Source organism: Fringilla coelebs (assembly GCF_963513975.1).
Source record: "Fringilla coelebs genome assembly, chromosome: 17".
NCBI classification, from domain to species: domain Eukaryota; kingdom Metazoa; phylum Chordata; class Aves; order Passeriformes; family Fringillidae; genus Fringilla; species Fringilla coelebs.
Window position 1 is genome coordinate 4,146,052 of NC_140043.1, and position 248,243 is coordinate 4,394,294.

The following is a 248,243-nucleotide window of genomic DNA, read 5'->3' on the forward strand; positions in this document are numbered from 1 at the left end:
GAGGGCAGCAATGGAGCCCAGGGCCCGCATCTGGGACTGGTGAAAAAATCAATTATTTTGTGGGGGTTTTTGGGGCCTGGCAATAAGCATCCCTATTTTAAGCTCCGGCAGCAAGGGCGTATAGTGCAGGAAACAGTGAGGGAGCTGTGGGTCTTGTAAACCTGTGCCTTACTGTCCAGATCTGTAATTGTAGCTTTTCATTTGAGTGAGAAGTAGATGTTTAAATGTGTGTCGTGGCTTAAATGGGCTAGAGTTTTCTTCACTGTTCAGCACAAACCCAAAATATAGCCCGTACTAGCCACCTTGAAGAAAATTAACTTTACCCCAGCCAAAACCAGCACGTTGTGGTAGGAAGTAGCTTTGCCTTCTTAGGTGACAAGAACTCACACAAGCTTTCAGAGTCTGAGCTCCCTTCAAACGCACTAAGCTAAGCTCAGCTTTGTAGCCCATCACTGTGCAGGATGTTTGACTTGTCACGAACAACCAGCAACTGAAGTTAATAACCCCAAATTGCAGCGTGGGTGCTTTGGTAGGAGGTACAGCAGAGTTTGTATTTACAGACACTGCCTGGGAAATGCTGTGAACACAGTAATGAAGAAAATGTGCCGATTTGACACATTCCTGTAAAAGTTTCCCTCTATTTAGGTTAAAGCTTTCCCAACTCAGCTGTTTTAGCAAAAGAAACATTTCAGTGTAACATTGAGTTGCGTGTTCTCCCTTGAGGTACATTCCTTCCTAGAATTTATAGGAATTGAAATCACAGGAATACGGAATTTGTTGGTTGCAGACTGGTAGGGCAAGTATGATTTACAGTCCTCTCATTATCTTTGATGAAGTTAAATTTTCAATATTATAAATCAAAGTAAATGATATCTCTATTACGTCAGACTTCCCTTTAAAATTTGCAGGATGTGTACTGCCAGATATTGCAACATCGTTTGATTTACGTGGTGGGAAAATTTTTCTGTTTGTGTGTCTTATAAAGTCAATTTCATCTAGATGCCCTTCCTTGTCCCTTTCTGTGTCACTGCCTGCTCCTACCTGGTGGGGATTCTCCTGGCAGGCGGCTGCACAGACATGGTGCACTCGTTTGACAGTGAAATGTTCCTTTATGCTTAAGTAATAATCCTGCTCTTTATTTTCTTACACTATGACCAATGTTATTCTGCTACATTTTCTGCTCCAGGATACCTTCAGCAAAATGTTGTCCTGTTTCTACCTTCGGGTTGATTTTTAAGTTATCAGCTAAAAAAATGGCATTTCAATGGCACTGCTTCTGTATTAAGGATGTGAAAAGTGGCTGCATTTGTTTTGAACAATGTATTTCTCACGGTAGCCCACAAAGGGCTCAGCTTTCTGTTCTGCAGCAGGAAGCAGCCGCTCAGCTCAGTGAATTAATGAACGAGCTGCTAGCTGACAGTGCATACGCCTTGGATCTTGGTTCTGGAACTTGAAAGGTCGCTGAAAAAAGTGCGTTAAATGGCAGTATTGTGTGCTGTAACGTGTGTGAGAGTGGTTCAGCTGTCTGCTAGGAAAGCTTTCTCTTTGTGGTTAGTTCTGGGTTCGCCTGCCCCAGAGGATTACAGAATCTCCATAACTGGAGACTTCTAACAAAGAGCAGACAAATGTCTCTCCCGAGTCAGGCAGGGACGGCTGATCCTGCCTCACACCGACAGCTGTATCCCGCAGGCCTCTGGGGAGCTGCTGCCCCAGGGCAGCCTGTCCAAGCCTCAGGGCTGTCTGGAAAATGGAGAGACACCTGCTCAGGTGGAGCAATTTGCACGGAACATCCGTGGTTATTATACTCATGTTCTTTCTCATCCTGCTCCAGCCTTAGGTCCCGTTCGCTCCCTCTCGTTCCAGGTCCCGCAGGTATGTGCCGGCTGCTTTGCCTGCACCAGCCTCACCTGGGGCCTTGAGTCGGGGAAAAGCATCCAGGAGGAGTGGCTGGGACGCTCCAGGCTGGCAGTCAGCAGAGAGCTGGGTACGGTAGGAGCTGGTTGTGGGTGCAGAGTGCCTGGTGCAGGACACGATCCCTTCCAGGCTCATCCAGAGGCTGCTCTTCCATGTGGCTGCACTTCAAGGGTTCACTTCCTGGGAGAGGGTGAACCGTTGGTCAGAATTCCACACTGAAGCTACTGGAAACTATTTTATATTATATATTCACACCACTGGTCAGAAGTATTAGGAATAGTCATTGAGTTTCCCCTCCTTTGCCCAGTTCAGGGATAAGCATGATACTCAGTGTACTTTTAAACAATGCAGTCAGTTACATTTTATCTACTTCCAGTGTTGCAATGGAACCCTGTAATCTTTGTGATCCACACTTAATGAAATGGGCTGGAGAGCTTTCAAGCAGGTATCTTTTTATTGTAGAAAGGTTTATATATTATATTAAATTTGGACTATATTCAAACATAAATGTACTTTAATTACATAAATAATTTAAACAATGTTTAAATAAAGCACCAAGTTAACTTGATTTAAATAGCTGATTCAGTTTCCACACTGATTCCTACAAAATCCCACTAATTTCATGCAGTGTTTGAAGAACTGGAGGCCAGAGCTGATTTCTTAGTAAATACTAACTACAGTTCAAGTGCTCTGCACACAAGGGGAAAGTTGACAAAGTCTGAGACAGGCTGAGTTCTGAAGCAGAACTCCCACAAAAGGATTCATACAGACCTGAACATGGACTGGGTTGCTCAGCTATTTCTCTACCTTCCATGTAAACTATTTCCACACATTCAAGTTGTTTCAGTTTAATTCTCTGTACTAACCCCTTCATTTTAGGTGATACAGCTTTTACCTTGTAAAACAAGAAACAGGTTTTCTTTTGAAACAGTAGTGTTCAATTCCATGCCCCCAGCAAACTCAGCTGAATGCAATTCACACATTCAGTGTAATTAGGCCCCCTTTTATCTAAATAAGACCAAAAGAACCTGACAACATAGATACAGGAGATTTTATTTAACATTGTGTACAAAGAAAGGCTACAAATGCCTTAAGACATTTTTTCCCCAATACAGTTCTTGGATCCCTTTTTCATACCACATTTCTCAGAAAGTTAAAAAAAAAAATCCAAAATGACAATTTTTCCCTTTCCCCTTCTCTTTGGGCCTAAACTGAGAGATGTTTAGCAGGATGGTCTCAACACCTTTCCATATTAAACTATTAGGATTAGGTCTTCTTTCCCCAAAACTGAGCACTATGAGATACTGAAGCACTACCAACAGCAGGACAAAATGTCAAGAGCTGACTCCCTAACATGGTAGTGTTTAAAATAATGCCAACAGTATTAGCTCTGATGAAACCCAAAATTATCCAAACAATAACAAGTTGTCTTCTACATCTGATAATTTAGGACTAATTATATAATTTAATTGTATTTATATTTAAATAAATAGTCTTAACTCCTTTCCTTGGAATTCTTCATGGATTATAAACACTTATAATACTAGAGATAAGAACAAACTACACAACTTACATAGGCAAGAGAAGGCTGAGTTGTTTTGGTTTGTTTTTTTTTTGCTGGACAGACACAGAAAGGACAGCATTTCAGTGTCCTGCTGTGAGATCATTTTTAAATTCCCCATTTCATTGTGATGCTTTTCAGTTATCCCTACAGAACAATTCCTTACCCTCTTTTTGCTACCTTGGTAATCACTCTTAGTACTCCTGAAACATTGGTCCCTGCATAGCTAAATATAATCCAGGATTCTGCAAGTTTTGTATGTGACTGTGAAACGCAAGACAAGACTTCTTTTAGGCTGTAAGAAGCAGTAAAGAAGGCAGGGAGTAGAAAAGGCTCTTGTGGAGAAATGACCTTTTGCTATAGCAGCTTTTACATTACCATCTACTATATATGAAATAGGTTTTAGATATAGATTGGTTTTCAGCTCTTTGTATAATCCCAAATTAGCACTGCCCCTGTTTCTCCCAAAATGGGACTAAAATAGAGGAATTTTGAGCTACTCTAGGTCAGCAGTTGGTCAGTTGGTTGGGTGCAGTAAGAAGGAACTCCCAGCTGCCTTCTGAGCCTCATCAGACTGGCCCGGGGGAGATGGGAGTGCCCAAGCAGCAGCCAGGCCTCTGCTCACTGCTGGGCTGGACTGCTGTGACCCTCGCCTGGGGTCATCTCCAGGAAGCTGCTGGAGCCTCCTTGCAGGCAGGAAGTTGTTTTGTACACAAGCCTGCCCTTTTCTACATCCACAGGGATATAAAATGCTGTGTGGTATAAATCATTCTGCAGATTAGAGAAACAGCACATCTCTAGAATATCTCAGATTCTCAGAACATCCTACCACAGGGGAAAAGACCACAGCAGTTACACAAGCAAAAGCTCTAGCACAAAATAAAATTTTCTCTATTCTGGTGAACAATTTTTGACAAGAGGATTTGAACATGGCAGTGATTAAGACAAAGCAGTAGAGCAAACACTTCTGCTAAGCTTGGGCACTCTGTAATTATAATAATTTCAAATATGCTTGAACAGCTGTAGATGATAGAATTTTACTTAGTTCACAATACAGCCCTGCGTGAGCCCAGAACTTTAGCACTACATGGTCCCCTCTGCATAAGAAGACTGGAAATATTTTAATTATCTGCTCCATAGCTCTGCTACTGAACCTCTCAGTGTGGTATTTGCTACCGTGCAGAAAGATGTGAAGTGGTTCTGTTGGGACAGGAAGGGTCTGTCTTACTGTGAGGTGAAACATGGCAGGGGGAAAAAAATTATGTAAAAACCACTGCATGTTTTGCAGTGGTCTCCAGCAATGTCACTGTAAGATGGCAACACAAGAGCATCAACAGTGGAGGCAAACTAGGTAATTTAGTAATTTTCCAATTCTCTACAAGAGCATTTATGAATTTGCTTGACCTGAGAGGCATAAATCTAATGACAGGGTCACAGAAGGGAGACTCAAGGCAACAGACATACTCAGGTTTGCTTTGGTCCTACTGCCCCAACCCTTCTGTCATTACAGCTGTCGTGGCATTTTATCCTTGCAGCCCAAAACCAGAGTTCTAGCTTAAAACAATAGTTCCGACTTTGTGGTTCTAGGAGTTTAGGAGCTTTTTTCTTTCTTGTGGTGATTTCACCTATTTTAACAAGCAGGCACTATAGCTGCTGCCTCAGGGAGAAATGGATCAAGTGATAAGCTTTGCTTTCTTAGCACTGAACTGTGAATGTTCACTAGCAAGAAAGAGGGGCTGCAGCACATTAGAACTGTGAGGCTGCTGTAGCTAAATTCCTGGCATTCCCATGTTCATGTTTATTTACTGTCAAGAGAGCCTTTGCTCAGTTATCTAGGGCATGAGCCACCTTCTGTACCTCAAAATGAGAGCCTCATTCTAGTCCCAAGCAACATGACCTTGAGCAATTCCTAATTTTGCTTCCCTTTTCCATTTGTGATGCTTTCATTCCCTAATGATTGTTAAGGAACAGTCCATTAACTATAAGTGCTTCCTTTGTAGCTCCTGTTGATTTTAAGGGCAATCCATGGATTTAATTCTATTCAATTAGAAAGTTCACAGAACACACTTGAACATTTATTTCATCCTAGTTCAGAATGGATAATTGCCAATACTAGTCCAAGGCTCCAGTATCTCACTTTGTACAGGCCCTGTGTTAAAGGAAGGGAATGGTACCATGTTCATTTTCCACTAATAGCTGTAGGATAGTGTTAGCAAAGTCTACAAATAAAAACATCCCTGGAGCAGCAAATTAAGAGGGCATAAACAAGTGACTATCTACGAGAATTTGATTAATTTGATTGTATCTAGGAATTGCCCTTTCAGATTTTTCTTCTTCAAGGGACAGAAGCAAATCCCCGCCAAGTTCCTGCACAAATGTATTGGTCTTCTGTTATCACAAGTCCCTGTCATCTAGAATTAAAGTAAAAAGAGAAAAGGGAATTTTTTTCTTAAAACATTTCCCATTTTATACTAAAACTTCCATAAGAAAAATGCCACATCTGGTAAAATTATCCCAGTAGGTGACCAAGCACTGAAACAAAAGGATTACCTAGTGAGGAATTGGAGAAGGTTGGGGTTTTGCCATCAGACTTTAAACATTTTTAAAACCACATTGGTCAGTTTACATTTTATACATGCTTGAAAGAATGGCACATTAAGGTAAATGAACACATTATGATGCCTTCCAGTGTTACACAGGTGACAAACTAATCTGGAGATCCAGGTCTGCCTTAAGGAACAGTCCATTTGTTTAAATAAACTCAGAGAAAACTAACAGGAACAACCATAAAACAGTTTTAAACAGGTAAAACTAAGAAACTGTAAAAATCCTGCACCTCCCACAAATATCCTCTGTGGTTCCACCACCTCATGGCCAACACCACGAGGGCCGCGTGGTGCCGGACGATTCCGCGTGTGCGCGACGATGGCCGGAGCCGAGGCGGGCAGGGGGCACTGGCAAGGACAGGCACCCCACTGCTGGATTTTGCCCTTAGCTATACACTGAAAAATAGCAGCATTAAAATACAGCCTGAAATAGCTTAGCTACTACCTCACCTTGTTAAAAATGTGCAAGAATAAAGAACACCAGCAGCATTTGAATGGATGCATTTCAATTTGGTTTCTGACACTTCCCTCCCGTACAAAGCATACACAAACACAAAGCTGACTCTGAGCTAGTAACTGTTATTTCTTGTCCATCTTTGAAAACTTTTCCCTTCATTTACTTAACTTTTTAAAATTTTACTTAAAAACCCATTCAGTGTTAAAAAAACCCACAAGAATTTTAAGGTAGTTTCTAAATGCCAAGAAACTGATGCTTATTCCCCTCCTTAAACTGGAGAGACACAGACTATCATAATCACCTGGATTTCCTTAGCTGAAAATTTAAACATTTCAGATTTCTGTTCCTGAAAGCAACATTTGTAGAAAAGTCTCTCCAATACATTAGAAACTGAAGGAGCAAAATCTCCCAGTGCACACATAAAGGGTAACTTCTTGCTAGTTTGCTCTTATGTTGTTTATATTGTACCTTTTAACACAGAAAATTAAAGAATTCAATTTTCTGACACAACTCACAAGGGAATGTATAAGAGGAGAAATCAGAAGGCCTTTTCTGAAGCCAAGTTTTGAATTTCCCTTTTTGTTTAAGTACAATAAGGCTTATTTAAAAAAAAAAAAAAACACAAAAAAAACCCCCTCCAAACAAACAAAAAAACCCAACCAACATCCCTGGGAAAAAAACATAAAAGCCTTTTGGAAATACTTAATTTCTGAAAACATAAGACTATTGGAAAAAAAAAAAAGAATTGCAAAATTAAAGGAAATTCAAGAAATCAATTCTCGTATTTCAAATCAGTCCATTATTTCATCATCAGCAATACGATCCACTATCTTTTCCAGCCCAAAATTACCAGCTTTGGGGAAAACATATTCATACTTAACAGAAATAATTAATGGGTTAAGTTAAATTAACTTTTTTTCCCTGATCCACATGCCTGCATGTTAGATAACATTACATTAGAACTGAGCATTGTAATGAGAGACTGACAGCAACAACCTGTCACAGTAACCAAAGCAAAAGCAATTTTCTCATGGTTACATACTATAGATCAGTAATCTAATATTAAAATTAAACTTCCTATATAAATAAAAATTTAAAAGTTGGGCAAAAGTAAATTGGCACAGTCATTATGGTATTACTTTCCAGTTTCAACACTGCAAGGAGCAGCCACAGATTGCAAACACCAAAGGAAAAGGCTATCACCCAGCACCAGGTGTAGCTTGGGTTTTCTCCCTTTTCCATGAAGTCATCAGCAGTGCTCCTGCCTCTGGTCCACCCCCCCAAGTGGGAGCAGGCAGGAGTGCAAGGATTGCTGTTGAGCTGCTGGGGAAAAGGGAGAACAAACACAGAGAAACAAACACAGAGAATGCTTTACTGCTCTGCACAACATGGCTCAAGTCAATGGTTTTGCAGGATTGTGACCAATTTTTACCTTCAAACAGGCAAAAAATGAATATAAAAATTTAAAAAATCAAAATCTTAAGCCTTCAAGTTTCCTTGCCTTCATTCCCTCCCTCCCTCCCCCAAAAAGCACTTCCTACTACAGACAGTTTTTTCCTTTTTGCGGGTTCAGAAGTTGGAATGTCGTGGAAATACATACAAGAGAGAAGGAATTTCTAGTTGTACATTACATTACAAAGAGGTTTGCTCCCAGACCTAAGGAGGGAGGGATACTAAGCAATATTAAATTCCTATAAGAATCCTTACAAAGCATGCAAAATATTGATATACTCACAAAATTGAAATTTATATTTGTTCCTCTCTGATTTCGCAACTTCACAGTACAATAATTTCTAATATTCTGCAGCAGTCAGAATTACAGTGACTACAAAATCATTTCCCTTTAATTTTATTCTATTTGCTTGAAACACTCCTTTGCTATTTTTTTAAATTGAGAGTTTGCAGATCACCCATCAGAAAATGTGCAATTCAGCACAAGAGGAGTTGCTTTCTGTGTCATTTTTCCCTGCAAATGATGTTGACAACCTGACCCTACCAATTTCAACATCTGCCCCTCCCTCCCCTTTTTGTGCCAATCCCTTCCCTTGTCTTCCAGCTGTACTTCCTTCCAGGGTGATGATGGACAGATGCCACTAAATGGATGCTGCATAGCTGGGTAGGAGTAGCAGGGGCTGCAGTAGTTCAGGACAATGGCATCACTCCCACCCCCAGGATGTTTGGCACAACTGCTTCAGAGCCAGAATGCTGGCTCTGGATACCAGCAATTAGATTCTGCAGTTTCAATTCCCTGGACAAATACTGCTGCCTTTTCCACCCCTGTAGCTTCAACTGATTTAGGGAGGGAAATACAAAATTGGTGTTTGGCCAGATCTTTTGTACTGCTAGATGGAGTTCCACAGAAATTTCTCCACTGCTCTTAATTAAAACAGAGTTGGAATTTCTGGAGAATCCACAATGCATGCTACTTCCTAGATTGTCCATAAAGTACATTCTGGCATTTTTTCAGAGCGTTTGTATCTATCAGAAAAAGACTCTTGTAGAAACAATGTACAAAGCCTCCAAAAATTCAAGTGTCAAAAAAAAGGTGTTCTGATAAAAGGCTGGAGTAAGCAGCCAGCCAAACTGAGAGCTATTGATTTTTTTTTTAATCCACAAATTCTTCAATCACTTTTGCAGAAATAATGTGTTTTCTTTGGAGTGTTGGGTATCAATAGTCTTCCCAATTAATTTTCATTAAGTTTGGTGGGGTATAAGGAATTTAGCAATCCTTCCTGGATAACAGTGCCCCTGCTTTTATAAGCAAATGAACAACAGAATCACTAACTGTTATTCTCCCTGCCTCTCTTTCATTTATTGTATTTATTTATTTACTTTTGTTGAGTCTGTCTCAACCCAACAAAACCCATCAGAAGTGCAACACAGGCAAGAGCAGGGCATCTCCTTCCCTGGGGTGTACAAACATTTCTATGGGAAGGGCTGGGTGAGCCAAAAAACCATACAAACAAAATTAAAAACCCAGCCCCCAACCAAACAACAGTTCTAGCTGTACATTAAACTCTTTGATTTCTTTAGAACCATATTCAAATCAAGACTTGAATTTCTGTGGAGAGAATTTTAGATCCCAGACCCTTCTCTTCTCCTTCCTCTTGCAAAGCAATGCTATTTTTTGTGGCCTCAAACAGTACTTGAAAAACAGCAGTTATTAAAGACACAGTTGTGATATATCCTTTAACATCCCCTCTCCCAAAAAGGGGTGTCCTATCAAGTGGTCCAGTAGAAATCTTGAAGTTTCTTTATGATAAATTAAATCCATAAAATGAGGAATACCTTCTGTCACATTCCTAACAAGAATAACCACCACATACTGTGGTGCATTTGTCCAAGTGTCTATTGCTCCTTCTAGTGGAGATCCCGCACAGCTCCATCTCCAGTTAGTTCTGGTTCTACCAGCACAAGGAGGTTTTTCTCCATTCTCTCCAGCTTGTCTCTGGGTAACAAACTGCAGAAGCACTGAGGGCCAGAATTCTCCAGCACAGGAACAGGCCAGTCTGAGGAAACACCAGTCATCGTTTTCCCAGGGTGACAGAGTTATGCCAAAAGCAGTTTGTGTCCTGTCGGTACCACAGGCACCTACACCTCTGTGGAAAAGAGAATGCTTTGCCTCTTGCTGTCTGGGGTAGGGATAGTCTCTAGCTGCAGGAAGTACAGAAGAACTTGAACCTGGAAAGAGAAACAACAAAGTAATATTAAAGCCCTGTGAAAATTCATTCTCATCCTGGCTATGTGAGAGCTAGTGACACAGGTCTCTCTGGGACATCTAGCAGCTGTGTATTTAATATGTTGTATAACAGCAGTAGAAAAAGTAGAACTTGACATGCTTCAGAGATGCTCTTTTTAGATCCCAAGGGGAAAAATCATGCTGGAGGTTCCAGCACTGAAAAAAATTAAATCTAGAATTTGCCATTACTCAACAGAGAAATGCAAACTAGTCTGACTCAGTGAAACAGGCTCTGTGCTCCAATCCTCTGCCTTCAAAGGCAACAGTGGCCAAGCAATTTTGTTGTGCATCAGTGAAGATGGTTTAAGTGCTGAGGAGCATTGTGGAAGCACTGCCAATTCTTTTATCCCAGGCCAGCAGCATGGTGCTGGGACACAGCTCCCCAGAAGCCCTTCCCATGCAGGATCACACACAGGATGCACACACTCAGACATTCCTTCAAGAAAAACCATATTTGTACAGATGCAAACTGACCTGCCTGAAGGAACACTGTTCTACAGACAGGCTAAAATGTCTGTGTGAGGGCGAAAGTTGTTTTGTTTACCAAAAAATGACCATGAAAACCCAGCAGGGTCACTGAGCCAGGCCTGCTGCAGGACTGTGCTTTCCCAGAAAGTGTCTTCTCAAGATGGAATGGCACATTCAGGATTTTACCTGGGACATGACTTCTAGTGACCAGCTGTCAGTCATGGTGATGGGCTGGGTTGGGTTAGCAGGGATTTTACTGTCCTTCTCCGAAGGTCTGAGCAGTGTTGGTCCAAAGACAGTGGCAAGATTATGTAGGGACATCTTGTTGACACTTTCCCTTTCAGCAACCCTGGGAGAAGAAACAATGCAGACCTTCATAAATATCTGAGTTTTATGAATGAGAAAAGGAGGCACAAAGTTTAAAAAATTTGCCCAAGGGCAGAAAAGTCTGCAGCAGAAACACAACTAAAGCCCAGATTTCCTGGATTTTAATCCAGACTCTCAATCACAAGATGATCTTTCATGTCTACAGGGACAGTCTCTGGTATGTACACCACAATTATGCAAATCAACACATTGGGCAAGCATTAAGCCAGCTTATTGCATTAATGTCAAATGCATGGCAATACTTTTTCACAGGTACAACCATATTACAAAGACATATACAAAATCAGAAAACTTGACTACAAAAGGAACTGACAACTGCAGTTAGGCAAAGTGCTGGAATTTAAAAAATAGATCATACTGGATTTCAGATACCTTCTGAGACAAGGTTCCCTAGACCTTAAATATAGGTAAATCTTCATGGTTTGTACAAAAACCTTTCCTGGTCTGTGTATCCAGATGCAGGTGCAGTCTCAGTGACATAACAGCAGAATTTGCATTTGTGACAGATAAGTCCTGACTCTTTTGTTACTCCTTTCCTCCAGTCCTAATCCCTTTTCAGTACGAGTGGAAATGGAATTCAGGATTTACTACCTCACTAAGTGAGTATGAGACAATAGTTATCTGATGAACATTCCCAGCAGATCAACAAATACTTCCTCATTTCTGTGATTCAGCAGGTATTTAAAGAAAAGGCTCCACTTTTCAAAATGCTTTACACATTAAATGCATTTCTGAAGGAACCACATATTACCTTTTTAAATGGTCCAGAAGGAAAAGGAATGTCACAAGGTTGGGTTCTGGAAGTGATAGCAACAGATTCAACATACAGCTCTCCTTTGCAACAGGATCTGAAAGTGCTACAAGACAGAGAACAAGACATCACCACAGGCAGCAAGTTCCAATCTGACTGACTGAGCCATGTCCTAGAACAGCCAATATGGATGGTCCCAAAAGGACTGTGACTACATCATTATAGGCTGGAAGGTCAGAGTTGCACATCAATACCCCACAACATCTCATTCCTTTATTTCACAAATGCATTAAGAATTCTTTTCTCTCTTTTTCAAAGCAGTTCAAGTGCTTTGAGGCTTTCAATCATTGATGTTTTTCTTTGCATCAAGATGAGATGAGGTACATATCCCCCTCCCCTCCAAAGGGGGCTTCCCTGAAGCCTGCCTGGGCAGTGAGTGTGCAGGGTCCCAGCAGGCAGGCTGGGTTCTGTCCTGAACCTGTCCTTCAGAAACCTGGGCTTTTGCAGCTTGCAGAACAGCATGGCAGGCGCCCATATTGCACCATGTGGGAAGGCAATGTCATTCTGAGCCCCATTCCACTCCCCTCACAGCCTGCTCCAGCTTCTGTCCAACACTCTAAATCTGGGTTTTATGATGCTTTAAGAGCAGCCTCCCATGGAAGAGTCTCCATTACCAAGGGCTCCTTGTGCTGCACCTACCGATGCCTTCAGCAAAGTTGGGGTACAGCTCGTCTGTGAAGAGGGGTTCCGGCAGCTCCCGGAAGTACAGTTTGAGGGTGCCCGCAATGGCATTGACGTCCATCTCGCTCATCATCACTGACACATCCTTGTTATCTGGAAGGGGAGAGAGTAGAGGAAGGGTAAAGGAACTGCTGGCCTTGCATTCCTTCTTTTCCTCGCTTTGGGTCTGTTTATCTTTCGTCTCTGCCCAAATAGCTGGGAGTTTTCCTGTTTACATTTCTCCAGATTAAATGAGCAACCTTCCAGCTGAGAAGCGCTGTACAAATAACTGCAAACACTTCATTGCTTTACATCAAGCCAGGGAACCTCACCCTCCCAGGGCTAGCTGTGCTGTGCCAGCAAACCTGGCCTGAACTGAATAAGCCCTACTTGACTGTATTTATATGCATTTCAACTTTTACTACTGACAGCAGTTGTTATTCCAATTCCCTGCCTCTAACAGCTTTGACTAAGAGATTCTGAGATTCTCTAACTCCCCATTGAGTGTAGCTAAGGCAATTCAAGATTTATATTTCCGTTTTGTTACTATTAAGAACAACAAAACCAGCCCCTCTCCCTGAACTAATCACCAATCAGCACTGGTTTCATAAAGCAGTGTAAGCCAGCATTTCACAGAAATGAAAAAAGTTGTTCTTCAAACTGTGAAGGACCCTTACTTGCACTAGCAGTGATTCATCAGTGGGTTTTGATATCTTAGGGTGATTGAAAAGAAAACACAAAGGAAATTTCACTAGAAGCTGAAGGAAAAGTACAGGGAGGGTGAATTTGGGTGTCTGGCACAGATCTTGTGACTGTTGGAATGTGGCTTGTACAGTTCTTGGACCATCACATGGAAGCTGGAGGTAGGAAAAAATGTCACTTTTTGTACCTTAGCAATTTAGAAGCATTTCATCCGCCTGATCTCAGGTGCCTTTTGGGACATACCAACCACTCTTTTAAATGTAGCACCAGTAAGGAGCCTTCTTCTGCTCAAGATCAAAGAGAGCTTTGCAAAGGTTGCTCAAAGTGATCTAATTTTCTAAGCCTGTGCACATCAGTCCAGATGGAGTTAGGGAGAAAAGCCCTGACCACCCAACCCCAGTTTCATAAATACGCCTCCTAGTTCTAAGGAACATTGGCTTTCACAGAACATTCTTTATTTTAAGGACTTCTATTAATTTAGACACCTCACAACTGTGAAGAAATTATGACTTCTGATTGCTGATGTTTTCTCCCAGAGAGGTGTCTGCCTCTTACAAAGATTTGGGAAGGCAGGTAAAGCCATCATTTCATCTCTGTTGGGAAGAATAAAAAAGCATGGTTTGGTACAAGGATCCATCCTGTTCTATGTCTTGCATTATATCAGTAAATAAAATATGCAGCCAGGGTTAAAATTATTTTCCTTGAGTGAGAATCTCTACTTAGTGCTTCTTGGGCAACATAAGATTAAAAATAGCACAGCCACCTGACAGGGAGCTCAGGCAGGTTCTCAGAGAGCAAAGGGAAAAACCAGACAGGAATACTTACTGACATCAAAGGCAGCTTTCAAAGCCTGGATGTCGGTTGCGACTCCAGAGACGCGGTAGATCCCCACCTCCTCCATGCCGCGCCGCTCGATCTCCTCCACGCACTGCCGCACGATGTACGGCACCTTCGACCGCTCTCTCCTGAAGGGAGCCACACAGAAGAGCTCAGGTCAGCCCAGGCCCTCCGTGCCTGTTCCCCAGCCAGCCAGCATGGCTCCAAGCACCCCGACATTTCCCTGGGCAAACCTCTTCTGGAACATGGGGTGGTAGGAAGTCTGAGAAGGCAGTCAGGACTGAGCTGAAAAACTCCTTTAAAAACTCCTTTCCTGACTGTCTCAGCCTTGCTCTGGCTGCTCTGCAGCTTCCCTGAGCACTTGAGCTCTTGGCCAGGTCCCAGTGCCCCTGGAGCCTGCGACTCTGCCCAGGTAATCAGAGGATTCCCAAACAGCCCTTGGATACATAGCAACTCTGTTGCTTTCAAACTGATGCAATTCCATGGGGAGGAAATACCACACTTCCCAAACCGTACAACAGAACAAACAGGTTTCTGCTGGCAAATGATTCATGACAAAAGATCAGGGGTTAAAATAATACAATGGGATCCAAAGACCTTGAACATTTTTGATTATGGAAAGGAAACATCACTGTTCAGTGGCTCTGGAAATTTGTGACCATGTCAGCTAACTACAGAGAAGGCAAGTGGAAGGGGGATTTCCGGAATTCAGGAGTGAGAGGCTGTCAGTAAACAGCCTGTGTGCACACTGGTTTTTACCTCTGCAAAAAATGAAGCTCAGAGACTGTAAAGCATCTCCTGTCTGCAGCCACATGTACATTCCTACACTAGTGGAGCAGGCTGGACTGCCAAACCCCTAAAGGGACACAGGCAAGTGCAGCCCACTGGCCAGCTGTCCTCCTGAAACAGAACAGGGAGAAATGTGACCCATCAGCTCACTTGGTGACAATGGCAATCTTGACCCCAAACACGCCCGTCTGCTTGCGGGACGGCATCCTCTTCAGGCTGAACTCCCGACTGGTGAACTTCACTGACAGCTTCACTTCCACCTGAACCAAAGAGAACAGCTGTTACTTTTTAAACATTTTCTTTTCTTTTATTTTCTTCTTTTTTTTCATGCTGCAATGAAGAGCAATGAAACAAAGCCCACAGGAGGTACAGAAGCAGAGCTCATTTCTGTTTGCCACACTTACCCCATTCATTGAGATGACTGTGCGCTGCCAATCTTTGTCCTGCAGTGCCTGTGGGTCCAGCTGGAAAACAGAAGTTACCCATGAGCTAGGAACAGACTTCAGAGAAACCAGCTAGGCTGGAAGGCTTCTGCAAGTGAGCAGAGCACAATCACTTTTACCTTGTTATTTCTTTTCCATAGGAAAACCTATGGAACCCTCCAAGTTTCCCTAGTTTCAGGGAAAGCAGGTTTTGGATATTGTGCAGGTCTCTAAACAGGGCTGATGAGGGTTCATACCCAGCAACATGAGAGCAGTATCTGCTCAACAATAAAGGCAACCTCAGGGAGCACAACCAATATTTGAATCTGCTGAGAAATCATAGAAAGCTGTCCTTCAAACAGCCTATTCCTTTTCATTTCTATTTGAGCATAGAGGCAGGAAGAACACCAGACCCTGCTATTGCAAGCACTCATTAAACAGAAACAAGTTCTAATCTCTCATTTTCAGCTTTGCTTGATCTCTTGAGTGGACAGTTGTGAGGCTGGGGAGCACCTGACTCAAGTGCTAGAATGTCACCCAGCAATTCCACTAACCAAATACATCTGAAGGCCTGAGGAGTGGCACTCAGCTCCAGGGAGACTGGCAAGAGAGAGGAGGAGCTGTCTCCTTGGGGGCTCGATCAGCCATTGGAACCAGGCAAAGCAAGAATTCAGTGTCTCCTGAGAGAGCTTTGTAACACTTGGCTCTTGAACATGGAGGCACAGCAAGACCAGGAGGAGGCAACTGCAGCAAACTCTGTTTTGAGTTTACTGCTGTCAGCAAACAGGCAGTCATAACCAGAGCTGCTTTGCAGCACAGCTCCCCCCTCTCACAGAGCCCCGTGCAGGGCCAGAGAGCTCTGGCAGGGGAGGGAAATGCTGGAACAATGGCAGCTGCAGGAAATTCTGGGAGAGCTTAGACACCGTCATGGTCGCACTCAGATATCAACAGAGCAGCCCAGTGCTGCTGATAGCTACAGAGACAAGCCCTAAACCTTCCCCACTCCCCAAAGAAAGGCAAGCAGCAGAGAGCAAAGTTCCTCCCTGCTTCCTCCCACTGCAGGGACCCCAAGCAGCAGCAGAACAAGCGAGGCCAACCTTATCCCTGCGCGCTCTGTTACGGACGTGAGCCCACAGCGGGATGCTGCCAGCACACACATGCTTCCCTGTCGAACTGGACCGGCTCCTGTAGGTGCAACGCTGGCAGAAATTCCTGAAGAGCCCTTGGAAGGAATTGTCAGTAACCAGCAGCTCCCACATTTTGGGATTGTGCAAAGGATGGGCAGCAGCTCTTGCCTTCAGTGCTTCAGTGACCCCAAACACAGCGCTGCTCGCCAAGGGGGTTTGCTTTTAACTCTGGCAGAGCAGATCCGCCCCGCCTGTGGGGCTGGCCAAGGGCCCTACGAGCTGGCCAGTTTCTAGGCTGTTCTACCCTGAACTTCCGTGCTGGAAGCTTGATTTCTTTCAACAACCGAATTCTTTCCCAGAATCAAGAGGAAACCATTTCTGAAGTGTCTGGTTTCCTATGAGGAGCAACCATGCTAAGTATTCCTGAAAGCTTGATCTCCAGCTCTGAGGAGTCATCTGGTTAAGCTGCCAAAATGGCCCTGCTGATGGACACAGTCACAGCCAATCCTCTTGCTGGGAACCAGTTTTCCATATGCTTTTAGAATGGAGTCACTGAGTGTATTATTTATAGCAAGAGTTATATTATTTACAGTTTAAGACTAAAGGGGAAAGGGGGTTTGAATATTTGCCAAAAACTTCAAAGGAAGAGTCCAGCAGAATCCAGTTATGGTTAATTTAAGCTAACAGGTATTACTCAGTATGTCTCAGTAATGACCAGGGAATTCCTGCCATGGCACAAAACAAAATCAAGTAAATAGCTGTTAGAAAATAAAACCATCCTCCTTTCTTTCAAGAGCAACTGTGACACTGCTACAACGAACAAGGAGAAGCAGAGTGCTGGAACTGAGAACTTTTCCTTGCTGGATTACTGCTGGGGCTGAGCCAGGACTGTGAGTAAACCTCCATGTACCTGCTGCTGCCTCTTGCTCCCTTGTTTCTGAACTCTCCTGCAGAGCTGGCAGGACCCCTGCACTCCCTCCTACTGTTTGACTCCTGCTGGAAAATGCCTTGTACTGAGTGGGGACAGGCAGGGACAGCAGGCACCAGGGCTGGGTGACCCAGCAACCCTGCATAAATCACTGGCAATAGCAACAGTAATTAAGGGTGAAAAAACCCAAACTCCTCCAAGGTGCTTTTTAAATAACAAAACAAAATGATAGAAGCTATTAAAAGAGCAAAGCTTGAATAAACTCTCAGCAACATTAAGTGAGACAGGAAGATCAGGTCTAACAGTCTGATAAGTCACAGCAGGACATAACAGAGTCAACAGGAAACCAAGAACTGTCACTGGGACTTCAATCAAGCCTCAGTCATGGTCCCAAGAGATGACTGACCTTCTCAGGCCAGCAAGAGCAACAGAGGGAAAGGGCAGCTGGAGCAGGCAGGGAGAGAGCACACTGAGGACAATGAGCTAGCAAGAGTGATGCTCCCCCAGCACAGAGGACAAATGGGGCCATGCTGTCTTCTGGCCTGATTTGGAGATCAGTGACCTGAAAGAAGGAGCACTGAGTAGAAGAATGCAGTCCACGGCCAGCACGGCAAAGGGAGGCAGCTCTGAGCAAGCTGTGCCAGCTCAGGCAGGGGAGGCACTGTGCAGCTGCTGCCTCTGCATTTGACAGTGGAATTTACTGCTGCTCTACACAGCTCCTCCAAACTGTTGCTTGGGTTGAGTGACCTGTCCCATCTCCATTGAAGCAGAGCCACTGTGTTGTTTCCATGCTCTGTGCAAATAGGACAGACCTGCTAAAACCCTCACAGACTGCATTGCGTGGGCTTCTTTGCACAGCCCCCACCAGAAGCTCATGCTGAACAGGAAAATACAAACCAACCACTCTGTCTGTTTGCTGCTCCCTCCAGTCCCCTTGTGGCCTTTGGTATTTGCAGTGGCAAGCTACAGCCCCAAAGTCACTAATGAATCAAGCCAATACCTCTCTGCATCCTGCCCAAAACACAACAGAACAAAGCAGCTCAGCACCACAGGGGTTTCTGAGTGCAGGTCTCTGGCCCTTGTAGCAGCTCAGCACTGAATTCAGTCAGGGCACAGCAGTCAGCAAAGGCTGAGTGCACAGCAGTGTGCTGAGAACTGGAAAAAGGCAAACTGGGGATGCTGCTCTGGCAAATGCAAGCCAGGCACTAGGAAGGGTGTCTGTTCTCTGCCCTAGGAAACCACCACAGAGAGTTTGATGATGATTTCTTTTTCCCCAGAGAGAAAAGAAAACATGCAGAAGGAGGGAAAAACAAAGAAGTCTCAGTGGAAATGAAAGAGCATGGACTGTGGAACATTAAGGTTAGTGTGTTTTATATATACAGTACATTCACACTACTTCTTTCCTTTTTTAAATTTCCCAGGCAACTTTACACTCCATCAATTTTGAACTGTAACTAATGTGACATACACGTTGTCAGAGCCTCACTGCTGCTGGGAACTCCCAGTCCTGCCATAACCCCATTCTTCTCACAGCTCCCCACTGACAGGTTAATCTTTCCTACCATCACCCTTTAGGCATGACCCATTGCCTTCTTCATTTCCCCCCAGTTTTCATTGCTAGGACAATGTTCTGCTTCAGCAAACTGTTTAAACAAGCTTGAGTGAGTAAAAGGTTTCCAAGTTGACACTTGGGAGGTACAGCATGGGACAATCTGGTTTACATGGAAAACAACTCAATGCCTGAAATAGCCATGGGCACTGCTATGAGACATCCCAGATAATTAAGATAAGAGTAATTGTTCTGCAAGGCAGCAGGGAATGGTGCTGCTCCACAGAATGAGTGATCTAAGGTCACATCCTGCCTGATTTTCCAGCACTGCTGTGAGGGAGAAGGAAATATTTAGCTTCAGCTGATCACGCAGAAAAAGAAAACAGCAAAGGAAATGGCATTTCTAGGAGGCACCAGTGGGAGGAGCTGGATCACAGAGTGAGGTATCACTTCACTCACTCAACAGTTCCCACATCCAGGCTGGTTCTGCTGACAAATGTGCCCAGTGGTACAGTCTCAACACCAAACAAAAGGCTGCTGCACTCCAAACACGGGGATGTGTCTGCCACATGAAGTGCAAAATTCAAGGAGCCAAAGGGCCAGCCAAGTACCAAAGATGGACTGCAAGGTAACAACAGAAAGAAAAGCCCAGGGTGCTCACAATGAGAGGGGCATATGCCCACAGCTGAACTGAACTAAGTCTCACATTTCCTCCCATCATTTGATGTCCATTCTGTCCTCCTCCAGCTCCCCCAGTAATTTCAGTTTCACAGTGTACTCAGGAATAGTGTTTCTCATGCCTGAGGTGCACAGAAGCCCCCAGCCTCGTGTGCCAGTCAGTTCAACACTGCACACCCAGCACTGCTGTGCCCAGCTCTGGTGAGGACTTCACTCCTGCATTTACAGGAGGTTCTCCTACACTAAAACCTCATGGGTTTATGTTCAGAGATAAAAAACTTGCAGACTGGCAGGAAAGAAGCAGCTCTTGCATCTGGCTGTAAAGACAGACAAATAAAATATTCCATAGGAAAAGAAAGTATGAGCAATGGGAGCTATTAAAATTGCTGCCCATTCCTGGAAACTTGTGACATGGACCAATTTCCAGCCTTCCTTCCTTCACTGCCATAATGTAATGGAGAGTTTTAATAAACATTTTTACAGCCAAAACAGTCCGAGTCTCCTTGATTGTCTTCATCACTGAGGCTCAGTATTTGGTGAGTCAGAATTCCCAGTAGTGGGAAGTTGCATATTTACAATAATTCATGGCTTAACAATACACTGCAATTTGGCCAGCAGAGAAACCTCTCTGCTTTTATCAACAGAAGGATGCAGACACAACTCTTCATGTTCCCAGAGTTTTTAACTAAAAGGAATTTATGAAACAAAAATCCTCACCCAACCTCAGAGACCTTACCTTTAGACAGACAAACTTGGGCTGAATAATGACAGTGCAACAACAAATCAGAAACCCAGGATAAACTACAAATTCTAAGGTAAACAAAATTTGATATAAAAGCACCTGGGAGAACAGCCAACCTTCATTATGGTTTCTTAATAGAGAAATGGTGTTTACTTCAAAAATAGAACTAAACCAAAATCAAAACCTTTAATAATTTTTATCAATCCAAAATTTTACCAGACTGTCATATGACTTCTATTTGATTCAATAATGTTTGAAATCCATGATGGGACAGAAATCACTGAAAATTAAGGGGTTACTCTGGCAATTCATCAAGTTTCTTTATAAATTGCAAAGGGGATTTACAGAAATCAGGAGAGCTTTTACATGTGCCTTTTATGATATAACAGAATGCAGCATTTGTACATTGATTAAAAACATTTCAATTGATTTTTTTAACCTTCCCACTGTCTAGGTTTCTCTACAAGAATCAAGATGCAATTAATATTTAATTGCCATCAAAGAATATATTTATTTACTAAAGTATAAAATATATTTACAGAATATACAATTGCTGTGCATAAAAATACCCATGGCTGAGAGAAAGAAAACAATTGCCAAAAATGTGAAAGATTTTATTTGCTTTTTTATAATCTTTCTATGTAACATATTTGTAGAATTTAACAGGTCAGTGATTTCAGGGCTCTCTGTTATGAGCACACAAATCTCCAGGGCATTTCAGGGCTCTTTTGTAGTTGCTCAGCTCTGTGGAAAACAGCCTTTGTTAGCTGAAGGGACATAGGGATTTCTGGTCAGCTGAGACACACAGACAGCAGCAGCCTGTGCTGGCATTTATTGATCTGCACACCAGCTCCCTTCCAAATCCCACCATGCATCTGAGACAAAAGCTCTCTCTGAAAACAGGAGAGAGGGAAGAAGAGGCCTGATCAAAGTCATTTAGGCAATGAACCCTGCCAGAGCAAAGGTGGGATGTGATCCCACAGGCCACCCTCACCCTGAGCTGCTTCTGCAATCTCACAAATGGCCTTGGCCTGCATGACCATCACTGCAGTGATGGCCAGGGAAAGCTGTCATCCACAGGGGGATGAACAGCCACACCTAAATGGAGGGGAACTGGTGAGATCTTTAAACATGACAGAAAGGAAAAGTTATCTGGGAAGGGTCCCTGTTCTGTTCAACAGCCACTCCAACACAAAGAATGTGTCCTTAGAGCAGGCATTTAAACACCCTCCTAAAGCTGTGGACAGACAGTGTAACAAACTAGTACAGGATGGGGACATATGTTCCCCATGTTTTTCTCCACACAAGGCCTGATTTCCCCTACATCCAGCTTTACTCCCCAAGAGCAGCAGCACTTTGCAATCATCACCTCCTCCATTGTATTAGACATCTGCCACACAAAGTGTCCCAGGCCAATTCCCAGCAGTGGAAACGTTCCTCAGACGCTGTCATGGACACCACACTCTGGGCATGGCAGTCAGTAGGACAGGCAGGCTGTCCCAGGGCCTGGCCAACACATCCATCAACTTCCAGCACACACAGATGGCAGCCTCTGTGCACATGATTTACAGAGTAGAGAGAATATTCTTGCATCCTCCTGTCACAAATTAGGCATCCTAACCAGTGCCCAGGGGCACTTCCTATACAGTGGTGTGGAAATTTTGAAGTTAATGGGCAAAGGAGAGATCAAAACAAGCAGCTATTCCATGGAGCAGGCATAGGGCACAAAGCAAGAGGGACAAAGCTGCTGATTTCCTGCCTGTGAATCACACTGTGTACCTCACTATCTGAGGGAAAAATCTTCAATGCTGAGAACAATCAGAAGGCAGAAAAAACCTCTGTGGTGACCAGCAGGATTCAAAAGTCCTGTGATGTTTTGCAGTAAGGGTATCAGGAGTGAGCTGAGCACTGTCTTACCTGGATCTGACCTTTCCCCATGATGCGATCTGTGCTCTCTCCATCCTCTTTGGTGAGCTTGGTTTTGTTGTAGCACTTTTCATAGCACAGAATCCGCAGTGTCTGGGAGCCCTCCAGCTCAATCTCAAACTCCTGCAGGGCACCAGGAAAGGAAAGAGCAACGGCTGCATCACAACAAGACACCAGGCTCAGAATAATCAATACAGTCTCTTTAATACTCATCAGAAGGACATTTCAGGACTGGCCAAAACCTCCTCCCTACTGAACTTGGTCTAGAAATAAGCAGAAATTGTATTTTGTATCTATAAGGTGGTCAAATTGGAGACCAAGATGGTTCACTCCTTAGTCAGGTTTCACAGGTCTCAGCAAAGTATTATTCAAAGATACAGATTTGCTCACATTCCATGTAAGAAATTTTGCTCACCAGCAGGTCTGAGTTGGCTGTAAACAGGCAAAATGTCCACAGCTAATTCTTCCCCCTCTCAACAAATAAACAAAACCATCTCCTTCAACATATTTTTACTTGTGTCTTCAAAAAACTGTCAGGCATGCATCTGTTTAAAAGATGAAATGCTGGACAAGACACATTTGTATCAAATTGTTTGTTTAACTACCACTAATCCAAGAGACACTCTTCTGCAAGCCCTGACAGCCAAATGAACCTGGCAGAAAAGTGTTTTCTGAGAAGCAGCATGTGCAGCACAAGTGCTGAGCATGCAGCAACCTCCCTTCATTGGCAGGTCTTCTGCCCATCATGTGTTGATGTTTGGCACATGGAACAAGTCACATCAAGAAAAATCCAACTTACCTCGTTCCAGTTGGGCTCTGTGGTGTCTCTGTAAACTCTAGTTTTGGCCTTGTTCACAAAATACCCAAAAGAATCCACCTCTAATGTGCAATACAAATCTGAGGAGGGGAGACAGGGGAGACAAAAACTTAAAAAAAATATCTAGAATCTCCTAACTTGCAATAATCACTTGCACAAGGTGCCTTCATTTCCATCATCTCTGTATTACTGCCAGTAACACCATCCCATACAAATCTCATCACTTTGATCAGCCCAGCTGTCCTTAAGAAGCTCTGGCACTTTTTTGATTCTTCTGTCAAGTCATTCCCCTGAATTTTAACACCACTTTCTTCCCAACAAAAATTCTGGATGCCAGAGAACACCTTTCATTCTTTCATTGTAATACAAAATACAGCTGAAAGAATTCAGGATAAGGGCTGACTTGTTTCTAGAGCAGCTGGGTAATAAGCAAACACTGCTTAAAACCTCAAACAGACTAGGCCTAACAATAACTGCTGTGTGCTCAATCCTTGATGCTGATCTTTTTGAGAGTTAAGAGCAGAACTTCCAGTTCCCCAAAACACCTCTCCTCCTCACCATCACCACAGATGCTGCAATCCAGCTGTCCCAGCACATGGCTTATCCACCCCCTGTCAGTACCTCCTGTGTGTCCCAGAACTGTAACTCACTTGAGCTTTGCTTGAATCCCGTGGCAGAGTGGACAATGACATTCAGGAATCCATAGAGACCTGGGGATTCATCATCTGTACAAAAGACCCAGGGGATTTTGTTACATTCACAGTGGAGCCAAGAGTGAGAGTGATGAGACTGATATTACACAGGTTAATGAGCAGAGGGTGAACAGTCCCCAAGGATGGCAGGAGCAAGTAACAACCACTTCAGCAAGACAGGAGACTGTTCACAGTTGGCACCTGTAATACCTTCTGGCACTGGGGGGCTTTTACAGTGACAGTTCTAGAATCAGCAAGACAGCATGGAAGAAATTCAAAGGAGAAAAAGTAAATTATAGAGGCTAAGTCTACATTAGCAGATTAAGTAGGAATTTAGGATGGCCCCTGACACAATTTTGGCCAACTCGTGTTATTCCAAAGGACTCTCAGACACAGCTCAAGGCTAGGAGTCCACCAGGCACTCCAATATATTACAAAACAGCTGCATGCAAGGACCATTTAATAGTTGATGAATACATACTGGAGGATGCCTGCAACCTGTAGCAAAAGGGAACCATAAGAGCAGTTCTAGGGGAAAGCACAAAATCAGGCAGGGGGAGAGTTTCACTGCAGCTGCACCATGTGAAAGCAAAACCCAGAGGTCTTACCTTCCTTATTGATAGTGAGGGGAATGTTGTGCACTGTCTGAAGCTTCACACAGGAGTTTGTCAGCATCTGGAGTTCCACTGATGTGAGTGAGAAGCTTTTAAAGCCTACCAAGGAGATTGAAAGAGGGAGGAGTAAAAATTCCAAGGAGAGGCTGGATGCATGACCCCTCATCCTGGGCACACAGGGGATAGTGCTCCCTGGGCACTGCTCAGCAGCAGCAAAGAGGTGTTCTGGGCAGCACTGCTGCAGGCAGCTCTCCTGGGGGTATATGTAGTTATTCTTCCAAATCTCAAGATGGTTCACAGGAAATAGAGGGGTTCTTAGTTCCTTGCAAAGCCAAAAACACCATGCCATAAAAGTAACTTAGTTTCTTTTGAATGGAGCCAGGGGAAAGGGTATGGCTCTTCCCCCTGGAATTGCATTGAGCTCTGATCTCTAGGGTAAATGGGAGAATCTCTACACACATTTACTTATTAACTGCTCTCTCTAATTCCCCAAACAGCCTCAGGCAGGAGACATCCATACAGTGTTGTGGATTTCAACACAGATCTCTGTTTCGGCAGGGAAGCCTGTCCCACACCTCATCCTCTGGAGCCCTGCTCTCTTAAGATCACAGTATTTGTACCAATGACAGCTGAGGGATACTCACATTTCTTCTGCTGTTCCCGGATATTCTCCCTCCACTCTGCCCTTTCATAGTCCGATGAAATGAGGAATGTGTAACTCTACCCAGGAACACACAAGAAAATAGGGTATGCATTAGTCTGAGGGCAGGGCCTGCCTGCTCCCACCCTCCCCCAGTGCAAATTGCTGGACAGACTGTTCTGCTGGCACTCCTGCCACTTATCCTGCATCACATCTCTGTCAAGACAGGCTGGGCTCTGGACACGTGCCCATGGACACTCAGAGCTCACAGAATCCCACCCTGCCAAGGGCAGCTGTGGCCCTGCAGCAGCTCCCATGGCAGCTTGTGCTATTCCTCACAATAGGAATTCAGCTGCACCAGGAATGGAGGCCTAGACGAAGCAGTGGCATGCTGCATCAGGACTGGTGCTGAGACAGGGGATTCATTTCTGTCGTTATTTCTTAAATGCCACTCTTGAATGCAAATTAGTCACAGCCTTATAGGATACCATCATAACCTCTGGCACAGCAAGGTGAGGTGGCTGCTGCTTGGGCAGTGCTTTGAGGGCACACAGCAGAGGCCACAAAGCCCTTGCTGTGCAGGAGCCCGTGCAGGCACAGACACGGGCCCCCAGGGTCTCTGGCCCGAGGGCGCTCTCACCTTGCCGTTGCGGTTGTGCACCCGGAAGGCCATGTTGGGAGACATCAGCAGGAGGAGGGACTCCTGCTCCGACAGCTTCTTTTTCAACCTCTCAATGACCTTGCTGCCTTTATTGGCTCTCTGAAGGGTGTGGGAGAGAGGGAGCAGAGGACACGTGTTATTCTTCAAATCTGCCCTCATTGACACAAACTGCTATTTTGAAATCCACAGTCTCTACCCTGTGAGTAGGTAAATGGCCCCAGAGCAGCAGAAATGCTGTCAGTAGGATCCACAGGACTCCCAGCTGCTCAGAAGGGTGTTATTTGCACAATCTCTACACATGGACGGGGCTCTGTTCCCGATTCCAGCTGTCCCAGCTGAAGTGCAGAGGTGTGCGCCCACTGTCCCAGCTGTACCCCGTGTTTTCTGTTCCAGAGGCTGCAGTAGCATCATGTCACTGGGCAGCCATAGCACTGCCAGGTCCTCCAAGTGTCCTTAACTAAGGAGACTCTAAGGAACTTCTGTAGAAGCTGCCCAGAACTCTCCCACTCACCACCCGCTGATCCATTTTCATCAGAAGTCTGCTAAAAATACAGTTTTTCCTGGATAAAATCCAGTACCAAACCCAGCCATGTGTATTGTTTAGCACTGATGCACCAAAGCATGAATCTTAGACACCTGCAGCTGGTGAGTAAACAGCTTCCACAATTCTTCCTAATAACTTACTTTTGCCAGGAAGCCCTCTTTGAAAGCCAGCCAGGGCTGAGAGGCAGAAGCATGTTCTTTGGAAATGTGGGGAATAACCTTCCCACAGCATGATCAATGTTATTCATATCCTACCCTACATACCAACAGTGTTCAAACTCTTCTTTCTCTTTTAGGCTCCAGGAAGGTTTGGGATCTAACAGCTCTCAGAAAATATATCTTGCAAGCAAAGAGAAGCCTGGGCCAGAGACACCATGTCCATGTCTGACTGTCAGCATAATTGCTGTTTTCTATGCATTTGCTGCTGCTTTGACATCAGTGAAGCAGGAAAAAGCTTCAAAGGCATAACTGAGCCTGCTAAAAATCAAGAGTATATGGCTTCTGACCAAAATCACTGGCAGGATCATAATTTAACAGCCAGAAATTGGCAAATAACACTCCCAGTTCTTTTCATGTCTGCAGCATAAGATCTCTGCCCTCCACATGGATGCTCATAGGAATAGAGGAGCTGCTGGGAACAGCCACAGAGTCTTTTTGTCTCTGCCTCCTCACAGGGCAGCATCACCCAGGCTGTGCACTCGGGTGAGCAAAGCCCCTGCTGAGCAGCCTGTTGCAGCCTGGCTCCCCACACTGTGCAGCCCTGGGAGAGCTGCCCCCAGCACCTCCTCTGAGCACAGACCTGTGTCTGCATTGCCCTGGAGTGCTCGACTCCTTTACCTTTTCCCGCTGGATGTCGTTCTTGATCTGGGATATCTTGATCTTCATGGCATCCAGCTCCTCATCAGGTACCAGTGGGATATTGGGCACTGCCTCAGACTCATCCACCATTTGGAAACTGAGGTCAGTGAGTGGGATGTACCACTTGCAGTCATATTGTTGGCTTTTTCTGAAAGGCAGAAGGTCCAAACTTTTTACTGCTGCTGGTGTTTGGCAACACCCAGTCCTTCCCACAAGCTCTTCCCTGCTATAGTGCAGAAGATGCAGATACTGGCCCAACTTTACTGTGATTCCCATATGGAAAAAGTCTGGCAACAGGCTGCTTTTCAGCAAGACAGCCTAGCAGGGCCAGTAGCTGGTACAGCACATAAAAAGGCAAGTCATTTTGTTATCTAGCTCTTTTCATCCTAAGAACCACATCCATCTCCTGCAGACAATTTTGGTCCTGCATGCTTTCTCTTTGAAGCCTCTGGAGTGGCAGAGTTCTAAAGCTCTGCCACACCTGTGACCTGGTGGCCCCCTGGGATCTGAACCCGAGTCTCTCATGACCGAGCTGGGGCCAAGGTGGGGCAGGTGAGCCAATGCACATAAACCTCTGTGTAATCCAACCAGGGGAGAGAAACTACAGCTCATGGCTGCCATTCTCCAGGGATTTCACCAGGATAAGCAGCACTTTTTACATGTTTCATGTCATTTATTCCCTCTTCACCTGTGCTGTCAGGAATATTCACTCTTGGGAATGTCCCACTCCTTTGAAGGTTCATTCCTCACAAGCATGTGCTTTGAAAAGGGCAGGCATAACTTTTTGCTTGAGGAGGGCAAGAAGATAAGAGATGTCTCCTCAAGAAGAATGTTTACCAAATTAAGAGAAGCCCTATTTGAGGCAAGTGCATTGGTAATGGTTCCTCCCCCCTCACATGTGAAAACTGTCAGCAAAACTGCTTTAATAACTGCACTTTGGGCTTGACACATAGTCTGCTTACACATAGTCTGGCACCTTTGCCATTTCTCTGTAAAACTGTTAACAGGCTGTAGCTGCAAAGCCAATATTAACAACCCTAGTCATAAAAAAAAGTGAAGAATGTCACCTATTAAAAGGGGAAGTAGAAAAATTATTGACATTTGTCCAGAATACCAGCAGCTACAACATCTCCTGCTCTCCTAGGTAGGCTCAGGGCAGGGATGGCAGAAATTACCTTTCCTGAAGGGTCAGGACTTAGACAGGATCTCATACAGTAAACATTCCTATCTTGCTGACCATTTCTTATCTAACTATTTGTTGTGTATTATGGTTACCCAGGTCTGGGGTATCCATAAGCAACTAAAACTGCAGGCTAAACCCAGGATTCTGTTGCAGCCAAGGTGCAAAGCACAAAGTCCAAAAGGAAACTCTCACCCTCCGATCTGCTTCTTGAGCTTGGCACACAGGAAGAGGTCAGTGAACAGAAAGACATGGCGCAGCTTGCGAGCCCCTTCCACCAGCTCCACCATGAAACTGTCCTTCAGCAGCTGCCGGTGCTGGGGAAAAAAACAGGAAGCATGTTCCAGTGCAATACCAGCTCCAAATTTGGCACTGGGGCAACAAAGTCCTTAAACTCGACTCCTCCCAGAGCAAATTCAGTACATTTGTCTAATTCAGAAAAATGAAAAAGCCTACTAAATACTCCTTGCTGTCAACTCTGCTCCCTGCTGCAGCCCTCTCTCCAAAGGCAGAAAGAGCCATGCATCTTCTCCCCACCCTGGTGCTGGGGCACACTTTGGGCTTGTCTCCATCACCTGTTCCTGAGCCCAAGTGCAGTTCGTTGTGAGTCACTGCCCAGCTCCAGAGTCCCTGAATCCCTGCCAGCGGATCATCCTCTCCCGAGCCAGCAGAGAGCAGCACACACCGCTTCTCCCGGAGCCACTTCTCTCAGTCACTTCCCAGCCTCTGCATCAGCTTCAGCCACCCCAGCAGGGACAGCAAAGCTCTCCTCGACCCCTTCCTCTCCCATTCACAGAACGACTTTGTCAACATTAACAGCTGAATGCCATGGCTGCTTCTTAATACGAGTGCTGTTAAGGGATAATTTCTGAACGTGTATCTGGTAAACTTCTCAGGAGTCCCTTATCAGCCTTTGCTTTAAAAGGACCATCTGGATGTACCCTCACCATGTGCCTATTGGAATCTTCTTTATACATCATATAAAGATTCCCCAAACCTAGAAGATGCAAAGAAGCTGCACAACTCTGATGCCTTTAATCCTGCTTCTAGTTCCATGGATTTTAACAGCCTCCTAAAGAAGGGGCACACATTGGTAGGCAGAACCATTGCTTTCCTAATTCCCTTATGGGGGAGGGGCAGTACAGATGACTCCATAGTTAAAAGCCCAAAAGGCTGGAATGCTGGCATGTAGACAGGTGGCTGTGTGCTCCTTCCAGTGACCACGACAGGAGTTTCATGCCCTGCTCTGTGCTCAGGTCCTCCACGGTGCTGTCAGGATCAGCAGGGCTCAGTGAACACCTGGAACAGATACCTCCCACTGATTTTGAAGCAGAAGTCAGGGCATTCAGCTCTGGGCAGGTTTTATTTCCACCAACGTGTATAACTGTCAGTGTTGCCTCACTTCACAGCCAGTACAAGCAGGAACCATCAGCTTCCCCACACGTGCTAAGGTATGCTAAGGAACTCTTCCCTGACCTGTACTTCCTTGGTTATTCCAGCCAAGTGGATGCTCCTCTGACATTGCTAAGTGACATATCAGACATCCCACATCTGCCTAGACAGCACTGTGGCTGGAGACAGGAGAGTTCTGCTAACCCTGCCCAGAGCCAACCAGCACCTCCCCAGCTGCCTCACTGCCAGCCTTGCCCACCCCAGGCTCGGGACCCCCACACTGACACACACAGAAGGATCTTCAGGGGCAGCACCACGAGAGCAGCTCCCCTGGGCAAGGTCAGGACCCCCTCACCACCAGTGATGCCTCCATTTCTCAGGCGATGCCCCTGGGTTCTGTTTCTTGCGTGACTTAACAAACCCCGAACGCATTCCCTGCCAAGGGTGTGGGAGTGCAAACCCCCTCCTGCCTACCATTCTTCCCATCTTGGCTCTCCAAAATTAAAACAAACCACATCAGTCCTGAGCCTAGCAGGCATCATGGAAAGGAACACATGACAAAGAAATGCCCTTGCAGACATTATTTTTTTTTTCCACAATCTGTCCCACAGCACCCTACACTTCCTGACAGGGACTAGGAGCCTGCATTTTCCTGTCTGCAGCTACAAGAGCACCACAGCTACCTGCAAAAGCACACGGAGCAGTGTCAGCAGCTCATCTTGGTGCTGCCTTCCATTACACAAAGGTCCAGGAGATCTGTGAGCACGGCAGCAAAAGCTGCACCTCTCCCAGAGGTGCAGGAAGCAAGGCTGCTCCCTGGCAGACTGCTGCACCATCTCTGGGCAGGACTCTGGGGAGATCTGGCATCCAGCAGTGATTCAGCTCACAAAGGCCTGTACATATGTCAGTGTTTATTTTTAGGTGGGTGTGATCGTCCTGGCTTCTTCTCAGTGTTTTTGGAGAGAACTCCTGCCTGCACTCCTGCCTTTGCTGCTGATGGGCACTTGAGCACGCCTTCCCCTCCTGCCTGGCAGAGCAAGCCCCAGACAGGAAACTAGAAACACTGAGCTTTGAAAATAAATAAACAAACAGGAGGAGGTATGTTGTCAGTAGCACAAGAACACTCTCTACTCCTGTAAAGAATTTCATTTGGGAGCAATAATAATAAGCGGGGAAAGATATTTTCTGAGCAAGCCAAACCCCTAATCTCAGGTTTTAGATCTGATGCATATTAATTACACTGCAAATCAGCTCAGCTCCTCTGGAGCAATGAGAATAGCTGCTTGCTGCCAGCTCAACCTCTGCTCATTGTTTGTAGGTGTAAAGACATCCTCACAGCTTACTCATCTCTGCTACCCAGCAGGAGGTGGCACTGTCCTTTCCCTGCCTGGCACTGACAGGGCACAGTCCTGACCTGACCTTCTGTCTGCCTCTGCCAGGCACTGGCAGTGTGTGAGAGGAGCCAGGGCCCCAGCCCAGCACCCTGCTGAGAGAGCACATCTCCCCAAAACCTCAGCAGAAAGCTCAGACATTCCATGCCAAGTGACCCAGCAACCTTCTCATTCTCATCTGGGGCTGAGGTGGCACTGAGTTTATTTGGGTTAGCACTCCTGGGAACCAAATCCTATCACTGACAGACACAGTGCAACCCTGAGGCAGCAAAAAGTCCCACAAAGAGAGCCGGGTGGAAGAAGACAAGCCTGTACTTCCTAAGCTTGGCTGGAACAGAAGGAAAGAGGTGAAAGAGATACATTCCAGTCAGAGAGAAACATGAAGCTTCCCAGAACCCTTCCTCCTTATCTCCTAGCTCATGGGAGCTTGTTGGGAAGGTGTCCCTCCTGCAAGCAGCAGGGATGAACTGCCAAAAGAGCAACCAAGCATCTGGGGAAGAGAGTACAGGAGAAAACATTTCTGGATCAACTCAGGAAATCTCTCCTCACTACCAGCTTTTCTTGGAAAAGAGAACTTTCATTAGGGCTGGGTAAAACAGGCATGCCCCAGGCTGCTCAGCATCCGTGGAGCTGAGGAGGGGCACTTCCAGCAAAGGGGCACATCCTTTGCTGCAAATGAGTCATCTTGTGGGAGGTTCAGCAGGTCAGAGGGAAACAATAAAAGGATTTCCCAATGGCTTACCAGATCCCCGCCAAACCCCACAGTGTGGGAGCAAAGGGCACCTTCCTGGACCTCCTGACATGAGTCAGCCCATCCTCTCCTACCCTGGGGGAGCCAGCAGCCCCCTCAGACAGGGCTTGTGCCACTCAGAGGCCTGTGCCAGCTCAGCTCTGCAGTTTTGGAACCAAGTAGTTCTGGTCAATTCCTCCCACTCAGGGCCACCAACAGCTATTCCTTTGGTGGCCTCCTGTTCAATGGGGTCTCCTGAAACACAAGGTTTTTTGGATGGGTGAGCCTGCTGTACTGACATATCATAGCTCTCCTGTGGGAAACCATCTCTGTACCTTGTTCCCTGAGTGACTCTGTTTGTTAAAGTAACCAAAGGTGCTAAAGATTTCCTAAAATACCCTGAAATAACACTGACTACAGAAACACCAAATAAACATCCAAGCGAACATAAGATTAGGGTGATGGGGTGACAGTAGCAGGAAAGTGGCAGAGTGACCCCCTCTCTTCCACAGACAGCCCCCATGTCTGGCAGGTGTCCAGCACAGGAGCTCAGCTCAGCTTCAGAAAGACGTTCCAGAAGTGTGGGAGAAAAGTCTTGATAATAGAGTGAATTAGGTTCATCTTTAATCTCTCACACAAGGTCTGTGCTGTTAACTTCAGAGGCTCTTGCAAAGCTCCTCTACTGGTGCAATGTAAGTTCCACATCTATTTTCCAGGCCCTGCTTTTCTTTGCATGTTTTCATCTGCTTCTTCTCCCACCCACCTCAGTGCTCTGAACAAAAGAGCTCTCCCTGTACCTTTTCCAGAGCTTGGTTATCCTCTTTGGATTGCCTGTTGCTGTCCTCCTCCTCCTCTTACCTCTGTCACTGAGCATCTTCCCCTCCTCTGCTACCAAGCTCACGACTACCTGTGTGCTCATCTATTCATCCTACAGTGTTTTTGTGCTGTTTGCATATGATAAATCCTGCTGCTGTCACAGACTGATTAACTCCAGGAAGTGTGGCCAGCTTGTCTGAGACACATGACAAAAAGTGGAATTTAAAAACCTACTCAAGCAGACCCACAGCTGCACAAAAGGCCATCTCCCCACTTGTGAGCTGAGGAAGGAGCTCATCCCATGTGCTGACAGCAGAGGCCTGCAGCGTGCGTGGGTGAGAGCCCCAGGAAGGGCTGGGACATGTGTGAGGCACAGGGAGGAGGGGAAAACCAGGAGATGGGTATTGGCACATGTCAGTGAGGAAGAGGTGGTTTGGCTTTCTGCAGAGCGTAGGAAGAAAATGATTCCTCGTGTGTGTAAGTGTGTTGCAAGACCAGCACTGCAAAATAAAAAAAAAAGGGATGCTCTGCCTAGGGAGTTAAACTGGCTGCTCTTTGAGCATTTTAATGGCCTCTTTCTTCTTCCCAAAGCTCCTGTCCCCAGGAGCTCTCTGGCCCCAGCTGTAAGACAGAGTGTGGAGCAGCCAAGATAATTCCTGAGTGCTCTATTGCCAACATCTGCCCAAGGCCCCCAGGAGCAGTAGGCACCAGGCCCCATGCTGTGCATGGCTGTCTAACTTCACTTCAGCTTTTCAAAGGCTTCAGTTTGCACTTCTGCTCCCTTGCACACGTCCTTTGTCCTTTCCCTTCTCTAGCACACTTGGTCCTCTAAGAAGTCAAACAGAAGCCTAAGGCAATGCTAGCCATCCCTCCACTGCAGTTTAAAACCACATTTAGAAACAGTAGAGCAGCTTGCCAAGCAGCCTCCCCTCTCCAGGGCAAGGACAAAGGTGTACAGTAGCACAAGCAGATCTGTGATGTGATCTACTGGGCTTGTTCCCAAAAAAAGCTGCCTGTCAGCTCCCTTGTGTCTGGACCAGTGCTGATGAGACCAGACATGAAGCCACTCAGCCAGCAGTGACCCAAAACTCCAGGCTCCTTTCCTCTGTGCTGCTGTGGGATCACACAAACATCAGTATGAATGCTCCAGAGAGGATGGGAGAGCATGGCCAAGGCAAGGCAGAGTGGCAGCCCCCACACCCAGGTTGGTCTGCACTGCCCTGGCACAACACTCTGCAAGGAGCACGAGAGGAGCAGCAGTCAAGGAAGGGACCACCACCTCTCAAGTAAACTCTGCAATTTTTTGCTGTTCATTCATTTCTGCTTTACAAAATGAATTAGCTGGAAACACCAGCCTTGACCTCTGGCAGGCCAGGACACAAGCACTACAGTCATTTGCATCTGGGCTTAGCTGAAAAAACCCAACATGCAGTACCTAGAGAAGGTTCTGACTGCCCTCCTGCACATAACAGTGACACATCCTTCATCCCAATGCATTTGTTTTCCTACTTTCCCAAGGCACCATCCCCAGCAGAACCTTAAACTCATTCCTTGTTTAAACCAAGACAACAGTGGTGCACAAGGATCAGCAGTGACAAGAAGATGCCTCTTCCATGGCCCCAAGGGCTGGATGACTCCACCACTCACAATCCACAAAGTACAGGACTACTTAGACTCCCTTCCCCTCCATGCATGTGCTTGGTTATTTGGAGGGTTAGCAAAGTGGGTACCTGTAGATAATTCATTAAAAAACTGTAAAAGAGGTAAAACTATGAAAGTAGAAAGATGGGATGAAAATAAGGGAGCAGGAGAATGTAGTGGATCAAGCTGAATGGAAACAGACCCCAAAGGCCAGAGATGCCCCCCTGGCTCCCCTGTGTTGCCAGGCTGGGGCTGAGGCTCTGCTGGCTCCTCTGTACCACTGCCCTCAGCAAAGTCTGCTCCAGTCAGCAAGGACCAACCCCTCTGCTCACAGGTTCACTGCACCAATCTTGCCTTCCCTGCTGCAGCTCTTTCTAGCCCTCTGGGGAAGGATTTTACTCCCCTTGTTCCCATCTCTTTGCACTACCTGAAATACTCATCCAGCCCAGCAAATCAAACCACATGACAGAAACCTCCCAGTTCCTAGGCATGAGTCTAGATTAGAACAAAGCCTCTGGATCCCAGCAGAACTGGGGGGCTGGAGGGCAGGATGGACACCTGGCACCACACAGGGAGCCCAGCAGGCAGGGCAGGCTGAGTCACTGCTCCCAAAGCAGGGAATCACCTCTGCAAAACAGAACAACACTGTGCTGATGAGCCTGTACTCTCTCCTGACCTGCACATTCCCCTCCTTAGCAGCCTGTCACTAGGGAGATTAACAACTGGCTGCTTTCCCCCAGTTCAAAGCAATCAGGAAAAAAAGAGCTGGAGCAAGAGGCTGGCAAAGGAGATTTGATTCCTCCCCACAATACACTCAAAAGGAAAAAATATTCCACATAAAAGGCAAGGACTGTGAAAAAAGATAACTGAGATCAGCACCTAAGCAATACATGAGAGGAAAAGGCTATTTTACCCTCCTTCCTTTCCACCAAGGAAACTTCAATGGGAGGAAGACAAATAATGAAAAAAGCCATCAAAGCAAGCTGGTGATTCATTAAAATAAAAAATGCATTATGCATTGAGAGCAGTCAATTAGGAGATGCAATCCACACACTGTCCTGTCACCCCGGGGGAAGCACCAGCAAGGCGAGTGGGAGGAAAGGATAAATAGAAAAGGAAAGATTTACAGGCATAAACAAAACCCAGTTATGACCCCAAGCTGAGCAGCTTGTAGGAAGGAACAGCCATCACTAACCCACACAGAGTAGCTGGGAGCAGATTTGTGTTTCTGCATTACTACGTGAAGAGTGAACATACCTACTCTCAGGACACAGAGGGTTCAACTGGGGCACTACTGCTTTGATAGAAGTGGGATATTGCTGCCAAATGACTAAAGAAAATATTCATGGTCAGATTCCCAGAGTGGAAGGCAAGTCCTTTTCTTCCCTGGGCTCAGGAAAAGCTGTGTGCAGTGAGGAAGGGCACAAAGGCTTCCCAGTCCCCCCTAGCACACCCACAGCCCTCTCCTCTGGCATGTTCTCTTTCTCCCTCCCCACGTCACACCTGGAGTCACTGCAGGGCCAGTGAGAGTGTGACCAGGCCTGCTGAGCCCAGTCCTGCCGTGCCTCTCCTCCTGCCTTCTGAGCTCTGACAAATACACTGCTCCAAAAAGCCATCAGCAGGATCATCCTCCTGAGCCCCCTCCTCTGCCTGGGCTCTGGCACCTCATTAGGATTCTGCATGACACGTTTCAAAGCCTGCATCCCTCACTGAGATGCTGACAGACAACCAGAGAACACAAACTGCCCCCTCCCCTACGAGGGGCATTCTAGCCTGTGCTTTCTGCTCTGACTCAATCAGCAGCCACTTTAAGGAGGCCATCCCCTGTCACTGAGGCACTGGTGACTGATGGCTGAGCTTCCACCTCAGCCTCCAATTGCTCAGCCCCTCCTTTTCCCAGCTGGACGTGTCCTCGGTTGACAAAATGAGACAATGAGCAAGACTTGCAGGACAAAGTGCACCAAATTCCCAGAACTGCAGCTTCCAGCAAACCTTTTGTCAGCTGAAAATCAGTTTAACAGCTAAAAGCAAGCATGTTTAGCTGTCAGGATTTGGGAATAAATCATGAAGGTTCACGGTATCTTAACAATCTCCCGGGCTTTGTAAGAGATGCTTTTGTACAGGGTAATTTGGGTCACTGCTGATCAGCCCAAGTCTGGAATGCTGCCACAGCTCTTCTTACACCTTGACTATCCGAGCTGCTCCTCTCTGTGTCCAATCTCCTACATCCTTCCCTCTCTCAACCCTTCTGCCAGTTCTGGCCTTTCTTTATCAGGAGGGACTGAATCTCATTTTTTAATGGACTTACGAGGCAGCTGAATCAAGCCACTGAGGAATGCAGACTCCACCACAGAGAAGCTCTGTGGTCTCCCTGCACAACACTGCATGCAGGTGAAGGATCTGAACATCTCAGACCCTTCTGGGTGCAGTCCAGCTCCTTGCAGAGCTGAAAAGGGTTATACTACACTCCCAGGAGTCAATCATCTCTCTGGCATTCCCAACCCATTCAATTTGTTTTGCTTTCCAGTCATATTTACAACACTCTCCTTTAGAATAAAGATGCAGAAAATTAATTTTATGGTGAAAATTAAGATGCTGGAAAACAGCTTTTCCTAATCTTTCATGACTTCTGATGTTCCCTCATCTTTTTCTCCTCCTAGGCTTCCCATTTGGTTTCAGTTTGCAGGTAAAATACAAATCCATTTAGTGCATGGCACTGTGCATCATAGGAATTACGCATGACAAATGACTACAACAATGCTAAGGACAAAACTCTGATCATACTTCTCTCGGTTTCCAAACTGTTTTCTGAACAGAAAACAGAGGCAGCTGCACCACATCCTTTAGAGAACAAGGCCATTGGATAAACTGTATCTTAGCAACAAACAGCTTAACAGCATATCTTCCTAGTCAGCTCTACAGAAAAGACATAACCAGTATTTAGAAACTGAGAAAATAACAAGACAGGAAGACTCACCTCCCCTTTCTTTACAGTCATGGACTGCCGGCGAGGAGTGATCTCCTCGTTGATGCTGGAGAGGAAGTTCTGCGAGATGCGCAGAGCATCCTGCAGCAGGGGATGGTCAGGGTGGCTCACAGGAGTGTGCTTGAGCAAATCCTGACAGCAGGAACACAAACAGAGAACACGGTCACAGGCAGCCCTGGATGGCAGGAGAGCTGAAGCACCCCTAATCAGAGCTGTAGGACAAGATGCTCCAGCTTCTTCACACAGATGAGAGCAAGGCTTTATCTCTAGATAAAGATAAAAATACCCTGCACTTCTTGGTGACATCACTGCAAAGATAGCAGCACCCTACCCATAGACTCCATCTCCTTGCTGTAAAGGGAAAAGGCTCTTATGCAGCTCAACAGGTTTATTTTTGCAGTCCTGCAGTTCCATGGAAAATTTGAAGGTCACAGAAAATAGGACAGGGGTGTAAAGTTTGAAAACTCCCTTCAGTTACTTACATGCAAGACAAGTGTGCTGCGGGTCACTCGATCCACTGGCTTGTACAACAGAGCTGTGGAAACAAAGCAGCAGGAGTATCAGGAAGAGTGAGTGTGGAAGCTCCTTCTAGCATGGGGTGTCTTCTACTCACATGCACAAAAGACAAGCACTGTGAAACCTGATCTTGACCAGGCTCTCTAAATGCCCCCATAAAACCATCACTGCTGGGGTTGCATTTGTGCTATCACTGGGTATCAGATGTTCTCTTAAAATCACAAGAGCCCAGTGTTTGGGCTGGCTTTGCACAAAGGCACTGATGAGGTTTGAAGCCAGGAGGCACTTTCCCATGCAGGCATCCTACTTTGCACGAGCTCTGCTACATAGCAAAGGGGAACTGACTTCCCAGGCAGAGCCAGCAGACCCCATCACCTTCCAGCATTAGAAAAGAAAAAGGAGGGTGGAGGTTTGGCAACAGCCTCCACACAGTCCTGACAGACTGGTCTTCTCTCCATGGATCACTCACTTTCCAATGAATTTTTCATCGTCTGATCTTTAGATTCCTTTGTGCTTCTGGCCTTTAGATTCTGAAAGAAAAAGAAAACCCATGTAGCAGATGGTCAATCACCTTGAAATATCACAGGGAACACAACAGCTTATCTGCTCCTCCAGGGGAAAGCCTAGGTGTGAAAGGAGGAGAGCCCTATCACAGTTCAAGCCAGTGATGGAAAAATGCACTTTCCTCCTTGGTAAATCCACCACTGCCATGTCACAGGCACCCACACATCTCAAATATGAAGCAATGTTCTTAGGAGCACAGACATGCAGCGAAGCAGGGAACCACCTACAGCAACGGGGATGAGGGAGTTTTTAAATCACCTGCAGACAAAAGGTGTCCATAAGCACACAGCCACTGTCCCAGCACCAATAAATAAAGTACAGCACTGGCATTCAGTACCCTCAGGTTACACTTCTTACTCCTGTACTCAAGAGCTGGGTGACCTTGACACATCAGTTCTTCCACTGTCTCTGACTCTGCTCTTTGCCATGGGCCATGCCTTGCATTAATGTGTTCAGCTCCAAAATCCTCATCAGGACACAAATGCAGAAGGACCATCACCCTCATTCCAAACACAGTAGATACTGGCATGATTCAGAATTATTTGTCAGAAACAGCAAAACTGAGAGATCATATTTTACCTCTTTCTCATAAGTCTCAAGGGAAATGTGATATAGAATGTACTCAGGAGTTTTCTCAGAGCACTAAACGCCCCTGGTAGCGCTCAGCTCTGATGATTTATCTGATTGTTTTTAAGGAGACACTTATGAAATTCATGTTTTCTTGGCAACTGAGTTCTTCAAGAAATAATCACTGCAATACAAAGAGTCAATGAGACCATGCACTGCAGGGAAAGCTGATGGTCTGGGAAGCCTAAAAAATATTCAAAATGCTTTGAGACAGGTACTCCTCCATCAGGGAGGAAATCAGAGCAAGCCAAAGAATGGTATTATAGATTTATGGTTGACACACTTGCCTTTTTCATGAGAGAATTACCCCCTCCTCTCCATGCCAGTGAAGCCTGCAATCCCACTGACAGCCACTGTGCAAGCCATTAAGGATGGCTTTTATACCACAGCCAGAATCATCATTAGCAAGAGAAACATTTGAGGAACTCCCATGGAGCTTTCCCTTCTAGAAATGCATGAAGGGGGCACAGAGCTGGAGAAGCTCAAAGCAAGGCCAGTTTCTAGCAGATTCCCTGGGTGGGGACAGCACACAAAGGCTGTGCCTGTGACCATCCCAGGGTACAATTCAGTGCAAGGACATGAGCTGAAGCAGGGAGTCTGTGGGAGCTCACAACTCCTCCAGAAGTCAGGGCTGCAGAGGTACTTGGAGAATAGACAGGAGTGACATGGCAGGGTATTAGTCAGAGCCAGACAGCTCGTGTGTCTGAACACCGTGACATTACCTCAGAGATTTCAGCAAACTGAGCATTGGCTTGGCAGCATTTCTCTGCTGTCTCCATAGCAACCTCATAGTTATCCACAAAGGCCCGGTACACTCCCAGCTGGCTGGCCTGCAGGAAGCAAAACAAAATCTAATAAATCCCGGGGAAGAAGGCAGTTTGGGATGGTCAGTCTTGGTATCCAGTGACCAGGTCATGTTTTTTTCACACCAAACAATTGCAGGGAATGCTGAGCAGACCCAGAACAACATCTCTGACCTCTCAACTTTATCCAACCAGCATTTGTGCCCCCATGCACCCAGTTCCACCCTATGCTGAACAAGTTTACTTGTGAAGGATGTGAAAGCCTATAAGAGTGACACATCCTTATTTCTGACATCTATTTTCCCCTTCTGAACTGCCAGATTAGTATCTCTTAATATTGCAGCTCATTGATGTAACTGGAGCTGCTGGAGCTGCTGGCTTTTTGCCACAACATATGAATCAGGGAGGAATGATTCAGCCCAACTGCACAAATGTGACCCCAGTAAGCTACTTGTTGGCCTTTGCATGGTGGATATACTAAATCAAACCCAGATATTACCCATATCTGCCTTAGTGAGCATTATTATAAGGGCAGCAGAGCGCTGAAAATACAGAAAAGAGCACAATCTGTTTGGATGGCAGTGACTGGGGCACTAGGTGACAGAAAATGGCAGTTTTTCCAGCAAAAGGAATATGGAATTGGTCCAGAAGAGGATGGAACAGGCCTCAGAGTGCAGTAGTAAATCATTATTATCACAGAGTCTTAGCACTGATCCCATTTGCTGACTTAGGAACTTCAGCCATATTCATGCCAGAGAACACAAGATCCAGCCTGGGAAATCCCTGGGTGGGCTCCAAGCTTGTCTGGAGTGCAGAGCTGCCTTTGTGCTGCAGAGCTGCCAGGCTGGGCTGGGCACACCTCGGCAGCCTGAGCCCACAGGGCCGGGCAGCAGCCAAGGGTGCAGCAAGGAGACAGTGCCAGGGGCTGCACTCACCTCAGCACTGCTGCACCAGGTGTGCAAGAGACAGAGCAGGAACTTCCCCACTGCTCCTTCCCTCTCCTGCTCTCTCTCATAACCACTGTGCTCCCCACTCTCTGTGGAGCTTTGTGCCAGAGGTGATGGAAGAGAAAAAGGCACTCCCAGGACAACATTCCCTGCACAAACTCTGTTAACAGGGTGAGAAAAGTGAGCTATTCCTAGGTAACATTTTACTCAATCTCAACCCTTACACAAAATTACACAGTTATGACTGAAGCTGAGGAAAACTGTGCTCACTTATACCAGGGATGACTCCAGCAGCATGGAGAGAATGAAATCTGGATTTGCCACTGTGGCACCATCCTGTGAAGAAGCTGCTGTCAGAATTACTGACCATTTGCAGGGCTTATGCCATTCAGATTTGGATGATGCCAGCTAACATGGCAGAGCTTTAAAGTTTCTCCACTTCCATGCAGCTCTTTCATTTCCTGCTACTCTTGAACAGTCTTTCTAAGCTTTGATTTTCCTCCTCTGAATGTGTCATCACAAAGACATCTTTTTCATTAAAAACTGAGCTTCCAATTAAAGCAATAATGCTCACACACTGGTTTTGTGCTGGTTTAATTTTTTTTTTTCAATTAAAAAGAACCCACTGAAAACGAAACAAGAGTTGGTAGAAATGGTTGGCTTTTGGACATTTTTTGTTTCTGAGGCTTATCAGTGATGATGTTTTCTAAATATGTCTTCATTTCTAAAAAGAGCTCTAAAGAGTTTCCTTTCTAGCTATAAAAAAATATGTACAATATATTCTCCAAAAATGAGAAGCGTATTTCACTCCCACACGCCTGGCATCTTTTCTTTTTCTCCACAGGAAAAGGTGTAATAACAGTCAATTTGATGTTGCAAATAGATCATACTTTGTGCCAGAACACACAGAATTCTAAAACTCTTTGCATCCACTATCTGTAACTTCAATCTACTGTGCTGTTTTTTGCGTGAGTACAGAAAATTAATGTCCCCAGGGACATCTGGATATTTCAGTGTTTATCATCAGACTGCATGACATGGCCACGAGTAAACAGTCTGCTCCAGAAGATTTGATGTACATCCAGTGGAGATGCCTTATAAAGCCTGATGTTCTTGCTGTCTCTCTCATCTAGTTGCTTCCCAGTGCCTGCCAAGAATTATTAGCTTTATCTCGTCCAACAATTCCCACCACTGCTGCACCAAACCACCCGAAACTAAAACTGCTATGCCAGCTCAAAGCCTCCTGCACCAGGGCAATGTGTTCCTTTGTTTCCAATGCTAACCAACAAAATCAACAATTCTGTCACAAATGCAGAAAAATCAGGAGAATGTAAGAGCAGGGGAAGGGCTGAACTCCTGCACCCGAGATCAGGCACCAACAAGAAATGGTCTGAAACAAAAGCCTGAGTAGGTGTGCAGTGAGTAGAGAGCTGCTGGACAGTCCTGCCAGGGAATATGCTCAGGTCTTCTCCAATTAGTGCTATTCCCATTGCTGCACCACAGTTCCAGGGCAGCTTGTGAGGCTGCCACTTCCAGCAGCTTTCTGTGTCTGCTTCAGCACCCAGCAGCAGCTGGGTTTGTCCTCTCAAACCAGCTGCTCAAATTGCATACCATGAACTATTCACCAAGGCACCAACTTGACCCCTCCTGGCTAAAACATGCTGGCAGTGAAAAGCAGATTCCTGTATTTTCATCTTGAGCTGCTGGCATGTACAGAAAGCATCATCCTCCAGGCCAGCTCCCCCTGCTCCACAGGGGATGGGGCTGATGCTGGGCTACACAGCTGCTAACAATTGATGGGCCCTGGTAAAGCACACTCCCCAGCCAATAAACCCCTCACTGGAATGTCACTGCTACCCTGAGAACCAGAGGCACCTCAGGAATGCAGAGCTTCTTTTCTTTTCTAAAAAGGAAAAAACAGCTCCTTTAATCCTTTGCTCTCTGCACATGCTAGGGGAGAGGCTAAAGGGACCAAAAAAACCTCCTAGAATGCAAACAATTTGTCATCTGGCTCAGAAACTCAGCAATTTTAATTCAGCCTCAGGAATATGCTGTATATGTCTTTGTCCTTTTCTGCGCTCAGAGAATTTTGTTGAGGTTGCTTGAAGGATTCTCAGCTGCAGGTTGACTGCATCAGCATAACAGCAAGGGGAACAGAAAGGCCAGGACAGTGGCAGAAAAGCAAAGCCAATGGTGATGACCATAAATCAGCACCAGGTAGAGCAAAGCACCAGAGGGAGAGGGAAGGATGTGTGGGGGAGTTCCACAGTAATGGGGAATGCTTCTCTGCTGGTGCTCAGAAGTTCACTGGGCAATACTGCCCCTCTCCCATCTCCATCTAAAGGAAATGCTTTGAGGACTCCGCAGAAACCCTGGAGATTCAACATTTATGTGAAATTGTATTTGTTTTACCACACAGCTTGCTGCAGTCTTTAATTAAAGACAGTGAAAGAGCCACTTTTGCTGTAGGGCCTCCACTGCAGTGGCAAAGTGAGGAGGTGGGAAACCTCTCATCTATTCCAGCCACAGACTCTGATCCCTTCGGTGTCTGCAGTCACCAGAGGGAACCTCCAGCTCCTGTGAGATGGGGGAGGGGTACCAGCACCTTTGGTGATGGCAGCTGACTCACCAGCTTTTGGAAGAGGTCCCCTACACGTTGCTGGTGACTCCACTGCTGCACTCGGGGGAAGAGCCCATCATAGAATTCCTTGTGGATCTCATAGAGCTCAGGCACTTTGAAGAATATTGTCTCAATCTGCTGACTGGTCAGCACAGGCTGGGAGGTGGTGGCAGCAGCTTTCAAAGGCTTCATTGGCTGAAATGAGGAAAGAAGGAAATAATTATCATGCAAACTATGAACGTTCACCTTTGCCACACTGCAACACATCCGTCCATAGAGTTAGTTTTCATCCTGATGAAAACTGAGATCTGCATTCACACAATTCCTGAAAGCTAGACATGAACAAGTTCTCTCATGAGGATCAGCCACCCCTGATAGGTGGATTTTCCCTGGATATTAATGCTGCAATTAAAATCCCTTTGCACTCCATTTCCCTAATCTCTGTCCAACTGTACAGCAACACGTAATAATCAGCACAGGATACTTAAAGAGTATTAACAACTCCCAAACTCTGCTACATCCAGTCCTTCCTTTAAGCCCCTCTTTCTACTGAAGGTGTAACAGGTACTTTCTACACCCAGCAACTTGTAACCCATGGCATGTGAAGCTCTGGGGAGAAGCAGCAGTGAAAATTCAAGCACCAGTGTTTGCACGGGCATCTGGCCCCAGCCTTACCAGCAGCAGGGCCTCCAGGTGGCTCAGGTAGGTTTCCTCACTGGCTAGGATTCCTGACAGGACCCATTTTCTCATCTCCAGGCCCTTCTCCAGGTCTGGCTCACTCTACAAAGAAGTTTTTTAGGAGAAAAAAAATTAAAAAAATAAAGAGCAGGTTGCAGGGAGAGTAAGGAAAAACCCCAAGAATGAGGAGAAGAGTAAAAGACCATTCAGTTGACCAGAGCACACTTGCTTTTTGGATTTACTTTCAGACTAAAAACCAAAACATCCACTTGTGCTCAGCATCTTGTTTCTAGAAATATGCAAACATAAAACATTAAAGTAATTTTTATTTAGCAGCAACTGATACCATTTAGATTATTTACAGTTTTCAGCTTTAGTCATCCAACTGTGGTGTTTCAATTAGGTGCCCAGACCTCTTCACAAAATTCAAAACATTCAGAATTCATCCTCCTAAACAAATGTTAGGGCCCTTGCTCTGTGCAATGCCCTCCCTCCTTCCCCAGGAGCTCTCCAAAGCTGTGTTTCTGTGAGCAGACAGGATCCCTCCTCTGCACCTCCCCAGGTGTGCACGAACACGCCACGGTCACAGCCTGACCTGGCTCCACAGGGCTGCTCTTCCCCCCACTCTCCTCTATTCCCTGAATTATTTTGCAGTGCCACCTAGCACAGTGCCTATTTTTAGTGAGAGGATGGAATAATCAGCGTGGCTTGGAATGCACATGCTGATTTTCTTATGGGGATCCCACGAAGGAGCTCTTAACCAGAACAACTGAAGAAAGAGAGGGGGAAAAATGCTCCACAAAACTACATTCAAGGGCTAATGGGGAAGACTAGCATGAAGTGTTAAGAGAAGCAATAATCCCTTCTGTTGAAGTTCAATTATCCTTCCTCTCAAAACTGCTACCTGAAAAAGTGTTTAACCTGATAAAGTGAAACTGAGTCTTTCCAAAAACTCTAGAAAAAATTGGTCGAGCAATGAAGGTTATAAATAATGAGAAACATCCCCTTTTTAAAGTCCTATTCCCAGTTCTTTTTATTTCTGTCATTCACAGAAATAGCATTTTAAAACTCTTGCAGCCTTTTTATGTTGCTAAATGTCTCTAAGAATAGAGACAGAAGTTGGCTCTGAAAGGGTACATGCTTTTCAAGGGATTTGGGTAGGTTTTTTGGGGCTCCATCCTACTCTTAATATCCAGAGGAATCTTCAGCTTTTGATTTCACAGTGGGAGGATCAGGAAGCAGAGCAGTACACTCCACTCTAGTGACTGAATATACAGCCCTACAGCTGCCCCCCAAAAAGTTCCACTGAGGGTCCTCTGCAGATGTACAGATGAGGCACCTGGGCTAGAGGTTCAGTTTGCAGGAACTATCACATCCTGTGACTTTGAGCCTACGCACAACACAAAGAAAGAAACAGATCCTCACGCTCCCAGATATTTCTGGATTCTGTCTCATCAATAACCATCCTGATTTTCAAACAGTTTCATTAAATTTCACAAGCTATGTTCTAGCCTAAAAGACTTGCAGCAACTACTTCATAAAAAATTTTGCAAGGTGTCAAATGCCACCACCACCTCTTAAATAAAAGTGGCAGACAGAAGCTGTTCTAAGGAAATGAGTAAGATTTACACACACATTAGGTACTACATGGAAAGAAGAACTTCTCTTTGCAGCCCACCCTTCAGTGACATTCAGTAAGAACCACAGTGCCTTTTAAAATCTTGAAAGGGCATCTCAAAGAAGGCAGAAATTTGTAATTCACCAGTCAGTGTTCGGAAGACTTCAGAAGAACACAAGTGACAAACTCCACAGTAAAATGAACACTGCAGCAGACTCTGCATCCATGGACACCTGTGTGACTGGCACAGAAATGTTCAACAAGGCTGTCACCATTCCTCATGGTCTCTGTGCCAGGAGTGCCTGGATGTCCAGCTCATGGAGCATTTTGTAAGGCAAGGTACACACACGTAATCGAGACAGGCAGCCCCAAGATGGTTAACAAAGATTGCCTTCATCCAAAGAGGAAGGGATGTGGCAGCCCTGGTGCAAGAAAAACACAATTGCTCTCGGTTTCCAAAGATTTCTTACAACACTTACAAAAGAAAAAGTGAAGCTACACAAAGAAGCACTGAGAAAAACTAACAGTGCTCCAAAGCCCGCAGTGCTGAGGATGAGGTAACTGGTCAATATTGACACAGCACTATAATCATCGTCAGCAGGTTCTCTTGCAGGAGGTGAGGCTTTACAAACCAGCTGGGTATGTTTGTAACATCTGTAAAGAGCAGCACACAATGACAAGTTATTTAAATTACTTAAACTTCCCCATCACAACAGTGGCACAACAGTTTTCCTTGCAGCACTGAGAACAGTTTTCTCTTCACAAGAAAAAGCTTTAATTTACAGGCCAGCCCTTGCTGAGCACCATCAGCTGACGGGACGAATGTTAATGTCCTCCTTTTAGAGATGAGCTTTCAGAGAGACAAACATCTCCCAGGACACACTGCACGCCTTCCTTCCTGCCCATTACCACAAGGGCACTGTGCAAAGTCCACGGTTTTGTCCCAAGCCTTTGTTAATAGGGGCGTTTGTCCAAGTGTGATGCTTGCAGAAGTGCAGCCACAGGCAGCCAGGACACAGGGCAGGCACTGGCTGCTTTATGCTCTGCACAGCAATTGCTCAAGAAAGCCTCGGGGGAGCTGTTCCAGCAATCACAGGGCACATTACAAGATCTCCAATGCAGTACCTCAAATTTACATACAGCTTCCTCCAGTGTGAAAAGATGATCCCCTGCTCCTGCTGTGTCAGGGATCAATGCACCACCAGGGAGCTGCTCTGTGCATTGTGCTGCTGCTCCTGTTCCCTCCCGGGAGCTGTGTCCTGACAAGGGCTCCTGCTGAGGGAGGCCTTTGCTCACAGTGTCAGCTGGGGCTGCATGGAGCACCATGAACATCTGGAAAACAGCCCCTGTGCTTCTTCAGCCTCAGGGTACTTTTAAGTCACAAGTGTTATGAAATGTACTGCAAGACTCAGAAATTCACTTGGTGCCAAAATCAGGAGGAAGAAGTTTATTATTTGGTATTCCAACGTTCCTCACTTACAGACCTGGGAGCAGGCTCACCTGCTCACCCAGACCAGGACAGCAGTGAGCAGGCAGAGACTGTGGGACTGTCCTCCCACCCTGCCCACAGCAGCCAAGCTGTGATGCCCTCTGGGCCAAGGGCATTTCTGCTTTGCCTGTGTCTGGCACAGAAGGGAAACAAAGAGCAGCACTGATTCCAACAGCCTCACTGCCCCTCTGCTCCTGCACTCCAGCCAGGACAGCTAGACTGAACATCCTGGGCAGCAGTATCAAGCTCCCCATCAGTACAGGGAGACCTGCCAAGGCTGAGGACTCCTTTCCCCTACCCTGGCAAGAAGGGAGCAGTCAGAAATCTTTGAGCTGCTTGTGGCAAGTGGAGGAGCTGGTACCACAGCTACCAGACCACAGAGGATGGGGAAAATACACCTATTGCCAAAGTGCAGATGGGATGTTCCCAGCAGGAAGTGGGAGCAGCCTGTATTGGCAAACTCCAACCACTCAGCAGGGAGTGCCAGGTGGTCAGCAGTCCATCCCATGCTTCCTACCCAGCTTGGTTAGCTTGTTTTCCACTTGTACAAGTCTGACTGGTATTTCATGCTCTGACTGTCCCTGCCTCTTTGATGCCAGCATCCATGTCTAGCCTTTCTCCACTCCTCCCATCTTCTGGCGACCTCTCTACCCACATATTTCAGAATAAATCTTACAGGACTCTAGCAGGGCAGCAGTCAGAGCATTCTTGTCTCCCTGCTGTGGGAGCTGTGAGGACCAAGCACCCAGCCAGATCTGAGCAAACAAGACATCAGTGCTTTGCTTCCAGTCCTCATGAGCTACATTTAATAAACCACCAAAACAATAAGGAAGGTGGAAAGCAGGCTACAGGAAATTACACAGGTATCTCATGCCCATAAGATCCTGATGCTCTCCTCTTTCCTGAATTGGGTGATGCTTTTTGCTATTCCAAAGCCTTAAAACCAAAAGATTGAGTCACAGTGCAATCTTACAACCTGAACCACAGCCAGCGAGAGGGGTTGGAAGCTCTGGAGATATCAGAGAGCACATATCTGATATCTGGAGATATCAGAGAGCACATGCTGGCCCCGAGCCATGGCTGGGCTGAATGTGTTTACAGCTTGTCAGCCCAAGTGCTTTAGTTTACTAACCAGGTTGGCATCGTGTGCTGTGCTCAATTACTGCGAGGCTGACATTCACCAGCCCCAAGGTTTAGACAGATTCAGCTCCTCCTGACTCTGGCTAAAGAACTCAGGGCTTCCTGGTTCTTGTTTAAATTAACAGCAATAATTGTTTTCTTGCAAATGTTAGAAGAGCACAGATTAAGACTCTAGAAACCACAATATGTAAGATTTTGCAAAGAGGTTGCTGCTGACACAGCTCTTTAAAGAGAATCAGGGATTCAAAGTGGGTGTTTAAAAGGCACTTTAACTCTTCCTTTGGTACAGACTGTTCACACACCATGCAATGAATGTGTTCAAAGGCAAGGTTTCCCATAAGGACAGCTCACAATCTCATACAGAAGCTGCCAGCTTACCAAGGAGAAAAACATTCTGTTCAATTTTTAAAGTGTAAATATATTTGAAAGCTTCTGCTGGAGGTGTCTCATTGTCCTGGTGATATTAAATGGGGCAAATTCTGTAATCAAGCCAATCATGCTCCATGTGGGGAGGGGAAGCAGCAGGGAGATGAGCCAACATTATTTATAACATCAGTACTGGTGTGCCAGCTCTCCTCAGGAAGGCCTTACATCCAGGCAGAGCCTTAAGGAGCAAAGAATTGGAGAATAAAAAGGAAAAGCTTCATCTGTTGGGGGTGGTGAGGGGAAAGTGACAGTAAAACAAAACAAACAAACCAATTCAAATACTGAGAGGAAGAAAGAATGATTAGGAAATGTTGGAGGGGGAAGGACAAGCTAGCAGGAGTAGTGCCAAGAGGAGCAGTAATCCCATTTACTGTGTAGCTTCAGAGGTCAGCTTCTCTGCATCCTCTTGGGACCCAGCTAGGAGCAAAATCCACAACCTGCTCTGCCACAGCCCTGCTCTTGCTGAGCTGGCAGACAGCAGGAACAAAGGGATCTGACCTGAGGACAGGCAATGGCTGCCAATGCTGCACCAACCATGGATGCACAGCAGAAAAGGAAAGAGAAATTCTACCTGAAATCCTGTAAGTACCAGCCAATTTCTCCTCCAAACAGAACAGACAGTAGGAAGCAGTAGCAGGAGGTTAGCACTCCTGCCTCCCTTGCTTTGATATATGCAAGAATTGGAAAGATCTGTTCTGTCAAAAACTCTTCATCTAAATTCCTGAGAAGGGACTCTCCTCATTTCCTGGGGCAGTGGAATGAGCTTTGCTTTTCCACTGCCTGCCCTGCCCCCACCTCCACAGAGCCCCACGACCCTCCCTGAGCCTGTCCCTGCTGGGAGCATCCTCAAAGGCCTTTCCTATTCCTGCACTTCCCAGGGCTGCAAGCTCTCCTCACATGAGGAGCAGCACCAGGATGACAGTGAGTGAGGCTTCCCCCTCTCCAGCCTCCTCTGGCCTCCAGGCTGCAAGCTACCCACTGCTGGCAGTGACTCTCCTCTTCTGAAAGGCGTCAGTCACTGATTCTCCAGCTGTCCCTACACCTTCCTGTGCCCTAAGAATACTTTACCAAGCTCTCCCTCTGTCCTCCTCTAACTTCTCCAGGTATTTTCTCTGCTCTTCACTCTCACTGTATGGGAAAGACAGACACATTCTCTCTCTTTCTGGGAGTGAATTATCACTATTTTTTACCAACAGTCTGACACCTTCTGAAACTACCAGCACTGTCTTATTTGGCAAACATTTGGGCTGACATTTTCCAAGAGAGGTTTCCAGAATTTCTGTAAAGTTCAATCATAACAGTTTAGCTGTTACAGAAAGGAAGGTTTGGGAAAATTAAATCTCTTCTTAAGTTAAACAAACAAACATCTTAAGCATTAGTGGAACCCATTTCTCCTTTTTCCATCCTGTAGGCTTGCTTCAGAGCAAAGTTTGGCAAAAGCACTGGTTTTATAGCAGGACATGCATCAGCAGCCCAGCCTGAGATTCTAGAAGAGCCAGAAGAAATAGAGCAAGTAGGGTCAGACTCTACAAACATTTGGTAAGGCCTCCTTTCCACACAAATGACAAGTTAAGGGCTGCTGAGATCCACACTACAAACAGCTCTGCCGCCTGTCCCTCTCTGGGTCACAGACAAAACCAATGCAGGGCAGCCCTGGGCTCTTCCTTGGGCAGCAACAGTTTGTGCAGTGGGCAGGGAACAGGGGGCATGGGAATATCCCAGGGAACAGGGGAATGGGAATAGCCCAGGGAACAGGGGGAATGGGAATAGCCCAGGGAAGAGGGGAAGGGGAACAGCCCAGGGAACAGGGGGAATGGGAACACCCCAGGGAACAGGGGAATGGGAACATCCCAGGGAACAGGGGAATGGGAATAGCCCAGGGAACAGGGGGAATGGGAACACCCCAGGGAACAGGGGGAAGGGGAATAGCCCAGGGAACAGGGGGAAGGGGAATAGCCCAGGGAACAGGGGGAAGGGGAATAGCCCAGGGAACAGGGGGAATGGGAATATCCCAGGGGACAGGGGGAAGGGGAACACCCCAGGGAACAGGGGGAAGGGGAACAGCCCAGGGAACAGGGGGAAGGGGAACAGCCCAGGGAACAGGGGGAAGGGGAACATCCCAGGGAACAGGGGGAAGGGGAACATCCCAGGGAACAGGGGGAAGGGGAACACCCCAGGGAACAGGGGGAAGGGGAACACCCCAGGGAACAGGGGGAAGGGAATATCCCAGCTGTGGCTGGGGGGGCACAGTTTGGAGGCTGAGCAGGCAGCATCTCCTCCTCTGCTCAGGAGATACAGGTGGTAGGAGAGAGCAGAAAACACTGCCCAGGTGCAAAGTGTAAACACCACAAACCTCTGGAGTCAGCTGTAACCCTCAGTTCTTGGAATAGAATGTGCTGGGAGTGTGTTGCCCTACACACTGAGGGAACAGCAGGAAGCTCCTTCACAAGCAGTCCAGGAGGTTTCCCTTCATTCTCTTCTAGCAAGAGACACTGCTGCTGGCACTCTGCACTTTCTCCATGGGGCTGGACAGAGCAGGTGAGCCCTGATGTGCTACCCAACCACAGGCTATAGCTGCTCTAGGGAGCTGGAAGAACTCAGTCAAACACCTGGCAGAAAAATACAAAGCCCAGAGCAAGCCCATAAAATAAGTCAAAGCAAAATGCCATCAATATTCAGTTAGCAAAAATGCAGTCCCCAAGAGGTCTCATGGATGAGGCAGATAAACATCACTGCAGAATGCTGCAATGCCTGTGTGATGATAAGTGAATTACTTAGATTTATATTTATGAAAAAAAAATTAAATATCATTGTTTGCTACATTTTCCATTTTCTGGGTGTGTGACTGAAGTGCAGTTAACTCTTGGTTGCAAAGTGAAATGAATTTTACTTTAATGTGAAGAAAGCTGTGTTAAAAGTCAGAGCCCAGTTTTGCAGAACATTACACATCTCACATTAAACACCCAAAATTAGCAGAGGATTCTCCCATAACCTGTCTGCCCTGACTACATGTGGTTAGTGAACATACCATCCTCTTATCTCACAGGACAATTAAGACCTGTGTGGCATTCCAGCTGTATCTGTACTTCATGGAAATGAATACTGCTGTACCCAGACTGGAGTGTGCACTGTCCTGTAAATAAGGGGCAGCTCTGGAGATGAAATATTGAACCCAGTGAGAACCCTTCACTGTATCCCCTGCACAGTGCAGGAGCCCACAGGAAAGATGGGACAATTGAGTCATTCAAAGTTGTCATAATGATTCAAGAGTTCTTAACTTCTAATGACTTTACAACCTTAATGTTTTGCCATGTGTAGGCAGTGAATGCATTGTGCTGCTGCACACAGTTCACGTCACTTCCAGACTCTGGTCATAAAAATAATCTGAAATTTTCAGAAGTAATTGTAGGCATCTCAGTTAAAAGTAAAAGGGCAAGAAGACAACTTTAAAAGTAAACACATCTAAACAAAACATGTTTTCTGCTAATCAAGTTTAGTACAAAAGAAAATGGAAGAGACATGTCCTGGTATTTCTGGTCCAACACATGCTATGTGTTTGGCTCAGCAGTGTGTTTGACACTTGACTTTGTTACTGATGTCTTTTCCACTACAGCTGAAAGCACAGCTCAGCAAAAGCCATCTCACAGCTCGTGATGACTGACAGCTTAACTTGCTTGGGAAATACCTGGATATAAATTAGTCTCTTTGTGCTTGTCATGGACTGTCCAGGGACTGTCATCTGTGGACTGATTACAGACAGGATCAAGTGAAGCAGCTGAGGTTCATGATTAGAAGTCCAATCTGTATTAGGACACAACTTTCTTTTGGAAGCCATGAAACATCTTTTTATAGTCAGAAAAAACAAAGCAGCAATTTATGTTAAAAATTATTTTTGAAGAAGCAGCCTTCAAGCATTACTAAAGTAATTTTTAAATTAACTACTGTTAAATGCTTATGAGGCAACATTCAAACAAATCAAGAAAAAGATAAACTATTAGACAGTGTCTCCTGCAGGCCTCCAGTCACAGGCACTGTCATAACTGGTTCTTTGAAGATAACTCTCAGCCATGTGTAGTCATACACTGTTTTTTCCTTCATCATGAGAAACATAACTTGAAAATCTCAAACCAATAGTAAAATGGTTTTGGAGCTTTTTGAATTTACTATTGATAATTTCTTCACTCAAAAGCCTCTTACATATCACAAGAATTCTCATCTTGAAAGATAAGAAAGCACCTCAAAATGAATACACTAAAGCATAAGCAGCTAACTAGATTCTACATTTTACAGTCAAATCAAATTAAGCAAACACCAACAATATATCTACTTGATAATGCTTTAAGAGATCTTGACAATGAATTTAGAAATGGGAAAGAACAAGGACACTGTATCAGGAAGGATTCTTAGCCCAGAATTCATGCTGGAAGAAGTGAGCATAGCTGTGACAGTAACCAACAGAGAGCAGGAGGATGTGTATAATGATGGCTGGTGGCACTTCTCAGACTCTCCTTTTGATGCAAGATAAATAAAACTGCCTGATAATGGTGATGGTGTTGATTTACACATACACTGATATCTCTAAAATATCCATAATTATCTTCCATGATATCTTAATTAACAGGAAAGAACAATATAAAGGCAACACATAAGTTAAAACACTTGGATGAGAGATTTCAAAGTGTCATTTGCAATGTGGGAATTCAAGATTGTTTGGCACATTTTCTTTGAAGTACTGTAGGAAGGAAGTGACAGTTGTCTTTGTGCTATTGAACATCTTTATGAATGATTTGGGGAACCCAAAAGTTTGAAAAGGATAAAAATATTCAGGAAAAAAGTAACTTGGGACTCAAGTGCTCTGCAATCTATTGCAAAAGGATAAAAAGAAAGAAAAGGTTGAAAGTCAAAGAGACTAATCCAAGCTGAAACTAAAACATTTTGGACTGTGAAGACAGCAGAGCCAAGAGTTCTTTATCAAGGAATGCAGATGATCCACTCCCAAGAATATTGTAAAACCAAAACCAGAAATTTTCCTGAAGTTCCAAGCTATAGCCATGCTGCTGAACCTGAAACAAAACCAAGCAAGGTAGACTGAAGGGCCATGCTAAGCCACAGGTCAGGCAAGGCAGCCCTTCTGTATTTTTAATCAATGGTAATTGATGATACAGACTATTTATTACAGCTATTTACTGAATAGTCAAATCCATTACACGTAGGGGCCATCTCCCAGCCAAAGTCACCATCTCAGAGGTGGCACTTTTAATTCTTTTTATTCCATTTTCACAGGGTGAAGGAAATAGGTCTTCCACATCCTTGATCAAAACCCGTAACCTACCTGAAAATAACTTTTATTTTCCTTGTGAAAGGCAATGACAACTCACATGCAGAAATGTATGAAAGTGCTTCGTTCCACAGCCTCCCTTCCAAAATCTCTGCAATTTAGAGACCCTCTCAGCTGCAATTAGTCACCAATTCTCTCCACTAAAATGCACAAAGGGCTCAAAAATCATATATACAACTATTGTATTTGCAGGGAAGCCCCAATGAAGGCAGGAATGATGCATCTGACTCCATGTTTTCAGAAGGCTGATTTATTACTTTATTATACTATATTTTATTAAAGAATACTACACTAAAGAATACAGAAAGGATACTTACTCAATGCTAAAAAGATAATAATGAAAACTCCTGACTCTCTCCAGAGCCCTGACACAGCTTGGCCCTGATTGGCCAAAGAGTGAAAACAACTCCCAGCAGAATGCAATGGAACAATCACCTGTGGGTGAACAATCTCCAAACACATTCCACATGAGCACAACACAGGAGAAGCAAATGAGATAAGAATTGTTTTCATTTTCTCTGAGGCCTCTCAGCTTCCCAGGAGAAAAATCCTGGGTGAAGGGATTTTTCCAGAGTGTGAATGCCACACACAACACTGAGCCCTGAGGCTGGCCTAGCATCAGCTAAAATGTACAATGTACAGCACCAGGCAGTGCTGTGTCGTGTTGGGTGATGTCCTGTGGTGTTTGTGAGGGTCCCAGGACGAGGTGAGAGATGAGAATCTGACTCCATGTTCTCAGAAGGCTGATTTATTATTTTATGATATTATATTAAAGAATGCTATACTGAAACTCTACTAAAGAAAGAGAAAGGATAGATCAGAAGGCTTAAGAAGAATGAATAATAAAAACTCATGACCGACTCAGAGTCTGACACAGCTGGCTGTGATTGGCCATTAAGGAAAAACAATTCACATGGAACCAATCAAACATTCACCTGTTGGCAAACAGTGTCCAAGCCACATTCCAAAGCAGCCAAACACAGGAGCAGCAACCAGATAATTGTTGTTTCCATTCCTCTCTGAGGCTTCTCAGCTTCCCAGGAGAAAATCCTGGGCAAAGAGGATTTTTCAGAAAATATCATGGTGACTGTAGGGGGATATAATATAAGAAAATAAAGATAGTGTAGAAAGTAATCTTACCCCTAAGGAGTTGCAGCTGGGCCAATTAGCAAAGATTAGGAACAGGCCTGACTTTACCAGGCCACAGCTGTAACAATGAGAAGAAGAGTGCTAGAAAAGAGTGGGGGGGCTGCTTGAGGAGGGAACTGGAGTCCCTTGGCTGCCTTGTGAAGAAGAAAGAGTCAGTGCTCTGAGGAGCTGCCCACGAGAAACACCAAGAAGGTGTGAGACTTTTGTGCTAAGGAGACAACAGTATGGAACCCCTGCAACACGATGACAACGGGTGACAACGTCCCACAGCACTGGCAGTCCCTGTCTGTCCCCACTAAATCCAACCACCCCTGGCACCGGTGCAAGGCTTTGCTGGGGGCAGGGAAGGACTCACGGATTTGGTGGATTCCAGGGAGCCCGAGGACAGCGTGTCGCGGCTGCCGCGGCTCTTGGAGCTGAGGTGGGGCGAGGAGGAGGGCGAGTCGTCGATGTAGGGCATCATGTCATGGTGCCGCCGCTGCTCCTCGGCGCGCTCAGCATCGAACGCGTAGCCCGGCGGGGTCCCCCCGAACGGGGCATCTGCAAAACACAACACGGGCTCTGCTCAGCCTGCACGGCCCTGGGAACGCATCGGGACACCCAGCAAGGACAGGAGTAAATGTCATTAAATTCATGTTGTCACCAAAAGGTCATTTCACTTATTCTAAGTGCTAAAAGGCAAAGTCCTTTCTTGCATTAGTTGTTATTTAATTACAGCTCTTTCCCACACGTCTTCCTTCAAAAGCATGAACATCAAAATAAATGTTGTTGCCAGTCTGGGTTTAGGATCCTACTGGAAAACAGACTCTGGGTTTTCTGCCAATCAAGAGCAGGTGATGCCCATGACAGTTTAGGTAAGATAGGTAATACATAACTCAGGGGAGAACTGTAACTCTCTCCATACCTCTCAGCAACCAGAATGGTCCAACATGTGAAGTGAACCAGCCTACTGACAAAAATAAAATCCTAAAAGGTCCTCTTCTGTTGGCTGCCCTCCTCCTATTTTGAGCTTAGCCCCTTAAACAAATAAACAAACCACCACCTTCTATACAGCCCATCTCCCCTCCCCCAAAAAGCCCTAAAACAACACATCCAAAACACACAGAGAAAAGGATGGTGGTACGAGGAGTCAAGCTCACCATTACTGCATGAGACAGCAATGAACTTCTGCAGGAAAAATGAATAGCAAAACTGCTTATGGCATCTTTAGTTGCTGTGTACAGACACTGCTCCTGCAAAACTCTCTGACAAGGACACATACTGAGCAACTCCTTCTGCCATAAGCTAAAAGGCTTTTCATCTCTCTGCACAAAGAAATATTCACAGAGGAGCCAAATTTGGTGTCTACACAGTGACAGTGCACCACGACCTCCATGGGCCTGTGAAGCACTTTCACCTGCCAATGGGCAGCAGTGTCCTGCCTGGGACAGTGACAGCCATGCACAGGCCACTGATCACAAAATGGCAGAGCTGTTCCTCCTCTTCTTCATAAAATGCCACCCTCCTCCCAAACTGAAAAATAACCCCAAGGAGATAAGCTAGATCTGCCTTTACAGAAGCCAGTGAGCCTCATGGAAGACAAAGCCAGCAAAAAAGGAAAAACAGTTACACTTGAAGACAAGTAGAAGCGATTTCTTGTTTTCACAAATATCCAGGTTCTGCTAAAATAATAAGCAGCTGCTGCCAAGCATACTAATAATCCTGTTATACATCACTAAGGCAGGGTGGAGGAGTAACATTTTAAAGCCCACTTTCCTCCCTCACAGTAAACTCAGTTAAAGCATGACTCATTTCAGTAAAAGATGTGAACTTTATGTGGAACAGAATAAAACTTGATCTATGTGGCTTTTTCAGCAGGGAGAGCTGGTCTGGGAATTTACACAAACAATATACTGAAAACCCAACAATAAACTCACTGTAGATGTGAGCCTCTGTCTCAGCTTGTACCAAATGCCACCCAGCTAAGTAACAGCCTGGCACAAGGCCCTGAGGCTGCTGAAGGACTGTGGCAATGTTATTTTAACAAACTCACTGAGTTTTATGTCACCCACCTGCTCGAGTTATTACCTTGTGCTCAAGCTCTCAGAGTTCCTCAAAAGACTTGTTAGACTGTGCACAATCACAGCAACAAGAGGGAAGGTGGTATCTGCTCTCTGGAAGGAACTTTGGTCTAGATGTTAGAGGTTTGCAGAGTCCATAATCATTCAGAAAACACCACATAAGTTGATTTGTTAGACAGCAGCTTGAATGGGAGTTACTGAAAACAGGAATTTTGTAACCCAAGAAACCTGTGATACACCAGTGACAGCTGAACAGAGGTGTTATCCAAGGAGGAACACCAGTACTGGGCACTTCTGCTGGCCTCAAGCCCACTCAAGGAAGAGTTCCTTTTTCCTGCAGAAGTTTCTTCAAACTATTCTTATCCAAACCCATTTCCCTGCACTCCTCCAGTAACAAGACCAAGTCACTGTGTGGAAATTAAGGCAGGAATATTTTTTTCACTCCCAGTGCTCACTCTCAAAATGAATAGTTTGCTCCACTTTTGTTAGTGGGGGAGTAAATGCAGACTAAAATACATTAGCAGAAAGGCTTGCAGTGAATAACAGTATTTCCACTTTCCTCACTTTCTCCAGCTAAGAACCAGCTTCACACTTCTACCTCCCATAACATGTTCTGTCTCCTGCTGCACAGGAAAACCTTTACCTGAAACTGGAGGAAATGCCAGGTGCAGGATCAGCTCAGAGGGATATTCATTCCTAGTCTTGTAACAAGATTCAGTCTACCTTTGAATCACCTTGCCTCCCTAGCTATAAAAAAAAAAAGTCATCTCACAAATTCATCAGTGTCACAGACTGCTATGAAATCTGTTCATAAAGCCCCACACAGAATTTAAAACTTTATTTCTGTATCCTCCAGGGATTCTTCACACATTAAAAAGCTTAGAAGTAGTTATAATCCTTCTTCTTTTTATTATTGCTGAATGCAGCAATCTACCTACAGAGGTTTTAATTATCTCAAAGGCAGAAAGACCTTCTTGCCTTTATTTGCCATTTTTCCCAGAAAAGCCAAGTACTGCCATAGCCAGACACACTACACAAGCCTGAGCACCAGGAACAGAGGTAGCCTTGTGTCTCTGTGATGAAAGAGCCGCTGTTGCCAGGGAAACTGGGTTATTCACATCTCCTCAGGCCAGCACAAAGCTCTCAGCCTGCTCAGCCTCCACCTGGGAGCAAAGGACCACAGCAAAGACATCAGAGCCAGGAGCTCACCTGCTCTGACACTTCCAGCTGCTCTAGTGCCAAGTGGAGACAGCACATGGGCTCAAGCAAGAGCACTTGGTTTCTTAGCCAGTGTCTCTGTCAAGGTGAGCATTAAGAGGGTTCCTATTCTCATTTTAGGGCCAGCCAGGCTCAGAGTTACTATCAATAACTTTGCCATCAAGGCCAGAGGAAGATGAACCACAGCAACACACATACCTGCTGACAAGAAAAAGGGCAGGCAAACAAGGTTGATGGGCTCCAACACGGTGTGCTGAGAGAGCACCTGAGAGGGACTGAGGACACAGCTCCAGGTGTGCTCTGCTTCTCACCTCACCACCAGGCACAGCCCTTTCTCCTCCTCTTTGGGTAACCTGCAAGAGATCTCATCCCACAGAGAAGAGCAGCAGCTGTGCCTTACAGCAAGGAGCCCTCTCAGCACACAACAGGAGCTGTTTGTACCCCTGACACTCTGACATTCTCTCCCAGCACCGCTCTCCTGTACCAGCACAACGGGCTGGGAACCCCCTGGGGCTACAAAGGCTCATCATTAATTCACCCATTCTGCAAAAACCCACTCAGGCATTTACTTCCACCTTTGCTTCTGACAGCAACAGCCTGGCCTTGTTTTGCTTCAGCCTATATGAGCCTGTTCTAGCATTTCCCTCCTCAGTTACTGCTTCCACCCTCTCATCTTCATTTTCATCTCTGTCCCATTTTCATTTTCTTTTGTTTTACTCAAATATAATATTCCTTTCCTCTGTGACCTTGTGCCTCCCCTCTTCTAAACTGCTTTCCTCCCTCACTGCTTCAAATTTCACCTGGCTGGGGGGTAAGGAAGAATCGAACATATTTACAGTTACAAATCCACTGGCACTCAGAGAGAGCACAGCAACACTGCTCCCTTGCCCTGATGCCTACACCCTTCCTGCTGGGTGCCACATTCATTCTTTGGAAATATGAAATCATAGACCTAATGTGAAAGCAGGAAGGGTAAAAGAAATTAACTTCTAAGTAAAAAGAAAGATTATCTGCATCTAATCCACAGGCACACAATGGTTCAAATGCACGTGTCATACTTTCACAGCAGCACAACATCCATAGCTGCTTGAGAGGCTTAACAGCAGCATGCAGAGAAGATTCCAAGCGAGCTGTGCTCCAGCTAATCCTGCTAAAAGAGCAGTGAAGCCACAGCAGCTCAGACCTGCCTGCCTAAGTAAATACCTAGAATCCTGGAGGGGGAAGGGAGCTGCACATCCTGCCAAAGCCCCACATCACTGTGGCTTCTTTGTGAATGGTACCACGACTAGCACAAGTTTGTAATGTCTACACTCACTCCAAAAACATCCCCACAGCTGCAGAGCAGAACAGAGCTAAGGCAGTTTGCACCCTTGTGTTTCTGTGCCAGGGAATGTGTGAGGCCATAGCTTGACAATGCATTGTCTTGGCAGCAAGAGGGTTTTAGGTTTCCCCCACCAAGCCATAAACCACTTCACTGCCCTTTCCCCTCTTATCCCCTTAGTTCTGCAAGCCCACAGATGCCTGTGGTCCAGATAAAGAACTCAGCCAGCTCAAAGAAAAATATCTTTGACGCTTCCCTTCTAAGCTGGATCAGCTCTGTGATCTAGTTCATGGCTCAGAAATCCAAACTGGAAGGATACACACACAGTAGATATGGGGTGGGTACACTTAATAGCTTCTTCTGCAATTGAAGAACATATTAGCAAAACACTGCTTCATTTCCCTTCAGGCTGCAGCTCAGTCAGTTCCTGGGATTTACACGTGGCTGCTTCAGGGATAAGTTACTGGAATGCAACACTCCTATTTTTGTTTTTCCTTTGTAACCTTCAAGTTACTAATGTGCCTTCCAACCTTAGCTCCAGCTTTTGCCTATCACTGTTTACTTCGTGATAAACAATACAGAAACATGTCACTTTATTTCTTAGTGCTGGCCAGGCTACTTGGAGAAGGATCAGGGATTGAGGCCCAGTGCTGAGCACATGTCGAAGTGCATCAGGGGGGATGGCTGTGAATGCAGTTGCCTGGGGAATACAGCACCATTCTCTAAAAGATATAATAACTAAGCTATGGAAAGCTAAACATGTTGCATATTTCTTTGACATATCCTGAATCATCATCTCCAAACCCAGGGAACAGCACACTCAATATGTACAGTTTCACACAAATTAGAATTATGGTGTTTACCTATACCAGGAGCCTGTCCCCCAGGACACAAAGATCAAATTCAAAAGAAAAAGAAAAGATATGTTTGCCATGTCAAATCCCTACAACTTTATTTTTCTTGTATGGAAGAAAAGGCTCTGCCAGGATGCTAAACAGATGCAAAACTATTTTCTTCATCCTTTCTATCTCCTCTGTATGTAAAGATAGCACACCTACATGTAAGGATGTTCAGTGAACCCTGAAGCCCCCCCATCATGTACAAAACCACTTCATTTAGCAACAAAAAGTCCCATTAATTTGTAAACTCATTCTTCAGTACAAGGTAAAACCAAAGACAAAAGCATCCCAGGTTAGCTCTGAGCCTGCCTATGGCCTCAGACCATGTTTCTCCTTTAGGCACATGAAGTGAAGCCACCTATCAGTGCTGACAGACTCTTACCAGGCAGCCCATCACTGAAAACGTCCAGGGGATGATCCCTCACCCTGCTGAACAAGCTGACTGGGAGCATGGGCTGCAGTGAAACACAGCTCACCCAGGAAAGGGCCATCAGCTCAAAGCCAGAGCTAAACAAGCAGTTTCACACAGGCTGCACTGTCCCTCCTGCAGGAGAGATGAAAGCCTCTCCAGGGAACAGAACAAAAGGGAAACAGCACCCCAGGAAGGGAGGTTTCTAAATACATTGCTGGACACTAGAATGCCAACTGCAGCTTATGCAGCATGCAAAAAAGGAGTTTGTGAATCCAAAATTTCAGCAGTTTTTCCCACAATCACCAACGTCCATTTCAGGTTTGCACCCTCTGCTCTCTCACTCCATAAGTCATCTCTCACCCACGAGGAGAGGCTGCAGGAACAAGAGCTGTCACTGGTGAATTTTCCACAATGCTAAGGAAGGGTGAGACTCACATGTGAGTCAAGTGTGCATGTGCATGTACAGATTGAGAACTGCATCTTATTTTTGAGATGCAAGGAGGAGAAAGCAATGTACCTTGCATATGGAAGCAGCAAGACAGCTGGTGGCTCTCTCCACCCTCCCTCCCTCCCTCCCCCGGGGGGAATCCCAGGCCATGGATGTTAACCAGCCTCCAAGAAACTTCTGTCTCTGCCACAGATGAGCTTTATCCCCATAGCAGACAGCGCCTTTAAGTCTTTAGGAGATGAATTAACTGCAGTCCACTTTTAATCTTTTAGGTGTGTCAAACCCAGATCATTAAACATCTAAAAAAGAAGATCAGAGTTCTTTAATCTGCCCATATATTCCATCAAGAGTTCATGCAGAGACTAGAGGACAGGTCTGATCTGTTTGTAGCAGTCTGTTACTAAAACATGTTGCATTTTCTCTCATTGGTGTATTTGTGGGGACAGATTAAACATCCATGCAGATCTAATGCCCATGCAGAAAGGTTCCATCATCCACCCATTATGTGAAAACTGGGACTACTGAGGCCACTCTCCACCTCAGGGAAACCTAAGGCATCCTCCCACAGGACAGAAGCAGCTGCTCACTACAGCTACTGAGAGTCATTAGAAAAATCCAGGAAGCTAACCTGATTATCCAGCAGAGTCCAGACACGACTGCTCTGTAGCATGCAAATTCCAAGGATCTCCCTTCTGCCAGCACAGCTTCCCTGCTGCTCATCTTCACTCCTGACAACTGCAGGCAGCAGCCCCAGAGCGCTGCACGCTGAGGATCACCCACAGCTCACAGCCAGGCAGGCCTGCACACAGGGCACAGCAGGGCAAGAGCAGCAGAGCTGTAAATTCCCATCTCTCCAAGACATCTGACACACAGAGCAGTTCCAATCCAGCTGAAATACTGGGAGGGGAGCACAACCAGTGCACACCACAAACCAGCCAGGGGAGTCCCAGCGATAACCACAGCTGCGATTAGGAGGAGAACAGGTCACACCTTTAGATGTGGCCTTGCAAATACAGGGTGTCTCCACAGCCATTTGTAAATTCTAGGGTATACTACAAGCAGTGGGGTGTGACTAACATTAGGAGACAAAGTTACACCCATTGCCACTGCAGAGGGCAAGACTTGAGCATGTCCCTGCCAGCTGACAGTGCCTGCACACCCCCTGTATGTCCCAGCGGCTGCTGCATGTCCCTCTAGGCACTCACAAGGTTTAATGTCCCCTCTTAGAGCCCTAAACAGCAAACACACACACATACACGAACAAGGGATGCTCCCAGCATGACTGGCTCTGCAAATATCTTGCCAATAGGTCAAGACAGAGAGATTTGGTCAAGGCTGAATTACACAGGCACCACCCACTCAAGGAAGAGAGCCTGAATGCCCACAGTGCAGGCCAGGGCCCAAAGCAGTGAAACTCCTGTTACCTTTTGTCTTTTTTCACTGCTCCTCCTGTTTACCACTGAGTGATAATGGCACAACATCACAGCCCATAACACAGATGAAACCTCAGGTTTCTGCCTTAGAGAGAGCAGAAAATTAATCTCTTTCCTTACAGCATCTATGCCTTTAGATTCCTCTCCTGTGTTTTCTCAGGCAAGTTGGAAAGGTTTCCATGTTCAGTTCATATTGGCAGTCAGGCCACTGGATGTCCTTGGCAAAGGAAACCCCAAAGCACTCTGGAACACCTTTGCAGTCTTCTTTTCCACTCCTTGCTCAGGATTGTGCCCCAGGTTTAGCTGTCCTCATTTACTGCAAGTCTAACAGGCAGAAAGCAAATTTTAGGCCTGGTTGTTCATGTGTAGAGACTTTTCAGCACAGAGATACATGGACAGACAGCTACATTCAGAAGGACGTGTGGCTTTGTGCCAAAGGCACCAGGAGCTTTAGCATTGACTAGATCAGAGGTGCAAACTGACTGAGAGAAAAGGTTTCCATGAGAAATAAGGTAAAAAACACCAAGAGCAAAACCAAACAAGTAAACAACCATGAACCATGCACTGCTGTAGGGAGAAGAACCTGGAAGTCAAAAGGATTTCCCAACAAAAGCAGGGCCTTCATTATGAGGGCTAAAATTTAAGAATTCAAGCAGCTCCCCCTGTGTAGGTTCCTGTCCATGTCCACTCACTGTCCCCTAAATCACATTTGCAGGGACCATGGCAGACCACAGCAGGAGCTGGCTAAGCTAAAAATAACTGGAAAGAGAGTTATTTGATAAGCCAGAGCAGTTCCATTTCACTGATCCCCTCCACACAAAGCAGCAGCCTAAGAACACAGAGGTGGGGTGCAGCAAACGTGACTGCTCAGGTCAGCACGACTGCTGTGCTCAAACTACAGCCTTCATTTCAGTTCTAAAAAAAACCAGCAGTGACAAAGGCCAAGTGGAAACTGCATGTACTGAGTGCATTGGGAGGGCTGCTGCTCTCATACCCAGGTGGCTCTGTCATCTGCCAGGTGAATGGAAGAAAATTCCAACCATGACCAGCATAAGATTTACTATTTTGCTCTTCAGGGTTGTCTCAGAATTTTGCAATCACTTCAAACAGTTGGCAACAGGAATCTCCAGAGAAGTAGATTATAAAATTAACTGAAACAAAATGGAGCAATTCTCACCCCATGAGCTCTTAAAACCCCTCCCCATTTCTACATCCACCTTTTCCTGTATTTAACTAGAGCAGACCAACAGCCCTGGCATGTGGAGAGGAAAGGGCCTGTTCAAACAAGAGTTTAACTGAACTGACAGTTCTGTGAGAAGGGAAGGGAGGGTCAGCCCTAGGCAGTGGGGGGCATTAAAGTCTATTTAAAAGAAACAGTAAAATGTCTGACAAGAACACTGCTGTGTTTCTAGATCTTCAACCTCTTTCAGGGTGAGTTGCTTTGGCTTTATCTTTCTGCAATATTGTTTTGTTTTCTCACTAATGCATCTGGGACACTCAGAAGCCAATAAAGGTAGCTCCCTCTTCCTGTTTACACTGTAAATCTGCCCATTGACATCTTACTTGTAACACTATGAAAAATAAGCTATTGATTTACTATCTTGGCCTAGAAAAGCAGCCCAAGCTAAATGCCTTGCTAGGCAGATGGTTCTGCCTACACCACTGACAACCCTTTCTGAACACAGCTGCTGCCCAAGCTCAGTGCCTTCCTGTCATCTGGCTGGAGAAGAAAAAACACTTTTGTGCCATTCATAATCGTGGCAAGGTAGTTATAGGAACTTCTTTTAATTAAAGATGCTGAAGGTGGAACCCAGCTTCCTACCAGCATTAAACAACATCATCTTCTCCCCATCTCTTTCCCCTTGAAACCACTGGGTTAAGAGGAAGGTCAAGGTCTGCTCTGGGTTAGGAAGTTCTCAGCTGACATACCACACCACCTTTTTCCCAAACTGTGCTTCTGTGTGGAACCTGCTTTTAGAAGTGGAAGTCCTCCTCCAATTATTATGAAGAATAAATTTAGAAAAACACAATTCAAGAACAAGCAGCACAGTGGTGCCAGAGCTCTCTGAGAAGCTGAAAAGCAGATGAGAGGAAAGACCTCTCAGTCTGAGCTGGTGGTGCACTTCATCAGACACCAACAATGCTGGTTTACACTTCAGCATCATTGCCTGATTTGCTGCTGTTCAGATTTTATTAAAACATGGGATAAGAGGGAGCTTATTTTGGTAACACAGATGTGTTACACCACCACTTCATTAAGCCCTGCCATCCCACAGCAGGAAGGAGCCAAGAAGGGATTTTGAAGACATGCCAAGGGGAAGCACTAAAATGCCAATGAATTCCAGCCAAAGGAAAACAGGACCACATCAGTCCCAGCTAAGACAAAACAACCTGTGCAGATGATGGTGTCCCCCAAGAGCTCTGTTCTGTCCCCAGACTCATACACACCAAGCAGAGCTCCTGCTCAGACAGCAGCTCCCAAAGCAGACTGAGTGTTCTCATGCCCAGCAAGTCCCAAAGCAGTCTCACTCATGACTTTGCACCAAGGCCAAGAACTGAGCTCCTGCAGCTCCCCAGTACTTCGAGGGGAGCTGTGGATATGCAGGGATACACAGAGCCAGGCAGGATCAGAGCCTGGCTGCCTGAACAGCTGTGACAGCCACACACACATTCCTCAAGGGCACCCAGAAGCTGCAATTCAGCTCAGCTGGTGCAGGAGAGGGCAAAGCAGGAGAAGGACTTACCTGTGAAACCAGCTCTGTCCACTGCAGGCCCCAGAGCAGCCTCTGCACTATTGCTGTACTGCAGGTGATGAGCCAAGGATTGCCCACGGGGAGGGCTCACCCCCAGGCAAGTCACAAAACAAACAGAGTTCCAGGGGAGTGTGTCTGCACACCCCACACCCCTGCACAAGAGCTCTTTCCCTTGAGGTGAAAAAAGCTGGTTAAGGAAACACTCTGTGTCCAGAGTGAAAAACCACAAAACACAGGCCAAGTGTCTGTACACAAACACACACACACATCTACATATACACCCCACAGGAGAAGAATGATCAGCTGTCCCAGCTCTCTGGGAGCAGGATTTGGTCTGCCAAAACACAGGCTGAACCCAAGCAATCCACAGCAGACTCCTCCTGAGCAGTCTGCACAGCAGGCTAAGATTTTAAAAGATTAAGCGGTACAGCATGGACAGTCACATACAGAGCAGACACAGCCAATGATGATGCTTGCTGCTGTTAACACTTTCATTTCCAAATTCCACTGCTTCATAAAAACAGGTGAGGAGTCCAAGCAGCTATTCCAGAGCATAACAGAAGCAGAGGGAGAGAATTTTCACGGGAGCTAGTTTAAAGTAAAAAAAATTTAAAACCAATACACAGCAAAAGAAATGCTTTCTCCATATGACTTTGGAATTACTTTCTCCTTTTATTTCCAGTGACACACCCCTCCCAAAAGAGCCAGGCAACTATCCTTCAAGCTGAAGCACTGAAATTCCAGAAGGAGTGATAATCACAGTGGTCTGACACTGGCACTTAAGACCTGCTTCTGATTTCAAGCCTGGAAAAAAAAAATCAATTATTTACCAGAATTACGACCTACTTAGCAGATAATAGCCTGGGATCTCCTCCCTCCCCCCTTTACAAGCAACATTTTGCTAGAGAACAAAGCATTAAAAAGGCAAGTATGTGGGAGTAGCAGGGGCTCTTGTCAGGAGCTGGCAAGCCCCAGTGCACCCCCATCCCTGCCCTGCCCCAGAGGGCAGCTGGGGACGGGAAGCAGCTCCCCTTGTGCCAGGGACCCCTGAGCCCTTTGCTTGGCTGAGAGCTGCAGGGAGCTGGCACCACACCAGTGCCTGTGCAAACCCTGGCTGTGACATGTGCTGCGTGAACCGACACTGCAGTCAGTGTTTTGAGAGGAGAACAACTCTACAAACACAGAAACACACAGAGAAGCTCTGTGGAGGGCAACCTATATCCAAAATCTTCAAGACACTGAGCTTCCAAAAGCCCTTTATGTCAGGCAAGGGATAAGAGAACTGGGTGCCAAAATGCATTACAAGCACCCATATGGTCCTGGCACCTTAACCAGACACCTCAGAATGAATACAGACCTCAATGACTCTTGGCCTCATTCAATTCAAGTTAACAGAGGTGGGGATGTAGAAATTGACAGCAGCTTGTATTGCCATGGAAGGTACTTTAACCCCACCTACCCCCAAGGAACTGATTTAGAAATTATGTCAACCTAAACTCCTTATGTGGTCCAGAGGCATGGCCGGAAGCAAACAAAAATCTTAGGTGGGATAAACTGCTTACTGAAGGGGATCAATCACTTGTCAACAGAAGAAATCCTCACAGTTATGCTCTCCTGTCACAGGGAGGGGATCCAGGCCATGGTTTCTGGCTTGACTGGACCATTTTGAAAGGGAAAAAGATTGGCCAGGCCCAGCTACTTGCTCTGAGTAAATTGTGTGTACAGCTAATGCTTGTGCCAGCAGGGGAGCACACGCCCAGAAGGATGGCTGCACTCCTCCATGCAGCACAGCTGCCTCAAATCTTCATTCCTTTTAAAGGAAATGTATTTATTTATTTTCATCTCTTGCCTTTCATCTCGTGTTTGCAGACAGTCAAATATTTTGAGTGAAAACTTCAGCAAAAAGCCTAACCATCTTTAAATGGAACACACGTACAACCAGAAGCAAGTAAAACACAACAGGGGAAAAGAAAGGAACACTTGTACATCAGCACTATATTTAGATACTGCTTTCCTGGGACTGTTACAGAAACTTGGAAGACGTGTTGTGTTGATGCTTGGTCCAGCCCTAAAAAGCTTCAAGCAATTTGCCACAGCCCTGAAATAGAAGTTCTGACGTTTCAGACTGCAAGCTGCACAGAGCAGATACTGTTCAACAGCACAGTCACTGTTTTCCACAAAACCTCTGCACACCACTAGGTTTCCTGCATTAATGCTTCCTTTAATTTTCAGCAGCAATTTTAAACAACAACTACACTGTCTGACAGACTCACACACTTTGATAGGATTGAAATACTGAAGAAGTAATAGGATTAGACAAGATTCCTGTCAATATTACTACAGCAGAAAGAAGAAACACTACTTCTCAGTTGCTATATGGGACTAGCCAGCCAATTATTTCAAGCACAGCATCCACTCACATCAAGTGGAAAGTTTGATCCTGCCCCAAGAACAGGGTTTGACAGTCCCCAGAAAAACAAACCTTAAACTGGGGATTTGTTTTACTTCCTCAGAGTGGGGGCATGCCCCAGTCCAGATTTTGTACAGCTCATAAAATGAACTTACCCAGCACAGTGGGCACGTATTTAATTACAAAAGCTGTATGTGGCAATGCAAACCCTGTTCAGTACATCACTACCATAAAACAACAATCACCACCTTCAAGGGGCTCCTCTTCTGTCCCAAATATTAACTTCTCCTTCTAAACCCAAAAACATTAAAAATAAAAAAGAAGGAATCTTGGGAATGTAAGTCAAAATGGGGAATTTCTGGGACCACACTGGTACCTCACAAGCCCAAGCAACTAATGAAAATAAGACTTCGACTGAAGCTATTTGAGCAAATTTTAGTCTAGATCCTTGGCCAAGAATCTTTCAATCAAATAAGTGTAGACTATAAAACCAGCAGGTGTTAAAGATGCCACAGAGAATGACATCAAGTTGTAATGGAAGAAACACAGTTCACACAAAAGATATGACAAATATCCTCAGGCACTTTCTTCCTGTTAATAATCACAACCGTTTAAGTTGTTAGTTTCACATCAGCAACCCAGGGCTTGGGGACCACAAGTGGCTACACACAGCAGGAGCTGCAGGAAGTGAAACAAGCCTCTATGTCTCTTCTATCCTAAAATAAAAATGGGCTGGACCTCAGCACTTTCTAAAGGCACAGCTGCCTTCTAACAGCAGCCTGGAAGAGATGAAAGACAATGGAATAACTTCATTTTTGTTTAAGGGTTTGCTTTTAACAGATGGGAATGAGGAGAAGAGAAACAAAACAAGCATAACTCACTCCATTTGCATATTACTCCTGAATGTAACAGCTCAGAAAAAATGTAAAGTTTCATAATCACCTGCACTGCTGATCCATGTGTATTAATGAATCTAAACACAAAGTCTCCATGAAGCTGAAGGCCAAAGTCAGTGAGCAAGGTGAGGATTTCCCAGGTAAAGCCAGCTACCCTTGTGCCCAGGCACTCCATCTCAGAGGTTAAAGCACTCAATGCTCAGTTGCATGCCAAGCAGATGGGTCTCTTGCCTTTGGTTACCACATCCCTCCTCAGCAGGAACACGAGGACCCACCCTCTGTTGAACTCTGCTACAAGGCACTTCTGCACCTGTGATCAGCACCTGATGCTGACAAATGGGAGGGGAACAAGAGCAAAACCAAAAAGCACAGCTGAGCCTTATCAAAGCCTGGACATCACATAACCTGCATGTCAACCAGAGGACTTGGGTCCTCATATCCCTGTTCTCTACTAGTCATGGCAGGACCTTCAACTGCCAGGTCCCTCTTCCCAAGCCTGGAGATTTAGTCTGGGACTAAACCTGAAGTTACCTTGAAGTCATGCACCCACTGCTCTGCCTCAGAGAGGTCCAAAAGGTCATGGGAGCAAAGGCAGTGAGAGCCTCAGGACCTGCAGTGCTCACACAAGGGACTATTTTGATCCAGTAGCACAAAGTATCCCTGCTGCTGTTGAGTCCTGGCTAGGAGGATTTGAGCCTAACAAGCAATCCCTCCTTTCAGGGCTGCCTCCCTCTCCTCCCAGGGAAGGATGAGCACTGTCTGATAGATCCCTAGCAAACAGCAGCCACTATTCCATTTCTGTAACTGCTTCTTGGAAACCAACATCCCCACGGGACCTGGCAAAAAGCCAAGGGTGAAATCTAAGATTTAGTAACAGTGGGATCTGCAGCACAACACTCTCACAGCACACAGGCTTTTCTAAAGGGATTGCTGGCTACCAGCCACTCTCAGAGGGGGCTCTTTACACCAGGCTGGCCATGGTCCTAGCAGGAGGGATGGCACAGACAGGAGGTAACACAGCCACAGTGGGGCTGAAGGGCAATGCAGTTCCTGCAGCAGGAGGGCCTTGTCAAATGGCAGAATTAACACTACAGCTGCCAACAGTGCACCTGATGGGGCTCAGCCCCAGAGCAGCCCTGCAAACACTCCCACACTCCAGGGCAGGCACACGGCACAGGTGGAACCCGAGCTCATGGAGACCAGCAGGTCTTTCTTGGCATCCCAGGCTCAGTCTCACAGGGGCACGGGGGAGCAGTGCTGCTCCTCAGCAGGTGTGGTAACCAAGCAGACACCACTGTCACATGGAGGCACAGGCAATTCCATCCTGTAACTGGCAATGGGAGAGATGGGCACTAGCTGGCACTAGGAAGGCTCGTGCCTTCAGAAGACAGGGTTTAAAATCCACTCCTCAGTTAAAACCTGGAATGACCATACTGTAAAATGAGCTTCCCTCTGGATGTACAACTTCTTATTAAAACCCAAACTCACCTTTCAGGCACATGAACAGTCCAGGATTAAAATATCCCTCTCCCCCAGTAACAGTATTTTCTCTCTAATCTGCCCTCTAGAGATGACAAGTTTGCCTCTCCTCACTGCTTCTTTCTGAACAGAATGTAAAGCTTTTTCTTGCCTTCCAAAAAGCTGGGACACCTCTTGCTTAGCCCACAAGGTAGGAGAAGGCTGAAAAAGTTTTTGGATGTGAATATTCCCCTTTCTCTATCCTTGCTTTATGAAAATGCTGGGAGGAATGTTACCCCCCATGGCTGCTCAGAGGCCAGGCCTGCTGGCTTCCAGCACAGCAGGTTGCCCTATGCAGCTTGGTAAGAAACTCGGGAGGCTTTCAGTGAAGATCCCACCTCCTCCAAATTCTATTAATAATCTGCTTTTCCTACTGAATGCTGTCCATACATTACAGAAATCCTAAGAATGCCAGTGTGGGTTGTGCTCCACATCTGGAGGCCTGCAAGCAAAGGGAGGCCAAGGCCATAAAACTTCAGGCACCACTCAGTGAGCTCAGCTCTGTGGTTTAGTGCCCAGCCTCAAAACACCACATTCCCATTCTGAGCCTACCAAAACCAGCTCAATTAATAGGCCCAAAAGCTGTGTATAAAATCTATATTATTTAAGGGAAGCAAGGAGGAGGAGAAGACATGAATAGAAGCTTTGACTTCAGGAGTTACTCTCTATCTATTTGTTGGGTAATTTAAATCTCTCCCTCTCCACTGTCCATGGTTATTGAGTTTGGTAAAAGGGAAGGAGGAAACCACTTTGGACAAGCCCTCCTGCTAGTTTCTTTAAATGGCAACAACAGGTCTAGTCAAAGCTATTTCCCTGTTGCCAGTCTCTCCCTCTGTTCTCATGCCAGGTACAAGGAGCACTATACCAAAGGCAACCAAAGCCCAAACCCTTCCCTTCTTTAACCAGCAGAGCCCACCAGCCTGGTCTGACAGAGCAAGGCTCTCAACCAGGGATGAAAAGAGCTCACACATGGAAAAAGAAGTGGCATTTTTTTTTGACAGGGAAATCATCCCTTGCAAGAAATGGAGTGCAGACATCCTGAAGTACTGTCCAGAAGAAATGGAAGAAAAGACTGAAGAAAAAGTAGGAAATAGAAGTTCAAAGCCAGTTGCTTCAAATGGAAACACATCAAACAACTTTCTTCTGCACAAGCAAACAAATCCCAGTAATTTCTGAATGCTCCCTCAGTATTCCATTCAAAGGGTCAGGAATTCCTGGCTACAGAGATTTTTACCCCATTAAAGAAATTGAAACCTTTTTCTCCCTTACCTGGGAACACATTCAATGTCACCTTTGTAATAGATTATACATGCATATAAGTTAATGCCTCTCCTGGCAGTGGTTAATAAATGATCCTGGTAACATCAGAATTACAGCAAAATTCCACCACAAAGGATAAAACTAATTTACAGGGAAACAGCTTTATGCTGAACTAGAGTTGCAAATCAGGAGGAATGAAGCCTAATTTAGGTACATTTCTGTCTGCAAGGCTAGGAACAAAAATCTCAGCTGAGGAGACATAGAAGGCTAGAAGAGCTGTGACAAACAGAGAATTCAATCCAAAAGGACCGGATGGCAAAAAGAAGGTGGATTCTCTGAGAATGACAGCTGGAGAAAAGAAGCTCTGGCATGCAGCAAATCCCAGGCAGACACTTTCCACGCCTCCAGGACTGCTGGAAATAAGAAGTATTCCAGTAACTTAAATTCAACTGCTTATAACATCACAGTTCTGAGTGCAATCAGACTGCTCTGGAAACAGGCAAAAAATATCCCTACTTCCAGTAGGGCACTTCCTGGGCAGCTCATTTTTCATGAGACTGGCACCATGAACTTCTACTTCTCTGCATCTAGTGGATGTACTGACTAAAGCCTGACTAAAAAAAAAGTCAGTGATTCACAGCAATCACAGGAAAGGTGTCTAGGAAACTCTTCTGCAAGGTTTGACAGTGTGGCACCATGGTTACTAAGACAATACATGGCACAAAATCCTGCTCTGTATCAAATCCCTTTGGGTCCAACCATCTGGGACAGCAATTCCTTTCATGCAATAGGGAAAAGCCATGATATTTTAGAAATGTGGCTTTTTAAACAACACCCCTAGTTCTTCCATCACTTTTTAACTTTCTAACATGCATAGATGTGCTGAATATACTATTTTATTCATTACTTTAAGGACATGTTACTGAAAGACAACAGCTGAGATCTTTTGTTCTGCAGGTGAACAGTTTGACTCCAGGAAGAGCCAGATTAGCATCCAGCAATGCCTTGACTTTCTCCATTTTTAAACTGAGATAATATCTACCTATACTCAGAACTGTAAAGTAAAATCTAGAAAAATATCTATTTGCAGTTTTCTGGGCAAAAGTCACTTCCTACAAGTGACTAATTCTTCTTAGGCTTCTCACTTGCACTTTTCATAGCAGGGAGGGTTTGGTAAGTGAATCAGGATAACCCATACAGTTAAGGGCTGAATTATTCCATTGCAAAGAAGAGAAATTCCAAAGCATCACTCAGGAACAGCTTTTTGAGGCAAGGAAAAGTAGACAGCTTTAAGTTACTATAGGAACAAGCAACACACACTGTCATACACAACAGAAGAATTTCAGAATTACATAAATCCAGGACCCCCAAAATCTTACATATTGTCCCCTTCAAGGCATTATTCTGCAGTCAAGCTCTTCTGGATGCAGCACTTTGCTCCTCTTTTACCTCTCTACTACCAATCCTTTAGTCAAAGCCTCTGCAAGGGCATGGAGAAAATCTTCCTCAGTCTCAAGTGCATTATGTTTTCAGTTTTTACCCCTCCACACCCCCCTGATGGATGCCAGTCCCAGCAGCTGGTCCTCAGACAAGCTCACACAGTAATTGACTTGACATCCTCTTGAACACTTCTGCATTATTATTTTGAGAGCTTACAGGTAGGAAGGTCATTGTATAAGGGCATGCCCCCCCCACAACCTGCAGTTCTCCTGAAATCATGCCCTGGAATACAACATCACCTCTGCTGTCACAGCACTGACGTGTGAGGAAGGTTAAAGACTGAGCCAGTCCTGCACATGTCCTGCACCACCCTCTGCTCACACCTGCAGTCTCTGCTCTTCCTTGAGCTGCAGCCTGCTGTACATGCTTCTCCAGAATGAAACTTCAAATAACAAATAAAAATGAATCTGTGGGATGCTGCTCTGACCTCCAGCACACATAACCAGACTGCTGGTGCAGCCCCAGCAGTGCTGCTCCGGGGGCTCTGTGGTTGCAGCTGGGCACTGCCACACCTGAGCAGGCCACAAATGGAGCTTCAGCCACTTGGCACCAACCCCAGTTACTTGGTCTTTTTTGTTTGTTTGTTTTCTCCAATCAATCATCCCCTTTAAGTCAAATTCTGGGTTTTCCTGTTGTTAGGAATGGGATTCATTGCTTCAGCCTGGCTTCCTCTAGGACACATGGGGAGGAGAGATAAGCTCTCCCTTTCAGTCAGTGCTGACCACAGATAAGCAGAGGGGCTTTCTTATTTTCCACCTGGCTCTATGAGCAGGACACAAGCAAGGATAATCTGAAAACCTGACAGGTTGAGGAGTAGAAGAAGCAAATGCTTCTTCAGCAAGTCTAAGCTTGCTAACAAGGTTTAAGGAGCAGGGCACATTATTTTAGACTCAGGAAGCAACCAAATCTTATAATTCTGCAGGGAAGAAAATGAGTTCTCCCTAGGAAAACTGAGGGTGAATGGCTGATGTGCACAGCCATTCTTTGGAGAGCAACACTTACTGGCAAAGCTTTTCAAACCAGCTTTTTGCCACATTAACTCTCTTTAACACAAAAGAATTTGAAGACCACAGTCTAACAGATGAGGAAGCTTTGCCATCTCATCCTTTGCAGGGAGGCACAGGTAGCAGCATCACTTAAAGAGCATCAAAGATGACTGAGCAAAAAAAAAAGAGGTGGGGGGGCATTTTAAATATACTGTAGTTCCAGGACTTCAATGAATGTCAGGAAGTGCCAAAGTCCTGCCTTTTATTTTGTCCCAAAATACAATAGTATGATTTAAGAAGGGTGTGTGAAAACTTACTTGGTGCCCCATAATTGTGCATGCTGCTGTCCACAGGCCAAGACAATGTACTGCAAACATCATGGCACTGTAAAGCCTGGACTTCTCACCACCTCAAGCTATAGCAGGACAGATGCACTTTTAATGCCCCTGTCACTCTGCCCATCCTTACAGATAATGTTTGTCCCCTGGAATAAAAGAAGACAGCATTTGGAGAAATACAGAAGCAGATTAAGCAAATTCCTAAACCCATTTCAACAACTGTGCTTCTCATTTATGCTCATGTGCTGCATTCTCCAGTGTTCTTTAGCTGGTGCCACATTCCTGCAGACAGCTATCAGCATGGCAATTGCCATTACAAATCTGGAGTTCCATCTTTAGACTTAACATGAAATAAGGTCACAGAAATGAAATGCAAGAAAACAAGTCTGTACTACCAAACATTTGGAAACTCTTAGTCAAACAGCTGAGACAATATTTCTGCACTCAATAATGTGCTCTGTTCATCAAAATGCTGCCCAGCACTTTAAGAACATTTTCTCTATGCTTGAACTTCCAGGCTGGTTTCTTCTGTTAACTCAAGTCCTGTGTGGATGCTCATCAGCCCTGATCTTCAGCACACAGTCTACACTTCAGAGACACTTCAGAACTGAACTCCTGAGGTGATCCCTACACATAATGCACTGAAACATTTACTACTGTAAATATTAAAAATGTACATGTCTGGTCTCTCCCTCAGAGACCAAAGAGTCCAAGATACCTGTGGGCCAGAACCAAGAAATAGGAAAGAAATTGTTACCAGAAAAAGATTCTTATCATTCATTTGAGAAAGTTCTTCTCACTGAAGTTAGTGGGACTGTATCTCAGAACATTTGGTCAGAAGAAATACTAAAAAGTCAAATATTCCAGTGCTTTGAAGCACATATTACTTGAGACAAGAAAGTAATTTGCAGAATAATCCAAATTAGAACAACAAAACCACTCCACCAGAAACACAAACACAAAGCAAGATGCTCTCAGTATGTGCAAGCAGGCATAGCAAAGACCTGCAGATCCTTTCACCTATTGCAATTCTTTAAAATGTTTATGTAAAAAAATAAACAGAAAAACACTTAGATAAGCAAGTCCAAATATTTTGTTTAATCAAAGGCTCCTAACAGTGTATTACAAGACTGCCTGTCAATTTAGAAAAAAGTCCCCCCAGCATTTTATTTGAAATAGAGAGAAGAAACACTCATAATTAAAACAAACAGGAAAGTGCCCTCCAGTGAGGAAAAGGAGCAACCCTGGGGCAATGATTGGGCCAAGTCATTGAACAGGGGCTCAGATTTGCCAGGGCACACAGAGAGCTCAGGGGCTGCACCAGCAGCTCACTGTGAGCACACACACAGACAGCAAAGACCACACTAAGACACAGCCATGGGTAAGCCACAGCATGCAATTAAATATTTAGGGAAATGAGGGCCTGCACAGAGCTCTGCAGCAGCCACTGCCTCCTTACACTGACTCTGGAAGAGAAGGCTGCATCAGCCTCTGCACAAACTGCCCTGAGAAAGGATAACTCTCACCTTTCATGGGTAGCTGTGGCACAGCTGTGATGCTCCAGGTGAGCAAACCTCTCCAACCAAGGCTTGTACATTCAGCAAGCAGGGAAAAGTTAAGCAGTGCCAAAGCCTTCCAGGGTCAGAGCTCTTATGCTGACCAAACAAATGAATTTACATTATGCATAGACAATACTGGCTGGCAAAACCTGGTATGCCAATGAATGAGATTGTGTATTTTCTGACACAGGACTTCCAAATGAACTCACACTTTATGCACCATACAAATGTGAAGAGAAAAGGCCTTGCTGCTGAACCATTAAATATTCTGCACATTGCAATTCCAAAAAACCCCACAAAAACCATCAACACTCTCCACAGGACTTTTAAAACATTTGATAGTGTGTGCACAGCAAGCCATAACATGAGAAGCACATCTTTTATAGCACACGTGAGGGAGTCTGTCTGTCTGTCTTGTTATCAGAACATTGTAAAACCAGATTTCCTAGGGAAGAAGCCTCTCCACTTTGCCACAGTGGAGCAAGTGAGACCAGACTGCAACAGCTATCCAAGAGAACACAGATAAGGACATTATGCATGCACAGAAATCATGCCAGTCACCAACCTGTACATGCATTTATCTGCAATTATAGCTTATTATGCCTGCAGTCATAACACAGTTATTCAACAAATCCTGCAGACATTAGCCTCCTGGAGAGTATGAAGTAGTTTTTCACCACCAGCAGAACCAGCTGTCTGAGGATTACTGCAGTGATTAAAACCTCTTTCCCTGTGTATCACCTTACAGTGACAGCAAGGACATCAAAGGAAGGGACAATGAACAAGCCATGAGTCTGGTTAAGCAGGAGTGCAAAGAGATGGTTCTGGAAACAGCTACCCTAGAGAATACAGACCAAAGAGAATGGGTGCCAATTCCAGCAAAAACCTGTCTGGTGCCAGGCCCATGCACAGGCACAAATTCAACATCACTACAGGAAAAAAGAGGCAATATTACATGCTTTGTATGCTGCTGTGACATGTGGAATTAAGAAATTCTGTAGGTATTTCTGCAGCCTCAGCTCTGATCACAGCAGAACTGCATCCCCAGAGAGGAGGGAAGACCAAAAGGGAGGAAGGAGCATCTCCTGGCAGAAGAGGACACAGCTTGCCAGTCCAGTTGGACAGCACGAGGAGCCTGGCCTCCTGCTCAGAGAGAAATCATGACTTGGAAAGCCTCAGTAACAATTCATTTAATAAATTACCCTTGTCTCACACCAGTTTTCAGCTTCAGTATAAAATCTGACCTTGACAAAGCTAGTCTGGCAAAGAAATTATACCAAAAAGTAAACCAAAAGACACAGATTTTCCATTCAGCTGGTCCTTTAATTTTCATTCCTAAGTCCAGCTTTGCAGCTAAAAGTCTCCCAAGCACAGTGTATCCCTAATTAAGTGGCATCCAAAGGGAACATACTGATTCAGCTGTAAGAATTTAGCATTAAGACATTCTGGAATCAGACCTCAATATATGATGTCATACTCTGTAGACCAATGTCTTTTGAGCAAGAAAAGTTTCTGATATGTTCACATGGACAAATCAACATGAGACAGTGAACAGGATTTCAGAGCTGGTACTACAAGGCTTTTCAAATCACAGAGTTTCACCCAGACAATGCTTCAAATGTGGCAGGCAGAGCTTTGAGGAACCTCCTTTATCAGGATTTCACAGGTGTACGTGACACATTTACATTTTTAAGGTTACAGGACATTCCCGGATGAATACGCCCCCAAACAAATGTATTGGCACTTTCTGACCAGTATTTCAGCAGTTAAAGAATTAGGAATGTGAAGTGTGCTGGGACTTGAACTCTGGGTGTGGTTACCACCAAGTTGAAAGAAAGAAACAAGCCAATGCAAGAACCAGCTCATGTTTTGCCAAGGAAATAGAAACAGGGCTAAATTAAACCAGAAACTGTGGTGACAGATACTAAGTGTCATTTTGAGTGGCATTGCCTCAGCAGTGCAAAAGTCACAGGAATGACTGCACCTCAGGAGAGCCAGACATTCTGTTCCTGTTGAGCATTAATTTCTTGCTAGAAGATGCATGTGTTCCATCTTCACAGCTTTCAGTGACTGTTTATCCAAGCAGTCATTTTCTCAAGCTTTTAAAACCCAACTATATTAATGTAATAAGGTGATAGTTTTCTATTTAAAACACAAGCAGAAAACTCTGTCACACTTTACACCATCCTGAAGTCACTCCTTTGTACCTGGAGATGGCACACTCTCAGCAGTACCTAAACACAAAGTCTGCAGAGAACAGGGCTGCTATCAAACTCCTTCACCTCAGCCTTCACACAATGGAATTCTTTGTATCCCTATCACAACCAAAAATAGTATTGTCTTCCATACTCCACTTCTCACCATCCTCCACCTTCCCCATAGAAACAAATACAGAAGGACAAAGTCTGCCTGCACACTTGAATTTACAGCAGATTCCAAACTGATCCAAATGGCTGCTCAGAGCTGAACCAATACACAGATTTCTAGGGTAGGTTTGTCAGGAAAGGCTCAGAACTACCCTCACTAATCTCTTTGAAGGTGATGAATATTTATAAGTGACAGGATACACTGAGACAATGCAGAGAACTTTCAAAATGCAAATTTTGACTGCAAATTCCTCCCCTTAAGAGAGAAATAACCCTTGTTCCAGAAGTGCACGGCAACCTTGACAAAGGCACTCGTGCTCCAAAATCAATCCACAGCTCTTTAACAAACGAATCTGTGTAGCTGGCAGAGGAAATCCCATCTTGCTACACTGGGCAGGAAAAGGCTGGAGATCCTTCAAAACATGTTTGTGGAGGATCCCTATCTGTCAGTCCCCACTGCAGCAGATAAAAATTCCAAACTTCCCCCCATTCCCCCAGGAAACAGCAGCAGTGCTGGTCCCTGCCCAGCACCTGGGGCCGAGCAGAAGTTCCTAAAGCAGGGCTGAGCCATCAGCTGTCTCCCAAAGCAGCACAGGCAGCTTTTGTGCCTCCCTCCCTGGCAGCTGCAGGGACAGCCCTGGGGGCTGGGAGCTCTCCCCAACACACCCAGGGGAGAGCATCAGCAAAGCACAAAAAAGGACTCAGGAAAACGGGGAAACAGAACAAGCACACAGATGCCAGGTACTGGCACTCTGCCCCTCCTTCCAGCTTGCAGTTCTATGTTCTGAGGGCTAATGTTTAATGCTGGGAAAATCCCAAGTCCACCTAAGGCTGGAGAATTTCTAAAGAGAATGTGAATCACAGCACAATCTCACCTGCCTGCAGCCTTTCTGGGAAAAGCAGTGGAGGGAAGGCTGTCTGACACAGCACCTTAGTCACCCAGAGCTTCCACCAGCCAGGCTTCAGGAAGGTGCAGGGGACAAAGGAGCAGAAGAAGCCCAAGTGGCCCTGAGCACTGGCATGTGCTGCCCCAGAGCCAGCAGCAGATGCCACCCCAGGGTGTGTGACAGCTCCCATTCCACAGGCAGCAGCTGGGTCACAACAAGTGGCAAGTGACAAAGCCACAGAAGGGAGGGAAGCAGCAGCTGAACAGGTGACAGCTCTCAGCAGAACCCAAGGCAGTGAGTTTGGAGGGTGGTGGCCACAGAAAGGGAATCTAAACAGCACGGAAAGCTGCATTTTCCTGGAGCTAAATCCTCCAAGTTCAGGCCATAAAACATCAGATAAAAAGCAAAATTGGCAGAGTAACCAGAGGAAGGACAATGGGAGAACCAATGAAACATGCCTGGGTAACATTTACCACAGTCAGGGGTAACACATGAAATGTGTGTTCCCTTTCAAAAATTCTTCTGTGCTTTCCTCTGGTCCTCAGTGTTCCTTCAGCTGAAGAATTGCTACTGCTCTAAACTCAGGTAAGCAGTGATACTCAAATGTAGATATCTATCACATTCCTCTCAGGCCTATCCTGCAATTTTCAAGCTAAGCAGGAAGTTTCACTCCACAGCACAGCTCAGGTAACAAACATCAGCTCAGCTTTGACAGCACCTTCCAGTTTTTAATGCTGTCACAGCTGGTCCACCAGCTGTTTTCTGCATGTACTCTTGCAAACTCAAGGGGCAGGCCAGGCAGCAGAAGTTTGAGCACTAAATTCTTGGATTAACAGGGGTTAGATGAGGCAAATGCATAAGCAGCAGCACTCTGAGGAAGTCCAGAATGGAAGCATAGCTGCAGAGAGGCTAGAGTGCAAGAGCCACCCAAGCAGTATTTCTCAAACTCTTTAAACATATACAAACCTACAAGTAGTGGCTGAAACTACCTCAAAATATGCACAGGCAAATTTCTCTAACACTGACTTAATTACAGTTAAATTAACGCTTATAGATCCACACCCCGCTAACAGAAGTCCTGAGAAAACAAGAAATAAACAGATGAGTCATCCAGCTTTTTCACCTGCCTTTCTTGTATCCCTTTATTGAGCCCAGACTCTGCAGCATCCAAGCTGCTGCCACATTCCAGGCAACTGGGGCTGCCAGTCTTCACCTGGCAGCTCCTGGGCACAGCTTTGGAACCATTTTTCCATTAATGTGGGCTCCACTTGGAAACAAAAGGCTCAAAGGACTGATCCATGTCACTTCTTTCCTTCCTCTGGCTATTTCAGATGAGATATTACAGAGCTGCTCAAGCTCTCTCATCCTCACAGATTTAGGGGGAGAAAAGGAAAGCTGTGCCCAGCTCGCTTCAGGAAAGGGGTCCAAACCAAAGTTAACTAGAACATGTGAATGCAGCCAAAGCCTGGCACTGCCATGGGCTGCTCCCAATGAAGGGACTGGCCACAGGCTGCATTTCAGACTCATCCACAGGCAGTTCTGCCATGGATTTGGTCTCCATTTGCAGTAAGTGACATTCAAAGCAAAGAAATTTACAAAGAAAATCTTCATCTTCCACAAAAAGATGTCAGGGGTGCAGAGGTAAAGCACATCCCCCTCAAGAGTTCCACTTTCTTTCACTGTCCTGTGAATGGATCCAAAGGGATCCTGCTCCCTTCAGGCTTTCTCTCCTTTCCTGAACAGGAATCAGCACAGTCAGAAGGCAAATTGCCTTGATTGCCTTTTACCATCCCCAGGCAGGAGATCAGAAGATGAGCTGGGAAGGCTGGGCCCCAGCAGAACCCTGTTCACCAGTTTAGCTCAGCAGCTGCTGTTCACAGAGGGTGTAAGAGTGGACTAGAGATTCCCCTTTCTGCTTCCTTCACTTTTATTCAACCTCAAGAATTTCCTACTGAAGGCACTCCATCCAACACCCCCCAAAGCTATGGCATCAAAAGTCCTGTAAGATAAACCTCATGAACTGGTAGGATGTCTCTATCTGCCATCTATTATCAAGTTTTGTGGAAATCTTAAGCCTTCAACCTTGCCAAGCAGGTAACACGGTGCCTCCTAAAATGCTCCACTGACAGAGATTTTTGTTGTGCCCACCAGAACTCTTTCTGTCCCCCCTAAACAGTAACTCTGCTGGGTGTGCAATAAAGGTGTGACACTCCCACCTCCTCTTGCACAGCAGAAACAAGAACCAGGGTCCAGAGACAGCCAAGTGGAAAACCAGTCTGAGGCAGCACAGGTCCTGCTGAGCAGCTCCTCAGTGCTGTGAATGCTCCCTCCCTGTGCAGATCCAGCTCTCCTGACCCCTCCTGCTCTCAGTGCCCACATGAAAACACAGAAGCAGGGCTGGCCTCTCACAGCCAGAGAAATCTGAGGGCCTCTGCAGCCTGCAACAACGTGTGAATATAAATCACATCCCAGCCAAACCTCACACTGCAGTCAAGACAAGTGGTTCTAAACCTTCTTTTGAAAAAGAAACCAAAACAAATAACCAAACAAATCTGTTTAAAACCCAAAACAAATAACAAAAACAACACAAAGCAGACCACAGCTCCCCTGCTTTTAGGTCTTCCTCACCCTTCCAGAAGCTCAAAAGGACTCTCTGGTGGCCTCAGAGAGTATCACCTCCTTCTTGTTGGCATGCAACTAGCTGTTCTGTGGAGCTGCCCCATGAAAGCAGGTGTTCCTTTATTTACAGTTTCTTTCCTCCTTTCCCACCAGTTATTTTTAAGGGATTATGTTTCCTGTTTTCACTGCTTTGCCTCCATTTGTCATTCAACACTGCCATTAAAGTAGGAGGGAAGTGCAGGGGAGTAGACCAATACAAAGCAAACCTTTAGGGTTCAGCAAGCAAGGGATTAAATGTCATCTCTTCCCCCCTCAGCCTCACCTCTCTTGCACACCCTCCAAGACATTACATAAATATAGCTTATCCCCCAGCACATACCCAGATTCTGACACCTGTGACAGATTAAACATTTCAGGATGGATCAGATAAGCAACTTATTCATCCTGGTTTGTGACAGCTACTCACCCTCCCTCTGGCTGGTCCACTCTGCATCACCAACAACTTGATCTGGAAAACCCCTCCCTGCAGGCTGGAGCTAGAAATGGTGCCACAGTATTTTTTAGAGACAAAAGCAGAGCAACAGAACTCAGACTCTCTTTCTTGTTATGCTGTTGATTTGCAGACATGGCCTCCCTACCACCTCAGTATGGATGTGCAGTTTCCAGGGAAATGGTAGTCAGAGAAAAAAACAAAACTAAGAAAACCCAAAGGGTCTGGCAACAATTTCAAAGGATGCAATCCACAGAACTGCTGCCCCTTCCTTAAGCCTTTGCTTACAAATGTGCTGGCAGCAGTCTCACAAACCCTCCTGATGAAGGTTGTACTGAGTAACTCAGGTGCAGGGTATTCCTATACCTCTGCTGCTCCTCAGCACAGCTCTTCTGCAACTTGTACAAGTATGGTGACCTCTGAGGACAATAAATACAAAGCTACCAAAGGTTAAGGGAACAAAACAACAGGCTTTGAGTAGATAAAGGGCAGTTTTAGTGTTTTAGCATCTTTTCAGATATCTCAAAGCTCTCTGCTCTCTGTTTATACATTCTTTACTACAGCCTGACTCCCATCCATCACCTGATACTCAAACACATGTGCTCTCTATGAAGGATAAAGAGTAACTGCTTTAGCAGAAGCAGAGTCAGAAGCATCTCTGCCAAGTCCATCAGCCCCCTCCAAGGGTTCACATGCTCCTATTCACATGATTCTAGGGTTCCCCAAGGCTGCTGCTGCAACCTTCCCACCCTCCTCTCTCCCAGTCACACTGCAGGGCTGCCCTAAAGGTGACAGTGCATTGCAGCAGAAGCAGATGATGGCCAAGGGATGGAGGAAATAAAAAGCAAAGTGTTGAGATAGGAACACAAAGAGTCTGAAATAAAAGTTGGTTTTAAGCCAGCTCAGGATATGGCTAAGCTAGACTAATGAGGGAGTGTGGGTTTGTGCAGCAGCAAATCATACACAGAAAGAGTCCTTACACAGGTATCAGAGAGCAATTAAGGTTTAATTAGGCTCAGGATAGACAAATCAACACCAAAGAGGAAACCAATTACATATGAAACTGAATCATGCATGGCACACAGACACCAGGGATACCAGAATAGTAAAGGGTACTGAGACAGGAGAAAAACACAACAACCAAAAACTGTCAACAAGGAGAGAAATCAGCATCTGAGATGGCCACAGCCACTTCTGGAGAAGATACATTTCTGCTCCCAGGCAGAAGTAATCTTCACTTCACAGGACTTCAAAATGAACATATTTCAGCAGAGAAGAAAAAAACAACTAAAATGATAGCAAAGCATCAGGAGATCCTAAGCTCAATGTCTGACAGCTCAGACCACACAGCTGGGCAGAAGGGACAGTTACACTGAAGACAAAAGCAACTTCCCAATGCCCAAACCAAGCTGTCCCTTTCATTGCATGAGGAAAGGGAGATACCCTCCCAACTAAAAAGGATGTAGCCTCTCCAGCAAAGTGTGCCACTGTGCTGGTGAAAGGCCACGCTGGGGAACAAACACGTGGTGCACATCAGGAGGGCTCAGCCCAGCAGGGCTGCTCTCAGCAGAGCCAAGAGAGCTGTGCAGGTACTGCTCCTCCCAAACCATACATTCCCTGAGGGCTGGGTATTTCTTTTTCCTTTGAACAGTGCCACCTTATTTCTTGACACTACTGTAAACAGACTTACCACAGGAACTGGTTTAGGGAGCTGCTGATTCAGAGCATCAGCAACTTCAGATTTTAAAGCTGTCCTTAAGAGGTAGAACAAGCAGACTACACAATAATGGAGTTTGGGAAAAAAATAATAGGTACAAAGGGTATAAATAAGCAACCACACAGTGAAAACCTGGGCAAAGCTGCTACAAGGAAGATACTGAAAGTTTCTGGGCTTGGTAATACACCACAGATCACAAGACAGTTGCATTCTTGGCTGAGTACGCCAGCTTCTCTCACTGATCTTGCAAGAGAATGTTAATGAGACCTACCTGGAAGGCTTTAAAATTTAGGGGAGTACTGTTCTGGCAGGAACTTACTGGTTAGTAAGTCATTCTGAAACACAAATTACCTTTACTGCAAATGCACCTTTCTAAGCAATTAAAACACAAAAAAACCCCCACAAACAAACAAACCAAAAACCAAACAAAAACTCCAAAGCAAACAAACAAAACCACCAAACCAAACATCAACCCAAAAAAACCCCAACATACAGATCTGCCTTTGGAGAACTGCAAATAAGAAAAGCCGGTTAGTCTAGCAGTCAATCCTGTAGCACAGGAAAAATGGAATTTTTTCAATTCCTCTCTCCTTTATTGTTGCCAGCTAAAGGCTTGGTTGATTTCTTAAGCAAACTCAGTGAGAGAATAGACTGGACTTCCCTGAAATATTCCCCTGCCACAAGATTTCTGTATTGCCAAGTACCGTTCAATTAACAACAGTTATGGTCAAAAGAAGTGTCTCTTGCACTGTAGTAAGAGAACAAAAGTCAGACCCTGGATTCTACCAGGCCAAGAGCCACAGAAATTTTGGGAGAAAAAAAGAAAGCCAGAAGAGCTTTCCAGTAAGGAGTCTGGTAATGTGACACAAACTACTTTTTAGCTTCAGTTCATTTACATGCATTAGTAATTAAAAAATAGTTGTTTGGTTGGTTAGATAAAAGAAGATGTGGTCACCAGTATGGTTCTTTATCATCCAAATACTGCAGCATAAGCCAACAAAAAGGCAGTGGAGCACAGTAACTGGGGCCCTTTAGGCCCTCTCCACAGCAGTGCTCTACCAGAAACAGTGAAAAGAAAGGTGAAACCATTCTGACATAAGCACCAGAGGCAAAGTGAGAGGGGCCAAAGCTAATTTAGCATTGATACCACCTCACATCATGGATGAGATGGATGTAGTAAGTTCTAGAACCAAAACTAAAGGCAAAGGTCAAGATCCCAGACTATCATCTGTAGATGATTTAGGACAAAAAAACCCCTCAGTTTCCCTGGAAGGACAGGGAATGTATCCACATTTCTGAAACACCTGCAGATCCCAAGAACAAATAAGCTCATATCATTACAGCAGTGCAGGAGAATACATGGAAAGACACCCCCACTTTTAACAGTGTGTATCCTTCTTCTTTTGTGCAGAAAATTTCAGACTGAATTTTCTCCTCCCCATTCCCATGTCAGGTACAGGATCCTTATGCACATTTTTTTTTAAGTCAACCACCAATTTTGCACTCTGCAACAAAAAAATGACAAATTATTCTTTTAAAAGGAAATAACTGACCCTAATCACAAGTCTCACACAGACTTTCATACTATTATAACTATATTTCAATATACTCAGAACAAAGCCCAGGACTCTCTAAGCACAGGACTTCTACCATCCTTAACACTCTTCCTTTCTCCAGGCCTGCTCCTCTGAAAAACATTCACCCACCCAATTTTTGCCTTATCAGGAACCTGCTACATTCCAAAGGGCTGTGCTCAAGGTTGTAATGTTCTTTTCCAGGCATTTTGCTGACTGTTTCACTGCCAAATGCAGAAAAGTACATCCTGGAAAGGGCTGTAAGAACTCAAAACTTGAGGCATTTCAACAGGGTTGCACAGCATTGCTGACAGAAAGGAGACTGCTGTTTACTTCAACCAAAGACAAAAAGTGTGTCACTTTGTGTATTTTTAAAACCAAGAATTAATAATTGATATTTGCCTTCACACAGTCCTTTGCTCCCAAAGCAAATCAAGCTAAAGGGATCCACTCAGTAGTACAGCTGTCCCTGGGGTGAGCCACTGGACACCTGCAGGCTGTGCAAGGAGGAGAAGAGAAGAACAGGTAAAAGAACATGAGTTTGCCCTTGTAACAAGGTGCTGAGTCCTGGCAGAGCAAGGAGGTTTTCTCAGCACTGTCTGTGAGTTGTAGACAGCACAGTGTTAAACAGCAGGAATGGTTTGCTACCCCCAGTTTTCCCCTACAAACAGCAACTCCTCCCCACTGCCTACGGGCACTGGCTGACATCTCCCAGGCACACTTGGTATGCACACACAGATAGGACACACTCTGACAGGTTTCATTTGGAGCCATCTTCAAGGACATACTAAACAATGCAGTCAAATCCACTTAAACACCCAACAGAGTATCAGAATAAACCTGTTAAAAGGATTATTCTACATACGAGTTGATTTCTACAGCAGTTGCATTTGTTGTAAAAGCCCTTTAAATGAATACGAGCTGAGGAAATCACCTTGGGGCTGAGGCAGAGCAGCAGCCAAGAACAAGAAATCAGCTATTTTAAAAGGTTCTAGAGAAGAGAACCAGACCCAGCTCTGCTGAGTTGCTCAAAGTGCCTCAGATAGTAATCCTATTTCGGGAATATAGGGACTGCTCTGGGCTCAATGAGTCAGCAGGGTGGGGCAGTTTTTTCCCATGTTTGTGGACTGAAGAGGAACAGAAAAAGCAAAAGAAGATGGAAGCCAGAAATGTAGCACCTGGCTGGTGCACAGGCAGGAATTCAGCAGAGTTAAGTCAGAAGAGTTCACAAATCTCTGCAGAGCCAGCAGTCACAGGTAAAAATAGAAGTCTTATCTGGGAGTCATGTAAGCATTCAAAATTAAACTGAACAGAGAAACTGTAAAGATGTTTCAATGCTGGAAGCTACATGTATTTTCTCCTGGGGGTGACTCTTGCCCTCTCCTTGTTCAAGACTGAGCTTTTTATGCAAATCACACCATCTGACAGAAATCTTAGTTCCACTGTCCAGGCCAGGACATGACATTTTCTATTTCAAAGCAAACAAATGTAAAAAGGCCTACGAATGACCTCTAAAACTCCACTTTCCCAAAAACACTCACAAAGGGAAAATAGTCACATAGTTGTAAGATGTAATTCTACAGATGTCTCATTACAGTAATTACATCATAAAAAATGACATTAAATCTTAGCCCATGAACACTCACACACACAGAGAAAGCAAACACAAGCTACTGAAGGAGGTCCACTCACCTCTAAAAGCTGTGCTGACCTAGCATCCCTCCTGTGCTCCTTTCAGATGATGCATGACCTAAACACCCTTTTGGCAGAAGCTGGTCACCTTTTTAAGTCTTAGTGAAAATGAGTAATTGTATCTTTTCTTCCATTTTCTCCTGGTCATAACCAGTTAAGGTATTTGCTGATGTAATAATTGAAACCACAAAGTACCTACCTAGGCAACTGGAAAGGGAGTCACTCATACAGAAAATGGATGACATCAGGCACGTGCAGTCACAGAGCTACATTTTCAGGCATCATGTCACCAGGATGTCATCAGGTCCGTCTTACTGCAAATACTCCCATTTTCAGTCCTAGCATTCCACTTGGATTTATTGTACAAAGCAGTTTCACATATCTGAAGCTCTCAGGCAGCTTTTACTCATTCACACTCTGCCAGCAGCAGAAACAAGGCATCGTCCTGGGGAAAAGGTTCTCTGCTCAAAGGACACCCCAAACCTCTTTGTGAAACCCCAAAGCAGCTGGACAGTCATAAGTGAAATTGCTGAAGTTAAACAAGATTTCTCAGCATTGATGTTCCACTGTTATTTGAACTATCAGCCCTGGAGTCAGAGGGGACTGGGGCTTTAAGTGTAAATCATCTTTCATGGCATCACACTCTCTGCCCCACCACCACTCCATCAGTCACTGCTCCTCCAGCAACATTTGCAGGAGGATAGATTATGATCCATGCTTAGAGGGGGTTTGTGCTTTGGTTGGGTGAGTTTTGTGATTTTTGTTTGATTGATTTTGGCTCAGAAAAAAACCAAACAAAACCCCCAAAAATGCCACAGATAAATTCCCTGATCCAGTTCCCAGCGTGAAGCCAGAAATGAGCAGTTGTTGGCACGGCTGACAGGGCAGCAGGTCACAGCATGAGGCTTTAGCACCAGAGACAATTTAAATCAAGATTTAGCTTCAAGGGGCATAATAAGAAAATACTGGAAGACATACACAGATACGTGTTGTAAGACAAGGCAGCTCGTGCTTCAAATTTTAAGCAAATAAACCAAAAGAAGGAAGAAGTAGAAAACCCAGAGATTAAACATAAGGAGCAACCACAGCCAGAGGCAAAACCCCCAGATTCTGGGCTTATTTACTTAGAGAGGAAACTGAACGAGTTAATATGAACCTAAAATTAAGCTGAAAAAGAGAAATAGTGGAAGCAAGCATATGAACTGTAGAAATCAGTGAAAGGGCAAGCCCTCCAGCAACACAACTCAGGTTTTTTCCATTGTGTTTTGTTCTTTTTTTTTTTTTTTGACAGTGTTTTCCCTTAAAAGTTAAACATGGATACAAAACAACTTCTAAACACATACCTACAGAGGAAGTTAATCAATTTACTAACTAAAGCATGATCCAGGAGAAATGCACCAAATTTTATTCCAGTACAGTAGAGCTCACCAAAATTCAGATAAAACCCTGAGTTTCAACAACTCAAAAGACTGAGCTGCCTATTTCCTCATTAACACACTTGGAAATTTATTTATGCAAATCACTATACTAAGATAAAAGCTTGCTATAAACCTAAGGCTGTTTTTCTTTTTAAGTTCTCTTTTCATTCTTTACATGTGTTTGGAAAAAAACTTGCAAATGACTCGTTTCCTTACAAACTAAAAAACACAACCACAAAGCAACCAATTATTAAAGACTGTTAAACAAGCCTGTTTCAATGTGCATCAGCCCTACATGGCAAGTGTCTATTAATGGGAAAACCAGTTTTAGCATCAGAATGTTTCCTTAACCAGATGTTGGTCTAATTAGAAAGAAAAGTTCCTTATAAAGTTGAGGTAGAACTCTGTAAATTTGCTTGTATCTTTGCATCAGTGCATATTTGCACATCCATTGAAACCACTCTGAAACACCTATATACAGAATAAAATATTCAAGTTAAAAATTCTTCCTCTTCAGATTCTTCTTGTGCACATAAATATTCAGAACACATTTATGTAACAGATAATCAGGTCTCCTTCTTTGCTTTAAGTGGAGATGCTGAGATTTCTAACATGCTCAGGAATGGAGGACACTAACTGGAGGAAGATGTGTAACCCTTTATCTGCAGTAGAAATTTTATGATGTTTACCTATCAGCAGAGAACAAAGCAGAGCTTAGATGACATTAGTACGTGTTTCAGTTGGAGCAGAGACCACAACAAATTATGTACAGGTCAATGCTCAAGGCTGAGTGAATTTGGGGTAGCCAAGGTCAGGCCTAGGGCACGTTTGCTGAGCACACAGGACAGGTCAGTGCCACTGGAACAGCCCCATCACAGCAGGGTGTGACACAGCCTCAGCTGCCAGCAGACAATGGCCCAGGGAGAGGAAGGCACCTTCTGCTGGTGTCTCAGATACTGCACAGACATAACAGACAGATTTTTCTCTCCATGAATACTGAAAAAGCCCAGCCTAACCAAAACTCACTCTGAGAGAGTCCTAGCTGAGAGGACTGGGCAAACTGGAAAGAACATATTTGATGCTTTGATGTAAATACCATGGTCTCACTCTGTCAGGCCCTTTTCCCCTTTAGGATGGCAGATGCAGGACGGCTGAAAGAATTATTAAATAAAGTAAAAATGCTTTCCAAATTACATTAGTGTTTCCATAGCACCTAACCAGGAGGCACAGCAGACACATATGGCCAGCTTACACAGGTCTCCAAGAAGTACAAGAAACTTCAAAACAGAATTACAGTTTTGAACTGCCTGCCCAGCATAGCTCTGAGCCAGCTCTCAGCCACATCAGTATTGCTACTGAAACAGCACAACCTGCATGCATGTCAGTTCTAAAACATTTATCATCTAAGCCTGTGAAGACCCTGTCAGTGCTTTTGAAGTCAGAGCTCAAGTTCAAACTTCAAAATCAAAGTATCTAGGGAAATTCTGGTTCAGGTAGTTACACAGAAACAAACAGCTAGTGCTGTGGAGCTTCACTCACAGCAAAACAGTCACCAGAATTCTCCTGGCATCAGCAAGACCTCAATCAAGTCTTTCCCAAGATACTGTTAGAGGTCTCAAAAGTAGCCACTGGTGTTTTCAACTACTAAAAAAACCAAAAACAATAATCCTAGCAAAAAACCAAAGAAACAACCAAAATTTGCTAAGCTCTCCTGCTCCTTCCTTGTTACTTATTCCAAATGCATACCTTTTTTCCTACTGAGAACACTGACCCTTTCAGCAATACAGAGAAACTGGTAATAGCAAGTTGACTTCAGCTCTGTGACTGCATATTTCACTCAGTGCATACAGAAGATGCAAAATCAATTTGGATTAGGAAGGGTCAAAGTGATGTTTAAATCCTATGTAAATATTTCTATATAAAGCACTCTGGTTTCTCAACAACTACAAAAGAAAAGGCTTATGGGTTTGTGGAACTGCTCAGCTGTGCTCAGAGGACCTTCAAGAAATTCAGCAAGTCAAACAGAGCAAGTGCCTCTGCAAAGCCTAAACAGGTGCAGTGAGAGGTCTGCATTCTCTGCATTGTGTGTTAAAACATCACTCAAAAATACAGGGAAGTGAAAAATAATTCTCTTCACTGTGACCTCATATAAATTCATAAGATATGAGAAAGCTTCTGCTTTCACATGAAGCAGAACCCAGCCCTCATCTGAATGGCAAGAGCACCAGACCATGTAAACCATCTCAAAATTGCAATCAGTCTCTTATCCCTGTCATGCAGTACAGATCAATTCAAGAAGGCAGTCAGGCCTGTAGCTCAATACACCCCCTGAAACACCCAAGGAAAACCAGGGAATTTTCTTGATCCCTATCCTCTGAAAAGGACATGAAAAGGATGGGGATCAAGAAAAGGATGGGAACCATCAGCAAGGTCGGCCAATGGCCCTTCTGCCAGAAAAAAACTGAACTATTGAGTAAGTGTAAGACAGCAAATGGTTTCTGGGTTCCCTGCTGAGCTGAGAACACACTAGCTCTTCTGGATATACTCAAGGACTAAACACAATCCCCCTGGTCACACACCAGCCCCTCACCTGATCACACACATGCTCATCATGAGTTCTGTTAGAGCAGCATCTGCCTCTGGGCCCATTACAGTCACAGGTTTCAAGGGAAAGAGGCAAGAGCAGACAATGGGGAGCACAAATGAGTTATTCAGTATAGTTCATTCCCCTGAGCTAAGTTCCTCGGGAAAGATGCCAATGGAGAAAAGGCTGAACAAAAGATTCACCCAAACAATTATTCAGGTGACTTAAGCCCAATGTATTGCTCACATTAAGTGCACCAGCTTTCTGTCAGAGTCAGAAGCAGCTCTTGAGGGCCCCTGAGGATCTTGCTTTTGTGAGCTGAGAGGTACTTGTTCTAGCTTAGGAAGCCCTCGAGACAATACTCTGGATCTGACTAAAACATTCTCCTCCTGATACCCATTTACCCCAGATCAGGAGCCACAGATGATCAGTACTAGGACTAGAGAAGTGGTGTATGTCCCCAGGCTAAAGAGACTATTTTCATCTGACAGCTTGTCAGATTCTTCTTCCTCCTTGCAATTCAGATTTCACTCATCAGCTTTCTAAGAAAACCAAGAAAAGTAAAGCAAGGAATGGGCTGTAAGATGTGCTCTCCTCACTGCAGCCACTGATGTAGTGTAGGATGCCCATCACCTATACAAGGCACCTTCAACCCCAGCTAAGCACTGGCTTTGGTATCCACCACAATTAGGCTTAGGTGGCAGAACTGCAACAGAACTTTGCAACTGGGCATTCTCTGCTGTCTAATCTAGAAATCCAAATAAGTTATTGATACAGCTGGCAAACACAGATTTATTCATCCAAATAACATGATTCCCTCAAAGACAGTTGAGGCATTATTGTGTTTTCTCAGAACAATGTCAGTGATTTCACCCCTGTCAGACTGACAGGTCCAATGACCACCTCAGGAGAGTGTAGAGCAAAAGTGTCCTACCCAGGGAAGGGACTCACACTCATTCTACCCAAAAGGATTCAAACAAAGGGGACGATTTATAGAAGTGACAGGCAAAGACAGGGGAATCCAAGGCATCCAAGTCTTCCAGCAGTGATCTACTGTTCTGAGCATATTATTTTCTGAAACTTCATGTCATAATGTCACTTCAGGCCACTATAAAAAAATTTCCGGAGCAGCTCTAGGTTAGCAGGAAGCAGAACTGAAAATGAGGCAGTGAATTATGAGCTGAGGCAGCTGGACTAGCAGGCACAGAAACAGGAGTTCTGTGCCTTGGCTCACTGTAAGCACCATAATCTAACCTCCTTTGGGACACCCTGAGCCCAGCCAGGGGCTGCCTGGCTGGGCAGCCATACCCTGCCATGTAACTGCACTGCAGCAAATCAGGGCTGTGTTTGTGTGTGACACCTCCCTGCTGACAACAGACCAATTACATTCACTTTTTAGCAGCTCAAATACATTTGGAGCCTGATGCTCCAGGGAACAAGGTCTTTTCCTTCAGAACAGATTACCCTAGGAAGCTGCTGGCCCATTTCAAAGGAACACACAGATGTGGCTGTAGGCAACTGAGGGATTTGTTGCTTTTTGGTGGCTTTTTGTGTGTTGGGTTTCTTAAAACTGATCTAACAACAGCCTGCTCCCGCCTCACCCATCTTGTGGGTTCCAAATGGGCACTCCTTCCTTAGCTCTGCAGCCAAGGGAGTACGTAACTGCTGATAACAGAATGGCTGGTAAATACCCCAGCAGAGAAGGAGCTGCATTTCAGTGTGGAGTCTAGAATATTCTGGAGTTCTTAAGAAATAAACACACACAGTGAGCCAAGGCTGCACAGGGCACTTCTCCACACCTCAAGGAGAGGAGCTGGAGTCCAAGCACACAAGTTACTCACTATTAAGGAACTCCTCCTGCCAGGGCTGCCTGCTTAGATTTTAGATAATACTGTGTGATCCACAGCAGCCTGCAATAGCTGCTACTGTGCTGTTGTCATAGACCAATCTGCAAGTAATTTGTGGATTTTGGATACTTCAGAAGTTGTGCAGAAGCTCCTGAAGAGGATGGGGTGGTTTTGAGGGTTTTAAAAATATATATGATTTTTAAAAGAAAGAAGGTTGTGGTGGATCTACTCTTCTGGAAAATAATCTTTCTTCTCCATAAGACAAAATAAATAATAATTTTTTAAAAATACCACCTCTCCCAGTAGTAACAGATTGGTGAAATGACTGAAAATAACAAAATAACAAAAAGTAACAACTATGCAAAAGGCCTGTAACACCAACAGGCACAATTCAGTAGTATAAACCAACACACTGAACTTTAGCAATTCTCTCTTCCTACAGGGCAGTCCTCGTGGATTCTCACACACAGACTCCTCAATTATCCATGCAGCCATGAGCAACTAACTTGACTCCAGCTGCCACATTTGGGCAGAGCCTCCTCTAAAGCAGAGACTCCAATTACATTTGCAATAATCTGATTACTACATGAGCCATAACCTGGTTAAGAAAGGGTCTGAGATACCATTTTGGCACTTAGGAAGAAGACAGGGAGAGGGAGACGTGCTTTGTTTAGTAACAGACAGATCTGCAAATTGAGCCAGATTTTGTGACAGAAATACAACACATTGTCCTACACAGGACACTTTAACTGTTTAAAACACATAGAGTACAATGAAAAATAATTAGAGAAGTTATGGATCTGTAAACTGTCTCAGTAGAAGGACAGACCAACATTCAAGGATTTACTTACAGCTTATGGTTACTTTCATATCACTTGTAATTTAAAGATATGATCAGGAAAGCAATCCACTTTGTCATCAGTGAGCTGGTCAAAACCTGCTTTGTAACCCAAGACACCCAAATTGGTGTTTTGGAAGTCCTTCATTCATGTGCTCTCACCCAAGCTAATCCATGCCAGCATTTCTCCAGTCACTTGCAGCCTACCCCTCCATCCATCCATCTGCCATTCAACCCGGACTGGAACACCATTTCTTTTCCTACAATGCCAGCAAAAGATTACTTATATTTCACCAGGGGAAGAACAGGATCAGACCCTTATTATTCTTTGCATGCTTATCTGACTGAGCAGAACAAATCAAAGAGGAGACAGCAAAAAAAACAAAACAAAAAAAAAAACCAACCCAAACTGCTGGTCTTGGTTTCTCTGGGGAAAAACAAGCTCCAGATAAGCTGTGCCTCCAATCAACACTCTGATTTTCATGAGCAGCAATATGCTTCCCTGTGGTAATTGAAATGGAGCAATTCTCAAACAGCTTGCCAAGTCTCACCTCATTAACCTTTATGGACTGACCTCCAAAATTCCTTGAAGCTGAAATACAGGTCCCCCTTGCCACTGCATGATGGCTGTTTACCCCTAAGAGGTTGGGGAGCAAGGGAGGGCATTAGAGAGCAAACTGCTAAACCTGCTAGTACTGGAAGAAGAACTGTTTCCAGCCTATTACTGGGGCCCAAACCTCCACAGGCTTAGGCCTCCTTTATTGGCCCTCCTTACAGGGAGCCTTCAAAGCCAAATTTGGATTACAAATCACACCCCCCACCCACAACATTTCTTTTAAGAGTCAGAATATAACTCTAGTATGCTGCCCAGTAGTCAAAAATAAGCATTTCCTAACCCACACTTGAAGGTTTAGCAAATTTTCTAATTAAACCTTATTTCTCTTTCATCCCAAATCTGTTCCTCAGGATACCTCCTTGCCGTTCCAGTGAACTTATTTTATTACTTTTGCTCAGGTCTCAGTGAAACTTTCTGGTGGCAGTGAAAAGCAAGCTGTCAATGAAGGAGTGACTGAACACAGTACTTAGCATTTTATCCAAATATGCAAACCAGAGATCTCAAACAAATGGAAACACTTAGGAAAAATGGTAGAGCAATTAGTTCCACAAATTAGCAAGCTCTTAGCTTTCTTTTTCTCAGCATTAGCATGAGATAACATAACTATAAGAATTAAGAATATAATGTTCCAGTTTTGCACCCTGGAAGTCTGTACATGGGGTCATGTATATTTACACTAAACAATAAAAATCTTCAAGATTAAAACCACATCCATTAACTGCTTTGCTAGAGATGAGAAGACACAGGAGACCAAAGCACTTCACTCACCAATATAATTCACTGCTTTAAAGTCTACACACACAAGTAAATCACTTCAAAAGTCGCTCCTGGCTCTGTGAAATCACCAAGCTGCAATCACCTGAGTCCAACAGTTCTGTATCCAGCACAGCACGGCAGTGTGTGCCCAGCACAGTATGGATGCTGCACAGATATCCTGTGGCCCTGGGGCTGCTTGGTCCTAGCTCAGCTCCTCCACCACTCCCAAACTTCAAGCTTGCACTGGTGATGCATTGCAGCTGCCCAGGCACAGGGCCTCCAACAGGCACAAGCCTCTTGCAGCAGTGGCAGCTCACAAGGTGAGCTCATCTCCACTGCCACAGACCCCTCTGGAACTGCTGGAAAGGGTGCAGGGAGGACAAGCAGCTTCCTGACCCACTACCTGCAGAATTCACAGCTCTGTCTGCTCACTGCATAGGAAAGGCAGTCCTACTCTGATCTCCCTGTCATGGACCATGAAAATGAGATTCTCACAGGCAGGTGAGGGGACACCAGAGTCTCCAGGGCTCCCCAGTACCAGACAACTCCTATGGGGATTGGTTTACACTCCCATTTCAAAGGTAGGTGCTTTGTGACTGCTGAAATACCTGATCTAGGGTGAACATAAGAAAAGAAAAAATAAAATCTGTCTACATGCTATTATTTCTGGTAGGCCTGAGGTAAACATCAGCAACTCTCTGTGGAAGAAGAAACAAAACAAACACTTCAGAGTCCACTATAGTCACTGGGGACATAAAGCAGCTCTGTAGATTCCATTAAACTCTGGTGTAGAAAGAGAAATCTGGAAGAGAAAGAGAGGGAGCTCTTCACTCCCCCAGACTAAGAAAAGGGGAGTGGTAGTGCAAGCATCTTGATAATCTCCAAAATCTCAAAGCCACTAAAACACAGAAAAGCAAGGCAGGGTGGGGGGGTGCATTTAAACAGCATCTTGGCATCAATGCTCCTAGGAAATCACTGAGGATGACAGGAAAGAATTAAAACATGTTTAAGAAGTAACAGCAAAATGAACTAAATAAGTGCCAAGAAAAGTTAAATTGCATTATTGATCCAAAGTAAGTCACAGATGGAAAACAGGACCTATGGCCAGCAGGCCTTAAAATTAACAAGCAATCTGCACATTATAAAAGTTCCTACATTTCAGCTCCTCAGAAGGAAGAATCTCTACAGAGTGGACTGAAGTCTGCCTCAGCTGCTCAAAGGGAAGTTCTGCTTCTGAACAACAGCAACAGCACCAATTTATTGCCTCAGGAGTCTGCAAAATCCCACAAAGACCTTTTCAAACTACATCTCAAAACTAAAATTCACAGAATACAATACTGGGTGGAAGAAGTACAGAGTTAAGAAACTTGTCTAAGATCTCAGAAGATGCAAATAACTCAGGAAGCAAACCCTTGCAGAAACTGGTAGAGAATAAGGCCTCCCATGATGACACACATGATTTCTTGGGGCTTTACAAATAAATAGTGTCAAGTTTACCTTAAAAGCAGGAAACTCAGATGCTTGCCTGTCTGGTCAGGCATTTAAGGCACACAAAAACTGAAGAACCTACAGCTCCAGGTAAGCAGGAGTTTTAAAATGGCCTTCTGTTGACATAACAGGAATTGTGAGGTTTGCAGTTCACATGCAAAAGTTCCATTGCTCTTTCCCTTCTCTACAACAAACTCACTAAAAAACAGGGAACGTTCCATGCTCTCCAGAAAGGGACATTCAGAACTCCCACATTTAGTACAGGCTAAAATAAGTAAAAGCTCACTTCAATGGAATTAAGTGACACATATCCCCAAACTGACCTCATATTGAGCACTGTGGTGGTTGGTGGCTGTCTAGAGAAAGAGCCTGGCACAACTCTCTCAGAGCACCACCAAGTCTTCTCACGTGAACAGAGGTAGTCCTGGGGCACCTTGAGGCAGGCAGCTCTGCAGGTAAATATTATTTATGTGGACTCCAGAAAGTTTCCATGTTATTATGCAGACAGATAAAATCATTTCACACAGGGTGAGAACACTGATTTGATGCAGCAAGCTCCAAAGCCAAGCAACAGCTCCAGTGTGCTCTTCATTAACAAACTGCTGTTAGTTAAAAACTGTCCCAGCTGAGGCCAGTGCAAGATCTCATTGCTCCATAACAGTAGTGTGCAACTTTCCCCTTGACCAGAAGCAGAAATGCAGAAGGCAGAATTTAAAAAATCTTGTTCTTTCTTCACAATCATAGTAAAGATATTCAAGCTTAATGCAAAGTTCTATTCCCACTACAGGAAATGAGTTAATCCTAATATCAATATCTTTGCCCAGGCTTCATTAAGTACATTTAATAGAAAGTACAGCTATTACCAAATCTCAACCCTGAAGCTCTCATGCTGCTCCTTGGAAAAAAACTGAAAGCCTACTATACCTTGGTCTGCTTTAATGTTTTTGATAATCCACCTCCAAAACCCCAGATTCAAATTTTGGCACAGACCCCATCCACTTGAGAGTTACATCCTTTTTTTGTAATACAAAAATCAGGAAAACATCACTTAACTGTGAAGTCATGAAATAATTTGGACAGAACAGCATGTGTCTGCTGGCCAAGCTCAAGGTGCACTGGGACAGATCCAGACAGAAATTTCACACTGCACCTGTCCTCAGCACACTCAGCTTTACTAAGGGAACAGTGATCAAAGGCAAAGCCAGAAAACACACAACAATCTGAATACACAGGGAAGTCAAGTACTGTTGAATAAACCCCACTTGATGCTAATTAACATGAAGGCTGGCCAGAACCTACTGTGATTGAAACTTGCACTCTGTTCAAGCAAAACTTTAGGGAAGCCTGGCAGAAGCAGTGACTGAACCACAGGTGCTGGAAAATCTGTCTGGATCTGTGAATGGCCTTGGTACCACGTGGGCATGGAGAACAGCCTGCATCAGAGCAGGGTAGCTGGGAACAGGAGCCAGCCAGAGAATCACACAGCGCTCTCTCAGGCCTTTTGTTTGTTTTATGAAAAGGAGGTGCTGCCAACTGGTTTCAGATCAAAATTCATCCCAATCCGGGAGGAAAGACAACTCCTATAAAATGATGCTCAGTAGAAATGAATCAGAAACACAGCCCTCCTGAAGGCATAAGCCTTTTTGGTTAAGTAAAAAGTTGCCACCAGCTAATGTGCAAGACAGTGCTGATTAGCCATCTGGTGAAAGTTCCTGCTAAGCTTGCCATGTCACCCCCTGTGCTGAGGAAAGCAGAAGGTGGATCAGTTACATTCTGTCCTTGCCTGCAATGTGTGGTCATCCTTAGGAACACGACACAAAGCTTTCCAGTGCACCCAGGAATTGTGAGTGTTCTGACTTTTCAGCTTCCTTTTTTTTTTTATCACTGCATCCCACCTAAATTATTTAAAATAAAAATTACCTACTGCCTTTTTGAAACCTGAATTTATCCTCAAGCTTTATCAGCCTTTGTTATTTTTACCCCTTTGTTTCCTTCTGCAAAACCTGAAATTGCCAGGAGGCTTCCCAGTCATCTAAAGAGCATCAGTAAACAAGAGCAGAGACAGATGGCTGAGCTCAGTTCAAATGAGCACAAGACTCAGCCTCTCCCCTAAAACCCAGGAAGAATGCAGCAGTCCCAGAGAGAAAACAGGGATGTCCATCCATCTGATAAGGGAGAAGTCACTGTGAGGAGGTGCAGAGCTTCCATGTACACTGAACATCCACTACAACAGTCCAGCCTTCCAATAACACAACAGGATAAGAGGATGGCAGCACAGCACAGAAGAGTTCTCTCTCCATTGTTGCTCCCAAAAGTATTGCTGACAAGAACAATCAGCAGGGAAAGTAAAGCCAGGCATCTCCTTCAAGCAGTTACTCTTCTGAGAAGTAACAGAGCAAACTCTCACAACCTGAGAAAGTGACATCTCTGAGAGGCCTCTGAAATCACCCAATAATACAGGAATTTGGTCCCATTGACAAATAACATGTTAATCCCTTATTAAAATGAGAGATTCAAAGAGACAAAGAAAACCCATGAGAGAAGTCATAGATGTATAATTAAAGAAATCTGTCAAAACAAACATTCCTATTTTCTTCATTCCTGGATTTGATTTTCATTTACAGCGTAGGAGACTACAGGTGTTAGCACAAGATACTATTTACATTACATGCCTTGCCTTGCTAAATAGGTTCAGATATCCACATACATTCAAAAACTGCATCTGAATTAATACAATTCCTCTTCCACCTATAAACTCACTGTGATTCCACAGACACACCTGCATGCCTGAATGAGTTACATAAAAACAGATTCAAACATTGCCCGTTCTTCCCCAAATGAAAAGTTTTATTCTGCTGAAATTTAGCTAACATTTTTCCCTCAGGGCTTCCTGATATTCCAAGTTCTTTCTTCACTCAGCAGTAGCAGAAAGCTCCAAGAACAGAGCTGCACAATCATCACCTCCAATCAGCTCTAATTGAAGGCTGACACGAGACAGAACGAGAAAGTAGCACTGCAATTAATACAGACAGGAAAAAACAAGACTGTGGGAGCAGCATCATTATCGGTAAAGCTCTGGCAAAACCCTCAGGTTGTGGCTTGTTGGCACACTACCACCTCTGAGGTAGAGTTTAACTACTCCACGTGCACAAATATGAGGGAGGGAATAAACTGGTGGTGAATTCACCACAAATGGTGAATACCTGCTGAAGTTCTGGCCCCTTTTCAGCTCAGTGTTCAAACTGAAACTTCAAGAAATTATTAACATGGGACTCCATTGATCCTCTCAAAAGAAGCCTGAATCAACCCTTCTGGGAATTCAGACTGAATTCCTAAAATGCAGTGTGACATATACTTCTGTAGGATCTTCCTAAAACGGCAAAACTACAAATTAAACACAGAATTCTCACATGAAACACTTGCCCCCTCACAGTGATTCACCATTCATTTCCAGGATGCCATTCCCTGCTCGATACCTTTCAAAGACTAAGCAAAAAGCTGGTACCCACCTGTATCCCCGTGGAAACAGCTGTCCTGGTGACATCTCGCAGAGGGCAAATCTCCATCGCTTGGCCAGATCTGTCCTGTTTTTCGTACACCCACAATAGTGGCCTCAGACACGATGACCTGCTGCTGCCGGTGCCGTTTTTGAGACTGGGGGGTTGGTGGGCTGCTGCTGTCAAAGGACTGCTGGGAGTTCTGGGAGGGGGAGCGGCTTTTGTCCCGATACATGCGGTAAGTGGTGGGGCTGGGGGAGACATGGCTGGACTGTCCTGAGGAGAAGTCTTCCTCACTGGAGGTAAGGTTCTCATTAGAGCTACAATCAGGAGTGTATCCTCCTCCAATATCTTCAAAACTCCTGGGGGAATAAGATCTCCTGGGCCACGTGAGATGTTTTTCCTGGTCGGGTGGGCCCTGATTTCGCAGATTAGGTCCTTTTCCTTCTCCTTCCCCCATCATTCCACCAACGTAGATACTCTGATACGGCTGAAAGTCCATGGGCTGCCAAGGGGAGCGGTTGCTGCCATTGGCATTAATCAGGTTATCTTTAAGAAACTTGGGGTTCAGTTCAGCATCCTCATATTCTCCATCATAGCCAAAGCTGCTCTCTGAGGACCTTCCCCTGTAGGCAGGCCTCTGGAACTCACTGAAGCTGGGTACCATGTTAGAAGGGAGGGAGTGCAAAGACTTTTTGCGTTCCATTTGCATGGCTTGGCTACCAAGGGAGCTTATTTTATCAGAAACATCTTTATCATTGACCTTTACAAGACCCTTCTCATGATGATACTCCATGTTCACATAAAAGGGCTTCTCAACCACATCCTTGTTATCGCCAGAAGAGTGCGAATTAACCTTTTTCATTCTCTCAAAATTGGACCTTAGGGCTGCCACACTGGTGCTGTTCCCTCTCTCCTTAGGTTCAAATGATCCCTCCTTCTCAGCAGATCCCACCAGTCTGCGAGTGGAAGCCGATCTGTGTTTTGAAGGAGAGCCATCTGTATCACAGCGATTCTCCATGTCTTCTACAACTCTCTTCAGTTTCTCTTCACCATAGTACTTACACCTGTCCTGCTCCCCTTCCCCATGGTGGGGGCTGTCCAGAGGTGACAGGTCTGACCCATCACTCTGGGTAGACAGCTTCCGCATAGAGGGTATCCTGGGTTTGAACTTTTCCTCCCCATGATGTGACTTGCTTTTTTCATATTCCTCTTGGTCAGCAGACTGGTGATGATGCAGGTCCTGGATCTGCTGCTCTGCACCCCCTTCAGGCAACTGAGAAACACGTTTAAAACCCCATCTCTGTCTATCATAGCTTTTTTTCTCCTTTGCCAGAAGAGTCTGCAGGTAAATCATGCGGAACCTCTCCTTATTAACCTCCATCTCCAGTCTCCGGATAGATGCTTTGCACATCTCCAGTTCCTGTTCAATGTCTCCCACAGATTTCAGCTCCATCTTAGGAGGCTCAGAGTCTGCAAATTGTGCTTTCCAAGCCTCTACAAACCCCACAGGGTCCACCATTTTGCATACGGGAGTAAGTGGAGAATACGAGAAGGAGGCTGGAGAGAAAGGTGGAAAGAAAAATCCAACCGGATCTCACATGTAGAAGCAGAAACAGCTCGGGCAGGGTCAACTCAGCGCGTCTCTTTCGCGGTCCATGCAGGGCGCTGGGAGGCAGGCAGCAATCCTCTCTCGCAATCGTCTCTCCTCCCCGTCTTCTTCTGCCGGCCCCAGCCCCGCGTACACTCGCTACTGTCTCCCCGGCATGACTGATCGTTTGCTGGCGAACAACAATGCTCCCACCCCGGCGATCCCCCAGCACTTCAAAGCGCGTGGACAAAGGAGCGGGCTCGGGGCGGGGGAGGGAAGGTAAATATCGCCCCCCACCCACCTCCTGTCGCCGCCGTCCTGGGCACGGTCCTCAGCGCGGCCACGCTCCGGAGCCCTCCGCTCCGCGCTCCCTCGCCAGCCCCCGTGTTGTGCTTTCTCTTTCTCTCTCCTCCTCTCCCCCTGCCCCTTTCCCTGTCTCCTCCTCCCGGCTATTGTGCTGCGCTCGGGGCGCACACGGTCCCCGCGCGGGCGGCGATGCGGCGGCGCGTCCCGGCCGAGCTCCGCCGCTACCCGGCGGTGCCCGAGCGCCCCGCGGCCCCGCGGGAGCCCCCCCGGCGGCGCAGCCCCCGCTGCCCGCGGCGGCCCATCGCGGCCCGGCTCCGGCGGCGCTGCGGAAGGGGAGGGGAGGGAAGGACCCGGCGCAGGCACTGACACGGCGCTGGGGCCTCTTAAAGGGGCAGCCGGGCCGGCCGGGCCGGGGGACCCCAGCGCCTTCCTCACGGCTGCCCGTGAGACAAAGGCAAAGTCCCTTGCAGCCGCAGGCCTGGGCATCCCCCATGTACAGACATGACCATAGCTAAGACTGATTGAGAACATGCCCTGCACACAGCCCTGTGTGCATAGGGAGGTATCCATTCCCGTCCATACAGCCGTGCCCTCATATATTATGTATAAACACCAGCACGTCTCTGTGCTCTCTCTTGTGTTCATAGCAAGGCTCTCCCCCCAGGCATTGATGCAGCTCACCTTCAAAGGTCACGTTTTCCCCCACTCAGTTAGTAGCAGGCTTGTCAGTCCCTCAATCCTACGTTCCTTGCCAATAAACTATAACTGGATTTCTGAGATGGGAGCTGCTACTCCAAAATAACTTTGATACTGACAATAAAGGCTGCTTTGTTTGGGCATTAGTCTCACTTTTGTCCTGTACATTATTTAGCCCCAGTAAGTCAGTCCCACATTCACCTCTGGGTGAAGGATGGCAAATGATATAAACAGAATTCTGGCTGCTGGGTATTATTTTCCTTCTGAAATCACACCATCACACTTCCTTCTTAACCTTGCTTATAGCATGTGTCCTTTCAATGTACTAATTCAACCTCTGAAAAAAGGGTAAAAAATAACCAAAGCTCCATCTTTCCTGTTTGGAGGACAGGAAAAGACGGTATGTACCCCTCATATCCCCCATAAAACTGTTTCTTTCATGTTTGTGGTGAAGCATATTTTTCTGGTGCATGTTGCTAGAAAAGAGAGTGGGATGTAGCCCTGATAAGAACTAATAAAATCCCATAGGAATGAAAAGCACAACTCCATGGGAGTAGCTCTCTTACCTTTGAGACATGTACTGTTTCGAAATCCATTAAACAGTTTTCCTCTCCGTGCTTTTTTATATGCCAATGAAAATATTTTGGGGTACTTTCAGCTATATCACAAATGGCTACTCATATATTCACTTTTGCATAGTTCATCCCTCTTGGTTTTGTTTCCTGGCTTTAACTGCTTTTCCTGCACTTGTTTCCTCAGCTTTTAACACGTAACAGGCTTTGGCTGACCTATATGGAAAACAGATTATTAACTAAATCATTATAAAATCTATATGTTTAATAAATAACTCTATAAATCATTCAAGACTTCTCAATCTGTCACAGAAATAAAATACACTGCCTTTTCTCTATTGATACTATTTGTTTGCTTAGTGGCAGTTTGACCAACAAAATTCTGACACACATTGTATTTCCAGGAATAATAAGATTGGCATGGTTATAAACAATGGCAGGTATGTGACATCACTGGGATCTGTTCAGAATTCATACAGAACTTTTACTGAAGGCTCACCACTCTGATTTATTTCTGGAGTGGTTTCTATTTGGGTCTGCTTTTCTGACATTTGTGTCCTTTCTGGAGGGAGTAAGAATTGTAATGAGTCACATGAGGGATTTCTGTGTGCACACTTACCTTTTAGTGAATAATACTGTTAAACAACTACACCCTCTTTATCTACCGAGGTGGCACAACTCCAGAAATTCCACCGAGAGTTGAAGTGTTCTCTGAATCTTTGCTGATACTTTATGCATTGAAGAGAGCAGTATTTTAACTGGATACAAAATTTCTGTAAGACTACGGTGGCAGACACATACCTGTGACTTGAGACAGAGATTCCTGCGATGAGGGGCTAAACTCAGGCCGGCCTTCCCGGCACATCCCCTCTGCCGGCCGGTGAGAGATCGCAAAGCGCTTCGAGGCGGCACGGATCGGATCCTGCAGCGACCGCCGGGCTCCCTCTTGTGGGGAGAAGGAGCCGCTTGGCTCTGGGTAAAGTTCTCGAGCTGCCACTCGAGAGCTGCTCTTCAGCATCATCCCACGCGGAAGAACCGGGGTTTTTTAAGGACAAACAAACAAAAACCGTAGGACAGAAGCTGAGCTTTTAAAATGAGAAATAAAACATGGTTTCTGATTAATATGTGGCTGAAACTAAAAAAAATTGTATTTTTGTTAACACAAAGCAGCACTCTTGGAGGAGTTTGACAAAGCTGACAAGTCTTGGGAAGTCCCATTAATTCTAAACAATTCTATGAACCCGGTGAAAAAAATGGAACTCTCCTTCTCCAAATGCAGACAATGGCAATTTCTCACTGTGAGAACTACTTCCAGGCCAAAAATACAGGAAAGCAATCAACCCTCTCCATCACCAAATCCATATTCTCCTACAACTTGTCAAATATTTCATTTTAACTTGCCTGCTCAGAAATGTGATACAGAGCATTCAGAGCATTCACTCACCAGTGTGTTACATTAGAACAACCTCTAACTATTAATGGGAAGCTGAAAACACACAGAGGGGGACAGATATATTCATGGAGAATGGACTCCAGTTCCACCACAATGTAAACCTGAGTTGGGAACCAACAGGATGTAGAAAGTTCTGAATCCCATGATCTATGTAAGTATAAACAATCATACCTGAAGTGTCAAATAATAACTCAAAAGATGAATAACACTGTTAAAAATGAAAAGAATAGGCTTTCATAGTAAGAAATTAACTTTGTCAGGTGGCTTTCTTAAATGGCTTTTGATCCATTACCAGAGGGTTTGCTCAGCACAAATGCATCCACCATCCATGAACACATTAGCTTTTACTTATTAAAGACAAGAAACAGCAAAATTTCAGTACTTCTTTTGGGAAATGGATCGTTACAATTGCTCTCTACCTTTGCTTCAGGCTGACTCCAAAATTGACTTCAATTTCTCACCTGCAAATTCCACAAGGAAGCTGTGGCTGTTGCCATGATCACTGGGGGCATCTCAACTGGTACAGAAATAATGGTTTACTCTACATATAGTGAGAGTTCATAAAGTTTTTTCAACACTGTTTTCCAAAATATTAAGGCTTCTTCAAAGTCAATTAAGTTGCTGATAGAATGAATTTACAGGGATAAAACATTGGCCAGGTAGAACGTACAAATTTATATTTATTTTCTATAGTTAGTTTCTTTTGTGCTTTCCTAAGCAACTCATCATTTGCAACATGATCCAAGATTCATTTTAGATGATAAATTATTAACATGGAGTTCTTTGCAGGGGAGGTTTCAGTGGTGCTAAAAACACCCTTAAAACCAACCAAGAAGCAAAAAAACCCAAACACAAACACACAAACAAGGAGTTACAACAAAAAACCCAACAAATCACCAAACAAAAACCACCCAGTCTCAAAGCATCCATCATTTCATAGACTCAGGCTATTGTCCCATGATAGCTGGTGACTGATAGAGTATTACATTTGTATGTGAAGTTTTTGGAGCTCCAGATGATACAAAACAGTAATGACATCATTCAGCAATGTGCTGAATCCCTAGGAAAAAACTGTCCCAGTTGATTTCCCAGGCAACATGATCGTGTTCTTGAAGAGATTGCATCTCTGTGACTTTGTAAAATAATTGAGCTCAGCAACAGAAGAAATCCTTAGGAGATACATTTCTTGGTGGGAAAAAAAACCCCAAAAATGGATTTTTTCTTAGATTTGTTCCTGAGTAATTTTGCAGTGTAAACACTGTCTCCCATGTCAGCACTTAAGCCCAGTAAACCTGATCTGCTGCAGCAGAGTGAACCATCTCCACTCTCACTCAGGCTCAGGAAACACAAGGCCATGGCTGCCCAGCCAAACCTGTGCTACAGGCACAGTGTAAATTCACCTCCCTTGTGAAACAGACTCTGGAACTGAACAACTGCACAGAACATCATAAGGTCAAAATATTACACATTTGGATAAAGAGCTCCTTCTGTACCCTCACACATTCATTTTTTCCACCAAATGCTACATTTGTGTCCTTGCCAACAGGCAGCACAATTGCCAAAGTGAAGATTATCTGATAAAAAAAGACACAGAGTTCCTAGATCTCTATTCATCATATTCTAGGAAGCTGCTCTAACTTACGTCAAAAGGCAAAAGTAATAAAAAGCGTGCTCAAGCTCTTTTCCCCACTTTTTCCAATTTCTTATCAAAGTGGGAAAAATGGCAGAGAGTCCAGAATATTTTCAGACTGATGCATTTCTTTATTAACAAATGTCTTTATTCCTCAGCACCTCAAATCTGAGTCCTGTTATAATTATTTTTAAAGATACTGTTTTTTCTGCAACGATTGAATAAATAACCTAAGAAACAGGACGTTGTAACTATTCATGGGTTTTCCTTCTCTTCATTTAAAATAATTGCAATAGTAAATTTAGAGCATTATATATATTTTTTTAATGCCAGCAAGCCTGACATGCTGGATATTAATACTAGAAACATGGAATTCTAAGCTAGATAAAACAGAGTATTAGAGTTCAGAGAGCTATCGGAAAAATTAGAAGGAAATAATGTGTTTTCCATTTTATGCACCTGTGTGACCATTCTTTCTTACTCAAGAAAATGGAAAAGAATAGCATTCTTATCTGGCAACATTTTTCAAAATATTAGACAGCTGTGTTAAAAAAACTGAGTTCCTACCTGGACTTCTTTTAGGCTTGGAAATATTTAATACTGGGCTCTGATTCTCAAATGGAAAATGGAAAGTAATGAATGTTTTTCCTGGATGGAGAAACCACAGTGGAAACTATGCAGTCTGCATTTGTGTACTTCCAAGCCTGATACTTTAAAAGATTTATTTTCAAATAGTTTTAAAATACTTGGAATGCATAAAAGCAATCAGAGTTATTTTACACGATTGTTTTAAAAGGCAAAACTGCATTGATACCACCCTTCATTCTGAACTGCCATTTGTTTCCTGCTCTCACAAGAGAATGCCACTTCACTAGCTAAGACTTCTAGAGAATTATCAAAAAACAACACACTGAAATGACATAATTTTTGACTACAAGCCTTTTTGGCAGGCAGGTGAGCCCACGGCACTGGCAATGTCTTCTTGCATTAAGACAAGGATGCTATGTTTCAGGTTTACATAACAGTTGTACCACCCTGCACAGGGAGCCTGCAGCAGCAAGGGAACTCTCAGCAAGAAAGTTTGGGTAAGTTTTTCCTCCCTCATTTCTAAACTTAAAGCTCAGTATTTCTGGTTTGAGAGCATTGTTGCAGAGAAGTGTGGCACTTGCAGAAACAGTTGACAGTTAGCAGCAACTCAGGCTGACTTGAGCATCGTCTTCTGGAACTTTCATAATGTTCTTCTCTAGCTCTGTGGAAACAAAAAAGTTATAAAATCAACACACAAGAAATGATACCATCTGATATTAAGAGTAACAAAAGCTGGATGCAGGCCCAGTCACTCCTGTAGGCTAAAACCCAGGCAGACAATGATATGAATATGCTTGCAGGTGTTTGAAACTGGCTCCAATGCTTGAAAAACCTCCCCAGACCTTCGGACTATAAACAAGAAAAATGCACACAAAAAGCAAAACTCCACATACTGATGAGATTTCCTGCCCCAATTTGGGCCCTGTGCCCAGGAGTGCTCTCCAGCTCCTTTATCATGGACTGTTCAAAGGCCAAGGCAGCAACTCGAGAAAAGAATTCTTTGACATTTTCTCCTAGGAAACAAGACAGAAATGATGTGTTTTTATAAAGGCACATAGCAGATGATCAAGCATAACAAGCACATCTGTGAACAGCTGACTGTTCAATACTGGGACAGAACAGGCCTCTCCAACAATCTGTCTCCCATTCTGATCACTGCAGAAAGAATTTCTAATTTTCTTACTTTGGAATACTGTACCCTGTGCTGCACCTTTATTTTTAGCCAGCAACAGAGAGAATTCATTTTGTGGGGTAATCTTTTTCCATTGCAAACGCTGAGTAGTAGTGCACATGTGTATTTATGTAACTATCTATGAATTATACATGCTCAGATTCTGCAAAGCAGCTTGATTATTTCTTTCTGCATACACGACAGTGAAAGCACACATACAAACTCAAATAAAATCAGCCATTAATAAGCCTGAAGTTTCTTTTCTCATAGCAACAAAATACAAGAACAACAACAAAAAAACTGGCAGTGGGGGGATAATAAGTTCCTCCAACTCCAACATCAGCCCTCGTGGTTATGCTGGTTTTACATCCTTTGCAGTAATTTACCTGTTTTGGCTGAAACCGACCAGTACTCTGCCTGCATCTCCTTGGCAAAACGGATGGCATCCAGCTCTGTCCTTTCACACACAGCACCTGACTGGGCAAACAACATGGGACAGCTTGAACACAAGTGTGTCTGGGCTGGTAACAGCACACAGGCACTGCCATAGCACCTACACTGTGATGCTTCCAGTTTTCTCAGGGGTCTTTCTGACCCTGCCTCGACTCTGGCAATCAGACATGACTGCAAGAATGTTCAGCTATTTAGTACTGGCTTTAAATGGAAGTCTCCACTCAGCTCCCACAGCACTGAAACAAAACAAGAGTTAACAAGTGATCCTTGTATCTAACACATTCCCTGGTACAGGACTATCAAGTCAGTAGCCCAGTTAATGGTCTTTAAATCCTTGTCAGCCTATCATTCTCAGCAGAAGAGTTGCGGGACCAAGTAGTAAAAGAATAAACAAGTTTGTTTTCAAAGCTTTAAAAATCTTTTTTCTACAGAAAAACAAACACAGGACTGAGAATTGCATAGAGAGACTGCATTCACCCTGTTCTTTTGAAAATTATGTGATATACAATTAAGTAAGAAACCTTCCCTGTTCCTGAGTAATGAACACACCATTCTTTAAAAACCAATTTCCCTCTAATTTTTCCAATAGCTCTCTGAACTCTAATGCTCAGTTGTGAGTTTCTAGTTAGAATTCCATATTTCTAGGATTCATATCCAGCATGTCAGGCTTTCTGGCATAACAAAAATACATATAATGCTCTAAATTTCATACTGCAGTTATTTTAAATGGAGAGAAAGAAGAAAACCTATGAACAGTTACAGAACAACAACAAAACCTTCATAATCACTATGTTTGTTTATATATATATACTTGAAAAAGTCATGCAAGAAATATTTCACTAACTACCCATTTTTTTCAGAGTCTCTTCTTTAATTGGTTTCAAGTGGGCTGTTCAATTTACCTTTTAAGTTTTTCACTCAAGGTCTTTATTTCAATGACATTGTGCACGACTTGCAAAGGAGATCACTTGAGGAGCTAGGGAAAATCTGATTTCCTTATCTGCACTCAATTTACTTACCACCAAATCTTTTTTTGTTCCAACCAGAAAGATGAAGCTGGAATCTGGCTCATTCTCCCTCAATGCATCTTCTAACCACTGTCTGAAATACAAAAAAAAAAAAAACCCAAAAAAAATCAAATCAGTCAGAGAGAACAAGGAGTACAGGAGAATATGACAGATAAAAAGGTCACAAGAAAAGTGAGTGGAAGAACTTATGTGAGAGTATCAAAAGCCTTTTTTTCTAGACAGAGAGAGCAGTAGCTATTCCAACTCCTTTGAATACATGTCTCCCACTAAGGAAGAATCATACCCATGGCAGACTACAAATTCAACAATCACTTTAGCACCCAGAGAGGATATTTCTCAGTGTGAGGGTGAGGGCAAAGTTTGGTGCAAGATAAGAAATAAGAAAGCAACAAGCAACTGAAAAGGTATGAACCACATAGCAGGTTAGATACAAATGGGAATAAAGAGTGAAATAATCTATTCAGCATTATAAAACAGCTCCCTATGAAGGCTGTATGATTCTTGTCTCACAAGCTTTTATATTCTTGTTACTCTGGCAATCAAGTTTCTCTTGAGTCATCCAACACAAGTCAAGGAGGGAAGGGAGTGTGTGCATGTGTGGGAAATCAGGTTCACAGGCTTCAATTACTTTCAGCCAAGCAGAGACACTAATATATATATTATTTTACAAAGTCCTATGTAAATGAGCTAAGCACCATAGTACACATTCAAATAAGACAGAGTACAGGTTGTAAAGAAGTCTGTACCTGCATTACAGTCACAACAGCACGTTAGAAATACATATACTCTGAGCTGTGACAGCAGTGTGGATCATAGATCTAGGCAGGGTTTTGCAGCCTGCACTAAAAGTAGAATGAGTTTACTCATAGCAATTAGTGCATTGCTGTAACCAAATCATTACAGGGATCTGAACTAGTAAGTTTAGCTGTATCTACATATACTTGGAGTTTTCATTTTCTCTCCTCTTTTTGACAGCCTATCTCCCATTAGAATCAGAGAAACTGGAGGAAAAAATTTGGGATAACAGTGCACCTAAAAATGAAAGGCCCATGAGACATTATGCATGAGATGCATCTCATCAATTTTATCATTTACATTAGATTCCAGTCTGTTATTCTATTTATACCAAATGAAGTTAAAAAAAAGCTTTTGGAGTGCACTTCATCTTTTGCTGCATGTCTAGCTTTGGAAGGATCAAGCTTTTACTGAAGTGCCTCTCTCTCTGCACTGACTTTAAAGGAAGTCAAGTGTAAGCAGTTCGAATTTATGCTCTGCATTTTCTTCAGAAAAATCCCTCCCTATGTAATCCAAACTAGTAACTGTCATTTCTTAGCTCAATAGAAAATACACTCATGATCCAGCAAGCTCCTAACACCTACATATGGAAGGCAATTAAACCTGCTGTAAAAAGCTTTAAAAGATAAGCCAAAACACAGAAACTTACTTGGTGTGATCCAAAGTTTGGATATCAGCCAGATCAAACACTGTTATTATAACTGCAATAAAAGACAAGACCAAAAAAAAGGTAATTAAATTAGAAGTTGCATCAGAAGTCTCTCCAACCCTTCTTGTTAACAGAGAGAATGTTTATGTATAAGGTGTAAGAACAGATTTAACACATAGGAAGTGGAAGACTATCCATTTGCTCATTCCTTTTCTTTTTCTAGCACCCAATCAGACCTAAGTCCTTAGTCTTCAATGTTTTATCTATAGTCTGCAGTCTATAGTGCTATCAACCCTTTCATTTTGGGACCACAAATTACCACAGGATTGTCTCTTACCAAAGGGAAAGCCAGAAATATCCACTTCCAACTCCAGCATTAATCTCACCCAACCTCAAATTCTTTCCCCCTAGTCACAAGTGCCACTTTCTATCACTGCACCATCAGAACACTCAGAGCTTGCAGATGTGACAACACATCAAGTCATTAACTTCTTCATCCCTTCTTCCCTGCAACAATGGACAATCCATTCCACCACAGTGTGTCTATAGGTACCTTCCTGACCAGCATATATGGATATAGGTTGCTGTACCAGATACAGCCTCCCAACAAAAGCAGGATCAAATTAATATTGCTCTCACCCTCTGCTCCTCGGTAGTAAGCAGATGCAATGCACTTGAACTTCTCCTGACCTGCTGTGTCCCATCTGTGCAACGGGGGGAAAAAAGAAATTTCAGGTTAATGAAACCCAGGGTAACCTGAGTAAACACGTTAATGAAGCAGCAGACTGGTACAAGGCAGAGAAGAATGTGATACCAGGGAGGTGTCACCATCTGGAACATGTTATTCATTAACTACTGAGAGAAATACAGTAAAGCTCTATTAGTCAATGAAGACATGCAAACACCATTTTTACCTTTTCTTAAAAAATACTAATCATTTTGGGGACAATTCAAATATTTGTATTCTGCATGGTAATGTCCTTTCCTTAAAACATTTTGTTCTTTCACCTATGTAATTTGCAGGAATTTCTGGAGCAATCTAATTTTGTAAATTATCTGTGCTAATACTAGCTCAGTCATGTATTATCCCATGTTAGAATCTTGCAACTGCTAGATAAGATATCTGTCTCTACACTATAAATTAGAGACCTGCAGCTCAGTCTAGCAGGTACTAATGACACCATTAAATAAAATCAAGAATGCCCTGCTCATTAATGAACATGATATGCAGGGCAGCTACTGCCAGCACTACAGAGGTTTGGGTTTTGTTGTAGCCTCGTACTGCCAGTCACAGATACTTGCAAATATATCTTGTATGGAAATCTCTCAGCAAGAGGGGGCACTAGTGCTTATCATATGGAAATGTTCTACCCAGCTTCTGAAGACTTTGCAGATAATGCAACCTGACCTTATTGCTTCAGTTTGCAAAATGCTGATGCATGAGTCTGGATTTTTAGAGGGACTCAAGTTCCAAATAGATAGCACCTGGCAAAACTTCCCAAACACAATTACAGTGAAATCAGTGGGAAATGGATTTTTCAATAAATACCACAAGCCATCTATTTACATCAGTGATCTCAACAAAAAAAAAAAAGTGTTCCTGAGTAAAAAGGGTTTTAAAATTCATGCACTAAAATCTCTCATGCAAAGCATCTTATTTCTGCTCTAGGTCACACTACAGATGATTCCATAATGCCCTCTACAGAACAATGTTGCTGGCCACAACGGGACACCACTCCACAGATCCAAAGCAGGTGGAAGAAGGGCAGGATTCCCACTAGTCTGACAAGCAAATTTGAAAATCAAAGATATTACGTTCACATTCTAATAAAACCAGTCCAGCCTTTCTATGATTTAGGGATAATTAATGTTGAAATCGCTGGACACCTTATCATTAATTTCAATGACTGCAGGAATAAAACCCCCAGTAAAGCCAAGTTCAGTGCTCACTGCACCTACTAAAACTCAGATCACAGACTGGGGTTATACCAGCACTGGGGCTGTGACATAAAGCTTCCACTTCTCTTTCATGAATGTTGAGTAAAAGTGACAGAACTCCACTGAAATAGTGCAAGACATTCAAGATGAATTTTCATTTACAAGCTTGTAATATTTTTTTAGGCACGAGAAAGTCAAGAGTAAAATTTCTACCAAAACTGCAAGTCCAGAGACAGAATCTTTTCTTCAGATCACATTATTCTTTGTGCAATTGTATTATATTTTTTAAATCTTTATTCCACTACAGCCTGCAGCAATTCAAGCTCTGCTGAGACTGTACTCTGTGCAATGCTTAACCATGCTCTTTCAACTCACATCTGGAGGTTATATGGCATTCCAATTATCTCAAAACGTTCAATCTCAAAATCTACTCCAATGGTTGCCTTGTAGTCTCGGTCAAAATTATCTTTACAAAATCTGCAATTGAAAAAAAAAAAAGGAGGAAAAACTAGTAAGACAAGTACAAATAACTGCAAAACTAACACTGTCTAGGGTAAATTATGAAGAAAAGAAAAAACTAACTGTGGATTTGCTATATAATGTAGAAGCAGATATCAAAACAAAGACACTAACAAAAAAGAAAAGGAGATACTGTTTAACAAACTAGAAAGCACATATATCCAGTAACCTCTCAGGATAATATGAGACTCAGAATAAAACATGTCTGAGCTCTCAAGGGAGGTAAAGTATCTTCCAGTTTTAGTTACAAGGGAATATATTTTGGGTTGTAAATAATGACCCAAATGAAACCTAGACTCAGACACTGAAATTGTTTTCTAATTGTTTAGCCTTTAGACTGGATTCATTAGGTAAACACTGTATTGCATATTTGACTAGATAAAAACACCTAAGAATGTAACAAATACTGATTGAAGTGCTAGAGCACAACTTTTTGTGTTGATGTCTCATACTCTTGACTTCATTTAATAACAAAACCACAAAGTGCTGGTTCAAGTTCAAAGGAGAACCACGAAGCAAAGCTCTAAAGCCAGCAATGGAAACGTTATAACAGTTATCTGAGAAACAGGAGAATCAAACATCAGCCAAGATATAGCATACCTGTTGATAAGACTGGTTTTCCCAACATGCAGGTCTCCTACCACAACCACTTTGGATATTTTCAGCCTGTTATAAATATTTGAAAATATTACATAGTGTTAGAAGTAATTTCATAGTCTTCTTCAAAGAATTCTGATGTAGATCTTTAAATCACAAGTGAGGAGCACATGTACCTGTGACTTCAGTTTATCTGCATGCCACTGTGCTGCACGGTCTGAGTCTTTAACTGTGAGAAAGAGAGCCACCAAGAAACCAAACCCTTCTGGAGCAGAAATAATCCATTTCTTACTCTGTTTATTTTTTTCCCCTTAATTTCAATTCAGTAGAACAAATTTTATTCTATTAAAATTGCTTTGACTATAAGTATATGCATTTGGCATAATTCTTCTTCTTAAGTTTACACATAACACCATAGTGTATCTGCATCCTTTGCATTCCCATTTATCCCAAGTTTCTCATTGACTTTAATAGTACAAACAAAGCCCTAAGTGCAGAAATAAGAAATTGCTGATAATAAAAGAACCCATTGCAGAATGTGCCTCTGGGAAAAACAACCCACAAGGTTAGAGCCAATACATTTTCTGACTATCTGGAATAATATTAATCTGAACCTGGCTTTGTGCAAATAATCCTCTTTGCTCTGGGTCCTCCCACAGGATACAGCAGATGGGCTTTAGGTGACTCAGCCTGCATTCTTAAAATTGAAACTGTATCTCTTTTAGGAGATCCAGGTGGATAAGTGAAATTAAGTTCATTTGTTGACCTAAACTTGGATTGACATCCCCTGTGCAAATCGTACAAAAATGGCTTAAGAGGTTTAATGTTCTTTTCTATCAAGGAATGGCTTTTTAACAAAGGAGTTAATATTCTATTGAATACTATTACTGGTTACATCAACTTCCATGTGATGCTGATTCCAAATTATCTATTCTAAATAGCTGAAAAATTGATTGGTAAACTGCATAAATAATATTTCCAAAAAAGAAAAAAAAAGTTACATGTGCCAGTCAACATTAACTGGGTGACCACAGACCCCTGTGCTTCTAAATACTGTTACATAAAATGAAAATACTGAATAAAATCAACAATCTTAAGGGAAAAGCCAAGGAGTAAGTGATGGTTTAGAGGTGTGTGTTCCATTAATTTGTACTGGGGGGAAAAAACTCCCTAGATCAGACTATTTAACACAATGATGGACTGTCAGGAAAGTATTCAATAAAGCCATTAGCTGCTGAATTTATCAGACTAGCTTTCCAAAGGACAAAGAAATATTTTATTAGTTGGGGTAATGGAAAAGGAAAAGGTAATGGTTATTTCTGTCAAGCTTTACAAGTATTGAACAAAACACTCTGGCTGCCGTTCCTACCCCCATTCCACCAAAAACTACCAAAATGACCAAATAATAATCATATCTAGAAAGCAGTTAGAGAGAAGTAGTTTAATTCTATTCACAAAGACAAAACATATAGCTTTTTCATTGTACTCTGTTACCAGAATAAATTACATAGGGAGCTGGTTTACTACAGAAATTAAAAAAAAACCCTAATAACAAAAATCCCAAATGAATACAACTTGGAAATGGAAGGAAAAAACACCTCAATTCAATAAAGCCTGTCTTACTTGGAAAATTGTCCAGACACTTGTAACAAATTTACATGAAACTAAGATAGTGACTGTGTTGCTAAAAAAGGAATAAAGTCACTGATGTCTCTCAGGGTGACATATTTTCAGTTAATTTTTTTTTTTTTAAGCAAGACTCCCTAGTGAAATGAATATAAAGTTGCATTTAAAGATGGATATCATGACAGGTCTCATGTCAGCAACTCTAGAGGTGGAGGAATAGTGAGCTAATTGTCAGTATTCATAGGAGCTCCACTTTATGGAGGATCCTTCACATTGAAACCAGAAGCATTTATCACTAATATGAACAGCTATTTATTTTAACTGAATAATGACGACTTCAACACAGTTTAGCTTTCTTGCCTTGCTTCAGAGATTAAATCAGTAATAGTAACAGTTCTGGAGGAGAGATAATGCAGGGGGGAAAAACCAACTTCAAGATTATTAGTAGAGTATAAATCAGCTTATTCTGATTTTTAAATGCTATATATTTACCAGAATTTTGCTCCAGTTTAAGGGAACCTTTTAAGAGAACTTCTCAGCATGTATACTTCAAAAAGGCTAAAACCAGATTCCCAGATTTTTCAAGAAACTTAGAACTGCTGCCTTTATATCCCTGCAAAGCCTTTATTAACTGCTCCTTTGGAACACCTACAGAGAACACAGCAAGGCTGGATCTGTTAGATCTTTTGAACTAAGTGTTTATTTAAAAGGTGTTATTTAAAAGGTGTTAAGAACCTTTTCATTTCTAAACTACTACACCATTTTTTCAATGCTACCTATCCCAGCAGAAGAAGAGGCACTTGATTCATGTACTGTGGAACAGGTCAGAGAACTGCCCTGTGCAGGGGCTTAGCTGCCTTGAAACATACTGGAGTGAGGAATATGAGGAATGAGGGGAGGAAAGCCAATGCAGAAAGGAGGCTATAAAGAGCTTAAAGTACTTTGTTCCTTGCATACCTGGGTTATTACAAACTTACCCAGCTGTTCCAGTGCTCTGCTGACAAGCAGTCCTGACCTGTGCATGGAAGTGCTCTTTAAACTGCAGACAGGCTTCAGGTGTGTACCACTGAAAAGAGACAACAGCTGCTGGGACAAACTGGGTGATGGCTACTTGGCAAGAAGTCAAACTGGCAAGGAAAACCATCTAAAATGATTGTTCCCAGTGTTTGTCAAGAACAGGGTTATCCTGGCATGAGAAAAGGGGTAGGTTGGGTGAGAAGGCAGTAAGGTTTCCCCAGAGGTGTGTTTGTTAAAACTCCTTGGGACAACTCCATCCTTTGAGCGCCTGAGTGTCAGTGTCCAGCATTGCCTAAGCACCGGAATGGCCAAATCCATTTGCTCATCATTCTGTGCCACAGGAAGTGCCCTCAATGATCCCAACAATACAAGACACACAAGACAAACATGGATGGGAGGATACCACCAGCAAGTCATTATTACTATGAAGTGTTTTCAATCTTATATAAGTGTGAAGCACTCTTTTTATTACTAGCCCTTTAACTGGGAATTAGTTAAAAATGAGGAAAATATATTTTACCTTGCATTTGCTTAAAATCCCTGTGGTACTTTTCATAAAATTAAAAGCAAAATATGTGGCTGAGATCAAGAATGGCAAAAAAAGTGAACTGCCTTAAAAGGATCTTTTGAACAACTGAAAAAAAACAAGTGGTAATTCCTTGCCCTTCCCTGTCCTTAACTGTTCTATTATACTTCAAATACAAAAGTCTTTGGGGACATCAAAGGTATTTTGTCTCTGTTTCTACAGTGCCTGCCTACTACATTTGATCTACTGTATGGTTAAAGTTCTTGTACAAACAGAAAATTAAAATTGCCTCAAATTCTTTAACCAAAGACTTCTAATTAGATTTTTTGGCAAATTTAGTTTCAGCTCTGGTTCCTCTTTGCCCTCAGTGTTGGAGCTCTTATGCATATAATTATTACTGTTTTGCTGAAAAAACAAATATTGCAAGATAATACTTCTGTCACAAGAGTCACTTTTTGTAAATGTTAGAAACAAGAATGAGGATTTTTATTAATGAGATCAGCACTGAATGGGACTATGAGGTCACAAACTTTGAAAGAATCTTAAATAATTTGCAATTTTAACAGAAGACAATATGTGTACGCTAAATTAAATTAAAATACCATATTAGCACAACGGAAAGAAAGCTCAGTGTGGCAGGGGCTACATACTGTAACCAAAGGGATAAAAAATGCTTACCTTGGGAAACTGGGAGATTATTCTTTCTCTACTCACTGGGGGAACCAAATGCATTAGGCTGGACTTCATTCTCCAAGTTCAGTTAAATTCTACAAGTCTGAAAATATGTAAAGAGAAACACAGCATTCAGGAATTACCTCAATAAAGACTAACCAAGTTCTTGCAGACTTGTCATCCTTTTTTTCCTTTTTTTCTTTTCAGTACAACCGGTGGTTCTTCAACTCAGTTTGCAAGGAGGGAAAGCTGTTTCTCATGTACACAGGACCACCTCAGTGTGCACACCTGTAGTAGCAAACAGTGGCCTTCTGAAACTACAAGGCACCAACTCTAATTCCCTGGGAGGGCAGAGAATTGCTCACTTAATTCAAGCCTAGTGTTTGCAGTTCAGCCCTCAAAGGACTCTGCAGTGTTTAATATAAAAATCTTGCTCATCATTGTTTTAAATGCCTCTGCACTAAGTGCATTAATTAATGTTAGGGATCCTAGATTTCATGTGGTCAGAAGAAGGGAGGAAAGATGAAGCTGACACATATCTTGGCACAACATCAAACTTTCATCCAAAATCAGCTCAGAAAGAATGAAATCTGTCTGACATGAAAAAAAGAATAACGTTCACATGAAAATCACAAATGCATTCAGATGTCTCACCTGAGCTACATCAATTTGGTTATGTAAGGAAACCTCGTGGGCTGCTGGGGGAGGGGACCCTTATTAGGGTACTGATTTCTTACTGGCATTCAAAAGAACATTTCTAAAGGGAGCATTTTCATATTGTAACAAAGTCGAAGGAAGGACTCACCGAGCGGCAGCTGATGCAGAGGATTCCAGCCGCACAAGCAGCCCAGCCCCTGCTACGTGGCCATAGCAACAGGTTTGCAACAATTCCCTTCCTCCCCTTCTTCCACAGCCCGGGAAGGCGGCGATGCAGTAATTGAACTATACACAGAGCAGTAGTTTTAAAACAACAAACTCGTTTTAGTGGTCATACAGATTCCTTTGGTCAGAAACTGCTCCTCAATAAACTCAACAGTCCCTAATCCTGAATAAGGCACCAGTTCCATTTTGTTCAAAGATTGTTGTATACATGGATACAAAGAGCAGGATTAACCTATTAGACAAAAAACCAATGGAGTGGGGAACTGTTACAGTGCTAATATTAAGCATGGCAGCAATTATAAAGAAACTCCCAAGGGATTTCTTCAGCATTTCAACTTGATTTCATCTCAGTTTAAAGTCAGAATGCGCATGCCACTAATGAGACATTCTGAATTATATAAATGTCTTTCTACTCATTAATAATCTTGCTTTCTAATGCACAAAACACCAAAGACAAGGAATAAGAAATTACACAGCCATTTTGCATTACCTAAGTTTTGTCAATTAACTCATTAATTTAGACAGTATACAACTTAGGATGCTAAAAAATCTTGCTAAGTATTTTATTAGGATTTAAATTTTCAACTTTCAGGAGAAAACAAAGCTCTCCCATTCTAACAGTCATATTTTGATAAAGGAAGAGGTTTTGAACCAGGAGACAAACCTCTCCCACTTCTGCAGCAGACTAAAAATGTTAAAGGGCATATCAAAGCAGACCAGTAATTTTAAACAGTGAACAAATACAAATACAGAAGAAAAAACCCCAGAGTTGTATCTTACAAGCACACATAAAGAATAATGCTTAAGAAAAACACCTAGTACACTACCCAGAATTAATGTTTTATTCTCCTCCACAGGAAATTGCTTTCAAATCACTTCAGGCACGAATATGACCTCAACTGTACCAAGACAGCCACTTCCCCACAAAGAACCCAGATTTGTAGCTGATGGGTTATTCACCAAAGAAGGGGACATTACTCATTCACCAAAGAAGGTGACAGCATTTATCTGTTACCCTTTGGAGAGTTCTACTTATGCTACTTGTGACCATATAAACCTCGAGAGGCCTAGACCCTTGTTCTGGTGTGCTCCTGCCCTTCTGGCCAGCTTGAATGATTTTATAGCAATATTAATATCTTAATTAATGTCAGAACTATTAGTATAGTTCTGAAAACAAGAACTCCACAAGTTGGTAAGAGTTTCAAACACTAACTTGCTTCCTGCTTGTTCTAGTTGTAGTTCAACACCTCCCAAGCATGGTAAACACTTGTCATGTGTACACAGATTGACTCAGTGCTCCTCTCCTAGAGCTCTTTCACAAACTAAGCTACAAAAACCACAGTTCAACCATCTCTGTGAATGCAAAGTACAGGAGGGACCAAGGCAACCACATAGATATATTTCGAAACTGAGAGGCCATCTTCACTTACACTTGATGTATTTAATCTAAATCTCACACACACATAAGCATATCCCAACTTACCACATCAACAAATAAGACACACCATTACAGGAAAAGAATTTAAGAAATAAAAAGCTGCTAAACATACTGAGAATGATGCATATTTTCTCTTCTTAAAGAGCTGAAAGGGGATTCAGCAGCAGGGAACACAGTGTCTCCATGGCATCACAACCCTCCTTATCTCAACATTGCAAGAACAGTAGTGCCAGCAGCTTCTGTGGACAGACAAAGGATATGAGGAAGGCATACATAAAATGTTAACGTTATGACCACTAACAAAATCAGTATTCCAAGCTGCAGTGAAGGACAAGACAGAAAAACTCGCACCAAAAGCAGAGGTAACAATGAGGGACAAGTCTCTGATTTGGTCCTGCTCTTTCTATGCTGGGAAAAGTTCCTGTTCTTCCCATGGAAATCAGGTGAACTTTTAGAAGTACATAGTGGAAGTCTAATCTAATTCAGGTAAATCACCTGTAAAGTAAATAATCAGCTCTAAAAGGTTGCAGAAAAATGAATCCTTCCCTTTTTAAAGTAGCAATTTTTCTTTTATGGATTTTGAAGATCAACAAACCAGAACCTATTCCTGTGATGCATTTTAATCCGGCTCATCAGAATTACTTTGGATTTGTAAAATCCTTTTTAAGAACTTTGATTATTACAATTGTTACTCAGACATAATGAAAAACATCTCAATGACTTCACTATCTGCACTATCCTTTTATAGCACAAGCTGTTCAGAGTTTTTTTCCTGATGCCAGATAACATCTGACAATCCAGAACACCCTTAAATTGTGCCACAACATTGCAATGATCGTTCTTCCCGTGCACCTTCGTCTGAACAGTTATATGGAACTAAGTAGTAATGGAAACCCTCACTACACATTCTAACTGTTCATAGTGACATTCTGGAGAAGATTAGGGAAGAAAATCTAGTCCAAAACTACTGGGGTCCCTTGCACCCCAAGGCACCCGCCTGCTGTATTTCTGCCCTTTACTCGACCACCATTTTGTTCGCTCGGAATTTTCCTCGATTTTGTTCAAGTAAAACTACTTTGAAAACAGGGGGCGATGAGAGACACTCCACCCTTCAGCAGAGAACCGAGGCAGAACGGCCGCCACTCGGGGCCCTCACGGCGGCACCCCCGTCCCCTCACGGGTCCCCTCGGCGGCCGCGCCCCCGCCACGCGCCACGCCGCCAACTACGCCATTGACGTAACTCCCTCAGCGCGGGCGCTGTCAAACGCGGTGCTCACGCTGGTGACGCAGCCGGACCCGGGGCTCGGCGGCGTTAGTCGCTATTCGCGAAGAGGCGCGTACGCAAAGAGCGGGCGCTGTGGCAACCGGGGCACGCGCGCGCTGAGGGGCGGCCGGCGCTGAGGGGCGGGAGCGGGGGCTCGGTAATGGCACACGGCGCCTTCGATTATTTATTTAGTTATTTCGTTTGCCTTGAAGGGAGAAGTGGAGTTGTTTAGAGGCTGTTTTAACTTTTGGGTTTGTGTTTGCTGTTAGCAGTTTTCAATATTGGAGGTCGTAGTATTCAATCAGCTGCGGCCCTTTCCGTACTGAGGGAAGAGCCGGGGGGGGGGGGGGGGGGCGGGGAGCAGCCCTCACGTATTCTATCAAACGTTACCTATTTCTGAGGGCAGGTTTTAACCAGATTCCTTTAAAATGCTTCTTTTCTTTTTTTCTTTCTTTTTTTTTCCCCCTTTGGGAAAAAAAGAGCTATTTTTAATTTTATTATTTTGAGTCCTCTCCGATTTTGGGCATTGGGCTGGCATAGAGCTACCTGGGTTCACTTTGAAGGGTTCGCTCGAACCCTTTAAAAAGCATTCCCTTTATCAATTTTAACATCTTTCTTTGAAATTTTGAGCTTTCTCTCTTTTTTTCTTTACAGTGTTCAGTGAGAATTAAACCAGATTAAGACAATTCAGCAGATGAACACACATTAGTGCTGATGATGCACGATTCCAGCCTCTTTCACAGCTTCCTGATGGTGTATGCTTGCTAGAAGGGCTCCTTGGGGACACAGAGCACTGTCTAAAGTCAGTAGGTGTCTTTATGGTACATTATCTGCCCAGTCACCGAGTACAGCCATTTGGAACTATTTTTAGGGATAGGGAGAATCTTTCTCAGGAAGATTTGGGATGGCACAACCTCGTATCTCAGCCTACCTTCCCCCTGATATCGACCCCACCAAAGCTGCTCTGGCCTTTGGGAGGCGAGCCCTTCCCAAGCTGAATGAGGAGTTGCAGTCTCCCGAGCTGCTGACGCAGCAGCGGGCGCTGGTGGCTCTCTGCGATCTGGTCCACGATCCAGAAAAAGTCTACCAGGCAATAGCATTAGGTAAGTGGTGTGTTCTCAGTAGCTCTGACACAGTGGGGGCAGGCTGAGGGGGCAATCCCACTTCACTTTCTTCCATTACCTTTTCCTTACAATATCTTTGATGATGCAAGATGCCCAAGAAAAAATTCCTGTTTGTTTTACCTTAGAAAGGTAAAGAATATTATAAGACCATATACATGACAGTTATTATCATCACTTTAGGATTCATCACAGGCTCACTGTAAGTTTTATCAACCCCTAAATACAAAAGTAGGGCAGAATCTTTCTTTCTATAGAATCACAGAATTGTTAAGGTTGGGAAAGACTTCTGAGATAATCCAGTTCAACTGTTAACTCTGCCCTGCCATGGTCACCACTAAACCATGTCCCCAGACTTTATTCCAATTTTAGCTAATTCCTAACATAGGCTAATTAAAAAACCCCGCCTAATTAGTTCAAAGTTAGAACCCCTTCACCATCATCGCCCACTTGCCTGGAATTTAATGAGAAATCAGAAAAGAAAGGAACATGACCAAATTTATCTTACTCATCAGGACTACGTGTGGCCACCACTTATTTTGAAAGCCTGGAAGAATCCTGAGTTTTCATTTTTGAGGGGGAAAAAACCCTAACCACAAGTTTATTATTGCAAATTTTAGCAGTCTGTGGTATATCTACATAGCTCTTTATGTAATAACAAAAAAATCCCTGTTTGCTACTGCTTTTTTCTCCATTTACTTCCTTTACATTTTTTTCCTCTCATAAAAGAGACTAGTCATGTTCAAAATTTATTAAGTTAGTGTTTGATGAACAGTTGATTGCCAAAGCAACGTGAGATTGTTGTTAGTTTGGGGTTGTTAGGTTTTTTGGCTCTGCTGAGTGCCATATGTGCATATGCAATCATTAATGGTTCACCACATTTATTTCTGTTCAAAAAAGACAAGGGAGTGTCAATCCTGCAAAAACATGCTTTTCTAAAGACATCAATAGCTCTACTGTCTTATTTTTAGTTATGTCACTTTATATTTGCAGGATTAGGATTTAACTTGATAAGGAGTCAGGAGCTTGTTTGTAGCGTGACATTTTTGGCAGTAGGCCTTGAAATTTGAAAGTTTCTTCCTTACTTGAGATATGACAATGAGAATTTCACTGTCAGGACAAGCTGAAAATTCTGAGGCACTTCAAATTGTGAGATAAACAATGAATATTGCTATTTTCAAATTAATGCTGGAAGTAGAAAATGTTAAAATAAATTCTGATGTCTCATAGGATTCTTGGACAGCCTGAAGGCTTTGCTGGTGCATCAAGACCAAACTGTCCGGCAGAAAACCACAGAAGTTCTCTCTGTAATGGCTTTGCACAGTATTGGCAGGTGGGTGCAATTCCCAAGTTTCCTGAACCCTGTGGGAAGTGATGTTTCAGTGAGAAATAAGAACAGTTTTGTCAGACAGATGCAGCATAAAGAAGAGCAGTGAGGATTAAATATCTCAAACATATACAAGTTTTATTACATTGTGTTAAATCCGTTCTCCGTTGTTGTTTTTAGGGAGGGGCTAATACGAAGAGGAGTCATTTCTGCCCTCACTGGGCTCCTGGATGATCCAGTAGATATCTGTCGGAAGAACACCCATCAGATTTTTGACAGGCTGGCAAGATTACCTGAAGGTAGGAGGCTTTAAGCAGTTAAGTATTCAAGTAGACAACACAGAGAGGAAATCAGGTAAATTCACCTATGCTCCAGATTTAATTTATTCCTTTTCTCTTGAAACTCATATTTAAAAACAGTATCTTGTCTATTTTTGCTCATCTTCATTTTCCTTAGTTAACTTAGGTTTTCTGCAAGTTAAGGCTACCTGCTCAAGATACAGTGCACTGCATGCTTAAATTGGTATTTCAGAATCCTGCATCAAAATTTCACTTTTTCCCTTCTGTTCAAGGTGTGGATCAGCTGTTTATCACAGTGCATTAGTTTCATAAGTGTTTTAATCTGAACATTAGTCTTAAACTTCTCTTCCAGTTGATAAAAATCACAATTTTTAAAATAAAATTTCAGTAGAAACGATCCGTTAAAAAACCATGCTGTTTAAATTCATAGCAAAGTATATTGTCTGAGAAATTCAGTTTCACTACTGATGCTTGAAAAGAATTAAATGAATGCTTAGAGCCTTGCTAACTGTACAAGAATTCTAAAAAAATCTAAAGATGTATTTTTACATGAGAGCAGTCCTTTTTTAAGTCTTCAATAATTCCAATCACATGAAGGATATTAATATGTTGGGCTAAAAAACTTTGTGAACATCAGTATGGAAAAGTCTGTAAAAGCAGCTCTGAGAATTATTCTTGGAAAAGGTGGGTTTTTTCAAGTCATGTATTCTGTTTATTTATATTAAAAATATAATGTATCTATAAAGATATACATGCCTGTATTTAAGGACTGGGAGATAAATCCTGGAGCAGAATTGTGTCAGTGTAAAATGGACTCACATACAGAGGCCAATTTAAAAGTAAAACGAAAAGGTGCAAAACTTTCTGCTATGAGACAATTTGGGGAAGTATCAAGAATAACCACAAATATTTCCCAATAAGTAGGAAGAGTCACAAGGCCTGATGTAATTCATTTGACATATTACAGATACAGAAATAGTCTTTGCTTGCTAATTCAGCCCTTTTCAGCTAGCCAAGAAACTGTCTTTCTCTTTGCATTCACTTCTACACCTCACATCCAGAAAATGAGGTAGGAAGTTGTCCTAGGGTAACAGGTGTACCTTGGATCAGCTGGAGGAGGTCAGTAACTACTGCAGCACTCCACAGCTCCGTTTGTGCTGTTCTCTAGAGCTGAGGTAATTTGCAGGGCCAATAAAGCAACGTGCTCTGTGCTAGACAAAAAGGAACAGAAGCTGGACATGCCCTTGGCATGAAGAGTAGCTGTTTTAACTGGGAAGTGGTCAGTGACTCCAGCTAGCTCTGTGCCAAGCCACCTGGTCTTTCTCCAAAAAGGAGTAATTTAGGAAAATGTGGTTATTTTGAGCAAATCCACTTACAGAGTGTTTTTGATTCCTAAATTTTAAGGATGTGTACCAGTATCTTCCAGGAACTGTGGGATAGTTAAAAACAAAAAGGTAGGAGAATGAACAAAGGAGTAACATTTCCAGAATAAGCAACAACTTAGTGAAAAAAAAAATAATGGGCAGAAGAAAGACAAAAATAGATAGATATATATGTTCAGTAGAGGATAGAAGAGGGAGAAGGGCCATCAGGAGGAGAAAATGAGGAACATTAAAGAAATTAATAACAAAACTTCCTCTCTATAAAAACAATTCGTTGACATATATAATACTTGATAATGTTAGTGAAAGGGTGTTATGCAATGATAAATGACCTCGGAAATAGCAACTGCAAAAATAGTCCTAGGAAAAAGTATCTTTCATTACGGTGTGGCTAACACTGGAAAGGTTTAATAATTCTTACCCATTACCTATCCTGTCATTTATGGGTACTTCATCCTTTTAGGCAAAAATTGAGGTGGAATGGATGGGGTGATGGATTTTTAAGCTTGTCAGAACCTCTGTTTGGGAAGAGCCCAAGAGATAACATTTCTCCTACACTGCTGACTCGTAGTGTCTCCACTCTTTCACCCTTAAAAAATCATAACTAATTGAATGTGTGGATAAGGACTCTTTAAGGATACCTTTTTCCCTTCAAAACTTGTTTTGCTGTATGGAGTGCAAATGCTGAAAGGACAGATGGCATTCTTACTGCAGCAGATGGGACATCTCTTCTGTGAATGTCATTGTTGCCCAGGTGAAGTGAAATCCCAGCTGTATTAATGCAGCTCTTTCAGGTGGCAGGGCACTGCATCACTGATAAACCTGAGAACTGAGAAAATAGATGCAAATTTATTGCATGATTTATCCACGTGGATGACTAAGAGTCAAGGGATTTAATTTCAGCACCTGTCTTCAGCCAACAGATTTTTTATTTCTAACTTTGCTATGCCTCAGTTTTCTTATACAATCAGAATTTTTTGTAAAGAAAACTCTGTATAAAACATAATTTATTTTAACATCTTGAATTCTTCAGAGGGAAAACAGAGTAACCAATAATTACTCAGAATACTAAAAATCAAAAACATCATAGGAATTAAATGATTAGAGAGTTAATAGCAAGAAATTGCTATTCAGAAAACATGATTATGTGACCTGATTATTTAAACATAATTATTTACTTATTTGTTCCTCCCCATGCCTCTGATTTTAAGTCAAGTAGGAGCACAGGTGGTGCTTCACTTTCATTTCTCCTTTCCAAGATAACTTTCACATTTCCAATGAGGACTGGAACTGGCTGCTTTCCTTTAGAAATCCCCTTGGGCTTTGTTAAAATGTCCTAGGTTCTCCACCTCATCATCTCTAATACTTATGGTAGAAATACCTTCTTAGCTGAATAAAAATTTGGGTTTTAATATAAATTTGCATATTAATATTTTAATATGCAAATTATGTGTTACCCTCCTGATAATTGATTCCACTTTTGGCTTTATCCAGCTTTCTTACCTCGAAGCTGTACTGTAATGAATGCTGGCATTTTCTTGTCTCTTCTTTCACTAATCTGAATAGGCCACAGTCCAATGAAAGAAAGAGGTGAAGGAGACACAACATCTAATAGGCCATTCATTGGAGAGGGAGCCCTGACTCCCTTCCCACCTTTTCCACAATTCAGCTGCCTAATAATTGGATATTATATGTAAAAAAAGCAAATTAGACTAGAAATACTGCACAATTTCCCAGGTAAATGATAGCAATTTAATAGCAAACAAAGCTTAGAGGAACTTGTACTAGCAATTACTGTATAAAGATTTTAGTGAATTTGCCAAGCCAAGCAGCCTGAGTGCAAATATCCCAAGCAGGCAGCAGCTCCTTACTGCAGGTGAGACCTAAACACTCTCTGTGTGCCTTTATATCTTGAAGGCACAGCCTCATTTGCTCCTTTGCCTCTCCTCTTCAGGTGTAACAGGTGGCAGGGAATGCTTAAAGGGACCCCATGTCTTCAATACAGGGATAAAATATCTTGTTCAAAATTAGGAAAAAGTGTTAACCAGTCAAGTGACTCTTGTAACACTATTTAATGAACACACTATAGACACATTCAGTATCATTTGAATTATTTATTTTTGAAGTGGACAATTTAAATGTTGATGTTCTTCACCATTTTGTTTTAATTTTCTTAGAGCCCTTGGCTGAGATTTCTTGCACTAATTCATAGTACATAAGGGGAACAAAAGTAGAAGGTGATTTTCCAGTGTGCATGTGTGTCTGTGTCTCTGTGTACGTATGTGCTTTACAGTTATCAAACATTTATTTACACACCAACTTTACACTGATGTCTTTAAGAAGTCTTTTCTATGGCAGGGGAAAGAACCAAATGACCAAAGACTTAGGTCTATATAATCCATATGAGATTTTCCAGTGTAGTCCCACAGAGCTTCTTATGCATTCAAACTTTTGCAGGAATGTTACTCCATCCAGTAGTGTTTCTTTATGAGATGAAACCTGGAGCTGAGGATTGCATCTCTTCAGTTTCCTTAACTTCACTAAACTGTAAATAATTTAAATTATTAAATTGAAATAACAAGACATTTAGTTATTGTTCATGTCGCTCATCTTTAACCTTCTAATAACACATCACATTTTAAAAATAATTTTAAAAACCAACAAAAAAAGACTTTTGAGGTTATACACTACACAATCTCCATGGCTCCTGCTTCTTGGGAAATCTGTTATAATATTACAATACCCAGAAGGTATTTGGAGCAGTGGAACAAATTGTCCGTTGGCAACTTTCACGTTCAGCAATCCAGACACTACAACAATAATTTAAAAAATTGCTTTGTGATTTATTTTTTTAATCTGTATTAAAAAAGGAACACTAACCTACTTCTTAAATATAATTTGGTTTTTCATGAAACACCACAAGATTTGGCAAAAAAAGATGGAAAAGAAGACTGTTTTGATGTATAAAACTCCTTAACAGTAGAAGAAACACCGACCTTAATTTGGCCTATTCAAAGATTCATTTCATGTAGTTTTGCTGCATATTTGAAGCCAGAAAGAGCAGAAAGAGCTGCTAGTCAGTTAGGAACTCACAAAACAGTTGCGCACCAACAATTCCTTTAATAGGCAAGGTGTCCATGAGAAACAGTAAAGTAAAGCAGAGGTGTGTACATAGTATATGCTGAGAGTCATGTGCATGTGCATACATGATGGATGTGTACATACTCTTGACTGTGGATACCAATAGTGTGGGTGCATGCCCACTCTCTACAGATTTAAGAAGTATTTTGCTTAAACTCTCTCATTCAGTAGCTTCTGGTTTGAACTAGCTTTTCTCCCCAACACAAGCATTCTGCTCCCCACCCTGCAAACAAGTTCATCTGTCACTCACCAGATTTATATTTTTTATGTCAATAAAACTTTAGGACAACTGGATGAAGAGTCATTTCTTACACAGAACATGACAACACTCTCACTGTAGGAAATGAAATGAAACAAATGGAATAAAAGTGCAGTGATTGTGGTGAAACATCTCCACAGAGTTTGGCCTCAATCTCTTTTTTTGTTTTTGTTTGGGGTTTTTGAGTTTTTGGTTGGGTTTTTTTTTTTTTCACTGAGGGTGTTTGGTTTTCTTGGAGAGGAGGCTCTCACTCTCCAGAACATGTATTTAGGGAAAATTATGTAGCAGGTTAAGGGGGCATAAGAGGAACTGTGTTCATATATCAGATTTCCCCATTTTCTCTCCTTGGGCTATTAAGCATTGCCCAATTTTTTTTCCACTGAAGTGGAAGAAGTTAGCCCCTTTTTTATCACTCCAGGAAAACAGATTAAACCCAAGGATTCTTAGCAGAGGCCAATGTATTTGAGATTGTTCTGAATGATGACATCTGTCACTGCATCAAACACAAATTGTATGTTACTGGTATCAGTGGCACAGGTGAAGTGTGAGTAGATCTCCTTGGTCTCCTTGTTGCGATTCAAGTCCTCAAACTGGCGTTGGATGTAGACTGCTGCCTCCTCATAAGTGTTTTGGCCTTTGTATTCAGGAAAGCAGACTGTTAAGGGGATGCGTCGGATTTTTTCTGCCAGCAGATCTTTCTTATTCAAAAAAAGGATGAGGGAAGTGTTGATAAACCAGTTGTTGTTGCAGATGGAATCAAACAGACGCAAACTTTCTGCCATTCGACTCTGTAGGAGAGGAAACAACAGTGTCAGCAATAGTGCTTCAGCAGAACTGTGTAAAGCTCACAGCTCTGTCTGCTGCCCTGAGCAGGTGAACTCTGTTTAAGAACAATTGAGCATGACCACCACAATTATGTTTGGAAATTAAAATCCAATGCTGCTATGGACTGAAAGAAGAGAGGTCTGTTAAAAATCAGCGGCTGCCTTGAATGTTCCTGGGCTGTTGCTGCCACTGTGACATTTACACTGATGCAGCTGGAGCTGTCCATGGTACCAGGCTCTTGGGAGGCTGTGTTTATTGCTTGGTTTAAACCTCTAAGTAGGTGTAAATAAATGTAATGTTTTGAATAGAAAATATTATAGATGATTAAAAGAAATATCACTCAAGTTTTGTCAAAAGTAGATACAGAAAACATCTTAATCAGGAATTTTTGGCAAGGTCAATATTTTTCCAGCCTGCTTAGGTTTCAGAAAATGTTATGCATACATCATGAGTCATGGGAGCGATCTGGGGTAAGTGAACAGCAGGGATTTGGGATATCAGAAACCAAGGGTATATTTGGTTTATAAGACTATTTGCAAATAGGCATGTGTTCCATTTGTCTGGCTTGTGTTCAGAGGGGATGAAAATAACCAGAGTCTGGGCATTTTTGTTGTTGTTTAGCTGTAAGTATTCTGGCCAGTTCTCCAGTTTGGAAAGAACAAACAGTGGAGGAAAGAGGATGACTTTTGCTTTTAATAGAAATAAGGTATTTATAATATAAATTCTAAATTCTCCTGAAATTTGTATCAGTTGTGTCTAGTGCATCTCCCTTGACTTCCCTAGAGTCACCTGGTGAGAGGAAGAGAGAATAGTCATGCACTGTTTATTACACAAAAATTAACATGAAAATATTATTTATTTAAAATTTACGTTTTATGTTGTTTTATTTGGAAATTAAATATATTGTATTGTTATTATTTCAAAGGAAATCTGCAACAGTTTTGATCATTATTGTTACACTAAAGCTGTATGCTGAAAAGATGGTTCTTAAAAATGCACAGTTGCTGAAATAGGAGCAGACTGGTTTACATAAGCTTTTCAAATTTCCTCATATACTTTCCTCACTTTGTTTTATTACTCCTTTTCATTTGCTAAGGGTCAACTTGGTCAGAATTGCGTCCTGTGTTCTCTGAGTTCCATGGAGGCTCTGATGTAGCTCTGTGTTTACAGTGAAAGCCAGGGCTGGTGGCATTGCTGGTCATTCCCAAAGCCCCATCAGCGCCGGCAAGGCGGGCACTGCCTCGGCAGCCAGGGGCAAAGCTGACTCACCAGCCTCTCGAGGCACACTGAAACACGAGCTCAGCCAGACAGTTCTGATTTGGGGGCTGTTTGTTTATTCTTCCTTTGTAAGGTGGGGTCATCTGACACTCCAGCCCAGTTTCTATACAAACAGATTTATAGGTGTAAAAACATAGCTTTAAAAATATGCTTGTGCATTTCTTTTCACAGTGCAAATACTGACACAACAGATAATCCCCTGAAAAATCATAGATCTGTTTTCAAATACTCAGAATTTCCTTTCCTGATTTTGTAGTTGATAAATAACCAAGCAAGAAATTTTTATCTCAGTCAAAATGCTTTCGCTACTAATAGTCTGAAAAAAATCTTTTCAAGCTAATATAGGTTTTTGGCCAACTCTCAGAACAATCATACCAACAGGATATTGCATTTTAAGAGGTTTGTGTTCATTACTGTATTTTGTAGTGAATCCTAACACTGTCTCTACTACCAAATCCTCCATTGGAATCTGTAATCCAAGGGCAAAAGCAGAGAGTTAAAACCCTTCCATAAACTGGGAGATGTTATGAACACATACAAGAGGACAGTCAGTTTTAAATTATTGTAAACTTGGTGATCTCTTGTGGGATGTAAAGAAAATATTAGTAAATTGTTGATCTTGACACCTAAGGAATTTCTTCTTCAATGTAATATTTTAATACTGGCTCAACATCTGAAATTCATAATATCCTTAACTATACCATTTCTTTCAGTTAAAAAGCAAATAAGCCAACCAAGAATCATTTCCAACAAAGATGCAGGTGATATTTTGCCAGTGCTAGGCTGTAGTTGCATGGTATGAATGTGTGATATACCTTAGGAAATGAACCCCCCAATTCCAGGTCGTGATTTTAATAGCCAAAGCAGGAAAATGTATCAATGAACAATGAGGAAATGTATCAGAAAGGAAAACCCTAGTCTTGTAATCTTACAGTCATACAGTGGTTCAGGCTGGAAGGGAGCTTAAATACCATCTAGCTCCAAATCCCCTGCCATGGCCATGGACACCTTCCACTCTCACCCAACCTGGCCTTGAACACTTCCAGGGGTGGGGCATCCAAAGATTCTCTGGGCAGCCTGTGCCAGTGTCTCCTCACTCTCACTGGGAAGAGTTTCTTATTAATACCTAATCTGAATCTACTGTCCTCCAGTTTGCAGCCATTCCCCCTTGTCCTGTCACTGCAGGGCCTTGTACTTAGTCCCTCTCCATCTTTCTTGTAGGTTCCTTTCATGTACTGGAAGGCCACAGTGAGGTCACCCCTACCCTTGTCTTCTTTAGGCTAAACAATCCAATTTTTCTCAGCCTTTCCTTATAGGAGAGGTGCTCCATCCCTCTAATCAACTTGGTGGCCCTCCTCTAGACTCACTCAACTCTGGACTCACTATGCTCTTCCTGTGCAGGGACCCCAGGGCTGCATGCAGCTCTGCAGGTGAGGTCTCACTCAGTGGGACAGAGGGGCAGAATCCCCCCCACCCCTGCTGCCCACACTGGGGGCTCAGCCCAGCACGGGGAGGCTTCTGTGTCCCAGCACACATGGACAGGGCAGGGCCAGCCCTCACCCACCAGCATCTCTGAGTCCTTCTCCCCAGCACTGTTCCATCTCCTCATCCCACATGATTTCTTGCCATACCTCAAGTGATTTATCCACAGTTCTAAGGTCAAGGCTGACATTAAACATACATGATATATCCACTCATGTACTCCCAGCAAAACAGGCTCATTTCTGCTTTTGACAATATTGTAAAACTACTTTACATATCATAGGGAAAGTGAACTTGAGAGGGTTATGGCTTATTATAATAAAAATAGAAGAAATTGTTGTATGAGTCCCAAAGGTGTCATACACACAGTATGACACAGTAAAATAATGATAGGCATTCTTCTCTGCAGTGCCTTCTCCAGTTCTGGAATCCTGAAGGGAGTACATAGCCAGGTGGTCAGAAAAAAATGTGCTGCTGTAATTTTATAATTATAAGCAAGCTGGGGTATAAGCAAGATAATGCCAATGCCTTACCCAGATGGCCTTGCTGGGGGCTAATTGCAAATTCTTCTCTGAGCATAAGAACAAGGAATTGGTTGCTTAAGGGAAAGAACATGCTAAGGAACAGATGGCTGCTTTTATGCTTCCAATAGTTTGCAGAGGCACAAGCATCCCTGGTCATCCTCTGGAACAGTAGAGGTGTGCTTAGCAGGAAAGAGTTCTGAACAAGTAAGCATTTTCAAAAGGGAAGACCCAGTTATCAAGATAGCAAGTAATCAAAAGAACAGAGTTTGTAAATGGAGCCAAATTGTAATGTAGTATCTCCTTTCAGCTTTCACATTAAAGCTTTCTAGTCACAGCTGGGAGAGCTTTGAAATTAAAAATGAAAAATTATGAAGAGAGAAACTATCACAAATAGGGGAATCAACTGTCATTTCTATTAAAAGCTTAAGAACTTCATCTTTCAGTCATTATATCTCTTTCATCATCATTATTTTAAAACTGGTCGGTACTTGGGGATTTGAAGACCCTAACAAAGCCAAGTAAATTTTTTCTTGTGTAAGCCATAAACAATAATGAATAAATTTGTGCAGGAATAGTAATATTTACTTTCTAGAAAAGTTAGAAAATCTTTAAATGTCAGTAAATATTGGAATAACCAGTGGAAGCTATTGCCATTTTCCTGTAGAGGCTTTCCTTGCAATAGTGGCTGACATTTAGCATATGCTGGTAGCTATGAGCTATTTCACAAAATGGCATGAAACTCTCTATTTCAAATATCTTCTTTAGAGATCCATGGCTTAAAATCTTCTGAAGAAAGCAGATTAAGCTAAAGTATTTGAAGAAGGGGTAGTGGGGTAAAAAGGTAATTGAATCAGTTGGATGTTTTTCCTTAAGTTTAATAGACCAAAAAAAAAAAAGGAATCCATTCTGAAATAAGGACAGTCTACAAAACAATGAAGGAAATACCATTGCCCAGGACACTCATACTCAAAGTAGTTCAAGAATTCAAACAATGCCTGAGAAAAGCAGAGGGAAAACAGAAGAATTTCACAAACAAAAATACAGAAAGCAAGTGATAGCTTGGGTAAATACAAAGAAGCACTCTTTTCTTGTAAAAAAGACTACAATGAGTGCTAGTTAAAATGTCCTTCCTGTGTAGCAGTCAGGCAGTCCTGACTGAGTGCTGGGTAAGAGAGGCATACAGAACTATTGTATGGTTCATCTTTTGTTCAAAGGAAGAAGACTTCTACAAGAATGTATGTGCTCAGGTGGCTGCTGGACAAAATGGGAAAATATTATGATAATTTAATGAGTTTTTAAAATTTTCTTTCATGTAAAAATCCAGGAGAAGAAACTATCTGTTGGAGAGAAGTAAATAGACTTAATCCAACACCTCTCAAAGAAATTAAGAATGCCACTGAGGTAGAATTAAACTGGGATAAAACTCTTTACGTGGGTTGTCCTGTATGTATCTGTTTCTAGTCTTGGCATCTCCCAGAAGGGATGAGGAAAGCAATACGGATTTGATTAGACAAAATTGTTTTGATTTTTATACTTTTTCTTCCCAATCCTTGTAGCCCAAAGTTTTCTTGGAAAATGTTGGAATTCTAAACTGTCAAAATTAGAAGAGATGACATAGAAGAGTAAGCCCCACTGTGAATTCACTAAGAAGTGTTCTTAAGACACTTAGCAGCTTAACTTATTCTGCCAGCAGACAAACTCATTATCCCATCACCCAAACAATTTATTACATTGGTCTGAAACCACTGCAGGAAATCCTGCTCAGTCACCTTGTAAACAAAACAGGGAGGAGCTCGGGATAATTAAAAGCAGCTATGTCAATATAGCACCTATCGTACAGATCCATGCATGCACATGCCACCTGGTTATGTCCTTCCTACCAAAATGCCTTTCAGTGTCCTGCATATGGGGGGACTGGGAAGTGTAGAAAGGTGAAAACCTAACATAGCATGTTAGTTTATACCACCACAATGAAGGGAAATTGAAAGGGATGGTAAAAGGTTTTATATTGTAGGAATATTGAATCTCTACTATGAAATGAGCTTATAGAAGGCTGAGAAACATATGTATTATGAAGTGGAGCCCTGAAGAAATTTTGTGTGATTTTGATAGGGAGATATCTATTTATATTGTGAAGGCAAAAAATTTTATTAAGCATGAAACGAGTTTGTTTTGAGTTTTTTTAAATCAGATTCATTCTCAAATCAGGAGGAACTATATATTAGCAAACAAAATTTGTAAGCTACCAAATAAATTCTTCTTTATTTTAAAGATAATGTCCTGTAATTGTTCATACTTACAGTTTTTACATGCAAATGTGGAACTGGTAGAGGAGGCAGTAGTCAATATTTGATACTTCTTGTTCAGAGAAGCAAGGGAAAATAGACCTTATAAAGTGGTTGTGCAGCATACTATCTCCCATGATAGTTTCCTGTTGAATATTGCTATTGTCTTTACATAGAACTCTGTAGATGATAACTGAATCTGGCAGTGTGAATGAGAATTACAAGAGGACTTTTAGGCTTGGCTATTGTATGGGATGACAATGAACAGCATCATGAATATTTTATCATGTATGTTCTCTGTGACTGAGAAAACCCTGCAGTGTTACTAAGGCTTACTGTGGACTAAGCCAGACAAAGCAGATCTAATTGGGAATATTACTTTAACAGAGTCCTGAACATTTGTCTTTGAAAATTAATCCCTGCCACTTTTCAGGCCTGCTGCAAGTCATGTCTTAGGAGTGCACGCTCAGTTAAGCATTGGTATGTAGTTGTTACATACGAGTAATACTTGTGCCAGTGACAGACTGGGGTAAAGCAATCTTTAATACTATCTAGCAAAACTGTTTTCTATTCCTAGATCAGGAACAATGAAGAATTGTTAATCCTACTAAGTACAGGCTGACACCAAGCTATGGTTGTAGTAAAGGAAGCTGAGCTGAGAAAGAAGTTTGATTAAATTTCCTGACTGGAGGATTAGATTTTGAGCCAGGGGATTTCCAAGCAAAGGAGGAGGACAACAGGTGCTTCTGCTAGGACCTATAAATTAAAGGGAATTTAAAGAAAGGATATATAGAAAACTCTTAGAAGAACAGTGTAAAAGGTTTCTGAGTTCAAGGGTCAGAAAGTGTGGGACATTCATCATTCCATAGAAATGCTAGAAGATCCAGATAAAGGCTACTCCTCTATGTCTGGCTAGAGTATTAAAGGCTGTTCCACAAACAAGAAAAGGGGCAAAATAGAAATGGAGAAATACTCATAGACTGATTTATTGCTTGTGACTGGCTATACATATCTTTTAAGTAAGCTGAAGTACAGGAAAATTATATTTAGAAGTCACAAAATGGGCATGTGATAGGTGTTATATTTATCATTACCCATAAGAGAATTGCAAGTCCAGAGGAAAGTTCTAGAAAAAGGTATGTTCAGGAAAATAGAAATATGGGGCAGTCAATACTGGTCCTGTGCCTGACAGAACAGCCACACAAGTCAACATTTCTGGGAAGCAGTAATAGGGATAGATTGGCAAAAGTAATGCTGCTGCAGCTGACAAAAGAAACTTAATGTCCCAGTTGGCCAGCATAATAAAACCTACACATTTCCCAGGCAGCGTCCAGCCAGGGCAGTGCTGCCAGGCCTGCAGTAAAAGTACCCAAGAGAATCACAAAATGGGCAGATATCTTGGTTTTTATCCTTAAGGGAGGGCTTGGTGTGTTTCAGTTGCTCAGCAAGCAACTGTTAACACTCTGCTTTTACTGCCCCAAAGTCAGCAAAGTTTCATGCTACAGAGGCCTCTGGCTGCTGCCTTATGAGTGCATGTGCTCTGCTCCGCTGTGGGTCATTTTGGGGCACAAGCAGTACTAAGAGGGAAAACATCCCATAACGGGAATATAAAAATAAATCTCCAGGGTCTTTCACAGTGCCAGCAAATTAAGATTTTCTGAGTACAAATTAGGATCTTTATGTCATTCTAAGAAGGAAATTTGCAGCATACAATACCCATGTTTGCTTTGAGGGGTGGAGTTTTTTAAGCATTGTACAGTATCCCAGGCAAGCTGCATATTTCTGGAGGTTAGCAAAAAACTAGCTTAAAAACATTTTCTTGATAAAAGCATATTCATTTAAAATGTCATCGTTCTTGAAAATATATTCAAAGTGTCATTAAAATCCATATTTCAATTTTTTTATGTTTTATCCTTAGATTGAGCTTTTTGTATGGTAATAGAGCCCAGCTTTTCTATTCCTGATAATAATCATTTGCTTTCAACACTTACTCAGTGTTTTCAAGTGGGGTGGGATTTTGGGTTTTGTTTTCTTCCAGGTCTTTAGATTGCTTGCTTAGCTCAAGGACAAAAGGAGCATTTCAAGCATATATTCCACACAACTGAAACACTGCATAGTTTTACACATAAAATGGTCCAGTGGTCCTTGTTTGAGACCCTTAAGCTTACTGTCAGCCTTCTGTGTCTAGACATTCATAGAATCACAGAATGGTTTAGGACCATTAAGATCACCTAGTTCCAGCTCCTGCCATGGCAGGGACGCACTCTGCTAGACCAGGTTTCTCAGAGTCCCATCCAGCCTGGCCTTGGGACACTTCCAGGAATGGGGCATCCACAGCTTCTCCAGGCACCCTGTCCCAGAGCCTCACCACATTCATAGTTAATAATGTCATCCTAATTTCCAGTCTGCATCTACCCAGAAGACAGAACTTGACCTTCAAGGAGAGGCTGAGGGAGCTGAGCTTATTTGGGCTGGCAAAGAAGAGGCCAAAGGGTGACAGCCTACAATTATTTGAATTAATGGTGACACAGAACTCTTCCCAGCAATATCAGAGCCAAGAATAAGCAGCAATGAACATGAATTGAAGTTTGGGAGGTTCAGATTAGATGTTAGGTTTTCTCTAGAAGATTAGCACAGCTCTGCAACAATTTGCTGAGTTTTGTGAAATCTACATCCATAGAGGATTTTCACTCAACTAACTGATAAAGCCATAGCTGGCCTGATTTACTGTTGGCAGTAGTCCAGACCTTAAGGGATCACATCCAGCCTACATTTCTGTAATTCCATGCAATGTAAAAACATATTTGTAGTTGATGCATAAATAAGAAGTCAATTTCACACACAGAGTTCTGAGCAGGTCTCAAACTTTGCCTCCAAAAGAGATGAATTCAAGCACAAGGGCTGTCCTTTGATGGAAAGAGTCACTATCCTGTTTTTGAGGCAGGATGAAAAGGAAATAGTTAATGAATGGAGTTATGGCCTTTCTGGAATATCCAGGGTTTACTCTCTTCTGTTCTTTGATGCTCTCTGGTCCTTGGAATAGCCCTTAAGCTATTGCAATAGTGCCGAAATCTGCAAGAGAACTACACAGGAATACACAAGTGAAAAGAGAAATGTTTATTCACTCTATCAGGCTACTGACTAACCTACTTTTGTATAGTTTATTCATAATCCAAGCTTTTGCTGATACTGTCTGTGTAAAGAAAGAATTCTTTTCATTGCACCTTCTTTAAAATGGGCATTTTTCTAATACATTGCAGGGTGGGAAAGGGTGTTAATAGGGTGAATATTGCTTTCTAACAATTGTCCTAATTGAAGTAAAACAATATATTGACTACATAAAAGGAAATTAATATTTCTTTTTAAAATGGCACAGGGACAGATTGCAAGATCTTGTGCCCGTGAATGCCCTTTCTCTGCAGATAATACCCATATGATATAAGAGTGCTCATCAAATAAATAGGTTTTCATTTCAACTCACTCAAGCCCACCTTTCAAACAAGACTCTCTGGATCTTTATGAAAGATGCAAGATGAGGAGTCATTTGTAACAGTAGCATTAGAAAACAGATAAAACCAGCAAGAATTATCATAAGCATGGAATGACTATCATATGAATTTAAATAAACTAGTTCTTTTCAATCTGCAAAAATAAATAGCTGAGGAGGAACACGTCAGAGCTCAGAAAACCATGAATGGTATGGAAATGTTGAATAGTGGATTATTTTTTCACCATTTCTTACAATGCAAGAAGTAAGAAACATCAAATTCATTTATCTGACAGCAGACAAGTATTCCTTCCATACAGTGCATAATTAAATGTAAAACTCTGTCATGAGATGTTAGAGAATCATAATGATAATAGTAAAAGTCAAAAAAGTGTAATTGGGTTCAAGAAGCAATTAAATTAAAAGGGCACTTAAACAAAGAGATGTTGATGCAATCTGCTGTTCAGTTACCTGGGAGGGTAAATTGCAGGAAATATCAGTGTATGCTTGATCTGTTCCCATAATTTTCCTAAATGTCCATTGTTGCCCACAGTCAGACACAGACTGCTGCAGGTACTGGCTGTGACCTAGTACAGCTGGTCCGTGTGTTTTGGCTGTCAGAACAGCTCATCCTTGGGGAGAAATCAGTTGTTTATTTCCCTGCTGGTGAAAATTTCTCCTTTATGTAACCCATGTGAAATCGCTTCAGTTCCCAGGCAATTTTGCCTTTCCCGTTAGTCTTGCCCAGCTTAGAAAAAGTTTGTTTCACACACTTCACCATCACTTGAAGCAGTGAGTGTTTCTCATTGAAAGGTAGGCAAAAGCTCTTGGCACTAGAAATACTGACCTCTAGTAAATTGCATTGTCCAATGCTGGAGTGTTTAAATGACAGAAAGACAGACAGACAAAGAAAGAAAAAGAGAAAGAAAGAGAGAGAGACTGGTTCACATTGATGCTGAACCAGTTTTCACCAGAATGAGTTGGCCAGTCGTTTCATTCTTCAGTAGTATCTGAACAATAAAAGCAGCCTATTATACACCAAAAAAGGTAAAAGGCCCTTTATACTGAGAAATTCACTGCAGGGGAAAAAGTCTCACAAACCCTGAGACCTTTTCTCAGACTGTGGGAGATGTGGAGAGGGATGCATCTTCCCCTCACAGCTTAGGCAGCTGAAATTCTTGCAGGAGACTGGCTTCTTGTTTTATTGCACCTTTGAAGATATTTTGGGTAGGATGCTTACAGAATTTAGCACAGCAAGAGCTCTTGTGGGAACAACAGCTGCATTCCCTTTGTAGCCTGGCCATGTTGCAAGATTAAGGTAGCAGGAGCAAGTGGGTATTTTTAGCACCCTTGCCTGTAATTCTAACAAAGTTCTTCCCATTGTGGGGGTTCTGAGGTTGCCTCCTACTAACCTGGAAGAAACAAAGGCTGAGGGGCACAAAGGTCAGTGTTCAGAGTCAGGAATGAAAAGGCAAGAGGAAGAAAGCTGAAGGGAAACTGCGAAGCAGCCTCAAGCAGAGGGTCTGAATCTGGGTCTGATCTTGGCCGTTTTTGCATAAGCTGACAAAAGTACTAAGAGTGCAAAACCAGCATGTTTGGCATCATGGAGAATCTTGTCTTCACTTTCAATAAATTCTTCTGGTTTTAAGGAACATTAGTGGGATTCAGAACAAATCAATTTCAAGAGATAATTTCTATGAAGTTATTTCAGAGCAATTGGAGAAGAATGAAAGAAATGGTGATGTATGCTGTAAAAATGCTTCTCTCATATTTGAGATGGAAATTCTAATCTGTTGGGCTACAGACAAAGAAGTAAAAATAATTTTGTTCAATCAGGACTGTATTTAAGAAAACCCAAACACTCTGATGTTGTGGTCTCAGGTTACAGGAACACATTTTCTCTTCACTGAGCTCTCTCTCATTCAACTTGCAAGATGGACAATATCCTGTGATAGCAAATATTTGTCTGTAGAGTCACAACTCTATAGATTCATGCTTTACTATAGACTTGCTGTTTATGAACTGCTCAAAAACCAGAATTACTGGTTTCTTCTCAAGCTTATAATTATTGTATCCGAATATTTCATTGACTACATTTGTTTCCACAGCATGTTGTCAGATCAAGAGGTGCTGTTGAAAGGAACTTATAAATAGGGAATGAAACAATCTATACAATGAAAAATTATAGGGAAGAAACAATCTATACAATGAGAAATTATAGTTAGAAGGAACCCAGTAATTCTAGACACCCAATCTAATTTTCTAGAACATAAGTTTTCAGCACATATATTAATGTATTTAACAAAGATTAACAGATTTTTCAAGATGTCAGTGATATCTGGTGTAGCTCTGAATAATCAGACCTATTACAAATCAAATCACAGCATCTCAAATTAGGTTCCTTAGAGAAAAGTAAGGAAGAATGTGGGATTACCTAATAAAATTGTCATTTACTAAACACATTTGGAGCTAAAAAGGAGTGTGGACCTATGCCAGGTTCGAGTACAGTTTTTCAGTAGTGTTCCACTGCTTTAGCCACATTAACTTCCTGCTTTCCTGTTACCCTATGTTCCATTCATGTCACATTTTCCTCCCTCTGCTAGAGATGATGGCAATGGTCCTGCAGTTGACAGTCTTATTTATCACATGAGCCCCCATTAATCATAGAAAAATCATTGCATTCATTGAAAGAGGCATAAAATCTGTGGAAAAAACCCATCATCAATATAAAGTTGGAATCAAAATATACACAAACAAGACAGTCAAAATAAGGCTACAACAACATTCTCCCATTTACTAACTCTTATTTATTTGATTGCACCAGAGCACTTAAACTCCTCTCCACCTCATCCTCAACCCACAATGCTTCACAATTCAAACTTTACTCCCAACCTCCTCACTCTTCCAGTGCTGTTTCTTCCTCTGTCTTGTACATTCCAGATGAGAAACAGTGCTTATATAATTTTGTACCATTAGAGGCTGAGCAGATCTCCATAATAATGGTTTGTACCATTCATATTAGCACAGAAATTTGCACAGTTTAAAATAATTCAAACTTGCAAAGGAATTAGAAAAAAAACTCATCACCTCTGAGACCCTGGCTGTGCCATCTGAAATATAAAGATCTTGTTAAAATAATGAAATTCTTAATTGTTTTTCTTTTATAATAATGGTTGAAAATATTTTTTTTCCCTGCAAATGAATAATTTTCTTAAAATTGCCATACATTTCACCATTTGCAGAAAGGCAGATTTATTGCCTTCTGTCCCCAGCTTCCTCATGACTAGTTTGGTACAGAGTCATTTTGGTGTATTTAAGGGTCCCTCTAGGTATCAGAGAAAGAATCTGAGAAAGAATCTTGGCTGTGGCTACTTCTAAATGGATCCACTTTTATTATTCTAAAATTCCTTCTCTCCTACACTGGGGAAAAGCTTTTGTGGTACTTTAATCCTAGAATTTGCAGTGCTAGAAGATAGGGCTGTGCCTTTTGTACATCCATCACTAAATTTTATTGTTGATTGTGTGTGTGAATTTCATTGAGACTAGATTGTTTTTCCTTAAACTGTGGGATCCCATACATCTAACACATCACATTATTTATTTTATCTTGCCATCTAATAATTCCAGCTGAAACTGATAGCTGAGATCAAGAGGGGTGTCAGATGTGCTGAGACTGAGTTACACAAGGAAGTGTCTCGTGGGACTCTCCTGCTCTCAGGAGACAATAGAAACAGCATTATTGGCTTATTGCAAAAACATTACCATGTCACTCGAGCTGCTTCTTGTGGGATCACAAGGGGAATTGCAGGAAGTGCTGGTGGAGTAATGACAGGTTGGATAACACAACTGAGCAACAAGGCAGGAAAAAAGAGAAGCTATTTGAACATTTGATTTTTTCTGATATTACAGAATTACTTTTTTTTTAATGTTTATTAACTTTTTTTTTAAATACATTTTTTTTTAATGTTTACTCCATGTGAATAACAATGCAGTAGCCTTGGCAGCCTGCATGATGTCTTTTGCAACAAATCAACTTCTAGTGTTGTCTCCTGTCTGGTTGGAGGACTCTTAATTAATGGATCTAGGACTGAATCAAGAAAGGAACATTCTGAGAATTACTTGTAACAGAGGAAACAAGGACGAAAACTAACCAAGTTACCATCTTTTGCAGGCTGGAAGGGATTTCATTTATTTGCAAGGCTGCTTATCACTTGTCCATTTCTCAGATTCCTTAAGGGAGCATAGACTGATTTTCTGTTCAATCCTTTAAAAGGGGAAAAGCTCCTGGGTTGTGTACTGTTTTCCTATTTTCAACTTAGTATCTAAATATTAGGTCAGAAATACTGTAATTCATTTTATACCCAGTTATAACAGAAAATCATTTTGGTCCAGTGACTCCTGAATCTGTCCTAAGCACAGAGAGAGAACCCGAGATGCCTTCTCCTCCAACTTCTGTTTTCCACTGCATTCATTTCAAGTCCCTCTTCAGGTTTCCATGGAAATAGCACAGAAGTGTGCTTATATTCTTGGCATTAAAATATTCATAAAAAGGGATAAAGAGATGGTTTAAATGACAGATGCTGTATTGCTGAAGCAGGCAGTCAAATTTAGGGTTCTTGTCTGTAAATGATCATGTGTGTAAGCGAATGCATTCTGGAGAGAACAGGCCCAGAATAAATTCCTCACAGTGGCAGCAGAAGGGATAGGCAGGACAAACCTGACCTGCAGAGAAGGCAGGAATGGAATGCAAGATTTCCCAGAACAATGCAAAAGAAAATGCTGTTAAGATTTTGCTATTAGAAGTTGAACCCTTTCTCAAGGAAAGAGAAGATGATTTAAGCTTACAGAATTATTTTTGTTAACTGAAAAAAATATTGCATTGAGCTCTTGAGTACATTAAATATTCTAAAATAACGATAAAACCTCAATTTTTTTTAATCTTAGAAAATCTAACTGGAAGCAGGAAATACACTGACTTATCTGTATTTTTATTAATGAATCTTATTCAGAAAAATTATTTTGGTTGTTTACTCATTATAGAGATTTGAAACTTAAGCACTAGTAAAATTATTCTAGTAGCATAAATAAGCATTTATATTCTAGTAAATCTGGTTTTCTGATTCAAAATATAAACTCTAGTCCTTAAAAGACCATTGCATGGGCAGATTCCACTGCAGTACTTTGATCCTCAAGGAGAATGGAGTACAGTATGTAATATAAAGGCAGCTTTTAAAAATTTATGAAAAATAACTTAAAAGCTTGCTGATAGAACATTTACTTGGTGTGGTTTTCATTTTACAAGAATAAAAAGATTTTAAAAATATAAATCTATGAGAATAAACACTTCAATATGTCAAAATACTGTCCCTTTTAATAATGGAAGTCAGGAATGTTGTATTGACTTGTTTGCATTAAGTTACTCTCAAAAAAATTTGCAAGTCATAAGGCAGATGACCAGTGCATACTGATGAAGATCCATCCAAATGTTTATTAGTCTTTATCTATAAAATCAGTCTGACTTCTGGCATGTTTATTGGTAAATCCTTTTTTTGAAAGACATTCAAACAGGGGTAATATGCCAATCTGCTAAACCAATTATCCAAGCTCTGTATGCAGCAAATAATCTGGGACATTTTTATGCTTAAAAAGTGTTTAAAGAAGTATCTCTTTCAAAAAACACCTTTTTTTATAAGCCATACACATCTGGAACTGAGAAAAGCAGGTCAGACGAGGAAGATTAAACCACTGATACAAATTGATAGAACAATCAAGAAACAAACCTCTCATCTCCACTGCTCTACCACAGAAAAAGAACATTATAATATGGAAAAGTTTAGGAATTGTTGTTTTAGAGTCACTGCAGATATGCTCTTTTCACTGCATCTATAAAGTTTAATAACTAAAATTTATAAAACAATCCACACCCTCTCATCCACAATTCTGTATTACGACGCTGCCATTCAGGCCTCAGCTCTGGGGACTGGGCTCCTGGAACAGCAATGTGTGACATAAATGCCAGCCCTGAATCAAGAGGAACACATCAAAAGGAGCAGCAAGGACTTAGAGGGAGGATTTGTCATCTGCTGAACAACGAGAGGGAGCAGCAGGACACTAAACAGCTACTGAAGGAAAGATCCTCTGAGGATACATTAGGGAATTTAGCAATGGCTCAATCATTCTTTCTGGAAGGTGCATTTGCCATCATATGACACTTCCATTAAAAAAAAAACCTTATTTCTCCCACCAGAAATGCCCCATGCCTTAATCAGAGCTGTATGACACAGATATCACTTTACCACTGGATTTTAAGAACAGTGGAGGTATTTTATGTCTAGGATTTATTACCATAGAAAACCTGTTGGTTTTCAGCTTGCACTTTTGGATAATAATGTAATTTCCCTACTCAGAGGATAATCATCTTCACAATAGAGAAAACAGTAGAATTATAAAAGCATTTTCAAGCTGTTCTAGAAAACTCTGATCACTTCTTAATGGGCATGCCCTAGAATCCTTTGTGTAAGGCCAAGTGAGAAGGCACTTTGAAAAATCCTCAGTGGAAAAAGGGCTATAATTTCTCTAAAATCTTCACATTAAGTAGAACCTGCAACTAACTGAAATCATACCATCTGTAAAATCCATATTAAGAATCATTTTCAACTAAATCTCTAACTAATCACTCCCAATTACCTTCCATTCAAGATAGATGCTGGCTACTTTGGAGCAAAAAACCCTCAAAACATGGCACAGGGCTCCTCAGCAAAAATACTACTGCATAAATGTTAAAATCATTTATGATCTTTCTGCCTCTAGTGCAAACTTGAAAACTAATTTATGTCATCTTTAACCTATAATGATTCTTATAAGTGGGATAAAAAAATGAAAAAAAAAAAAAGAGAAGAGATTTTTTTCAGAGGTTTATGGATGGGAAAGACTTCAGATACCAAGCAATAAAGCAATCTACCAGCATGGCCTGTAAATTCAGTACATAATCATGTAGGTGAGCCAAGACTTTATCTTATAACTCATCTTCTCTTTGCTGGCCAGCTGCACCTCATTTGACATTGCCCTGCTGTGTGACTGATGCCCTTTTAGCAGGAGCTCTTATTGAGTTATGTCAACTTCAAAAAGTGGCAGAGTGGTATTACAGATTGGGGATGAATTATTCATGAAAATAATTATATTGATGAGGGAGAATGATTGAAAAATCAAACTGGGGAAAGCCAGACTTTTTTCTTCTATATTTCTTAGCTGTACAGCACCTCACTTCTCTCTGATATTGTACAAGAGCTTCCCTATTTACTTTGTACTTGTACATTGAGCAATACAACAAATTGCATATAAAACTGATTTCTAAATAGGAAAGTCAGTTTCATGAGTCAGAAAGCAAGATATCATCCAGGATCTATTTACCAATAAAGGAAACAATTGAGAATGTGCAGTATTAATAAAGAAAATTCATACTAATAAAAATTACCAATTTCCTCACAGCAAATAGTGAATGCAAAGAGCACAGAAATACAGAAGTATTAATCAGGAAAGCAAAATACAAAGAATTAAAATCTGGAGCCTGGTTTTGCTCATATTAAAATCAGTGGTAGCAATATTTTAATTCATTTTGTTATTTGAAAACTACTGTCAATAAAATGAAATCAGCATCTACAATATAATCTGTTGGAATCCTGTACAATTTCCCAGTACTTCTTCTTCAGTAAAACAAATATTTCAATTATTAAGCTCCATGTATGATGATATAAATATAAGGATTTTCATCATTTAGTTGTATATTTTACAGGACTCTATTAAACCACTACACCCATCCAAGCCAGGAGCAGACAGGTTTCCCAGACTAGTTCTTTCCCACTGGCTCATCTTTTAGCACATGGGGACAGCCTGTCCTGCTACTGTGCCTTTAAAATTTCCTTCTTGAAGGCTGTCCAGCTTTCCTGGCCTCAGGACTGTCCCCTCAAGGGACAGCCAGTCTCCTAAACGGGCCAAGTGCAAGGTGGCACTTCTGCTGAGCTCCAGCCTTGCTTTCTGAGAACTGCAAACTCTCACTTTGTGATTGCTGTGCAGGGCAGCCTGCAAGCAGCACATCACCCAGCAGCTCTCCTCTTCCTTCTGCAGAGTTCCTGGCCACCCTTTGCAGTGGTGCCAGTCATCCCAGCACATTTCTGGGATGGCAGCTAGGTCATGGTTTTCCTGCTGTGCCTTCCAGCTCCCTGCTTTGTTGCCCATGCTGTGGGTGTTGGTGTAGAAGAGCTTCAGTTGAGCTCCTGATCCCACCACCTTCTGGGGCAATGAGCACTATTCCCACTCCTGACCATTCTCAGGCTTTTCCATCATTTCTAACCCATCAATAACCTTTATGTCTCTGCTGCCACCTGGATCAGCCTTTGCTGCCAGGGGAAAGTTGGTTCAGTCTCTTTCCTAAAACAATGTGGCCTGAGTTTAGAAACTTAGAATCCATCTAGTGGGTAGAGACATGTTGATATAATCTCTCATTAGAGAGAATTAGACCCCCCCACTATTTCAAGTCAGTATTTATCTGACCTAACTTCCAGCCAGTTGTTCTTTGCCTTTCTCTGTTAGATTTCGCATTTCTTTAAATATTGAGCATTTTTTTCTCCTTCAGGTATTTATAAACTAAGCAGGTACTTCACTGTTTTTTAGCTCTACAAAACTAATTAACCTTTTGAAACCTTTTAAAATGCTCTAAGTCTCAGTCTGGATTGCTGGATAGCAATGACAGCCACATGCTCTGCAGAGCACTGCCTCCAGGACATTTTAGGCACAGCTACAAAGCATTTACTCTTGTCAACTTTCATTTTATTTTTTTTAACATATCTTTAACCTCCTTTGTTAACCTCTCACATTTCCAATTCAGTTGGAATTTTTTTTTTCTTTTTCCACGTGTAGGTTGTTGAGGGGTTATTTCTTTCTTTCTTTCTAATTCCTACTTTGTTTGATCTCTGAAGAACAGCAAAGGCACTCAGCAAGCTCCTGTTGGTGCCATCCCTCTCTGTAGCACTGCCAGGAGAATGCACACTATCAGTACAGGCTTTATAAAAATTAGTGTACTCTGACAAGTCCAATGAAATCCCTCATCAGTATTACCAGCGTACTACTGCATAAACATTTAGGCCAGCAGAATTCCAACTGATCTGGGGAAATATTAATGGAAATAAGCTCATTGCTATGTCAGAGTTGCAGTGGGAAAGCTCAGGCTGCTGGAAGCACTGGGAGCTTTGGCAGGATTGGGCTGAAGCCATTGTCAGCAGCTGTGACACCCTGTGCTGTGTTGGCAGGGAAAGAGCAGAGGGGGAGAACATCAGGGTGCTGAACTGAGGGGCCTGGCTGTCCTGGAGGAGGTGCAGCATGTCTCACACACCACCATGGCCTTCTACAAAATCAGTTTAGGCACAAGCTTCCTCCCCATAACCGAGAGACTGAAGGATTCCTGCTTCTCATTTTATGCTAAATTGGCTTAAACTATTATCAACAGTTTGTTATTACTGATGGGAAATGGCTGGGAGTTGATTCCTATTAGCAAAGTAAAATATGGCCAGTGAGTAAATCATGAGAAAAAGTACACAGAGAGTATGTGGACTGTGTATTTTGAAAGCAAGGTGTCTCAATCAGCTTAATAATGGAAAGAAAGGACAGTATCAAGCTTAAATATCTAAAAAATAAGTGACAGGAGTTAGAGAGCTGAATTAATTGGAGTAGAGGAGTTATTCATTGTCTGCTAATTTTGAAGTATAATCAGGGGACACTGTCATTGGTTGACAAGTTAAAAGTTTAACTGAGCGTATTAATAGCTTTCAAAAAATGCATTTTGATGCTCAAAAATCTTTCCCAAGATACAGGCATACGTATTCAGTCTTGGCAGCACACAATCAAAAAAAAAAAGGCAGTAAAAGTGCAGCAACAAGGGCAAATTACTAAATCTCTGCAAGTGTATAGGATCTGTTTAACGCCCAAGCTCATTTAATACCTTAGTTAATGACAGAAGGAGTAACTATAGTAACAGATAACACTACATCAATACATGCCATGGACACAGGCCAGGTTTAAGACAACAATATAGCAGGATTAGAATTAATTTCAGCTGTATGCCAAGGCACAGAGATTTTTTAAAATTCATGTAAGTAATTCAATTCAGGGATTTTGCAGAATTGACAGAGAGTAGTCACTAATGAGCCTTACAAAGGAAACAAGCAAAATGAATTTCAAGTTGGGTAAGAGTTTTGCATACACGGAATATTTTATATGCAAAAAACCAAGGAACAAAGACAGTTATATCTGAAAAGGCTCTAGTCTAGATTCAGTGCTGCTTCAAACTGCCCCATGAGAAATATTTCTAGGCATGTTTTGGTGATAAAATATTTGGATTTACAAAACTCTATAGCTTAAATAAAACTGACCACCTCTTGCAACAGCCTATAACAAATATCTTTATTTTCTTAAGTTGTAAAGTTTCTGTCAGGGCCTAGAATGGCTCCTTTTACCAGTGCTAACTCAGCCAGAACATGCTCAGCCAGTGTTGCACTGACTGCTATAAAAGGTTATTAGGATGATTACCCTGTAAGGATATTAGTGTAAAGGCAGTAGACAAACTTTATAGTAAATTTTGAAAAGAGAACGTGATGAATCCTGTAGCCCTCCAAGAAGAAGAATGCTCAGGGACCAGTCCATGGCCAATGCTGGCCTGACATGATTTGACCTGCAATCTAAATTACTGACTTGTAATTATGGAAGAAAGTTCTGAAAAATCCACCACCACCAAAACTCTGAAGCTGTATTAACAGCAAGGATCCTCCTTTGTTCCAGCATTTCTACTGGTTTTTAAGGCTAATTGAACTCCACTACTCTGTCCAGGGTTGGAATACCACAGGGAGTTGTTACAGCTTGTACACCTACAAAAATAACCCAAAGTAGCTGTAGCTGTTTTTCTAGACCAGGATGGAATTTTTTTTTTCATGTTGGCACATTTCTCCTCACTGTGATTGTTAAGTAGACAACATAAAGATTTATGAGAGATGATACCAGCACTTCTCTACCCACTGGATGGATTCTAAGTTTCTAAACTCAAACCACATTATTGTTTTTGTGGCATTGGGCTTCATTGGGATCTTGACCCCTTATACTGCAGGCAAGTGAATTTCCAAGCCATAACTATATCATCAATGTTTCTCATATTTCTTTTAAAAGTTGCTCAGTTTTTTGTTATGTTGGCATGAAAATCTACATATTTTCATCACAAAGAAGCAAAACTGATTGCCTGAGTTATGCCACTCTACTTCACACATATTAAGTTTCAGAGAATCTAATTAACTTCTGGAGATTAAATCTCTACATGTCCAAGCAGCATATTTTCCATAAGGCTAGGCCAGGCTTGTCACATGTGCCTCACAGCCCTAAAATTATGTGGCATTCCTTACTGCTCAAGGGATTCTTTGAGGGCAAGCTTACAGCTTGATTTTAAGGCAATGGTTTGCAATAGAGTAATCTAGAGAGTTGCACATGAAGATGACAATATGCTGTCAAAGAACCTTGTATTGCTCTGGTGTATTCCTCTTTGAACTCCTTGCTTGCTATAACCAGTTCTCCAGTTTCACTTGGATCTTTCCTATACAATATATTTGAGAAGATGTTCATGGCTTTCCAGCCCCTTTGAGAGAGCAGAGACATTCAGTTCCTTTCCTTCACAAACTGATTCTTTATCCAATTGATATTATCCAGTGTGTATGATCAGCTCCTCTGCCTGTCACTGGCTGTGGCTTTCTGACTCATCCCAATTCTCCTGTGCTTGACAGGTGCCTTGTGTTCATGTGTACTACACTGGGGGCTGCTTTAACCCTGCAGTTACAGAGCAAGCTTTACTGCCTCCACACTGGTAGGCATTCCTGGAATTCAGCTGGCTTTTGCTTGGGGTTTTTTCCCTTCTTTTATAGTTTGAAGAGCAGCAGTGTTGCTGGATCACTGAGATTTTAACTTCAGTTCTGTTTATTCATCTGTCAGTACCTATGTCTTTCCACCTATGTCTGAGCCTGAAGTTCACAGGATATTTAGGAGCATTCTGCAACTCCTGATGCCTCGATGTTTTACTCACCTTAGTGCTGTAAAGCTTAGAATTAATTTAAAAATTACAGCAAAACACCTTACCTAGTCTAGGACTTTTGAATACAGCCAGTCACAGAGACCAAAAACGGAGTTACATCATCTCTCAGGCATTTGGCATGGGGGATTTTAGCCATTGCCTGCTGTTACCTAGTCAGGAAATTCAGTCATCTAAGTCAGATGTAAGTCTGACAACTAGCCCTGGATACCAAAGCAGGCAAATACTGCCCAGTAGGTCCATTACTTCTGTGCCATGGTTTTCCAAAACAGGTAAAAGTCTTTCTGGTTTTGCCCCTGTGAATTTCTTTTACTGCTCTACAGTGACAGAAATATTTATCTGTAGGTTTAAATACGGGGTTGTCTTAGGGATTAGTCTATTGACATGAAATAGATAAGCCTCACAGCAAAGCTTCCCAGGCTTTTACAATCTGATACTGGCATCTACTGCAATCATACAATGCCATTATAATGAGTCTAATTTTTGTATTCCATAGTGGGGCACATTATCATATTTATTACTTTTTTTTTTTCCAATTAGAGGAAATAATTTAGTGAACATACAGACAGAATTATTTGCATATAAAGTTACTGTTAGTATCTGAAGTTACATAGAATTTAAGTTCAGGGTATGGCAAAAAATCCAAAATATGAAAAATTGCTGCCCCGTGTGTTCTATGTGAGAATATTCACATAGGAAGCTTACAATTATAATGAACAATGTAAACAAAAATAAATCTTCAGACTTGAAAGAATATCTAGTAAAAAACCTGCAAATTGGCAGCTGATCAATCATTTCCTGTTATGTATATTCATTATTTTACTGCTATTTACATATTTTAGAAAGTACATGCTTGGATACAAATCTTGAGGCTGGAGTTGTGATGCATTACTATATAAAGTTAAACTTGGGTAACAGACATATGTATATTACTTTGTTAAGTGCAAAAAGGCTAGAATTTCATTGGCAGTGTTGAAAGATTACACACATGAGTACTGAAGTCATCTAGGCTTTGCTCCCACACAAACTTCACTATGAAAAGTCTTGAAATGGAAAAGCCTCATGAAAAAATGTAACAGTGTAGGTCAATCTTTTTCTAGGATTCCCAAGAGACTTAGTTTGTCAGAAAAACGTTTCCTGACATGATCTTTTACCACTGATAATAACAGGTGCTAGAAGGGCTATGGGTACATAGATCAAAATTTCCCCTCTGTCCTGTTAGTATTAGCATTGCAGAAAAAGAGCTGCATACCAGAAAGGATTTTTAATACCCTGAATTACTGAAAAAGCTGAACTGTCAGGAAAGGCAAATAAGCCCCTTAAGTATTTGGCCTCAGGGAGAAAAAGGGAAAAAAAAAAAAAAGGAAGAAAAAATGTTACCAATGTTGTTTACTTGATAAAAAATTTCCTGGCAGAACCAGGATTTCTGCTCAAAATTCATACAATTAACATATGACAGAAGGCTTCCCAGTTATTATTAGACAACTGAGAGGTTCGATTATGTCCCCAGCGATTAGTGTTGCATGAGGCCTACTCCAACCTGAACTGTTTGCTGCAGCATTCTGGCTTTTTCATCTGCATCTTCCTTTTAACAAGATACTAAAAAAAGAGCCTCAAAAAGCCTAAAATTTAATTTTTATATTCATTTGCAGTGGCTGTAAGAAAGGGAATAAAATTTACTTGTTACCTGCAAGCAGTTTTCCTCTAACATCCATATTTACATTATTACTGAACCAGTGCCATTTCTAGACCTGCACAACCTTTACTTGGTATCTCCTGCACCATGTGAATCTCTTGGGACTACTGACCTCAGGAATTCTCAGGCACACACTCCTGTTTAACTCAGCTCATTATGTACTTTATTGTTGCACCCTTGAAGTGTTTCTCATCTCAAAGCCTGTTGCAGCTACAGGCTGTGAAATAAAACCATCCATGAAATGTACAGCAGGACAGAGCTGGACAGATGGGGACACTCACAAAGAAACCAAGAATCCTTTCCATGGGAACAGGCAGCAGCAGTGACTTCTGAGAGTACAGATTCTTTGACATTCTCTAGCACACATTTATTTAAAGAGAAATTGAAATAAAGATGAAGCACTTAGATATTAAGGGGTAGTGCCTTCAAAGTGCAGGATGCAACATGTAAGAAGGCAAAAAAAATATTACTTGATAATGTAACATTATCAAAGGCCAGAGATGGCATCTTAATATGTAATAAAAGATACAATAGGTCAATCAGCTGCTAAGGAGCATGAAAAACAAGACAAGTAATTTATTTGACATAATAGAGAAGAAATCAGCATGGGATATAAAAACTTAAGGCAACCTTCTCAGAGTGCTGGTCAGGAATAATAATCATACAATAAACCAATAGCAATTCAAAGGTATTTTACAATTTTGCAACTGTGTCAAAAGAAGAGGCAGCTGTTATGTGGTTGAGTCATGCTAACTAGCTATGGTGCATGAAATGATAAAGCTATATTTATTAGATTAGGTAGGGGAAAAACCTCCCAAGATATTGCAGAAATGAAACCGGACACAGATCACATTTCCAAATAACCCTAGATAAGCAGGAAAAATATTGTTACAGAGTGACAGAGAATACAAGGTGAAGGAAAAAAGTGAACTGTAATTCTTCATTTATCTTTCTCTTCAGTAAACAGCTAAATATCACATATGTTCAACAAACAAGCAAAAATATTGGTTTGTCCAGGTCTACAAACTGTCAGCTCAGGTGATTTTGTTCTGGAGAGAGATGTTACGCAGAATAAAGCATAGCAGGAGAAAGACAAAAGCCCCTGAAAAAGTCAGCCTTCCCCTTCTGTTATTTGTTTTCAGGCAGGATAAATTTAACTTAGTCACTTAAGATGTCACACAAAGGAAAAGTTATCCAGGCAGCCGATAGTTCAGGCATTTTTTCTGTTCTCCTGTTCTGCTCTCTGGTGTCACTACAACAATCTCACCCTCAGCAGACTTCACGACTCAGCTATAATCAGAACCCACAGTGTGCAGAACTGGTTTTCCCCTCATTTCTTACCATAGCTGTCAATCATTATTTTAACGCATCTTCAATAAAGACAGAGTTCATGCATAGCATTTCTCCACTTCTGTCAACAGGATCACAGAAGTTTTCATATTCATACAGATCATTTGCTCAACTTTCACAGTTTATAAATCAGCCAGATTCTTACATGCTCTCTCAAGCAGTAAGTTATGTTTGGCAGTGGACTAGTTTTATTTAGCAGTTCTCTTCACCACAGATACTACACCAGGAAGCATTTTACACTCTGCAACTCCATCATTTGTAGGGCTTTTCTCATGAGTGGCAGTCTCAATGTTTCAGTTCCAGTAGTGTACCAATGTAGGTTCTATGGTTGGTCTGGTATGGACCAATGCTCATAAGGATTTTTCAGAGTATATTGATTTTTTTTCCCTTTCAGGTAGTTCTTTTTGATTTTTAGATCAGAACAGTAAGGCAGGAAAAGTCAAAAGAATTGCAAGAAACTCCTAGTCAGGGTCTAATGTAAAATGCTTTTCCTAATATGTCTGAAAATGAGGAGAAATAATTAGTGGCAATGTTTCTCTCATGTCAAGAGGAGGTTACTAAACAAAAGCAGATACAGAAATCTGTTACAATAAGAAGGCACTAATGCCAAGACAAGAATCTCCAGATAATGAAGGGTAAGTCTGCACACAGGACAGTGGAATGGCTCATCAGTATAGCACAGAGAAGAAAACAGAAGTGCAGTTTATAAACAGTAAAGTCACTACAGAAGATAAGAATAGAGAAATATTATATATGTGATAAGCTATACCAACAAAAAGGGGCCGTCATGCATTCCTACCCACAAACTCCCTTCTCTTAAACAGCATGTTTTACAAGGCTGTCAAAAGAAACTAATTTCAAGTAAAACCCCTGTGAAGCTTAATTCAGGCACTTTGAAAGTCACAGCAAATATATATTTGTGTATCTGTAAGCATTCATCTATTTCCCATGGCTACTGTATCTGCGTGCTGTGAAAACCAGAAGCGAACAACATTAAAGACTAATAAATGGGAATAGCTGTTCTTTGGACAAGGCAAATTGGCCATTTCACCAGAAACAGTCAATAGAAAAATGTCATTTTAATTAAAAAACATGTTTAATTAATGTTAAAAATTAATTTTATCCCTAATTCCTATTGAAAATCTTGGGGGAAAAGGAGGGAGGAAACTGTTACTTACTATTATTTTACCTTTGACTTTTCCCAGGACCTTCATGGTGTCCAAATGAACCATCCCTGTACACCAGGATGTCACCACTGCCTACCTTTTTAAGTGGTGTTTGAAGTAACAGTTAACCATGTAAACTTTTACTTAAAGGCACCAAAAAAATTAAAAATTGGCTGACATGTGAAAAGCGCCTCCATTTCCCAAAAGTAACATTAATTAACTAACTCTGTCCAGTGGGGAAAACTATCCAAATAAAGGAACCAGAGCGTCTGGGTTTTCCTAATGATTGGGGATTATTGCCTTGGGAGGGAAAGAAGGAGGGGGAGATAAAAGACCAAATACTGATGAAGGAGAAAGGAAAAGAAGGAAAGAGAATAAGGAGGAGAAGGTGCACTTACTGTTTGGTTATCTTCATACAGCTTCAAGTCATACCCACTCAGCTCCACACAGAAAATTATTGCTGTAACCCCCTCAAAACAGTGGATCCACTTTTTGCGTTCAGATCTCTGTCCACCCACATCCACCATTTTGAAAGTCAGCTCTTTGAAGGTGAACTTATTTTCTACAATCCCTGTGGTCATGTCCCGAGACCGCAGAATGTCTTCCACCGTGGGGATGTAGTCCAGGGCTGCGATCCGTTCCAGGTCGTTCAGGTAGTAGGCAGCGTTATCCTCCAGGTGGTACTCGTTGGAGCGGCAAAAACACTCCTGCACACCAGGGTCTGCCCACAGCCTCTTCATCACCCCCAGCAGCTCCGGGGTGATCTCCCCTTTGCTCTCGGCTGGGCCTGTCAGGGCAAAAAGCTGCACTGCATCGTATGCTCTGTCAGGATTGTGAAATTCTATCTTGAGGGTGGCCAGAGCCCGAATGATGCGTGTGAGAGAGTCAATTGCATTATAGATTATCAGAGGTTTGTATTCCTTACAGGCCTCCAAGTTAAAGCCACCGCTGTGAATGATTTTCATCTGCTTTACGATAGTACTCTTCCCAGAATTGCTGGTGCCCAGGAGGAGGAGTTTTATCTCTCTCCGTTGTCGCTGGCTTTCAGAGCGCAGGTGGCGGTCAATCCTACGGGACCGCCGCGCTGCCTCTTTCTCCTCCGAGCTTTGCCGACATCCCATGGTACAGCAGGCAGGTGCAGAAGGGAAGGGGTGCAGATTGGCTCACTCTCTTGGCGTCTCTCAGAAAGATCTGCGCTGTCTTTCAGTTCTCGTGCCAGGTACACCCCGAATGGAATAACGGTCACTATCCAATACCTGATGATCCCCGATGCCTACAGCCACCTAATTGAGTCCCAGCAAGGGTGCAAACCCATGTAGGTATGCAGCCACAGAAATAGTCTCTTCAGCAGATCTCATGGCACTCCCCTTTCCGCTGCGTGAACTGTGGCACATTCCTGTTAATGACGGGACACTTCCCTTTGCCACAGTTTGTCTAGAACCATCAGACACCCAGTTCTGTTCTGCATAATGATTTGGCTGCCTTCTGTCCAAAGGTAAGAAGCCGCACTTTCGCCTTCTCTGCTCTAGCCTTTTCTTCTGATCGTGTTCTCTGGTTGCTGTGGTGATGCTGCAAGATAAAGCTGAAGCTCTTTTCACTGGTACTGTACTTGTTTTGTTTCTCTTCCCCCACTTCCTTCAGCTGATCCAGTTCAGCTCTGTAAATCTGTGCTTTCCACCTGCCAAACAATGGGAAAATAAATGAATGAGAGACTCCACTTCCTTGCAGTAAGCCACTCACTTTTTCCTCCACTTCTAGACTTCTAAACCTTTTATTATGCCAAATGGAAAATACAGATGGAAAAAAAATGTAAAGAAAAGCAAATATCTGAAGTTATAGTAAAAGCATAGGGACAGCTGAAACTCGCAAATGAAGAAAATGTGGTTTCTGAACAACAGTAAATCAAATCTCCTTTTCAGCCTTCTGTGTTTTATTATCTAAACCTACGTGAAAACAAACAGTGCTGAGCTATGCCCCAGTTTCTCCCTCAGCAAGAGCTTATGGCAGTGCTTTTCCTGCAGTTCTGTTCTGACTGGTTTGTCTGAAGTAGGAAATGAAAACTCACAACTACTTTTCCCAGCCTCTCTATTTATATCAATATCTTGTACTCAGACAGATGTCCTCCTGAGTTTTCTTGCATTTTATCTATCTCCACTGAACATTTAAATAACTAAATTAAGAAGCAAAATACGCTGATTAACTTTGCTTCATGAATTTGAGAAAGGAAGAGTTACTGATCTTTGTAACTGCTCTTTTCTTTCTTCTCCTTGGAGAACAGTATTGTTAAACACAGTACCTGCATCTTGCTTAATCAATAAAGAGATGCAAACTTTGTAATCTTTTTTCCATAGCCAAGCAACTAAGTGGTTTTGAGCCTCCTCTCTTTCCATTTCAATACAGGAAAATTCTGAGCTACAGTAAAAGAGAACTGTGACTACAAGGTGAATTTTTCATACAAGAAGCACATGAAACACCATCCCAAGCAAGGGCAGAGAGCTTTTCAGTGACTGTTAGAGCAATTATTCTTTCCCAGATTAGAGTTTAAGCCTACAAGCTGGAACTCTGCAGAAGGCAGCAGCAGGAAGCAGTTAGTCTGGCAGAGGGAAAACACATTACTAACAGCTGATTGGTGATCATTTGCCTCTCTTCTAGGAAGGGCTTTCTGCTCCCACTAAGCTCTGAGCACAGTGGGCAGCGGAATCACAGATGTCACGGCTTCCTCCCCGAGTGCTGCCCCAGCACACCTTGGCACCTCTCCTGCTGCCTGCTTACTTGGGCCTGGAGGCTCCTCACTGAGTGCCTTTGCAAGCCAAGTACACAGCACTGAGATCCTTACAGAAACTTGCAGTCTACTAAAGACAACTTTCTACTACATTTTAATAAAACTAGTCTCCTAATACCATTTTCAAAGTTGCCCTACAAGCCTTTAGAAGTTTTCCTGTTTGAACTTACCAATATTTAAATGCAGATGTGACAGTAAATTAAAATACATGTTAAAGAGAATGATTCCACACTACCAGGAGAGAGACAGAATGCTCCAAGCCCGATGTTGAGCCTCAAGCTATTGTGAGAAAAGTATAACTACAACTACTTGCAACCTTGTGTACTTGATTTTCTAACTAACCATAGTCTAATGGTTACTAGAATATGGTTAGAATGATATTCTAAACTAATCTTACTCTGAGTTGTTCTAAACTATCCAGTCAGTACAGAGAGCCATCTCTCCAGTTTGAAATGCTTGTCTCTTTGCCTATAGGGACCACAGTGCAATTTAAGCATTTTGGATATCTTAAATGTAAAGACATTCAAATCCTTTGCCCCAAATACACCATACACTGCTCTTACCTGGTCTGAAATTATACAAGAGAATATAAATATCAGCTATATTTATCATACTTCTCTTTGTAGGACAGGACATGAGCTCATGAAGAACAGATTAATCAGTGAAAAATTAGAAGACTTCTGTACACATTAATACAATTGTAATTAGCACAACTTTACTTACTCTGAAGAGGTGGAAAGGAAAACCCTCCCAAATGAGAAGTTACACTTTCTTCAAATAAGTCACTTTCTCCAATAATCACAGAAAAAGAAAAATTAGAATTAAGGAAGCTGTTTCTTAATGAATAACTTTCTGGCCATGCAGAGAGAATGAAATTCCTGTGTTAGATATTGGGCCAGATTCTTATTTTACTTATATAAAAATCAGAGCTACTTCCACTAATCACACTTATTCTGACACGTTCAGGACATTTCAAACTGGTTCTCCTTTAAATCCTCATCATCACAGGCCTCATTTATCTGTCATTGATAAAACCACTTGCTGAATTCCTTATGACATTTTCTATGTATTATGGTGATTACAGGTGAAGAATTTTGCATGAAACACATATGAGACTCCCTCTCTTTATTCTCTCAATTCCATCCTGAACAAAAGAGGCTTGCTAGCAATGAACAGCAAGAGGGCACCTATTGCTGCCAAAAGGCAGCAGACTTAGGAGCAATCTGGAGATTTTATGACATATAAGACAAGTAGATCTTTTTTAAACTTCATGTTGTTTGCCCCAAACACTTATGACAAATGGTTGGGTAGAAAAACTCTGTCAGGAATAATCTTTAGTTTTCATTCAGCTCATATATTCTGTAGAGTATTTCCTATTGCATATTTCCACAATGCATTCAGATGCATCATTCATATTCCACAGTGTTTTACATATCAACTATTTTGTTTGCCATTCATTAATGTGTTTAACACCAAAAAAAAGTAAAGTAGGATCTCATTATTGCAGGAAAGACCAGGAGTATGTAAATACATATTAGTTTTGCACTCCTGAATTCCTTTTTTTTTGTTTTTTTAATGCTAGTCATTCCTATTGCTTACATTGCAGTGATATTTGGATATCACTATTTCAAGTAGTAACACAATGAGGTGATTGTATTATTGCTTTGTAATGCAGAGTAGTACATTATATTTTCAAATAGGCACTACAGTAAGAAAGTTTGGTGTATTTGAATTAAGTTTTCCCATATACAGTGAAAAAAAATCTCTCGTGTTCACAATCAATACTTTTTAAAATTCTGGAAACTTCATAAACTATTACATTACTGCAGTTTACTGCCCTGGCTACATACAGATGAACTTCCTCATACCAGGTTTACTTTTTCTTTGAATACACTCAGAAAATAAGGCTGTCTAGAATTTGTTGGGTTCTTAAAATCAGATTTCATATTAAACATGTAAGTGTTTTATGGCTGTAAGTTTCTAATTAGGTAAGTGCATTTTCAGTTACTCTAGTGGAAAGCCCTATTTCTTCCTTTCACATGCCCACTTGTCTAAAGTTTGTTTAAAAAATGTTATTATTCAAATGACCAGATTATACTGTATCTGTGTGTCTAAATTAACATATTTGCCTTGTCCTGACAACTGAAGACTCAGAATCTTAAGAAAACATGGGGTTTTTAAGTCTGATGATATAGATGGGCTATTTTGTCATCACTAGAATGGGTAGCTTTTCCCATAAGATTAACATGCCCCAAATCCTGACCTAACAGTGATCTCTTGCCACTATCAAAAGAGGAATGCTACCAACTCCTGGAGTGGGAAGGACACCTGAAGAAAATTCTGCACTGGTTACTAGGTCAAAGTGTTGAAGCCCATTAAGCTGAGCAGCTGTTTAGTGCTACCATGTTCTGACCACCCATTTGTGGCCAATAAAACCAGTCATTATTGTTGGTTTCATATCTAGGCTCGCTCTTTGCCCCTCTCCATCACTCCTGGCTTGTGCAAACTGATCCATGTGTGTGCAATAGAAACACTTATCCCTTTTCCAGCATGTTCCCAAATTATGGCAGCAGAGGGAGAAGAGGCATAGGGAAGGAGAATGACACACCACCACAACTGAGTTGTAAACACTTCCATAAGGAAAGATCCAAGTATTGTCTCTGGATTCATTAGCTGCTGACACGTCACCGTGGAACGCAGTTACATAGCCTGCCTGGGAAGATGCTTCCCCATGATCTTGTAGAAAGGCAGTCACTCCTAAGCTGAGAACAAAACCAGTGGCTGTGACTGTCACAGCACAGAGACTGCACACAGCATGCTGCTGGCAGCAGGAATTTCAGCTGGAGATGTAGATACAAAGCTGTATTATTCCTCAAATGCAAGTGATCTGATAATTTAGCTTCATGACCACCAGCCCACTCACACACATAAAAAGCTTTTACAACCACGTGAAAGCAAACTCAAGCAAATCTAGCAAGAAGTGGCACAGAACTCATATAAGACCTACAAGTGTAAGCCAAGCTACTGTAATCAGTTTCTAATGATTATACACATCCACTGAGAATTTCTGTACTTTAACAAAACCTTATTTCTGCATGTTTTAACTTTCAATCATTTTTATACTATTAATGAAAGAGAAGAAGACACAAGGGAGTGTGATATATCAGGATATACCCAAGGCATTTACTGAGGAAGAACTCAACTGTTCTACTAAGCAGGCTTTTTTTTTGAGGGAGAGAGAGAAAAATAAAGGAACTGAGGTTCACAAGAAATGGGAAAATCAGTCCAGATTTTTGGATCTGGGAAGCATCCAGGAAAGAGTCCCAGACATGCATGCTGTAGAAATACAAGGTTGAAATAACTTCACAGAAATTAATTTACTTCCTAATGGATGGAGATTTAAGTCCATTTATAGCAGAAGAAAGTTATTTTAAAACTGTGGCCACAGATATTACTGACATTCTCTTTATACAATCATTGAAACCTGAAAGACAAGGAAGTATGTTCAAGTTATGATAAAACTTTCAATTAAGGCACTATAATCCCACCCAAAACAAAGGATGGGCCAGATGTAGCTGATGAACAAGAAAACAGCAGAGAAAGCTGATGTATCTGAGGTTTATTTTTTGCAGCAGTTAAAATGTGTATTCTGTTAGTCAGATGAGTGAAGGAAGAAGTGTCATTATTTACTTAGCTGAGAGTTTGACTGGACACTACCAAATTCTGTCCCTTTTGGTCATGGGGGTTCTTTGTGATGTCAATTAACTCCCTTAAGTACACCTTTTCAAAGATGATTTCTGCTTATCCATTTCTTAGATACCCAATTTGAGATACTGTTTGTGATAAAGAAATGCACTGAGTTTTCAAGTATAATCAGCCTCTAAATATTTAAATATTGAATAAATAATCTTTTTTCACTTGATCCATCTTGATCTCTATTTGAGAAATAGGACCTATCCTCTATACCAGCTTCCCAAGACAGAGCCAAGAGATTATTAATGTCTGTGCAAAAGATACCAAAATGAGAGGAACAGCAAAGTGAGTCAAGAAATGCATATTCATGGCACAGGACCTCAGCCACAGCAAACAACACCAAATAACAGAAGCTGCTGTGTAAGGATGGGCTTCTTACGATAAAGGTTGTCAAAGAAGGTAAAAGGACAATGATTAAAAATTTTAATTTAGAATTCAATCCAAGGCAGGGGATGAGAAGGGCACTGATCAGAACTGGTGCCCTACCATGAGTTCCTTAGTGTCACCAGCACTGACTGTTCCCAGCCCCAGCTGCTCTCAGCAGCCTTGCAGGAAGAACAATTGGTAGGTCCATTAGGTTCTCATCTGCTGATTCCCACTGTGATTTTATAGAGATACTCAGATTTCTGGCATAAAATCTGAGTTCAACTAAGAGAATTGCCACCTGGGGATACCATTCTGTGATACATGGCAGAAGGAAGTTTTACCAGGAGATAATGGAGAACCCAAAGAAAATTACTTATTGTGTAGGCATAGACCTATCAGTGTATAATCAAGCGTGCCTGACATGGGATAGAAGAGATTTGCTGCAGTGAGATATTATATTCATTAGCTTAAACATCTTTGTCTATTGTTTGGAAAATTTCCAACAAACTTTAGCAGTACCACAATACAAATTATGCTGGCCAGGGATATCCACCAGCTGAGTATATCACCCAGCCAAAATTTAGCATACAGGCTTCATCCAAGATTTAGGGAAACCTAAGAACTTATAGTGAAAACATAGTATTTCTTATAAACCAAGCATTCAACAAAAATCTGTTGGTTATTTTTCTTTTAACTGTGCACACCCCACTTACTAGAGGAAGTTGGAAACATAAATCCTGTGAAGCATTAATACCTAAAATACTTAGTAGTTATTTAAATTATGACCTGTTTTAGCAACATCCACAAACTACGGTGAGACAGTGAGAAGAAGCACCAGCACAAGCAGACATGAGACTGACTGACTCTTGACTAGAGGCAGACACAGCACAGTTCTGCTCTGAGCTGCATGGCCAAAGCCCAGAGCAGTGGCAGTGGCTGCACAGGGACTTGCTGTGCTTCACAGCAGTTTGACTAAACCAGACTCTGCCACTTTCGAGGTGACCTTTAAACTGGCATCAAAAAGCACCACAAGAACAAGAATATTACAGTGGCTCTAGCAGTGGGTGTGCAGGAAATCCTGGCTGCTAGACAAGGGTGAGAAGAAACAACACACACAGCATCTGCTTTAGGGACATACAAACATCAGACCCATTTAAAAGTGTGCAGTAAAGCAGCAAACAAAATGCAGTAGCCACTGGGTGTTTTGTAAACATTCGGGTGATGACAGCAGTGGAGGTTATGTCTTCATTAGTGGGACCCATAAGCCTTATGTGGGTGATTGAAGAGCTAAGACTCACTATCACAGGGTTGCTGTTTCATGAATCTTACAGGGCTAAGGAGATTATTTATAAATTTTTTTTAAATAGGATAGTAAACATTAGATTTGCTTTAATAAATGTAATGGCAAATTTTCTATCACTCATACAACCTTATTCCACACAATACCTTATGAAAGATAAGGGAATTTTGATAGTTTTAGCAAAAGAAATTTTAAGGAGAGCAGTATAGTCTTGTAAAAGGAAATTTCTCTTCCTGTGCCTTAAAAGTGACATAATAAAGCACAAGCATGCTTGCTTCAGCTGTTCCAGCGACAGGCATGAGCTATGGGAATCTCTGCAGTGAGAACATGAGAGTCTGGGTACAGATAAGAGTGTCCTGAAGGCAGGAGGTTTGTTTAATGCAATAGAGAAAAGCATCCAGTGAAGATTCAAAGATTGAAGCTCAAGGCCAAGCAAGAGGCAAGGAGAAGATGCTCCAGCAAATGGGAATCCTGGAAACAACAGATGAGTTTTATCTGTGATGATGCATAAGAAAGCATCTTGGAGACAGGAATTTATCACAACTGTTCGGCTGTTTGAAGGGAAAGAACTGGAGAAAAGGCAAAGATTAAGGCAAGGAATGAGAGAATAGTCACTGAAGCTAGGTAAGATTTCTAGGGTAAATTGAATGGTATATTCACAGGAAGCAAGAAATCCTGCATCCATAAAAAAAGAAGGAAGAGATAGCAATAGAGGAAGGAAAGATGAGGCAAGAAGAGCAGATGGGCATATCTTACTATATCATACTGGCATAAGATCAGCAAAAATCTGCACACAGGAAAAAAAAAAGGGGAAGGATTGACTCAGAATCTGTAAAGATGGGTCTGCACATATGGAATTGAATTACACTAGGAGAAAAAAAAAAGGAGGGAGTAGAATAAATTCATGGTGTTCACGGTGGAAGAAATTGCCTAGATCATCAGACTTCCATCAGAATGGTTTTGCTAGAGAAAGGACATTATTGGGAGAGGATCAGGACTGGAAAGTTAGCAAGAATAGACTTTCAGGGAAAGGCAGAACAAAAGGTTTTGGAATGAGAAGAGCAAAATACAGGAACCATTTCAGTAGAAGTAATAAACACTCAATTCATGGAAAGGCTGGGGGAAAGCAGGGGAGGACTGGCAATGTGAGAGTTAAAGCTGGAAACTAAGCAACAGAGAATGAGTAATGTTTCACAGAGAACAAATCAAAAGAACCTCAGTGAATGAAAAAACAGAAAAACAGACATAGGTTGAATGAGTATGCAGGAGCAGTAAGTTCCCAACATGAGAAAAAGTCAAGAAAGGATTATAGAAGATTCACAGGAATCGTAAGGGAGTTCAGATGCAGCAGCTCAATGAAAGCATGAGAGGAAAGAGCAACAAGGTGCAGAGAAAACATCGAAGAGCTGGTCAAAATGGAAGAGAGGAAAGCAGTACAGTGGAAGAATAAAGCCAATTGTTCTCATGATGGGAAGGACAAGGGAATTTAGGGAAGGACAGGAAAACTTCAGCACTTTTGTCAGGTTATTAACCTCACAACAAAACAAAATCATGGATTAAAATGCTGTTCCTAATCTAATAAGAAAAAGAAAGAAAGAGAGTGTCAATATCAGCACAAAATGCAGGGCTATCATCAGGGATTAATGGGGTAGTTGGGTTGAGAGTATTTTCCACCCCTAGGCCACACATAAAATTAACCATATGAACTATGTCAGAAGGTATCTACATCAGAACTGTGGATTTTCTACGTTTCTTCTTAACAAGTCAAATTAAACATTATTTTATCCGCAGAAGGGAGGTGAGAAGTGGAAGAAGTATTAGACTGCAGTCCAGGGCCAAAAAAATAAATCCCAAGAGGCTAAAGAGAATCCACGATGTTCTCAGCAGTGTGACTCATGGGAGAGGACTTGGATGCTACCAGGCACAGATTACAGCTGCAGCCTACGCCTGGTCTCATTCTGCTTCTCTTTTGAAATTCAGAAGCTTTGACAGTCGTACACTCCTGCTGCCTGCAAGCGCTTCAGCAGGTACATCTCACACAGCTGAGCTGCTGTTGGAGCCACTCTCTAATTCAAAGGACCTTTTTTATAAGATGAATATGAAGGAAGTTACCCATGTTCTGTTTTTGATATGAAATTCCTTGGTGCCAAATCCAAAACACAGATATATGTTACTTCACAGAAAAATACTCTGCAACCAGTTAAGTACAACACTGTACAATGGCCAATAAGCTCCTGGTTTCAAAAGCCAAGCCAAGCCATCATTTTGCCAGCTAGATAAAGTTCTGTAGAGACCTATAGAAACAAAATTCTTTTTCACTCAAAGAAAAGCAAAAAGACCTTGGTATCTGATGCATCAACTTCTTTAGCTCCCATTTTTCCTTCACTGACACCTCCCCCTGAACAAAACCAAAACAAAACATCAACACAAAACCCCACCACCGACTAATTGCTGCTGCCAGAAAGAACCTAACATCTTTTTGAGGTTTAGCAGCTATGAGGATTTCTCTTCAGTCTCTCCTTTCAATTCTCTCCCCCTGGAGGGGTGATCACACCCTCCTCCCAGCCCAGCTGCAGTTGCTGCAGTTACACACCCACCAGCACACGGCACAGGGATCCCAGTCACTCCCTGCTGGCTCCTAACGCCCGATTGATTCTAAGCAGCTTATGTTGAACGTACAATGAATATTAGAGGACACTGGTGGTTAAATTCCTTTCATCAGACTTTTAAAGAGGTGTTTTAATAAGCAAGTTGGTCATGGATAGAGATGCAGGTTGCAGATTTGAAGAGGATGAAAGCCTGATTTATCCCAAAAGTGAAGCTAAAGGTGCAGTGCAAACATCTCTAGTCTCAGTGTGCTTTTCACCACTTGTGCTCTGAAGAATTTAAGCTCCTTAGATAATGTTAGGTCTTTTGTCTTATTCAACCTTGCTTTTTCTACTGAGATGAAAAATATTTCTATGTGGCACTAAATGAGAATGTAAAATGAGTTGGAGGAACTTAAGTAATTATAGTGAATTGGCACCCTATGATAAGTGACACTTTGGGCTGAGGGTAGTCATAGTTCTTCCTCATCAGAAACAGTGACAGTATTTATTAAGAGAAAATAAGAGTAAAAACATTGCAAACGCTGTAAAGTGCTGTGGCTGTGACCCACTTACCGTTAAAAGTAATGGTTTTGTTGACTTCAGTAGGTTTTGAAATGAACCTGTATTTGGTTTTGAAGGGGATGAAAATAAAAACAATGTATTTAACAACACTGCAAGCAGGATACCAAAGTGCCAGCAATAGAGACTGTTTTACTGATGAAAATTTAGTATTCAGTGCATGATTCATACTCTTCGTATATCAGAATATCTACGGTGAGAACTTCTGTAAGAATAGATACGAAAATAGTTTAATTTTCAGCTCCCTGCTTTTGTATGATCTCAGCATGACTGTATTTCTAGGAAATGCTGAAGCATGATCAGTATCATTGTGTTTCAACATTAATTTCTTGCTCTCTGCACATGTTCCCAGCCTGGCTCCTGCAGGTATTCTCTGTGTTTGTTGCTAGTTTCATCAGTCTCAGAAGAGCAGAGGCCAGATTTGAACACATCCATTTTGAGTCATGCTATGACAAGACTTGGTTGGATGACTTCACATATTCATAGGGCTATACTGATTCTGTCAGAATACTGGATGGCTTTCATATCATTCCAATAATAGGTTTTTTATCTATAAAACAAATACAAAACATTGGGTATTGATTACCATTAATTACTCTTAAAATGGATAAGTAACAAAATAAATGGCTAAATGTAAGTCCGTCTTTTGAGGAAGATGGACTTTTAATCTGGGTATTTACTTTAACGTAGGAGTACCATGATTTAGATTTAGCTGGGCAAAGTTGTTATTTTTCAGCCTCAGGCAAGCTTGTAAATTGTTATTTTTTCCCAAACCTGAAACATAGGAATGATAGATGGATTTAATTTTGTTATTAAGGATAAACCAAAATCCAGTAATTTTTCTTGATGTTTTATTTTTCATTGGTGACTGTGTTACTACTGGTAGTATTAGCAGGTGTAACTTCCAATTTTGTGGCACATACTGCTGATTTTTTGGTGTTCCATTAACACTACCAGCACTTTTCTGTCTATACGTGTGTGGGGAGAGAGAGGGGAAGGAAGATAATCACTGCTCCTGTTCAAGTTGTGTGGCATGTAAGGGCATCCTCATCCTTCAGATAGTCCCCTCCCCTTATTTTTTTTAAATTTATTCTCTGTAGTCCTGCAAACTTCCTAGTCATGCAGCCAGTATGTCTATATTTTTACTTATCCTTTAGCCCTTCAATTCTGTCTCTTAAATAATTCATCTCTCTCCTGTTGCACAAGTTCTCCTTTGATGAGGTCAAAAAACTTTCCTTTCTGTATCACACCCTAACTGGACTTGTCTTCTCCTCTTTAAGGTACATAGAGGTCAGTTCACCATTTTGGAGCCCTGGTAATTTCATTCCTTGTGTTTGAAGCAGGCTCTTGAATCATGTTTTGAGAACTGATGGGTTGATTTATGAGACTACACACATGATCTACTGTTACAGTTATTAGTAATACCCCCAAATTTTGGGGTTTTGTCTGCATAAGGCTGTCCTATCAGCTTATGGGGAAGCATCACTGACCAGCCAAATGTACCCCACCATCCTCACAGCACAGATTTAGCAGCAGCATCTCAGGTAGTTGCTTTTCTGTTCCTTTTACTCTCAGTGACATCTCTTCTTGACTCAAGAAGCTGCAGCACTAAAATTATCTGAAAGCTGAAAGGTGCTAATCGAGCCTTTAGTTTATTCATTATTCAGCAGTGGATCCTTAGTTATTCATTTCTCATATTACCAGGAAAAAAATACTTCTGGTGACACTCTAGCCTACTATTAAGATGGCACATAAAGCTGGAATTTTATCGCTGATGCCTAACTATTCTAGTTAGCATTCTGCATTTCACACAGATGAGAGAGGCAGGAAAAAAGCTGATGACTCACCATTTTATTTCTTTTTGCTAAAAATCTACTGTTGATATCATTGTAGAAGCAGCTCTGTGAAACAGGCACATGAAATAATACATGTGGTGGAGGTTACCCACAGCACATCCAGCCTTCAGCAGAGGGGATGGACACAAATTTCTCAACAAATCATATTGGGTCAAAACAGTACAAAAGCTATTGCAGCTGTAGGGATTCCAAATCCCCCTTAAACTCACAAAGCAGATTTACCAAGGGGAGAGGATGGGAGGAAAATATCCACAATGCACAGCAGAACAATAATTCATCTTGAGAACTTCATTAAAGGACTACAAGGAATCTCTGAGGGCACTCAGATTACTTGGCTGACTGGGGCCAGGTGTGGGGTCTGCAGTGATCTCAGGTACCACTGCTTAGGTATCACACTGTTCCTTGATTGATAACTGCCAGGATAATTGTGCCTAAAAGCACAGCTTTTGCTATGTTTTTGGTTCATTTACAGCATACCTCAAGACTTTTAAATTGAGATTTCTGGAATCAGTATTTTAACTGTGAAAAGGGATACTACCTTTTAAAGCCATCTCTAATTTTCAAACAACTTCTGCATCTCTGTTGTAACAAGGCTAAAAAATTTCCCCTCAGGATGCATCTTAGTAGTAAGAGAACAACCCACAATCTACCCAAAAAAGCTACAGGCATTCCAGAAAACAAGGCACATAAAATTTCTTACTTCTCAACCCTAGAAAAATGCCCAATAAGGTGTCTTCCCACCTCTGCCAAAGGCACAAAGGCAGGCAATAGCTACAGAGCTCACAGCTGGCTTAGCTTTCAGCCCAAACCCACCTTATAGCAATTCCAATTTGGTTTCAATCTCTCCTAGCTGGCAGCAATCCCGTTAGGATGCAATGCCACTGACACACACCTACTGGCAGTCTCCTCATCCCAAAGAATATTTTGTGCCAAATAGCTCAAGAGAAATAAGCCCCAGTTTGTGTTACCTCTTTGCTGGCTGAAGGGTCAGGGTAATAGGGAAACATCCAGTAAAAGCTCTAAGTAGTTTTGCCCTGTTAGACACAGGAGTAGCACTGAACAAGTCAGTACATTGTCATCATGATACTGTTTGTGTCTCCTTGGCTATTCTGAGAACCCATTTTTTTTTCAGTTCATAAGAATGAGGTACAATTTTGGTTTGTATTTCAGATTCTCATGTTCACTCTCAACTAGTGCTCTGTACAAAAATAATTTTAACTGTCCCTTCTCATTTTTTGTGTTGATTGCAGGAGGGAGCTCATTGGTTCATTGGTAAGGGTGACATTTCTAAAGGTTTTTGCAAAGTTAAAAGGAAGAGCCAAGTCCTTGACCTCTTGTACACCTGTATTATTTTCTGAAATCTTTTAATCTTGACCTTCTATTTTGTGTATAAGTGGTTGATCACCACTTGCCTCTGACTAATCCAAATAGAAGCTTAAGAAACTGTCATGAACAATAATATTTCTATGTATTTTGTGACTAGCTAACTCTGAAAAAACCATATCCTTTTAAATGACATCTTAGAAATTATGGAATTTATAATTGATGATTCTGATAATAAGATGCAGACACCAAGTAAACAATGAGATTGATGTACTGTTAACATACCTCCATCAACTTTAAATCTTTGCAACAAAGATAAAGATCATAAATGCCATGTCTCAGAAATTCCATTTGCACCATATCTCACAGCTGAGTAAGAACAGTGCTGCATAGATTGACAGCATTCCATCTGGTCTCCTTTAAAACAAACACTTGACTATTTTCTTGAATTGACTTGTTTATGTAAACTTTCCATGAGGTCTGTGAATAATTCTTGACATATTAATCATGAAAACATAATGTATCCAAAATGCAAAGCTACAGTTGTATAGATAAGCTCTGATGAGTTACAGGTTCCTGTCATTGGAGGTATCCAACACCACGAAGAAGATACTGAATGAAACTACCTGGAGACTGTAATTGTGCTGCTCATTGAGAAGTTCTCCCATCACTTGGTAATTAAGTCTACAATATTTAAAGGTAGTCCCAGAGTTCCATATGCCTGTGTGCCCAATCTCCCCTTCAAAGCACACTTTGAATGGGCATCACTCATAAAAATGGGCATCACTCATTTCTTCCAGATCTTTTCTGCCTAAATGATTTCTGAATTGGAATATTCTGGCATTTTCTACTTGGGGTTCATTGCCTTCCAGCATCAGAAGACACAACTAGAAAAGGAACAGAAAGTAATAAAAAATACAGAAAAACTCCAACACTTGTAGTCTTAATCTGAGGGAGAAAGGCATTTTCGTGATCCAGCCTTCATTGTAGAGCCAGGCTGGGGCTGCCTAAGTGGCAGTGTGGGTTAGAACAGTTTCCAGGTATGATCCCAAGAGGCCACAATATCAGTGGCTGTTCTTGGTTTCCTTGACTGCAGAAGTGGGAAAAGGGTAGAATTGCTATGCTATGGATACAGCAAAGAGAGAGGTTTTTCTTGTCACAGACCAGAGTAATATCCTCTGTAAACATTTAATTTTAGTTTATAACCCGCGTGCGCTGACAGAGAACAGGACTGTAAGAGCTCCAATAATTCAGCTCTTTGTCTATATGGTGGGTTATTACTGTTATTATTTTAGAGATGTTTTAACTTCTGTTATATAGAATTTGCACTGTTCAGGACTGCAGGGTACAATGAGGCCTCTCTGGAAAAAGGGAGAATTGGAGTTTTCAGTGTTAAAAGTCACCGGTTCCTACCTCTTCCTGATGCTACTTGGTACTTTAATTTGTTTAGACCATTGTATATTTACTTGACCTGTGAGAGCAAATAATATTGTGCTGATATAATACTGAACTGCACATCAGCCTCAAGTCTTGCCACATTTAAAACAAGTGTTGATCCCTTCAACCTAGTAGCCAAAAATTTGTTCCTGTAGCTTAAAAAAAATTACATATAGTCTTCAGTATTCTGTTGCTTTTTGTGAGCACACATGCAAAAAGCAAACTTGACACACCTGTGTAATCACAGCTATGAGGCAAAGTTCAGATTTGCTTTCGGGAACATTCACAGCATGAAACATAATCAGAGGACTTACTGCACATCTAGTCAGGGAACAGAAACAATATGATAATAGAACAATTGTTCAAATTTGGAGTAGGCTAGCCTTAGAATTTTAAATTCCTACATAAATGTCACTGAATTACAAATTAAGGTGAGTTTATCTGTTCATGGACATAGATGGATTGAAAAAGAGATTAAAAACATGTCTCTGAAATGACTGATTAAGGTGAGGCTCTACCATTACTGAGCAATATGACATGGAAGCTCAATAGATTCTTAGCAATGGTGAGAATATATGAATATCTTCCCATCACAAAATGGCTTCTGCTGTGGTACCCTGAACTCTGCCAAATTTAAAAGGTCAGGCACAGAAAGGCATCTTGAAAGAAAATCTTCTTGCCAAAGTCTGTTGCAACAATCAACTTGCTGGCAGTACTGGGAGATGCTCACATGCAATGGTGTTAATTCTGAAAAATTGTAGTTTGTAATGGATTTGGTTAGCATCCTGTGTATCAATTTACTGAATTGAGTGCTTTAAATGATATGGAAAATATTTCCTGTAATATTGTTTTGAATCCTCTCCTGTAACATAAACACTAGAGAGGGGCAACAGCCAGTATCCTGGTCTTTCTTTCCTCATAAGACACCAAAACCCCCCCCCAAACTCTAATGCATATATATGTATAAATAGATATTACACATCCAAAAGAAATAATATTTTGTTAACACATACCAATATTTGTATTATATGACTTGAGCTGGTAATATTCAGAGACAAAACTCTCTACTTGAAAAATCCAATCTAATAGCTCAAATTGTATTATCTTCAGAAAGATGTTCCCTTATCTGGTAGGTAAGTATCCTTTTGAATCATACACACTTTTCTCTTTTAAAGGAAGGAATATAATAGCCAGGTGCATGCCCCCTCTGAACAGCAAGCCCTCTCAGAGCTAAACACCCAGCTGGGCTTTTGTTACTGTGCCATGACACTGAATTGTAATCAATTCAGCTCCACTGTGTTGTTTCCTTCCACAACACAACTGTGTCAACTCTATTTGTACATCAACACTTGCTATGCTGCCTAATTGTATTTGCATTCGTGCGGTTTATGAAGATAAAGGTGCTTATTCCACATTGTCTGGGAAAGGTTTGAAAATATAGAAAGCAGGCACAGAAAATCAGTAGAAGCACACTGGGAATGTGTGCTAGAATACTGCCTGGATCACCAGGAAAAACTGATAAAAGATTTGGATTAGTGGTGCTGTTCCAGTGAAGCCTTTCCAGTGCCATGACCAAACCGTTGTTGAGATACTCCAAGCAGGAAGCCAACGCCAGGCCAGTCACTATCAAGGAAACAGGGCATGGCAACTGCATTATGGCTTAAAATATTTATGGTGAACCATGAAAATATCTTCATAATCACCAATTAAATCTTGGTTAAACATTACATTATAGACAGTAAGAGTGGGATTCATCTGTGCAGATTTAGCATCTGCATGTAGGTGGCTATCTCAGAGCTACTCACTCAGTGCTTCCCTCAGAGGCAGTGGAGAGGAGCTGTCATTTCCAGAGGTCAGCTCAATCTCACACTAACGTGGTAGTCAGAAACTAGTCTAGGTAACTCCAATGGAGAAATCTCTTTTTCTTCCACCAGCTAAAAGGGAAGCCTTAACGACTACTCTGTATGTATATGTCCTTGTTATGGACGTCTGAAAGTGATGAGTATAATTCCTTCCAACTGCCAAGTCCAGGCAATTACTATTTCATAAATCCACTGTAAAAATAACAGATTAAACAATTGTAGTTCCTATGAAATATTATTTACTTTCCGGTCATTATTTTTGATGTGTGTGAGCAAAACAAATACGTAGAATTTTTGGATTTGCCTCTTTAAGTTTTTCTGTTGGCCAAGGTGTTGACTGGTAATCCAACAGGTTATTTCTGCAATGTAGAATCATGTGGAAGTGTTATCACATTTGTCTTTTTGATGTGATGGCTTAGGAATCCAGGGAAGAAACAACTCTCTTGTATAAGGGGCTTAAAGAGAAAACAAAAGGCAAATAGGATTTGTTGGGTAAAACCGTGTTCCCTAATGATTCCCTGGGTGCCCAATACTAAATAATAAAATGGGATTCTGAGGCGAGTTGAGCCTCTGCTAAACCACAGAAAATGCTCTGAGCTGAAGTAAAAACAAAAACCCAAACATATAGAACTGTTGTCTTCTGAATTTTTGCCATGTGTTTTGTTAGTGGTGAGTTTAAGCTATTTCATAGTAACCAGTGTTTGATATCTGGGTAGGATGGAAGAAATGGCCCCATCACAGATCTGTTCCTTCCATCCAACTCCACCAGTGCCCTTCAGTGTTAAGGAAAAGCAAGAGTTCAAAGAGTATTTTCTCTGTAGCCTTCATGTTAAGGGTTAAATTCTGTCCTTGATTCCACTTGAAAGCTAAAACAACTTAAATTGCTAATATGTATCAACTCCTGATTCAATAACAGAATGAATCAAACTGTATTTAGCCCTTCTCTGTCAACTTGTCTATTCCACATACCTTAAATTGCCAGGGAACTTTGCAAAGATAATAAATTTTGGTTGCTTTGGAAGAGTATAGTTTTTCTTGGGATTATTCTTTCATCAATGTAATAGTTGAAATTTGGACTTCCTAATCACCATTCTTGAATTCTAGAAAGTTTAATAAAAATGTGAACTCTGAATATAACATACAAAATATAAGTCATATTATCCCATAAGTAAGTGAAGGGAATCTGTTGTAACTAGTAATGGATGTGGATTCATTCTGGATACTTTGGAGATCACAAACAACAAAATTTTGCCTTCTTTTTAAATAAAAATAGTACAATTCTTCTCTGTAAGTATGAATATGATTTTATGCACATAGGAAAAGATTATGATTTTTAAGGGCCTTTGAATAAGTTTTCTCTTAGGAAAAAGAAAATAGTTGATTGCTTGTGTAGAAACTATTATTGCTGACAGTGGGTCAACCTTAACATGGGAATAACACTCCCATTTTCTCAGTAAAAAAGCATGATTCAAATAACTGATAATTTATGAATTAGTTTACTGAATTTGTCATTGAGCCTGCAACTGAAACCAACTACAAAACTGATCAACACTGCTGTTCATAAAGGCAAGGGAGAACCTGATCAGTGAAACTGTGTGTGCTGAGCTCTCTCCAACTGAAAAAAATGACAAAACTTCCCATGACTCCTGTGAAAGCAGAGCCAAAACTTCAGCAGAAATAGTCAGATTCAACTCTCATTTTCAGTTACATAAATCTGAAGAATCTCTTCTGAAATAAGTGGGATTACTGTGATTTAACCCAAAGGAATTGAAAGCATTTTTCTTTAATTCATGGAGAGGAAGAGAGAAGAAGGCATCATTGCCTTGTATTGCCTCACCCCTGTGTATCAAGCAAGGCTGCTGTCAAAATCCTTATCTGCTTAAGCTGGAGAGGAAGAGCTGACTTCACCATTTAAGGATTTGAGCTTTTATTGCCTACTGAATTTTCTGTTATCCTTATCCCCTTCCCCACTGCTTAGCAGGTAGATTCCTTAAGAAGGGACAAATTTCTATCTACACTTCTTAAAATTTAACATACCTTGTTGCATCAGTGCATAGTCAGAACTGAGACAACCAGAACACTTTCACTTCAGTCCTTCAGAGCTACCTTGCTGGTTATTTTTAGATTATCAACACTAAATTCAAAACCAAGGTCTGCAACTGAAACATGAAACTGTTCTGGAGGCTTACAAAATTCAAGGTAGTACCCGCAAAAGACTTATTCAACTCTTCTCACCAGTGGCCTGTGGAGTGACAAGCACATAATCTCAGCCAGAGGTGTAGCATTCTTTATGTAGCATGCAGAGTTTATTCCTCTCTATAAGGTCCATTGTCAGAGTGAAATTTCCATGCCTTGCACAGAATTAATCAGCTTTTCTTCCTTATAAGCATACATATGTGTACAGAAGGGGTTTCTTCTCTGAAAATGCATTCAGTGCTTTGGTAGCAAAATATAAGTTTTTCTCCTAAATATGCCTTATAACTAAGAGGTTTTCTTTTGATTACACCTGCCACTGGCTTCTTGAAGACTGGATCTTCATCCTTCTATACACATAGGCCTCTCCTCTGATAATGTCCTTAATCCAAGGGCAGGGATCTGTGCTTTTTGCATGATAGCTTCCAAACAAATGATTTGATGGAGACAGCCACATTAATGGCAAAACCCTCTCTGTTCTGCAGAGCTGTGTCTGTTCAGCTGTCAAATCTGTGCCTGTTGAAGAAAAGTGAGGATTTCTGCCTATAACAGCACCTAAGGCATCAGTTCAGACTTCCAACGTCTATATCCATAAAGTCAGACAAAATTTCCCCTAAGTCCAAAATACACACTCATTTTTTGCCCCTGTGTGATCCACAAGTAGATACTCACAGCACCTGACCTGCTGTTGTAACCTTTATAGATGAGATGTTGATGGCCACCCGAAGGGTGTGACCCACAATGGCGCGAAATACTGAGCCCAAATAAAAATCAATTTGTGGGTGTGAGGCTATCAGAAAATGGATATAAACAAATATAAAGAAATGCTGGGGGGAAATCTAGTGATTTTTTTCTCAAATCTTCCCAGGAAGATGTTGAGATAGGTCAGTATCTTGCAGAACAAATACTGCAAGAACACACGTTAAACGGCTTCTACAGTGAAACAGCCAAAAGCAGATCAGATCAGTTCTATGAGCAAAAATTAAACTGACATCTATTTGTCTGCGGCTCTCTCAGCTAACATTGAAGGCTTGGAGGTTTTGTGTATGAAGCACTCACCCAAAATGCAAATGCAAATGCAAAGATACCAAAAAACTTGTGGTTCACAAGTGCAGATGGGAGCCGTCCACAGGTGCAGGTTAATATGAACCCTCCTCATTCCTTCACATGCATGGGCACACACGGGGAGGGAACGCATCCAGGCTCTGCAGAGCCACACATCCTTCCAATGAGCACATGAGACTGCTACCAGGAGGACTTATTACAGAAATTTGGCAGCAGGAGTCTTTTCTGACAGAATGTTATCCAGGCTGCATTTCCCTGGGAGGAGGTGCTACATAGCGTGGAGGTTCTTCTCCCAACAGGCAGAATCTAATGGATTATCTTTCTGAATCATTAAGAGAGCACAACAGATCTGATTAAGGCTCAGGTGTTGGCTATTAATGGGTTACAATTCAGGCTAAGAAAGGGGGACCACTTAATTTTTAGAAGAAGGGCCCAAGCTGAAGCAGTAGCTAACAGAAGGCCAGTATCCCTTGAGAAGGTCATTTTCACTGTATCAGCAGCCTGCCTCCCCTTACTATTTTTTGTCTACACACAGCGAAATGTTCCTACCTCACAGTGACACTCATAATTTTTATCCAGCAGAAGCATAGCTTATTGTTTCAAAATGACATTTTTTTCCTTCTTGCTATAGAAGTGCTTTTTTTAATTTTGGAAATGTTTATCACTGAACTGATTTAAGAGGGAAGGAAATGCGGAATATTGCACTCACCTCTCCAGCACCAGGCAGGCAGCCTCCACCTCCTCAATCCATCAGTACAAACGCTCGCATCCACTGACGCCTCTCCTCTGCTTTGGCCCTTTTTCACATCAGCATCTGTGATTTGCCGAGCAGACACACCACGACTGCAGGGACTAGCCCCGCAGCCCCAGCAGGAGCAGGAACCTGCCCTTTCCCATCTTCTCCCTAGAAAACACAACCGTAAAAACCCGGGCTGTTCTAAAGGCGGCCGTGGGAGCACTTGTCCGGCGGCCCCCCGCGGGAGACAGGGAGGTGCTCGGCGCTCTCGCCGGGGAGCCGGGCAGGGGGAGCGCGAGGCTGGCGCTGGAGGAGGAGCCGGAGCCGCCAGCCCGTTTCCACGCCAACGGCGGGGGTACCGCGGGCGGGGCGGCGGCGCGGCCGGCGGGCGGCTCCGCTCCGGCTCCGGCTCCGCTCCGGCTCCCGCCCGGGGGGCGGCCGGGCCCGCAGCCCCCGCAGCCCCCGCAGCCCCGCAGCCCCCGCCCCGGCGGGCGCGGCGCAGAAGGAGCTGGGTGTTGGCGAGGGGTTTGTGGCTCTTTCCCGGCTCGTACGCTCCGCTGCACTCGCGCGTTACATAATGTGCGGTACAGACGTGCCGCGGGCTCTGCCTCTGCACAACTGCATCCGCACCCGGGGCCGCTCCGCGGGTCCATGTTCGCTGCAGCGCGGCCGTGCCCGGCTCTGGCAGCGGCAGGAGTTCTAGGATTGATTTCACGGTGCGTGTTTTAGGGCGAACCAGTCACATACATGTTGGAAGGATACGGTCAAGGGTAAAGGGAGAAAAAACAGTTTCTTTAGTTACACGGAATTTATCTACTGTTTGCTTTCCGCTTCTACCGTCACTCAGCTGCTCTCAGTACTGGGCGTATTTTTTTTTTCTGATTTTCCCCTTCTGCCTTTTACATTTGTGTATGTGTCATTTACTACGGCTTTTTTTTTAATTAACGATGAGTATCGTTTCCTTTTTATCTCATTAATGGATTTACCCAATTCGTATTTTACATTTTTCCTAGTGTCTTTTTCCTTTTGGCTACAATACTAGTTGCATTGTTGAATCTGCAGTCCTGATCAAGTAGCTGATTTCTCCCTACACTGCTAATTTTATAAGCTTGATTTGTAACTGATACACTTCTGCTGGAGATAGCAACAGAGACTCTCACACACAAATGGGATGCAGGCATTTTTTCCCACAATAAGGCTCACATAATACAAAGCAGAAAGCATCTGATTCCTGTAAATGATATCACTTCCAGTACTGATATTATCAGCAGAGCTGTAGCATTGATGAATTATAATAATGAAATAATTACATGTAAAAATCAATGTACCATATTGAGAAAATTTTCCTATAATAAGGAATATTAGGGGTCACATTAGAAGAGTCTGCTAGTACATCTAGACTGGCAAATTTGTTCTAGTAAAAATTCATAGAAAATAAATGTCATATACATAACTTGCATTGTTCTCCCAGCAAAACAAGAATATTCAAATAAGTAATTTTGACCTGCTTTAATAAAAATATTTCTGCAGTCTTATTTTGAAATTTTAGCTTTCAATATATGTGCACAAACATCTCAGTGCATTTAGAAGATCGGATAGTGGGCAATTTAAAACTTTTAAGTGTTTTGTTTATCATATATACTCTTTACTTGCAAATGCATAAATCCCTGATATAGTTATGTTGGCAAGGGAATAGAATTTTAAAAAAGTATCTGTGGTAACTGAGTAGTCTAGATAATAGGATAAAAGAACAATAACAAGGTGTACAGGTTTAATCTGCAATTCCATAAAGAACAAGTAGTTACTATAGAAACTGTCACATTACATGTATCTTTAGCATAGTACTGATATGTGAGAAAAGGCACCTTCCACACACTAACCAACTGTGGCAGAAATAAAGCACCAACCACCATCACCCTGGCTAGGATGATCATCGTTCACATGCTGTCTGCAGAGAGAGCAGCTTTAGGCACTTTCCATTGCTAGAACAGAACATCTGCTTTCTTCCAGCTTTGAGGGAGGCACCAGAGCATAGATCAAATGTTGGCAGTGAAGGAATTACAAACATGCAGTACCTGAGTAATGGGACAGGTCTGAGAAGTTTAGGAGCTGTTATTTCAACACCATCATATGGAAGTTTGCTGTTGATTAATGGCAGAGTTAAAAACCAACTTGTCCAAAAAATCCCTCAGCAGATATGTCTAAGTTTTCTTCAGTTTTGCTTGTCCTGCATCCAGAAATCCTCCATTAGGGCCTTTCAGCATGTATTGATTGCATTACATGTAGCTAAGCTCCCACAAGAATTTAAAGAGAAATAAGTCTCCAAATAACCTGGACAGGTGATTAAATGCCAGAGTCAAACAGCACAGTAAGCCCAGGACTCTGAATGTTGTGCTTTGTAAACAGACTGAATGCACAGAAATAACTCTAGGAAGTGAATAGTTTGTGTGGAAATATAAAGAGTAATTTTAGGGACCTGTGCAATCTGACTGGATTTCCATTTCCTCTTCTATGTCAGTGAGGTCACCATTTTTGCCCCACCAGAGCAGGTTTGAGTTTGAAGGGAGCAGTGTTTGACTGCTGAGGTGCAGCATCTGAGACACGACCTCCTGGGCTCGTGGGCTACATGAATTTCACTCAACTTGCCAGTGCTATTCATCAACCAAAAGCCAAAGCCTTGCCTGTTTACTGCTGCTTTCTGCTGGATCAATCAAAACAGATGCATTCATACATGTTTATTTTGAAGACAATAGTGCTAAAACAAAAATGTGCTCTTAAGTGGAAAATCCCATAGGGATTTTCTAATCAATTACCCTTTATTATACCACGAAAACATGAAAATATTTATATGCACACATGCAATGTTCTTGGTGAATGTACATCTCCAAATGATAGAGGGTAAATTGAGAGGCCACATCTGGTCTCTAATAAAAATATAATAGAAGACATTTTGTATTTCATTCAATCTTCTACCAAACACTCTCTTTTTAACAAGCAATTGTAGATCTGGGTTAGATATTTATAGACAGGTCTGTGATTCTCTCAGCATGAAGAACTGAACAGAACATTTAAAGAAGAATAAAAGGGCTGTATTTTTATTTTTAACCATTTTTCTCACGTGGAAGATTTTAAAATAGCATCATGTACAGATGATTGGGATCTGATATTTATATCTATCTCATATATTGTTGCTTTGCATCAGTGACTGTGAGATGGTAGGGAAAAAATCATGAATGCACCTTCTATCAGGTGGTATCAGCCTGACCTCATTTGGCTTCATCATTTAGGATGAAAATTCACTTTCTACCAGGATTCCGCCCTTTTATCTTCTCTCACCCTTCAGGTAACTGAGGGTTTTGCTTAATATCAGCAGTTGACTCTTCCTATGAGAGCAAATGATGAGAGGCATTTGAGAATGTGAACCCAGACAATGCATTACATCTAACATCACAGTCAACTAAGAAAGAACTTCTTTAAAAAGAAAACAACAACCAAACCCCACAAATGCTGAGTGCTTTATATCCCCCCTTCTCAGTTCTATTGTGTACCCACTGTGTGTGCAGCTCATTGTTTCAGCTGCTGCCTCAGCAGTTGCAACTGAAGCTAAGTTGAGAAAAACAAAGGCTAAATCCTGCAGCTGGAGGAGAGCCCTGGAAGATCCCTTGGTTTTCTTGTGCAGGAAACTTTCCACAGCAGTCCTTGCTTATGCTAAGCTTTGGGATGGATCCATGCACTCCTGTTCCTTCAGAGCCTCCATGGGAAGAATGCTCCAGTGATACTGTGAAACAAGATAAAGGAACATAGTTCTTTGTAAAGAGCCTGTCCTTCAAGGCTACATTATTATGTTATTTTTAAAAAAGGTGAATTAAAGTATTCTTTGTTCATTTTTCACTATTAAGGGAATGGGGGAAAAACCAAAACAAAACCCCTCAAATGTTAACCCAAATTGGGGATCACTTAGTAAAGTATACAACAAGGGATCTGTGAGGGTTGAACAGAAAAAATCACTTGAGATCAAAATACAGAAATCTTTGTGAATTACACCAGGAGATGCAATTAAAGAGTGCCAGGATTTTTTTGAAACCAAAGCTTTTAAAACAAATTGTACCAGCTTCAGATCTTCTGTTAAGGTGGTCTGAGCAACAGGTTGTTGTTTATTCTTGGGGTACCCTCTTCCCTCCTGCAATCTTCCTGGTTGGGGGTTCTGCACTTCCTAAGAGTAAATAAATATTCACTGAAGAGTGGCTTGAAAGTAGGACATCAGTAGGCATTTAGTGGGGATTTAAAATTTTTTGTAATAAACAAACAAAAAGAAATATATTGATTTCAAATATATTTAGTTTTGCCACTTATGTTCTTACCAGCTGAAGAAGTACCAAACTGGGCCCTCAGAAGGATTATATATCATTTAATTGATACTTAGAAAAAAATGTTCTAATTGGACTTCACATTTTCTTGTGTCCTTTAAGCATGATAATTCCACTGCATGTAAGAACCACAAGATATAACTACAATTTCATCAGGCACTGTTATTTATGTGTTCTATTACCTCCTTGTGTCTGATACACAGAAATTATTTGGTAGTTAAAAAAATAAAAATGGGGACAATTGTTTTTTGAGGACACAAAGCTAATTCTGGGAAGCCATGGAAGAAGAGCTGGGAACATCCAGTTAGCTTTACTATGGGGACTTCAAATGCCAGTCCAGTTCTTAAAAAATTTGTAATATTGCAGTCAGGACTAAGTAATTGGTTTAGACAATTGTCCACTTACTCAACATGAGCCCCACAGGTGGTTTTGCACCTACATAAACTCTGAGAGTTTCCCATCTATCTGCCAGCCCACTTATAGAAAGTACAAACTAGACACAAAGTGTTTTCTGTTTCTGTTTAGCAGTGTTTTGAATCCTCTGTATATAATGTTCTAATAGATAAGCACATAATTAGTACTGTTGAAGTGTCTGTGCTTAATCTGGCATGTTTACAGAAGCTAGACCTAGTATTTTAGTTCAGGTTAAGTAACACCTTCATTTTGCTGTTGTGCCCAACATTTACTGGGGAGGTACTTTAAAAAACAAATCATCCTCAAAGCAGCCCACACCTTAGCAGACTTGTATTCAATTAGGGTTTTTGAATTTTTCACTTCTTGAAATAAAATGTAGGCTAAAAGACACTGGAAAGCACTATTGTAGAGCCTCAGTCTGAACAGAATGCAATTTTCATTGAGTACAGAAAGCAGTTCTCCTTAAGAACATGGCTTCCCATGGAAAACATGAAATCTGCAAGTAGCATCTGAGTGGAGAGGGGAGGCTCAATCTGCTCTTCCACCCAGCTCCACTCATGTTGTGCAGCCATCTGGGCCTGTGGTTCCAATCAAGATGTGTTTTTTTCTGCTCTCATTTCAAACAAAATTGCCAAGCCAGAGCATCTGAAGCAGAAAAGGATTTCACCCACCTGTAGTACTGTATTCTTCTTTTCAGGAGGTTTTATCAGTTCTCACCAGTCAGTTGTGCTCACTTGGCATCAGTGGAAGCAGTATGAACTGTAGGATAAAATTGTCTTGTTGCAGCTTTGCCAGCAGGCCTGACCAGCAAATAGAAGCAGTGGATTTGTCAGCAGTACAATTTCTCCAGTTGCTTCTTCTTTGAAATTTCTATCAGGTAATTTTGGAAATAACATAATATAACATATAACACATAACACATATCTCCTGCCCTTCTAACAATGGAGAAAATGTAAAAAAGAAATGCTTCCACAATGAGACTGAATTCAAGTTCCCATTAATTTCTTCCTGTTTTCTTCTATCACTATTTGCAGTCTTTCAGTCTGTTCAGTTTTCAGTCTGTGCAATGATTCATATCTTCAAAGCGAGTTTATGTTAATTTTCAGGACAAAATTCTTCAGAATCTGACACATAATTAATTTTAGATATTTGGTTGCTTTAAGCCTCTCATTTTTAATATTTGACAGTAGTATAATCAAATCTCTATAGGAAACTTTCTCATTCATATACCTCTGTTTGTGCTGGATTGCCACTGAATTGTATTATGGAAGTTCAGAGAATACTTTCACCACCTTAATGACATATTTCTCCTAAGGAACAAAACTGAAAAATGTGTTCTTTAACGCCTGAGCATGTGTGGGGTTAATTCACTGGTTACAGAAGGTGAACCTTAAATATAACCAAGATGTTCTGATGGTCACTTGGCTGTGTAATGCCATTTTGTAATGCAGAATTCCAGTTGCAGGGATGTAACTTCCAGGTATAGAAATTTAAGATAGTTGAGAAAACTTTTTCTTGAACTTCATTCATTTTGCTTTAATTATTTGGCACTCTGCCCCAAAATAGGAAAGATTTATTTTTCTTTCAACCTATTTTCTCAGCAGAAGTTCTGAAAACTTGCAATTGTGCATTGCTCTCACATTAGGGGCTTGTAAGACAGCTGGACTTAAAATATCTTTTTATTAGTGTAAAATTGCTCTGAGTGGTTTCTCAGCTGTTCAACTGACTTGCCTGAAACAAATGTTTGCCCCCCTCCTCCCCAGCCTGCCAGACAATAATCTCTGGAGGAAATGAGCTCTCACACATCTTTACAAACCTCTGTGACAAGGCAGACCTTTCTCCACAGGAATCTCTAAAAATTGCCACAATGGAAGTAATAACCATATGAATGTTTGTCAAACTGATAATGTCATGTTCACCTTACAGCATCAATTTTTCTGTGACTGAAACTTGCTACAGGAACTGGAAACACTTGATGTACGTGCTTGGTATAAAGCACAAAATCCAAGACTGAAGTCAGTGTTTGTGGATGTGCCAGTCCAGGTTCTCTTCAGAATGTTTTCTGTCAGGCACAGTAAATCCACTGCCTCCTGTGAACACTGTGTGTCCCAGTGGGGACTTGTGGAAGATGAAATTCAGGAGGTTTTTATGGTTAAAGGCTGCACTGCTCCCTCTCAGTCTCATCTTAGAACCACATGTCCATCACTGGCCAGCAGAAAACAAGGACAAATTCTGACTTGGAAAATCTGAATGGGATAGCCTCAGTGGCTGAGGCTCAGCTTTTTGGGAGAAGTTATCTTAAGGCTTTAATTTTCTCTACACTTATTGATCTGAGGACTTTGGCATGAGTAGTGCAGATTGTTTTCCTTCCTCCATGTATTTTGGCAAAGTCTCCCCTGTAGAGGAAATTAATAAATTTCAGGGTGACATTTCCTTCTTCATCTAAAAGAGCAAACAAAAAACCTCCAACCCTCTGGGTGAATTTTTACAATTTTTTTCTTTGATTTTTACTATTTTTAGAAAATTATAAAAATATTTTGTCAGAGAAATAAAATCCAAGCAATTTCCCAATTTGTGTGATCAGTCTGCATGGAAGATCAGTGACATACATGCTGTGTGTGTGTACATTCCCAATTTAGGATGACTGTGAGGATGTCTATAGTTGAAGTTACAAATTTAGAAAACTTATAGAAATTTACTTAGAAGGGAGGTGCAGACACCTGGAATTCCAAAGGACTAAATAAAACCCCTGCAAAAGATAGCACAGCTTATCCTCAACTTACAGGCAGACTATCAACAACTTGAGCTAGGAAAAAAATTATTTCACCTTCGTTTTGATTGTTTGCTTTCTTGTATATGATAACAAGTCAATACAGTCTCAGTAAAAGAAGGAAATGTTGCTTTCACTGTGGAGACTGCCTTCAGATTGCACATGGATGAGCAGCAATCCAGGGCTGCTGGATTCTGCACTATCACAACAGAGAACACATTTCATTATTTCCATCTTTGTTTTGGGGGATTTCCCACTGAAGGATCTGACACTGCCCTCAGTCAGAATGAGGGGCCTGGTCTGGATCAGTTATTGATTCTTGGACTGTAGCTAGCTCTTGTACAAAAACAGAACCCAGGGTTTATTTCTCGTTTTGGATCATTTCTATGTGAAACACAAGTCTATTCTATCTAATCCATTCTCAGAGTTTTTAGACATATGATAGAATACATTCTGTAGACTAAAATTTTTAAATTATTTAGATATTATTCCTCTTTTCATTGGCCATGAATTATTTAAATAATTAAACCCACTCCTTTCAGGCAGGTGGTCACAAGCAGTCTTAATTACTATCAAAATGACAATTTTTTTTAAAGTAACCTGTTTCTTGGATTTCTAAATTATACCAGAGAAGCTAATGCAGATATATCAGATGTAGTTTCTATGTCAATTTTTTTCCATGGTGCTTTGATATTAGAATTGCACACACTCAAAACAAAGTTTCTGAAAACAAAAACAAAATATGCAGGAATCTCTTTCATTCTTTACTGAGGCTTAGGAACCTCTTGTTTATCAGACCAATCTTTCCTGTTCCTTGTTAATGCTGGAAACATTTTGGGTTTTTAAATCATCCCCAGAGGCAGTCACATTATGTGCTCCTGCAGGGTACTTCTGACTTTTGAATATTTTTATAACCTTAATTTCTGTCATATCCTTTATTCAGACAGCATCCTAAAATCCTGAGTATTGGAAAAATTCTCATTGGCTTCAAAAGCAGATCACATAATGCTTTTATAAAGCTTATAAAGTTTTATAAAGCTCCTGTATTTTTAATGAAGATCTGGCAGACACTGCTGTTGAAGTTGTGATTTTGTACCTGGTGAATCCCTAGGGCTCTCATAAGATAAATGCCTCCAGCCAATGCTTCCATTTGAAATGGTTTGATACAGAATTGTTTACTATTTCTAGTCTGTTCCGATCTCTGCATTGTTTTCCTCAGTTCTCTTAATATCCCAGTAGTTCTTCAGTTCATGTAAACAGAGACTTCCCACCCCCCAGTCCTTTCAGATAAGAGATGGCCTCTGTCTCTAGGCACCGCCATCCTTTGGGACTCTGCTGTTTGTTCCTGTTCATTTGTCATGGAGAGACACAGAACTATTCTTGCAGAGAAGAGCAAAATATTCTGATTTTCAAGGAGCTCAAGAGAATTATCCTCTTCAGGTAGGAGTCTTGGTGAAGCTGATGGGTTCTAGCAGTGAGCTGTACTTTAATGAATGTGGTCTGCCTCCTGCTCCAAACTCAGCAGAAAGTTCAGCCCAGTTTTATAGTATTTCTGGTATTATATTCAATCTGCTCCCTGACACAGCCATATTGCTGGGAGCACTGAGAATCAAAATGCTGAATCTTAGCATTGAATAAGCTACTACAAGGTTCATAAACTGTGCTCTTGTGACAGGTGACTCAGAGATTTTCCCAGAATAAATTATCTTTTTTTCCATTTAAACAGTAGTGAACAAGGAGTCATTAAGGAAGGTGTGCAGGGGCAGCATCCCCTGTGCTCAGCTCGTCACTCAAAGTGTCACTCTTGGCACCAAGGAAGCATCACCCAGCACTGTTAGCCAGTGTCTGTGATGTCTGGTGGCACAAGGGTTATTAACCCTTTCTTCCCTCTGAAATGCTGATAAACTATTGCAGGGCAAGGAGGAGAGCTGCTGCTCTGTGAGTTTAGGCAGGATCACTTGGCTCCTCAGTCAGTGAGCTCCCCCAGGGCTGTGCCAGCTGCCTGTGATGCCAGGCAGCAGCTTCCCTTCCCACAGCTCTGCTTTGCTTTTCCTGCATGCCCCTTCCTAAGCACAAATGCCTCTACTGAGCATTTCAAATACTTGTGTGACCATTGCAGAGAGACATCAAAGGTCCCAACAGAGATTCATATTCCAGAGAATCTGTGTTTCCATGTTATTTTTCTGTGTTCTATTACACCAATCATCACTTTGTGGCCATACATGAGGCACATGCTTCAGACCAGATCATTTTGAGTAGAAAACCAACATTTTCAAGGAAAAGGATTTGCAATATGACTTGATTTATATAATTGAAAATCAAAACAAAACACCATTCTTATGTACTGTAAATAACTCCTTCATCTTCTACTAAATTTAACTTGTTTACATGCCCTGCAGCCCTACTCAGAGAACAGAATAAATGGCAACTCCTCTTTGGGCCTATTTGAAAAAAAATCAGGAAAGGGAGGATGAGAGTGGCCAGACAGTTATGAGAAGGAAGAGATGAGTGCTCAGATAAAAAGCAGCCCAAGGGAAGATTACAAGTTCTCAGAAAAACAGATCAATAATGACGTTAACTATGCAGCTGCAAATGCAACTATTTGCATTTTGAAAACATTTTTCCCAACTACTTCACTGGGCCCAGGGTATCTAGAACACTCTCTGCAAGAGACAAATCCCTTTTGAAAGGGCAGTATTTTAATGAAAAAGTCGATATCCTGAGGATGCCACTGTATTTTTCAGTACAGGACTACTCAAAACCCCAGGTCACCTTCCCCTCCTATTGCTCACCCACTAAGATCCAAGGATCTGAGACCTCTCTCATTTACAAGTGACTCCCAGACAACTTGCCACTGATTTTGCCTCCTCCCTTTTCCCTCCCTAGACCTTTCAACCTGTGGGTCCCCTGGGAAAATCATGACGAATTTCCACGTGGAAATTTCAGTCTCAGTGTTAGGTAGTCTCTTTTTGTAGTTGTTGATGGCCTTTCCTCTCCACCCTCTTTCTCTTCACCACACTGAGACTTTTGACAAGGTCAAACAATTCATCTTTATTTCTATATTTAAATCTGGGAAGCTCCCTCTCATAGCACGACAGCATTTGAGCTCAGACAGCTCGACAAAACCAGCAGACAAGAAAGCTCCTGGTACGGAGACCCAGCCTGGAAAAACAAAATCAATTTTAAAAAAACATTAGAACATCCCAAGTGTTCAGACAAAATGAGCACCAGTAGCCCCAGAATAAATACTGGTTCATGGCTGTACAAAATCAAAGCTGTTCTAGACAACATTGTACATTATCTCAGCAGCTTATGGACACAGACACAAAGTGGCTTTGTTGGGTTTCACACCCAGGACTGCAGTGCCATAGTAAAGGCCAGCATCAAAGGAAGACATGAAGTGCAATGAATGAGGCATGACTGAAGCAAAGAAAGTCAATAAACATTAACTGGAAGGAATAAAGCCAAAGGCAAGTGAAAGCAGCCCTGGCTGCATGAATGTATTGGTGGAATACATTAAAGATAATTGAAACACCCAGACAGAAAGAAGTGAAACATGAATGTTGGTTATGATCACTTCATCATCCTGGCTGTATGATGATGAAGTGATCAAGAAAATGGAGAGAACTTAGCAAGGAAGTCCTGAAAAAGAGGGAATTGCAGCAAAGTGAAAATAAAACTTGACATGATAGGTTAAAAAAACAGGAAAGAGCCAAGTGCATCTCCCAGCACGAGGCAGGCAGAGGGAATGCTACAGCAGGAGTTGTTACAGACAGATGGAAAGGGAAGTTAAATCAAGCAGGTTTCTCTGGGCTCAAAGCAGAGTGTGTCTGCACTGTGCAGAAGGGTTTGCTTATGGACTGTCCCAAGGAACACTGGGGTCCACGTGAGTTAAAGCTACACACAGGTGCTTGTGACAGGCAGTGTGAGCCTAAGGCTGTCACATCTGAGTTACTGCTCTTCCTCTGAAACTGTACCTCCCAAACTGACATTCTGTACTGATTTCTACCCAGAATTTAGAAGTGCCTGTGACTGTGGTGGTGACTGTGAGCAGTCTGGGGCTCCCAATTCCATGCACTCAGGCCATACAGTTTGTTTTCATTAAAAACTTTGGGAGGACCTTAAAAAGTTGCATTTGAAAAATCTTGTACTTCACAGGCCATTTCACAAGACTGTTGGGAAGTGTGGCTAAAGGAATTCTGGATATGATTTAACTGCTTTAGTTTGCTTCCTTGGGAGCAGTTCACTAGTGGGTTCTGCATGGAGAATTCCCAGACATATTCCTGCTGCTGTGTAACCTGCCAAAACCTTTCTGCAGCTCCAATGTACAATCCAAACCCCAGCAATCCTCGTCAAGAGGGTTGATGCTGGTCATGGACAAGCTGGGCCTCCTTCCCAAGGGACCCTCCAACAGAGCAATAGTGCAGGTGTCCTTTATCACATCCTTCTGCAGGAACAGTATAAATGGGCTGGAGTTACTCTTTGACAAATTTCTTTTGTTCCTCCAGGGAACAATATAGGGTTGGTTGGGTTTTTTTCACAGTGAAAGCAGCAACTCCCCTGTGCAGTGACACACAGAGCCACAGCTTCAAAGAACATTATTTCACTTTCCCTTCCTGCTTTGCCTTTCTGGCACAAGGAGAAATCCTTGTTTGTAAAATGCTGTTAGCCTTCAACGTGAATTGTCTTGGAACTGGTTTTCCTTATTTATTTGAATTCTCACAGAAACTGACCTCCAAATGTAGCACAGGTAGTAAAGCTGTAATATCACCCCAAGGCATTTCTTTGCTTTGGCATTGTAACGTGGATCCTAATAAGTCAGTACCATAAGAAGTTATTCAGTATTAGCAAAGCCTCAGAAATATGTACAACAGAATAACCTCTAGATTAGAATCCTGGCTTTCACCCAATTATCAAGGTGAGGGATTTCTCCTATGCACTACCAAGGGTCAATAAAATGTCTTTCCCACTTGTCTCTGCTGTGAAGATTTGAAAATACCTTGATGACTCTTATCCACAAAACTTCCTTATCAAACCACATATGAATCACTTTGAAAGGAGCCACATTTCTCATAGCAACCAAAGAATCAGTCTTAGCAACAAGACAAGCTGGAGAATTTTGTTTTCACATAGTTACTCGTGGACAGTACATTCTGCTTTCCCCTGGCATTGCTGTTGCAGTGTTGACTTAGTAAAGGGTGAGAAATGGTACAAATCAGACTCTTGCTCATAGCAAAGACATCACTTGCTGGGCAAGTTATGATCTCTCTGCCTTTGATGTTATATTTTAGGAGCCAGTGCGAGAGTACTGACTGCTGGAAAGTTCAGAATTTAAATTTTTGCCTTGACAGAACTACTACAAAGAAATGTGTGAGGAAGCTGACAGTTCCCAAAATCTTGACTTCCCCCCACCAGAAACCACCATGGAGAATAAAAGAAAGAGCTCTAAAGGCCAACATCTCTGTCTCTCTTGGCATCTGTTCATTTTGAGAGCAGTTAGAAAGGCTGCATAGAAGGTGACTTTGTAATGTATATATATTTCCTATATTTTCCTTGCAAAGATAATTTTGGGAGAAATATTACAGAGAAATTGGGAACATCAAAGCAATTGTCATGTTGGTTATTGCTTGGCATTGATTTCTTTAGGGGAGTTTTGGGGAAGCTTCCCGAAGAAGCAATGCTGAGATGACATTTAGAAACAGAGGAGTGTTGGAGTAGTTTCCATCTCTCAATTCCACTTCTGTGTAAGGAAATGAGTTCCCACATGTATTTTGATCCTCTGAAGAAATTCCAGGTGCAGGTAACTGCACTCAGCTCTCACCCACATTCCTTCCTTCCCCTCTGCAGGGGCTGGTGGTGTCCTGCAGGCTGGTTTGATTCCCCCACTGGTCCTGAAGTTGAAGACAGAGCTGTATGAGATCCAGGAGCTGATCCTTGGTACACTCGCCAACTGCCTCCGTGTGGAGGTTTCTGAAGCCCTGGCAGCTGGTGCTGTTCCTGTGCTGAAGGAAAAGCTCTCACACCCCTCCACCTCCATCAGGAGCAAAGCAGCCTGGGTCCTCTTAGAAATCAGGTAAAGAAACATCTCTAATGCTTAAGTCCAAGAAAGAACTAATTCTTTCAGGAATAAATTCAGGAGTAAATTCAGAACTAATTCCAGGAATAAATAAGTGCCATTCATTTACAGCTGTGTTCCACTCCACACTGAAGCTGCCACATTTCACATGTAAAGCACTATCAGCCTGAATGCACACATGGGTAAAACAAAATGAGACACATGGGGCTTAAAAAATTCCTAGCTGCTGTAAATGACTGAGGAAAGCAGATGCTGATCAGTCATTCCTTCTCCTCCTGTTTGTTTTCAGTATTGGCAGTGGAATCAGGATTTTTTTCTTGGTACAGCACTGCTAGGAAAAAAATCTTACATGAAAAATCGTATAGAAACAGGATTCTGACCACTATGGAGGTAGGGAGAATCTCCCTTATGTTTTTTGGAAAAGTGCTCTCTCAGAAAATTAGAGATCCTTAGAAACTTCCACTGTGATTGAAAACAGAAATAGTTTTCTGCCACAGGCTGCCACATACAGCAGAAAAAGCAATCTTTATATTAAAATTGTGTATCAGAGAATGGATGAAAGGAATAACTTAAGTCCACTGTACTGCAATCAGAAAATATAATAAGTGTTCAACAAATGTCTGATTTTAAAAGGTCTGCAGTTGAGGCAGTATACATATCAACTGGCACTACACATTTCCTCATGTCCTATAATACAGAGAGGTATTAGAGGAAAAGAGTATCATTAACATGAGTCACAGAAAAAGCAAAATGCAACTGAAATATGGACATGAGCTAGGTCCCTGCAATGTCTGGGCCACATTAAATATTCTTCTCATTAGAGAGGCTGGAAAAAAAAAGAGAGAAAAGTGATCTGGGAGAAGAATTCATTTTAGCCCTCTGATTTAGCAGGTTTTTAAATCTCTGGAGGCTTCACCAGCCAAGTTTGTAACTCCATTGCACTTAGGACCAGCCACACCCTTAATCCCACATCCTATTACAGGCAGCTGCCCGTCAGTCTCCATAGAAAGCTTTTAAAAACATCCAGATATCACCTAAAAATAACCTGGAATATTGTGAAGCTGGTCCAGGCAGGTCGGTGTGGTGTCCTCAGGCCTGTGTCAGCAGGTGGGTTCAGCAGCCGCAGGCACAGCCATCCCCTCGGTGCCTCGGGGCAGGACAGTCCCTCCGGGGGGCGCAGCAGCTGTGACAGGGCTGGTGGCACCGGGACGGGCCAGAGGCCGAGGGGCTGCACGGGCAGCAGGCACAGCTCAGGCACTCACTCCCCTTCACCATCTGCTCCGCACAGCTCTCATGCCGAGGGGAAAATCGCCGTGTGCAAGGAGGAGGTGATCCCTGTGCTGCTGAGCCTGCTGGAGGACACGCAGCCCGAAGTCCAAGTGAACTCAACGGGAGCGCTGATGTTTGCTCTTGTTACACCTCAGGGTGAGAGACAGAGGCAGTTCTGTGTGGGTACCTCCTGGAAATCCGATTCTAGGGCAACTAGGTAACAAAACATTTCACACATCCCCCCTCCCTACTCCCCAAGCCCTCAGTTTCTGACCATGTTCATGCTAGTCAAGAAATAAAGACTGGGACATTTCTTTATCACTGGCTTTAGCAACTATTGCTGCTTCGTCACAGTGCCTGGGGGGGACAGGATATTTCACATTTCATTCCCTTAAGTAGGTCAAGAAGTTATTTATCTACCTCACCTGCCTCATTTCCCTCCTGAGGGGGAACATTTTCCACTCAAATCCTGACCACACAGAGATCCAGGAACCTGGAGCTGCACTCAATCACCAGTGCTCAGCAGAGGAGCGCTGCTCTCTGGAAACGCTCTGGGATTAGAGACAGCTCCTCTCTCACAGCTGGGAGAGCAATGAATATTAATGAGGTCTGTAGCTCTCCCAAGTAACTTACATGACACAGAAAATACTAACTGCTAAATTTCCAGTGTGATGAATGAGTAATTAGACATAAAAGACTCAATAACAGCAGTTGTGTTCCAGTCCTCCTCTGCAAACCTTCCTCGGGCTTCCAAAGACAACTCAGGAGTGGATCTCGGTCTTTGAAGTGTTTTTAGAAACGAAAGACTGGAGGATGTTCTTAAGGGCATCTAACAAATTCCAACAAATTCCACTCCTCACCCCCCTCCAAAACATATTCTGTCATTTAGTGCCTCGTGTATTTTTGGATAATTTGTTGCAAATGAAATACTAATGTGCAAGGCCGATAAAGTTAATAATGAAAGATCTTTTTCCTTAAAAACAAACAGCTGGGAGCCAACCTTGGTCTCTGAAAGAAGAGCATGTTCTGCCTCTGTGCACTGCACCTCCAGGGCTGTTCAGGGCTGCTGCCAGGCAGGGAATGGAACGTGTCAGTCCAAGAGGATGATGATTAGATGTCATTACACATTTCAAAGCCGCTTTATTTCCCTGCAGGGAGATCCTCAGCCATGGGTGCTGCAGCCATTCCACGTTTACTGACGCTGGTTGCTGAGGAAACCAGCAAAGCGCGTTTGAATGCAATCAAAGCCCTCACCCTGCTGGCTGAGCTGCCAGAGGGCCGCCAGACGCTGCTGAAGCACAGGGACACATTTCAGCGGTGTCTGGATGATCCCAGCGAGGCCGTGCAAAGAGCAGCCGAAATCGCCATCACCGTGATCGACTGGAAACCCTTCTGCAGCCGCGATCTTTTCTAGAGATCTATTGCCCTCTATTGTTGTCTGGATGTAAAAGGTACATGATTACATGAGACCTTCAGCACCCCAGAGCTCTCTTCCTTACTTGCTCTGGGTCAGTTTCTCCTGAAAAGTTATTTGGCAACAGTTTCACATCTATATTGCAAGTCACAAGCAGAAAAATGGAGAAGAAAAGTTAGGAAGTGTGGAATTCTCCACTAGGAGTTATTGCCCAAATTACCGAGGTTTTCCTATGATACAAGACACCAACACTTTTTGTTTTCTTCATAATGTTCTCTCTTTTTTTTAAACCTCAGGCTATCAAACACTAATCAATAATTAATTATATTAGAAAGGTTCACAATTAACCCCTCCAGCAATTTGTCTACTGACAAATTGATCTAACAACAGGAATTTTGCTGCAAACATTTGTTGAACGTGGGATTAAGACCAAAGTCAGAAAGCCTTTACCAGGTTAGCCCTTGGTAAAGCTGAGCTGGGGCCTCTCCAACAGGAGAGGGCTCTGGTCCCTCGTTGGAATTGCTTGTAACAGGGGACAAAAGCACCTTGGGGTTTGAGCTGAAGGCAGTGGAAGTGGTGGGAAGTTTCAGTAGCATTTTCTTCACTGGAAGTTAAGGCTGGTCTCTACCGACATGTTGCAAATTTCTGTCTGCAGTTACAGGAGTGTCATTTAAGAGGCTTCAACAGGAGGCCTGGGCACAAATGAGCAGGACAGCCCTGGCCATTCTCAGCCACCAAGGAAGATGTGACAGGGTGGCTGACACAGCTTCACAGGAAGTCCCATTTGTTTTCACTTGAGTTTTGTTCTCACAGGGGAGTTTTATATCCAGAGTTGTAGCTACAAAGCAGCTGCATCAGGTCTGTAAAAGGGGTTATTTGTCAGGGCTGCTTTTCCATTCAAACCCAGGGTCACACTGCAAACTGCATTACCCTTGCACACAGGATAAATTCTTCCTGTAGGAGTGATTACAGTTAAAATGCTTCTCTTCCATAATGTAACCAAAGGGTGAATTTCCTCTCCTATAAAGATGTGATTTAGAAGTATTGAGTCAGTTGGATTCATTCCCTCCAGGCAGGATCTTGGAGGAACTCTGCCTTTTAAACACAGAAGGCACTCGTACATAATACATATTGGTGCCAGAGTGCATCCAACTCAATAAGGGAGGCCAGGCAGCTCTAATAACATGCTAAAGGACTAGAGCAGCACAGTGTAGGCTCAGCTGCTCTTACAGAACTGCAGGAAAATCTGGTTACAGTCATCATTTTAACCCAGGTCCAACCTTGTCACAGCCTTCCCTGACAATTCAGGTATCACTCTTCAGTGAATTCCCAAAATAATTAGCTTGTTCAGATGCAGAAATAAGACCATCCACACTGAACTGCTGTGACTAGAAGAAATTGATTTGGACCTTAAGTAGTGTGTTCCAAGTATCTGCCTGATCAATGCTCTAAAGACAATATAAACTGTTCCCAAAAAAGCCTCTCCATGAATCAGTGTTCTCATCTTACACACACAGTACAGAAATGGAACAAAGCCTCGGGTGAACTCTGAGATGTGGACACTACTGGGGCCCTCCCACATGTCAGCTTTTGTCTCAGCAATTCTTTGGCCCTGTTACACCTGACAACATGAAACCATCACAGTCCAAACACGACAGGAATTCCCTTGGGCTGTACTGACCATGTGCTGCCTCTGCAAATGCCAGGATCTAAAGTCTGTGTATGAACAGCCACTGATAACCACTGTTAATTGGGGTTTTCTACTAACAAAGCTGCATTCTTGACAAAAAGGTAGTTGCAGATAGAATAATCAAAAGTCACAGGCTGTATTGGGGACTAATTCCCTGCTATGGGATGAGAGACAAGAGTCCCCATTTCATGAGGCTGGCAATTAATTAGCACTGTAGGTGTCAGTAAAACAATTGGCTGGATCAAGGAGCAGTTGATGACCAGTTTCCCTGGCCTGACTTAGCTTTCAGTGAGGAATCCTCCATAATACAGCTACCACAGACTTGGTCACAAATATACTGAAGAATGTTTTGAATTGCTTCAAACACATTACAAATACTTAAATGAACACCTCAGGATCTGGCACCCCACACCCTAATGACACTCACCCTTTCAGGAAATGCTCTGTGTACAGCAGGTCTCTGGTTTAGCACTGTGCCCTCCCCAGTGCTCTATGCCCCGATGGCTTTAGCACCAAGGCAAATTTTTAACATCAATGAAATCAATTTGCCTTTTTAGCTTGAAGCCAACAATTATTAAGGCCCAGATATAATTAATATGGTCCCAGGTCAATACTGGAATTAATGCACTTACACTCTACACAGATTGAGCTTTCAAACCAGTTGCCCAGCAGTCCTCAGCAGCACAAGACAAGACAGCTGCATGCATGGGAAACAAGACTTCCCTTGGACTCTCGGGTCCCTCCCAGGCAGAGGCCACGTTGAATTTTTTCTAACAGTTTCCAGAAGGTTAAGAGTGTTATGGCTCTTTGTTCTTGCAACTGCAGACTCATTTCCACTATCCCTATGCTCTTTCAGGAGGCCAAGGGGTGGAAATCATTCTGTCCTGCTCTGGAAAATGGCAGCTTTTCATTCCATCTCTTCATGTTTCAAAGCAGGGAGTATATTTGTTTCCTACCACTACCTTTTCTATTAAAAAAAATATAAAAATCATATACTGAGAGATTTGTCTAAGGACAAAATAAATAGTCTGGGAAAATCAGATTTGGCTAATGGCATTAAACCAGAAGGGCAGAGACAGCTACACACAAAGCTAATGTGCTCAAAGCATGGGACTTCTTTTTAGCAAGACAAAGTTTGCAATTTGAATGAATAAAACCCATTTTGATAATTTGTTTTAGCATACCTTGCATATAAGCTGCATTTCTAAAGTTATAGGCTGTATAACTTTAATACTGTAAACAAAAATGCTGCACAGAGTGACAAGAAACTCCCACTTCAGGCTGAAGCTCTTCCAGGTACCTTCAGAAAAGGAGGGGAGGTGCTGATCCAGGTAGGCAGAGCTGCTCTGGCCTCAGCTGTGCCAGGGGAGGGGAGGGTGGGCTCAGGAGCTCCAGGGGAATTATTCTTTCTCCCAGCTGCCCATGGTAGAGGGCAAGAAGGGATATTCTTCAGGAGGCACAAAAAAGGCAACCTCTTTTATTAATGATAAGGATGATAACTTGAGGCACTGCTTATACTGTCTTGCATCAGAACAACCAGTAGAAATTGGAGTGAGTGAAGGTTTGTCTGTCCTTTAGGTTCTGCAGCCCTACAATACACACTCCATGAGAAAATGCCATGAATCACCAAACAAGGCCAGGGGTTTTTGCATTTCCCATCTCTTTCAGCAGTGTATTGCCTGCTGTTATTGAATCTGGGACTACAGATTCTCAGCTCAGCACAAGGGAAGGTCTCTGATTGCTGCTCCCTTCCCTCTCTGTGGGTTCTCTGCTCCCCCAGAGCACTGCAGGCACAGACACCTGCAGTGGCACATGAGACCACTAAGCACCCAGCAGCTTTCCTGAGAGCAGCTTTGCTGTCACCCCACAGCCTGTGCCCAGCCCTTCTCTGTGCTGTCTGCCCCCAGAAATGTCAGCTCTAAACTCCTCTGGCTCCACACCTCAAACCAATGAGCTCAAGTGCCCTTCTAATACAATGACTGCCAGGACCTGGATTTATTGTTTAGCTTTGCTCCTCATTTTGTGTTGGCTTTTACTTTGCAGGAACACTCCTGGTTTTGCCAGTTAAGGAAGGTCAGGGAGCCAAGTCCCCTGGCAATCCCAGCTGCTGCTGGGCTCCCATCACCACCAGCACCTGCACCTGAGGAGCTCAGCTTGTGCCATGGCCTAATTCAGCAAGGGCAGACAGTGCTTGAAACCACACCATGGCTACTGCAGCTTGATTCCAAGCAATTCCCAGACTTCCCTCCCCTGGCATTTCAGTGCATGAGGTTTTGCAGTAATGAAATAGGAATAAACCCAAATTCTGAGTTCTAAGAACAGGGTGTTCTCATCATCATCAACACTAAACATTTGTGAGATACTTGGATACATCTTTGTGGGTGATACAGACAAATTGAATGAACAGTGATTATCCTTTTTCAGGATTTTTCCTAAGAACTGTGTAGTATTTCTTAAATGGAAGATTTTGTTTAGTGTGTGTTCTTTACAGAGCAGTGTCACAATTTGCTAACAGTACTACTAAGTGCATATTTTATTTTATTAAAATAATTCTGTAGATCTAACTAAAGTCCACTAAAATAAGCTTTAACCATGTATCTTACCTCACAGGGTAAGCTGGGATGTCTCCAGACCCCCTGAAAAAGAGCTGTGTTATGCTGTACGTGCCATGCAGGTACTTTGTGCTGTGAGCCAGAGATTTATTTGGAGTCTCACCACTAACCAGACATTTTTCAAATGCATAGTCAAACACTGGGGAAAGGGTGTGCTCACAGTTCCCACCACTGAAGCATGACAATGCCCAGAACAGTGTAAGCTACTGCTTTAGCTGAGTGTCCCCAACAACAACTCATGGACACAGCTCCCCTGAAAACTGAAGGAAAGTAATTTTCTTCCTTAAAATCATGAATGCAATAGCTACCAACCTGAGTTGGCATTTAATGTTAGCTAAACAGTACACTTTTATCAACTGTTCACAATATAAGGCAAATTTTCTTTGAAATTCTATAAAATTACAGCAATTCTATAAAAATCAACAGTAGCTGTCAGACTTCATGTAAACATTCAAGCTCTTCCCTCCACAACATCCACCTTCAGACCAGAATGAAATCAGGGTGCTGAGGACATACAGTCAATATCCCTGGGAAACTGTGTGTTAGATTTTCAAAACTCTGTGGTTCTGAGGAGCAAAGTCATGCAATGATGCCTGATTAACCAGGATGTCATCCAAAGGCTGCTCAGACTGCCAGGAAATCACTTGTGTTATTTGTCTTCATCCAAATAGCTTTATAATTTGACTGTATTTTTGTAGCAAAGAATGACAAAGAGGGATCTGGGCAATCCTCAATGACATCTTCCTTGTTTGTTTTCCATCCATTACTATATCCAGAGCCAAAACCTAGACACCAAATGAAGTTTCTCTGTCTTCCATCATATTATACAAAAATCCCATCACTTTGTGGACATCAAATACTTCAAAACATACAATTTCTTTAATACATACAAGTCTTCATCATTCATTACATACAATTCATTCCATGCTCTTTAAAATACTCTATCACTGTGTTAAGGTTTGCACTGGTATTTCTGAAGAATTGATTTGATCTGGCCTATGCAAAGGGCCCTGCAGGGATTATGCTGAATAGCATCAGCTCTACTGAAGAGCAGCAATTCTGCTGGAACCCAGAGCATTTGGGGTTACATCCAAATGAAGCAAAGATCCTGCCAGGAGATGAAGAAGTGGCAATGATGCCAGCCCAGGGGGCAGAGCAGGGTGCTGTGGGTTTGCTGCAGGGTTGCTCTGTGCTTTCCCCTCCAGCTGCACTCACTGCCAGCCCGGAGCAGCCTGGGGCAGAGCCTCGGGGACAGCACAGTGCCACCAACATGTGCAAAAAGGAGCAGGGAACTGTGGCACTGCCTCACTGAGCAACCAGCATCTTCTTTCTACACTTGATTCCCCAGGAAGCTGAATGAGATAAAAAGAAGATCTATTCCTTTTTGCTTTGAAGCGTTAAATCTGTCTTTTCCTGTGTCCCCAGCTGGTACCAAACTTATCGAGTAGAGACAATCAGCCTGGTTTAGCTGATATCCCACAGCTGTGTCTATTCTCCTTCCTGAACTGCTAACTCATGCTGCCATGCAGCAGGAATCCTATTTCTCAATGAAATCTTCAGAGGAAAGATTGATAGCTTTGCAGAAAAGCAGTACAGAGCCCTTGGATGTATCTGCACAATGCAGCCCAGCATTGCAATGCTGAGGATGTTTCACCATGGGCTGGGCTGGTTTGTAGCACAGCCCATAGACAGAGGCAGTACAGTGACTCCAAACCCACAGTAAAGAGGGCCTTGACACACCAGGGTGGGAATTGATCAGTAAGAAATAAATATATATACACACACATAAATACATATTTTAAATATATATAATATATAGTGCATATACATATTGTATTGCTCGTGTATATATAATACATGTATTTTGTATAAAAAGCTTCACATTCAAGTAAAGGTATATATTAAAATATCAAGAGAGGAGGACCTTTGGAAGTTAACCTTAAACAGATCATCTACTGTAAGCAAAATTCTTTTTAGGATCATCAAGACAGTTTCAAAATGTGAGCAATCCAGAGGTTAGTGTTCCACTGACAACTGAGAAACACAACCCAGTGGAAAGTGAGAAAAAGGGGGGAAAACTGATAATGGAAATTTATATACAGTATCAAATACATTGATATATGCATAAATCCTTTACTTAAGATATCCCATGTTTGGAGGGACAAAAGCAATGTTTTGATTTGTAATACAGTCCCTCAGTGGTTGTGTGTTTTTTGCAATCAAATTATCATAGCCAAAGGAAAATTGAATGATCAGAGGAAGGGTTGAAAATCAAAATAGTGTCATGAACCCTAAAAGGTAGTTCACAAAACCTGATATGAAATATGACTCAAGCAGCCTAGTTCTGAACCTAAAATATGAAATGTATCATGAGCAGAGAGAATATTGGATGGAAATTCTGAACCTCATTTAGCCCTGGATTGGTTCAATGTCTAAACAGAAATTCTCTCTCTTGAAATACCAGTGGCCTTCATCTTTAAATTGTTGAAATTATGATCACAGAATCAGTGAGTAAATCACTCGATGTTTTACAAATGTAGATGAGGAAAATACAATGTGTATCTAATTGTGTAAATCTACAAACCATTATTTTTGCTTGAACAATGCAGTACAATTTCAGGACTGTGATGAGGGGGTTATGCAAAGTAGGCATGGCAGAACACAGCCACAGTCAAGAGGATGATGCCGTTGATATTCACAATGTTTCTCCACAGTGGCACTTCACTGGTGTCTGTCAGTTTCTTCTTCAGTGCCTCCTCTTCCTCCTTGCTCAGTTTGGGGCCCTTCTGTTGGTCCAAGCCACAGAACCAGTTGTAAGCTTTCCTACAGCATCCTGGGTCCTCCTGGTTTTCCTCATTAACTGGAAGGAATAACACTCTGGTCAGGAACAGTGAGTACAGATCATGGCACACACAGATCTCTGGGACTGAGGGCATTCCTGCTCTGAGTTATGGCTGTAATTCAGTGGAAGCATTTTAGTACAAAAGAGTACAAGAATCAAGTTAATATTGTGTTTTCACAGCTCATCTGGGAAAAGAGGGATTTTCTACATGTTCTAGGAGAGCCTTCTGCAGAAGACACTTGGGCCTTTTGCAGCCCAGAGACTTGGCCTGGTATTGGAGGAGCAAACTGTGCTTCAAAGCTTAAATTCCATTTTTTCAATACTTTCTACACTCTTAATTGAAAGACAAATAAAATAATTTGAGGTACTGATGAAAAGGAGCCTGTGAGCAGAACCAGAAACCCAGTAAAGAGAGCAGGTGGGGTTGCAGTCTGCTTTCATGGTGCCTTCACCCCTGACCACTATTTGCAGGTGAATTCCCTCCCAGTGCTGGAGTCACACCCAGGTCTGCCAATGCACAGTGCCTCTGACACACAGCATTGCCATTGGTTTAGTCCTAAAGCTGCCACCCAGATACCAAAAGAACAAGATTTCCTCCCTTCAAATGCACTTCACTTCTGATTTACACTGAGCTTGAAAGATTGGAAAAGGCAGCTCATGAGCCATTTAAATTTGTGGGGGCTGAGGATTTGTCGTTGGGGAGAGGGAGGATGCCTTCAACTATCAAGCATGGTAATGTTCCTTCAGGAATGAAACAGGGATACTCAAATACAGGACAGAATCTCTAGGTATTCAACAGTTACCTGATTCATCATCTTTTTCATCAGCTCTGTCCTGCTCCTCATCTGCATCGAGATCGATCCGTTCCTCTTTGCTGTGCCGCAGGGACCAGCACAGGCGGTAAAGCTGCCACGGAACAAAAGGACTGGAATTGATCATGGGCTGACTACACAGGGCCCAACCAGCCTGGCCAGCACCTGAGCTGGCTCTAAGGCCACAGCACCCCCAGTGCTGGGGTGTCCCAGGCTATGAGGAGTCACTGAAGATCTGTGACAGGTAAATGAAGACTATTTCCTTTGCTTTCTTACAAGAGCCGTATGCTGGGGGTGGCTGAAGTGTCATGGGGTAACACACCAGCTATGAACTGGTGCTTTCATTGGGTTCCATTTCCTGAGGAGCAGGACTGCAGAGATACTCACATGGACATCAGGAATGGGCTTGGTCATGAAGGAGACTGCCAGGATGACGATGGCAGAAACCCCAAAGAGGATCAGTGCAAAGTAAAGGTAGTGAATGCCACAGATGATGAAGGGGCAGTTGGAAGGGGCCACACAGCTGCCAGTGCCATAGGCAAACTCTGCAATCATCCTGCTGAGTCCAACCAGCAGCCCAATGATCAGGCCCCAGAAGGCACCCTGCAGACAAGGGTGTGACAAGAAGGATCAAAATGAGTCATTTCAGGCATGGAAATAAACTCTCACAAAGCTCAAACAGTTGCTGGAGGAAACATGGATGCAGTTATGTGTTACAATGGCTTTGGAATGGGGGTTTTAACCCAGACACTTTCGGTGACCTTCTTTACAGCTCAGTGTATGGGTCCAGCTGAAAGGGGCAATGAACAGCTCTGAGATGTCAGACACACCTCAGGACTGTGTCCAGACCCTTTCTCACACTCCATCTGGCTCCACAACTCTCCCCTTCTACAGGACGGGTTTCAGCCATGGATTGCACACCCCAGGGGCTGTTCTCATACCTTTTTACCTTTGAGGTCTTAATACCTGACAGCTCTGGCACAATGGAACCAGCCAGAATGTTGGGTCATCCTTCCTGAAATGTGGGTCTGGTTTACCTGCTAATGGCCCTGAGTAATTATTTAATTCTCAGTACTGTTGGTGGGTGCCTGGTGTACAGTTCTCCAGCCCAAAGTGTAACAGACACACAGGTATGTGTGGGCACAGACTGAAACATGGGAAATTCTGTTTAAACATTATTTTTTTTGTTTTACTGTGGAGCTGCTTGATCATTGGAACAGGTTGCCTAGAGACACTGTGGAGTTTCCACTCTTGGGGATATTCAAAACCCAACTGGACAGGATAGGTAAGATGTGGTTTGTTTGGTAAAGCAGCTTGGTGACCAATATCCTAAATGAAACTTTCAAATACGTGTCCATAGGTTATCCTTTTAACACACTTCTTGGCAAAAAGATAGGGAACCTAAGCTTCAGAGCTATCTATGAATTTCTAGGTGACTGTTTATCTATCAGACTATGAAAAAACTTTATCCAACTCATCTCTGAAACCTCAGGCTTTGGGGTATGGAAACACAAAATCCCTGGGCTATATTGGGATTAAAACAAACAGGAAGAATTGTTCATAACAACAAAAAAACCCCAGTTCTTCCAATTCCTAAAGGAACAGGTGGCATCCCTGTTTCCTAATTTGCACTTACCTGCTCATTGACACGCTTGCAGAAGATGCCAAGCAGGAAAACAGCAGCAATGGGAGGTCCCAGGTAGCTGGTAACAGACTGAATATAATCAAAGAGCTGCCCACTCTGAGCTGACTGCACCACGGGAACCCAGGCAATGCTGATACCAATTAAGAGTAACATAAATGCCCTGTAAACATAGCCAGATATTCAATTAGCCATCTGCTTAGAAGTATCTATGATCCATCAGAAAGAAAAAAGAACATCAATTAATCAATAATTTACACGTTCATTTTGTACTTCAACTAGTGAAATCAGTTATAATGGCAAATTAGCACTGAACAAACAAAAGAAATCCAAGCTGGGCATTGTATATGTCAAATATCCATCAGCACACGGTTAAATATGCAACCAAAACATACAAAATCACTTTTCTGCTGTGGTTGTTATGTCCAGAGACAAATCAATAGCAGATGAACTAGAAGCAGTTCATTGATGCTGCAGGCTGGTGCAGCACGGAGCCCGGGAAGGTAATTGAAAAGATTTTCCTTCGAGCAGCAGTGGGAAGCAGCGACAATTAGCTCGGTGCATCCTGCCCCCGGAGCGTTCCTGCGGGAGCAGGGTGTGCTGTGCCCGAGGGAGCCGGGCCGGCACCGCCGCTGGGCCCCGGGAGGCCGCGGCAGCCCGGCCGGGAGGAGCCCCGGGCACCGCCGAGCGCTCGGGGCTGAGCGGGGGGGGCTCGGCCGAGCTCACCTGCCAGCCAGCATCAGCTCCTTCTCTGATGGCCGCGTCCGAATTTTGGTGTAGATGTCCATGGTGAACAAAGTACTGGCACTGTTAAAAATGGATGTCAGGGAGCTCATAAGGGAGGCCAGCATGACTGACAGCATCAGACCCCGCAGACCTGGAACACAAGGATGGGGACGGGGAGGAGCGTTCCATGGGCAGCCTCAGTACCCGGCAGCAGCTCTTTGCCCGACCCTTTCCATGGGCCGGCTCTGAGTGTGCCTGGCACAGTTATGTGCCTGACATAAAATCCTGCCTGACATTCCCTTGCTGGGCAAGCAGAGCTTGCAAAAAGCTGTTTACAGCAGTGCCAGGGAAACTCTTGAGCTTTTAGCACCTAGGTACTTCTTTAGTGAATTCTGCCTGATTAAATGAAATTAAATGAATAAAAAGAAAATAATATTAAGCAGACTTTTCCCAACAATTATAAAAATAATCCCTTTTGTTTGCAGGAGAGTGCTCACTTGCTTGAAGTATATTTGTGAACCAGGTATTTGCCAAAAAAACCCCAAGTTTCTTTTACTATGTGAAAACCAGAGTAAGCCACTTTTCCAGGTGATCTGGTCTGGCCACAGAGCATGGGGAAGTACTGCAGGATTTTAACAACAGTTACCAAAGGATGGGAAAGTACCAAAGTATCAGGGAAGTGCCAAGGTCTCTAATATCATAACCTGGCTTTTTTGCCTTATGAACCAGCACCCATTCCTTTGGGGTTGGCAGGAGGACCACAGGAACAGGCCTCCAACTCAGAGATCCTGGCAGAGAGTCTTTTACTAATCATTGGCCAAGCAGGTTATTTTTTACCTTCACAAAACAGGGATCTCATTTACCATTTCAGCACACAGCATGTGCCAGCTGAGAGCTGACACTGTCAGCATGGAGCTATTCTGCACCTACAGCTAATACAGACAACCCCTTTGGTTAATAGTACGTAATTCTAGCAAGAATTTTGGAACTAAGTATGGGTCTTGGACTCCCTCTATCACTTTTTTTTACAGTCTGGCTTTCCTAAAACAAAGAAACAACAAATACAGAGAGTGTCTTACCATTTGGCATTAGCTCCACTACCAGTTTGGGGTAAGCAATGTTTGTACAGCCCACTGAGGTGCCGCAGTAGCGCTGGCAGACTTCAGGCACAACACAAGCCACCACATCTGAGGAGAGGATAAAGAGACACTGAGACAAGGTCATGTAAACAACAGATTGCTCCCAAATTAACAGAGCTTCTAGAATGTTTCTCTGTGTTGAGCCGCTGAATTGACACGTTTGACTTCATCCTTGGTTTGCTGGCAAGGAGGAAGGTGATTCTAAGCCTCTTTCCTTCCCTTCCTCTCTAAAAGAATACTGACAAGCACTGCAGGTCAAAAGAAAATCTGCACTCCTTTGTCAGACCAGAGCTGAAAAACACAAGGAGACCAAGTAGAAAAGCAAGGGGAGGAACAAAAAGCCCACTCCCTGCAGCCTGAACCTCTCTCCTCTGCCTGCTGCCAAACACAGCCAAACTCTCTGCTGCTCAGGGAGACAGGCAAGTGGCATTTCCCCATGCTGCCCTTGGGACTGCCCATGGCCCAAGCCCTGCAGTCTGTGACTGATGGCCCTGTCCCTCCAGTTGCCAGCACAGTCTCTGTCCTGGACAGCATTTTCTACTCATTCAGTCAGAGTGGGGCTGTGACAAACAGACAGCTGGGGAGGGACCTTGTGGAATTTCTTTCCCCTAAAACAGACAGCAATAGTATTAGCAGAAACCCGGGATCAGGGAAAAGAGGAAGGCCTGTGTCTTCTAACAGTGCAGTTAGCTGAAGGTCTCTGGGTTACTTGGATGAGAAGATGATAATCTAACAGGTATTTTGGAAGGGACAGAGATTGGCAATGAAAGGCAGGCAGCAAGAACTTTGCATTTCTGTATCCATTTCATACCTGTGTACAAAATCCGGCTGATCATTCCAGGCATCACTATGATGAACATGGGCAAGAGTTTGAGGTACCCACACACGATACAGCCAGCCTTCACATGGGACATGTTCTTGCCAGAGAGACATCTTTGCACAATGACCTGTCAATGACACATGGCAGCTGTAACATTTCCACAACCACACCGTGCCATGTTCCACATACAAGGGACTTCTGAAATTCTGTGATAGCAAAAGAGCCTATTTTGCATTTCTGCCACTAGGAAAAATGAAAACTACATGAAAATCAAAGGATATGTCTTAAATAAGTAAAGGAAAATATTACTTATCTGGTGTGTGTTTGAGGGGTAAGACTTCTCTCACAAGTTTTTAAAGCAGACAGACTAAAAAGCCAAAAAGGAATAGAACATTTAACTGAGCAGTAAATACAGTTACATTGGGGATTTTGTTAATTTGTTGAGAAATCTTTCTCACAATTCAGGATGCAGAGAGATCATTTGTTAGAGACATATTCACATGTTGCAGGAGCACATTTTTCTTTACTCATGTCAGTGTGATGTCTTGAGGAAACTGGACAGCAGTTTTAGAGAGAAGGAAGAATGATTGGGGAAGAGTCTCCAGGCTGAAACACAAACATATAAAGAACATCCCCCCAAGACTATGCAAGCAAAGATGAAAGCTGCACATACAGGAAACAAACGTGTCTTACTGAAAAGGGAATGGTATCTAGACCCAGTCTAACAAGGGCCATTTGTTCCATGGCTTCCTAAGTGTTCACAGCCAACCTCTCTGGTTTTTGACACGCGGTCACACATAAAAAAATGAGGAAGGAGGCAGACACCATATCTGCTGGGCAGAGGTGTGCAGGAAGGTTTGAAAGAACACCCATTCCATTTTCCTACATGTGAGAGATGCCTTGAAACCAGGAAAAGTCACTGACCAGTGTTGAAATAACAGCCAGGTCTGCGGCCCAGCTGTGCATTGCAGGGGAGGATCCCCCCGGAGCACAGAGCTGTGTGTTTGCCTCCCCCATTACCTGGTCAGTGCACCAGTACCACATGGCCAGGATGCTGAGGCCAAAGACCACCCCTGGCCAGGGCAGGTCCCCGCTGACTGGGTCCCGGAAGATGTGGAAGGCGTCCCTGCGCGGGGTGTAGCAGGCGGGATCCACCTCCGTGCCCCCGTAGGAGATGTTGGAGGGAATGGCTGCCATGTACTTCTGCATGAAAGCCTCATAGCCTCCTACTTCAGTAAATGCTGCAACACACAAAACAAAAGTAGCAATAAAGGATTTATTACTGAAACCTCAGAGCTTGAGAGCGTGAGGAGAAAAGCCTCCTTGATGTGGACATAAAAATCCTGTCATGGGATGCTGTTTGTTACCCTACACATTCACTTGGCTTGGGAGACAGAGCTATCAGGGACTAAAGAAGCCTGACTTTTGGCAACATGCCTGTTTTCTTCCCAGATAAATAGATACAGGAGCTGAAACCCCCTGGTTAAGGTAACAGTTTCACACTGCAGGATTCATTCCTGTAGCCACTGCAAGATTAGTGGCTGAACATTCCAGTTTAACTCATCTGATTTACTTACCAAATCCCATGAGAATAAAGGATCCCAATACCATGATGAACGTTTGTAGGGTGTCTGTGTAAATCACAGCTGCAAGACCACCTGATGGCAGAGAAGTCAGGACAAATAAGTTAGCCCTGGGCAAATGTCTCAGTGGAAATGCTTTTTTCTTTTTTTCCCTTTTCTCACCACCTCTGTCTTTCAAGGACCACTATAAATAACCCCCCCCCCCTTTCAGGTTTTCATTTCTCCCTTTTTCTCCACTTCTCTTTCTTCTGGGTCCTTCAACATCTTTGATTTATCAGACTGCTCTGCAAACTCACCTGTGATGGTGTAAAGAGCAGTAATAGAAAGCAGGATAATTATGGCCAAATAAAGGTTCAGCCCTATGGCCAGCTGGATAAATACAGCTCCAGAGAAGATGTCAGCCTAGAGAAGAAAAAATGGTAGGTTCAGCCATGTTTAGGCTCGTGGTGACATATTATAGTTCCATGATGAGGGCACTGAAATGTACAACTCTGCTCCTTGTAGTACTGCACACACAAATCAAAAAGAAAATAGATGCCATTTTGTGCACCTGCCAGTGTCCCCTCAGAACTGTGGAGTTCTCAGTACCAGAGGTGTAAGAGTTCCCAGAGAATCCCCAGGCCTTTTTTAACAGGGTTGTTTTCTCTAGACAGTTACCTCACTGCTCAGTACTTAGGCACTAAGAGACAGATTCAAAACAAACTGTTTAAAAGGAAATGTGAGTTCCATTTGCTGCTGTGTGCAGAGCTGGACTGTGTGACACCTCCAGGACAGTTCTCTTCCTTCAGTGTCACCCCACAGATCTCTTTCCCTTTACTGCTCAGGACAAAAGGTGCATTTGCATTAAAGGCAAACATCTTAAATGGTTTTTATTTTTAAGTTCCTGTCAGAAGAATTGACAGCAGTTGGCTAAGAGAGGAAACCTTTAGCTCTTGCATAAGGAAGGAATTGTTCAGGTTTCAGAGTAACACTGGGCCATTAATCCCATTAAATCAGTTCCTGATTTAGAGATAATTGGCATCAATGTTATTTACACAAGTTTGCAATCAGAATAATCTGCCCCGGTGCACTTGTGATGCCTTACTGTAAATTATGCTTTCATTAGAGGTGGCTCCTAAGCTTGCAGCTCATGGGCTGCTCTGCAGCCCCAGGGCCACGGAGGGCTCTGCCCAGGGACTGCCATCCCCAGCTGGCAGCAAGTCGCCGGGGGTCACAGCTGGAGCAGACGCAGCTCTGCCCAGCCCCGGGCTAGAGCCTCCCCCAGCAGCCCTGCGGGGGCTCCAGGGCCGGGGATCACCCCGGCAGGGCAGGGCACACCCCCAGCAGGGAGGGGAGCAGCCTGGGAGATGCCAGAGAGAAAAACCGTCTTCATTCTGGACACTGAAACTGAGACTGCAGGGCAGGAGCTCTCCCTGCTTCCTGCTGAGCTACGAGGAAGAGGCCAGACCTCTGCAGCCCCACAGCTCTCAGCTGCTGCTGTGGAGCTGTGTGAGTCACAGCAGAGCTCCCACCCCCAAAACTGCCTCTGGAGCAGATTTCTCAGAGGCTTTCACTCGGCACTGGGAGCCAGGACCTGCAGCTCTTACCCCAGGGGCTGTCAGACCCTCTCCTTTGGCCCATTTCTCTGTGGTAATTTGTTTCCTATCTGTTCACACCACTAATCAGTCCATGTTCCAGACATTCCTTTTATTGCTCTTGGCTTTAGTTTAGCCTACGTATCATTCAGTATTGACGGGCCTAAAATGATTCCCACAAAGAAATATATAATGTATAGTTAATTATTGAGCATTCTGAGAAATGTATCAGCTTCTTCAAATGGCTGAGTTATCTTCCAGTTTCACTGCTTCCCCTCCCCAGTAAGATTATTGCCTTCCAATATTTCCCTGTTTCTCCATTCATACTCTTTTACAGACAATCTTTAGCTAATCTCTGATTAGAGTCACTCTCTCCTTTCCACTGCAGCCATCTCTGCAAGGGCAGGGATCACAAAGCAGCAGCTGGCCAGACAATGCCAGCTGAGTTTATCCTGTGGGTGCCAGAGCAGGGGCACCTGCTCTAACCCCTGCACTGTGCACTCCTAGGAGAAGGTTATTCTTCTCTTTCTCTTTCCCCTGGGAAGTCTTTGCCCTTAGATTTCCTACTGGAATTGTGCACAATGAACAGAGAAAATGCTGTAACAGATCGAGGAGTTCCAGTTTCTTCAAAAACATTCAGACCTTAATTCCTTTTTGTCTTGTCATCACTTACCCTATTACTATCCATCAAGACTTTATTTTTACCAGCCTGTTTCCTTTGCCATAATGACCAATATCAACAACACCAGTGGCTCAAAAGCCTCTGCAAGCTGCTATGGGCACTACTCACAATGTGCTGCACACTTAGGGACCAGGAACAGGGGAGGTCCCTGTGAGACAGAAATCCTTTGGGCTCAAAAATCACGTGTGTCCTGGTCCCAAGGATGGACTCCTTGCAGCATGTCCTGTCTGTCAAGTGGCTGATTAGCCACAAAGCAAGGTAAGAAATCAACAAAACCCACAGAAAATGTGCAGGGAAAGAGAAATGGAAAGGACATTCTAGAGGTGTGCAAAGGGAGTCTGAGCCTCACAGGGTGGTGGCACTGAGCCAGAAAGCACAGCAGGAGTCACAGACCTGATATGTGACACTGCTCCCTAGAAAGCACGGTTATAATTATATTATTAAGTACACTACATAATATTTCAACACAGCAAGGAAGAAGCACATGAAATAACTACCCCAGAAGCAAGAGATGCCACTCTTCTGCAAGGATAAGAGGCAGTGAGAATTGCTGCTGGGTGTGACCTCCCATTCAGGGCAGGGCAGCAGCCCATCCTTCCCTGTCAAAGCCCAGAGAGCCCCAGAGATCACGAGGGAGTGTTTGCCGAGGCAGCTGTGGGAAGGAAAATGCAACGGCCTTGTCAACACGTGGCTGTGTTTGGATATCCAACGTGTCCGTGGGGAGGGAGCTCTGCCTGTGCCTCTCCCCACAGCACAGCTCCTACAGCCCACCAGGGCACAGCCCTGCCTTCCCTCCCTGCTCTGGCCACAGCAGGGCACGGCACAGCCTCCTCTGAGCGCCTCTGACAGCCCCTGCAGCCTCCGAGGCTGCCTGCTCTGCCAGCCTGCATCAGACAGAGCAAGGGATCAGTGCTGGGCAGACCCTGCCCACCCAAAGGCGGCACATGAGGCACAGACACTGCCAGAGCTGCTCAGAAATGCTGAGAGGAAATGGAACACCATGTTTGTCATCTGCACAGCACAGAAACCCAGCTCCATGGCACTTCCCCACAAACACCTGCAATAAAGGGCTGGGTGGGAAGCTGGGGTGGGCCAGTGGTGGAGTGGGGCCCGGGTAACCTGCTGCTGGATGGATCCTTGGCTGTGGAGAGGGTGTTTGATCCTCATGACCACACTGGAAGCTTCAGTGCAGCACCTGTTTTTCCTGGAAACAGGACACTTAACTGAAACAGTGAAAAATCCCATAATCAGAGCCTGAGGAATGACACAGGCTGGAAGTCAAAGCTGAATAATAAATTCAGAACCCGTGTAGCACCTTGATAGGCCAAATTCAGAACCCGTGTAGCACCTTTCCACCAACATGTGCTGCTGAAATGGGCTCTGAGTCTCTGACTGGAGGAGTTTCTCTGCTGCTGGGACGTGCAGAACTCTGTGTTGGACCCAGGAGTTGTGATTCTGATAGTTGAGCACAGCTCCAGCAAAGTCTCTAATCCTTTTGAAATATACAGAAATCCAGCTCTGAGGCCACCTCATGCTACCAACCTGTTTAATTTATAACCTCTCTAAGGATCAGTTATAATGTGAGAATGAGAGCAAAAGGCCAATCTTTTAGCTTAAATTGCACTATTATCACTCAGCTCCCATTCAGAGGGCAAAGACTAATCTGCCATGACAACTTCTGCAAAACAACAGACTGAAGTATGCCTGAACTGTGGACTTCCTTAGAAGCTTGGTACTTTCAATACATATGGAAAATACCAGCTCCCTTTACTACTCCACAGAAACACATCCATTTACTTAATAAACATTAACTTCATAGTACCTTAAAGTTTACACCAATCTCTTGCCCATTAAAAGAATCTCTCCTCTTCCCTCCTTTCATCTCAGCTGTTACAATTCCCCTCATTTCCATTTCCCCACTCTTCCATTTTCTAATTCTTGTTATTCTTTTTTTATCCATTGTCCCCTTGCTTTTCCCTCATCTATATTACTGATGGCATGTTCACCAGAGGATACTAAAACAGATAAATATGAAATCTAGGGACAAAAATTCCTGCCCTGGGTTTCACAGACCCCTGAGATAACAGACCATAATACAACACACATTTCCCTCCACTCTGATGTTTTCTAGAAGAGAGCAAATGTAAAAGTCAACTCTAAAACTTTATAAAGAGGACAAAGCACAACAAGCAGCAAGAGACACTGCCAGGAAGAAAAACCCTTGGATTGCAGCACAGAGTGTCACTGGGCAGAATAAAGAAAACATAAAATCATAATTTTACAGTTGTTAATTCAGCCAAGAGCTCCAAACCTGAAGTGGCTGAGCAGTTGTGAGAGCAATGCTGTAAAAGGACATTTCCTCTCTTCAGATCAGTGCAGAATGGAGGAAATTGTAGAAGTGTCACTTACTGAGATCTTTGTGAACACATAAATGATGAGGGACAGGACTGACAGGTAGACCTGGATCCGTTTCCCACCAAAACGCTTCCTCAGGTACTCCGGCATTGTCACCACCTGGGGGGCAGAGAAGCTCTGAGAGAATGGGGAACAGCTACAAATCAAATGAGAGCAAGACTTTGGGTACTCAGATACTGTGAGAGTGCAGCACAAAATTAGGAGACTGTGCTTGCAGTTTCAAGGAAGAGCAGCTCCAGGAATCAAAGGAGAACAAGGAGAGAGCACCAAGTACTTCTCAGCTCAGGTCTCAGAACAGAGAATCCTCATTTTTCAAGTACACAAATATAACCAAGTGCTGCTCTGGCACACTGGGATCTCGTGCCATTCATAATGAGCCTGCAGTACTCCAGCCCTGAGCTGCAGAAATGAGCAGCAAAGACATTTAAATGCAATGTGTAGTGGTTTGACTTACCCCAGCCTTGATGTAGATGGGTACAAAGATCCATCCTAGAATCACCACAAATATCAGAGCCTGCAGCCAAGACAAGATCAGCTGAATTAGCCTCCTGTCTCTAGACACTGCTCCCAAAGACCATTTATCATTTAACAGCAGCTGGAGACCAGTGAAATCACAAAAACCTGGGTGCTGCAGGGCTGTGGGGGGAGGAGGTTCTGCTCTGACCTTTGATTTACAGTTGAAAATTTGGGGGTGGAATCTTGGCTAAAAACTCCATCAGGTATAATGCAGCCTGGGTTTCATGCTGGCTGTCCCAAAGAAGCACACATGATTATGAATTTTCTCCAAAACCAGCTGATTTCTCCTCACAGGATTGCTCTCTAGTATTGAATCTCAACTCCACCTGTGGCACCAGACTACCCCAGCTCTCTTCAGAGCAAGCCCAGCATGGTTGAATGCTTTACAACAATTTCATAGACTGTACAGGATGCACCACAGGCAATTTGTAAAATATTTTGTATTGTTACATTACAATTTAATAATATATTTTGTGTATCCATGTGTACTCTGTAAACTACTGATCTTACTTATAGCAGTGCCACCATAGTTTGCTGACTAAAATGGCTGGAATGCTGTCCAATGTTGAGTTGTACATTCTTCAAACAACAAATTCAAAACAAACTCCTGCCCTCAGAGTTGCACTCTGTATTTATTTTGTCCACAGGGCTTGGAGGGCTATTAAACTGGATCTTTTAAGTTCTGTCCTCAGGTCAAAACTGTAAGATGGACAAGAACTACTGGGTCAGCTTCTGCTGTCATCTGATACAAAACAGAAATAATTTGAATGGATCAGGGATACCCAAGGATGACAAGAGTCAAACTTGGTATTATTTCATTACTTCTGTTATGTGTGTTAGCTGTGCCCCTGTAAGCCATGAACTCTGCAGTGTCTGCTCAAACACCCCCAGAGCTCATTGCTGCTTCCCAAGCAACCACTGCTGTTCACTGAGTGCTGGCACTGGCCAGCAGGAACTTCGCAGGAGATAAAGTGTTAGAGATGTTTGAAGAAGGATATGGACCCTAGAGATTTGTGTTCTGTTTTGATTTGCTTTGTTCTGCTGGAAAAAGAAGGAGAATCAGGTCGGAGCTGGCAGATAAACTGCACATCTCAGTTCATTTGAAGCTTTGTCCTCTCCTTAAACATTCACATCATACCAGCACTTGATTATTTGCAAGAACCATTTACTTGCTAAGGAACACCAGCCAAATCCCCCAGGGTGGGAGGATTCTTTCGCTGCTCAGAGGGAAGTATCGACCTGTGGAGGCTCATTCAGCCCTTTGTGTCGTGGCTAATTCCCTCCCCGAGGGTGAATCAGGCACAACAAGGACATTGCCAGCCGCACCCTCGGAGCTGACAGCACAAGGAAATGGGCTGCGGTGGTTCAGGGGAGTCTCCGAGCTGCTGCAGCCCACACTGACCCCGCTACTCCGGGAAGCTCATTTACCCCCCGATGGTATAGACAATGATTTGTGATAGCTCTGCCCTGTGCTGGAACCGTGAGCAAAGCTCCAGCATAATGACAGGAAGGAGAAGGTAAAGAGGAAAAGATTTTTGGAATGCAGGTGCTTGTGGAGGATGTTCAAAATTCCTTACAGCCTCTTCAATTATTTCTACATAGCAAAATGCTGCAAAAATTACCATGGATTGCCTGATAAATTCTTCCCAGCATCTTGCAGTCTGAAAATGTTGTTCACAAATACTTTAAAAGTAATAAAAATATGTGCATAGAGTAGAAAATCCACCAACTAATTTGGTTCAAATACTCTCTAAAAATCCTCAACTGAAAAGTGTCACCTTCTTCAGTGGCTTAGACAGGTTAAGTACCAGATTACATTGGCTCTTATCGGTCTGTGCAGAAAACAAGTGTTGCCAAGCACAAACTTTGACAGTCCTAAATTACCAGGCAATGTTATTTTGATTAAGCTCTGCAGATAATCCAGATGTCACAAGTATTTCCCTGACATAGATGCCACTTACATTCCACTCATATCCTCCAATGGCAATTCCTCCAGCTGCTGCTGTTCCTGCTATTCCCACAAAGTGCCCACTGCCAATGTTGCTGGCAAACAGAGAAGCACCAATCTGCAAAGAGAAAAATAAATTAATTAATTAATTAAAAATTAACTCTTATGTGGGAATTGCTAAAAAATCCCCTTCCTCTGGCACATTGAACTCGTGCTGTCTGTGGAGGTGCTGCTGATGACAATGACTGACAATCAATTCCTTGAGAGCTTTCAGGACTCCCACTTCTTGTTCCCACTGAAACCAGAGCCCCCAGCCACCACAACCACAACAGTGAGGGACAACAGGATGGTGAACCAAATATCTTCCAGTTGAGTCAAAAAATATATTACACCAATATAGATTTTTAAATGTTTGCAAAACTTGCCAAACTGGCATTGGGATGATATCCAGGCAATCAGGGAAGAAGACTGATTTTCCTTGTTCAAGGAAGAAATCCCCACCTGTCAGACCTGCACTCCCTGCTCCACATTGCACAGCCTGGGCATCCAAATTGCCCCTGGTGAGAGCTGGACTTGGTTCACTTTTAGCCAAAAGGGATTTGATTACTGAGTTAAATTCTGAAAGCTGCATAGCAGGAATGTCTGCTGAGAAAGTGGAAGGTAGGAGCAATAGCAAATCAAAGAGTTCTATTTAAGAAGTGCTGAATCTTTAAGACCCCCAAATATTGCACTGATCATACAAACATCACATAGGGAGAACATGGGAATTGGTGAACTGGGAGAGATTAAAAAAATGAAAGGTTCCTGTTGGTGTACAGACAGGCAGGAGCCATTCACAAAGACCTAACTCTTAATCAAGTATTTTAGACAATAGAAAAGATGAAAAGGAATGAGCTTCATTTCCTCCAAAGGAACACATGAAAGGCAGCAGAAATACCCAGTGATGATTTACTGGCTCAGGGACTGAAGGATGCCGGGTGAGAAGTCAGGCATAAAAAAGAGGTTGGATTGGATTGAGTATTGTGGGCAGAGGACAAGGAAGCTGGAAGAGTTCTGAGATTAAAAAATGAACACTTTTTTTTTCTTTATTTTTTTCTTACATCCTCTGAAAGCTTAAACAACAACAACAATAAACAATGAAAAGGAAACCACATAAAAAGCAGGCAAGAGAATTTCTGCTGACCTCTCCCAATACTCTCATTTGAATCATGGAATGCCCTGGGTTGGAAGGGACCCACAAGGATCATTGAGTCCAACTGATTTGAATAGCAGCAAATATTCAATCAATGTGTCTGGGACAATCACCTGAGTTTTGGGAGGATGAAGGATTTCATCCTAGAAATCCACCCCTGCAGAGATTTATTCTACAGAGCTATGCCATAGCCAGAAACAGCAACCACACTCTTCAACCCACAATCCTGATCTCTGATAACAAATAGATCATCCTCCCCTATTTTTATTTGCAACACACAAATAAAATTCAGAGGGTTCCACTCTTTCTTTTCCAGGCTTACTGTTTTTCTCTTCCATCAGTTTGATCTCCTGATTTCTTAAAGTCTTTTTCTGCAGACAAACTTTTCTTTTGCTGGGAAAGGAAATGTATGATTCTAAGTTCACTCAGTTCTGGATTTGGGGTTTTTACACATTTCTAAAAGCCAGTTGTGCCCTACAGAACTGTAACCAGTTGGTCATATGACATTTCTACAGAACTGATAAGTTTTGCAACAAAGATTGGCAAACAAAAGACCTCTGTTCCTTCTAACCCCTTGGTGACAGCAACAGTTTTCCAGAAATGATAGTGAAGAAAAAGTGTCACCTTCTACCAAGCATTAGCACTGTTGCCCCATGCTTTCCTTGGAGATAAATAATTAAACTTAAATCTAGGTTACTAGAAATGCAATCACCAGAAAATATTAACCACATTAATCTCTGATTTTATTGAATGTGTTCCCTCTCCTGGTTCAAAAGCTTAAAGGCAGACCCAAGTAACAAAAGCAGCTAAAGAAGAACTTTGAGAACTGACAGGCAGAAGCTTTGGCTCAGTGCCTGAAACCCCAGGACACACTGCAGGCAATGCTGCTGATGCTCTGTTCTCAAATTTATCTAAAATACCATTGCATTGAAAGGAAAACACAAAACCAAACCAAGGCAAAACTCCCAACATATTCAGGACCAGCACAAGGACAAAACAATGTGAATGCAGATCCCACATTTACATCCTAATTTTTTTCTCTGAATTAGGGAACATCCAGTGCAGCAGAACTTTAAGATCCACACATACTAATAATGGATGCAATTTTAAAAATAAGTTTCAGTTATGTCAGGTATCTGGGAAGGGAGAACTTGGCTTCATAACCAGGAAAATGCAGATTCCCCTTTAATCTGCAGCATGGTCACAGCAAGAAGAGTGCTGACCAAATCCCCTCACACCCCATTGGCTGCTGATGCCAGGGGGGAAGGAGGAATTTCCCATCTGCCATATTTTAAGGATGAGGAAAGAAGGCAGATGGGCTCTGGGCCTGAGCTGCCTTGCTGAAGAACTTACTGCTGTGGGATTTTTGTACTGGAAAGGCTGATTACTGGAATTCTTGATTTGCCATTGGTAGATGCTGAACATCTTAAAAACCCTGGGCTGCAACTGGGAATGGCAGAGGGAAACAATCTTCTGGAAGTGTTAACTGTTCTCAGAGAATGTGTGAGTGAATTGACTTTAAAGGCAGATCTAGGAGGAAAGGTGAAGAAGAAAGTTGGTTGAAAGGGACAAAAGCTGCTAAGAGGGAAAGAGGATGAAAAACCTGAACTAACCTGAGGCAAACGTGGAACATTAACTCTTTTAATATATTTTAAGAGGTCAGGCCTTAACAAGAGCACTCTGTTCAGCAGAAGTACCACCACCCTGAAGCAGATGATGATCACTGTGTTTTTTCCTGTTATTCATTAACTCTTTCACCTTGCTCTTCCCATGAAGTGGAGGATGCAGTGACATCCTGGCCCCACCATTCCCAGCTGGATGGATGCACTGGGCAGGCCAGTGGCAGAATGCACAGAATCCTCTCCCTGCCAGGACCTGCCAGCACATCCCACCCTCCTGCAGGCATCAGCTCAGTACCAAACCTTTTCCCATTGATCCTCTCCCCCCACAGGCTCCTGAGCCATCCCTGGGCTATCACTCCTGCAGAAGCTCTTCTCAAACCCCTCTCCCCTGGCACATTTCTCATTCCTGCTCCTTGAGGCTGTTCATGCTTTTCTTTAACAGCTCTGCCCTGCAGCATGTGGCTTTACTCTGATGCAAAGGCTTTACTTTTCCTACCTGAGTTTTTTGGGATCACCCTCAGTCCCTACAAAGCAATATTCCTGCCACACTTCCAAGGCTCTGAGACCCAAGGAAGGAAGTGTGGGGTTTTATTCTTCTTTCCCAATTAACCTGAAAATTCCATGAATTGCATTATTCCCCAGTTAAACCACATCTTTACAATTCCCAGTGTGCTAAGCAGGAGGGATGGATGGACAATAATCATCAAAATGTCTGTGCTCCAACAAACCTGGAACAGCTCAGGCTCAGGAGGATCTGACACCTCCTCACTTTGTACTCTGAGACAGAAACAACACCTCCCAGCCAGCTGGAAAGTCTCACAGATTCTGTAGAAATCCATTTCACTGAACTCCTACTTTTCTATCAGAGCTTTGCTTTCATTACTTCATTATTCTTTTTACCCTGAAAACTATTGATTTAACACTATTTTTTTTTTTTCCATGGAACTTGACAAGGTAATTTTTCATTCTACTTTACCTAAGAAAAGGAAATGCAAATCCTATTCACAGCAGAATTGCTGTTCCTGGTTCCTCATAGCAGTGTCAGATTCAGCCAAGTGGGCAAAATCCTGAGACTGTGTAAAACCTACCTGGCTGCAAAGATCAGAGAAATCGTGCCAGTTGTCAGTTCTGATGGCCACAAAGATTAGCTGTGCACAGCTGAAGCTAAAAGAATCTCTTGGGTTTTTTTCCCCTAACTCTTATCTGTCTCACAAAGATCTAAATGTACATGACCAGAAACAAGCTGAGTTACATTTCTCTTTGGAGTGCCCTTGACCCTGCACTACTGTTCAGTAAATCTTTCTAACAGAGCTGGCTCCACATGCCCAGCAGACACTCTTTGTCCTATTCATGCCTCAGGAACTGAGGTGCACAAGGTAACCCATAATTTTGTGCAGACAGATCTGTCTGCAAAACTACAGAACCTGAAGAAGAAAATTCAAAAGCAGGAAAGCTTCAAAAGTTTGAGGTTTTTTAATTGTTAATCCTGGGAGAGTGGCTGCTAGCAAAGCTGACTGCTCTGCAGGAACAGATACTCCATGTCCTACAATGGCAGGAAGCATTTGGCTGAACCCAACTCCTTCATCTGGCAAAGGAAGCTGAAGCTGGCAAGGCCCATTGCTACAGAGCTGTCACTTGCCTTGAACTTCTCTGTGTCTTTTTGGAAAAAGCAGAGCTGATGATGAGGGTTTCAAGAGCCAGGAGTCTTTCCTGAAGATATTTCCCTCAAAGCCCAAGAGACCAAGACCAGTTTCTTGAAGATTCTTCTGTCAGTTTCTATAACAAGGCAGTGGAAAGGGCTCAGCATTTCACAAGCATTTCTTACATTATGACTCACCAACAACAGATTTCAGTTTTGGATAATCTGGGAGAATGATTTTATGTACCTTTATCCCTAATTAACCATGGAACTACTGAGATGGCTCAGCCACTGCACAAGGGCAGGGATTCCAGTGAAGTGAACTCTCACCTCAGCCAGAAAACTATCTCTGGGCTTGGTCCTGCAAAATGCTGAGCAACTTTCCTGGATGCTGCTGGAGCAGAACAATCAGAGCCAAAGCAGGGCAGATTTGGCCCAGGATGTGTCTTGGTCCCATTTTATACATTGAGAAATCAAATCACAACCACAGTTAGCCAGTGACCACAAACATTCAAAATCCATACTAGAACAGGAATCATCTCTAGCTCTTCATCACCAGGGTCTCCTGTAGTCTGCCAAGCCACAGATATGATATGGTTTAAGTGAAGAGAAGAGATCCTGACACACTGCTGTGAGCCTCCTTCCCTCTAGGGTCACAAATGCCCCTTGTGGGTGGCCTGCAGAGCATAGAATACAGACAACAACTGAAAAACACGGTTAGTTTAGGGGATTTAAGTTTATACCAAGTTTGTGGAAGGATTTTTTTCTTCATTTTGTTCTGTTCCAGAAAGCAATTACATGACAAGGGTCATTATCCTGAAATGGCAGGGGAGAAATCTGACAAACAAGAGCCCACTTGCAAAACAACTGCCCCCACCCTTTCTGTAGAAATGCACTGAGGCCTCCAGAACCACTGCAGGTTAGCCCTGACTTGGCACAAAAGAGAAGTCAAAGCAAAAAGTAAAACACCACACTCAGCTTTAGCAGTTGCAGAGCTGAGATCACATCTCTGACTAAACTTTCTATACTTTCATTGGTTTCCTCATCATTTCAGCCCAGTTTGCTCTGGGTGATTGACATCCCATCTACCTGCTAAGCTGTGAGAATTGGTGTTTTGGAATCTCTTTTTATCCAAGGCAAACTTTCCAGGGTGGTGCTGCTGACATGGTATTTAGTTTGTGGTTTTGGAGCGCTTGCTGTTTGTTTATTTTGAGTGATACGAGGAAGAACAGCAAGAAAGGTTCATTTTTATGGCATGGGAAGCCCCTCCTGGCATTCCAGAGGGAAGGATTGAAGAGGAGATGTAGGACTGCACTGAGGACTAGCACTTTGTCCACACTGAGCTCACAGAGTCTGGGAAGGAAAGAGGGGATCCTGGCAGGAGCTGTGGGCTGATCCCTGTTGGCTTCCCACTGGAGGAGAGGAGCTTGCTGCCTCTGTGGGGTTTGTGCTGGCTGAGGACTCGGTGTCAGATCCTCCCCCCAGGTCTCAGGGGATCATTAGGAGTTCTCAGTGCCACTGGAGCAAGACAGAATTTTCCTATGGTGAGTCTTGGCTGCCTTGCTGCCTCCATCTCCATTTCCATCTGCACAAAAGGACATTCCTGTCCCCCTGACAGGCTGACAACTGCACAAGGTTAAAACCAGCCCCCTGATTAAAGTGGCAGTTGAGTAGAGTAATCTGTTAGGTTTTCTTCTCTTCTCCCTGAATAATGGGTTTTATCTTAAAATAACTTGGAAATTTTTTCTTTCCTCAATCTTCCAAAGGAACCTGAATTTTCTCAGATCTACTACATCAGATGAAGAAACCTTTTACTGCCATTGGCCTTTAATCCTTTCATGTCCTTCCAGAGGCTGTCCCAATGCCTTCTACAGGCAGAGAGCAGCTCCCTGAAGCACAGGACTGAAAGCTGTGTAGGTATTTCTGCAGCCTACTTCAAAAAAATTCCTAAATCTTTAGGGAATCAATATTTACTCTCACTCTTCTGTCCTGTAACTGAATCAATGTGTGTGGAGTCTTGACTCCCAAGCCTTAATGAAGTGCAGAAACATTTTCTGAGACTGAATGCAAGATCAGAAGTGTTGAGGAATTCCATTCAAACGAATGGAATCATGTACAACACAATTCCATTTCCTGTATTCCTGTAATACAGAAAATGCAGGTTTGTCTAAGTTGTCTGCTTTTCATATTAAAGAGACTGTATGATCAGGAAGGAATAGATAATTGTTTCTAACATCATTCCTGCCAAATGGCCTGATGGAGTGGATGGCTAAAAACACTTTATAGCTTTGACTCCTGTTCTCCATCTTGGAAGATGATAGAGAGCCACAGAAGACAATCAAGATAAGCCACAGCTAATCTTTAAATTCATTTAAAATATATTTTACCAATAACATATCAGAACATTTCCAGGATTTTTCTCCTTGTACAGACCAGAACTTGTTACCAAAAGTAGAAACAATAGAGCAATAAAGGGGAAAATTTCAGTAAATTAATTCCTGTCTGTGATAACCTTAAAATGAGCCAGCTTCTTTGAGTGCAATGAAAAGAATAGAGTCCAAATATTGAAAAGTTTTAAAGTGGGATGAAAGGCAAAGCACTGGATTTGTCTGTACTGACATTACCAATGTATTTATAGTCAAACAAGTTGATCACATAATCAAGACAGCTCAGAGCTGAGCACAGACAACTTCCCCCAACACTTTTCCCTGCCCATCCCATGGCTTTGTTTGTGCAGTCTGCCCTGTGACACCAGTGGCTGGAGAAAGAGTTGGATTTGCAGCCACACAACAAAGGCACAGAGCCTCAGCAGTGTCACAGAGCTCTGGAAATGCAGGGACAGGACAGGGCAATGCACATCCTGTGCTTTGTACGCCCAGCACTCACCGGCCACCACACCATGCTCCGTCCAGCCAGGAAAAACCCTCCCACGGTGCCCCTGTTGGTGGAGTACATCGCCTGGAAAAAAGGAAAAAGAAAGTTTGAATCATGTCCCAAGTGGGCTAGGCAAGCTATACACAGGCTGAGAACAGACAGCTGGAGAGAAGGGATGACAAAACACATGGGCAGGGTAAAGTGGAAGAAAAAGAACAACCTTATGATGAAGAAAATACAATGGAACACAATGCAATACCATAATACAATGGAACAATGATTCTTTTATCTAGGTCTGCATTAGCCATTCAAGTTTCATTCCTTCACCTTTCATTATAGTGGGAAACACTAAATAAAATTAAATTTAACCAAGAAAAATTTTCCCTCAAGTAAAAGCTCACATGAATTTTTTGTTGGGGTGAAAAGACTTTGTTTTCAGGCATCAAACTAGACTATAAGGTGCAAGTTTATTTACAGAAAGTATGCAGCTTTTTTACTCCATACCATCCTGCCCCTACAGGTATCTGTGATATCAGCATTGTGCCTGATTCCCTCTGAAGCTCCAAAAGAACACGCCAGCTAAAATTTCCTTTTTACAAACTCATGCTGTCTTTGACAAGGGATAGGCTTAGAGGGAAGTTTCCTCCAATTTTTATTAATGACCTTGAGCTGTTATTTACTGGATTTCCATTGTCATCTCTGATGGACTTTGAACAGGTAAATAAAGAACGAAGACCTGGGAAAATTATCCATATATTTTCTTCTGATGCAGAAGAAAGGAAGTAAATATGATGGATTTACATTGAACTACACACAGCAACTGGGTAAGTATTTGTCCAGTAATAACGTCTTCATGGCTGGAAAGAAAAGTTTCCAGGAATTAACTCAGCACACAATGGCCTGAGAAGCCAGAGATCAGCCCCTTATTGTCAGAGATCTTTAACATGAAGTTCACTACAGCAACAGCCAGGCTCTCATAGCAGGACCCAGCTCCCTCCTGCCAGGCAACAAGGTGTTCTGGTGGACTTGAGCTCCAGATTTTTAGCTACATTTTTGGCCTCTGCTCCTCTGCTGAAGAAGCAAAGGAAAGGTTGTGTCAACTTTGTGCAAACCGTAAATTGTTGGTGCCCCTCAAAATATTGCCAGGCTGTTAGAAAGGGATGTTTGTTCTGCAGCTGACTTTTCTGCACTGTGAAATGTTCCTGGGATGCTCCTGGAAAGCAGAGGATCCCTGAAAGGCAATCCCTCCTCTCTGCTTGTTACTGGTCAGATGTTCAGGAGGGGAAACCCGAATTCAGTGCCATTCCCCTGTAGCTCAATGCATCGGCCCATTCTCTCAAACGCTTCAGCTCTGAGGTCCCAGCGCTGGTTTTCTCCCCTGGCTCCAGGGGCTCTCCGAGGCTCCGGGCTCCCCTCGCAGCGCTGCCGGCCGGGCAAGAGGCACCGAGCACAGGCACGGCCAGCCCCTGCCCCGGGGCCGCTCCTGCTCCCAACTCCTGCTCCCTGCCACAGCCCCGGGGCCGCTCCTGCTCCCAGCCCCGCCGCTCCGCACCCTGGAGCCCGGGCACAGCCGCGCCAACGCTGCCCTCAAACGGCGCCCGCAGCCTCGGCCCGTGCGGCTCTGCCGGCCCTGTCCCCGTCCTGTCCCGGTCCCTGTCCCCGTCCCGGCTCTGTGTGCGCTGCCGCACCGCCTCCCCACCCCTCCGCACACGGCGTCCCGTCCCTTCCAGCCCCGCGGCTCCCCCTCCCCGGGCACCACCTCACAGCACAGCTCCCCCCAGCCCCAGGGCTCCGTGGCCAGTGCCGCTCTCAGGCGCAGCCTGTTTCGGAGAGGGACCCTGGCTGATCTTCACCGATCGCATCTCTCGGCTCCATCCCACACAAACTCCATCACTCCACCTTCCCCAGTGGCTCCATTCATCCACCCAAAGGGATGATGCCACCCTGGGTCACCATCCCCTCTGATGTAAATAAATGCCCACGTTTTGCCCACCATGCATTTGTTAATTATTTTAATTAAGCATCAAAATCTTTATCTAATTACACCTTCTCACTTACTAAGCTATTTTGCCAAGACTCTATGATCTACCTGCTCATCAAGTAAAACAAAATAAAATCCCAACATACCCATAGTCCCACTGCCAGAACTATCAAAAAGTAGAGAACAATAACAGAGATGTCTGCAGCATTGTTGATCCTTATGATGGATTCCATCCTGGCTGCTTCTCTGGCTTTCTTCTTCTTTCTCTCCTTATGTGCTTCTTGCAGAGTTCGGGTTAATGATAAACTGCTGTCATCACCTACGTCTTATATAATATATAACTTCAGATTCACTTGTCTCCAATGGGACACAAGTTGAAGCTGCTGCTTTTCCTTGGACAATTTTTTTCCCAAAGAGTGCTCCTCTGTCACAGGTGCTGCAGATTTCACAGTTCAGTGTCCCTGCCAAAGGTGCTCGGGGTTTTAACATCCACGAGCAGATGTCTGAGAAGGAATGACACAGAAAGGAGTGGCTTGGCTGCAATAAACCTGCATATTTACCTCACTGTGGGTGAATACTTTTTTTTTTTTTTAAGTGGTTGTACCTGTAAATCTAGTCATGGAAGATGTAGTTCTTTTAGTTGATGATGGTAAGCAATTATCTGTGAGGAGTGACCTGGCACCTGGGGAAAACCCAGGGGTCCAGGATCTGGGACAACCTCTGTGTCATCTCTCAGCTCAGCAGCATTAGTCAATGGAGAAACAGTCCTGTGTTTCTGGGAAGGGGAAGCTTCAATCTCTCACATGGATACTGTAAAGATGCATGTGAACACAAGATCTGGACCCAGGAGCTTACTGAGCTGAATTTCAGGCTGTTTAGACCATGGTGTTGGCTCTCTCTATTGTAGCTAATCAGCTTCACATTTGAGTAAGTTCAAAGTTCATCAGAGCTTGGGTCTGCTCTCCCTTTATTTGCTCCTCTGACTTCAGAATTAAGCTAAGCAAAGCAAGTGGCCACAAAGATGTGGAACACACAGCTTATGGACAGATCCTCACAGCTCTGAGTAAGGAAGCTTCCCCAAATGATACCCATGAGCCTCTGTTTGAGCTAGAAGGGGTCAGAGAAGTCCAGGGTATTTAGAACAATATATCCGGGTGCCAGGCATATTTCTGGGCTCTGAGGATATCTGACAGTCCCATTCCTTGTCTGATATTAGGGAATTATTATTCATTTACAGCCTTTAGGGTGTAAAATGTGACCTTGAAGTGGCACTGAGCAGAACAAGCAGTCAAGGACGTGGGAAGCACAGCAGGCCTGACTGATCTTGCAGGTGTTATTTCCTCTGAAATGAAATCAAGGGCTGGCACTCTGCTCATTGGCAACGATTTTCTCCTGGGTAAACTACCCTGTGGTAATTGTGGCTAATAAAAAGCAGCAAAGAACCTATAATACAATGGGATTACTTGAAAGAGTGAAATTTTAAATTCTCTATTGCTTGAGCAGCTATACTCTTATAAAACAGTGCTAGCTTTGATAGTTTAGGCATCTCTCCCAAACACATTCTTCAGTTTGTCCTACATGACTGTGAAATGTTAGCTTTAAATCCAACAGAGAAAAAATTAACCCTGAAAGCTGCTGAGCATCCAAAACTCCCATTAGTTCTGACCTTCCCTGCTGTGTATTTCAGTGAAAAATAAAAGACTTATTTACTAACCTTAATTATCAGGAAACAGTTTGCCTAAGATAGGCTGCAGATGGCACTTCTTTACAAAGATTGACACATTTTCCTCCAGGTCCTTGCACCTAACAAAAAGTTTGGTTTTCATGAATTCCATTTTTGTGTCAGCCTACAGAGGCAAGCAAAAGAAAACATTAGTCAGGAACTGATCTACCCTAATGTGCCTTGTTTGTGCTCTCACCCCAGCCTCTGCAGAAGAGAGCCCAGAGGCTGAGCAATACTGTAGCCTCTGGCCACAGAGTGGCCACACCAACAAAATTCCAAGGTTTGAAACACTAATGGAGAACAAACATCTAAAAAATAGTAATCACACTGTTCCTATCTTTATGTACAGTGGAAACAAACTGAATTGTTTTTTTTTATTTCTGTAGGCCACAAACAGAAACTAAGCAGAAACCAACATCATCTACAAGACTGTCAGAAGGGGAGGCAGCTTTGTCAAGGCTCTGAATATCTCATCTCCACATCCACATATCTGCAGCCCAAAGAGAAACCTGGAAGCATTGTAGGTTGTTGGTGTACCCAGTGATTCACTGCTTGAATTCAGTGCATACAAAAGGTGTGCACTGAAAGGTCAGGCAGGTTTTCAGATTGGAAATAGGCTGCATCTTTCTTTGTGTTAAAGCTTTCAAGATAAGCAGGAGTGAATCTCCTGATATCATGAGAGAACACCACATCAGAACACAACAGTCATTTCTCTTCCTCACTCTCTGCTAGCAATGTGCTTCTGTGGGTCTCTCATCCTCCTGAAGGGTCTCTTCAAGCAGTTTTAGGGTTCCAATTGACAAATAATTCAATATACTGAGGGTATTTCTCTAGCTTTGCCTGTGAGCCAAGGCAATTTATTGAAGCAAGAGAGATTTTAACGGGAGTGAGAAAACCAGATAGTTTAAGTGAGATAACTCAGTGCCTCTGATCCATGTCTATAGTGAGTGCTCCCCTCTGGATAGAGCCTGGTGACATTAAGCTTATCATGAATATGTCTGTTCAGACCTGACAGACAAACAGAGAATGGAGGAGAGGGCAATTAGCTACAGACCAGCGAGGTCCTGGTTCAAATTCCCACCCCAGGCTGCTGCTGGAGAGCAAATGGGATAAATGTGATGGATCTGCATTCCCAACTGACCAGCCACAGCTCTCTGATGGGGCACAGGGCAGCTCATCAACTGTGTAGCAGCTGCAATTGCTGTGCTGTCCTCAGAAAATGTGAGAGTTACTAGCACTTACCCAAGTCTCTTACAAACTTTTGTGTAAAATCTTCCTCCTGAGGATGACAAATGATAAAGCAATGGTGAAACAAATCAACTACAAACAAAGAGAAAGATGCATCAGCATGCAAAGTACCTCCCACAGAGGAACTCCTCTAATCTTTTCCCTGGCATTCCTCCACATCTCTTGATAAAGCAAGTAGATTTCTTTGGGGATGCTCTTCAGAAATGCTAACACACACAGTATCCTTTCTGCAAGCAATGAAGGACAAACACAGACAAAACATTTGTAATTATTGTATTTGCAGAAAGCCACATGCTATGTTAGTAAATTCTCTACCCTCCTTTGAGAGTTTCCTAGTCCTGCAGTGTGAACTTGGAAAAGAGTTCATATTTGCAAATGGATATAAATTCAAAGGCTCCCAGCACAGCTTTCCTAATATGGTTCTAATAATGGAGAGTGGCATTAAGAGAATTGTTTAACACTTTTTGATGTCAAAAGTCCTTCTTCTCTTTCTACAATCTTGATTAAGTGAGCAAAACCTGGTTCTAATTAGAAGAATTAGTCACAGAAGGATAACAAAAATGTGGGAAACTAAAATGTGCAATCGGTTGCAGAGGAATTACTAAAAGCAAAAAAAGATCTGAAGTCCAGCAGGTATGACGTAGATAGAAAAAAAAATCAGCAGGAAAACAGGTGTTTTCCTACAAGGTTATCAGAAAGAAAGCAAGGTCATTCTATTCTTATTCACTGAGAGGATCAGGTTGAGAAACATGAACAAAACCACGTATTCATCAAGAGACAAAAGAGATAACAAAAATGAACACTTTCAAGACTAATTTTCTGATTAGTATCTCTACAGAGGAGAATATCAGAGGACATAAAAATAGATCTATATGCAGATAGACCAGCAGAAATGAAGCAAGGAAATACATTCACTTCTTCAGCAACTGATTAAATTAAATTATCTCTGTGTGATCACTGAGTACACTCAACCCTGCAGTATCTCAGCATTGCCAATCTTATAGAAACAACAATCTCAGGGCTGTATTCCTCCTACAAAACAGGCCAAGAGTGCAAATAATTCATTTGTTTTATTAATTCTTATATTTAAGGAGGTTAATAGGGGAGGACTAATGGCAAGAGATGGGTTTGAAATTTCCACTGGGACTAATAAAGTTGAATAACAGATTAAAAATTACTCCCCAAAGCCAATGCAGGCTGTCTCCAGATTTAGTCACCTGATAGCAGGGCAGATTAATCCCCACAAGCAACTTCTCAAGTGAGTACCATTCTCATTAAAACAGAAATATTATTATTATTATCTCATAAATAATAGACTAAATAACACAGGACATTATGCCTTATTCTCATTATCTAATCCATTGTATTTTGTATATACTAGAGTCTTGCTAATCCTTTTTGGGATTTCCCCTTTCCCTTGAAACAATGTGTCCAGAAAAACATTTTTCAGAGATGGATACATTCTGGCCTGCCACTTCTACTATTGCTAAACCTAAAAAACAGAAGGAATTATGCAAATGAGCTGCATAATCATCATGCCAGCTCTCACAATATTTTTAACACTCATGTTCCAGAAACACTTTAGGGAAAAGAGCAGCTCAGCTGCATAAAATACAGGAGAGAAATGAACAGGAGCTGAGCTGCTGATGCCCCTTCCACTGAAATAATTCTCCTCTTTTCCAGGAGACCCAATGAAAGCCTTAGTTGCCCTATTTGATTTGCTCAAACCCAATGTAATTACTCTTGAACAGCAGACAGCCTCAGCCTTTGTGGGCATGTTTTGATTGCCCTACAGCAATAAACAGCAATAAATATATTCTTATTTATTGCATCTGACAGTTTAATTTGATTAAAGAAATCTAAGTGATGGGGAGAAAAGACCATAATCTACTAATGTCATAACCTAATATTAATGTCCAATTTGCTGCACAGGGTCCCAGGGGCTCTTCAGTTAAAAGTGTTTGGTTGAGAAATCAAATAGGGACAAAGTCTAAATAATAGTCTACAAAATAGATATTAAGCTTCCTGAAAATGAAAGAGAACAGAAAATATTGTTGGAGAGAACCTGTTGAAATATTCTTTAAGGAATCTCTGGTCAGGAGAAAAGTGAAAAATTTTCCTGCAAACAAATCCCTACTAGGGGGAAGGAAAAGCTAACAAATCTACCAAAAAAAAAAAACCAAAAACAAAACAACCAACCCAGATTATACACAGATTACTGTTGGAAAAGAAAGAAGAGAAATGGCAATAATGAAGAGTGCGAAAAAGATACTGACATCTGAAAACAAGAAAACATCAATAAATTACCAGGTACATTTCTGCAGAGGTACCTCCCCCAAAACAACTGTGAAGCAGTATTTGGACAGACTTTAAAAATCATTTTGTAGAAAGAAGAACATTTCTGAGAGGATTTCTAGTTCATGGACCTCAGCTATCAATTGTTTTCTCCATGAGATGGATGTTATTTCAGGCCATGTGTGCATTTAGGTGAGGATTTCTCCAGGTGTGTCAGAACATGAGGAAGGATGAGAGGTGAGCCGTGGGTGGGTGGGGCTGTTGCCGGGATTGTGACTGAGGCACAGGCTGGTCCCTTACATTTTTAGATGAGTGTTTACTGGCAGCAGAACATCCAAAACTCCTACTTGTTCTTTACAGGAGCAGATCTCTTTCCTCACACTGTGATGTAAGGAGACAGACAACCCGATCATTTAATATAATCGACTCTTCACGGAAGGAACCAAACTCTTCCCCACGTCTGCAGCTCTGCTGAGGCACAGCAGCCGCCCCAGCCGTGGCACAGCCCAGCCCTGGGCAGGGTTTGCTGATGCCTCCAAGCTCACGTTCCAAGCCCTGCTGATTGCAGCGGTGCTCAGAGCAGAGGCAGCAGCGAGCACCATCAGCATTCCCAGAGTCAGAGCCACCTGCCCCTTTGTTCCAGGGGCACGGGGGCTGATTATGCCTAAGAATGCACCACTCAGGCACGAGGAGAGAATATTTGGGAATAGCCTGCCTTCAAAAGCCGTATCTTCCCTGTGATCTGCGGCTGCAAAGGGCACAAAGCCCGACCGACTGGATGAGCCGGTATTCCCCAAACCCCCGCCGAGCCCAGGGAGTACAGGGCAAGGCAGGGGGATCCTGTCACAGATATATTTTATGAAAAATCCTTTCATTAGGATTTTTTTCTCCTGAGAAGCTGAGAGGCCTCAGAAATGAAATGTAAACAATAATTATCTGCTGCTGTGGAATGCAACAGGTGGATCTGTGATTGGTCTCATGTGGTGATTTAATTAATGGCCAATCACAGTCAGCTGGCTCCAACTCTCTGGTCAGTCACAAGATTTTACCATTCCTTTCTATTCCTTGCTAGCCTTCTGATGAAATCCTTTCTTCTATTCTTTTAGTATATCATTTTCTTCTAATATAATATATATCATAAAATAATAAATCATTCTGATACATGGAGTCAAGATTCTCATCCCTTCCCTCATCCTGGGACCCCTGCAAACACCACCACAGGACCCAGTTATGGGTGTTCTCCACCAGAAGAAATATTCTTCAGGGAGAAAACCTCCTGGAGCAGTTCTGTGCATTCCTCCATCCCAGGATTACCATAAAGCAACTAAAAATTCAGCATTGTATCCTTTTTTCTTTCTCTTCAGTGGTGCCAGGCTATTGCTGCAAGATTTGATACGAAATTTTCATTTGTACCCAAACCAGTCATTACAGCAATATTTTCATCCATCCAATCCATGGCACAATCTATAGCTACAGCCTAGAACAACATTTAGTATCATGCACCAATTTATTCAGCTCAACAGTGGTAATTGAAAACAATGACACATCCATGCATAGGATAATTATGGCAATACTAAAGGAACAGAGAGAAATCCCTGGAATGCTTTTCCTTTTTCCCTTGCTCCTCACCCCTTCAAAAAAAATCCTCATAAAAGTCATCTTGGTTTTATGGGGATTCCACATCTGCAGTTCACTTCCTTAAAGCCAGAGAAGGATGCTATTAGCAATTAGGAGTGGGAAATCAATAAGAGCCTAATAAAGAACAGTTCTAGCAGCAGAACATAACAACTTCACCTATTTTTCAAATAATGCTGCTGAAAGGAAAAGCTCCTGTGGGCTTGGATAGCTCTGACAGCCTGTTTAGCTGCCAGGGCCCAGCAGGATCTGTGATGGATGCACAGAACAGGTCATAACTCCATCCAGCTTGTTCAGCAGCTCCACTTGTTCTGTTTCTGGTCCCTGCAGCAATAATTCCTGTGCTTTCCCCCACACACAGCACATAAATCCACATGTGGCTCTATCAGAAGCAAGGATCATGGGATCAAGCCTTTGGCAGGCTGGCCCATAGAACAGGCAGGGAGTGTGAGCAGGGTGGCAGCTGGCAGGAGGATTAGCACTGATGACAGGTTCTCTGTACCTGCTTGCAGAGGGACAAGGTGGAGAGCTTTGAAAAGCCCTGCACTTTCACAACCCTGCAGGTGTGGAACCAGGTGATTCAGATGCAGTTGCACTGTGTAGAACACTGTGTTTAAGAAGGGTGTGTAAAATTTGGAACACATTTTTCAGCATCAGTTAAGAAGTTTCACATCATCAGGACATTGCTTATTGAAAACTATCTTGAGGACTGTAAGACTGAGCTGTGCAGATCAGGGGCAGCACTGAAGTCACCCCAGGCAAGAATGCAGCTTCCAACACCACCCAGACAGATGACATGCAGAGGGAATCCATCCCACTGGAATAAAGGCTCACAATCTGCTCTGAGAGATCTGTCCCAGAAGAGCAAAAATCTCTTCTAACTCCTCCAATGTCAGTGGTCCTCCCTTAAGCTCATGCAAAAGAGGAGTAAATGTTTAGGGAACATCATGCAAAGATCACAGATAGAATGGGAGATGCACATTCCAGAACACTCTGGGTGCAGCCCAGAGGGACAGTTAAGAGTTTGAGCTTCCATTTGTGCTTGCAGATAAAATTTTATTTCAATGCTTTAGAGAGCAAGCAAACCCCACATTCATTTAAAAAAAAATAATTTGATGACAATACCAGTGAGGCCCTTTCTGTTGTCAGAGGAATAGCACATGTGTTTGCTGAAAAACTGTATACTTGTAACTTTTTGGAATTTTTTCCACATCCTGAAACATTTATTTTTTACACTATATTGCCACTGAGATTTCTGAGATTTCCTATCTATCAGTAATAGGAGTTTCTATAAGAAGGCTGAGTATCCAAACTAGGAAACACATAAAAAGCTACTTTTCCATGTTCACACATTACAAATTCCCTCACTTGACTGAAATAGTATTTAAATTGTACTTTCTCCAAGGAGATCACAAGGGGTAGAGAATAATAATCATTGTTGTACAATCACAGGACACCAAAGTGATTTAGAGTGGCTATTATTTTACTACTTGTTAATGATTCCTTAAGAGTCAGAACAGCTGGCAGTAAGAGAAAGGAGACTCATTTTATCATGTAAGACTTTTCATCATGATCAGGTGTTTCAGTGAATCCACCACGGCCTCAGACCATGACAGAGCCCAGGTGACCTTTATGAGCAAACCACTGCTCAATAACAACCATCAAGACAAAATTCTTCAACATTTTGGGGACAGGAGGGGACACCCTCACTGTCAGAGCAGTAGAGGTGACTCCCTGAGCTGCACAAAAGAAACCTGCTACTAATACTTGTCCATCCATAACAACAGGCCAAGAAATTCCCACAAGGCTGGGGTCACTCCCAGATTGTGGTGGCAGATCTCAAGTCCCAAACTGCTTGAAAATAGTGCAAAAATCAGCACAGGCCCAGGTTTCAAGGCTTCCCCTCTCACTGCTTAGTCCCTGCTCTGTGCTGGTTGCTGTTTTGCCAAATAAGCACTGGGGTCCCCACCAGTGACAGAATTGTTGTCTGTCCCAGTCTCAGGATGCTTTTTGCCCCAGCCTGGCATTTTGTGTTTGAATGGGAGATCAGAAATGGTGCAGTATCCAGGCACTCATGAGGATCAAGTGCCCTTGCAGTAGCTCTGTGCTTTTCCTGACACTGAACTTGAAAAAAAGCTAATATCAAAGAAGAAACTTCTCCACAAACTTCTGTGTTACACAATTGTCCTGATTTCCTGCTTTGCAGAGGAAAACACAGGGATATCAGGACACAGATCGTTTGAGGACATCCTTCTGTACACTGTGCTAACAGCAAGCACTGCCCCTGCACTGGCAGTGCTGCACTGGCAGAGCACAGGGAGCAGGTGGGCCAGGAGGGACTTGTGAGGCAGCCCCTGGGACACTGTGTCCCACCCTGGGCTTTTTGTCACCCAGGTGACACTGATAACTGCAGAGAGCTCAGGGAACATCACTAAATGGTGAAGTGCCTCTGCAGCTTGTGGCACGTGAAGAGAGGCTGAGGGTTTGCATGTGTTAAGCCTGAAGAAGGAAAGGTTTGGGAAAGGAATCCAACTGTGATAATCAAACATTTAAAGGGTAATTACATGTGAGATAAAGACACTTGTTAGAGATAACAGTGCAAGGGCAAGAAGCAATGGTCAGATTGGGGCAGGAGAAATCACCAGTGGATATAGAAGAGAAAAAATTCAGTGTAAGGGCTCAAGTCCTGAAATAGGTTGTCTAGAAAGACAGAAATCTCTGTTCCTGGTGGTTTTCAAAATCTGATCAGACAAAGCCTTGAGCAATTGATCTAGCTTTGAAGGTAGCCTTGCCCTTCATGTTCTCTGGAGGCACACTTCAAACTGAGTTATGTTATCTGGAGATCCCTGACACGTTTCCTTTTCTTTAAATCTACCCTGCTGTACGAGGCTGTTTGACAAGCTCATCTCTGCACTCAGATCTGCTATCACAGGCTCACAAGTCAGAGATTTGACAAATTGTAATTCTTATGGTTACAGGGCTGAAAAAGTCAATAGTGCCACATACTAATTTTGTACTAATCACTCACTGCCAAATCCTTGAGGCTGTTATCAGGCAAAGGCCCATCAATCCCTGGAGAAAGCAGAGTGCACCTCAGAGCCCCACTTCACTGTGACTAATGTGAGCAGAATCTGCATGTGAGCTAGCTGAAAGCACACCAGGGCTGTGGGGGCAAAGTCTGGGAGCTCCTAATCACCATTTGTTCAGTTCATACACAGATCTCTCCAAAGCTGCAGGAGAGGTGTCCAAATACTTCTGGGAAAAGCTGGCAATGGATTTCATCAGCTGCCTGTAACTGATTTATTACACTAAATTGTTGATGGATGATTTGCAGACTGAGGCTACATATCCCAGGGATTCATAAGCCTTACCCCACTCCAGTAAATTCAGCATTTTTTTCCAGACAGCAATGTTAATTCTCCTCTCAAAGACAGAAGTGATGGTTCAAAATTGGTGGGATGGCTGAGAATAAAGAATAAATGACCCTGAGTTCACTTTGGCTTTTTATCCCAAAGCTGAACATGTGTGACTGCAAAGTGCCAACAATAACTCAGGCCAGCCTTGGGATCCTGACTGTGGTCCTGGACAACACCTTAGAGTGGCAACCAATAGCTGAGACCAGGCAAAAATTGAGCCATATTCACTTTACTCCTCTTTTTTTTTTGTTTCTAGAAATATTTCCTAGAACACAAGTACAGTGCAATTTTGGCACAGAACACCTGTGTAGCCACAGTGGATCCTTCACAAGAAATTCCTAAGTACTTTGCAGTATTAGGATGAAAAAAATTAATGAATCCAATTTAATTCCTAAAAGGAGAAGGATGAAGAGGAAGAATACAGCTTATAGATTTTAAGAGCAAATTGAGAATGACCAAAACAAACAAACAAAAAAAATTTAAAATGCTATCTATAAGCACAATTCATGTTAAACCCATTGTGAGTTAGCTAATTATAACAGAATACACATACTAAATCCAGAGAAGTAAAAATTAAAATGACTAAGATATTAAATGTGAAACCAATACAAAATGCTTCACTTTTTCTTTTCTCATGCCAAGTTTATATTTTCATATTCCAACAGACCTGCTGGAAATGCAGGCCTGATCTTTCCCTGCTTAGCAAAGACTTGTCTTTGATGTGATTGATAATGAGCAGGAACAGGAGTGGGACAAACAGGTGCTCAGTGCCTTGTGAGCACAAGAGATGAAAACAAACCTTGTCCTGCCCTCTCCTCACTGTGAGCTCAGTGAGTTGCAATTCCTCCTTTCCCTCCTCATTCCCAGTTATGGCACATCCATTAGCTGCAGACTGCAAGGCTGTTTCATGGAGGTTTCATGGCACTAATGGGGAAAGTAGATGTTAATAGCTAAAATTTTGTTTTTATGAATTATGTTCCTAGGGCTTAATGGCTTGTGTTTCCTTGGCAACAAACATATCATGTGCTTTTTAATAAGGTTTGTACATGAGCTTTGGACAGGACCATGCCAGAGGTCCCTGCTGATAAGGTTTCTAAAACATTCTGAATTCAGAAGAGTGGATCTACCCTTTGACAAAGCAAGGAGCACACTGGCAGAAGAGCAAGAGCCTTCCCTAGTCTTTATAAAGGTGCTCCAACTGCAGGTTCCTGCTTTTATCATCTGAGTCCTTATTCATGCAAAGAACCATCTTCACTTTTTTACATCAGTAAATTTCATTAACTCCCTGGTTATCCACTTAAATAATCTACACTTCAAAAAAAAAAAAAAAACAAAAACCAAAAAAACAAACCCAGAATGATATCCCAGGAATTAAATTTGTAAGGCTGCACTGTGGTTTATCCTGAAGAAACCTTGGAGAAAAAACAAGTTACTTATTTTATTTCCTGTTTTTCTACAGAAGAACTTGTTACAGGAAATAGGCTGCAATCTGTTCCAGAACTTCAACATGTTTTGTGATCCACAAGAAGGTATCCCAGATCCACAGAAAAGAAATCCTAAACTCCACAAACTGTACTGGTGGGAAAACAGACTTGTGGTGAATATTCACAGCAAACTCCTCTGGCTGGAGGCAGCAGAGATCATCACAGTACCACCCTGAAGCACTGCTAACACTTTGCTTCACAACAAATAGAAAAGCTCCATGTACAAGTCTGGAAAGGTTTAGTGATAGGAGATGAAGAAGATTTTTCCTATATCATGTCCATGGAAAAAAGTAACATACTCAGCACCACATAAATCTTGGTTGGCTCCAACTTTCTAACTCTGAAAACAGCAATGGTAGAAGTGGTGGAACACTGAACTTGTGACACAAAGCACCAGCTAATTGACTCATTTATATTCTTACAGTGTCATTCACATAGTAGCTAAACCGAGTAGTGAAAAGTACAATCATGTGATCCATAGGCACCTTAAAACATTTACTAACCAGTAATCCATGCAATGCTAGAGTTAAGGGAGGCTGACATCCATTGGCATCAGGACCAAAAATAAGAGGAAAGTTAGAATCAGCACTCATCTGTTTGGCTTATTTAGTAAAGCAATCAGAAACTTAGAATGAAACAATTCCAAACTTGCAAAAAGAATGTTCTACTGTTGCATCTGAACCAAGAAACACAAAGAAAGGATTATTAAACACGTGGAAACGAGATCTAATAGATAGGGAGGAAAAAAGAAGGTGGAAGGAACACCAAAATTTCCAATGGAACAACTAGCATGAGAGATATTTTGCAAATCAGACTGAAGAGAATTGACATTAATAGATAAGGTGGGCACTGAACCAGCAGAGGTGGCACAGGGAAGGAAGGAAGGCAGCAAAACTGCTCCATCAGGCAAGCCTGTGTAGGCACAGAACCTTGTCTTATTTCTCTGCTGTTGGGCTGATCAGTGCAATCAGGAGTCCCCAACTGCTTCTGCACCAAGCTGAGCACCACTGAACGTTTAGAACATTCCAACAAAACTGCCTCAGTTTGCTGCTCCCCAAGAATGAGACCCAACAGAGCATCCCCAGCCTGTGCCAACCCTGCCAGAGCTCCAGAAGCATCTGGAGAACACACTCAGGCACAGCCTGGGATTCTTGGGGTGTCCTGTGCCGGGCCAGGACTTTGAATCAATGTCCTTGTGGATCCATTCCAGCTCAGGATGTTCTATAATCACAAAGGTGTAGAGAGGACAGCATCTAGGCAGCTTGCAAACAGGTACATCAGCCACAGTTTCAGCTGGCAATGTTGCTGACATCATTCAACCACTGGAAACAAATCATTATTCCCAGCTGAACACAGCACCCAAGGCACAGCAACTTCCTGCTTGAGAGCAGAATTGCTCTCTGCCCCATCAATGGCACAAAGGATGAGGCAGTCACCAGCTGCAAAGCCATTCTCCAGGAACTGAAAAATAAATTGATTTCCATGACTTAACTGCTCAAATCAATACTCACCCTCCCCTCCTCCAGTACACACACAGACATTTTTCTTCCTTTAAAATAAACAATATCATCTCCAAAGTTAAGGAGCATTACTGTGCTTAATGTGGTATAAATACATTTTTCAGGGGAAAGCATTTTCTGCCTATTACTTTATCCAATGAAAAATGTGTCATCAGTTCTTGTGAATCTGATCACTGACATCCAGGGTGTGACAATTTTGCATTCATGTTCTTGACCTGCTGGAACTGGTTCTGAAATTTTATGGCAATTTATGATTTGAATCATGTCCATCAACACAACATCCCAACACCTCTGTGTTTACAATCCTACATGAAGCACATAAAAAACAATTTCCCTGGGATATGACACTGTCCAAAGCTATGAGCATGATGCAAGAGGCAATTCAGGCCACTTGAAGTAGATTTTAAATGAAAATTGAGAATTGACAATTGGCTAAATACTAAATTATTAATAACTTCTCGAGAAAACAGTTTGAAGCAGCAAGAGCATCCATTAACAAGGAGAGTAAGTAGCTTCATCTCAGTTCACAGGCAGTAAAAAGAAATTCAAGGTGCTGTGCAGAGACTTGCAGGTATGTGAGCCATAAAGATCCTGACAGCCAGAACACTCTGAGGAGCAAAGCACAGCCATCAGCAATGGAATGTGCTCCTGCATGGGCACTCAGGGAAAAACACTTCTTCTGCCTTTATTTGCATATATAACATGATGGATGGTTGGTTTTTTGTTTTTTAAATCCAAGAAAATCCTCTTTATTAAATTACTACCAATGGCAGCTTCAGATATTGTTGCTCTTGCAAGTGAAGTAACAGCACAAGTAAAACAATAACTGCCTAAGCTTTTGCTTCTGGGTTCCACCTGATTTTTTAAACTGCACATCCAGTTCAATTAATCCTACTCAAAGACAGCTTCTGATGGCTGCTAAGGTAAACAGCAGCTATTTGTCCACACAAATGATGGATGTGGGACCTAGACTGCAGTGTTCCTACCATTCACAAATTTGTTTCCCACATTCTCAACACCCAGAGCAGAATATTTGCTGCCTAGAAGTACTGAGTTGTTTATTTTCAAACAAAGCACAAACCCTCTCACGTATCGGATCAATTTACTTACAAAACATATCAGTGTCATCACTGAAAGACATCTTGAATGATTTCTCCTTAGCAGTAGAAGAACAAAAGCAAATCTAAAGTCGGTATTTCCTACCACTCTCATCATTTAAAAAACATTAAGTCCCTAAGATGGATTTTTTTCTTTGTTTGACCCCGATTCCAAGTCCTTGCCTTAAAGCTAAGGGCCCTTGGTGATCCTTGCACAGCCAAGTCAGTGACAAGTGTCCTGTGGAGCTGAGATCTGAAGGAGATGGAGCTGATGTGTTCCATGGGCTGCCTGCTGAAGGCCATCTCAAACTTCCACGTGTACAATGATAATTTTTATCACGTGATCGTCCTTTGGATGATCCCAAAGGACACAGAATTGCAGTGACTGTGGGGAGGCAGGGGCAAGGTGCTCTGACTTTCTGGTTTATTGTCCTTTTTATTGTTCATTGAATTAATATATTTAAATAAATATGAATAGACATATCTCAGTATGTAATATTCATATAAGAATAAGAATCTACACCTTAATTACTTCCCCTAAAATTATCCTGAACTAATACATCTAATCCTATATATAAGGTTACAAATTTTATATATCATGTGTAATTTACTTTCTATCTCATTTTATATCTATAAAGTTAAAATTTTATCTGACATAAGAATGTTGTATTTATTTGTAATGCCACCATATCAAGTCCAAAGGTGTTCTGATATCATTACTCTTAACAACACTGTCATAAACAACAATATTTGTTCTCCACAAATTTTATGGTTTGGGGTGGGGTTTTTTTATTTGCACACTTTTCCTACACAACCTAATAAGAATAAAAAGATAATGCAAAGATAGAGTAATGATCTCATGCTGTTCTTTCAATAAATCAATGGATTTGCAGGAAAAAATGAGAAAATAACTTATTAAAGAGAGAAAGGTGGGCAGGGAAGTATTCTGTTAGCTGGGCTACAGCGTCTCCAGACACAAGTTTTAGTCAAAGTTCTCAAGTTTATTGCAAAACAGGTTAATTCCACAATTCAAAATTATGCTTTGGGAGCCCAGATCCTGATGTACAGTGCCAGTGTAAATAATACTGAGAACTTTCTAGTCCCAGCACTGAAATTCATCCTGTCCCATACAGGTACATGCTGCTTGGCCATGAAGTGCAAAGGGACAGTCCTGCAGCCTCTGCAGTCTCTCAGGGAAAGCACCAGCTTGAGCCCCAAGTCACAAAACCACCCACTGGAAGATGTTTGTAGAATCTGCACTTTAACTTCCAGTACTACTGTGTAAGTGATGATATTTTAGAATAAAACATTAAGAGTACTGGCTCCAGGTAGCAGAGTTACATCCTCTAGATGTAGAGCTACAGAGCACCCAAGTGATTTGTGCTAGCTGCTTAAAATCCCAGAGGAACTTGTTTTCTTCTAGTAACTAATGATGATTAAATCCTTGGGGGGTTTCATGAGCAAGATTTTATTTCTCTGAGTACAGAGTGAATACAAACTCTGTGTGCAAACAAACTTCTCCAGCAGATGGAGGCATTAGTCAGCAAAAGCTGAGCTCTCACAGGACTGTCTGTGCTACAGCACCACAAACCACCTCCACTGCTACTCACAGAGCTTCACCAGGTACAAACCCCAAGTGCTTCACACTAGTGGAAAACAAATCTACAATTCTGTACCTCTTGAGATCTCCAGTATTGCTATAGCACAGCATACAATTATTATTTCAATATTTACAGAAACCTGCCATTGCTGAAAAGTCCAGAGACAGGAAAAGCTGCAGTATGAATCATAAAAATGTGGATTTCAGGTAAAATTTACCAAAACCCCATAAGCTCTACCAACCTTTTCCCACACCTCCCTGACAGTTAAACAAATACAGTCTAGTTTCTTGCTTGCTTTCTCATATTTTACCAGTAAATGTCATGCAAACATAAATGTTTAAAATGTACTTAAATACAATAACCTCAAATTGCCAGGTAGAGTGTTGAAATAAAACAAACCCAAGTTCAGGGGTCATTTTGAAGCTCAGTTAACAGAAAAAGTAACACAAGTGGCCATTAATAGTAGGATCAAATATCCCTCCAATTAATTAGTACCTGCAGGGCTGCTCCAGTGCACTAAAGCCCAGGAAAGGCCATGATTACTGCCATATTTTACACTGAGGCAAGTCCCTTGGCTCACCATGAACAGAATAGCCTGATCTGCAAACCCCACCATGGCATGGCAATTAACTAAGCACTGATTTCAAACTAGAAAGTAAGGATTTACACACAGATCTGAAGCACAAGCTAGTGACTATTCATGTCTCACCTGATTGTTGGAAAGACCTGAGCACTGACTGGCTGCTGCTTTCCCCCTCTGTGAGCTGCTTTGTTCCTTGCCATCTGAACAAAATGACATTAAATGATTTCAGGTATGAAGCACAACTTTCTTTTACAGCTACTCTGGCACAAAGACTGACATTGCTTTGTTCAGTATGCTGAATAAATAAACAGTCAATCAAGCAGTACCTGTAAAGCATAAGGAGGGGAATCCAAAATAAACAAACATCAAAATCCCCCAACCTCTATTCCCTTTCTTCTCCCCATACCTAAGTGGAAATTCTGTTCCCTGCCCAATGAAGTTACATTTCCTCTTCTGGATTTTCCTCCTAGTTCTGCCAGAGCTGAGCTCCTACCCCCATTCCAGCCTTCTCCCAACATTTCAGGAGCCCTGGATTTCAGTCAATAGCTCAGGTGCCCCTAAACTCCTCAGTTACCTGGCCTGACATCAGCACTCTCCAGAGCTTCTTTGACTGCACTCCTGTTTGCAGCTCCACAGGAATTGTAAGGATCTGGATTTTCAGCCTGAAGATGACTGCACACAGTGGGGCCAAGGAATGGCTCATTCCATGAACTTCAGTGGGAAGTTTGGAACTAGTTTCTAGTGAACTCCAGAGCATCTGCAGGGGTACTGAGAGCAGAGACTTTACTTGACATGTGGAGGCAGTCACACTCACACATGCATGTCTTGACTAATGTGCCCTAAACATGTAATTCTCTCAAATTGCAGAAACTTGGAAAAGCTATTTTCATTAAAAGTTATTTATTTATCCATAGAGCAATTGCATGTATGTTTGTGTAACTACACAAATGCTGCCAGAGGTACAGATCTGCACATCACAAACAGTGCTAACCACTGTTTACATCCCCACATCCTTACATGAATCACACACACTCACTAAACTTGTTCTTCACTAAACTTGTTCTTCAGTACCTTTCTCATCTCTAGTAGCTGCCTCCTACTTTTTATTTAACCTCTGCTTCACCTTTCACATTGACATTTCTGGGAACTGCTGGAATTATTAAAACAAGACAGGTACATGTCAGCAGTGATGAAATAGAAATTGGGAAAGGTAGGAAAGAAGTGGAAAACAAATTTCAGGCACACAAGGAGCCTGGTGCAGATGCAGCAAGCTCAGGCTGTGACATTCACTGTTACAGCACCTCTGATGTGTGCTGGATAAATACTGGGCTGGGCTATTTATCTCAGAAACCACGGGAAACAAAGAGGAAAAATCAGAGCAATAGAAACTGCAATCCCATTTTATGCAGGACCACAGGACAAGGCAGCTTTTCTTCATTTTCTTGTGGTTTGATGTTCACAGTGACATTCATCAGTAGAAACAGGTGAGCAAGATCCCAGAGACCAAGGGAAACAGCCCAGCCAGAGAAGTTACAGGACATAAAGCAATGGGGTCTGTGAGTCACAGGCAGCCCTCCCTGCAATGTAAAAATATACATAAAAGTCTCTTCTTTATTCCAGTTTATGGGAACATTTCCTGGCACCCAGCAGATGACAAACTCTTTTTCCCAGTTACCTCAGCCAACTCAGTAACCATGGCAACTGCCTCCAGTGCAATGACATCATATGGTTTCCTAGGCAACCGTTCCCAGTGCAATGATGTCATGTGGTCACCATGGCAATGCTCCATGAGGCCAGGAAGAAAATACTTTAAGTGGGAAGATAGGTCAGAAGGGACAAAAGAGGGCTCAGGGAAGAGCAGGATAAAAGATAATTGAGGTAAAAATATGAACTTTGTATCAAGGATTGATGCAAGGAAAAGGAAAGGATGGACAGATTGAAGGACAGACAGAAGACAAAAAAGGAGATATTTTAAATAATTTGAACTACGATTTGTTTTTAAAAAATCTTAATTCGCTAATCTCTAATATATTATTTAGGTCAGAGATTCTGAAGCAAAGCAGGCATGGTCACAGGAAGTTTAAGCATGGTTCAAACACTGATTCACTGAAGGGATTTCTGACAAGCCAGAAGAAACTGTCAGAAATCTCCAGAGAGACACTGAGGGAAATCAGACTACATAGCATATATAGGTAGATTTTCTAATCTGACTGATTACCCAGGGCTCTGTCACAGCACTGCCAATAACCAGGTGTTGCTGCCACACCTGCACAGGGCTTGAGGAGATTCCTTTGCCCTCTTCCTTCTGCTCCCTGTAGTTGAAGCCACAATAACAAAAACCTGACCAGGTGACAGATGAAAACATGTTTTCCTTTTACTGAAAGCTCCTTCAGACCCTCACCAAGATGGAAGAGTGTCCCTTCTTTTTAATTTTCTAGATCTTCTTCCAATTCTGTTATACTCCCAAATATTTGAATTTACTGAGTACAAATACCCTTCCTGCATCCAATCCTGTTTTAGCTCTGGCCAGTCTCAGCCAGCAGACAATGTTACTGCCAGCTTCATGTTAAATGGCTATAAAACCCCTGGGAAAAAGCTTCTTGGCAATAAAAGGCCAGCATTACTGATACACAGTGTTTTATCCATGTATACAGCCTTGAGTGCAAGATAAAGTAACAAAAAGCTCTGCCCTCTGAGGACAGCCTGCAGGCTAAAAGCTTAGGACAATGTTCCTGAGACAGCTTTCAGGTCTATCACACAGTATTTTTCAATCCAGCATCCAGCAAGGCATCCCCATATAGTCTCTCTAAAGCAAAACTTTAGTATAGTTTATTCAGCACAATTATTGCCCTCCATCACTCTTTCCAGATGGAGTTAATGTAGAATCAGATGTGGGACCCGTGATTGTAACATTGCAGCTCAGCAATGCAGGGCTGCAGCTGTGACATCTTCTACTAAAAGTGACTTGTTTTCTACAGTTGGAGTGAAGATGAACCTCAGCTGGTCTACTCAGACCCAAACTTCAAACAATGTGAAGCCTAAAAACCTAATTTGGGAGTGGCTGTAGGTGAGATATTTGTCTCAGACTAACCCACAGAGTCCCACGAGTTGCTGGCAGCAGTGCCCACCAGCCCAGCTGTCTGTACAGCTCAGCACAAAGGAAAGAGCACACTCCTATACAAAGGATTTTGTGCAGTTTGTCACAAGGAAACATTTTTGTACCTCAAGACCTCATGCAGATTGTTGCTGTTACTCAGACAGCAGCAATGCATTTCATATGCCAAGCACTTTCCAAATCTCTACAAAGGCAGGCATTAGGGCTCATAAAGTCCACCTCCTTCAGAGCAGCCCACTCAGTAAATCTCCAAGGGGTTTCATTGCAAAACCCTGCAGTCATCAGCTTGGAAATGTTCCAAGTGCTTAATCACAGCAGAGTGGAACTGAGAGAGGGAAGAAAAATTCTCAGAGATAAGCAGCACTAGGAAGGATGTGGTGGCCAAGGGAGAGAAACAGGAAAAGGGGAGGAGGAGGAGAGGAAAGGAAGAATAAATATCTCATGCTGCTGATGAGCAGAAACACAAACACCAGAGACAGACACAAAGAAGGCCAGCAGTGGTTCCCCCAAGTTATTCTTCTGTCCTCATTCACTTCCTCCCTAAATCAAAAGATATTCATGGAGCAGCCAGCTGCACATCTCACACAAAAATCAGGCTAAGCTGGGCATTCCCACAGAATCAACAGGTCTCACAAACCAGTTACATCTTCATGAAGTTATCAGAATTATTTCTGCAGGGGAGTGGAAGGAAAGCTCAGCAGGGTCAGCACAGAATTGAGGAAAATGACTGCTAGAGGAGAAAAGAAGTGGGAAATAGGTGGTGAGGACTGTTTTGGTTGTGGGATGGAGTTTTTCAGGCTGAGCTATGAAACTGAAACATCTGCATTAAGCTATGCTTCAGGCTGCAGTCTTATTTCAAAAACTAGGAATTTTTAAGAAACTGTGGCAAAATACAAAATAATGTCCTTTTGTTTGACTTCTGATAAATCTCTTTGATGAACAATGATATATGAGAACATTAAGTAAAACAAAATGCTGAGAATTTACTTAAAAGGGAGAAAGAGAAAAATATAGAGTAATGACTAATGGGCAAGCAAAAAAAATCTGCTATAAACTGTGTTGCCTTAAGTAATAAAGATTAATGTGCATAAATATCTAATTCCTTCCCACAGAAAGTGCTATGCTTTACAAGTGCACATACAATTTCTAGGTTAATTAAGAAAAAGACAAATTCTGCTCTGATTGATACAAGACAATAAAGATCACACATAATAGAAGAAATGGTAACATGCAGTTCACCAATATGGACAAAGTATTATAGTGAGGAATAATAGGAAAACTTTGCAGCAGCAGCTGTCCCAGAAGCTGTTAAAAGCTTCAGCTCTCAGGCTAATTAGACCTAAAAAAGTAATTGATTTCAAAAAACAAAAGTTGAAATAACAGAGAGAAAAATTAGACTTGTTTCTATTAAGCAAGAAATAAATTGTAAGGTCAGAAAATATATTTATCATGAGGAATCAGAATATAGGTTGAATAAAATATCTCCTGGGTATCCTTACTTTGTGTCAGCCCATCCACCTGCTAATTAGCACCAAGACATCATTGTGATTGCACTAGGATAACAGCATGAATAATTCACTATGCCTTACCCAGAGATCTGGCACTTTAGTAGCTCTTAATCAGTTCCTAATCCAAGGATTCAGCATAATCTTTATGGCAGAATTAACAACATACATCCACACATGATGTGTTTAGTAAAAATTTAAAGCAATTGTTTTAAGAACAACTGACAATGGGCTAATAAGCTCAGCTAAGCTGGGCTTCACTAATCTAAAAATAAGTTAATTCTGTCCCCTTTTAGCCTAGGCTCGTGGCCAATCTCAGAGTGAGGAAGTGTCAGCTGTGGAAACCCAGAGAATGACTCAGCAGTGGTACCAAAGCGTGTTCATCTCTGAGCAATGTTGGGCTCTGATGATACCAATGACAGAAAATGTCTGAACTTCCCAATCCTTCCCAATCCTTCCATAGCACCTTAGAGCCCAGAGGGACTTAACAGGACTTGTTTCAGAAGAGGCAAATAGCAGTCCTTAAACAGCTTGGGGTGGCACAAGGGAGCAGAGATGTCTCTGCCCTTTAAGGACATGCTGGAATCCCACTCAGCCCTTGGACAGCCAGCCAGCACACACCTGGGAGAGACCTGGGCCATTTCCTGCCAAAGGCAGCCCAGCCTTCTGCTCCCTGCTCTGCATCTGGGATGCAGTGACAGGAACAGAGCCGATGGCTCCAGGGTGGCTCTGGCTGCCATGGAGACAGGGAGCCACTACAGATGGTGCCCACACCTCGCATCCCTCTGGGTGGTGCTCTAAGGCCCCACAGCCTGGGCAGGTGTGTCACTGGAGTCACTGGGCTGTACCTCACAAACAAATCACCACCCAGGATCTGGCTTTTTTCTGAGTCAAAACAAAGAAAACATGGACAAGCACAAGTTTCTCTTTGCAGACAGAGAACACAATCCATTTTACTCAGCAGGGAAAGCAGTTAATCACTGTCATCCATCTACTCTCTGCCCTCTGCAAGAGTCAGATGTGCTTTTGTGCAGAAAGGGCACAACAACAATCACAAAGCCTGTTAGGAAAATGCTGCTCCTGCCAACCCCCTGCAACTCCTGCTTCCTTCCAATGTGTGCCTTACGTGCTTGGGAAAGGAATCAAAGCTTTTCTGGCATCCCTGCTCGTTCAGTAGCCTCTGCTGGAGAAATCCCTGAATAAAGGACATTCCTCAGATGTTCAAACAAGGATGCAGTTCTCCAAATGCCACAAATTTTATCTACAATTACTGCAAATATAATAGGCTTATATTTCCAATAACATATGTTTATTACAATTTATAAATAATTATTATATTTAATATTTATAACTGGCAAAACATCACTGAAAGTCATATGGACAGTATATTTTGATTTGTTTCTTCTCTTAGACATGTTGTTAAACCACTTAATTCTTCAGAGATGGAAGAGTTCAACTACTATTAGATTGAGTCCTAAAGTGGAATTGATCACATTATCAAATTATGTGAAAATAGCTCATACTAATTTGAATATATTACAGTACATAAATGATTTCTTAATGATTTCCTCTATAAAAAAATATATATTAACTGCTGAAGTACTCACAGTGCTTTGCCTTGGTGCACTCTGGGGTTTACAAAAACCCAACTCAATGAAAATAATTCATCTGCCTATAATGTTTGAGTTGGGACAGACCAAGCTGGCTCATAATCATTAGTTAAAATCATTTTAGACTAAAATGTAAGACAAGTAACACTGAAGATTCAGAAAAATGTGTATATTTGAAGTATATATATATATATCTATATATGTGTAAGTGTATTACTACATTTATCATTATTGAATATTAAATCAATTGGCATATAGGAAAGTCATAATTAACACTATTATTTCTAACAGATGGTTCAATTTCTAAAATCAATTAAACATTTACCTGGCCTGACCTCAGTGTTCAGAAAACATCTTCATTTATCTCAGAAATCATTAAGGCTCAGACACTAAACCATCTGCATCTAGGGAACTTCAAGTACTGTAGGCTTGTTCAGAACAAGATCTAAACATCCTCTGTCAATTATGTGGATAATCAACTTCACATCCTTCAAAATCTGCCACTGATTTCAAGGAGCTGCTTCAATGAACCTAAGATTTATCCAAATAGGTTTCTTGTGTTGTTGAAGTGGTTTAGCCAATTTTTCCTCATCAATTATGTTAAATTAATTCAAATATGTGGTGTGGATAGAATTTCAAAAAACCAAGGATACAAAGCACTGGAATATTTTTCCTGTTTTCTCTCTGTCCTTAAACTCAAATTGGTTTATTGAAAGATTTCCAGTTGTTTCCATGCTGACAGAAAATGGTTTATAATACATAATTACATCAGTTTTTACCCTTCTAACTTCCATTAAGTCATTCTCTTACATGACTTAAAGTACAGCCAGGCTTTTCATTTTCCTCACTGTAAGGTGTACTCACAGAATTTTTTCTAGATTATTATGAAGCAGCCTATTGCAGCTGCTGGAAGAGGCCCTGAGAGGAGGTGAGGGAATACCCTCCATGCTCCTTTGGGCTCTGGAAGTCAGTCCATCCAATTTATAGATGTAGATCACAGGTGTGAGGATTAAGGATGGAAAAACACAGCCTGAAGTTACAGGCAAGGGAAGGGCAATGTAGAAAATCTATTTTCAAACCCAGAGTGAGACCCAAGTAGTACCAGAGTGAATGGTTACTTACCAGAGGAAGTGTGACTTTTGATATGTGTTATCCATGGACCTCCAGTCTCACCTCTCTTCCTAAGGCTTCTGCTTCCCTGGAACCTTCACATTCCCAGTGC

At 42.6% G+C, this 248,243-nt stretch overlaps 5 protein-coding genes across 7 annotated transcripts; 1 reads left to right on the plus strand and 4 right to left on the minus strand.

The window, feature by feature from the left end:
- Window positions 1-2,902: 2,902 nt before the first annotated feature.
- Window positions 2,903-102,706, minus strand: BCR (BCR activator of RhoGEF and GTPase). Of its 2 annotated transcripts, XM_084217204.1 has the most exons (23): window positions 100,592-102,706; window positions 55,535-55,719; window positions 44,017-44,121; window positions 43,351-43,536; window positions 39,694-39,801; window positions 38,250-38,310; window positions 37,747-37,799; window positions 37,256-37,396; window positions 28,504-28,625; window positions 27,108-27,276; window positions 25,707-25,826; window positions 25,071-25,146; window positions 24,421-24,525; window positions 23,771-23,845; window positions 23,103-23,200; window positions 22,295-22,426; window positions 15,336-15,395; window positions 15,082-15,191; window positions 14,131-14,270; window positions 12,583-12,717; window positions 11,884-11,989; window positions 10,932-11,094; window positions 2,903-10,219 (listed from the first exon to the last, which is right to left on the minus strand). In XM_084217204.1, the coding sequence occupies exons 1-23, from the start codon at window positions 102,099-102,101 to the stop codon at window positions 10,130-10,132; spliced, it is 4,050 nt and encodes a 1,349-aa protein (XP_084073330.1). In that variant the 5' UTR covers window positions 102,102-102,706; the 3' UTR covers window positions 2,903-10,129. The 2 variants fall into 2 exon arrangements, 1 of the variants encoding a protein (XP_084073330.1); XR_014616583.1 differs by lacking the exons at window positions 2,903-10,219; window positions 10,932-11,094 and having other exon boundaries at window positions 11,892-11,989; window positions 14,135-14,270.
- Window positions 102,707-107,950: 5,244 nt separating this feature from the next.
- Window positions 107,951-118,481, minus strand: RAB36 (RAB36, member RAS oncogene family; the record flags this gene model as incomplete). Its single annotated transcript, XM_084217136.1, has 10 exons — window positions 107,951-108,076; window positions 108,309-108,428; window positions 108,973-109,063; window positions 110,059-110,140; window positions 111,512-111,563; window positions 112,151-112,215; window positions 113,825-113,926; window positions 114,569-114,634; window positions 117,169-117,257; window positions 118,413-118,481. 10 exons carry the CDS (start codon window positions 118,479-118,481, stop codon window positions 108,012-108,014), a joined length of 801 nt encoding a protein of 266 aa, XP_084073262.1. The 3' UTR covers window positions 107,951-108,011.
- Window positions 118,482-122,894: 4,413 nt separating this feature from the next.
- Window positions 122,895-193,880, plus strand: RSPH14 (radial spoke head 14 homolog; the record flags this gene model as incomplete). The annotated part of the gene is made up of 6 exons (XM_084216986.1): window positions 122,895-123,093; window positions 124,342-124,444; window positions 124,619-124,737; window positions 190,969-191,194; window positions 192,486-192,622; window positions 193,621-193,880. The coding sequence occupies 6 exons, from the start codon at window positions 122,895-122,897 to the stop codon at window positions 193,878-193,880; spliced, it is 1,044 nt and encodes a 347-aa protein (XP_084073112.1).
- GNAZ (G protein subunit alpha z) lies at window positions 129,963-156,851 on the minus strand (the record flags this gene model as incomplete). The annotated part of the gene is made up of 2 exons (XM_084217526.1): window positions 129,963-130,307; window positions 156,129-156,851. 2 exons carry the CDS (start codon window positions 156,849-156,851, stop codon window positions 129,963-129,965), a joined length of 1,068 nt encoding a protein of 355 aa, XP_084073652.1.
- A 6,938-nt stretch (window positions 193,881-200,818) lies between the features above and the next one.
- Window positions 200,819-224,422, minus strand: SLC5A1 (solute carrier family 5 member 1; the record flags this gene model as incomplete). Of its 2 annotated transcripts, XM_084217155.1 has the most annotated exons (15): window positions 200,819-201,042; window positions 201,828-201,930; window positions 202,224-202,439; window positions 203,473-203,641; window positions 204,205-204,355; window positions 205,284-205,391; window positions 206,155-206,290; window positions 207,184-207,404; window positions 207,741-207,821; window positions 208,043-208,148; window positions 212,412-212,516; window positions 212,872-212,931; window positions 214,895-214,999; window positions 222,221-222,292; window positions 224,336-224,422. In XM_084217155.1, 15 exons carry the CDS (start codon window positions 224,420-224,422, stop codon window positions 200,819-200,821), a joined length of 1,944 nt encoding a protein of 647 aa, XP_084073281.1. The 2 variants fall into 2 exon arrangements, with proteins under 2 accessions (XP_084073281.1, XP_084073282.1); XM_084217156.1 differs by lacking the exon at window positions 205,284-205,391.
- Between the last annotated feature and the right edge of the window lie 23,821 nt (window positions 224,423-248,243).

Coding starts and splice junctions, on each gene's coding strand:
- BCR (XM_084217204.1), bottom strand. CDS start 102,101: ATGGTGGACCCTGTGGGGTTTGTAGAGGCTTGGAAAGCACAATTTGCA. Junction 43,537..44,016: donor ACCTGGAGGCCCTGCTGCTG/GTAAGGCTGGGG, acceptor TCCTCATTTCAG/CCAATGAAGCCTTTGAAAGC. Junction 14,271..15,081: donor AAGATTGCCATTGTCACCAA/GTGAGCTGATGG, acceptor GGCTCCCTTCAG/GAGAGAGCGGTCGAAGGTGC.